The 237003-nt window shown below is 42.8% G+C and overlaps 1 protein-coding gene and 1 pseudogene across 1 annotated transcript; both read right to left on the bottom strand.

The window, feature by feature from the left end:
• Positions 1 to 66456: 66456 nt before the first annotated feature.
• On the bottom strand, positions 66457 to 66639 carry LOC126163308 (U2 spliceosomal RNA; annotated as a pseudogene).
• Positions 66640 to 110680: 44041 nt separating this feature from the next.
• LOC126158826 (galactoside 2-alpha-L-fucosyltransferase SEC1-like) lies at positions 110681 to 222552 on the bottom strand. The gene is made up of 6 exons (XM_049916470.1): positions 222529 to 222552; positions 207082 to 207348; positions 173114 to 173205; positions 154438 to 154591; positions 117296 to 117520; positions 110681 to 110938 (listed from the first exon to the last, which is right to left on the bottom strand). Exons 1-6 carry the CDS (start codon positions 222550 to 222552, stop codon positions 110681 to 110683), a joined length of 1020 nt encoding a protein of 339 aa, XP_049772427.1.
• Between the last annotated feature and the right edge of the window lie 14451 nt (positions 222553 to 237003).

Here is a 237003-nt window from a genome sequence, read left to right as displayed (position 1 = left end):
CATAAGGGAACAATTGACAGGAATGGGGGAAAGAAATACAATAGAAGAAGAATGGGTAGCTGTTGTGGTTTCAATAAATAAATGTCGTGTGACCAGGGCCTCCCGTCGGGTAGACCGTTCGCCAGGTGCAAGTCTTTCGATTTGACGCCACTTCGGCGATTTGCGCGTCGATGGGGATGAAATGATGATGATTAGGACAACACAACACCCAGTGCCTGAGCAGAGAAAATCTCCAACCCAGCCGGGAATCGAACACGGGCCCTTAGGATTGACACTCTGTCGCGCTGACCACTTTTTTTTGTTCTTTTTTTTGTGATCTCATTTTGTTCGTTTTCGTTCGTTGCATCTGCTCGGGGCGGACGTCGCACGACGCCCGCTTCAGTTCGTCGTTGATTCATTAACTCAGTTTTTTTATTACAGAGGGCAGCTACCCCTCTGACCGAACACGCTGAGCTACCGTGCCGGCACCACTCGGCTACAGGGGGCGGACGGTGGTTTCAATGATTCACACGTGTTTTACATAGTCATCCACCCCCCCCCCCCCCTCGAGTCTCCAACTGAATACAATGCAGAGAATGTCCAGACAACCATCTGAAAAAACACGCAGTTCACGTGTCCCATTGGCATGGATGTCAGTTATATCGTCAAAACGTTGACGTTCCGTGTGAATTTCTGCACTTCGTCGTCTTGTGGTAGTTTCATATTGAGAACAAGTCTCAACGCCTGTGATTTTTTTGCAGATAAGAATTGGTCGTGTTTTGCATTTCAATAAAGTCGGGGCAGGCGTCCGCGAATCGTTGTTTTAGGTCGGGGGTCAGGCTGTGCTGGATAAATATGGCACATGCTTTTATCTTTTTTTTTCAAAACGTTTTGCAGAATCTCTTGAACACTTTACAGATGTTATTCTTTGGTGATTTTTGACTCAACAGCGTCGATATATTGCAGCCGCTCGTCCACAACTAAACACTGCCTGCTCACAACTGACTGATCGAATGCTCATCTGTTGTTTGCAGTTGCTTGTTCAAGTCACCACCGTAGCTATTAGACGAGCATTGTATCGCCTTTTATTACAATGTCCAGTACTCTTTTGTTCTCTCTTAGACTTCTTCCCAACTTACCCCACTAACACTTCATACATCCTGTTGCATCTACCTCCCTAATGTGCTCAGGCTTCCTGACGATGAATTTCTCATGACACCCACTCATTAGTACACTGTACACACATTAAATGTTAGCTTCGTTTCCTTTCCATCTGATAACCATTTTTCACATCCATAGATTCAGTTGAGACAAATATAAGAGCATTTCTTCTCATCATTTTTTTCTTGAAAAAGGGAATTCGCCAGCATGTGGTTATCTCGAAGCCTACATTTTCGATGGATACATTCTAAATTTAACGCAATGAAAAGCCTTGCATGTTGTATTCGTTCTGAGTTGGTAACTGCTGACTCTTCCTCCGAAGTGGGTAACATGAAGCCACAAGGGCCTCTCAACATTCTTTTTCTTCTTCTTCATTCTCTGTCCTCCTCTCTTCCTTTCTCTCTTCCAGTTTACTCTTCTCCTCTTTCCCCCACTCCCTATCATCTTCAGCACCATAGTTAGTTAGCTAGTTAGTTAATTAGTTAATTACATGTACCATAGATCATTTGAACGATTTTTTTTCCAGTGGAATGGAAGGAGCTGTCCAGTTATTGGCCAAATGATAAAAAATTTTTGTTTCTGTATACTGAACTTCTTTCTGAGCTGCTGATAGCTTTAACAATGGGTAACAAAGGTTTCCTTGCCTGCAGTGTTATAGGTATGAACATAACTATTCTTCTCAAATTGCGATGGATTACTTATGACAAGGTTCATTACCGCATATATGTATTGTGACGGCATATTTAAAATGTCCAACTTCTTGAAGAGGAGTACACATGACATGGGTTCAAATGACTCTGAGCACTATGGGACTTAACTTCTGAGGTCATCAGTCCCCTAGAACTTAGAACTACTTTAACCTAACTAACCTAAGGACATCACACACAGCCATGCCCGAGGCAGGATTCGAACCTGCGTCCGTAGCGGCCTCGCGGTTTCAGACTGTAGCGCCTAGAACCGCACGGCCACTCCGGCTGGTGACACATGACATCCGTGGGTGAATACCCAAAAGGCCTATTATCCTAGCTGCTCGCTTTTGTACAATCAACACTTTCTAACACATGATTTACCCAAGTAAATGATTCCATAAGACGTTATTGAGTGGAAATATGCAAAATAAGACAGGAGATAAGTTCGTTTGTTTCCAAGACCAGCAATTGTACGAAGAACAAAAACAGCTGAACGTAATCATTTGAGAAGCTCAGTAATATGCTTCTTGCAATTTAATTTTTTATCAACATGTACATCCGAAAATTTAAAGCTCTGTTTACTGACTCCTGCCTATGTGCTACATCAATTGTTACTATGACTCAGTTTGTTGTACAGAACTGAATACAGTGTGTTTTTCAAAGTTTAGGGAGAGTCCATTTTCTGTGAACCACATTATAATTCTTTGGAAAATATCCTTTACTATCTCTTCAGTTGATTTATCTCTAATGGGATTTATTATAACACTACGTCGTCTGAAAAAAGTGCCAGTTCTGTTTGTTGATTGTTAAGAAGAAGGTCTTTCACACATATAAGGAACAGGAGTGGGCTCAAAATACAATCCGTGCGACTCCTTTAGTGGTTTCACTACACTAAAATTTCCTACTCTTCTGACATTGTTTGAATTATTCAACACATTCTGTAGGCAATGATTCAAACTAGCTATGTGTAAAACCATCAGTTCTACAAAACTCGACTTTTTCTAAGAGAGTAATATGATCTAAAAAATCAAACGCCTTGGAAAGAAAAAAACCAACAGGCGATATACTATTATTTAAGGATTGTACTATTTTAGGAGTGAATGTATAAATAGCATTCTCAATGGAGCAAACCTTCTGGAATCCAAACTGTGATACGCTCAGTAAACTGTTCACACTTACGTGTGAGACTACTCTAGAGTACATAACTTTTTAGAATATTTTGGAAAAAGTCGTCAGGAAGTAAACTGGACGATAATTTTCTGAGCCTGTCTTGTTACCTTCCTTATGAAGAGGATTAATATTCTGGAAATATTCCCTGTGCCAGTGATGCATAGCATAAATCGCTAAGGACATTACTTACTAAGTTGGAACAACTTTACAGGAACTTCCCCTTTACATTGGAATGTCACACCCCAACAGAGGACAATAAAAATCTAGAATTAGACTAAAGGAAACGAAGCACTTGAAACCAAAAATTCGCTGATGAAATTCAGTAATTAGCGTGTGGCAGGCTGAGAGATGATATACACTCCTGGAAATTGAAATAAGAACACCGTGAATTCATTGTCCCAGGAAGGGGAAACTTTATTGACACATTCCTGGGGTCAGATACATCACATGATCACACTGACAGAACCACAGGCTCATAGACACAGGCAACAGAGCATGCACAATGTCGGCACTAGTACAGTGTATATCCACCTTTCGCAGCAATGCAGGCTGCTAGCCATGCCATTTCCACCTGGCGCCTCAGTTGGACCAGCGTTCGTGCTGGACGTGCAGACCGCGTGAGACGACGCTTCATCCAGTCCCAAACATGCTCAATGGGGGACAGATCCGGAGATCTTGCTGGCCAGGGTAGTTGACTTACACCTTCTAGAGCACGTTGGGTGGCACGGGATACATGCGGACGTGCATTGTCCTGTTGGAACAGCAAGTTCCCTTGCCGGTCTAGGAATGGTAGAACGATGGGTTCGATGACGGTTTGGATGTACCGTGCACTATTCAGTGTCCCCTCGACGATCACCAGTGGTGTACGGCCAGTGTAGGAGATCGCTCCCCACACCATGATGCCGGGTGTTGGCCCTGTGTGCCTCGGTCGTATGCAGTCCTGATTGTGGCGCTCACCTGCACGGCGCCAAACACGCATACGACCATCATTGGCACCAAGGCAGAAGCGACTCTCATCGCTGAAGACGACACGTGTCCATTCGTCCCTCCATTCACGCCTGTCGTGACACCACTGGAGGCGGGCTGCACGACGTTGGGGCGTGAGCGGAAGACGGCCTAACGGTGTGCGGGACCGTAGCCCAGCTTCATGGAGACGGTTGCGAATGGTCCTCGCCGATACCCCAGGAGCAACAGTGTCCCTAATTTGCTGGGAAGTGGCGGTGCGGTCCCCTACGGCACTGTGTAGGATCCTACGGTCTTGGCGTGCATCCGTGCGTCGCTGCGGTCCGGTCCCAGGTCGACGGGCACGTGCACCTTCCGCCGACCACTGGCGACAACATCGATGTACTGTGGAGACCTCACGCCCCACGTGTTGAGCAATTCGGCGGTACGTCCACCCGGCCTCCCGCATGCCCACTATACGCCCTCGCTCAAAGTCCGTCAACTGCACATACGGTTCACGTCCACGCTGTCGCAGCATGCTACCAGTGTTAAAGACTGCGATGGAGCTCCGTATGCCACGGCAAACTGGCTGGCACTGACGGCGGCGGTGCACAAATGCTGCGCAGCTAGCGCCATTCGACGGCCAACACCGCGGTTCCTGGTGTGTCCGCTGTGCCGTGCGTGTGATCATTGCTTGTACAGGCCTCTCGCAGTGTCCAGAGCAAGTATGGTTGGTCTGAGACACCGGTGTCAATGTGCTCTTTTTTCCATTTCCAGGAGTGTATAATGGCTCTGAGCACTATGCGACTTAACTTCTGATGTCATCAGTCGCCTAGAACTTAGAACTAATGAAATCTAACTAACCTAAGGACATCACACACATCCATGCCCGAGGCAGGATTCGAACCTGCGACCGTAGCGGTCGCTCGGTTCCAGACTGTAACGCCTAGAACCGTACGGCCACTACGGCCGGCGATGATATATAGATAATGATGAAAACATAAGTATAAAGGTAATTTTCTCTCTTTTATGAGATGGTAACTGATTGCTTTATAAAGTTAGTATCGCCAAGAGGGCGCATTTTGTGAAGTCTTTGTAAGAATGTAAACGCCTTGGCGTGTAGGGATATACCTACAATTTGAAGACCGTTAGAACAGGCCAGTGAGTGGCAACTCATCGTTCCATAATGGTCCAGCCAGAACTGCCGCAAAAAGCACGTTTCGGTTGACAGTAAAGGTTAGTGCTACTTCGTCCTGCCTTCTCTCTCCATATTACTACACTCACCGCAAAAGAAGGCTGGTGGTTCTTACCCCAATGTCATTTCTTTCCAGATTCTAACTAATATGTGTACCATATTTGATTGAAATCGTTATAGGGGATTAGGATGAGCTTTTTACCCGTGGCTTTGCTCACATACATAGATGTCAAATATATTTCACTCATTTTTAACATATTTCAGGCCTATTTGTCTACAGATTTCAAATATACGTCTATTGAATTTTGTGCTATAGTTTCATTTTCACGCAGATTAACGTTTATGAGGTCGGATCTACTGAACCATGTGCTGTACAATGCAGGTACATCCAGTGGTATATGTGCCTACTGTTTGTGAAATATGTTGTGAATAGAGCTAGTAATTAAAAAGTAATAAATTAAAAACCTTGCATGATGCAGTGGTTTCAAACACATCTCAGTGTCTATGACATCATATCTCCTGAACTATGTCTCGTACGATGATATATTTTTCTAGGTAGATTGAGCAGTATTTGTGAATACCGTCTGCGAAATGTGTTGCGAATAGTGTTAGTGCTAAAGAAGTAATGAATTAAAAGTCATGCATGATGCAGCGGTTTACATCTTTGTGTTTATGGTGTCATATCTCCTGAAGTATGTCATAAAACGATATACACTGAAGAGCCAAGGAAAGTGGTACACCTGCCTAATATCGTGAGGGCCTCAGCGAGAAGGCAGAAGTGCCGCAACACGACATGGCATGGACTTGTCTAATGTCTGAAGTAGTGCTGGAGGGAACTGACACCGTGAATCCTGCAGGGCTGGCCATAAATCCGTAAGAATACGAGTGGATAGAGATCTCTTCTGAATAGTACGTTGTAAGGCAGCCCAGATATGGCCATCGGAAGTATTTAAACTCAAAAGAATGATCCTGGAGCCACTCTGTAGCATTTCTGGACGTGTGGGGTGTCGCATTGTCCTGCTGTAACTGCCCAAGTTCGTCTGCTTGCACAATGGACATGAATGGATGCAGGTGATCAAACAGGATGCTTGCGTACGTGTTACCCGTCAGAGTCGTATCTACATGCATCAGGGGTCCCATATCACTCCAACTGCACACGCCCCACACCATGCAGAGCCTCTAATAGCTTGAACAGTCCCCTGCTGACATGCGGGGTCCATTGATTCATGAGGTTGTCTCCATACCCGCACACGTCCATCCGCTCGATACAGTTTAAAACGAGACTCGTCCCACCATTCGTCCAACCAGGCAGCATGTTTCCAGTCAACAGTTCAATGTCGGTGTTGACGGGCCCAGGCAAGGCGTGAAGCTTTGTGTCGTGCAGGCATCGAACGTATATGAGCGGGCCTTCGGCTCTGAAAGCCCATATCGATGAATGGTTCGCATGCTGACATTTGTTGATGGCCGAGCATTGAAACCTGCAGCAATATGCAGAAGGGTTGCACTTCTTCCACGTTGAACGATTCTCTTCAGTCGTCGCTGGTCCCATTCTTGCAGGATCTTTTTCCGGGCGCAGCGATGTCGGAAATTTGCTGTTTAATCGATTTCCTGATATTCACGGTACACTCGTGGAATGGTCTTGTGGGAAAATCCCCACTTCATCTCTACCTCGAAGATGCTGTGTCCCATTGCTCGTGCACCGACTATAACCCCACGTCAGACTCTCTTAAATCTTGATAATCTGCCATTGTAGCAGCAGTAACCGATGCAACAACTGCGCCATTTTTTTCTTTATTGTATTTCAATGCCCCATCTGGGACGGGCTTGCAGCAGCTTAGGCGCTGCTCTTCAGCTGAAAGACATTAATTACACAAAGGAAGACATTTGACAGAACAGAAAGGAGAAAATGTGGTGAACATATACATAAAAAAGGGGGAAGAACGGAAAGGAGAAAATATGGTAAATATATACATAAAAAAGGGGGGAACAGTATGGAAGAGAACAGACAAAAAGGGGACGACTGTAAAATACAGATAAAAAACTTAAAAAATTTGGGCACACAAAACAAAACCACACACTGGATCATAAAAGTATCAACGGACAGCGTAGCACATAACAATCACTGGCAATGACACTATGTACAAGTCCAACACACAATTAAAACCACTGCTGTTGACACACAGGAGAACAGCACCAAACACAACACTGACATACTACACTGATGACGATGAGCAAACAGAGAGGATCTGCCAGGGGCATACAGACAAGGGAGGAGGGAAGAAGAGAGGGAGGGGAGGAGACGGGGCCGAAGAAAGAAGGGAGGGAGGGATGGAGAGGGGAGAGACAGGCTGGGGGCCCACCAAAGAGGACCGGGGAGGGAAGGACGTGGGAGAGAACCAGTCAAGGAGGGGTGTGTGGACTCAGGGAGGGAAGGAGAAAAATCTGCTCTGGGAGAATGAGGGGAGAGGACAATGGGAGATCTGGGGAGGGGGAGGGGCAGGGCCAGGTTACAGTTGGAAGGAAGAGTAGATGTCACAGCAAAGTTCAACATCTGGGAGGGGGAGGTGCTGGAAACTGCCCTGATGGAGGAGATGGAGGGTGTGGAAGTGGACAGTGGAAGGAATACATGGCAATGGGCGGGGGGTGAGGAGGAAGGAGGAAACCAGGGTGGGGGGGGGGGATCAAGCCTGCGAACAGTGTAAAGGATGCCGAGATGTTGGAGGAAAAGGAGGAGGTTGGGGAAGGGAATTAGGTCGTACAGGAGCCGTGTGGGGGAAGGAAGGTGGATACAGAAGGCAAGGCAGAGCGCATGGCATTCGAGGATTTGGAGGGCCTTCTAAAAGCGGGTGTGTGCAGAGTGCCAGGCAACACTGGCAAACAGAGGATAGGAGAGATGAGGGATTTGTATGTGTGGAGGATGGTGGAAGGATGCCAGACAGGTGTTGCAGGAGGCGGAGGCAGGAATGGCCTTTCTGCTGGATGGTCAGGAGGTGAGGGGTCTAGGTGAGGTGATCGTCGAGGGTGAGGCCAAGGTATCTCAGGGTGGGGTTGTGCTGGATGGGCCGACCATAAATGGTGAGGTATAAATCAAGGAGATGGAGCGAGTGGTGGGGCCTATGATGATTGCCTGGGTTTTGGAAGGGATGAGACGAAGGAACCACTGGTTACACCAAGTGGTGAACTGGTCAAGGTGGGTTTGGAGGGTGCGTTGGTAGTGTTGAAGGGTGGGACAGAGCCAGGAAGGCGGTGTCATCAGCATGTTGGAAAAGGTATACAGGTGGGAGTGGCTTGGGCATATCGGCGGTGTACAACTGCGCCAGACACATGTTGTATTATATAGGTGTTGCTGAATGCAGCGCTGTATTCTGACTGTATTTGAATACGCATGGCTGTACCAGTTTCTTTGGCGCTTCAGTGTATTTTTCTAGGTATATGCAGCACATAAGTGGATACTGTCTGTGAAACGTGTCACGAATAGGATAAAAGAGTTATAAATGGTGTAGCGATTTTTTACGCATCTCAGTGTTTGACGTCATATCTCCTGAACTATGTGTCACACAATAATATATTTTTGTAGGTACATTCAGCAGCATATGTGGATATCGTCTGAGAAAAGTGTTGCTAGCAGAGTTAGTAACAAAGAAGTAATAAATTTAATCGTCTTGCGTGATGCGGTAGTTCTTCGCGCATTCAATGTTTATGATGTCATATCTCCTGAACTACGTGTTGTATAATGATGTAATTTGTCTGGTACATTCAGTCTGAAAAAGTGTCTCTAATACAGTTGGTAGTAAATGATTAATAAATTGAAACGTCGTGCTTCATGTGTCAGTTTTGCTCCATGAACAGTGAAAATGTTGCAAGCGACGAATTTTTTTTCTTTCATTATTTTGTGAGGTCGTCAGTGAGAAAAAGTTTCGTAAACGTTTGAAATTGTATATAAAGTTTGTTGCAAGACTCTTAAGTGCTCTCCTTCAGAATACTTGACGACTAACGTATGGGTATTGTTGCATCGTGGGCTTTACTGCTTTTTCATTCCCACCCCCACCCCACGCAGTATCATATCTCCCATCTCATCTTTCTTTACGTTCTCTTCCACTTCCATAACATTGCCCTCAAGCACATCGCCTTTGTATAGGCCCTATATATACTCCTTTCACCTTTCTGCTTTCCCTTCTTACCGAGCGAGGTGGCGCAGTGGTTAGCACACTGGACTCGCATGCGGGAGGACGACGGTTCAATCCCGTCTCCGGCCATCCTGATTTAGGTTTTCCATGATTTCCCTAAATCACTTCAGGCAAATACCGGGATGGTTCCTTTGAAAGGGCACGGCCGATTTCCTTCCCCATCCTTCCCTCACCCGAGCTTGCGCTCCGTCTCTAATGACCTCGTTGTCGACGGGACGTTAAACACTAATCTCCTCCTCCTTTCCCTTCTTCTCCCCCTGAGCTCTTGATATTCATACAGATGGTTCTCTTTTCTCCAAAGGTCTCCTTAATTTTCCTGTAGGCGGCGCTATCTTACCCCTAGTGATATATGCTTCTACATCCTTTCATTTGTCCTCTGGCCATACCTGATTAGCCCTTTTGCACTTCCTGCCGATCTCATTTTTTAGACGTTTGTATGCTTTTTCGCCTGCTCCATTTACTGTATTTTTATATTTTCTTCTTTTATCAATTAATTTCAATATCTCTTGTGTTGTTCAAACAAATTTCGGGCTTGCAGCCGGTCGTCGTTCAATACTTCGCACGATATTTCAACTGGGCACCTGCCGTCTGCGACGGCTCACCTGAAGATGACTGGCAGGTGCCCAGTTGAAATATCGTGCGAAGTATTGAACGAGACCGGCTGCAAGCCCGAAATTTGTTTGAACAGTCAATTCGCCGGGAAAATTTTAAAATTCACATCTGTTGTGTATCCCACGGATTTGTACTAGCCCTCGTCTTTTCACCTATTTGAACCTCTGTTGCCTTCACGATTTCATCTCTCAGAGCTAACCATTCTTCTTCTATTGTATTCCTTTCCCCTGTTCTTGTCAATCGTTCGCTAAGCCTTCCTATGAAACTCTCTCCAACGCCTGGTTCTTTCAGTTTATCCAGGTCCTATCTCCTCGAATTACTACCTTTTTGCAGTTTCTTCAGTTTTAATCTACATATCCAATAAATTGTGGTCTGAGTCCACATCTGCTCCTGGAAATGTCTTACAACATAAAACCTGGTCCCTATATCTCTCTCTTACCATTATATAATCTATCTGAAACCTTCCAGTATCTCCAGGCTTCTTCCATGTATACAACCTTCTTTCATGATTCTTGAACCAAGTATTAGCTATGGTTAAGTTATGCTCTGTGCAAAATTCTACCAGGAGGCTTCCTCTTTCATTTCTTACCCCCAATCCATATTCACCTACTACACTTCCTTCTCTCCCTTTTCCTACTATCGAATTCCAGTCCCCCATGACTATTAAATTTTCGTCTCCTTTCACTATCTGAATAATGTCTTTTATCTCATCATACATTTCTTCAATCTCTTCATCATGTGCGGAGCTAGTTGGCAGATAAACTTGTACTACTGTGGTAGGCGTGGGCTTCGTGTCTATCTTGGCTACAACAGTGTGTTCACTATGCTGTTTGTAGTAGCTTATCTGCGTTCCTATTTTTTTATTCATTATAAAACCTATTCCTGCATTACCCCTATTTGATTTTGTATTTATAACGCTACATTCACCAGACCAGAAGTCCTGTACCTCCTGCCGCCGAACTTCACTAATTACCTCTATATCTAACTTTAACCTACCCATTTCCCCTTTTAATTTTTCTAACCTACCTGCACGATTAAGGGATCTCACATTCCACGCTCCGATCCGTGGAACGCCAGTGTTGTTTCTCCTTATAAGGACGGCCTCCTGAGTATTCCCTGCCCGAAGATCCGAATGAGGGGCTATTTTATCTCCGGAATATTTTACCCAAGAGGACGCCATCACCGTAAAGCTGCAAGCCCTGTGGAAAAATTACGGTTGTAGTTTCCCCTTGCTTTCAGCCGTTCGCAGTACCACTACGGCAATGCTGTTTTGGTTGATGTTACAAGGCCAGATCAGTTAATCATCCAGACTGTTGCCCCTGCAACTACTGAAAAGGCTGCTTCCCCTCTACAGGAACCAAAAATCTGTCTGGGCTCTCAACAGACACCCCTTCGTTGTGGGTTGCACCTACGGTACGGCTATCTGTACTGCTCAGGCATGCAAACCTCCCCACCAACGGTAAGGTCCATGGTTCAGGGGGGGACTATACTATGAACTAATAAAGTTAACACTGCCAGTACATGTACTACTGCAGCTGCTGCCACTAATAGTGGTAACTGTAATCATAATAGTAATAATAAGTACGATGTTAATAATGTCAATAATATCAACAACGATAGTGGCGGATATAAGAAGAATTTATACTTATACAAAATAGCTGTTTTAAAGGTATAATGAGTTCTGAGGAAATTTAAGTAGAGTGCATTGCTAAGACTACTGGAAAATGGAGAAGATGAAGTTGGAAAGAGGGATGTACAAAGATAACGAATGGGTACACGGACAATGGTAATCCTTATTGTTGCTTTAGCCGATATGTCATTGGCCGTCTTCTGAAGCTGGAGATGTTATTTACTCCTCCATTATAATGCGGGAGGTTGTTCCAGAGTCGAGTTCTTGCTGCTGAGAAGGACTTCCAGAAAGTGGCTGAACACTAGAGTGGCACAGAAAGGTTTTTGTTCTACTGGGAGCGGGTGTTTCTGCCATGTTGTTCAGGGAAGAGCATTAAAGTCGAGGAGAGATATGAGGGACAGTGTTCATCGATAAGACAAAAGAGAAGACGGAGGGTATGGAAATCTCTGCGCTTGTTTGGACGCATCCAGATGGCTGTACATATGTGATCAATTAGTATAACACCATATGCACAACAAACACAGGTATTCAAAACCGTTGGCCGGCCGTGGTGGCCGAGCGGTTCTAGGTGCTACAGTCTGGAACCGTACGACCGCAGGTTCGAATCCTACCTCGGGCATGGGTGTGTGTAATGTGCTTAGGTTTAAGTAGTTTTAAGTTCTAGGGAACTGATGACCACTAAGTCCCATAGTGCTCAGAGCCATTTGAACCACCATAACCATTGCAGGCGCCGTGGTCTTTCCTGAGAAAGGCCTTGCATGATAACATCGCTGTAATCGGTAATTCGAAGTATAAGTCAATGGAGACAAGTTTATACCCAGAGAGGGCACACCATATTTTATTTTGTTACAGTAGTTTAATTCCTTTCTGTATTAGTTACCGTGGTAAATTACTTGTAATATTATACTTTTCGTTGCTGTACGGAATTGTAAACGGATCTTCTACCATTAGTTTCTATTGAGAAAATACATTACATACTCTCCTTTTCTTGCTGTTACTGAGCGAGATAAAATTATGGCTCTACATATATGATTTCTTTTCTATGATTTAACCATTACTTGTAGTTTTATTGTTCAGTAAATTATAAAAAATTAAAAACTATATAACTTAACTGCTATTTAGTTATCACTGGTGACTCAACAGAGGGCACCACTTATCTGTGGCGTCACAATTTCTTCCTGTTCATCCATGTAAGCAGCGGCTTCAAGCGAGGTGGCGCAGTGGGTAGCAGAACGGACTCGCGTTCGGGATAACGACGGTGCAAACCCACGTCCGGCCATCCTGATTTAGGTTTCCCATGATTTCCCTAAATCGGGTCAGGCAAATGCCGGGATGATTTCTTTGAAAGGGCACGGCCGAATTCTTTTCCCATCCTTCCTTAAACCGATGGGACGGATGACCTCGCTGTCTGGTCCCCTCCTTCAAATCAATCAACCAACCAACGGCTTCAGCTCACTTTGCACTCCTGTATGTTCTACATCAACCAATATTGTTTACTATGTGACAATTCGGACTAATGTCCCTGTTGTTATATGGTATGTAACTGTGTTGTTCTTATGTTTTCACTTACGATTCGTTATTCACTCCTGGTTCTCCTGTTTTACAGTTTTTAGCACTGAAGATGACTGTGTAATAGTTGAAATCTAGATCTGCTGTAATAAAACGACGGATTTCGCGATCGATTGCTGTTCTTTCCTTCATTGTATGTATTCAACGATCGTTGCGCACAACGGGATCATAACGATTCCAATCTAATGGAAGTATAAGTGTTTGTACAAGTTTCGTTTTCAGGTCAAGATGCAATAGCTTTTTTTTTTTTATATTTTTGCAAGGCACAGAGATCTCTTTGCACATTGCAGTTACGTGCTAAATCCATGTTAGATTTTCATCTATTATAGTTCTAGATTCTTTGCTGAAAGAGAGAAGTTGACAATTGTCCCATTTAGAGTTAAAGATGGTAGGGATGAGCCTAGAATGACCAACCAGTACCGCTTGGGTTTTGCATCAGTTGAGTTTTAAACCTATATCCTGCGCCCGTTGTGATAGTGCACACAGGTTGGTACTGAGATTCTCGAAGGCTGTCTTTAGGTTTATTGGTGTTACACTTAGATACAACTGGAGGTGATCAGCGTACATGAAGTATTTACAGTAGAATTTTAGCTGATGGCACATCATTTACTTACAATGAAAAGAGTATAGAACTGATAACGAACCCTGGGGGTCGCCTGATACTACCTGCCTCCATTGTGACTTCATGGTGCCGGACTCGACGCACTGCTAGGGAGACGCCAGATATGGGCGAAACAATGGCACTGCACTTGTCGAGAAATTTAGAGTGCTAAGACGGGCAAGCAAAATACACTGGTGTCCAAAATTAAAGCAACAAACCACTATTTTTCCGTCCTGTGTCTACTCTACGATACAATCATACAAACTGTCAACAGATGACCGTACGATCGCGTTTTGCACGGAAGATGCCATTCCGTTTGACAGACAACGACATCACGACACCTATCAAAGGGGTTAGTGTTTGCCGCATAGTCCCAATCCAAAATCGCCGTGTACATAGTCGAAAACGGTGCAGTATGGTATAGGGAAGACGTCAACCACACTCTCTGCATTGGAGGGTCATAAGAAACATGGGAGCAAGATATTAGCAAACTGATGTGGCCCGGTGGCTTAATGTGAATCGTTCTGTTGTTTCTCGGATATGGCTACAGTTTGTAGAGATCCAAACCATATCCCAGAGACTTGGGCAGGGACGACCACGTGTCAGATCACAAATAGAGACCCGTTGGCTGTAAAGCACGACTATACTGCCTTGGTACTGTACAACAACGTGCATCTGACCTCGCAGCATCCACTGGACATGTTGTATCGAGGCAAACGGTATACAGAATGCTTCGGCAGAGTGACCTTTATTATTGGAGACCTGCTGTATGTCTATCTGTGAGGCCTCTTCACCGAATGGAACGTCTAAATTAAAGTCATCAACATGCCACCTGAACGATCGAACAGTGGGCCGACGTACTTTTCACTGGAGAGTAATTGTCGACGGAATCACCTCTGGAGGGAACTTGGGACACGATCTTGGGGCCCAAAATTTTTAGAAAGAGACTGATATCGAGGAGGGGAGGGGTAGCAGGCATTATGTTACCACTCTAACACTTCTTCATGAAATTGTATGGGTGCATCAGCAAGGTTTAACTGCTGTGAGGCATTGGTTGAGGTCTTGGGACATGAAGTGCGTTTGTTGCGAGGTGTTGTGGGCCCAGACTTCGCAGTGATGGACGATAATGCTCGACCTCATAGAGCACAGGTGGCTGATGTTTTCTTGGAAACGGAAGGTATTACACTCATGATGTGGCCTACCCGCTCTCCCTATTTGTATCCCATAGAGCATGTCTGGACCGGACGAAGGCGATGGGTTGTATCACATCAGCATGCACCAAACACTCTCCACGAGTTGTGAGCAGCTCTGCTGAAAGAATGGGCGTTATTGCCTCAACATGAGACTGATGACATCATTCGCCTTTGTTAGACCTGTATTGTTGCCAGAGGTGGTCACACCCCATACGGAGCACATTAATTAGTGATCAGAATGTGTGTGCAAATCCCATAAGTCATAAAAAACGGAAAACATTTTTGCCTACCGTTATGCATGTTGCAGTTCTTTACGTTCTGTACTCTTTGTATTGATTCTACTTTACTATCACCTGTTTATACTGTTTTGTGGCAAAATAAACGCGGCCTTGCAAAATATCCGTTTGTTGTTTTAATATTGGACACCAGTGCATCATAGTCGACAGTGTCAAAGACTTTGCTGAAGTATAAGAAGCACAATATAGTTGCCTCTTTAGCCATGGTACAAACTTCAGGCTGTCTCTTAGCTTTATGAAGGCAGATGTGTTGAAATGTTTACAGAAGTCTGACTGATATTTGTCTAGTACGCTGTTTGTTGTTAGGTAGCTTCTTAACTGGTAGCCCGCATCTCGTGGTCGTGCGGTAGCGTTCTCGCTTCCCACGCCCGGGTTCGATTCCCGGTGGGGTCAGGGATTTTCACTGCCTCGTGATGACTGGGTGTTGTGTGCTGTCCTTATGTTAGTTAGGTTTAAGTAGTTCTAAGTTCTAGGGGACTGATGACCGTAGCAGTTAAGTCCCATAGTTCTCAGAGCCATTTTTTTCTTAACTGGTCGTCGACTATATGTTCTAAGGCTTTGAACAGTGCAGGAAAAATGTAAATATGCCGCTAATCAGAGGATGATGTAGCAACATCCTTTTCAGATAATGGCTTAAGTAGTCCCTGTTTCCAGGCCTCAAGGAAAACACAGTTAAGAAGTGGTTGAAGGTACTTGTTATATTGGGTAGTAATGGGTCAGTAATAAGCTTCATCACTTGGACTCTAATGCTGGCGTGTCTAATAGATTCTGATCTGATACGCATAACAGCTTTTTGGCAGTGTTGCCAGTAACAAACTGCAGACTGCATTTTACGTTGCTACCTTTGCTTACCCCCATGAAGTCAACGCTAAGCGACGTTTGAGATGGTGTAAAAAGCGACACCTCTGGATGATTGAAATGAGTGATCTGTGTTGATGAATCATGCTATACCTCGTGGTAATCCGATGGAACGGTTTAGGTTTGGCGAATGCCTGAAGAATTTTTTCCCCTGCCTCGCATGGGCACAGAAAATGGAGATAATGGAAGGTCATTGGGGGACAGTTAAAAAAGCCGACATACAGTTAAATAACACAGTCGGCGATTTGTGGGGCACTTAAAAGACACTGAAGTCACACACATTAGTTAAAAGTCGGCCACAGTATAAAACCACACAGAGCGAGAGACACTTAAAAAACCAGTGCAAGTGATGGAGCACACACAAAGAAATAAAAACCGCTGGTAGGGACCTGCCGAAGGACGGGAGACCTGAGAAGAGGGAAAAAGAGGAGAAAGGAAGGTGCAATTGGGGGGGGGGGGCTAGAAGGGGTGCGAGAAAAAGAAATAATGGGTGGAGGGGGCGCACCAAAAGGCAGGAGACGGGCAGGGCAGGATATTAAGAGGGAAGGCGAGGCAGGAGAGAGTGCAGAGACACAGAAGGGGGGGGGGGCACAGGAAAGGGAGGGGGGCGTAGGAGGGTGAAAAACAGCGCAGGGTAAGAGAAAAGGAGGTATGCCTGAAGAACGTTACCAGCCATCATGTGTGGTGACAACGGTGAAGTACAGATGGGATGGTGTTACGTTATGGGGAAGTTTTTCATGATTATGTTGTGGTCATTTTATTGTGCTTAAGAAAACGTTAAAGTAGACTTGTTATACGCGTAAAGCAGCGTCTGTCTAGTAAGCAAGGAGACGCGGGGTCAGGTCCCAGCCATGGCACAAATTTTAATTCATTTCTTCAATTTCCATCATTATGTGAGACAATGGTTTGTGTAACACTTCTTAAATAAGGAGATAATTCAGAGACTTCCTTTACCAGGATACAGGTTGGCTGGCAGCTTTTCTAGGAGCTCTTTGCGGTGTGGGGGAGTAGCCATGTATGTGAAAAACGGTATCCCATTTGAGTCAATTGATGTTTCAAAGTACTGCACTGAAAAGGTGTTTGAATGTTGTGCAGGTGTGGTTAAATTTAGTGGAGCTAAACTTCTTACTGTTGTTATTTATAGATCACCAGACTCCGATTTCACAACGTTTTTGCTAAAGCTGGAGGAGGTTCTTGGTTCACTTTATAGGAAATACAAAAAGTTAGTTATATGTGGTGACTTCAATATTAATTGTATAAGTGATTGTGCAAGGAAAAGGATGCTGGTAGACCTCCTTAATTCATATAATCTTATGCAAACCGTATTCTTTCCAACGAGAGTGCAAGGGAACAGTAGAACAACCATAGACAATATTTTTGTTCATTCGTCATTACTAGAAGGGCATTCTGTTAGCAGAATGGTGAATGGCCTTTCAGATCATGATGCACAAATCTTAAGTCTAAAAGATTTTTGTGCTGCAACACAGGTTAAATATAGTTACCAACGTTATAGGAAAGCTGATCCAGTTGCTGTACAGACTTTCGTAAACCTTATCAAGAAACAAGAGTGGCAAGATGTTTATAGTGCTGATACAGTAGACGATAAATATAATGCTTTCCTCAAGACTTTTCTCGTGTTCTTTGAAAGTTGCTTTCCGTCAGAACGTTCAAAACAGGGTACTAGTACAAACAGGCAGCCTGGGTGGCTGACTAAAGGTATAAGAATATCTTGTAGAACAAAGTGGCAATTATATCAAAACGTTAGAAACAGTCACAATCTAAATGCAGTAGCCCATTACAAACAGTATTGTAAGGTGCTTAAAAAAGTTATTAGGAAGGCAAAAAGTATGTGGTACGCAGATAGAATAGCTAAGTCTCAGGATAAAATTAAAACCATATGGCCAGTCGTAAAGGAAGTGGCTGGTCTGCAGAGACAGGTCGAGGATATAGAATCAGTGCATAGTGGGAATGTCCGTGTTACTGATAAGTCGCATATATGTACAGTATTTAATAATCACTTTCTGAATATAGCAGGTGAACTAAATAGAAACCTAGTCCCAACAGGGAATTATATAGCGCTCGTAGAAAAAAGTGTTCCGAGACTGTTACCTGAAATGCTCCTCCATGATACTGACAAGAGGGAGATTGAGTTAATAATTAAATCACTAAAGACCAAGAACTCTCATGGATATGACGAGGTATCTAGCAGAATACTGAAGTATTGTTCCATGTATGTTAGCCCAGTACTTAGCCATTTCTGTAACTTTTCCTTTAGGAGTGGTCGGTTTCCTGACCGATTAAAGTACTCGGTAGTGAAGCCACTTTATAAAAAGGGAGACAGGGATAATGTTGATAATTATAGACCTATTTCTATGCCATCGGTGTTTGCTAAAGTTATCGAGAGGGTTGTATATACAAGGTTACTGCAGCATTTAAATTCACATAATTTGCTGTCAAATGTACAGTTTGGTTTTAGAAATGGCTTAACAACTGAAAATGCTATATTCTCTTTTCTCTGTGAGCTTTGGACGGATTAAATAAAAGGTTGCGAACGTTAGGTGTTTTCTTTGATTTAACGAAGGCTTTTGAGTGTGTTGACCACAAAATATTACTGCAGAAGTTGGAACATTATGGAGTAAGGGAAGTAGCTTACAATTGGTTCGCCTCTTACTTTAAGAACAGAAAGCAGAAGGTAATTCTCCGCAATATTGAGAGTGATAATAATGTTCAGTCCCAATGGGGCACTCTTAAATGGGGCGTTCCCCAAGGATCGGTGCTGGGGCCACTGCTGTTTCTTATTTATATAAATGATATGCCTTCTAGTATTACAGGTGATTCAAAAATATTTCTGTTTGCTGATGACACCAGCTTGGTAGTGAAGGATCTTGTGAGTAATATTGAAACATTATCAAATAATGTAGTTCATGAAATATGTTCGTGGCTTGGGAAAATAAATTGATGCTAAATCACAGTAAGACTCAGTTTTTACAGTTTCTAACTCACAATTCAACAAGAACTGATATTTTAATCAGACAGAATGGGCATGTTATAAGCGAGACGGAACAGATCAAGTTCCTAGGCGTACGGATAGATAGTAAGCTGTTGTGGAAAGCCCATGTTCAGGATCTTGTTCAGAAACTAAATGCCACTTTATTTACCATTAGAACAGTATCTGAAATAAGTGACATTTCAACACGAAAAGTAGTCTACTTTTCATATGCTTATGTCATATGGTATTATTTTTTGGGGTAATTCTTCTGATTCAAAAAGGGTATTTTTGGCTCAAAAACGGGCTGTTCAAGCTATGTGTGGTGTAAGTTCTAGAACCTCTTATCGACCCCTATTCAATAGTCTGGGAATTCTGACATAGCCCTCACAGTATATATTTTCTTTAATGTCGTTTGCTGTTAGCAATATTAGCTTATTCCCAAGAGTTAGCAGCTTTCACTCAGTTAATACTAGGCAGAAATCAAATCTGCATGTGGAATGCACTTCCTTGACTCTTGTGCAGAAAGGAGTGCAGTATTGTGCTGCATCCATTTTCAATAAGCTACCACAAGAACTCAAAAATCTTAGCAGTAGCCCAAACGCTTTTTAGTCTAAACTGAAGAGTTTCCTCATGGCTCACTCCTTCTATTCTGTCGAGGAGCTCCTGGAAGAGCTAAAAAATTAAGCAAATTCCAGTGTTACATTCTTGATTTTCTTTATTTAAACTAATGACGTGTCGCCTGAATATGTTTCTTATATTTCATTTTATCTGTTTCTACAATCGTGTTATAATTTCATGTATTGACTCGCTCCATGACCATGGAGACTTCTCCTTAATGTGGTACCACGGAACAATAAATAAATAAATAAATAACAATAACATTCCTGAAATAGGCTACCCTGTCCAGAATCCTGACTCAAATCCAATGGAACACCTTTAAGATAAGTTATAACTACGACTTCGCTCCACATCCCAGCGTCCAACGTCACTACCTGTCCTGGTTTGAGCTCTTGAAGAGGAATGTGCTGCCATTCCTCCACAGAATTCATAAGCAAAATTCAAAGAGTCCCCATCAGATGTCAAGTCGTCACAAAGGCAAAAGGCGAGCACACCCATTTTAAATATCTACTAGTAGGCGGCCACATAATTTTGCTTAGATGGTGTAGATATTATGGCGATAGCTCGGAAATATGTCTGCAAGGTAACCTTTGAGTGCTCTATGCTGCTGCCCAAGCAACGTTAAAGTTATACTACCACTGTAGCGTCTTTTGGCAGAATACCTTTCACACTTACCTCCATTTTCTCATATATTTCAGCATTTATTTTGTGTGGTTTTCTCCTGTTGACTGAGCAGTGACTGCCGCTCCAATAATGGATAGGAGTTGAACTGACTAAGCATGCAGTGTCACTCATTTCAATTCTTTGATATAATTTGATTAAGTGAGCTTCTTGTGTCTGTAACTGAAGGCTCAAATCAATATATCAGTTGCTTTGAATCTATCTGCGACTCTTGAAACTTCCTGGCAACCTAAAACTGTGTGCCGGAAAGAGACTCGAACTTGGGATCTTTTCCTTTCACTGACAAGTGCTCTACCATCTGAACTACTCAACGTATTCATTACCACCTCAAGCAGCACCACCACCTTCCCCATACCCAGTGTGGATTCCGGCCCTCCTTCTCCACTGATGACCAGCTCCTTAGCCTTACCAATCTTATTTCCCTCCAACGTAGCTCACATCGGTCCGCATCTTTGTTTCCCTCGACCTCCAGAACGCCTATGACCATGTATGGCACCCTGGGCTTCTCTTTAAACTCCAGACCTGCGCCCTTCCTATCAATTTCGTCCATCTCGTTGATTCCTTCCTCTTCCATCGTCCTTACTGTCTTTCCTATGTCACTAGCCGTAATACCAACTCCTGTACATTTTATCCCACTGTGGGCTTGCTCCAAGGCTTTGTCCCTTACCATTTATGGTCGTCCTATCCAGCTCACTCCTATCCTGAAATACCTTGGCCTCACCCTCGACTGTCACCTCACCAGGATCCCAATCTCTGTACAGTCCAACACAAAGCCCACAGCAGACTCTGTCTACTGAAACTCCTGTCCAGCTGGATATGGGGACTGCATCCTTCCACTATCCTTCACACCTACAAATCCTTTATACGTCCCATCCTTTGCTATGCCAGCATCGCCTGGATTTCCACCCACCCAAATTCCATAAGGCCTCCAAAAGGACCCACGTGCCGGCTAGGGAAGACCTATGACATCATCAGGAGGCAGGTGCCTGAATGCCTGAGCACGGAATACATAAGCTCTTTTGGTACTTTATTTACGATCGAAGCCTTCAGCCGACTGTCTGGACATTGCGCTCAATGAATGTCAATTGGATTGTGATAAATATTATTTTTCGTGACATTATTTTTGATCAGGCAGTTTGAGCTATTGACTTGGAGAAAGCGATATTTTATTTATTTATTTATTTATTGTTCTGTGAGACCACATTAAGGAGAAGCCTCCATGGCCATGGAACGAGTCAATACACGAAATTATAACACGATAGTGGAAACAGATAAAATGAAATATAAGAAACATATTCAGGCGACAATTCGTAAGTTTAAATAAAGAAAATCAACAATGTAACACTGGAATTTGCTTAATTTTTCAGCTCTTCCAGGAGCTCCTCGACAGAATAGAAGGAGTGAGCCATGAGGAAACTCTTCAGTTTAGACTTAAAAGTGTTTGGGCTACTGCTAAGATTTTTTAGTTCTTGTGGTACCTTATTGAAAATGGATGCAGCAGAATACTACACTCCTTTCTGAACAAGAGTCAAGGAAGTGCATTCCACATGCAGATTTGATTTCTGCCTAGTATTAACTGAGTGGGAATAAGCTAATATTGCTAACAACGAACGACATTAAAGAAAATGTGTACTGTGAGGGCAATGTCAGAATTCCCAGACTATTGAAGAGCGGTCGACAAGAGGTTCTCGAACTTACACCACACATAGCTCGAACGGCCCGTTTTTGAGCCAAAAATACCCTTTTTGAATCAGAAGAATTACCCCAAAAAATAATACCATATGACATAAGCATATGAAAAGTAGACTACTTTTCGTGTTGAACTGTCACTTATTCAGATACTGTTCTAATGGTAAATAAAGCAGCATTTAGTTTCTGAACAAGATCCTGAACATGGGCTTTCCACAACAGCTTACTATCTATCCGAACGCCTAGGAACGTGAACTAATCCGTTTCGCTTATAACATGCCCATTCTGTCTGATCAAAATATCGGTTCTTGTTGAACTGTGAGTTAGAAACTGTAAAAACTTAGTCTTACTGTGATTTAGCATCAATTTATTTTCCACAAGCCATGAACTTATTTCATGAACTACATTATTTGATACTGTTTCAATATTACACACAAGATCCTTCACTACCAAGCTGGTGTCATCAACAAACAGAAATATTTTTGGATCACCTGTAATACTAGAAGGCATATCATTTATATAAATAAGAAACAGCAGTGGCCCCAGCACCGACCTTTGGGGAACACGCCAGTTAACAGTGCCCCATTGGTACTGAACATCACTACCACTCTCAATATTGCGGAGAATTACCTTCTGCTTTCTGTTCTTAAAGTAAAAGGCGAACCAACTGTAAGATGTTGACTGTGAAATTATTGGTATACCTGAACACTTCTTAAATAAGGAGATAATTGAGAGGTTTCCTTTACCAGCTTTTCTAGGAGCTCTTTGCGGTGTGGGGGAGTAGCCCTGTATGTGAAAGACGGTATCCCATTTGAGTCAATTGATGTTTCAAAGTACTGCACTGAAAAGGTGTTTGAATGTTGTGCAGGTGTGGTTAAATTTAGTGGAGCTAAACTTCTTACTGTAGTTATTTATAGATCCCCAGACTCCGATTTCACAACATTTTTGCTGAAGCTAGAGGAGATTCTTGGTTCACTTTATTGTTGTTGTTGTGGTCTTCAGTCCTGAGACTGGTTTGATGCAGCTCTCCATGCTACTCTATCCTGGGCAAGCTTCTTCATCTCCCAGTACCTACTGCAACCTACATCTTTCTGAATCTGCTTAGTGTATTCATCTCTTGGTCTCCCCCTACGATTTTTACCCTCCACGCTGCCCTCCAATACTAAATTGGTGATCCCTTGATGCCTCAGAACATGTCCTACCAACCGATCCCTTCTTCTGGTCAAGTTGCGCCACAAACTTCTCTTCTCCCCAATCCTATTCAATACTTCCTCATTAGTTATGTGATCTACCCATCTAATCTTCAGCATTCTTCTGTAGCACCACATTTCGAAAGCTTCTATTCTCTTCTTGTCCAAACTATTTACCGTCCATGTTTCACTTCCATACAGGGCTACACTCCATACAAATACTTTCAGAAATGACTTCCTGACACTTAAATCTATACTCGATGTTAACAAATTCCTCTTCTTGAGAAACGCTTTCCTTGCCATTGCCAGTCTACATTTTATATCCTCTCTACTTCGACCATCATCAGTTATTTTGCTCCCCAAATAGCAAAACTCCTTTACTATTTTAAGTGTCTCATTTCCTAATCTAATACCCTCAACATAACCCGACTTAATTCGACTACATTCCATTATCCTCGTTTTGCTTTTGCTGATGTTCATCTTATATCCTCCCTTCAAGACACTATCCATTCCGTTCAACTGCTCTTCCCAGTCCTTTGCTGTCTCTGACAGAATTACAATGTCATCGGCGAACCTCAACGTTTTTATTTCTTCTCCATGGATTTTAATACCTACTCCGAATTTTTCTTTTGTTTCCTTTACTGCTTGCTCAATATACAGATTGAATAGCATCGGGGAGAGGCTACAACCCTGTCTTACTCCCTTCCCAACCACTGCTTCTCTTTCATGCCCCTCGACTCTTATAACTGCCATCTGGTTTCTATACAAATTATAAACAGCCTTTCGCTCCCTGTATTTTACCCCTGCCACCTTTAGAATTTGAAAGAGAGTATTCCAGTCAACATTGTCAAAAGCTTTCTCTAAGTCTACAAATGCAAGGAACGTAGGTTTACCTTTTCTTAATCTTTCTTCTAAGATAAGTCGTAACGTCAGTGTTGCCTCACGTGTTCCAGTATTTCTACGGAATCCAAACTGATCTTCCCCGAGGTCGGCTTCTACTAGTTTTTCCATTCGTCTGTAAAGAATTCGTGTTAGTATTTTGCAGCTGTGGCTTATTAAACTGATTGTTCGGTAATTTTCACATCTGTCCACACCTGCTTTCTTTGGGATTGGAATTATTATATTATTCTTGAAGTCTGAGGGTATTTCGCCTGTTTCATACATCTTGCTCACCAGATGGTAGAGTTTTGTCAGGACTGGCTCTCCCAAGGCCGTCAGTAGTTCCAATGGAATGTTGTCTACTCCGGGGGCCTTGTTTCGACTCAGGTCTTTCAGTGCTCTGTCAAACTCTTCCCGCAGTATCGTATCTCCCATTTCATCTTCATCTACATCCTCTTCCATTTCCATAATATTGTCCTCAAGTGCATCGCCCTTGTATAGACCCTCTATATACTCCTTCCACCTTTCTGCTTTCCCTTCTTTGCTTAGAACTGGGTTTCCATCTGAGCTCTTGATGTTCATACAAGTGGTTCTCTTATCTCCAAAGGTCTCTTTAATTTTCCTGTAGGCAGTATCTATCTTACCCCTAGTGAGATAAGCCTCCACATCCTTACATTTGCCCTCTAGCCATGCCTGCTTAGCCATTTTGCACTTCCTATCGATCTCATTTTTGAGACGTTTGTATTCCTTTTTGCCTGCTTCACTTACTGCATTTTTATATTTTCTCCTTTCATCAATTAAATTCAATATTTCTTCTGTTACCCAAGGATTTCTACTAGCCCTCTTCTTTTTACCTACTTGATCCTCTGCTGCCTTCACTACTTCATCCCTCAAAGCTACCCATTCTTCTTCTACTGTATTTCTTTCCCCCATTCCTGTCAATTGTTCCCTTATGCTCTCTCTGAAACTCTCTACAACCTCCGGTTCTTTCAGTTTACCCAGGTCCCATCTCCTTAAATTCCCACCTTTTTGCAGTTTCTTCAGTTTTAATCTACAGGTCATAACCAATAAATTGTGGTCAGAGTCCACATCTGCCCCTGGAAATGTCTTACAATTTAAAACCTGGTTCCTAAATCTCTGTCTTACCATTATATAATCTATCTGATACCTTTTAGTATCTCCAGGGCTCTTCCATGTATACAACCTTCTATCATGATTCTTAAACCAAGTGTTAGCTATGATTAAGTTGTGCTCTGTGCAAAATTCTACCAGGCGGCTTCCTCTTTCATTTCTTAGCCCCAATCCATATTCACCTACTACGTTTCCTTCTCTCCCTTTTCCTACACTCGAATTCCAGTCACCCATGACTATTAAATTTTCGTCTCCCTTCACTTTATAGGTTCACTTTATAGGAAATACAAAAAGTTAGTTATATGTGGTGTCTTCAATATTAATTGTATAAGTGATTGTGCAAGGAAAAGGATGCTGGTAGACCTCCTTAATTCATATAATCTTATGCAAACCGTATTCTTTCCAACAAGAGTGCGAGGGAACAGTAGAACAACCATAGACAATATTTTTGTTCATTCGTCATTACTAGAAGGGCATTCTGTTAGCAGAATGGTGAATGGCCTTTCAGATCATGATGCACAAATCTTAAGTCTAAAAGATTTTTGTGCTGCAACACAGGTTAAATATAGTTACCAACTTTATAGGAAAGCTGATCCAGTTGCTGTACAGACTTTCGTAAACCTTATCAAGGAACAAGAGTGGCAAGATGTTTATAGTGCTGATACAGTAGACGATAAATATAATGCTTTCCTCAAGACTTTTCTCGTGCTCTTTGAAAATTGCTTTCCGTTAGAACGTTCAAAACAGGGTACTAGCACAAACAGGCAGCCTGGGTGGCTGACTAAAGGGATAAGAATATCTTGTAGAACAAAGTGGCAATTACATCAAAACGTTAGAAACAGTCACAATCTAAATGCAGCAGCCCATTACAAACAGTATTGTAAGGTGCTTAAAAAAGTTATTAGGAAGGCAAAAAGTATGTGGTATGCAGATAAAATAGCTAAGTCTCAGGATAAAATTAAAACCATATGGTCAGTCGTAAAGGAAGTGGCTGGTCTGCAGAGACAGGTCGAGGATATAGGATCAGTGCGTAGTGGGAATGTCCGTGTTACTTATAAGTCGCATATATGTACAGTATTTAATAATCACTTTCTGAATATGACAGGTGAACTAAATAGAAACCTAGTCCCAACGGGGAATTATATAGCGCTCGTAGAAAAAAGCGTTCCGAGACTGTTACCTGAAATGCTCCTCCATGATACTGACAAGAGGGAGATTGAGTTAATAATTAAATCACTAAAGACCAAGAACTGTCATGGATATGACGGGGTATCTAGCAGAATACTGAAGTATTGTTCTAGGTATGTTAGCCCAGTACTTAGCCATTTCTGTAACTTTTCCTTTAGGAGTGGTCGGTTTCCTGACCGATTATAGTACTCGGTAGTGAAGCCACTTTATAAAAAGGGAGACAGGGATAATGTTGACAATTATAGACCTATTTATAAGCCATCGGTGTTTGCTAAAGTTATCGAGAGGCTTGTATATACAAGGTTACTGCAGCATTTATTCACATAATTTGCTGTCAAATGTACAGTTTGGTTTTAGAAATAGCTTAACAACTGAAAATGCTATATTCTCTTTTCTCTGTGAGGTTTTGGGACGGATTAAATAAAAGGTTGCGAACGTTAGGTGTTTTCTTTGATTTAACGAAGGCTTTTGAGTGTGTTGACCACAAAATATTACTGCAGAAGTTGGACCATTACATACCATATAGAAGGGTGCGCTCAAACTCCGCCCCCCCCCCCCCCACCCCCACCCTTCCGCCCATTGAACAAAGGAAATTATCTCTGAAAGCAAACTTGCACCCTGCCGTGCCACAGAGGCAGTCGTATTAACTCAGTATCAGCCTGAAGAAAACCAGAATGTATATAATTTTCACTCTAAGTGCACACTTGGCACGGTGCCTAACGGGACTACCAGTTTCGATAAAATTCAAACGGGCTTGGTCGCTAACCACAGCTTTCTTGGCACAGTCAACTTAATCATCGTTACCTAACCGACGACAGTGTGCACAGTGCATCTATGTGCCCCTGAACTAAACTATATGATTAGTTTCAAGTACTGGGAAGTGGATGTCCTTTGAATATGATCACCATCACAGGACAGCGTTAACTTGGAAACAATATCAGTTTACTAGCACACAGTATTGAAAAGTAACAGAGGGGCCAGAAACAGTAACGACTGGAAGTCTTGCACATTCTCCCGACTTCTATCGAAATAGCTACTCCTCTCTGCTAAGCAGCCTGTGTTAAAACTACACAGTCCAATCAAATTAATGTGACCCCTATTAAAAGCCCGAGTAAGGGATGGCAGGAAGAGAGTCAATGAAGTTAAGTAAGATACCGATAGAGATGTGGGCGATGCCGCAATACCGTGGCCAGCCGCGCACTGTTTCACCATTGACGATCCATGGAGCGAACTGTACGAGCGAGGTAGTCCAGGGAGTTTGGTGGCTAGGGGAGTACAGTACACTCATGCTGGTGCTCTTCGAACCACGCTGTTATACTGCCACACTTTGCATTGTCCTGCAGGAAGATGCCGTCATCCCGATGAGAAACAGACAGCGGGTAGGCGTGAACAACGTCCCCAGGGATAGGTGGATATCAGTGTGTGCCCTCCAGAAGGACTACAACATTCCCCAGACCATAATACTCCCCCTCCTCCGGCATGGACCCTCCCAACAACTGTTGCAGGGTGTTTGCTCTCAGAAGTTTCACACCGTACTCGCAAACAGCCATCATAATACGCGATTCATCTGAAAAGGGCACCTGTCGCCACTCAGTGGCTAGACAGACATAGATTGTGGCAAAGGTGACGGTCAGGGAGAGAAAAAAGATACTGAGGATGAGGTGTTCAGTCAGGTCGTCGCGCAGGGATCGTGGCTGGATAGGGATATGCTTGAGGTGGCCAATTGCAACCCCACCTCGTGCTAGGGGAAGGGAATTATCGGTCAAGCAACAGCCATCGCCGCTTGACTAACATTAGACAACATCAGCCAACCTGACCTTGCTACGTTCGCACTGCGAACGGCTGAAAGGAAGTGGATATTACAGTTGTTACATTTTGGAGCTAAGGCCGTTCTACTGTATAGCTTGGTGATGATGGTGTCTTCTTGGATAAAATATTTCTAACGTAAAATAGTCCCCCATTCGGATCCACGAGTGGGAGATTCTCTCTCTGTACTTTTAATCTCACTCATATCAGGGTTGTGAACATCTTATTTCTCCGTACGTCGCCCAATACTTTCCCAAAAATCTCTCTCCTAAATGGTATGCAAATTCTAACGTCGCACTTGTATTCTCAACACAACGCCGTCTGGCAACTGTCTGACACAGTTCTTTGGTGTAACGATTCAAAAGCTGTATTTATGACTACCTAATGGTTCTCTTTTTAAATCAAGAAGCACAAATGAATCAAACGGCATTACTGGAACTGTCAGAAGTTCTGTCAAAAAGAAAAGGTATACAATAACAAATAACAGAAATTGTTCATTTTGTATGGTTTCTATACGATTTAAGCAACAAGTTCTCAGTACCTTAACCATTTTCTCTGAGTGTTCAGTACAACTGCCTTCCGTAGTTGTGAACAGACTGAAGGATTCCGTTCTACGATTACATCCCGAATGATCATTATAGTTTTATTTGGAATCAATGTTAACATTAAGACGCTGTGAACAAACTGCTGTTTCCACGTGGGTTTTACTTTATATACCTATATTTAGCCATCAGCAAATACTGGCAGAAGTAAAGCTGTGAGTACCGGGCGTGAGTCGTGCTTCGGTAGCTCAGATGGCAGCGGAAAACAAAACAGATGGTAGAGCACTTGCCCGCGAAAGGCAAAGGTCCCGAGTTCGAGTCTGGATCGGGCACACAGTTTTAATCTGCCAGGAAGTTTCATATCAGCGCACACTCCGCTGCAGAGTGAAAAATCTCATTCTGGAATCAGCAAATGGTTTGTGAATTGTATGTCTTGTTACACCGAAGTCTATTTGCTTTGTTGATCATTAATACGAGTATAACAGGTCGACTTCAACTATTGTTTGCAGTTTTTCTTCTTCGGTGTCTCACTTCTTCTCAATTTTCTTATTATCATTAACGTACCTTTTACTGTACATCTCAGGGCATAAACTGCAATAGTAATCAGTGAAAGAACTGAGACTCTATTAAGCAAATAGCTAAATTATTGGGCTCATAGTATTGCGGTAGTAACTGAAAATTGGAGGAAGAATATGTCTATCAACACAGAGCTGGTGTACAGTGATAAATTAGAAATTTATTGTGATAAATATGGTCAGATTTAGTTTGAAGGTACTAAATTGGAAATTTGTGGTAAGGTCTTATGGGACGAAACTGCTGAGGTTCAAATGGCTCTGAGCACTATAGGACTTAACATCTATGGTCATCAGTCCCCTAGAACTTAGAACTACTTAAACCTAACTAACCTAAGGACATCACACAACACTCAATCATCACGAGGCAGAGAAAATCCCTAACCCCGCCGGGAATCGAACCCGGGAACCCGGGCGTGGGAAGCGAGAACGCTACCGCACGACCACGAGCTGCGGACAAACTGCTGAGGTCGTCGGTCCCTAAGCTTACTCACTACTTAACCTAACTTAAACGAATTTACGCTAAGGACAACACACACATACACACACACACACACACACACACACACACACACACACACGCATGCCTGACGGAGGACTCGAACCTCCGACGGGGCGAGAGCTACGCGGACCGTGACAAGGCGTCCGAGACCACCCGGCTACCACGCGTGGCTTTAGAGATACTAAATGATACGTATACCAGCAAAAAATAAACGAAATTGGAGAGTTTCTCTCTGCAGCACGAATACCTCTTTGTCCCTTGCGTCTACCTCATCAGAAGTATAATATCGGTCAGTAAAAAATCTGGGATTTCACCGATCGGCATTCACTTGAATATAACAGAAATCTGGAGACGAACAGAGCCCATCAGGAATGTTATTTCTCCAGAAAGAGATTGGAAACCTCTTTGACACCTAGAAGTCATATACTCTTATGACAGCTTTCGGTCGCTTGTACTGAAATGCAGGAGGATATGCAGCGAATAGACGCATGGTGCAGGGAATGGCAATTGAATCTCAATGTAGACAAGTGTAATGTGCTGCGAATACATAGAAAGATAGTTCTCTTATCATTTAGCTACAAAATAGCAGGTTAGCAACTGGAAGCAGTTAATTCCATAAATTATCTGGGAGTACGCATTAGGAGTGATTTAAAATGGAATGGTCATATAAAGTTGATCGTTGGTAAAGCAGATGCCAGACCGAGATTCATTGGAAGAATCCTAAGGAAATGCAATCCGAAAACAAAGGAAGTAGGTTACAGTACACTTGTTCGCCCACTGCTTGAATACTGCTCAACAGAGTGGGATCCGTACCAGATAGGGTTGATAGAAGAGATAGAGAAAATCCAACGGAGAGCAGCGCGCTTCGTTACAGGATCATTTAGTAATCGCGAAAGCGTTACGGAGATGATAGATAAACTCCAGTGGAAGACTCTGCAGGAGAGACGCTCAGTAGCTCGGTACGGGCTTTTGTCAAAGTATCGAGAACATACCTTCACCGAAGAGTCAAGCAGTATATTGCTCCCTCCTACGTATATCTCGCGAAGAGACCATGAGGATAAAAGCTGAGAGATTAGAGCCCACACAGAAGCATACCGACTATCCTTCTTTCCACGAACAATACGAGACTGGAAGAGAAGGGAGAACCGATAGAGGTACTGAAGGTACCCTCCGCCACACACCGTCAGGTGGCTTGCGGAGTATGGATGTAAATTTTGATGTAGAAAATAACACTGATTTTAGATGAGTAATTATGTGGTACTGCTCTGTGGGTGTAATGGTATCTTTGCTTTGCTATGATTGTTATATACTGACGTAAAAATTCGCGACACCCAAAAATGATTAATGTAGAGTAATGAAATTTCGCTAATACGTTTAACTAGATTACGTAATTAAATGACTGATATTGGAGGAACAGAGGTTAATGTAAGCGCGAGATAAGGCACTCCAGTTGCGAAATACTAGTATATTTACACCCGCTGTAACCGCCAGACTGTTGAATGCAAGCATGCAAACATGCAGTCATTGTATTGTACAGGTGCCAGATGTCAGTTTGTAGGATGGAGTTTCATGCCTGTTGCATTTGGTCGGCCAACACAGGGACAGTAAATGCTGGTTGTGAATGACGCTGTGGTTGTCGTCCGAGGATGTTCCCTATGTGCTCGACTGGAGACAGATCTGGGGATGGAGTAGGACATGGCAACCTGTCGACACTCTGTAGAGCATTTTGGGTTACAACAGATTACAGAGTACCTGACAGCTCAACACAAAAGTTTTGTCTCAAGTACAGATAGTGTTGAGGATCAGTGGACAAAGTTCAAAACCATCGTACAATATGCATTAGATGAGTATGTGCCAAGCAAGATCGTAAGAGATGGAAAAGAGCCACCGTGGTACAAAAACCGAGTAAGTAAACTGCTGCGGAAGCAAAGGGAACTTCACAGCAAACATAAACATAGCCAAAGCCTTGCAGACAAACAAAAATTACGCGAGGCGAAATGTGGTGTGAGGAGGGCTATGCGAGAGGCGTTCAATGAATTCGAAAGTAAAGTTCTATGTACTGACTTGACAGAAAATCCTAAGAAATTTTGGTCTTATGTCAAAGCGGTAGGTGGGTCAAAACAAAATGTCCAGACACTCTCTGACCAAAATGGTACTGACACAGAGGATGACAGACTAAAGGGCAAAATACTAAATGTTTTTTTCCAAAGCTGTTTCACAGAGGAAGACTGCACTGTAGTTCCTTCTCTAGATTGTCGCACAGATGACAAAATGGTAGATATCGAAATAGACGACAGAGGGATAGAGAAACAATTAAAATCGCTCAAAAGAGGAAAGGCCGCTGGACCTGATGGGATACCAGTTCGATTTTGCACAGAGTACGCGAAGGAACTTGCTCCCCTTCTTGCAGCGGTGTACCGTAGGTCTCTAGAAGAGCGTAGCGTTCCAAAGGATTGGAAAAGGGCACAGGTCATCCCCGTTTTCAAGAAGGGACGTCGAACATATGTGCAGAATTATAGACCTATATCTCTAACGACGAACAGTTGTTGAATTTTGGAACACGTATTATGTTCGAGTATAATGACTTTTCTGGAGACTAGAAATCTACTCTGTAGGAATCAGCATGGGTTTCGAAAAAGACGGTCGTGTGAAACCCAGTTCGCGCTCTTCGTCCACGAGACTCAGAGGGCCATAGACACGGGTTCCCAGGTAGATGCCGTGTTTCTTGACTTCCGCAAGGCGTTCGATACAGTTCCCCACAGTCGTTTAATGAACAAAGTAAGAGCATATGGACTATCGGACCAATTGTGTGATTGGATTGAAGAGTTCCTAGATTACAGAACGCAGCATGTCATTCTCAAGAGAGAGAAGTCTTCCGAAGTAAGAGTGATTTCAGGTGTGCCGCAGGGAAGTGTCATAGGACCGTTGCTAGTCACAATATACATAAATGACCTTGTGGATGACATCGGAAGTTCACTGAGGCTCTTTGCAGATGATGCTGTGGTGTATCGAGAGGTTGTAACAATGGAAAATTGTACTGAAATGCAGGAGGATCTGCAGCGAATTGACGCATGGTACAGGGAATGGCAATTGAACCTCAATGTAGACAAGTGTAATGTGCTGCGAATACATAGGAAGATAGTTCTCTTATCATTTAGCTATAAAATAGCAGGTCAGCAACTGGAAGCAGTTAATTCCATAAATTATCTGGGAGTACGCATTAGGAGTGATTTAAAATGGAATGATCATATAAAGTTGATCGTCGGTAAAGCAGATGCCAGACTGAGATTCATTGGAAGAATCCTAAGGAAATGCAATCCGAAAACAAAGGAAGTAGATTACAGTACGCTTGTTCGCCCACTGCTTGAATACTGCTCAGCAGTGTGGGATCCGTACCAGATAGGGTTGATAGAAGAGATAGAGAAGATCCAACGGAGAGCAGCGCTCTTCGTTACAGGATCATTTAGTAATCGCGAAAGCATTACGGAGATGATAGATAAACTCCAGTGGAAGACACTGAAAGAGAGACGCTCAGTATGTCGGTACGGGCTTTTGTTGAAGTTTCGAGAACATACCTTCACCGAAGAGTCAAGCAGTATATTGCTCCCTCTTACGTATATCTCGCGAGGAGACCATGAGGATAAAATCAGAGTGATTAGAGCCCACACGGAGGCATACCGACAATCCTTCTTTCCACGAACAATACGAGACTGGAATAGAAGGGAGAACCGATAGAGGTACTCAGGGTACCCTCCGCCACACACCGTCAGGTGGCTTGCGGAGTATGGATGTAGATGTAGGTATGTGGGCGAGCGTTATCCTGATGGAAAAGGATCATGGAATGCTTTAGATGAATGGCAGTACAACAGAGCGAATCACCAGATTGACGTACAAATTTGTAATCAGGGTACGTGGGATAATCACGTGCTTGCTCCTACCGTCTTACGAAATCGCACCCCATATCATATCTCCAGGTGTAGGTGCAGTGTGTCTAACACGCATACAGGTTGATTGCAGGGCCTCAACTGGCGTTCTTCTAACCAACAAACGGCCATCACCGTCACCGAGGCAGAAGCAGACCTCTACCCTGCCCTTCAGTGAGCTCTCAATTGACACCACTAAAATCGCAAATGGCGGTGGTTTGGGGTCAGTGGAAGACGCGATACAGGTTGTCTGCCTCGGAGCTGTCCTGGAAGTAACCAGGAAGATGCAGAACATTGCGCCACCGCCGTACACCGAACACGACGGCCTTCCCTCTCGGTGACCATCCGGAAGCCTGCCTTCTTGCGACTGTACGTTCTCGTGACCACTGCTGGCAGCAGTCATGTACAGTGGCTACATTCCTGTCAAGTCTTTCTGCAGTATCGCAGAAGGAACATCCAGCTTCTCGAAGCCCTATTACAAGACCTCGTTCAAACTCAGTGTGGTGTTGATAATGGCGTCTTTGTCGCCTTAAATGCCTTCTTGAGTAATATCAACTCACCACGTCCAGTTTCAAAGGTATCTAAGGCTCACGACCGTTACAACACGTATTGACCGTTACAGCGTGTGTTTAAAGGAAAGCTAGTTTGCATCTTCATAGTGGCTCTACTAGCGCCACTCTTATGCGACTGGCGCGAAATTCGAATGTACACCATCTTTCAGATGCAGAAACACGTTTATCAACTTTCGTTTATGTCGCACAACTCCTTGGTGCTGCGATTTTTTTCCGTCAGTGTATTAACTAAATTACAACCACTTATTATGATTTCTTCATAACGTTGAATGTAAAAGAAGGAAGATATCATGGTAGTTTCTTTTTTATGGTTGCGATAAGAAATACATTTTTCACGCGCCTTGAGTTCTAGAACGAAACGAACAATTGATACTGAAGTATCTGATGGTCAAAATCAGTACTTACTGCTTACTTATTAAATCACGCAACAATAGTGCAAACAAAAATAACATCCTAGTTTAATTACTGTTTACTTGCTCCACAGGAGGAGAGCAAAAATGTCTCTCTTTTACATTGCTTCAGTGTGGCAATAAACCACATTTAAGGTTGTAGCTCCAGGAATAAGCGAGACACATTGACGATTTACTAAGAGCCTGCAGCAGGCTGAACCTTCCATGCCATTCCCCTTTGCTTCACTTACAATGGAGAAGTTGAGTAGCCGCGTCTGTAATGACGACTGCAGGTATTATATTGCTCAGCTGTTACGGGCGAGGCAGCTGTATGTCTGCCGTGGCCAATGAGCAGAGTTTCAGGGCTACTTATAATTACTTTAAGAATGCGGTTAGTGAATTCAGTAAATTAATCTCCCATTTTAGTTTCAAAAAATTAGGCCTCTCGATTATAATTCTGGATTTTTTTCCAATCTTCTACATTCTGTTCCGGTATTGCGACGTGATGGAATTGAAACACAAAACAAGTTTAGTTTTTAATGTGCATCGACGAAGAAAGTATTAGAGACGAGTAACAACCCTTAATTTGACAAAGGTGAGAAAGGAAATCAGTTAATTTCAAAGGAAACATCCCGGCATTCGCCTTATTCGGCTTAAGGGAACCACAGAAGACCTAACTGTGGATGATTGGGAGGAGAAATGAAACCAAATTCCTCTTACATTCGAGACCATTGTTTTAGCTCTACACTCACTTCACTCGATTTGAGACATCTAGAGTTAAGTACTCTTCTCAAACTGCAGCTGCTTCATTGTGTTCTTCGGCCGTCGGTGATACTTCTCACTGGGATTTGGTCGACGACCTACCTTCAGCTGAACGCTTCCTAATCTGTATTCAACTAGCACACCGAGCAGTCTTCTAAAGCATAAAAGTTTGGTAAGGCAGACCAAAATGGTATACAGCAAACTGGTTGCGTCGTTATAGCGACCATCAGTTCTGGCTTACGAACGTGAACCACTAACTTTTGTTTTATTGATGCACAGCCGGTTTCGCGACCTAAAACCGCGTCATCTGGTGTAACAGTGTTGAAAGCTGATAGGTGTACCCATCGCTCGTAGTCAAGATACATTATTCGTAAAAATTGCTGATGGGTTCATCATGCAGTTATAGACCCTTCTTTTAAAATTTGCCTCCATCGGTGTGGTGACAGGGCGTCCCGATGTTGGGAAGACTCGCTCGTGGGGGCCGCTTCTACTCTTGTACTGTGACAACAGTCATTTGATATTATTAAATGTACGGTTCACATCTACATCTACATGGATACTCTGCAAATCTCATTCAAGTGCCTGGCAGAGGGTTCAGCGAATCACCCTCACAATGCTCTATTATTCCAATCTCGTATAGCGCGCGGAAAGAATGAACACCTGCATGACCGAGTAAGCGAGCACAAAATACGAGGTGGGGCGAGCACACCCTAACTGGATAGGCTGCCCGCACTAGTTCTAGTGACCGAGCATAGAAGCCGTGACCGAATACGTAGCACGCAACTTCAAACACATTACACGTGTCATTATCCGTGTGAGACTGCAGCCAGTACGGGCTTCTCATTTGTGGTGTCTCTCTCTCTCTCTCTCTCTCTCTCTCTCTCTCTCTCTCTCTGCAATCATGCAGTGCGAGGAAACAAGTGCAGTAAGACGTAAGATTGAAATCAATGTTTACACATTGAAGAGACGGGAAGGTCTAAAAAGCCAAGTACGGAGCATATTTTTGGTGGTTGTAGACGAAAACAGTGCGTCTACTGGATACGTATCGTGCATAAACTGCTCCACATTATTGTGTTTCCAATCGGGAACCACTCTTTTAAAGAAACACAGTTGCAAGAAACCTCACAAAGATACAGCTCCTTCAGGAATACCGGCAGTAATAAAAAATAGTATTACAGCAAAGTGTGTTGCAATGTGTGCTAAAGATATGAGACCTTTTAATGCTGTTTGCGGTGAAGGTTTCAGAGAACTAGGCCAAGAATTAATACATCTAGGTGCGCATTATGGAAAATTTAACGTGGCAGATGTCGTGCCACATCCCTCTACAATAAGCAGACATGTCAAAGAACAAGCTGATGCAATACGAAACAGTATAATGCCTTCTGTTATTGCGGAAGTTATTAATAAAACATGTGCTGCGATAGTTCATATGTGGACTGATTCGCATAATCAGGTGCACTATTTGACGCTTACATCTCATTACATTAACACAGATTGGTCTCTTCTGATCAATGTTTTATTTACAACAAAATACCCGGGAGTAAATATTATAAAAGAAAGTGCTCTGTGAATTTAGCTGTGTAACGTACCCGTTCTTGGAAACGTTACTTTTGTATTAAAAGAAAGAGAGAGAGAGAGAGACAGAAATAGAGAGAGAGAGAGAGAGAGAGAGAGAGAGAGGCGTTGGATTTGTACAGTACAGAGCAGCGAGCCGTGGCGAGGCGAGTTGAGACGTCAGCGGTGACCGGCCATGCTCGGTTATCCGCGTGTCCGGAATCCGGACAACAGACATGGGGCGAGTACGTGACCGAGCCGAGTGGTATGGGGCCGGACACGGGCGGCTCGGTCCCCCCGTCAACAGGCGAGCCGTGACCGGTCAAACATGGAGCGTTGCAGCACTCTAACACCTATATCTTTCCGTACGAGCTCTGATTTCCCTTATTTTATCGTGGTGATCGTTCCTCCCTATGTAGGTCGGTGTTAACAAAATATTTTCGCATTCGCAGGAGAAAGTTGGTGATTGGAATTTCGTGAGAAGATTCCCTCGCAACGAAAACGCCTTTCTTTTAACGATGTGCAGGCCAAATCCTGTATCATTTCTGTGACACTCTCTCCCATATTTCGCGATAATACAAAACGTGCTGCCTTTCTTTCAACTTTTTCGATGTACTCGTCAGTCCTATCTGGTAAGGATCCCACACCGCGCAGCACTATTCTAAAAGAGGACGGACAAGCGTAGAGTAGCAGTCTCCTTAGTAGTCTGTTACATTTTCTAAGTGTCCTGCCAATAAAACGCAGTCTTTGGTTAGCCTTCCCCACAACATTTTCTATGTGTTCCTTCCAATTTAAGTTGTTTGTAATTGTAATACGTAGGTATTTAGTTGAATTTACAGCTTTTAGATTAGACTGATTTATCGTTTAACCCAACTTTCACGAGTTCCTCTTAGCACTCATGTGGATGACCTCACACTTCGGCTATTTAGCGTTAATTGCCACTTTTCGCACCATTCAGATATCTTTTCTAATTCGTTTTGCAGTTTGTTTTGATCTTCTGATGACTTTATTAGTCGATAATAGACTGCGTCATCTGCAAACAGCCTAAGACGACTCCTCAGATTGTCTCCCAAATCGGTTTATATAGATAAGGAACAGCAAAGGGCCTATAACACTACCTTCGGGAACGCCAGAAATCACTTCTGTTTTACTCGATGACTTTCCGTCACTTACTACGAACTGTGACCTCTCTGACAGGAAATCACAAATCCAGTCACATAACTGAGACGATATTCCTTAAGCACACAATTTCACTACGAGCCGCTTGTGTGGTACAGTGTCAAATGCCTTCCGGAAATCCAGAAACACGGAATCGATCTGAAATCCCTTGTCAATAGAACTCAACACTTCATGTGAATAGAGAGCTAGTTATGTTTCGCAGGAACGATGTTTTCTAAACCCATGTTGACTGTGTGTCAATAGACCGTTTTCTTCGAGGTAATTCGTAATGTTCGAACACAATATATTTTCTAAAATCCTGCTGCATATCGACGTTAACGATATGGGCCTGTAATTTAGTGGATTACTCCTACTACCTTTCTTGAATATTGATGTGACCTGTGCAACTTTCCTGTCTTTAGGTACTGATCTTTCGTCGAGCGAACTGTTGTATATGATTGTTAAGTATGGAGCTAATGCATCAGCATACTCCGAAAGGAACCTAATTGATATACAGTCTGGCCCAGAACACTTGCTTTTATCAAGTGATTTGAGTTGCTTCACTACTCCGAGGATATTTACTCCTACGTTACTCATGTTGGCAGCTGTTCTCGATTCGAGATCTGGAATAGTTACTTCGTCTTCTTTTGTGAAGGCATTTCGGATGGCTGTGTTTAGTCATTCTGCTTTGGCAGCACTGTCTTCGATAGTATCTCCATTGCTATCGCTCAGAGAAGGCATTGATTGTTTCTTGCCGCTAACATACTTCACATACGACCGGAATCTCTTTGAATTTTCTGACAGGTTTCGAGACAAAGTTTCGCTGTGGAATCTGTTACAAGCATCTCGCATTGAAGTCCGCGCTAAATTTCGAGCTTCTGTAAAAGATCGCCAATCTCAGGGATTTTCCGTCTGTTTAAATTTGGCATGTTTGTTTCGTTGTTTCTGCAACAGTGATCTAACCCGTTTTGTGTACCAAGGAGGGTCAGCTCCGTCGCTTGTTAATTTATTTGGTATAAATCTCTCAATTGCTGCCGATACTATTTCCTTGAATTTAAGCCACATCTGGTCTACACTTATATTATTAATTTGTAATGAGTGGAGACTGTCTCTTAGGAAGGCGTCAAGTGAATTTTTATCCGCTTTTTTGGATAAGTATATTTTTCGCTTATTTTTCGAGGATTTGGGGATTACAATATTCAATCTCGCTACGACAACTCTGTGTCCACTAATCCCTGAATCGCTTCTGATGCTCATTATTAACTCAAGATTGTTATATCCTTTGCGATCAGTTCGTGAGACTCGGAGATGAATCAAAACCTGTGTTGAATCCGCGCGATGGATAAACGATCGTGGCATGGTATACCAGTTGCCTGAGTGTGATTATTAGGCGTTTTCTCATGCTGATTTTGCAAATGCTGGTCCGGTGCCGAAACTCCGCCTCAGAGAGAACAAAATACGATAACAAAGCTTACACGATTCACAGAGTGATGGGGCACTCGACTTCCCTCACTTCGGCTACGTTGACAAGTGTGATGTAGACTCCGGCCACAGCGTTCGGATAATACAATAAAATTTGTCAAATCCTGAAAAAGGTGAACACCGTATACAGGATAAATGCTAGCGTAGAGGGGCTGCGATGTGTTGAAGTTACTGGTTCAAGAGCTAAACGCTTCGTCAATGAGGCATGTCGTCCCGTGCGATGCAATAATGTTACTGCACCCACATGAGGATGCGTTTACAAGTGCACATGGAAAGATGTGGAGGTTTGAAAGCCTACATAAAAACATATCACCTTATACACAGAAGAGCTGGCTGGTGTAGTGAAAACATACGTGATTTGCTTTTTCTTCACTTTAAGAAGATTTTTGTGATTCTCTCATTAATTCAAGGAAACCATTGTATTTCACGCTCATCCACGAGTGAGCATATGTAGAATTTCACATCATATCTGTATCATGACGGCTGTGCTAGCGTTACGAGATCCGAACACGTGTTAATTGATATCAAGCTTCTATCTCAAAGAGTTGTGAAGTAGTGAGAGCTCCATTAGTTCTGGTTTCTTACGGCGCCCACAGCAAAGCATTCTTCTGCCTCCATTACTGGCTGATAAATCTGGTAGGCACGTGGCCGATACGGCAGGCCAAAGTACTCCACAAATCTGGCCCACGCTTTCCACGTTTAGCGTAATTGATCTTCCATCGCAAAGTGGTAACAAGTGCTCGGCAAAAAGAACGCGGCAATCTTCTCTCATGCTGTAGCACCGTATCTAAGTAACGTATTTCGAAATAAAGTAGTTATGGTGCATCGATCGGTTTACAAAAAAATCTGGTAGATCTTGCAATACGAACTTCACAGGTTATATCATAAATACTATTGCAAACATTGGGACTACATTCTTCGCTCCAAACAAGAAAATAAGTCTTCGTGATCTTATGTCTCTAAATCCATTTTTTGCTTATTTATTAAAGTTTACATCATTCGCCTTTCCAGGTAAAATTTAGGAACTGAAAGTTGTAACCAGAAATTAAAATTAAATTCGTTAGATAACAGAGCCCTGGGATCAATACAAATGAATCTGCAGATGCACTTGTAGTGTGGTGCTGGGTTCAAACCCATTCTACATTCCGCCTCATATCACCTTAATGAACATTACTGTATAATTGGTATGACTAGAAAGAAGCCTTTATGAAATGAAGAATCATGTAGGAAAAACTTTTTGTCGAATAATTTTGTGTAAGTAATTGATGTTATACGCTACCGTACGCTCCAATTAGTCACAAAAGTAGTATGTATGAGTTAAAGCTTTGAGAGTCAATATATCTACATCTACATATACATGACTATTCTGCAATTCACACTCAGGTTCCTGGCATAGGATTCATAGAACCATCTTCACAACAGGGCGCGGGAAAAACGAACACTTAAATCTTCCCGTACAAGCCAGATTTCTCTTATTTTATTGCCATGGTCGTTTCTTCCCCTGTAGACTGGAGCCAATAAAATGTTTTAGCATTCAGAAGAGAAAGCTACTGACTGTAATTTCATTAAGATATCTCGCCGCAACGAAAAACGCCTTTTTGTAGTAATTCCCACAGCAATTCGCGTATTATATCCGTGACCATCTTCCCCCTTTTCACGATAATACAAAATGAGCAGGATTCCTGTGGACTTTTTCGATGTACTCCGTCAGTCACATCGCATAAGGATCCCACACTGCACAGCAATACTCTAGCAGAGGTTGGACAGGCGTAGTATAGACAGTCTCTTTAGCAGACTTGTTGCATCTTCTATTTGTTCTGCCAACAAAACACAGTTTTCGGTTTACCTTCCCCACAACATTACCTATGTGACCGTTCCAATTTAATTTGTTCGTAGTTTTAATTTCCAGGTATTTAGCTGAATTGGCGGCCTTTAGATTTGTGTGAGTTATAGTGTAATCGAAATTTAGCGGATTCCTTTTAACTCTCGTGTGGACGACCTCACTTTTCGTTGTTTTGAGTCAATTGTCACTTTTTGCACCGTAGAGATATCGGATCTAAGTCATTTTGCAGTTTATTTTCATCTTTTGGTGACTTTACTAGACGGTAAATGGCGTAATCTGCAAATAATCTAAGAGAGCTGCTCAGACTTTCCCCTAAATCGTTTACCAAAGTAGCTGCAACAAAGAGCCTATAACACTTACTTGAGGCACTTTGGTTTAACTCGATGACTTTCTGTCGATTACTACGATCCGTAACCCTTTGACAGGAAATGATGAATCCAGTCACACGACTGAGACGATACTTCACAGATGCGCAATTTGATTAGAAGCCGCTTGAGGGAAACTGTATCAAAAGCCTTCTGGGAAGCTAAAAATATGGAACTAATCTGCTAATTTGAGCTCCCTTGTGGGTAGCGCTCATTACTTCGTGAGAACAAAGAGCTAGTTGTGTTGCAGAAGACCGGTATTTTCTGAATTTCTTCTCTGTGTCAACAGGCCGCTTTCTTCGAGGTAATTCATAATATTCGAACGTAAATATATATTCCAGAACCTACTGAAAATTAACGTCAGTGATATGGATCTGTAATTCATCGGATTACTCATGCCGGTATTTCCTTTATTCAGTATTGGTGTGACCTGCGCAAGTTTCTGGTCTTCAGTTACGAATCTTTCGTCCAGCGAGCGGTTGTACCTATTTGATTGTTAAGTATGGAGCTATTGTCTCTGAAAGGAACCTAACTAGCATACAATCTGATTTAAGATTTACTGTGTGACTGGTATACAATCTGATTTAAGCTACTTCGCTACACCGATGACATCTATTTGTAAGTTAATCATCTTGGCAGCCGTTCTTGATTCGAATTCTGGAATATTTACTTCGTCTTCTCTGGGGAAAAGATTTCGGTAAACTGTGTTCATCAACTCCTCTTAAGTGGCATTCTCATCGGTAATACTATCATTGGTATCACGTGGTGAAGATATTGATTTTCTTCTACAGCTGGTATACTTTACATATGACGAGCCTCCCTGTAGATATTCTGCCAGATTTCGAGACAGACTTTCGTTGTGGAAGCTATTAAAAGCACCATGCACTGAACTCCATGCTAAATTTCGAGCTTCAGTAAAACACAGCCAATCTTGCAGATTTTTCGTTCTCTTGAATTTGGCATGCTTTTTCCTTGCTTTTGCGACAGTATTCTCACCAGTCTTGCGTACAGTGGGGGACCAGTACGATCTTTTATTAATTTATTTGATATACATCTCTCAACTGCCGCAGATACAATTTCTTTCGTGCCTGGTTTCGATCCCCGGCCGGCTCAGAGATTTTCTCCGGTCGGGGTCTGACTGTTGTGTTGTCCTCATCATCGTCTCATCATTATCGGCCCCCCATTCGCCCAATATGGCGTCAACTCAGCGGCCGAACTTCCCCAGGTGGAGACTCTCAGCCATGAATGCCATACGATCATATCAGAATTTCTTTGAATTTAAGCCAAATCTGGTCTAAACTTACATTGTTAGTTTGTAAGGTCTCTTAGGAAGGCGCCAATGAAATTTTTGTCTGCTTTTTTAAATATGGCACATTTCATTGCAGAGGAGAGGATAAGAAGGATTTTATGCCTGTCGCAGCTTCTAGAACACCGTCACCACGCTAGTTCCGTTGAATGCTTAGTTTACAGCGCACACCCGTTTGTAACGTGTCGTTTCCGGGCCGTACCCGTCATCAAGTGCTGGTCTCCACTGTGAACGGCAGCGCTGGTTACCCGATTTGCCCTGGACTGGGGCTGTAGTTCTGCTTGGAGACAAAGGGCGAAGTTTCCCTAAGCCAGCTAAAATGAGATGGTATGGGCCGACACGGCTGCTTTAAATGCGCGAGGTTCCCACTTGATGTCAGGAGTTTGTTAATACTCTTTGGGAGTGAACAATTAAGTGTCATCAAGCAGTATCACGTTACAGCAGTACTTTGAGCGTTAACAGGAACTGGTCAAATGTTTCAAATGGCTCTGATCACTATGGGACTTAACATCTGTGGTCATCAGTCCCCTAGAACTTAGAACTACTTAAACCTAATTAACCTAAGGACATCACACACATCCATGCCCGTGGCAGGATTCGAACCTGCGACCGTAGCGGTCACGCGGTTCCAGACTGAAGCGCCTAAACCGCACGGCCACACCGGCCGGCCAGGAACTAGTCAATCGAAGTGACTACATTCTACTCTGGAGACAGGTTGGTCCAGACGCCTGCATGTTAAAATATATTGTCCAGTCACATTAATGTGACCACCTGTGAAAACCACCTTTTGCAGCGCGAGACGGGCAGGAGGAAAGGAAAGCCAATGAAGCTTTGCAAGGTACCGACAGCGAAGTGGAGTCTACATCTACATTTATACTCCGCAAGCCACCCAACGGTGTGTGGCGGAGGGCACTTTACGTGCCACTGTCATTACCTCCCTTTTCTGTTCCAGTCGCGTATGGTTCGCGGGAAGAACGACTGTTGGAAAGCCTCCGTGCGCACTCGAATCTCTCTAATTTTACATTCGTGATCTCCTCGGGAGGTATAAGTACGGGGAAGCAATATATTCGATACCTCATCCAGAAATGCACCCTCTCGAAACCTGGACTGCAAGCTACACCGCGATGCAGAGCGCCTCTCTTGCAGAGTCTACCACTTGAGCTTGCTAAACATCTCCGTAACGCTATCACGCTTACCAAATAACCCTGTGACGAAACGCGCCGCTCTTCTTTGGATCTTCTCTATCTCTTCCGTCAACCCGACCTGGTACGGATCCCACACTGATGAACAATACTCAAGTATAGGTCGAACGAGTGTTTTGTAAGCCACCTTCTTTGTTGATGGGCTACATTTTCTAAGGACTCTCCCAGTGAATCTCAACCTGGTACCCGCCTTACCAATAATTAATTTTATATGATCATTCCACTTCAAATCGTTCCGCACGCACAAAATGGTTCAAATGGCTCTGAGCACTATGGGACTTAACTACTGAGGTCATCAGTCCCCTAGAACTTAGAACTACTTAAACCTAACTAACCTAAGGACATCACACACATCGATGCCCGAGGCAGGATTCGAACCTGCGACCGTAGCTGTCACGCGGTTCCAAACTGACGCGCTTAGAACCGCACGGCCACACCGGCCGGCCTCCGCACGCACACTCCCAGATATTTTACAGAAGTAACTGCTACCAGTGTTTGCTCCTCTATCATATAATCATACAATAAAGGATCCTTCTTTCTATGTATTCGCAATACATTACATTTGCCTATGTTAAGGGTTAGTTGCCACTCCCTGCACCAAGTGCCTATCCGCCGCAGATCTTCCTGCATTTTGCTGCAATTTTCTAATGCTGCAACTTCTCTGTATACTACCTCATCATCCTCAAAAATCAGCGTGGTACGTCCGACACTATCTACTAGGTCATTTATATATATTGTGAAAAGCAATGGTCCCATAACACTCCCCTGTGGCACGCCCTGAGTCATGCCGACTCCAGTAGCATGGCCAGCCACACTAGCTTTCTCGGTTGAGAAGCATGATGCGAATAACCTGATCGAGGTGGAACAACAGATTCTCGAATGGGCTTCAGCCAGGGAAGCTTGGTGGCCAGGGGAGTACGGTAAACTAATATTGGCGCTCTTGGAATATCGTACATACACTGCTAGTATTGTTGCATTGTTCTGCTGATAGATGCCATCGTGTCGAAGAAAAGCAAACTGCATGTAGGGGTGGTTATGCTACCCCAGGATAGACGCATGCTTGTGTTCATCCATTGTGACTTCCGGAATGACGAGATCACCAAAGGAATGCCGCGAAAACATTCTGTAGACCAAAACGTTCCCTCGTCCGGCCTGGACCGTTCCGACGTTTGTTGCAGGGTGTTTGCTCTGCTCATACGCACCAACGCTCTCTGAACGGCCGTTGAGGAGATAATGTTGGTAGCCCCTTGGTTCATCTGGCCGGTCAGTTGCTCACCAGTTGTAAGTCTGTTCGCCCGTACACATCTTCGGCGGCGTTGTTCATCCCTGTAATCTACTGTCGGTGCGCGCCACAGTTGCCTCGACGCCGGTTTTGGACAGCGTTATTTTGTCATGCACGGTATCTTCTAACCACGGCGGTACGCGAACAGTTTACAAACTTAGCCGTTTCGGAAATGCTTCCATTCTTGGGCCGAAAGTCAGTGATCACGCCCTTTTGGACGTCAGATAAATCGCCCCGTTTACTCATTACGACAATGACTGCACTGTTACCCGCATTCCCCCGACGCTCTTTATGTACCGGGTGATCAAAAAGTCAGTATAAATTTGAAAACTTAATAAACCACGGACTAATGTAGATAGAGAGGTAAAAATTGACGCACATGCTTGGAAAGATATGGGGTTCTATTAGAGCAAAAAAAAAAGTATTGCTAGACGCGTGAAAGATCTCTTGCGCGCGTCGTTTGGTGATGATCGTGTGCTCAGCCGCCACTTTCGTCATGCTTGGCCTCCCAGGTTCCCAGACCTCAGTCCGTGCGATTATTGGCTTTGGCGTTACCTGAAGTCGCAAGTGTATCGTGATCGATCGACATCTCTAGGGATGCTGAAAGACAACATCCGACGCCAATGCCTCACCATAAGTCCGGACATGCTTTACAGTGCTGTTCACAACATTATTCCTCGACTACAGCTATTGTCGAGGAATGATGGTGGACATATTGAGCATTTCCTGTAAAGAACATCATCTTTGCTTTGTCTTACTTTGTTACGCTAAGTCTGCTATTCTGATCAGATGAAGCGCCATCTGTCGGACATTTTTTGAACTTTTGTATTTTCTTGGTTCTAATAAAACCCCATGTCATTCCAAGCATGTGTTTCAATTTGTACCTCTCTATCTACATTATTTCGTGATTTATTCAGCTTTCAAATTTATACTGACTTTTTGATCACCCGGTACCGTCCGGTACTAATGCTGCCACCTGGCGTCTGTGAATGGTTATCGCTCGTTGATGTCGAACATAGGTGGCGATCTCATTACGGTGACCAGACCGTGTATTGATAATATTCACAAGGCCCTATACTCTTCAAAAAATGTTCAAATGTGTGTGAAATCTTATGGGACTTAACTGCTAAATCATCAGTCCCTAAGCTTACACACTACTTAATCTAAATTATCCTAAGGACAAACGCACACACACCCATGCCCGAGGGAGGACTCGAACCTCCGCCGGGACCAGCCGCACAGTCCATGACTGCTGCACCTGAGACCGCTCGGCTAATCCCGCGCGGCACCCTATACTCTATTCAATATTTTGAAATTACTGTTTCTTCAATCGAGATACGTTATTATTAATGTTAGGTGGTGTCATGCCAACCTAAAATGCTAATGTGGTCAATGGAATGAATCCAGCGAGTGTCGATATTATCAGTTATGACTGACTAAACTGCTGGATTATTTATGCTTGGCGACGGGACTGAGATATATCAGATAAGAGATATGTCGATGATAGGTAAAGGTTTCACCTCCATAGAATCCAACGACGTCAAGGACATGCTGTTGTGGTGTTTAACGTATTTCCATCCTAACTGTATTTGAGTGTCCACAATGTCAACATCTTAGATCTGAAATTATTCCTGACAACGTTATTTATTTTGACTGTGCTAGACAGGAAGTTTTGTTAGATGAGAGATATCCTAACTGAAGCAATCTCTAAACACATTTATATTGTCTCTCTTGGCTCTGAACGATCTGCAACTTAGTCTGTGTGTGAACAATACGAATGAATGTGAAAAGAGCAGATTTGCGAGTCATGTATGTGACAACGATATTTGTTGACTATGCTGTGCTAAGGGACACTAGCGGCCTCTTCTCCACAATTCACGGTACTAAACCTCATTTGCTGCGGTATACGTCGACCCATCGTGACCACAGTGGCAGTCGACGAATGGAAGAAAGGAGACAAGCAGAGTCCATATTCTCAGATTTCAGGCCGGCCAGAGTGGCCGAGCGGTTCTAGGCGCTACAGTTTGGAACCGCGCGACCGCTACGGTCGCAGGTTCGAATCCTGCCTCGGGCATGGATGTATGTGGTGTTCTTAGGTTAGTTAGGTTTAATTATTTCTAAGTTCTAGGCGACTGATGACTTCAGAAGTTAAGTCGCATAGTGCTCGGAGCCATTTTAATCATCCTAGATTTCAGAAAAACATTTGACACAGTGTCGCACTGCAGACTATTAACGAAACTATGAACATACGGGATAGGTTCCCAGGTTAAAAGGCTTCTTAAGTAGCGGGTCCCAGTCATTGTCCTTGATGGCGAGTGTTCACCAGAGACAAGGGTATCGTCAGGAATATCCTAGTAAAAGGTGATAGCTGTTATTCTCCATATACAAACGGGATCTGACGCCCAGGGTGAGCATCAATATGTGCCTGTTTACTGATAATGCTGTGGTGTATAGGAAGGTGTTATGGTTGAGTGACTATAGGGAGAGACAAGATGTCTAAATTTCTAGTTGTTCTGGTGGATGGGATTTAGCTCTAAATGTAGAAGAATGTAAGTAAATGAAGATGAGGAGAAAAAAACAAACCCAGAATCTTCGAATACGGATTTAGTGGTGTACTGCTTGAAACAATCGCGTCGATTAGATATCTAGGCGTAACGTAGCAAAGCAGTATGAGATGGAGCAAGCATGTGGGGATTGTAGTAAGGAAGGCTAATGGTCGACTTCGGTTTATTGGAAGAATTTTAGAAAAGAATGGTTCATCTTCACAGGAAACAGCACATAGGAAGCTGGTGCGACACGTTGTACAGTGTTGCTCGAGTGTTTGGGATCCGTACTAGGTCAGAGTGAGGGAAGACATCGAAGCAATTCGGAAGCGGACTGCTAAATTTGTTACCGGTAGGTTCGAACAACATGGAAGTATTATGGAGATCTTTCAGGAAACGATATGGGAATCCCTGTAGGGGACGGGACGTTCTTTCCGAGGAACGCTATTGAGAAAATTTAGAGAAGCGGAATTTGAAACTGACTGCAAAACGATTCTAATGGCACCAGCGTACTTTTCGCACAAGGACTACGAAGATAACATAAGAGAAATTAGGATTAGTACAGAGCTGTACAGATAGTAATTTTTCCCTGGCTCTCTTTGTTAGTGGAACACGAAAGGAAATGACCAGTATGGTGCTTTGCGGATTATGTATGTAGATGTAAACGCTGGGTTCTGTGGTAGACCACAGGCCTTCAGTAGTAGAGCATCAAGGTTTCTGTCACAATATTGATATCAAAATAATTAAGTAATTAAATAGATGAATAAATTACGCCCACCCTCTGACGACAGCATGGGTTTTTCCAATCATCATGTGCCCCTTCCCTCATCAACGCCCTGCAAAATCCCCACCCATCCCCTCCCCTCCCCTTGCCCACCCCTGGAAAGAGCGAGAAATTGAAATTTTGGTGGAAAATCCAAACATAGCAGGAAGTTCAAATTTATTGGCAGGAATATCAAATTTTTTTCTGTTCCTTTTGAGGTTTGGAGATCATCTGATCTAGTTCACAACAGCAAGTCGGTAAAATTCTAGGAAAACCTGGTATAATCACGAAAAATTGATGTGAAATACGTAAAATTGAGGAAAATAGGATAAAGTATGTAAAATCGCGAAAACCTAGCAAAATTAAGGAAATTGACTGAGAATACATCAAATTAGAGAAAAAAATACCTTGAAATGAGTACGCTGATATGCATATGTCTGTTTCCTCATAAGATGTGTTTTCCATTGCTGGCGATCATTTTACAGGACTGATACGACCATGTTCTAATTTCTGAACGATAATCGGATGTGTGTACTGGGTGCTATGCTCCTCCAGAAAGTATATTGTGCATGTATCACAAGGATTCTATGTTTTTGTTTGGTGTAGAAGGAAGTACTGTAGTTTTATCATCTTAGAGTTTGTCACCATAATGAGTTGGATAGAAAATTTGCAGGGTGGGTGTATGTCAGATGCTAGACATGTATGTCCTTCATCAGAGTATTGAAAACTTTACACTCTGCATCACTAATATTTCGGAAACCACATGGCTTTAACATTATAGCATGTTTAAATGGAGAATTGTGTAGCCTGAGGAGTGCGTGTTTTTATGTTCTATGATCATTTCTCTCTTGCCAGTAAGTACTGACCCCAGGAACTATAAAAATACAACACAATTGATAGCACGCTTGATTTACGTAAAATACTTCAAACTCCGTCTGTCTGGAGCTCCATCATGCATAAACGACATGTTTCTTCTTAACCATCTTAACAACACTCTCATGTCCACTATACACCGATAAGGGGTGCTGCCCGCATCTCGTGGTCGTGCGGTAGCGTTGTCGCTTCCCACGCCCGGGTTCCCGGGTTCGATTCCCGGCGGGGTCAGGGATTTTCTCTGCCTCGTGATGGCTGGGTGTTGTGTGCTGTCCTTAGGTTAGTTAGGTTTAAGTAGTTCTAAGTTCTAGGGGACTTATGACCACAGCAGTTGAGTCCCATAGTGCTCAGAGCCATTTGAACCATTTTTTTTGATAAGGGGTGCTAACCTCCTCGACATGCATATAGCTGGAGAGATCTTATGCACTTGGATGGGTGGCATGAGGAAGATTGCTGTGGAACGATGTTCTCTGACAGCAGCTATGGACTAACCCAGCTCTGTTCCTTCACGTGACATGACTTCTGGTCAGTTTCAAATTAAATCGGCGATAGTGTTGCAGGGAGGGTTGTCAAAGACACTGTGGGGAGACGTTCAGTCTCCAACTTTACCCTATGAATGCGAGCATAATCTGTGACTCCCATCGACATAGGGAAAGATGTCCAATCCTAATCGTAAATTCTGCACTATGATCGAAGTGCTAGATATATGTAGATAACCTAACTCCATCGGTATAGGACGCTGTCTGGTATACTTTGGTGTATATAAAGGAGAATTAACCATGAATGGACGTACTGCACTGCCATCTATTTACATCCGCAAACTAGTATATGATACTCGTAAAATAATGGAGAGGTGGTTAACGATGAAACAGAAATTGGGAAGCATGCTGCCGGGTAATTAGTTGGCGTTGAAATTACGGAAAAACTTGTAAAAATGCTAAAATTGATCACGCTATCCACTGTACTCCTTATTACAGCATATTGTCCCATACCGACGGTGTCTTTTCTGTCCCATCCGTCCACTGGTATGCTGTTGATTACCACATAATGATTGGCTGACACCACTTGTTTGAGAATCTTGGTGGGAGCAACGCCTTCTGGGAATGGCCAGCACCGAGACAGTGATTGCGTACGTGGCTGCAATATGAGGAATCAGTGCTCTTGGTCTCTTCAAAACAGAACATCGGGACTTCTGCTAAACCGTCACTGTAGAAGACGATATTAAATGTAGAAGTCATCACTCTCAGACAGCTGTTTCTAAACGCGCCACAATACTGCACACTCTTCCACTTTCCATATGTTGCGATGTCTTCCACTTTTTTTTTTCAGTAAGAAATACCACCTGTCTTTTATTTGAACCATCTGTGTACAGTGGCAGCGGTATACTTTACAGCATGTGATGTCCAGCTTTTGTGAGAGCCAATGGATCAAAACGTGTTAATGGTGGTTTAGCACCTGACACACACCTCGAAGTCATAGTAGAAAAATTAAATGTTCGGCTGTGTACACAGCTGTAGTCATACGCTGCTTCAATATGTTACAGCAAAAACTGTGTATCAAATTGCTTATGAAACAACAACACAAGAACTCTCTCCTTGTGACTGATAGTCGATGTTGTCTCCTTTCAGTACAGGAGACAAAACTTTACACACGTCTGTGGAAGCGACTTCGATCACTGGTCGTCTGCTCCAGTGGACCAATAATGTATATTTAATGGGATCACCACATAGGTCGAAGTCAACATGCAGACGGTATTTGTTTTCCACTATATCAAAAAAGAGAGAGATGCAGAACACCTTATTGAGTTCTCTACCACATAACGTTTGCGAAGTCTTTATAGATCGTAATTTTACACCGTTTTACAAAAATAACGAGGGAGAGAGAGAGAGAGAGAGAGAGAGAGAGAGAGAGACTGTGCTACTAACAAAGACTCGGTCACCATTACACTGCCGTATTTCTAATGTGGTAATCATAGGAACATGATAGAGGAGACTAGGACATGTACAGAGTGATATTTATATCGATATCGATGAATGGTAGGCGTTATGCTTCTGAATTTCTTTTTGCAGTCCGCGTATACTCTGCATGGGCGTGAATTTCCTCCTGTACGTTAATGTGCTGTTTTTCTGTGACAGATCTCTGATTGTCAGCCTTGTAACTAATGGAACAGTGCCGTCGGAACGTGATGCGATTTCGAGAGAATTAGCAGGGATCTGTAATTTGGTGGGAGACATCATTTAGCATCGAAATCAGGTTGATTCAAATGCTATACATCTAAGACTGGAAGATTGTCGGCCCCTGGTAGCTGAGTGGTCAGTACGACGGAATGTCATACCTAACGGCCTGGGTTCGATTCCCGGCTGGGTCGGAGATTTTCTCTGCTCACAGACTGGCTGTTGTGTTGTCCTATCATCATCATTTCATCCCCATCGACGCGCAAGTCGCCGAAGTGGCGTCAACTCGAAACACTTGCACCAGGCAAACGGTCTACCCGATGGGAGGCCCTAGCCACACAGTATTTCCGTTTACTGGAAGATTCATAAGAATACCACAGAAAGCGATACTCTGCCGAAAGGGGAGTTGAGAGGTGACTGCAGTGAGAGAATTGGGGGCTAATATCAGGGTTTCCTATAGTGGGATATTCAGTATCAGAAGTTCCGTCTTTTGTTTTCTCGATAAGTAAGAGACAACATGCTTCCGTGAGTGTTCTGCGCCTATAAATGGATGGACTGACATCTTAATAGGTAGACTAAATTTACATTTATTTGTATGAGCTAACTTCTCAAGTCATCGTACTGTGTGTGGCGGAGGGTACCCTGTACCATTACTAGTCATCCCCTTTCCTATTTCACTCGCAAATAGAACGAGGGAAAAAGACTACTCCCCATGAGTGAAAATTTCTCGTGTCTTATCCTTGGGCTCCGCGAAATGTATGTTGGTGGCAGTAGAACCCTTCTGCGGTCATCTTCAAATGTTGTTTCTCAATAGCGTTCCTCGAAAAGAACATCTTCTTCCCTCCAGGGATTTCCAGTTGAGTTCTCGACTCATCTGCCCATTATTTTGGTGGGAGCCGATAGGAACGCTTCTATAGGGCTTTATTCTTAGGGAAACCTAGGTCTGCAGACTCGTACATGTTTGGGATGTGGCAGTCAGTACACAGGTATTTTGTTATTGCTTACTGCGTCAGCCTTTCTAGGATATTTCGAAAACACATCTCAGAACGTTTCGGTTTGTGCGAGGGATACATATTGTTCAATATCCTGGTATTTACCCCAGCGAAATTTAAGTCCCAGTCCTTCTGAGAAGGATAGGAGAAATTTTGCGAGTCTGGAATCATTAACAGCTGCCGTGTACAGCGAGAGTTGTGTTGTCGGCCGGGAGCGGTACAGCCCTGGTGTGTGGGCAGAGGTTCGCGAACAGATAGCAGCTTTGGCAGCAGTTCACTTGCAAACTCAGAGGGCCATAGACACGGGTTCACAGGTAGATGCCATGTTTCTTGACTTCCGCAAGGCGTTCGATATAGTTCCTCACAGTCGTTTAATGAACAAAGTAAGAGCATATGGACTATCAGACCAATTGTGTGATTGGATTGAGGAGTTCCGAGATAACAGGACGCAGCATGTTATTCTCAATGGAGAGAAATCTTCCGAAGTAAGAGTGATTTCAGGTGTGCCGCAGGGGAGTGTCATAGGACCGTTGCTATTCACAATATACATAAATGACCTGGTGGATGACATCGGAAGTTCACTGAGGCTTTTTGCAGATGATGCTGTGGTGTATCGAGAGGTTGTAACAATGGAAAATTGTACTGAAATGCAGGAGGATCTGCAGCGAATTGACGCATGGTGCAGGGAATGGCAATTGAATCTCAATGTAGACAAGTGTAATGTGCTGCGAATACACAGAAAGATAGATCCTTTATCATTTAGCTACAAAATAGCAGGTCAGCAACTGGAAACAGTTAATACCATAAATTATCTGGGAGTACGCATTAGGAGTGATTTAAAATGGAATGATCATATAATGTTGATTGTCGGTAAAGCAGATGCCAGACTGAGATTCATTGGAAGAATCCTAAGGAAATGCAATCCGAAAACAAAGGAAGTAGGTTACAGTACGCTTGTTCGCCCACTGCTTGAATACTGCTCAGCAGTGTGGGATCCGTACCAGATAGGGTTGATACTAAACATAGAGAAGATCCAACGGAGAGCAGCGCGCTTCGTTACAGGATCATTTAGTAATCGCGAAAGCGTTACGGAGATGATAGATAAACTCCAGTGGAAGACTCTGCAGGAGAGACGCTCAGTAGCTCGGTACGGGCTTTTGTTAAAGTTTCGAGAACACACCTTCACCGAAGAGTCCAGCAGTATATTGCTCCCTCCTACGTATATCTCGCGAAGAGACCATGAGGATAAAATCAGAGAGATTAGAGCCCACACAGAGGCATGCCGACAATCCTTCTTTCCACGAACAATACGAGACTGGAATAGAAGGGAGAACCGATAGAGGTACTCAGGGTACCCTCCGCCACACACCGTCAGGTGGCTTGCGGAGTATGGATGTAGATGTAGATGTAGAAACCGGTGGTTGAGGCGCAGCAGGGGTGGAGAAGAGAGTGAAACATCCTAGTGCCTCTATAGAACGACAGCTCTCAGCAAGATTAGTTCAAGAGCAGCATATCACAGTTCTAAGTGGCTTACTTCCAACAGAATGACAAGACAATCGAGAGACGGAAGGTAGTCAGCGATGACAGTTACCATCCATCTTGGTATCGGAGGAGGTGGCAACTAAGCCTGTCGGAAGCCCCCAGAGACGTCACGGAACCGTTTGTAACGGTTACCTGGCGAGTTAAATCCAGCTGCAGGAAAAAAGTTACTCCCAATTCAAAGGGACGCTCACGATAAATTTCATTAATTAGCCTATCAGTTTGATATCAATGACGTGCCGTCGGGCGGGTGAAAGCGAGGGCAGAGTACCACGGATACGATCCAAGAGTCGTAGCGGTATTCAGACGGTTTTTATTTGCAGCAAGATCTTTTAACGAAATTTCAGTCTCCCATTTACACAGGGAGAGATAATCATCGTAAAAAAATTAGCTATATTGGCGAATTTATACTGCGATACATAGCATCAACCTGATATTTACAACTTCTCTGTGTTGTTACTGAAACGTCCCCTTTGAACAATTTTACATGTGAAACGTCCACTTAGAACAATTGTACATGACTGTGCTTAACCTGGCACACAATAATTTTAGCGCAACGCAATCTGACTATCAAAAATCCCTGCAAAAGAATGGCCCTGAGTAACATTAAACTACACCTTTCAGAAATCACTTACCTCACAAAAATCTTCGTTACTGGAACTACGGCAATACGGCGAGCGCCACTACTGCCAGCTAAATAAAAGATTCAAACTACTGAAGGCACTAACTACTGATAGGGATAGTTAGCAAATGAAAGATATTAATAGAGAACAAACACTGTATTTACCTTAATAGTCATCAATAGTCATAATATATACAGCAGCTCATGACATCAATTTTTACAAATTTCAAACTCCGCCATCTCTGTCCTCACATCCACCACTGCTGGCGGCTCCCCTCCAACTGCCCAACGCTATCTGCTGTTCACATCCAGCTATAGCAGTTCATGACAACAATGGCAGGCAACAATGCAAACTAGCCACATACTGCACACAGCACAGCCAGTGATTTTCATACAGAGAGCGCTACGTAACGTTGCCAATAAGAAAACATAAACATCAAACTTACATAAAGAAAACATAAACAGCCTACTTACATAGCCCCCATGCTCCCCACAAAAAATTTTACAAAATATTTTTGGGCAGTGGCCAATAAAGATTTGATAAAATTTTTCATAATTACAATAACAAAGATATCAAATGCACACACTTATTGATACAATGTTGGTCAACAGCTAAAATTTTTTTCACAGTCAATAAAGACAGTCCTGATCATTCATCATAAGAGTAAACCTGCAGTTTGTTTTATCAAAGTCTGAGCAATAAAAGGCAATGCACACGGAAGTAGTGGATGTCCATGCAGTCTTGAAGAAGTAGTGTTGTCCTTCTAACAGAAAGACAGTGCTGACTCTTGACATGCTGACAGGTAATGCGCCACAATGGAGCAAACCCACAGCAGAGTCATTCGAAGTTCTGACGAATATTGGTAGGTAGGTCATCACAGAGCAGACCCACTGTAGTCCTGGTAGAGATTGTGGTATTGGTGGGCCACCAGAGGTGCAGACCCACTGCAGTCCTTGTAGAGATGGCCAGCAGCCATCTGTTGCGACTGTGCAGGTGCACAATCACCATTGAAGAGTCTTGCGGATAATAGAGCAAGTCCATAACCACCACTTGTGCACTCACAAAGTTTTTGGAATTGTCCTTAGAACCAGCAATGCTGTTATCCAGTCCCTTGCTGAATTAGTAACACATGTGCAAACACTATCAGTCCCTACTTCTCACATATTGTCCATATACTATGACCAACAGAAACGTGTGCAGTGAAATGTAACTTACAAGTTACTAATATGATGAACCGGTGTCAATTACGATTTTATAACATGAGAATACAATTACAAAGGTACAAAATACATCATTAAAACATAATAATACAGATAACATTTGTAGTAATAGGGGCTTTACAAAAGAATAGAAATAAACATATACATCAGTGTTACAGGAATGATGACATGAGTACATACATAAAAGATCAGAATCACTTTTAAAAATTCAACTTCACACATGAGCATTAAAACAACACAGAATAAATAATGTCTAAGCATCTTTACAAAGTAAATAACATATTATTAGAAAAGGTCTACAACAGAGCTCTCATCAGCTAAACACATAAAGACAGGAAAAACACAAATACACAAGGGCACACAAACATATAGCGGAATAACACAAAAGGAAAGGACAGGGTTCGTTTTCAATGTAACATTTGGTACTGCAGGCCACCCCACAACTTCATTCGATAGATCTTTCGTCTTATTTCAACACTTGTTTCCACCAAAAAAATCCTATCCAAGCATGCTTTCTGTATTCTGTTCACATCCTCTTTCAAAAATAGTTTTTCTCCACTGTGCACTACTTTTTTTGGCCAAACTATTTTCTTATAGCTTCTCAATACATTTCTTCCAAGTCATCATAGTTAGTTCCTTATATAGTCTACCCCCTCTTAAGCTAACTTAAATCTACTGAGCTCAGATATATATACCAAGGGACGAGGCAATGCAGCATCACAACAAATCAACACAAACAGAAATGACAAAAAATGCAAATTGGCAAAGCTAGCAGCATAAATTAGCAAAGCAAGTGCAATATTACAACTAATATAAGGCAATGCAGGAAACAAGAAAAACTAGCTTAGAAGAGTAACACAAAGTCAAATTCAGTAACACTATGCCTGACAAACAGCAGCAACTTATACCTAAACATGACATAGCGCAAGCAGAAAAAATATTACAGTAAAAACAACAATGCAGACAGGGGAAATGCATATTCACATCTTAATGTCTATGTAATTAAAGTGGTCATCTTAATGTCTATGTAATTAAAGTGGTGCACCATAACAACTTATTGTAAAAAAAATATTACCATGTACTTGAAAAGAAAATTTTGTTTTACTGTTGCTAGTTCCTTCTTATTGTTCTTTCCTTTCCAAGTGCTCCTTTTTTAAAGAATGTGGATCATAAAATAATTATTTAATAAATCTGTTGACAGAAAGAGTTCACATTAGCAAATGCATTTCATTTTATAAAAGCAATGCTGCAACACAGCTGGAAACCAGATATCAAATGAAATAAGCAATTACGCAAACCAAAGCATAAAAATGTAATTCAGTAGTCATGTGACATTTCATTTCATAAGTTAATTGCTCTCAACTCTCGTACAAAGACTCTTGTCATAATCAGGTGTGCAGATGTAAAAATATTTCTTGTCAATTCATAAGCATTTCAATAATTAGCACAAAGTGCGAGTAATCATATGTTTTTAAGTAACGAGGGTGTCGCATTAGCGATGAAAGGCACGCCCTAATGGCTTGTTCTCCAGGTGTTTGACACAGCTGTGTACCCACAACGCATTACAAAAATCATATGTTTTCAAGTAGCGAGCGTGTCGCATTAGCGATGCCCTCTACAAGGAAATGTCATTAACAGGGGTATAGGCCTCTCTTTGTCCTTCTCTTCCACCTGTGCCTCTGGCACACCCAAATGGCTTTCTTTTCTACCTGAGTGTCTGAAAAGGCTTGTTCTCCAGGTGTCTGACACACCTGGGTGCCCACGTCGCATTATGTGCAGGAGGTCACTTAACTTTCTTACGGAAACATTTACAACAGCAGTTTTCGCTACAGTGACAGTCTCATATACAAAATTTCACAGGTCAACAATTAGCGTTGCAAATCTGTAGAAACAAAAATGCTATTGATATGACAGTGTCCAAAATATTTTCGCTTGCATTGTGATACATTCACGCATGTACACACACATTTCATAACTCTTAAAGTACGATTCTTGGTTTCCAACATCCTATTTCACAAGTCAAGAGTCCCTAACTTCTATTCATTACACCTTACCTTATTCGTCGACACTTTTTTCATTTTTCATCATGGCAGATACATAGCATAATCAAATAACTCATATAGCATCAGCTTATGGATCATAAACTTACCTCAGCAGCATAATACACATCTTCGTCGTAAAAATTACATCATAACACCTCAGTCAAATCTCAAAATCGTCGTAGCTTCCTCCAATAATTTCAAAACCTAAAAAATTCTCTGCTCATGTCAATAGTGTCATCTACCTCAAACGTACTTTAAAAATCATGCTCCCTTACCAAATACATCATTCAAAGCTCTCATAGTATCACAATGGTTCCGAAAAAATATGAAGAGTTCACACAGTACAGACAAAATACAATTTCTTAAGTGTGAAATAATCCAACTCTGTAATTGCGTAAACATCTGTCACTGACGTAGTAAAAAGATGTTTGTTTCTCTGTTAAATTATCAGATAGCTGTGTAATTTATGTGTTAGAGAAATATGGTAACGATGTGTTAAATTGTATAAGCAAATACCATATTAGCTAGGGCTCCTTGTGCTTGCCAGACACATGGTACACAAAGCAGGCGTGTACCCCCCTGAGGTTTATTGTAATTGTATCCTCAGGTATAATAGCTTACAGCAATGGAATGAAATGTATCACAAAAAACTTCTTTGTAATTCAAAAATCTTTAAAAATAAATGTTTTAAGTACAAAATTAATCACTCAAATACGTGTCCTGTAGCGCTAAATATGCGTCTTTCTGTCAAATAATCTCTAGGAAGTGTCGTAGTTATTGTCCTCCGAAAGCTAAGTTCTGCAGAAGTCAATGTACTTACCTCATGATAAACAAAGTGAAATGCTTTGCGTATAGATAACTTAGTTATTACGCTTATTGCCGTGATGAGGAAAGTACTGTGCTGTAACGTATTGTTGTCCTACGGAAAAGGCTGTCTCCTTGTAGCAATAGCACAAAAGTCACCACTAAAACATGTTTTACTTTACAGAAGAATTCAGAAAAACTGTGCAGATATCAAACAGATACACCGCAAAAGCAACATTGTAAATTGTAACTCATTAGTAACGTCGTGATATAATCGTGTAGCTGTCACACAAACCAACCACTGTGTCATCTGGCATTTCACAGAAAGCACCTCAAATCCAGAATCCACTCGTAAGCAAACCAAAATGTTGCATGTTAACAGTTTCTTAACTCTGACAAATTGTACAAGTAGCGTGAAGTGAAAATTGCAAAGACTAAGTTAAAAAGCAAATTATCTGTCAATAAATGGTTTGACATGAGAAATGTGGTGTAAACCTTTACTCTTCCTAGTACGCAGAGTTTCAACTTCAACGCAATTATCATGTGGTATACGTCGGATTCTGTAAGGTCCATTGTAAACTAGAAAGAATTTGTGACTCAAGTGTTTCTTCTTATGTGACAATGAATGAGCTTTAATGAGAACTTTCTGACCAATATATAATTTCTTTGCATTTGCTTTACCGTGTAGTTTTCTCCTTTTCTCTGCTGCAGATTTTATATTTTTAAGAGCCAAATCAATTATGTCTTTGTGTCGCAGTTTACGTGTATTCGGGAAAGGTACAAGCTCTCTGATTCTGTTCGGTGGTTCTACATTCTTCAGTACAAGAGTAGGTGGTAAAGCAGTGGAATCATGAGGCATTTCATTCAGCACATTTTGAAATAAGTGTAAATATCTGTCCCAATGCTGATGCTTTCTGTGACAATAAAGTCTGCAAAGCTTATTGATTTCTTTCATAATCCGTTCAGACGGGTTACAATGTGGTGAATACAATGAAATAAAAACAGGTTTGATTTTATGATTCCGAAGCATGCGTGACCAAACAGCAGATCTGAATTGCGGTCCGTTATCTGAAATGACTTTACTAACGTGTCCAACTTCACGTAAGAAATTTTTAACAAAGGCGTTGGATACAGACCGTCCAGTGGCTTTACGTAACGGAGTGAAAGAAACAAATTTTGAAGTAAGTTCAACAGCGACTAGAACGTACGAAAATCCATTCGATGTTCTGACAAGGGGTCCCAAGAGATCAACAGCAGCAAATTCTTTTAATTTAGAAGGAATAATAGGAAATAACGGAGCACGATGTGAGATAGTAGATGGTTTCGCCTTTTGACAAAGTTTACAAATAGACAAGACTCTTCGAATTCACTTTTCCATATTGTTAAAATAACAAGTCGTTCGAAGAATATGATAACATTTTCGTGGGCCAAAATGTGCGTAGCTGAAATGAATGTACCAAATGAGCTTATTAACAAAATCGTCTGGAATGCAAAGTACCCATAGCTTGTCATCAACAGTGCAGCGTTTGAAGAGTATGTTGTTTCTAACCAGGTAATAATGCCGAATCTGAGTGTGTGTCTTTTCATGCCATTTACTTTTGATATCTTTCCAAATCGGATCTTTATCTTGTTCATGAGCAATGTCCTTTAAAGATGTGGTGATGAAGTTTTCAAAGGCGACTTTCTGAATGTAAAGAATACTGAAATTTTTCTCGAGGTTGCCTTCTGTGTTACTTTTCTCAAGCCCAGCCGGTGCGCGTGACAGCGCGTCCGCAACAATGTTCTCCTTGCCGGGAATGTAGACTATTGTGAAGCGGAATTCTTGCAGAAACAATGCCCAACGTTTTAACCTATCATGATTTAATTTTGAAGACATAAGAAATTGTAATGCACGATGATCACTGTATACTTTTACGTGCTTACCAGAAAGAAAGAAACGGAATTTGTTAAATGCCCAAACGATAGCTAAAGCTTCTAATTCAGTAACGGAATAATTTTTTTCAGATTTTGTTAGCACTCGGCTAGCAAAAGCAATGGTTTTCTGAACAGTAATGTCATCTTCTATGGCTTCTTGAAATAAATGGGCACCAAGACCAACTTTGGAAGAATCAGTGCTAAGGCAGAAATCTTGTGACAGATCTGGATGAGCTAGTATTGGCGCGTGAAGTAACGCTTCTTTCAAAGAATTGAATTCCAACTGTGCTTGTTCGTCCCAGTTCCAAATAGTATTTTTTTCCAGTGAGAGAACAAAGTTTTGGTGTAACTAGAATTTGCATATTCAGAAAACGACGGTAAAAATTTACGAGACCTACAAAACTGCGGACTTGTCTTTTTGTGGATGGAACAGGAATGGCTCTGATTGCTTCTAACTTTTCTGGATCCGGCTGAATGCCTTCAGAAGAAATAATATGTCCCAAAAACTTCACCTTTGACCTACCGAATTCAGACTTTTCCAAGTTAACTGTAATTCCAGATTCTGCAAAAATACGTAACAAACTGTTGAGGATGCGGTTATGTTGTTCCCATGAAGCTTCTGCTATTAGAATATCGTCCACATATAAAGTGATGTGACGTTTTAAGAACTCAGGTAATATGGAATTTAACCCACGAATGAATGCTGCTGAAGAAATGTTCAAACCAAAAGGAAGTTTCCGAAACTGATAACAAACGCCGAAACAAAGGAAAGCTGTGTATTTTCTGCATTCTGGATGAAGTTCGATCTGATAAAAGCTGGATCTGAGATCAATGGAAGACAACACTTTTACACCATTAAAATTTTGAAGAAGTTCTTCCATCGTCTGCGGCCTGTCTGTTTCAGGAATAATGATAGTATTGATTTGTCTCGAATCTAAAACAAGCCTGATCGATCCATTCTTCTTCTCAACAACATGTAATGGATTGTTGTATGAGCTTACTGCAGGCTCAATAATGCCCTCGTCAAGCATAGATTGTATTTCTGTTCTAACACGGTCCCTATAATGTGCCGGAATTACGTATGGTCTAACACAAAATTTAGTATGCTCACGAACACGAAATTGGTATTGAAATCCCTTGATTGTTCCTGTTTTGTGAGTAAAAACTGTGGAATGTGCTTGTAAAATCTCAAAAAGGTCCTGCCTATCAGTGTCATTACAATTCTCAATTGTTTGAATTTTATTCTGAATTAACTCATTAATTTCAAATATGCCGTCGATGTCATCCCTGTCAGTACTTGCAGAGTGATTGTTGGTGTCTAGTTCCGTAGAAAATTCCGAACTGTTGTCTAACAGAACGTAAAGCCGATTAATTTCCTCATCATGGTTTGAGAGCCAGTCTTCAAATTTCAAAGCTATTGACTTACCTTCTTTCTCTAAACTTATTTCAGCATCGTGAAAGCTTAAGATTGCTTTGTATTCATTCAAAAAGTCTACTCCCAGTATAATTTCCGTCGACAATAATGGAACAATAAGGAAGTTCATAGAGAAGCTGTGGCTTTGACAAAAGAATTCTAAGTTGGTTTGTTGGCGTACATCTACACTTTTTCCAAAGATTGCACCTTGTAATTTAATCTTACGTAACGGAAGTGTGGGGCAATCGTTCGCTTTGTTGCATTTGCTAAAAGCTGTTTCGCTAATTACTGAAATGGGACTGCCAGAGTCAAGTACTGCCGTAAATTTTACGTCATTTACAGTAATATGAATCACAGGATATGCAATGTTGTTATGTTTTACGTCGTGTTCCTGGAGTAAGATGTCCCTAATGTCTTCCATTTTTACGTAATTACTAGCTACGGCAGCTGCGTCGTCAGTTTCATAAGTACGTCTTGTGGCTGCCAGTGGTGTGAGTCATCGCCTATTGTCTCTTTGTTGGCGCGCGTCGTTATTGGGATTTGGAGACCTAACTTCTACAAATTCATCGTGACGAGAGTGCTCTGCTCTGTTTAAATCTCGCCAGTTCTGATGCAATTCAGGTCTGTCGTTACGATCATATCGTCTGTCGTCATGTCGGTAGATTCCATAGTTTCTTTCTTGTCGGTCACGTGGTGGAGAATTTCTCCTTGAATCGTAACTACGCGCTGGACCGTTGCGTCTAAAGTTATTCTGTCTCCCTTGATAATAGTTATTTTGGTTCCCATATTGTCTGTTTCTCTGATTGTCTCTGTGATAGTCATTACTGCGGAGAGGTGATCTTTCCCTGTAATTATTACTACTCTGCCAACGGTTGTCATACGGGTGGTGTCTGTTTTGGTCACGATTTGCGTTGTAAGAATAGACTTGTCGTGTCCAGTTATTATTTCTGTCGTCACGGAATTGTGACGGATGTGACCTGTAGTGATTGATTTCCTGTTTTCGCATCCCACGACTGTCTGTGTCAATTTCCAGTTCTTGTAACAGTCCCTGAAAAGCTTCAATGTCGTCTTTGCAACGTCCTGCCAAAATAATGTGTCGTAAATGTTCAGGCAGTTTGATTAAGCAAATGCGGATGAGTTCTGAGGGGCTGTATGGGTTTGATAGGTACTGATTCTTGTGCAACATGTCTTCAAAATATTTGACAAGACTGGAAAATTCAGATTGTTCAAAGTGTTTCATCATCATGATGCTATGTTTTACGCGGTCTTGTGTAGCTTGAGACCAATATGCTGAGAGGAAGGCATGGTAAAATTCTCCTTCACTGTGGCAATCGTGAATGACCGATCGCATTCTTACAGCTGGTTCATTCTCCAAGTAGCCACACATAAATTCTAATCTGTGTTCTAATGACCAGTTGGGAGGAAAACAATGAGAGAATTGATGGAGCCACGCTTGTGGATGAATGTCGTTGCCAGAATTCTTAAATGTTTTGAATTTACGTGTAGTAATGAACAGCTTATAGTCAAAATCATCATGTCGGCGAGTCACATATCGGTCATTGTTACGTCGTGTCGGCGGTTCCATCTCAAAATTCGGTGCACCTTGCCAATTTCTTTCATAATTACCGAAATGCTCTGTGTTATTATATTGTGGCTTTTCCGTATTTCTATGTCCCTCTTCCAGTATTGGGGCGCGAGTGTCCTCTGAAATACGTAATTCTTGTATCACCTGCGTCAACTGATCTTGTACTTCCCGGATTTCTCTTTTATACTGTGTATTAATTTGATTTTGATTTTGTTTGAATTTTCTTATTTGTTCATAGTCTTCTGTGTCAGTGAAGGCTACGGGTCTTGTGTCATTCAGATCATCATCTACCTTTGTAGATAAGTTAGTGACCTGATCCGAAAGTTCAGCTACTTTCTCCGATAGTGAACACATTTCCTCAGTGTGTTTTTCTGAACCAAGTTTCAGAGTGTCCATTTGTGTTGAAATCGAATCTACTGTGTTCTTTAAGTTTTCCTGAGTTTTTGCCAGTTGCGTAACCGAATCGGTAGATGCAACTGAGTCAATTTTAGCCCACAAGGTCTCATGATTTTCATGAACAATGGTTTGCAGCTCTTTTATGGCTGCTTCGTGATTCTGTAATGCATTTTCATGCCGCGAAAAAATAGGCTGAAAATGCTCACAAATTTGTGTTTTTACGTCATTACAGACTTTTTGACATTTCGATTCAATGTTATGTAATTCAGTAGTTAAATCTTCACGTGTTTGTTCAAGTGTGGTGTCTAACTTTTGAAGCTTTTGCTGTGTTTGTCTCTGATTTTGTTCCATTGTGTGTAACTGTTGCTGTGTTTGTTTCTGGTGTTGTTCCATTGTGTCTAACTTTTTAAGATTTTGTTCCATTGTGTCTAACTTATTAAGATTTTGTTCCATTGTGTCTAACTTTAGGAGATTTTGTCCCATTTGTTGCATTAATTGTAATAACAATGCATTAGTGTCTGGAATCTGTTCCTCTACGCTTTTCGGCAGTGCATTTGCACCAGCAACATTCACATTTTGACAAGCAGAAAATGTGTCTTGACTCATTTGAGAAGACGGTGAGGACGCAAAACCTGAATCTACAGTATTTACAAAATTGTGTCCTATCATTTCGGATTCCTGAGGCGAGCTGTTGCCGACCGATCGATCGATAATGCTTCCCTGTTCACTACCTGTTTGACTGTCTACGCCATTGTTTGACGCCCGCTCCATTTCCCTATGCACAGTTACCAAATTACTACTTTGAACATTAGTTAACTCATTACACAGTGGCGCTAACACATTGCTTTCGTCTTCACTGTCGTTTCTCATTTTACTTTGGAGCCGAGTGTTACGTTTTTCACACGCCATTATTGTGACAATATTTCACACGATAACACAGAAAAACACAATTTGAAGAGCAAAAATAAGAGAACACATTAACATAGCACTGAAAATAATATGTAGTTAATTACAAGCGCAGCTGCGAAATACTTGTTGCAAATCTACATGCATGCCACAACTGTTTTACATTACAACAATGAAAGACTGCAACTACAAAGGAGATTCTCTCTACAATTACGCGCTAGCAATAAACAAAAGCTACACTAAATACACAAACTACAAGAAAAAATCAGAAGATTCCAGTGAGGTATCCTAGGCTAAGGGTCGACATATGAAACGTCCCCTTTGAACAATTTTACATGTGAAACGTCCACTTAGAACAATTGTACATGACTGTGCTTAACCTGGCACACAATAATTTTAGCGCAACGCAATCTGACTATCAAAAATCCCTGCAAAAGAATGGCCCTGAGTAACATTAAACTACACCTTTCAGAAATCACTTACCTCACAAAAATCTTCGTTACTGGAACTACGGCAATACGGCGAGCGCCACTACTGCCAGCTAAATAAAAGATTCAAACTACTGAAGGCACTAACTACTGATAGGGATAGTTAGCAAATGAAAGATATTAATAGAGAACAAACACTGTATTTACCTTAATAGTCATCAATAGTCATAATATATACAGCAGCTCATGACATCAATTTTTACAAATTTCAAACTCCGCCATCTCTGTCCTCACATCCACCACTGCTGGCGGCTCCCCTCCAACTGCCCAACGCTATCTGCTGTTCACATCCAGCTATAGCAGTTCATGACAACAATGGCAGGCAACAATGCAAACTAGCCACATACTGCACACAGCACAGCCAGTGATTTTCATACAGAGAGCGCTACGTAACGTTGCCAATAAGAAAACATAAACATCAAACTTACATAAAGAAAACATAAACAGCCTACTTACATTACATTGCGAGACTTCATATGTGACGGACATTTGTTTACTTTAAGAGAGTTCGCCGTGGGGAGGCAGAGCATGTTCTTAGCACTCCGTCATGAACCAAAAATGATTTTAATATTTTAGTCCTGTGATGCAGGACGTGGCAGGTATTAAGCTGATAAGAACAGATTCTTCTACTTAGTGAGAGAATACTTTGAGAAAATGTAGCCTATCCCATAGTATTGTACAGGATTTCCATGGTAAGTAACGGCCGCAGGTTCGAATCCTGCCTCGGGCATGGATGTGTGTGATGTGTCCTCAGGTTAGTTAGGTTTAAGTAGTTCTAAGTTCTAGGGGACTTATGACTTCAGATGTCAAGTCTCATAGTGCTCGGAGCCATTTGAACCATAAAAGGGAGGAATCTACATTTTGCATGAAAAAATTCGACGTATGTTGACAAAACAATTTCCTTGTTCTGAATTTTGTAAACTAAGGAGCCTATATCGGGAGTGAAACTGCAGGCAGTCCAAGGCGTGCCGGACTGTGCTATGGTCAGTGGTTGGAGTGGACACGAGGGGGTCAGGCGATCGGAAGTTAAGGCTTAAGGCAGTTTCTCGGGTGGCGAGCTCTTCAGGTACACAATATCCTCGCTAGATGGCGCTGGACTAGACTGGAGGTGACTGGACATTTTTTTTTTCTTCTTGAAGCGCCATGGTCAGGCAAGATAATGAGCACCACACTCAGAAAAGTATCATACGCTATATTTCCCATATTTCTATGGGCTAGGATGTGAATTATGATTCGTAAATAGGTATAAGTGTGTTTTATTCCCAAATAATGTTGGAACAGGAGATCTGTTTCCTATACCTAAACATTCGCTCCCTCCCTGGCAACAAATACCTCTTCGTGTGTACCATGTCCCAGAACCAGGTCGACTCCTTCATCCTTAATGTCACTTCCCTCCATGTTGTCCATACCTTTCCCTACCTCCTTCATGGCACAGACAATCCCCTTCCCCTAGCGCAAGGTGGGGTCAGCATTGGCGACCTCAAACATATCCCTGTATGGCCACGACCACTGCTCAGTGACCCGACCTAACACCTCATCCTCAGCGTCCCTTTTCCCTCCCTCACCGTCACCTGTGCCAGTATCTATGTCTGTTCCACAGCTCCTCTCTCTTAAGAATTCATCTCCCATGTTGATCGCACCATCTCCACTTGTGTGATTGCCGCAGTCCTCAACATCCACAGCCGCGGCCTTGCCATCCTTCGGCAGTGGCATCAGTTCCTCGCTGCTGTCCATAGTGACCTTGCCCACCTCCCACAGCACACACATCCCAAAAGTCACTCCACCCCAGATGTTGTACTTGCTTCCCCCAACCTCCTTGGTCCTTGACCCGATTGGTAGCGATCACCTCTCAGTCCTTCTTGCCATCTCCTCTGCCCATCGTTCAGTTCCTGGCCCCCAGCGTACTGCCACTCTGCAGTCTGTCCACGACTACCACCGAGCCGACTGGGATGCCTACAGGGAATCCGTTGACTCACAAGTCAAAAGCCACCTACTTACTTTTACCATCTCGCTGGATAACTCATGCATCGATCTGCGCCCAGAAGACCATCACTGGCGTCATGGAGGCCCATGTTCCTACCAAACTTATCCTCCCTCGCTGCCCTACTCTTTCTCCATAGGCCATCCTTCTTCTGTGTGAATCCTGTAGGCTCCACCGCTCCTTCCTCCACACCTGTGACCAGCATACACTTCTGCACCACCGGAAATTACGACAGATCCACAACATCAAAGAAACGCCAGGGCTGGCGTCAGACATGTACACAACTCAACTCCACCATCCCTGTCAACTCCTCCAAGTACTGGTCTTGCTTCCACCACATTACTGTCAACCATCCCATCCTTCTCCCCAGTGATTGCCCCTTCGCTGACAACATCAGTAAGGCTGTCCATTTTGCTTCCCAAATCTCTGAGGGCTTCTCCATTCTTGACGATCCTAACTATGATTACTTCCTTTTCCCCACAATCCTTGAACGCTCTAATACCACCATCTAGCCACTCGCCCCATTTTCCAGTACTTAGACCGGTTACCCCCTTAGATTTAAACACTCCCATTACAGTACACGGCATCAGACTAATACTCCACTCCAAAAGAAAAACTGCCCCTGGTCATGATGGTGTCACCTACCGCCACCTCAAGGAATCCCCCTCCTTCCTGGCTGTCCTTGCTATCTTGTATAGTGTCATCCTCTCTGACAGCTTTTGCCCTGACCTGTGGAAGACTTCCCATATTCTGCTGTTCCCTACACACAACAAACCCCCCCTCTGACACATCTTCCTATCGTCCCACCTGCATCACCTCCATGTTCAGTAATGTCTTTGAGTCCATGCGAATGTATTCACCACCACCTTAATCGGCACCACCTCCTTCCCCTTACCCAGTGTGGCTTCCGGACATCCTTCTCAGCTGACGACCAGCTCCTTAATCTTACCAGTAATCTTTTCCTCCAACTTAATTCCCATCGCTCTGCTATCTTTGTTTCCCTTGACCTCCAGAACGCCTATGGCCATGTCTGGCACCCCAGGCTCCTGTTTAAACTCCAGACTTACGCCCTTCTCATCAGTTTCGTCTGTCTCGTTGCTTTCTTCCTTTCCTATCATCCTTCCTATGTCACTATTCACAATACCAACTCCTGTACGTTCTACCCCACTGTGAGCATGCCCAAAGGCTCCGTCCTTTCCCCTCTCCTCTATCTCCTGTATACTGCAAATATGCCCAAACCCCTCATGCCTGTGTTCACTTCCTCCAATTTCCTGATGGAACTGCCTTAATGGCCCTCTATCCTACCCTTCAACGGTCCCAGCATATCCTTCAAACTCATCTTCATCATTTCACTGCCTGGTGCAACCATTGGCTCCTTTGTACCAACCCTTCCAAGACCCAGGCAATCATAATAGGTTGTTCCACCCCCTCCTTTCAACTCCACAATTTTTACCTTACCATTTATGGTCGTCCTATCCACCTTGTAATGTCTCTTGCAGTGGTTTCTCCGCGATATTTTCAGAAATTTTATAAATTATATATCTCAGTATATATCTAGAAATATCTCTTCTTATCTTACAGATTCCTAAACTTTAATATACGATGATTATCAATGCAAAGTAGTTTCAAGCCTTATTATTCCTTGGAGCGTGCATTTACTCCATGGAATAGCTTCTCTGCTATCTATGTTTTGTGTAATGAACAGAATGACTGAGATCTTGTCGATTAGCCGTGAAAGAACGAAGATGTATATGTATGTATTGTTGAGCTAGTCGCCATCTTGGTGAGATTCTGTATGAGAAGGAATGTAATACATGAACTAAATAAACTAAAGTAAGTGTGTTCGCGTATTATTTAACTGATTATTATTGACAGTGTCTGCTTACTACGCTGTGTTGCACGGGATCAGTGGGGAACGTCTGATTTACACTGGACGAACCTGCCGTTTTGTACGCTCAAGATATCCAGTTTATTACTTTCAATAAATGGGCTAACACGGTCTTACCAGCAGATCTCCGATCTTCCCCATGTGATCACCGAAAGTTAATAATTATTACAAATGTTTTCAGGAGATCGACTAACAATTTTCGTCGCACCGAGACTTCGAAATTGCTTCACTGCCTTATGGAATTTAAGTTAAGCTCAATTTAATCAGGATAGAACAGTATTGAACTGTGTGAATGTGATAAGCCTGCTTTGTGAATGAAAATTCCCTTAATATACGCATGTTTTTTACTATCCTGATCAGTGAAGCTAAATCAGGCCGATGTGAGAGAGGTTTTTAAATTTCAGATCCCACAAAAATATTAAAACCTCATTCCTACCCTGAAATATCTTGGTCTCACCCTCGACCATCACTTCACCTGGATTCTCCATCTCCTTACGATTCAACACAAAGCCCACAATAGACTCCACCTCCAGAAACTCCTGTCTGGTCGGACATGGGGATTGCATCATCCCACCATCCTTCACACTTGCATAGCCTTGATCCATCCCATCCTTTGTTTTGCCAGCATTGCCTGTATTTCTGCTCCACCCAGACTCTATAGAGCCCTCCAAATCCCCAAACACCATGCACTACACCTCACTTCTCATATTCACTTCCTGTTCCCCAGACAGATCCTCTATAACCCCATCCCCTTCCCACAACTTCTCCTCAAACACATCTGACCCTGTACTTCATCCACAGACTGTAACCCTACCTTCCCCCTCCTCTCCTTGGGGCTTCCTCTCCGCTTCTTTTCTCTTCCCCTGAGCGGTTTTTTCTCCCTCCTACACCCCCTCCCTCTCCAGTGCACCACTTAGCATCTCTGCATTCCCTCCTGACTTGCCTTCCCTCTCCCTCCCCCATCCCATCTTGCCTTTGGCATGCCCCTTGACCCTCTTTATTTCCATCCTACCCCCTCTAGCCCCACCTCCCCCACTGCCCCCTCCTCTCCCCTCTTTTCTGTCCTCTCATTTCTCCCCTTCTTTGGCAGGTCCCCCCACCCCCAACAGTTTTAGCTCTTCATCAGGTGTGCTCTGTCTCGTGCAGTGGTTTTTAATGTGTCATCGTTCTGGTGTGTTTTAATAGTGTGGTCAACTTTTAACTTGTGCATCTGACTTCAGTGTATTTTATGTGCTTCACACATCACCCACTGTATTTTTAATCTTTATATGAACTTTTTAACGGTCCCACAAGTAACGTCTCCTTATCAGCGTCTATTTTAACCCCCATTGTCTCCCCCTGTTATGTTCTTGTGTCCCCCTTTTTATCACCTTTTATATGGATCGTTTCCTCTTTTTATTTGTAATGTCATTCTGCTGAAGAGCGGCAGATTGTGCTGCTGCCAGCCCTTCGCTGCCTATATGGGACAGAGGAATGTAATCACAATGGGCAGTGGGACAGTGGATCACTAACATTATTACTTATCCTTATGTTCCTCCCACCAGCTATTTACTTGTAGATCGACACTTCAGTGATAGCTTGCTGCCCTGTCATTGTCACCAATCGTTCCCATATACTCGTACAGCTATTGGCTAGACTGGCTGGAGCAACTCGTTAGTGTTAGACTAGCAGCGAAATTATCCTCCCCATAAGCAGCAGTTATTCGCTTGTAGATTGGCAGAAGGCTACTCTTCTGTACTTCAGAGATAGCTTGCTGTCCTATTATTATTATTACCGCCCATTCTTCGCTATTGGCTAGATTGGCTGGAGCACAACTCTCTAGTGCTAGACTAATAGCCAAAAGATCCACTCCACACCCAGCAATTATTGACGAAACTGAATAGAGTACTGTCTAGTTCTTCATCAATGGCAGCTACCCCTGCTCAAATTTCAATTCCCACCATTCCCAGGGGTGTGGAAGGAGAGAGTGGCGAGGGGAGAGGAAGGAAGGATAGGGGCAGGGTGGGGAGGGGACGTCCCAGAGGAGTGGTGGGCACATGATGGGGGGAGCAAAATCCATGACGTCATCAGGAGGCAATTAATTGATCAATTTAATTAATTCATTCATTAATTTCATACCGAAAGGGCTCCAGAAATCCTGCTACCCTGCTTCTGTCGTCAAGAAGGGCCTTAAGTAATCACTTACGTGTACACTTGTCAATACATCATTGCTAGTAGTAACCATCTGGTATGGTTCACTGGGGGCATCGTCATCATGCCATATCGTACTGTATCGTATCAGTGGGGTGGCTTGCATGCCTCAGCGATACAGGTAGCCGTATAATAGGTGCTGTAACAATGGAGGGGTATCTGTTGAGAGGCTAGAAAAACTTCTGGTTCCTAAAGAGGGGCAGCAGTCTTTCCAGCATTTGTATGGGCAACAGTCCAGACGATTGACTGATCTGGCCTTGTAACATCAATCATAATGGCCTTGTTGTGCTGATATTGCGAATGGCTGAAAGCAAGGGGAAACTATAGCCATAATTTTTCCCGAAGGCATACACCTCTACAGTATGGTTAAATAATGATGGTGTCCTAATGGATAAAATATTTTGGAGATAAAATAATACCCCATTCTGATCTTTGGGCAGGGACTATTCAGGAGGATGATGTTCTACAGATCGGAGTAGGTCATGTAAAATGCCTCAATCGGGCAGGTAGGTTAGAAAACTTAAAAGGGAAATGAATAGATTGAAGTAAGATATAGTGGGAATTAGTAAAGTTCGGTGGCAGGAGGAACAGGACTTCTGGTCAGGTGAATACAGGTTTATAAATACAAAATCCAGTAGGGGTAATGCCTTATCATAGCAAAGATAGACATGAAGCACACGCCTACCACAGAAGTACAAGTTTATATGTCAACTAGCTCTGTAGTTGAAGAAGAGATTGAAAAAAATTTATGATGAGATAAAAGAAATTATTCAGATAGTTAAGAGAGGCGAATATTTAATAGCAATGGAGGATTGGAATTTTATAGTAGGAAAAAGAAGAGAAGAAAAAATAGTAAATGGATATGGACTGAGGGAAAGGAATGAAAGAGGAAGCCACCTGGTAGAATTTTGCCCAGAGCATAATTTAACCATCAGGAATCAGATTTTAAACTGTAAGATATTTTCAGGGGCGGATATGGACTCTCACCATAATTAATTGCTTATGAATTGTAGACTGAAACAGAAAAAATTGGAAAAAGGTGGGAAATTAAGGAGATATGACACGGATGAGTCGAAAGAACCAGAGATAGCTGAGAGTTTCAAGGGATTATCAAACAATGGTTGACTGGAACAGGGGAAAGGAATACAGTAGAAAACGGATGGGTAGCTTTAAGAGGTGATATAGTGAAGGCAGCAGAGGATCAAATAGGTGAAAAGACAAAGCCTAGTAGAAATCCTTGGATAACACAAGAGATATAAAATTTAACCAATGAAAGGAGAAAATATAAAAATGCAGCAAACGAAGCAGATGAAAGGGAATATAAATGTTCAGAAATGAGATTGATAGGAAGTGCAAAATGGCTAAGCAGGAATGGTTAGAGAGCAAATGTAAGGATTTACATGCAGATTTCACTAGGGGAAAGATGGATACCGCCTACAAGAAAATTAAACAGGACTGTGGGGGAAATAGAAGCAGCAGCATGAATATCAAGAGTTGAGAAGAAAGACCTGATTTAACCAAAGAAGGGAAAGGTGAAAGGTGGAAGGAGTATATACAGGGTCTATACAAGAGAAATGAACTTGAAGGCAATATTATACATCGGGAAATGGACGTAGATGAAGATGAGATGAGAGATATTATACTGCGACAAGAATTTGACAATGCTCTGAAAGGTCTAAGTCAGGGCTGGGCAAATACCGTTTCGCAAGCGCGTACTTCACATGCCCACAAGACCTGCCCGTGGCTCTCCCCAACTCTGCCAGCCAGCAGTACCCCCACCAGCTACTCGCCTAGCCAAGCACGTCAATGCACCACGCAGAGCCACTTCCATTTACTACCCATCGTTTCTGTTGTCTGTGTAGATGCCGCGTTCGGTATTTGTGATAAAACAGAACTGTTGTTGTGGTCTTCAGTCCTGAGACTGGTTTGATGCAGCTCCACATGCTACTCTATCCTGTGCAAGTTTCTTAATCTCCCAGTACCTACTGCAGCCTACACCCTTCTGAATCTGCTTAGTGTATTCATCTCTTGGTCTCCCTCTACGATTTTTACCCTCCACGCTGCCCTCCAATACTAAATTGGTGATCCCTCGATGTCTCAGAACATGTCCTACCAACCGATCCCTTCTTCTAGTCAAGTTGTGCCATAAACTCCTCTTCCCCCCAATTCTATTCAATATCTCCTCATTAGTTATGTGATCTACCCATCTAATCTTCAGCATTCTTCTGTAGCACCACATTTCGAAAGCTTCTATTCTCTTCTTGTCTAAACTATTTATCGTCCACGTTTCACTTCCATACGTGGCTACACTCCCATACAAATACTTTCAGAAACGTCTTCCTGACACTTAAATCTATACTCGATGTTAACAAATTTTTCTTCTTCAAAAACGCTTTCCTTGCCATTGCCAGTCTACATTTTATATCCTCTCTATTTCGACCATCGTCAGTTATTTTGCTCCCCAAATAGCATAACTCCTTTACTACTTTAAGTGTCTCATTTTCTAATCTAATTCCCTCAGCATCACCTGATTTGATTCGATTACATTCCATTATCCTCGTTTTGCTTTTGTTGATGTTCATTTTATATCCTCCTTTCAAGACACTGTCCATTCCGTTCAGCTGCTCTTCCAAGTCCTTTGCTGTCTCTGACAGAATTACAATGTCATCGGCGAACCTCAGTTTTTATTTCTTCTCCATGGATTTTAATACCTACTCCGAAATTTTCTTTTGTTTCCTTTATTGCTTGCTCAATATACAGACAGAATAACATCGGAGATAGGGTACAACCCTGTCTCACTCCCTTCCCAACCACTGCTTCCCTTTCATACCCCTCGACTCTTATAACTGCCATCTGCTTTCTGTACAAACTGTAAATAGCCTTTCGCTCCCTGTAGTTTACCCCTGCCACCTTCAGAACTAGTGGCTGGAAAATGACCGCAGAGGAGTTAAAATCATTGAAACGAAAGTCGTTTGAACTCATGCTCGCTAATCCACAGTGGGAAGCAAAGTACTTTTTTGTTGGAACGCAAAGCAGACCTCATTGTTTGATTTCCAATGCAACATTGTCCTCATAGAAGATGTACACTGTAAAGCCACATTATCAACCGCTTCACGAGAAGGATATAGTCGGTTTGAATAATGAAGAAAGAAAAGCCAAACTTATCGAACTGAAGCAGAAAAAGGAGAAAGGCATACGTATACATGTAAATAATTATGACATTGATTTATATTATTACTGTTATTAATAATACGTGCATTTTCCGTCAGTTTTATCTTCTCCTGTACGTATTTACAGGCCGAAAACCTCATCATCTACAACGATGTAGCGATGACAGTAAACTATCATGTAGCTTTTAAAATAGCTAAAACAGCACGGTCCTGCAACAATGGAGCATTTGTGAAAAAATGTTTTGTTGCTGCCGTAACAATTTTGTGCCCAGCAAGTCTTGCTGTTTTTGAAACAGTTTCTCTTTCAAGGAGAACGATTTGAAGGGGCATTGAAGAAATGGCACACGATGTGGAAGATCAATTGAGAAACAGGATCAAAGATTTGGTTTTCTTTTCATTAGCATTGGACGAAAGTACTGATGTATGTGATGTTGCTCAACTTGCAGTCTTTTTGCGAGAAGTTGATGCTCAGTTTAATGTTATCGAGGAGCTCCTCCATTTAGTGTCAGTGCTTTACACAACAACGGCCGACGATATATTTTCGTGCGTAGAACATATAATAGAGAAATGCGAGCTATGTTGGGAAAAACTTTCGTCGATTGCAAGAGATGGGGTTCCTGCGATGATTGGTCATAGGTCTGGTGTCGTTGCTTTGACATGAAAAAAGCTGAAAGCCGTCGGTGTCCAGCAGGAACTACCACCAACACATTGCGTTCTTCACGTGTTAATTAGCTAGCAAATTGTGCCAAACTAGTTGGCGTCATGGACATTGTTATACAAACAGTTAACATTATCAGATCACACGGTTTGGGACACAGACAATTCAAATCGTTCCTGGCAGATCTAGAGTGCGAATACAGCGATGTTCCATATTTTTGTGAAGTACGCTGGTTGAGGTGAGGTGTTGTTTTAGAACGATTTTTTAATTTACGTAAAGATATAGTGTTATTCATGGATGCGAAAGGAAAACCGGTGAAAGAATTGGACGACACTCAGTAGATTTTAGACCTTGCGTTTTTAACTTACGTAACCAAGCATCCGAATAGCTTAATTGTAGCCTTGCAAGGAAGAAATAAGGTAATTAGCGAAGTGGTTGACATTATTTTGGCATCCAAGAGAAAACTATCTTTGTGGGCAAAGCAGTTATCAGAAATGTCGTGTGTACACTTCCCGAGCGATGCACTAGCTGTTAGTGACAACAATTTGGAACAGGAGAGGCTCAAAGAACATTCTGATGGATTTCAAGATGTCAAATGTTCTTCTAGGAATTTAAGAAATTCTAGATCTCTTATCAGATCGTTCAGCTCACTGTGTTGTTTTATGTTACTGTGTAAACGGGAATTACGATCTTTCGACCCTATCCCCTAAAAAACAAAAATCTTGGAAACCGAAGGATAACCAGAATTTTCGCAGACGTTTTCGTGATAGACTTAGAAGGATACGGTTAGATTACTAGTGGAAAATTTTGACTGGCACTTAGTGTAACCAGTCATTACAGAGCCAGCTGTCGATTGGATCGCAGTGCTGTGCCAGTAACTGACTAAATGCAGGATCCGCACGTCCAAGCTACCTGAAACTGATGAAAATGCAATTTCTTATGTAATACTCCCAGCTTATCTGCATGTTTTTCACGAGGACTGATAAATATGACACTGCATTAAATCTAAATGAAAGAGACCGCTAAAAGTTGTTTTATTCGTAACACTTGACAGCCTTTTAAGTGATCATTATCAGTAGCTGGAAAATATTCGACATTCCGCGAAGTGAGCCTAAATCAGTAGCGACAACTTATCAGCTGGTCCGTCCTCACAGCCATCTTTGTTAATAGTCAGCAGAGCTGCAAACAGTGATGACGCTCGCCTACTTAGTTTTTTGGAACTTATAACGTTTTTCCTAAAAAATTCCGCTAAATAGCTACCCAGGAAATCTTAATCGTCAAAGCGAGAGTAAAACTCAAACCTTTGCTTTTCACGAGCGACACTCTTACCAAATAAAATAGCACCTCTTTCATACTTGCCAAGCGTTTCACTTCAAGGATTGGGGCACATATACTGTCATCATCATCACCGTCGCGATCATCACCACTATAACAAACAAATCTCTTTCATCACCACCATCAGCCATATGACATCCTGTGATGGACAAATGTCTCCTCCAGAGTCCTCTGCAAATCACAGTCTTCAACCGCACGCAGCCATGCTGCCTCTGAATGTCTTCTAACGTCGTCTGCCAACATCCGACTGGATTGTCTTCTCATTCTTTTCTTATTTGTTGTAATCTTGCAGTCTTGGTCCATGTACCTCCCATCCGCATCGTTGCAGGTTTTGCGCCCATCCATTTTATTTTTGTTGTGGTCACAATTACGTAGCCCTGTCCACTAGGTTCCGTGATCCATTTACAGTATTTCTGTCCTTGTCTCTCATAGTAATACCCACCACATATCTCTAAATTCTATGCCATGGAAATTCAAAAGAACTTAAAGCACTCAAAATTACGAAGTCTTACAGAAGCTCGAAATTTAGTGCGAACTTCAATGTGAGATGCTTCTAATAGTTTCCACAACGAAACTCCCTCTCGGAGTCTAGCAGAAGATCAAAAGAGATTCTGGTCGTATGTAAAGTACATCAGCGGCAAGAAACAATCAATACTTTGACTGCACGACAGCGGTGGTAATGTTTCCGTTGAGAGAGCCAGTAAAGCGGAGCTACTAAATACGGTTTTCTGAAATTCCTTCATCAAAGAAGATGAATTAGGTAGCCCAGAATACGAATCAAGAGCAGCTGCCATCGTGAGCTACTTAGCAGCAAACATCCTCGGTGAAGCGAAGCAGCTTAAATCACTCAATAAAGGCAAGTCCTCCGTTCAGACTGTACACCAATTATATTCCTTTCAGCGTATGGTGACATAATAGCTGAGTACTTAACAGTCATATACAGCCGCTCGCTCAAAGAAAAGTCCGTACCTAAAGAATGGAAAGTTGCACAGGTCCTACCAATACTCAAAAAACGATGTAGAAGTAATCCGATGAATTACCGACCCATATCTCTTACATCGATTTGCAGTGGGATTTTGGAACATTACTGTCTTCGAACATTATGAACTACCTCGAGGAAAACGATCTGTTGCCACACGGTCAGCACAGATTCAGAAGATATCGATCTTGTAAGAAACAAACATCTCTTTATTCGCACAAAGTAATTAGTGATAACGACAGAGGATCTTAAACTGATTCCATATTTCTAGATTTCAGAAATGCTTTTCATACCGTTCCTCACATGCGGCTTGTAATCAAATTACGTCCAAGTGGAGTATCGTTTCAGTTGTATGACCTGACGCGTGATTCGCTATCAGAAAAGCCACAGTTCGTAGTAACTGACGGTAACTCATCAAGTAAAGCGGAAGTGATATATGACATTCCCCAAGGAAGTGTTTCAGCCCCTCTACTGTTGCTAATCTGTAAAAACAGTTTAGTAGACAATCTGAGTAGCCCTCTTAAATTGTTTTGCAAATGATGCTGTCATTTGCCGGCTAGTAAAATCATTAAAGATCAGAGACAACTGCGAAATGACTTAGACGCGTTACCCGTTTGGCGCGAAAAGTGTCAATTGAGTCAAAATAACGAGAAGGGTGAAGTCATCCACACGCGTACTAAAAGGAATCCGCCAAATATCGGTTACAAGATAAATCAGACAAATCTAAAAGGTGTCAATTCAGCAAAATACGTAGGGATTACAATTACGAACCTCCTGAATTAGAACGGTCACAAAGGTAATGTGGTGGGAAAGGCAAACAAAGTACTGAGATTTATTGGCAGACCACTTAGAAAATGCAGCAGGTCTATTACAGAGACTCCCTACACAATGCTTGTCCGTCGTCTTATGGAGCATCGCGGTGTGGGATCCTTAACCATATAGAATTGACGGCGGACATGGGAAAAGTTTTGTATTACCGCGAAATAGGGGAGAGAGTGTCACGGATATGATACGCGAGTTGCGGTGGCAATCGTTAAAACACAGGCGTTTTCCGTAACGGCGAGATTTTTTCACGATATTTCAGTCTCCGTCGTTTCCCTTCGAATGCTAAAATATTTTGCTGACACCCACCTGCATAGAGAGAAGTGGTCATTGTAATAAAATAAGAGAAATCAATACGTACCGAAAGATTTAAAAGTGTTCGTTTTCCCGCATGCTGTTAGTGAAAAAGTAGAGAAATTGTGTGAAAGTCTATATGCAGTGTCGTTATTTCGGACATGTCCGAAAGAATAGAAACCACATGTATAATTAAGGCGAGACTGGCTAATGATCCCTTCAGTGTAGATGTAACCACGCTCGTACGCTAGGGGAATCACCAAAACGCCGCGCGTTATGAGGATAATGCGCAGGGGAACTACACTACTGGCCGTTAAAATTGCTACACCAAGAAGAAATGCAGACGACAAACGGGTATTCATTGGACAAATATATTGTACTAGAACTGACATGTGATTACATTTTCACGCAATTTGGGTGAATAGATCCTGAGAAATCAGTACCCAGAACAACCACCTCTGCCCCTAATAACGGCCTTGATACGCCTGGGCATTGAGTCAAACAGAGCTTGGATGGCGCGTACAGATACAGCTGTCCATGCAGCTTCAACACAATACCACAGTTTATCAATAGTAGTGACTGGCGTATTGCGGCGAGCCAGTTGCTCGGCCACCATTGACCAGACGTTTTCAATTGGTAAGAGATCTGGAGAATGTGCTGGCCAGGGCAGCAGTCGAACGTTTTCTCTATCCAGAAAGACCCGTGCAGGACCTGCAACATGCGGTCGTGCATTATCCTGCTGAAACGTAGGGTTTCGCAGGGATCGAATGAAGAGTAGAGCCACGGGTCGTAACACATCTGAAATGTAACGTCCACTGTTCAAAGAGCCGCCAATGCGAACAAGAGGTGACCGAGACGTGTAACCAATGGCACCCCATACCATCACGCTGGGTGATACACCAGTATGGCGATGAGGAATACACGCTTGCAATGTGCGTTCACCGCGATGCCGCCAAACACGGATACGACCATCATGATGCTGTAAACAGAACCTGGATTCATCCGAAAAAAACACGTTTTGCCATTCTTACGCCCAGGTTCGTCGTTGAGTACACCATCGCAGGCGCTCCTGTCTATGATGCAGCGTCAAGGGTAACCGCAGCCATGGTCTCCGAGCTGATAGTCCATGCTGCTGCAAACGTCGTCGAACTATTCGTGCAGATGGTTGTTGTCTTGCAAACGTCCCCATCTGTTGACTCAGGGATCGAGACGTGGCTGCACGATCCGTTACAGTCATGCGGATAAGATGCTTGTCATCTCGACTACTAGTAATACGAGGCCGTTGGGATCCAGCACGGCGTTCCGTATTACCCTCCTGAACCCACCGATTCCATATTCTGCTAACAGACATTGGGTCTCGACCAAGGCGAGCAGCAATGTCGCGATACGATAAACCGCAATCGCGATAGGCTACAATCCGACCTTTATCAAAGTGGGAAACGTGATGGTACGCATTTCTCCTCCCTAAACGAGGCATCACAACAACGTTTCACCAGACGACGCCGGTCAACTGCTGTTTGTGTATGAGAAATCGGTTTAAAACTTTCCTCACGTCAGCACGTAGTAGGTGTCGCCACCGGCGCCAACCTTGTGTGAATGCTCTGAAAAGCTAATCATTTGCGTATGACAGCATCTTCTTCCTGGCGGTTAAATTTCGCGTCTGTAGGTTGTCATCTTCGTGGTGTAGCAATTTTAATTGCCAGTAATGCATATCAGTAGTGTGCGGTAAGTTGAGAATTTGCGTCTGCGGGGAGGCGTGCTAGTCCGTGCAGTTGCGATGACCACAGTCTCCAGATGGCTCAGCAGTCACAGCATCTGGTTAGTAAGCAGGAGACCCGGCTTCGAATCCCAGGCCGGCACAAATTTTCAGCTTTCTCCATTGATGTAACTCAATGCCCACTAGCAGCTACATGTAATTCCTTTGTGTCTTGAGTGTCAGAGTGGTTCAATAAATTCTCTGTAAGGCTCTTAAATTGCAATGTACTCATGTAAATGAAAAACACCTCTTTGACAGAAAGTTACATAGATGAAAATTAAAAATGCGATATTTACACTGTGTGGCCAAACAAAGTGAAGCACCCAGAAAGAGAGGTGAAACGAGATGAAACTTCAGTGGTTGGGATGGTATGTGTTCTTTCATTTTTTTTTTTTCAGTGATGACAATTTCGAGTAAAATTTACAACGAGCTTGGCAGTATGCGCCTACCTACCAACATGTCGTTGCAGGAGCTGTGATCTGAATACATGCACTGATGTTGTTGGGAAGGTGTACATAAAACTCTTTTACCCTCTCCTGCGGCACCACAAATGTTCTATCGGGGAAATTTTTGGGGTTCTTGCTGGCCATGGCAGTACCTCAATATCACGTACACACCTCAAAGAGACATATGCCATATGACGTACCGGTGTGCCGTCAAAGTTCCGTCAGTCTGTACCATATGTGACCTGAAGACAGGCCCTGTGGCTCCCCGCAACACGAATCAAGGAATAATATCGCTGTGCTTCTCCAAAAGATTGGATGAATGGCACATCTGCAACCACACCGCGCAGGTAGCCGTGCGGTCTGAGGCGCCTTGTCACGGTCCGAGCGGCTCCCCTCGTCGGAGGTTCGAGTCCTCCCTCGGGAACGGGTGTGTGTGTTGTCCTTAGCATAAGTTACTTTAAGTTAGATTAAGTAGTGCGTAAGCGCAGGGACCGGTGACATCAGCAGTTTGGTCCCATAAGACCCTACCACAAATTTCCGATTTTTTCCATCTGCATTCACATCAGTACTTGGCAAGCCACCTAACGTTTTGTGGTGACGGATAATCTGGTACCACTAACTGATCCCCCCCTTCCCTGGTCCACCACTCACGAATGCCTCATGGGAAGAATGATTGTCGGTAAACCTTAGAATCTTACCAGTGGTGAAAGAGATAACGATCTTATCACTTCGGGTGTCAGGTTACACATCGGCGTCAGGTTACGCACTTGGGCTCCTTGGTGACCCCCAACTCCGCCCCCCCCCCCTCCCCTCCCTTCCCACCTAGAAACCAAAGGAACAAACGGCAACTGATCAAAGTCACCAAGGGGAACCCTCTACAAGCCTTACGCAATTATATGAGTTATTGATTGGCTGGGAAACGCCTCCCTGTCCCCCTCCCCCTACACCAAGGAGGATCAAGCATCCCTTCCTCCCTCTCCCCAACTTCATGCCTTATAACTGATGAAAGGTGTATGTATGATGAGACATGGTGGTTTCCTTAAAATGTTTGCCACTATGAGCGTCTTTGGATGGCTGAACACATGACTGATGTGTCTCTGTATGTTCATCTGTTTGAAATGGTTGCGGGACTTGTCTGTCCGATACAGGATGCCGTCTAATTTCCAAACTTATTTTATTTGGGTACCATTTTCAGAGTTTTACTACGTCATCTTCAGGCTTCTGACTGACATGCAGGAAGATGCTACCTCGGTTATGATCAAAACAGGGGCCAGCAATACTGGTATTAATAAATTTTTGCTGTAGAGATCACTTCAACCATCATCTGCCGACTATTCGGTATCAGTAATGTAGATCCTCGAACGAAGCCGCGGGTAAAAGCCAATTGAATATATAAATAAGTGGACACTATTACTAATCGACGGAGAACGTTAGGAAAGGCTTACAGGTAGCACTCCGTTTATGTATCAGTGTACAGCTATGCTTTGAATAGAAAAACAGGCTCAATTTTCAGACACATTCTGTAGAAGAGCATTACTGTCTGTCAGTGTTCATATATTTTCTCGATGGTTTGTTAAATTAAATGTCATTAAGACTCCCTACAACTCAGCTACAAAGAAGGGAACATCTACAAAAATTGCTATCGTAAAACTTTACTGATAGAGGTATACACCATGTTGTGCAAAGTGCTGAATCATACAAAAATGATCACCCTTGTTTTGTAGCTTTGGAGAGAGAGCTACGAATTTGGCAACAAATGAACGAAAAAATGGAATAGTCTCCGGTAGGGACTTATTAAAGAGTAACGGCGCAGCCTAATACTAGGGTCTTGTTAGTTGTTTTACTCATTTCCGTAACCAGCACTGCAGAGAGATCTTTCTCAATCTTACGCTGTCTGAAGACGCATCTTCTCAGCAGGATGACAGAAGGTCGTTTAAATGGACTGGCACTGATAAACATCCATCAAGGTCCTGCATCAACGCTGAACTCTGAGGAAGTGCTGGATATCATCGGCAGGAAACACAAGAGGGAAGTTTCATTGCATCACATTAATAGTGACCGTAATAAAATTAGGACTGTAATAAAACTATATTTCTAATAAGTGTATCTTACACTGAAGCGCCAAAGGAACTGGCATGCGTATTAAAATACAGAGATACGTATTCAGGCAGAATACGGCGCTGCGGTCGGCAACGTCTATACAAGGGCTGTTCGGAAAGTAAGGTCCGAAAGGGGGCGAAATGAAAACCATAGTGAAAAGACGATGAAGCTTTGCACAGATGTGTTGGCAGTGTCTAGCACGCTCGACGACCGCGTCACGTCCCTCTTTTCAGTTCTAAGCGCACAGTGATCATGTAGAGACGCATAGAAAATAGTGTCTCCCGCCAAGTATGGAGGTCTGATGAGAGATTTCGCTTGATGTCATGCAGCCCACATAATATAATTGTTACGCGTTTCCTTCTTCATGATAATTCTCGGCCCCACTCTGCAGTGGTAACGAAGACGCTCATGCAGCATTTTCGATGGGAAGTGTTTGATCACCCACAATACAGACCGTAACTGACTCCCCCCGAGTTTCAACTCCGCTCACATGCATCGCTGGCTACGAAAAGAACATTTTGACACAGACAACGAGCTTCAGAACAGCGTAGGAAATTGGCGGAAAGCAGTCTGCTGCCTTCTATGACGAGGGTGCTGGAAAGTTGATACTGTGCTACGACAAATGTCTGAGCGGCGACTATGTAGACAAGCATCTGGAAGGTTTCGCTAACTTTTGAAAATGAAACATTTTTGATTTTCACAGTTCAAAAATGTTCAAATGTGTGTGAAATCTTACGGGACTTAACTGCTAAGGTCACCAGTCCCTAAGCTTACACATTACTTAACCTAAATTATCCTAACGACAAACACACACACCCATGCCCGAGGGAGGACTCGAACCTCCGCCGGGACCAGCCGGATTTTCACAGTGGTTTCCATTTCGCGACCGACCGGACTTTACTTTCCGATCCCGTCTCCGGCCATCCTGATTTAGGTTTTCCGTGATTTCCCTAAATCGCTTCAGGCAAATGCCGGAATGGTTCCTTTGAAAGGGCACGGCCGATTTCCTTCCCCATCCCCTCACCCGAGCTTGCGCTCCGTCTCTAATGACCTCGTTGTCGACGAGACGTTAAACACCAATCTCCTCCTCCTCCTTTACTTTCCGAATAGGACTCGTATAAGACAACAAGTGTCTGGTGCAGTTGTTAGATCGGTTACTGCTGCTACAATGTCAGGTTATCAAGAATTAAGTGAGTTTGAATGTGGTGTTACAGTCGGCGTATGAGCGATGGGACACAGAATCTCCGAGGTAGCGACGAAGTGGGGATTTTCCCGTACGACCATTTCATGAGAGTGCCGTGAATATCAGGAATCTGGTAAAACGTCAAATCTTCGACATCGCTGCGGCCGGAAAAAGGTCCTGCAATAACGGGACCAAGGACGACTAAAGAAAATCGTTCAACGTGACAGAAGTGCAACCCTTCCGCAAATTGCTGCAGATTTCAATGCTGCGCCGTCAACAAGCGTCAGCGTGCGAACCATTCAACGAAACATCATAACATCATCGATATGGGCTTTGGGAGCAGAAGGTCCACTCGAGTACCCTTGATGACTGCACGACACAAAGCTTTACCCCTCGTCTGGGCTTGTCAACACCGACATTGGACTGTTGATGACTGGAAACATGTTGCCTGGACGGACGAGTCTCGTTTCAAATTGTATCGAGCAGATGGACGTGTAGTGGTATGGAGACAACCTCATGAATCCATGGACCCTGCATGTCAGCAGGGGACTGTTCGAGCTGGTGGAGACTCTGTAATGGCGTGGGGTGTGTGCAGTCGGAGTGATATAGGACCCCTGATACTTCCAGATACGACTCTGATAGGTGACACGTACGTAACCATCCTGTCCGATCAACTGCTTCCATTCATGTCCATTGTGCATTCGGCGGACTTGGGAAATTCCAGCAGGACAATGCGAAAACCCACACGTCCAAAATTGCTACAGAGTGGCCCCAGGAACACTCTTCTGAGTTTGGCCACTAAACTCCCCAAACATTATTGAGCATATCTGGGATGCCTTGGATCGTGCTGTTCAGAAGAGATCTCCACACCCCTCTTACTCTTACGGATTTATGGACAGCCTTGCAGGATTCATGGTGTCAGTTCCCTCCACCACTACTTCTGACATTAGTGGTGTCCATGCCACGTCATGTTGCGGCACTTCTGCGTGCTCGCGAGGGCCCTACACGATATTAGGCAGGTTTACCAATGTGTTTGGCTCTTCAGTGTATGTGATAATGACTCCGCACAAAGCTTATAAAGACATGTTCATGCTTCTAATCCTTGTGCTCTCTCCCCCCCCCCCCCCCAGAAAAATTTTCTGTTCCCGTCCTTCCTCTTGAGCTGGACGGCATAGGGAGAGGTTGAAGGCTGTGTCTATTTGGTAACGAATTACGGTATGTCACATCATCAAGGTCTATTTGATAATAACAAATTAATATTATATAGATACCAGCAGAGACCACGCCCTGGCAGCGTACGTACACTCTTTCGTACACAGTTTTACATATTTATCCCTATTTCCACTTTTTTTCTGTTCCCCTCAATTTTACCTATTTTTCACCCACCTTCGTATTTTTCCCTATTTTCAACAATTTTATTTATTTTCTACAATTTTACGTATTTTATTCAATTATGTGAGTTCCGTCTCGACATGACGTCAACATCTCGTCGTGTTTCGTCACAGCGTCATTTGGTGAGATCATGTCGCAGAGTAGTGTTGCGCTGCGAATCCTATCAACATCGAATCGTGTCGCGTTGACATCATGATATTCTCAGCCAATCACAATGCAGCACGAACCCATTTTATTAATCGTTGCTAAGTCACCAATTCATTACTAGTGTGCGTGATGTCGTAGTGTATGTGTTACAAACAAATACGGTTCTTGAAACAATGAAGTCATTGCAAATTCCGGAAGTTTTACCGATTTTCAACCAAAGGTATTGTAAGTATAAGAAATACAACGCACCGCCATAGGTAAACCGCCTGCTAAGCCACCACCACATTGCTAGATTGTGTGATATCCTAGTAAAATTCTGACACTTCAACTAACGATACTGTGTGTGTGTGTGTGTGTGTTCAAATGGTTAAATGGCTCTGAGCACTATGGGACTTAACATCTGAGGTCAACGATCCCCTAGACTTAGAACTATTAAACCTAACTAACCTAAGGACATCACACACATCCATGCCATAGGCAGGATTCGAACCTGCGACCGTAGCAGCAGCGCGGTTTCGGAGTGAAGAGTCTAGAACCGCTCGACCACAACGGCCGGCTCTCTCTCTCTCTCTCTCTCTCTCTCTCTCTCTCTGTGTGTGTGTGTGTGTGTGTGTGTGTGTGGTACAGGAATATTAAAAGTTCCCACATAGAACGCTCACCAGTGAAAAGTATGTCATCTGCAGAGCAGCCAACCACCCAAACTCCCAAGGTATAATGTATAGCCAAGAACACAGAGCTAGCAACGGCTGGTAAACATGCATAATTATGGGTTTAATCATCTCCAGCTTGGTTGGTGGTCGAAAAGATGACTATATCGAGTGAGGGACCTGCTGCCCAGGGTAATAACGTCAAAACAGATCCCAAATCGTGTGTGAAAATATCAAAACCTGCTACAAACACACGTCTAGACCACGACGAACTTCCCCTTGCATTCACTGGATAATTCGAGTCGAACGAGCCAAATGAGATGCCAGTAGTATATGGAACTTCTCGAGCGGCACCGCTGAATAACTGGCCGCGAACGAGGGAGCTCCACATGACTGCCCAACACTTCTCCAGATCATCCCCGAGGTTTCTTTTTCTCTTTTTTTTCGTGTGGCTTGGGCCTCCCGTCGGGTAGACGGTCGCCTGGTGCAAGTCTCTTTAGCTGACGCCACTTCGGCGACTTGCGTGTCGAACCGACGTGGTGGTTGGCACAGACATTCACATATCCGGGAAGGGGACATCACGCCACAGGAAGCCAGCTGTAACTCATTGACGCCTCTACAAACGAACGTTGCTAACAGTTTAAGTGCCAAGCACTCCCCTCATCTCCCCTTTTCTCTCTGACCAATAAGAAAACAAGATCCCCTTCTCCCCCCCCCCTCCCCCAGCGAATGAAGACTCGTAATGATAATAAGATATTGAAACAAAATAAACCCTATAATATTATAAGTCTATGCAACATTTATATAAGTTGCGTATATTAACCACAGGAAAATCCGAGTATGGACATCGCTGTTAACCTAATTTCGACTGCTACCTAAAATTCCAAAAACACACGGTGCACAGCTAGCAACCTGCAGTATTTCAAACAAAATTATTGCTTCGAAAATTTATCTTGGCATTAAGCGATACCACATGTACAGGGTGTATCACCTAAAACTTGCACCGCAGGTGTAGCGAAAATGTTTAGTACTATTGATGTGCAGTCTTTACAGAATGGATTGGGAGTCAGGGGCTCGTATTGTTATCCAACACAATCCTGCAAAAGCACTCACTGTGGACGAGATCTACCAGGGTTCCAGGGCAGAGTCGAAAGACACGTAACTCTCGCAATATTAGTGTGCAACATCACTATAAGACTCATAAAAAGATACAGAGTATATACACAAGCCCCCCCCCCCCCCCCCACACACACACACACCCTATAAAATGCATTTGTAGAGACATCGCGATGTGCATTCACGTGGCATTTGTTGATAAACCTCAGAAAAAATTTCGGACGAGATGCTGCACGTGTGTCGGCACTGCAGAGCCAGGTCCCGCTGGCTGGCACCCACGTCAGCTCCGTGAGCCTGCAGCCAGTGCTACGAGTACAGAGCAGACAGTGGCCGTCCAACACCTCTACACTTTTGTGACCGCTAGCCCAGTAAATTACCACGATCTCATTGGCTCCAAGTAACTGCAGAAATCATTCTACGTAAACTATAACTGGGGGTATCCACGACCTGTGTGAGCTGCTAGCAACAACGGAGAAGAAAGTCTTTCCACTCGCCCGTGATAGGGGCCTCCAGAATACTCGGACTCACTTTTCAGTCGTTAAAGGAATGGGATGCGAACAACGTCCATGCACTAGCACGGCGTCTCTATTTGCAAGTAGTCGGTGCTTGGTAAGGCTTCCAGCGTGTCACCTGTCGAAAAAAGGGAAAGCAGCCAGTGGACTCTGAATAAAAACGCTCTACAATTTTTTCTTACACATCTCACTGAATAATGAGAACAATATTAGTAATGATACAGTACGAATAGTAGCATAGTTTACTTGTGCATTGAGAATTTCTTAAGTCGATTGTACTGAGAAGAAAACGTTCAGTGACCAATTTTCAGTAACTTGTGTAATTTTTACACTCGTGATGAGAACATTAAATATGAATATTTGTTTTGTAAATAAAACTGCCTTTTCCTGCTGCTAGTTACATTATTTATCCCATACGCGTTTCGTCTTCTCCTGTTCTAAGGCATCATCATTGGGATCTATAACGACACAGTTTTGTTAGTTATAGATTATCAAACAGTTCACTTCGCGATTTTTTGTAAAAAAAAAGTAATTACTTACGATTTCCTGACCTGTGTTTCCTCACATCTGGTCTGGAGGTCGCACTACCACTTCTATCACTGCCATATAATCATATTTTTGTGTTCTCGCCTTCCACACATTGTTCACCATGTTTCTCACTCTTTTTTGTGGTGGACTATTGTTCTTTTGTCACTCGATACAACTATTTCATCGTACTCTGCGTTTCACAGCGTAAATATTGCGACTCCATTACGTGTTTCATCTTCTTTCGTATGTTTACCTATTTGTTGCCAACCTAACGAAGTATATGTTCGATACTAACTTCTGTTTATGATGTTTATACCGTATGTGTGTGTGTGTGTGTGTGTGTGTCTGTATGAGTAAGAGAGGGAGAGGGGGGATAGAGCACTTTTTTGGGGGGGGGGTGTACTAGCTGGGGGGGGGGGGTTGTACTAGCTGTTAGCGAGTGGCTAAAAACTTTGGCGACAGTTGTTCTGACTCTTCGTTTCAATATTCTGTGGAGGGGTTCATGGATGAGTGAGTATAAAGATGTTGGGTTCTATTATTATTACATTGGACAGTATTATTATATTAATACTTCTTGCGAACGTTATTCTATTATTTTATCTATTACTGTAAATAATGAATTGCTTGGCATGTGTACTTGGTCATTCAACAGGATTTTCCCTTCTGCTTTGGTTTTATGTATGTGGTAATTTTCTGCATGGTCAGGAGGCATTTTTTATTGTTGATTCTAATTACTTCCATGTCATCTTCTCTATTGATTGGTTTGTGGTCATTTTCTCTTAGGTTTTCTGCAAATGCGGAGTGATTTGTCCCCTATTTCCAGGCTCTCGTGTGTTCCTTGTACCTGACATCAAATGTTCTCCCTGTTTGCCCTATGTATGTGCCTTCACAAGTGCTACAGTAGCTGATATATACCTACTTTCTGTTATATGTCTCCGTTTTTTGTCAGTTTTGGGTGTATTTTTCTATAGAATTGTCTGTTGTGTATGCTAGGTTTATTACCTGTCTTTTGAAAATGTTAGTGATTTTATGGGTGAGTTTGTGTTTGTATGTCATTGTGTACCATCTTGTGTTTTCTTTCATCTTTTTCTGATTATCCTGTGTAGTTGTTATGGGACTGCGTGTTTGTGTTTCGTTCTGCTGTGTTGTTGTAGGTGGTATGGAGCTTTCTGATTTTATTTTACTTTTAGTTTTGTTGTTTAGCTTTGTGACTGTGTTATTATTGTAACCATTATTTTGTGCTAGCTGCATTATTGTGTCCAGTTCTTTTTGGTAGTTTTCTTTGGTGAGTGGTACTGTGTTGAGTCTATGGAACATGTGTCGAAGTGCTGCTTGCTTTTGTGCGTGTGGGTGGTTCGAGGATTGGAGAGTCCGTTGCTGTGGGTTTACGGTAAATTTCAAACATATGTTTATTGTTTTGTTTTTTGATTGTTATATCCAGAAAGTTAATTTGGTCGTTCTGTTCTCGTTCAATTGTGAATTTTATATTTTTATGTATCTTGTTGATGTCAGTATGTAGTTTTTCAATTTTTGTTTGTGGTTCATCTATTAAGCAAAGGTTGTCATCCATATGTTTTATTCTTTTGCTACTATTTTTGTGAAAATGATCTGTTCAATGTGGTTTACAAAAATATTTGCTAAGGCTCCTGAAACTGGGGACCCCATTGGCAATCCATCTTCTTGTTAATAAGAAACAAACTTGTCATTAAATATGAGTTTTCGCTACGTAATGTGTTGGTAAATTACGACAGACGTATCTCAAGACAGGCGTACACTACATCCTATAAAGAAGAAAGAAAAGAGTTATGATCAACCCATGTGTTTTATGACGTTTCTGGCCACATTTATTTGCAGTACATCTCTTCTTGTTTGCGGATATGTTGTAACACATCCCTTACTAAGCAGAAGACTTCTCCCAAGACCAATAACTTATATACTGGACTTGCTAGCATTAGGGTGAATCAGCACACCTTTTTTATGAAAATTCTATTGAGAACCGTCGTTCAAAAGCCAACTTAAGATGAGAGAAAAAATAGAACTCGTACTGGTAGACGTTTCCTCTCTAGATCTGTTTCTTTGAGTAGCACAAACTACCATGTGGACTTTGTTTGCGTGTCCTATACAAAAATTTAGAAAGAGATATTGTGATTGCTTGATCCTCTTATAAGCGACCTAAACTTTGGGTGAAACATTACAAGAAACACGACCACAACACATCTGGGAAGGATGTGTTTCTTGTAGACATAGCAGCGAGTGTATAATAAAGTGTTTCCCAGTTGTGGTTGTATGGTGAGTAATGGGGCAGACGAAAATTCCACCGTTATATCGGCTATAATACAAATACCAGTAACGCCGTTTTGTGTGATCTATTTCCACGTTAAAACTACAGGCAATCAGTACATAGCTCTATAAACCATTATAGATACTAATTGTATTTTTTTAAGTAGAGTGTTGAGGTATGGTATTGCATCGTATCACTGCCGAATAATCCATCAAAAGTACAGTCTTCCACAACATGTACTCATCCAACTAAATACACAACATTTATGTATTTCTTGTCTTTGTGCACACAGTTAAATACATTGTATAAAGAAAAATAAGTAGGCACTCTCTGACATAGGGGCTATCAGATGCAACGCTAAATGCTGTTAGTTGTAGGGTTCTTATGAGATATAATGTACACAATACGCCCCTTCGACAAAAATTTACCACACATTAGTCTTCTGTGTGACGCATTCATACAAAGAAGTATTTTATTATTATAATTTTTACAGCACTGTTTGAAAGAACATTTTTGTGTATCTAATCATCCTTTTGTTGTAGTAATAGTGTCGTAAGTTGAAACTGATGGGCACACCTCCACGAATTATGTTTGTTACACACAGGTTTTTCAGTATATAAGAAAAGAAAATTTTGATTAGTTAAACCAATTAAGCATCAAGACTGAAGTGTGTACCCAGGTCAAAAGATAATTTTATGAATATCAGATTTATGTTGTATGGAATGGAAGTTCCCGGCATTATATTTTGATTTTGCTGAGTGTTGTATTCATGTACAAACTTGAGGTATCATATTTGATCTCATTTCGAGAACATACCTTCACCGAAGAGTCAAGCAGTATATTGCTCCCTCCTACGTATATCTCCCGAAGAGACCATGAGGATAAAATCAGAGAGATTAGAGCCCACACAGAGGCATACCGACAATCCTTCTTTCCACGAACAATACGAGACTGGAATAGAAGGGAGAACCGATAGAGGTACTCAAGGTACCCTCCGCCACACACCGTCAGGTGGCTTGCGGAGTATGGATGTAGATGTAGATGTAGATCTTAGGTGATAACGTGATTATAAATCGCCTGTTAGGCATAATTTTCTGATTCTGATAGTTGTTTCACTTAATTAATTCCAGGAATGGTTTAATTAGTTGCCACCATTTCGTTGACAGTTTAGAGTTACACATTTGCGAGGAGGAAAGCTTTATGTTTTTCTTGCTGGAAGGTGTTGTGCCCATGTGGTCTCAGGATCCACTTCGTCGGCAGGAGGTGGTCAGTGAACCTCATTATAAAAGGCGAATGTCCACTGGTAGCTGATCAGATGTAAGGCTGAGTGAATGTAAGACTGTGGCTCGTTTGTGTTTTTGTCAGTACAGCTAGCGCCCCTCCTAGCCATGAGCGGAAGGTTACATGCTACCACTGCCATCCCTAGAGAATAACTGAGTATGATGTTTTGGTCTGTACTGTTCAGGCATCAATGCACGAATACCGGGGTGCTGGAAGGTCTATTGCTTTTGCTCCAAAATTTGATGTACGTAATGGAATCGAATGGCCCCACCTCGCGCTTCAAGCGAAGAAGCCGACCAATCGATGGACCACCGTTATCAACATCTTATTTGTTTAGGTTCATTGCGTACACCGAGAGTGGGAAGTTTATGCAGCACTCTTTCATTTTTAAAGGAAATAAGCGATATTCTCGTCTGTCACATTGGCAACAGCATTGAGCCATCCCCTCTGCACAGAGGGTCTTTTTTTTACGTACAGTGTTCTGGTGGGAGATCTACACTTCGTTGTCATTCACTTGGTGCTGGTGCCTGCCCTGAGTCACTCATCTCCCGGCCGCCGTTTGGTGCCTGTGAGTGCACAGTTTGCCGATTTTAGGGAAATGTAGACGTTGAAACTGTGGGCGTACAATCCAGTTCTGTGCAATGCACTACTTGCTTACCTTACCATGCAAGTTACATTACTCAGTTTCGTTATAGTTGGTGTCATCTTGTTTTATCGTTGACATTGGTTTTCCGAGCTGTCTAGATGAGCAGATTTTGTTGCACTTTCTCCATACAGTCTTCCACACTTTTTGGTAGCTCCCCGCAGTGTTACCGTCATTTGGTTTGAGTGTTAGAGGTCGTTGGTCTCCATTAATTTGTATTGTGAATTTAGTCGGTCATTAGAGCAACTAAATATCCGTTAACCTCACTTTACATCTATACTCTATACTGGCAGAGTGTACGTCCCATTTTACCAACTATTAAGGTTTCTTCCTGTTCCATTCTCGCATGGAATACGGTAAGAATGATTGCTTGAACGCCTCTGTGCGTGCAATAATTATTCTAATCTCATCCTCACGATCCCTATGTGAGTATACGTAGGGGGTTATAGTATATTCCTAGCGTAATCATTTAAAGCGGGTTCTAGAAACTTTGTTAATAGACTTTCTCGGGATAGTTTACGTCTATCTTCAAGAGTCTTCCAGTTCAGTTCCTTCAGTATCTCTGTGACACTCTCCCATGGATTAAACAAACCTGTGACCATTCGTGCGGCCCTTCTCTGTATACGTTCAAATCCTCTATTACTCCTATTTGGTATGGGTCTCACAAACTTGAGCAATATTCTAGAATTGGTGATCTGTAAGCAATGTACTTTGTAGACTAACTGTACGAATAAACCGAAGTCTACCACCTGCTTCACACACGACTGAATCTATGTGATAATTCCATTTCATATGCCTAGAAAGTGTTACACCTAGGCATTTGTATGAGTTGGTCGATTCCAACAGTGAGTCATTGATATTATAGTAATAGGATACTACGTTTTTTCGTTTCATAAAATGCAAAATTTTACATTTCTGAACATCTAGAGCAAGTTGCCAATCTCTGCACCATGTTGAAATCTTATCAGGATGTGACTGAATATTTACGCAGCTTCTGTCAGATAGTACTTCATTATAGAGAACTGCATCATCTGCAAAAAGCCTGATTGTCTGCAGGATCATTACTGTACAACATGAACAGCAAGGGTCCCAACACACTTCCCTGGAGCACACCCAAAGTTACTTCTAAATCTGACGATGACTCTCCAAGCAAGATAACATGCTGTGTCCTCCCTTCCATAAAGTCCTCAATCCAGTCACAAATTTCGCTTGATGTCTCATATGATAGTACAGTACTTTTTACAGTAAGCACAGGTCCAGTACTGAGTCATAGCTTTTCAGAAACCAAGAAATGCAGCATCTCCCTGATCGCCTTGATCCAAAGCTTTCAGCGTGTCATGTGAGGAAAGTGCGAGTTGGGTTTCACATGATCGATGGTTTCGAAATCCATCCTGGTTAGCTTTGAAAAGGTCATTCAGTTCAAGATACCTCATTGTGTGTGATCTAAGATTTTCCAACAAATCTCCAACAAAACTGTAAACTATTATACCAACAATTAAAATGGTGTAAATACGATACCATGTTGATGAATACTGTGATTATGATAGAAAATACGCGGTAATATCAAGACTTAGAGTGGTTTGCAGAAACCATAAAGAGTGTAGGAGAAACTGCAAGAAAGGTATGATGCCTATGACATTATTTCTTTATTTGTGCCAGTAGCAGGTATTAGACCAGCACAGATCAAAGTTTCCTTATGAACGTTTGGAAATGTCCTTTTGAACGAGCGCCTGTCTGCAAGGTGTTGTAGAACTACTTAGAAAAGTTACAAAACCTTTCTCATGCGTGAAGGAATTGTATTTGCTGCAGTAGTTGTTGTTATAATCAAACAACATAGGGAAAAGAAAAAAATTGATGCCATCCAATAAGTAGTGTAGTGAAGGTCGCCCATCCGATGGGTTTTTTCTTTTTTTGGGAGCGAGGGGGTCTAGACCTGGGGTTATAGAGTATGTGTAATATTTAAGAAGACGAATGCCAACTTGTAAGCAGCCATAAAAAAGTTCCAGTTCCGACTCTTTTAAACACCTACATAACATTGACTTTAACTTAATTTTCTTGAAAGAAAAACGTCTGACTGTGTATCTTTTACTTCCCCTGAGAGCTCGCGGTCGAAGAGGAGGAGGGCATTGCCCCCTTGAATGGGCGCTCTTGGTTCTCGTTTAAGTTTAGAGACTTTCCGTTAGTTTCACGAGTCATTTCGAACACATCTTAATTTCTGTCATATGCCAGTGGCATCTTCCATGCAATATTGAAGCGATTCTTCCAGTTGCTGTAGGAATCATAACAGTGAAAGAAATGTTTCTGCAACTATAAAAGACTTCATTTAAAACTGTAACAAATCATTTGTTGAAAATATGTCAGCTAACAAATGTTCGCCGGCCGCGGTGGTCTAGCGGTTCTGGCGCTGCAGTCCGTAACCGCGGGACTGCTCCGGTCGCAGGTTCGAATCCTGCCTCGGGCATGGGTGTGTGTGATGTCCTTAGGTTAGTTAGGTTTAAGTAGTTCTAAGTTCTAGGGGACTTATGACCTAAAATGTTGAGTCCCATAGTACTCAGAGCCATTTGAACCATTTTTTGAACAAATGTTCTATGTCAAGTAATTTTTTCCGAATTTCATATGTACCGAGGAACAACGTAATTTATAATAAACAAAAATTAATTTAACTATGATACACAGTGGACTAATAATCAATTGTGTTTTCGCTTTCTGGAGCTGGCTGCGAGGAACTTGGTGCGTGTAAGTGTCATCCCCCATGTCTGAAATTTTCTTCTCCTGCTGTGACGATGTTTCAAAATTCCACACGCTTTATTCTAACATCGACCATATTAAATTTTTTTGAACGGTCAGATGTGGGATAATCGCACAACATGAAGAAAGGCACAGTTAACAATACCATAAATTGCTGTGTACGTGTGGTTTGAAGCGATGCATCGCAAAGTTTGTTGTCTCGTGTGTTGGTTATGTGCGCCATTTTAATTGTGCTTTAATTCTACACTTCTCGTAACTACTATCACGTTATGCACTTTATATTTTAAATTATACACCTTTAAAAGTGTGTTGTGCATAATAACGCATGGGTGAAAAGATAATTACTGTCCTTGAGGAAACACTATATCCAGTGCAGTTGTATAGATTTTTTATATTCTAACTTTCATTTCATTTGGTGCGTTACGTTTTTTTGTTTTCTTCGTTCTTTAGTTGGAGGTGTGTTCTGTCTAGGCAACTAAATCAAAGGCAGTTACATTTTTGCCATACGCGTTTCGCTTTGATTTTTGCCATACACGTTTCGTTTCCCTTATTTGTAACGCATCTTCAGTAGCCTGTAATACATGTTTCTTTTTACACACATAATAAATATATTGTATAATAGTTACAACATGTTACTATGTTATATTTTGTCATATTCTCCTCTTGTTTTTAAGATTAGACACAACTTTTGTAGCATAAATATCGTCTTGTTAAATTATCATTTGGTGTTACATACGATTTCCAGTGTTGTTAGTCCAAATTAGTCCATATATGTGGTCCTTATACTCCAGCTGGTCGATTTCTGGAATTTTATCACCTACATTTATTATAACACATCAGTTGCACTCATTCGTTTCGTGTATGTGTGTGTGTGTGTGTGTGTGTGTGTGTGTGTGTGTGTGTGTGTGTGTGTGTGGGTGTGGGTGTGGGTGTCTCAGAGAGAGAGAGAGAGAGAGAGAGAGAGAAGAGAGAGATTTTTCTAATATTCAGTTTCAGAACAATACTGTTTTTATACACTCAGTGCTATGTATATTATTTCCCTGAACAAACATTTGACCTCAATTTCAGTGTTGAAAACTGGAGACAGAGCCATTTTAACCCCATCAAATATTCTCCAGAAACAATTAAGTTCGCTACAAAGCAACTGTCATAATAGGACAGCTGGACAGGAGCAGAAATGATTAGCGAACAAACAAAAGATTTACTTAACTTTCCTTTTCAAGCGTAGAAGACCAATGACAAATAAATAGCAAGAAGTAAGTCCAGCTATTACAACAGCAACAATGATGAGGCTCTATGAACTAAGCACAAACGATGGTGGTGTAGCAAAGAAGCTCCAAGTATGAGTGGGCGAGCGACTGCCAACAGCTGTCCCATATTGCGGTGGCAGAAGCTGCTCATAGTCCAGAGTTGCTGGAGGCCTGGCTCAATGGTTGTGCACCATTGGGTTCGCCAGATCCAACATGGCAACTGTCGGCATCTAACGGAAACTTGCAATTCCGTTGCCAACTTCGTGATGCTCATGGGGTGGTATCAGTACGTGATACCACATGCTCTCTGTGAACACTGTTGATTTTAATGATACCTTCTTTGTGTGCTACTTTTTTGGAGCTTCACAGTACAGCTTGAGAGCTTGTGAGTGCAGGTTCAGTTATGTGACTTTTGTGTGATTGATTATTCTTAATACAATATGGTTAAAATAAAAAGACCTTGCGTTTTTAACAGCGCTTAGGAAGAGCAGTATTGTTTTACTGAATTCAGAGGAAAAGCCTTTTTTTTTAGTGTGTGTCTTCCCAAGAAGATCTAGAATGTCATTTTTTCATAAATCATACAAAATTTAACAGTGATTTTTCTGTAGTCTGATTATTTTTTGTCCTGTAGTCCTCAGCGACATCTAGGTATGTTGATAATTATTACTTTACAATCGTCTAATCGAAACTGAAAAACTATTTTTTTCTTCCAATACATGTTTCGCCTTTTGCAAGGGACCTTCAGTGGCATAATATTTAAACTCTTTTGCTTTACATTTCGGACATTGTTGCAATAACAAATTGTGCAGCACCTTCAACAACTAGAAAGAATAATGGGTTTCGTGCTCCTTGTGCTAAAGATGGTTCATTTCCAAAATTTCTATCTTATCACTGTTTTATTCACCAGGAAACTGCATGTGCAAAAGTTTTGAAGTTCGATCATGCTATTAAAGTTATTCGTGTAGTAAATTCCGATAATCTTCTACACATAATCGATAGTTCAGAAATCTTTTGAATGTATTGGAATCTGTGCATGGTGACATAATTCTTCATGCAGACGTAAGGTCGCCTAGAGGGGGGAAAACTGTGGGAAGATTCTATAGTGTTCTGGATGAGATGAGACATTTTCTGAAATCATCTTCTGGGAGTATTGTCAAGAACTTATCGAGATATGATGGCACCAAGATTTAGGTTTCTTGGCATTAAATGAGCTAAACTTTCAACAGTAAAGTCAAAATGGCACCATTTCACCCATGATGAGCACAGGAAGTGATTGGAAACTGAAATTAGGAATTGTACTTTTAAAAAGAAATTTCCTATCACACTTTCCAGTTCCGAATTCAATTATGGAACCCGTAAATGTATGTGATTGTGAGTATCTATCTTCCGTGTCTTGAAATCGTAGATACAGAATTTAGTAACAGGTTTAGCCATTTTCAACACTTGAACCAGTGACTATGTTTATCAATAACCCATTCGTTTCTGTGGACATTAATGAACTTAAGGATAGAATATGTGAGGTCTTCGGAAATTGTAATTTTGAAGAATAAGAAATGGGAATTTTAAGTCTTCAAGAACGTATGTATATCTTTGAAATCATGTTTTGCAACTCAAGCAATTTCTGGCCTCTGGTGCACAGAAATAAATATCCCATGATCGTTAGCGCTGCATTGAAAACTTATTCTCGTTTCAGCTCGAAAATTTTTTGTGACTCCACATTTTCATCTATGAGCATCATCAAGAAGAAATACCGATCCAACCTTACAGACTCATATGTTGATGACACCATGATACAAGTATTATAGTTAGAAATTCTGTGTCTATCTTCAGGCAGCGAAATGACTGCGCGCAAATAGCCCGGCTTTATTCAGCCAGTAATTGAGAATAGGAGCACTTGGCGATTTTCAACAAACTTAACACATAATTTGAAACCTTTACGAAACTTTTTGTCTCTGATTCACCTCACAAAATGACAAAAGGAAGAAAGTTTATCGCTTGCTACATCTTCGCTGTTCATGCAGTCAAACTTCAGCATCAGACACGACGTTTTAATTCGATACTTTGTTACTGAATTAGGGAAGTTCCGTGGCAGGAAGAACAAGACTTCTGGTCAGGTGAATACAGGGTTATAAATACAAAATCAAATAGGGGTAATGCAGGAGTAGGTTTAATAATGAATAGGAAAATAGGAATGCGGATAAGATACTACAAACAGCATAGTGAAAGCATTATTGTGGCCGAGATAGATACGAAGCCCACGCCTACCACTATAGTACAAGTTTATATGCCTACCACTGTAGTACAAGTTTATATGCCGACTAGCTCAGCAGATGACGAAGAGATTGATGAAATGTATGATGAGATAAAAGAAATTATTTAGATAGTGAAGGGAGACGAAAATTTAATAGTCGTGGGTGACTGGAACTCGATAGTAGGAAAAGGAAGAGAAATAAACGTAGTAGGTGAATATGGAATGGGAGTAAGAAATGAAAGAGGTAGCCGCCTGGTAGAATTTTGCACAGAGGATAACTTAATCGTAGTTAACACTTGGTTCAAGAATCATAAAAGAAGGAAGAAGCCTGGAGAAACTGGAAGGTATCAGATAGATTATATAATGGTAAGACAGAGATTCAGGAACCAGGTTTTAAACTGTAAGACATTTCCAGGGGCAGATGTGGACTCTGGCCTCAATCTATTGGTTATGAACTGTAGATTAAAACTGAAGAAACTGAAAAAAGGTGGGAATTTGAGGAGATGGGACCTGGATAAACTGAAATAACCAGAGGTTGTAGAGAGCTTCAGGGAGAGCATTAGGAAACGACTGACAAGAATGGGGGAAAGAAATACAGTAGAAGAAGAATGGGTAGCTTTGAGAGATGAAATAGTGAAGATAGCAGAGGATCAAGTAGGTAAAAAGACGAGGGCTAAAAGAAATCCTTGGGTAACAGAAGAGATATTGAATTTAATTGATGAAAGGAAAAAATATAAAAATGCAGTAAATGAAGCAAGCAAAAAGGGATACAAACGTCTCAAAAATGAAATCAACAGGAAGTGCAAAATAGCTAAGCAGGGATGGCTAGAGGACAAATGTAAGGATGTAGAGGCTTATCTCACTAGGGGTAAGACAGATACTGCCTACAGGAAAATTAAAGAGACCTTTGGAGAAAGAGAACCACTTGTATGAATATCAAGAGCTCAGATGGAAATCCAGTTCTAAGAAAAGAAGGGAAAGCAGAAAGGTGGAAAGAGTACATAGAGGGTCTATACAAGAGCGATGTTTTTGAGGACAATATTACAGAAATGGATGAGAATGTAGACGAAGATGAAATAGGAGATATGATACTGCGTGAAGAGTTTGACAGAGCACTGAACGACCTAAGTCGAAACAAGACCCCCGGAGTAGACAACATTCCATTAGAGCTACTGACAGCCTTGGGAGAGCCAGGCCTAACAAAACTATACCATCTAATGAGCAAGATGTATAAGACAGGCGAAATACCCTCAGACTTCAAGAAGAATATAATAATTCCAATCTCAAAGAAAGCAGGTGTTGACAGTTGTGAAAATTAACGAACTATCAGTTTAATACGCCACGACTGCAAAATACTAACACGAATTCTTTACAGACGAATGGAAAAACTGGTAGAAGCCGAACACGGGGAAGATCAGTTTGGATTCCGCAGAAATGTTGGAACACGTGGGGCAATACTGACCCTATGACTTATCTTAGAAAATAGCAAAAAAATGGTTCAAATGGCTCTGAGCACTATGGGACTTAACATCTATTGTCATCAGTCCCCTAGAATTTAGAACTACTTAAATCTAACTAATCTATGGACATCAGACAACACCCAGTCATCACAAGGCAGAGAAAATCCCTGACCCCGCCGGGAATCGAACACGGGAACCCGGGCGCGGGAAGTGAGAACGCTACCGCACGACCACGAGCTGCGGACTTAGAAAATAGATTAAGAAAAGACAAACCTATGTTTCTAGCATTTGTAGACTTAGAGAAAGCTTTTGACAATGTTGACTGGAATACTCTCTTTCAAATCCTGAAGGTGGCAGGGATAAAATACAGGGAGAGAAAGGCTATTTACAGTTTGTACAGAAACCAGATGGCAGTTATAACAGTCGAGGGGCATGAAAGGGAAGCAGTGGTTGGGAAGGGAGTAAGACAGGGTTGTAGCCTATGCCCGATGTTATTCAATCTGTATATTGAGAAAGCAGAAAAGGAAACAAAAGAAAAGTTCGAAGTAGGAATTAAAAGTCATGGAGACGAAATAAAAACTTTGAGGTTTGCCGATAACATTGTAATTTTGTCAGAGACAGCAAAGGAGGTGGATGAGCAGCTGAACTGAATTGACAGTGTCTTGAAAGGAGGATATGAGATGAAGTTCAACAAAAGCAAAACTAGGATAATGGAATGTAGTCGAATTAAATCGGGTGATGCTGCGGGAATTAGATTAGGAAATGAGACACTTAAAGTAGTAAATGAGTTTTGCTGTTTGGGGAGCAAAATAACTGATGATGGTCGAAATAGGGAGGATATAAAATGTAGACTGGGAATGGCAAGGAAAGCGTTCCTGAAGAAGAGAAATTTGTTAACGTCGAGTATAGATTTAAGTGTCAGGAAGTCGTTTCTGAAAGTATTTGCATGGAGTGTAGCCATGTATGGAAATGAAACATGGACGGTAAATAGTTTAGACAAGAAGAGAGTAGAAACTTTCGAAATGTGGTACTACAGAAGAATGCTGAAGATTAGATGGGTAGATCACATAACTAGTGAGGAGGTATTGAATAGAATTGGGGAGAAGAGAAATTTGAGGCACGACTGGAAGAAGGGATCGCTTGGTAGGGCATATTCTGAGGCATCAAGGGATCAGTATTAGTATTGGCGGGCAGCGTGGAGGGTAAAAATAGTAGATGGAGGCCAAGAGATGAATACACTAAACAGATTCAGAAGCATGTAGGTTGCAGTAAGTACTGGGAGATGAAGAAGCTTGCACAGGATAGAGTAGCATGGAAAGCAGCATCAAACCAGTCTCTGGACTGAAGTCCACAACGACTTCGTTACTTCCAACTCTGCTCGTGACGTAGTTTGGCAGTCATATCCACATATACCATGGAATGTACCTGCAAAAATATGCCACTGTACGACGCATATTTCAGAAGATTTGACGTCATTAACATAGAGATGCGTGGAAAACTATCTTTTGTTTAAAATGGAGCATTAATTACCCAGACCATATTCATCCAGTGTTTCATAACAAGAGCATTTACTGACTTCCACCGAACTTTAAGCGTAATTTGAAACCTCTCCTAAACTTTTTCTCGCTTCTACGCTTAAAGTCCAATATTTGACACGTTAATTCATTTTTAAAGTAGTCAGACGTTTGAAGCGTTCTTACGGGCGGGAGCTGAATCGGAAGTTTGCAGGTTTACCGGTTTTTACTACTGTACAGAGAGCATAAATTTACTTTACACATACAGTACATCGCTAAATTTGAAGCAAAACAGTGGCTAAAGAAAGAATACGGAGATTAATTTTCATACAGTTTTTTTTTAATCTCAGATCTCATTTTTTATAAGAAATACTGGAAATTACTGTCTCCAACATCGCTGCAAACCTGAAGTCGTCGAACAAATGATTAGTCCACCCTCTCTAAAATTCCTGTAATGTTACAAATGATTGTCAGCGCCCCAGAGCACGTTCACTCACCGCTGTGCTACTTGTGGTCTAGTGGTTAGTGTTGTTGCCACAGGATCAGGCATCCTGGATTCGATTCCTGAGCAAATTTGAGATTTTATCCGTTCAGAGATTGGGTGTTGTGTAGCCCTCATTGTAATTTCATCATTATCGACGGGCAAGTCACTGAAGTGGCGTCGAATAAAACGATTTGCACAAGGCAGCCAAGCAACCCCAGAAGGTGTCTCCATGGCCTTGCCAACAGTATTTATTACACACTCCTGGAAATTGAAATAAGAACACCGTGAATTCATTGTTCCAGGAAGGGGAAACTTTATTGACACATTCCTGGGGTCAGATACATCACATGATCACACTGACAGAACCACAGGCACATAGACACAGGCAACAGAGCATGCACAATGTCGGCACTAGTACAGTGTATATCCAACTTTCGCAGCAATGCAGGCTGCTATTCTCCCATGGAGACGATCGTAGAGATGCTGGATGTAGTCCTGTGGAACGGCTTGCCATGCCATTTCCACCTGGCGCCTCAGTTGGACCAGCGTTCGTGCTGGACGTGCAGACCGCGTGAGACGACGCTTCATCCAGTCCCAAACATGCTCAATGGGGGACAGATCCGGAGATCTTGCTGGCCAGGGTAGTTGACTTACACCTTCTAGAGCACGTTGGGTGGCACGGGATACATGCGGACGTGCATTGTCCTGTTGGAACAGCAAGTTCCCTTGCCGGTCTAGGAATGGTAGAACGATGGGTTCGATGACGGTTTGGATGTACCGTGCACTATTCAGTGTCCCCTCGACGATCACCAGTGGTGTACGGCCAGTGTAGGAGATCGCTCCCCACACCATGATGCTGGGTGTTGGCCCTGTGTGCCTCGGTCGTATGCAGTCCTGATTGTGGCGCTCACCTGCACGGCGCCAAACACGCATACGACCATCATTGGCACCAAGGCAGAAGCGACTCTCATCGCTGAAGACGACACGTGTCCATTCGTCCCTCCATTCACGCCTGTCGCGACACCACTGGAGGCGCGCTGCACGATGTTGGGGCGTGAGCGGAAGACGGCCTAACGGTGTGCAGGACCGTAGCCCAGCTTCATGGAGACGGTTGCGAATGGTCCTCGCCGATACCCCAGGAGCAACAGTGTCCCTAATTTGCTGGGAAGTGGCGGTGCGGTCCCCTACGGCACTGCGTAGGATCCTACGGTCTTGGCGTGCATCCGTGCGTCGCTGCGGTCCGGTCCCAGGTCGACGGGCACGTGCACCTTCCGCCGACCACTGGCGACAACATCGATGTACTGTGGAGACCTCACGCCCCACGTGTTGAGCAATTCGGCGGTACGTCCACCCGGCCTCCCGCATGCCCACTATACGCCCTCGCTCAAAGTCCGTCAACTGCACATACGGTTCACGTCCACGCTGTCGCGGCATGCTACCAGTGTTAAAGACTGCGATGGAGCTCCGTATGCCACGGCAAACTGGCTGACACTGACGGCGGCGGTGCACAAATGCTGCGCAGCTAGCGCCATTCGACGGCCAACACCGCGGTTCCTGGTGTGTCCGCTGTGCCGTGCGTGTGATCATTGCTTGTACAGCCCTCTCGCAGTGTCCGGAGCAAGTATGGTGGGTCTGACACACCGGTGTCAATGTGTTCTTTTTTCCATTTCCAGGAGTGTATATTAATCCGGTTGAACGGAATGGACAGCGTCTTGAAAGGAGGATATAAGATGAACATCAACAAAAGCAAAACGAGGATAATGGAATGTAGTCAAATTAAGTCGGGTGATGCTGAGGGAATTAGATTAGGAAATGAGACACTTAAAGTAGTAAAGGAGTTTTGCTATTTAGGGAGTAAAATAACTGATCATGGTCGAAGTAGAGAGGATATAAAATGTAGACTGGCAATGGCAAGGAAAGCGTTTCTCAAGAAGAGGAATTTGTTAACATCGAGTATAGATTTAAGTGTCAGGAAGTCGTTTCTGAAAGTATTTGTATGGAGTGTAGCCCTGTATGGAAGTGAAACATGGACGATAACTAGTTTGGACAAGAAGAGAATAGAAGCTTTCGAAATGTGGTGCTACAGAAGAATGCTGAAGATAAGGTGGGTAGATCACGTAACTAATGAGGAAGTATTGAATAGGATTGGGGAGAAGAGAAGTTTGTGGCACAACTTGACTAGAAGAAGGGATCGGCTGGTAGGACATGTTTTGAGGCATCAAGGGATCACAAATTTAGCATTGGAGGGCAGTGTGGAGGGTAAAAATCGTAGAGGGAGACCAAGAGATGAATACACTAAGCAGATTCAGAAGGATGTAGGTTGCAGTAGATACTGGGAGATGAAGAAGCTTGCACAGGATAGAGTAGCATGGAGAGCTGCATCAAACCAGTCTCAGGACTGAAGACCACAACAACAACAACATATTAATTGGATACATATAAGTGCAGTGTCACTGTATGTGGTTAAGTCCATTATACAGTTAACCACTGTGCCTCCTTGCTCCCCCCTCCCTAAAGTTAATACTAATGTACTGTCCCCATCATGCATGTATGTGTCCTAAAGGACCTGTTAAGACGTTTATTAATGTCTCAGTAATTTTCTAATAATTATAATACCTTTCTTATTTACCATTTGCAAAACCAATGCATTCATATGTAATTCTAAAAATTTAAAAAGGTTTATGGAACAAATTATGTATGCCTGAGATTTTCACATGATGGTGTTGTTAAGATCACATCAATATGAAATTGAACAGATGCGAATGGATATTTATATAATGCTGGAATTATGGTCCTGCACATGGTGTAGTATACCAATATCTCATATTATTTATGAAAAAAATTATGTATTGTTCATATCTCATCTTGATGTAATTATTAAGACCATCTCAATAAGAAACCCAGTTGATATTTGTGTAACACTGCAATTTATGGTCAAACACATAGTGTAGTAAACTAATGTACCATCTATTACACATTCCTCATCCCTGTCCACCCCTGCCTTCTCCACCAACTTGAATTCTCTCCTCCCCTTATTCTCCAAACCCCTAATGTTCTTTCTTAAGCCATTGGGTTATATACACAACTTAGTAGTAATTTCAGGTTTTTATTGCGTAATAGTGACGCTATTGGAATGTGGCTGTTTTTAGTAGAGCCCCATAGGTTAAGTTAGAATTAACGCACTACCTCTATAATATATGTGTTACAGGACCTTTTGTCAATAGATGGTAACTTCGGATTTCTTAATATCTCCTAACAGTCTTCAATGGACCACATACTTCATTGTCTATAAAACAAATACATAGGTATGCCACTTTGAAAATGTATGTAGAATCTATTATGTTTTTGTTCCGATCTCCACATGCTTTAAGTAGTAAGACTATATTGATATGTAATTAATTATATTCATGTTGATATTGCCGTATAGATTACTGATGTATCATCTTGGAGATATATATAGAACTTATTAGGTTTGGTTCAGTTCTTCATATGCTATAAGTAGCGGGACTACAATTACATAAATTTAATGGGCATTCTTGTAATACTGAAGAATATTGTCAGGTATGTAATATAGCTCACTGATGTAACATTCTCTGCCTCACTCCCTCTATGTCCCCCTATGCCCACTTCGAATTCCACTCCATCCCCCAGCCACCCCAACACCTCACACTCCACCTCAACTGCCCTCTCCATCCACCCCTATGCACAACTCCCACCCCCTACCTCCTGCCCAACCCTTACCACTCACGCAGACCACCCCCCCCCCTTAAGTTGAACAATCGTGTTCTATTGGAAACACTGTCGCTTTTTTGGAACAAGTAAATAATCTCACTGAGTAGGATCTGGCTCAGAATCTTTCAACTTATGAGTTGTGTCATAATTTCGCCATTTCACGTGGAGCACGCAATTTGTTCCACAGGTGTAACTTCTTTCATATACGTCTCCAGGAATCATTGAATTACCATGTTACAATATTGCAGCACAAGCGATCATTTTTGAGACCAGAATTTGTTTGTGCATCTAAAATGGTTATATTTACATCCAAGTATGAAATGTTGCGTTGTATCACTGTAAGAGGGTGCTATGAAGGTATATTTAAAGAACATGTTAAGCACTTAGACAAATATATATCCACCTTCCCTGGTAAAGCCTTTTGTAATCCAAAGATCATGTGGCTCACACAGTGGTGCAGCTTTGTTGCAAAATCTGCCATTGTTTTGAGAAACGTTAACATCGGTTTATGGACAGACATGATGAATTTTGGTCATAGGAACGTATTGGCTGTTAAATACGTTACACAATGTGGTAATGGTTACTCACTGTGGGCAATGTCAGCCATTTCATATGTCGTCGATATACCAGAAATATGTTTTTTTTTCCATTATGAATCCCATTAGAGGAGTGCCCCAAGGCTCTGTCCTCACTCCTCTCCTTTATGCCAGAACCATATCCAATACTAACTCTCAAGCAGCAACTAAGGTGGAAACCTCACCTCCTAGCCATCCAACGGAAAGCTGACAGTCTTCTGCTACACAAATGTTGCACAGATCTCCACCCCACCAAAGTTGTACATGTCCTTCCAAATTCTCAAACCCCATGCATTCTGTCTCGCTTTCTGCATCCATTTGGCTTTCCACACATGGAACCTCTACCATCTCATCATATTCCCACACCTCCTCATCCTCATTGTACACCTCCGTATCTCCTACCCACAAACTAGATTCCAATGACCCCATTGTCTTCCCTCTGGTGATCTCTAACCCTGCTATGCTGCCACACATTTACAAACACATCCCACCATCTCTGCAGCTACACACACTCTACATCCTATTCCAATGCATCTCCAACTGACTCCCTCTCCCAGGTAATTAAAATCGTTCCTTTATTTATCCGTCCTACCCGTTATAGCTTGCTCCACCTGTTTCCAATCCACATCATGGCTTCCCCTCTCTTCTCCCTCTCCCTTTCACTCCCTCCCTTCCTTTCCTTATACTCCAGCTACGCCTACCCACCAGACTCATCGTACCTTTCTGCCTTTCCCGACGCCCACTTTACCGCACAACTCCTTTCTACAGATATTATCCAGTGACTTACAAATTTAAAACCTCAATCATCGAGACATTTGATCTCCGCACAGTTTCTTGACCCAGCACAGGTCCTTCAGCCGTTTAGTGAAAGTGCAGTGTTTTTTATTTTTTGATGGACATCGTCATTTAATTTTCATTTAATGTTTTAAATGTGCCTTTTTGTCTTTATCTGTCAGACTTTTTATTTCATTTTTAAACTTTCAATGAAGAAAACCAATCTGCATACGTGTAATCATCTCTAAACCACATTTTAAAATATTTGTCTCCATAAATAAGTTTTTGTGATTTCTTCATTAATTTCTGTGAATACTCTAAACTGAAAAACTGAGTATTGTACCGCTGCCACCCCACCCTCACCCATATGGTGAGAGGGGAATGAAACAACAATAAAGAAAAAATCCATGATCATACGTGCCAGACAGTTCAGCTCTATTGTAACATGTAAGAAATGTTTTCAAATCTCTAATGACTTCTTGTTCCTATGGCTTGGAATGTATTACACATGTGTGTGCGATTTATTAATTTTTAGTTCAACATGCACTCGAGAATGGCTCTAAAGCTCAAATAATGGTTGTGTAGAGTAAATGAACAGTTTACAGTCAAACACAACAAAAATAAATAAATAAAAATGCCATTTCATTTCCGCTTATCGGACACACTTCCATGCGTTCGCCGCTGATTGGCTGTCGTTTTAAGTTCGGAACTCCACATTGCTGAATTACCAACCTAAGGTTGTCTGATTAATTTTCCTCGACTGCACGTCACCTCTCACGCTCTTACATAATTATCAGATTGATTTCTCCAACGTGAATACAACGAGTTAAATTTCGACGTTGGTAAGTGAGAGCTGAAGAATAGGTCGATCAGAAGGATTGTATGAGCAGTGTTCAGTAGGTAATGCAATATATTTTTTCCTTGGCCAACTTCGGTTGAAAAAATGTATATTTTGTTGTGGGTCTTCGTGGAATATTCCCTCTTCAGCGTCAATATTTTCTTGAAGTTCCGATGGATGGCTGCGCTATACATACCCTTCAAAATGGCGTCTGTACTGGAGATGCTTTCCAAGCAGAGAGCAGTCATTGCGTTTCTTTTGGAGGGAACCTATAACATCGCAAATATTCATTAGCATTTGCAGGATGTCTACAAAGACCTGGCAGCGAGCGAAAGCACGGAGAGTCGTTGAGCGAGGTGTCTTTCATCATCATAACAAATTCGTGCTAACTTGTCCGATGTCCCATGTACCAGCCGGCTGCACACAGCTGTGACTCCTGCTATCTTGGAAGGTGCGGACAGTCTCATTCAGGATGATAGACGGATCACAATGAAACATCTCATTACACAATGGAATGTCTCTGGTGGTTCTGCTGAAACACTCGTCCACCAGAATGAGATTTCCACTCTGCAGCGGAGGGTGCGCTGGTGTGAAACTTCCTGGCAGATTAAAACTGCTCTGAGGACGGAGCGTGGGTCGTAATTGGATAGCTCAGATGGTAGAGCACTTGCCCGCGGAAAGGCAAAAGTCCCGAGTTCGAGTCTCGGTCGGGCACACAGTTTTAATCTGCCAGGAAGTTTCACTCGTCCACCAGTTGGGGTACTCAAACGTGAGTGCCCACTGAGTTCCTCGCTGCCTAACAGAGGACCATAAAGAGCGACGAAGGACCATCTGTGTGGAATTGCTTGCATGGGAGGAAACTGATCGTGACAATATTTTGTCGAACATCGTCACAGACGATGAAACATGGGTTGATTACTTCAAACCCGAAGCAAAATCGCAATCCACCTCTCCTCCAAAGAAAAAGTACAAAGCCGTATTGGCAGTTAGTAAAGTCGTGGCGACTGCCTTCTGTTGCTCTGGAGAGGGTTATTCTGTTTGATGTCCTCTGAAGTGTACAGCGCTACACTCAGGAAATTAATTCAGTGTGTTCTTCGCCACAAAAATAACACGAACTTCTACTTCTCCTTGACAATGCAAGGCCTCATAGGAGTATGCGCATCCGAGAGGAACTCACAAAACCTCACTGGACTGTTCTTCCTCATCCACCATACATCACTTTTCGACTTTCATCTGTTTGGTCCAATGAAGCATGCACTCTGTGGTAAGCAGTAGGTGGATGATGAAGAGGTTATTGATGCAATAAGACGTTGGCTCCGACAAGTAGAGTGGTATTCTGGATGCAAACAGGCGCTCTCAGTAAGATAGCGTAAGGGGATTATGTTGAAAAACAGGGTTTTGTAGCCACAAGAGCGGGGAATAATATGGTGCATTGGAAACCTGAATAAGTCCAACTAACTTTCAGAAAAAAAAAGGTTGCATTGCTTACAGAACGCCCCTCACGACACTTAAGATTTCAAAGGATTTAGAAGTATAATGTAAAAACGAGTTACGGAGACGACTCTAAGAAATTTATTGGTGTGGATAGTAATGTAATTCCTAGTCGTATCACAAAGGAATATATGTCTTGACGCCAGACTTGTGTAAGAACAGTCGCTACATCAGAACGAGAGCCTGTATGCCTACTGTGCTGAGCTGGTGAAGTTTGCTAGGGTAGCCGATTCAGATGAGGAGCTCCCACGACGGCAGGTGGGGCGCGAAGCTCATGGCGCTGTTGCGGGTGCCCGGTGGTAAGTGCGGGTTGGCGGCAGCCAGGTCGAACACGATGGCGCGCCCGCCGGCCATTAGCGCTGCCCACGTTCCGAACGTCCCGTAGCTCAGCACTGAGTGGTCGGCAGTCGACAGCACGACCAGGTCGTGCACCGGCGAGCTGCTGCTGTTGTCAGACGTCAGGAAGGCGCTGCTGGGTGGGCTCCCCTCCTGCGAAAAATGGCCAGGCAACTAGAGCGCTACCGCGGGACTGCTACGGTCGCAGGTTCGAATCCTGCCTCGGGCATGGGTGTGTGTGATGTTCTTAGGTTAGTTAGGTGTAAGTAGTTCTAAGTTCTAGGGGCTTATGACCTAAGATGTTGAGTCCCATAGTGCTCAGAGCCATTTGAACTAGAGCGCTCGCTACGTCCACAGGCATAGCAGTGGGCACATACGTCATGTAACATAAACATTCCTCACACAGCCATACATCCATAAAAACTTGATAGTTAAAACTGAGTCTTCTGAGCGCCGTAGTATGTGCTGTGTAAGTTGCACGACGCTGAAAATAGTACGTATGTTCATTAATCGCTGCGTTCGCGAAGCATTCTAACAACCCTACCACAACAAAGGTAAAAAATTAATTATGATTGTAGTGTTGCTCACGCTGCTAAATATTGCATTTTTGGGCAACAACAAAGTTATATTATGTGGCAAGTGTCATTAGAGCGCAGTTAATAAAGTCATTTCTTGAAATAATGGATAAACTAGGCACTCATCTTTTCGTGTTTCCCACGCTGGTCTCGTTGTGAACTCATGGCTCAATCGTCGAAAATCTAGGTAGTGATGATGATTCCAAGCTCGGATCCGAAGAGGCCTAGGTGTTATTCTGCGATATTCAAAAGTTTTATACATGTGTTTCAGAAACCATTCTTGAAGATTAAACTTTTGATAGTTAGGACAACGGTGATGTAAAAAAGTAATCAGCCCTCCGAATTTAAGTTACACTTCTTTTTTTATTACTTTTGTTGCAATATCACGTAACTCGTTCCAAAACATCACTCCACAATATAAAACATACTTGAAAATATCTTCCTCACTGTTAAAGTTCACATTTCATAAACCGACTACAATTTGCGTCTTTTTAACATGACGACCAAAGCTTGACTCTCTTATAACCCCTTACGCGTCCAAAAATCAGAGTTACAAGTACGTCGAAGATCATAGTGACAAAGGAAAGAATACACATAAGAATAATATCATTGCAATGTATACATATCGATGTATCGAAGTACCTCTACATTAATGAAGTCAAATCTGAATGTTGCTCACAGAAATATGTTAACTATTTTACAGAAACACAGTAGAATATTGCTGGTATCGAGAGGTTGAGGTGAGGTGCCGTAATGGTTACGTAATTCAAGTACCATTACAGTATGATGAAATAAATAATAGTCCCCCTTTCTGCCACCAGGTAAAAATACGGCGCTGTAAGTAATCAGAATGTTTGACGTCAGTATGCTGTCTTTCACTTCGGCAAACGTGTTGATTTCTTTTGTGAAGTGACTGTTGGTGTAAAGGGTTAAGAAGACTGAAGTTTTCCAAACGAAACGCAATGTCTACTAGGAAGAAATAGCGTCGCTGTTGGTAAAGTTGTTTTATCAGAACGGCAGCAATAGCGGCGCTGCGTTGTAGTAATATCGTCGACAGAAAGAGCTGTGAAGAGACCCCATGTCAGAAAATGGGCTAAAGAATATGATCAAGAAATTTGAAGAAACAAATCAATTTGGTGACGCAGCAGAGAGAGGTGGCCCATTCCCATGGCGTTGCTGATGAAGCTGCTGTAGTTATACCCGATCGTGCAGTAAATGTTTGAAATTCTGTAGCCAGTGCTCGAGGTGTGTCACAGTTCAAAAGTTTTTCGGAGCATTATAAAATTGGCATCCTCACATGATTCAGAATTTTCACGAAATGAAGACACAACGTACCCTACAACGCCATGACTTTGTCCTTCTATTTTGAATACATGGAAATGGATAACAATGTGGCCAGGAGATGCTCTTTGGACAGACAAAGCACATTTTACTCTGCATGGTGTCGTGAATGGACAGAACTGTCGCATATGGATTTCTACTCCGCCACGTGCTATGCAGGAGCATCCACTGCACTCAGCCTGTGTGACTTTGTGGTGTAATTTCACAAGCTCCTTCATTCTTGGTCCGTTTTTCTTTACCTTGTAGGCATGTTAGGTGCACATCGCCATCTGCACGTTATATGGATCTCCTTGTGCAACTCATAGTTCCAGTTGTCTGATAAGATCTGTTTTTGTCAACAATTTTAAAATCTGACTACTGACTTGTAGAGAAGTTGCAATCACAATTTTAGTGGCCATTAAATAGGCCTATAAATTTTCTTGAATGACATCAGTTTGAAGCTATCATATTTGAATTAGTGTAACTGTTTGTATCTCAGAGAGTTGTGACTGTACGAACCTGTTTGTAAACATTTTTTGCAAGGAAAAATTTAATTATTACTTTTGCATTCAGAAATTAAAAAGCTTTTCCCATTTTGTTAACGCTATCTAAATAATTTGCACATTCATATGTTTCAAAAAATCAATTAGTTTTTGTAATTGTTGATAACTGAATAGTGTAGTTATTGAGAGCTAAGCAGTGTAATTGTTGAGGTTTAAATAGTGAATCGCCTCAGTGAATCAATCTCGTCTCTCTTCCCCAGGCTTGACAGCGTTCGTTCGAGTTTTGTGCTTCTGAGAATGTAGAACTGACACATAGTCATATGGAACGGCGGTCCATTCTGGTGTTGTGAGTCGTACTCATATCCCCTGATGGACCAGGATTAATCTGTCTCCTCATTTCAAAATTAGAAAATAGCGAGTAACGCACAACGCAAAGCAAAGCAGAGTAAACAAAGCATACGGTACCAGCGGGAGTGGAGTTGTTTGCTGAGGTTGGCAGTATCGTAAACGTGGTAGATCGGACCTGACATCTAGCGGTATCTTATGTAACCATACCTCAAAACACCCCTACCTAAAACAACCATATTAAATACAAATTACACAACAGCGTTAACCCTATAAGTGGGTATGACATATATACCCGTCCACGACCTGCACATTCTATGTGGCTTCAAAGAACAGATTCGTTCACAGCATTCTGTGATCTGTAGTTAATTGTAATGGCGAGTTTCAGGCTTGGTTCACAGACTAACGAGTGAAAACACTGAGTTTGTCGGTACAGAGCGGCAAAATAGGAAGTTCTGTGACTTCATCAGAAAGGAAAAACTGAAGGATCGTAAATACGCAATGATGTATAGAAATTAGCAGACGTTGATGAACGATATGAGGAATGTCGTAATGATCAGCATGTTCCGTGGCGCTTTCCACGGCGATGCACTTTATGAAGTAAATTCAAAGAACGGTATCGTGCAAAAGTCTATGTTAACTTAGGATGGCTCTTATTTTTCAAGCTTAACTTTCTTCTGTGTGACACCCACTAGTTTGGTTCCAATGTACAAATATAACTTGCGTGTAATTTAGCCACTGTAGGAAACAGGAAACCACTATTCCTAGTCCCCCACATTTGAAAAAAGAAATTAAAAAGTCACATGAAAATTTCACGTACTTTTGATCTCAAAAAATTTTGCACGGAAATAGATGATTAACCAGTAATGTTAAATTTAATAACTGAATTTTTAGTATAGACTTTAATAACTCAATTTATAATACTATTATGTACAATCTTTGTGCAGAAAATAAGATGAGAAAACGAAATTTCTTTTTTAAATATTTATTCTTTGATAAAGTCACTTTTTTATGATACGGAAACTAGCCAAACTAGCCGCGATACATCGATATGACTTGAAGCACCTACTGCTTCTGTTTCTCGTTTTTTGTAAATTATCTATTGTAGTCTTCCATGAACTCGGTGCCACTTACTGCCGGATAATTTTCAACTTTCAGTTTGTGCTCCAGTTCTCGAAATTTGACCAAAGTTTCGTTTTCAAGCAGCTGCGAAGGATCTGTCGTAAGGAACCTGCCACTCAGGTCTAATATGTTGAAAATAGTCATGTTTTATTCGAAACAAACTGTTCGATCCGATTACCAATAATGTCAGGGATTTAATCGGATGCTACTTAATATTTCAATATTTTTTGTGAGGATCTGGATTTATTTATAGAACTTAGGCGAGACGGACATCCTTGAAAATCTACGTAGGAGAGGATGTGTCGGATCAAGATTTTGTAGGTTTGGAGGGCAGTGGAGAGATGCCATTCACAAGTTCATCCAGTTACTGTTTTTAGTGTATTGTGAGTTTTCTGTTGGATGGTTAGAAGCTGAGGTTTCCATATAAGTTGCTGGCTGATGGTTAGTCCAAGATATTTTACTGCATTAGTTATCTTGATATGATGATCGTAAATGGTAAGGTAGAAATCGCGATGGCGGAAGGTGTGGGTGGGTTTGTCCTATAATTATTGCCTGGGTTTTGGAAGGGTTAATCTTGAAGAGTCCTTGTTTACACTAGGAGGTAAAATGATTGAGGTGGAGTTGGAGGGTTCGTTGGGATTTCTGCGGTGTAAGGCACAGGGCGAGGATAGTGGTGGTATTAGCGCACTAAAGTAGGTGGGTGGCAGACGCGGTATGGTCATATCGGCAGTGTAGAGGATGTAAAGGAAAGGAGAAACGACGGAGCCTTGGAGCATACCTACAGTGGGATGTAAGGTATGGGAATCGGTACTGTTAATAGTCACAAAAGATGGGCGATTATTTAGGAAGAATACTATAAGATGGACATATTTAACTGTAAGTGTCTAAGCCTGCTGTTTGAAAAGGAAATTGCAATGCCATGTACGGTCATAAGCTTTCTCTAGGTCTAGAGGGGCAAAAACAGCGGATTTGTGATTGTTGAGCTAGTGGAATAAGAAATCAGTGAGGTACAGGAGCTGATCATCAGAGGAAAAGTTAGAAGCCACACTGGTTAACGGGAAGGAGGTGTTGTTGGTTCAGGTATTGTTGGGTATGTTAGGAAAGGATGGATTCAAAGACCACTGAGGCGATAGATGGGGCGGTACATGGCGGTACCAGTATGGGGTTTGTGTGGTTTGAAGAAAAGTAGGATTTGGGGGATTTTCAACAGCTCGTCATAGTAACCTTTAGAGAATATAGTAGTATAAAGGGTTGCAAGTGTGAGTAGAAAGGAGAGGGGCCATCCTTTGTGGTGCCGAGAGGTTATGCAGTCATGACCAGGGGAACTGCTGCATTTTTATGAAGTACTCCTTTTATGTCGTATACTGTGATTGGTGTATTTAATTTTGTTTCTGGTATGTTATCGAAGTAGTGGAACATGGAAGTCAAGGGAGGGACAGTGGTATCTGGGCGCTCATGAATTATAGGTAACAGGGATTAATCAAAATGAGGATGATCACGAACTGAGAAGATGTCAGATAGATAGGTTGCAAAGTGGTCAATTTTTGCTCAGGATGTCAGATAGGGGATGATTATTGTGGAGGAGCATATAGTGAGGGGTAGTGTAACAGCCTGTGGCCGAGCGGTTAAAGGCGCTACAGTCTGGAACCGCACTACCGCTACGGTCGCAGGTTCGAATCCTGCCTCGGGCATGGATGTGTGTGATGTCCTTAGGTTAGTCAGGTTTAAGTAGTTCTAAGTTCTAGGGGACTTATGACCACAGAAGTTGAGTCCCATAGTGCTCAGAGCCATTTGATCCATTTTAGTGTAACTGCCAGTGAGTCGATAGAATGCCTTCCAGTACTTGGAAAAATTAATAGGTAGTGCATCTCTGGCGCCAGTCCCGCCATTTCTTAGCATTTGATTAATCGTGGTGTCTCTCTGTATTTGCCAGTGTTGTATGAGTGTATCCTGGTCAAGGATTCTTAGAAAAGAGAGGTATAACCGACGGTAATCACAGCTGAGGAATAGAGTTCTTGGGGGAGAATGGGACAATGAGAATGTATTAGGTATACGATCCTTGGTAGACATGTGGGAGGATATAGCGCCTGGGAAGGTCTATTGTGGGAAGGACGTAGCATTGGGTATGTCATCAGGCTGCTGGAAGGATAGAGGGTGTTTTCCAATTTGGATCAATGTATTTCCGGTAGTCTTGGACAACTTTTGGACGGAAGTAGTGATGGAGTGCTTGGGGAAGAGATAGTATGTAGAAATGGTGAGAAGAACAGGTAGCTAGTCACTTCCAACTGGATCAAGGACTTCTGTAGTGTGGCATCCAATGAGATTGGGAGATGCTAGGACGACATCTGTAGCGCTGTTGCTTTCAGAACAGGTGTGCCGTGGGATGAGGACAGTGTCACCCTGGAGGGAGTCTGTAAACTGACGACGCAGCTGAAGTTCTGCAGGGGACCTACTGTGGGTGTTGAGGACAGTGGAAAAAACATAGATGGAAGTCCATCTTTTCCCACACTTTACTAGGAACGCTTCGCTGCTCCAACGACCTACTGGTAATGGTGTTCTTGTTGCCACTCTGTGGACCAACATTTATTTGTCTTAGCGGTTATGTTAATTACATTATTCTCGTAGTGCGTAAGCATATCACATACCTGAAAATCCCTGTTGAGTGCAGGAAGCAGAGTATTTTGACACCATTCACTGTCGTCGCTGGCCACAATGAAGGCGAGGGCAGCGAGCTCTGGCTCGAGCAGTTCGCGCATGCGCTTTGCCGCCCTGCGGTAGTAGCCCACCTCTGCCATATTTTTGGCATTGAATCTATGGATCAAGTATGAAGCGTAGTCCGAGCGACGAACATGTATGCTGACCGTTAACACCTGCACACAACAATAGATAGCTTCTGTGACACATACTCTATCAATGTAAGATGAATAACTTAATATTACTATTACACTCATATCATGCATTCGAAATAAAATAAGGACTAACTAGAAATCTAAATTACGTGCTTATACTTCAGAAAAACCAATGTGTCTTTCATCATTTTACATCCTGACACAACCAGGGGACCCTGAAGATAAATCATTTCAAACGCCAGACAAGTGTTATGAGATGAAACACCTGCAGCTTCTGCCCCATTACTTCTACCTAATCATTTATGGCAGTCCTAATCGTTTACCTAACATGTTAAAACACCTCGGACTACCCCTTGCCTGCAATCTAACATGGGAACCCCTCGTATTAAGCAGACAATACACTAAAATCTCTAAAACTACACACATCAAAAAAAGTTTTGCATCACCTCGGTTCCGTGAGTTCCGGAACCTGTACAGAAAACTGGAATAGAAATCAACATAAACATCATTTCCGGCCTTTTTATTGCTCATGAAAACCACACATTGCATGTTGCACCAACATACAGCGAGACCTTCAGAGGTGGTGGTCCAGACTGCTGTACACACCGGTACCTCTAATACACAGTAGCACGTCCTCTTGCACTGATGCATGCCTGTATTCGTCGTGGCGTACTATCGACAAGTTCATCAAGACACTATTGGTACAGATTGTCTCACTCCTCAACGGCAAATCAGCGTAGATCCCTCAGAGTGGTTGGTGGGTCGCGTGGTCCATAAACACCCCTTTTCAGTCTATCCCAACCATGTTCGATAGGGTACACGTCTGGAGAATATGCCGGCCACTCTAGTCGAGCGATATCGTTATCCTGAAGGAAGTAATTCAGAAGATGTGCACGTGGGGGCGCGAATTGTCGTCCATGAAGACGAATGCCTCGCCAATATGCTGCCGATATGGTTGCACTATCGGTCGGAGAATGGCATTCACTTATCGCACAGCCATTACGGCGCCTTCCATGACCACTAGCGGCGTACGTCGGCCTCACATAATGCCACCCCAAAACAGCACGGAACTTCCACCTTGCTGCACTCGCTGGACAGTGTGTCTAAGCTGTTCAGCCTGGCCGGGTTGACTCTAAACACTTCTCCGACGATTGTCTGGTAGAAGGGATATGCGACACTCATCGGTGAGGAGAACGTGATGCTAATCCTGAGCGGTCCATTCGGTATGTTGTTGGGTCCATCAGTATCGCGCTGCATGTTGTCGTGGTTGCAAATATGGACCTCGCCATGGACATCGGCAGTGAAGTTGCGCATCATGCAGCCTATTGCGCACAGTTTAAGTCGTAACACGACGTCCTGTGGCTGCACGAAAAGCATTATTCAACATGGTGGCGTTGCTGTCAGGGTTCCTCCGTGCCATAATCCGTAGGTAGCGGTTATCCATAGCAGTAGTATCCTTTGGGCGACCTGAGCGAGGCATTTCATCGACAGTTCCTGTCTCTCTGTATCTCCTCCATGTCCGAAAAACATCGCTTTGGTTCACTCCGAGACGCCTGGACACTTCCCTTGTTGAGAGCCCTTCCTGGCACAAAGTAACAATGCGCATGAGATCGAGCCGCGGTATTGACCGTCTAGGCATGGTTGAACTACAGACAACACGAGCTGTGTACCTCCTTCCCGGTGGAATGACTGGAACTGATCGGCTGTCGGACCACCTCGGTCTAATAGGTGCTGCTCATGCATGGTTGTTTACATCTTTGGGCGGTCTCTGAACAGTAAAAGGGACTATGTCTGTGATACAATATCCACAGTCAACGTCTATCTTCAGGAGTTCTGGGAACCGCGGTGATAAAACTACTCATGGGCCTAAAACGGGGACAGTATCTCTCCAATTTATTTTACATCTACTATGTCTTTATCTAAACTATTTTTCCTGTTACTGAAATATTTAGCATTATTTATGGGATTCTGTTAAGTTTTCTTCAGATATTTGTAATATCGTTAATTCCTCAATTAGAAGATTTTAACTGAATGTTGTGATTTAAAAAATTAACTGTTATGGAAAATCTCAAAAGCATCAAATGGTGTTATTTTGGTATTTAAAATTTATAATATTTTCTGAATAAATTTAGGAATGATATTCTCAGACGAGGAACCGTTTTGAAATCAAAACAGTGAAGCACTGAATACATTTTTCTGTTCAAATATTTTTCTCCAATATATATTTATATAATTAACTGATATATACAATGTATACATTATTCAGTTCATAGCATAATAATACTAAGATTCTAGAAGACGTTGAACACATCAGAAAAATATAACACAGAATATAGATTGTACCTTGCTACTAATAGTCTTAGATTTGGTTAGTTGAATGAATATAGCTTTATAATCTGGGCTCAAGTATATCATACTGATGTTATAGAAATTCTTTATAAGACTGGTGTCTTTTATCTGGGACATTCTCTGCTGGATCTTAAGAGACACTGTTATTAGCATTCGATTTAAAATGCTTGTTACAAAAGATTTACTCCATTAAATAGTACAGTAGTTTCTCAAACATTCGAAAATAAATGCTAGTAAGAAAATTGGATGGTACTCTTCTTTCCTGTCATATTTCTAGTGAAGAGGATCAGTAATGGTATTCTTAATTAGTTTATAAAACTTTCCCGTATTTGTGATTCAGTACACACATCACTAAAGACACAATCTCTTACATTGCAAAGACCTGAGGTTTGTTCAAAAATTCTTAAACATCAACATCAACTTTTGACTCTGAAAACTGATATTATTCCATCTACTTAAGAAAAGGACACTAGTGCTACTTCTGGTTATTTAAAATTTTGTGGAATGATATTTTCAGTGCGTCATCCAGCTGTTTCAGTTGTACTGTTTGATTACTTTACTCTTCTACAGTAGTAAGAGGCAACCTGTAATAATTACTTAAGAGAAGGTGAACTTCTTAACCAAAATCTCTTGCAAACAACCTTTATTGTGTATTATCGGTTTCGGTAACCATGGTTACCATCTTCAGATTTCGATAAAATGTTATTCTATGTCTCCTATATTCCAGCTATACAAGTGCTCTTTCTAAACCATTGGCTGGTATTTGAGGGACGAGAGGAACGATTCATTGGCAAGTCAAGGTTAAAATCGCAATATACAGAGTAATTCGCCAGATGTTCTCATCCCTTATCATACACTACTGTGTACTTCATTGCAGTCAGGGCACCGTTAGCTATTGTTATTCAAAGAGAAACGCCACCACAAGGCGGACTATCATGAGTGAGCTTAAGTGCGTATCTTTAACCAACGTGGCAACGTTGACGTTGGGAACTGTGGCCGCCCTTGGCCCAACAGTGTTTTCATTTGGCTGTTGATATACTTTCCGGGATGTGAGGTCGTGGTCCAAGAACTTTTCTGCTCCTTAAATTTCGTCCAGGACTGCGCTGGACTTCCTCAGAGGCGCTGCTCCGCTGAGTCTTGCCAGGAAAGAAGAGTACCATCCAATTTTCTTACTAGCATTTATTTTCGAATGTTTGAGAAACTACTGTACTATGTAAGGGAGTAAATCTTTTGTAACAAGAAATTTAAATCAAATCCTCAGTCGGCAAGACTCAGCGGAGCAGCGCCTCTGAGGAAGTCCAGCGCAGTCCTGGACGAAACGTAAGGAGCAGAAAAGTTCTTGGACCACGACCTCACATCCCGGAAAGTATATCAACAGCCATGTCAACCGGTCGTGAAAGCCTTCATTCTACAGTGTTTTCATTTGTCGACTGCCGTGTATCTGTGGCCACAGGTGGGACCAGAACTAACCACAGTGGCCCCGACCATCATTCAGTTGCACGAGCAAAGTCTTGTGCAGTCCCTTAGCAGACAAAGCGTTGGAAATGAGGAGTAGCAACGAATTGTGTCTCATGAAGGCCTAGATAAGTGCGTTCCACCCTACGATGACCCCTTCCCTAGCTTTCTGCGAAGTTTTCTGTAGTTCTGTCCACATATCTGATTGCCCAGCTAAGGTTCGATTCTCACTAATCGAATTATTTAACAGTAACGTTTGCAGCTAGTGTGTAGCAAGCTCCCTCTTTTCCCACATTAAAAGACACATATAATCCTCAAGGAAGCTCCGGTCTGCAGCGTTTCTTCCTTATCCCGAATTAGGTATCCTTGAATTCGTATGGCCTCGATGTTGAATGGACAGGTTGATTTGTCATCTTTACCTTCTAAAAGCGCCTTTATTCTGCAAGTCATCTGCGTCTCTATCTCGAGCCTATTTTTGTGTGTCTGTCTGCCAGTGAAAATTTCTCATACTTTCTACGAAAATATTCCTCGAGCTAAACAAGCCACTGACCATTCACACAATTCTTCTCTAACACTTTAAGCGCGCCGTCAGATCCGTGGGACTGACAGTAAACCTATCTTTTGGCCGCAGTCAGTCCCCTGCGCTTGACGGAGCACTTTTCGTATGGGAGAAGTCAGTCCGTGGGGACTAGCTGCGCACTTTTGATGTGATCGGTATAAGTGCATGGGAACGGCAATGCCAGTATTAAAAAAAAACAAGTGTTCTAATTTTAATGAAATTTATGAAAACATTCAATATGAAAATGACGTTTAGATTCGCTCGTTTAGTTAATTGCACATTTAGTTAATTTTGTAGCTACATTGCTCTGGAAAGTTTTTGTGTTTCTCCTGCAACATTCCGAAAAATATCTACGCACTTCATGCGCCTTTCCTTCTGTTGTTTCCAACTGGTGTCTGCTTCTTCTTGTATCGTCACTGACTGGAGTTCCTTCATGTGAATGATGTTTGAACACGTTTGCCAACTGTTTCCGAAATCTTGTGATTGCCATTTTCTGTCCCGTCATAGCTTGTATTTCAGGTAACTCATTCAAAATAGCGTTGTCAAAAACATCGAATGATAACATTCGATACCATTTACTGTCTTTCTCAGTGGACTGCTATATGCACTCTTCCGATCAAAGAGGTCAACAGCAGTTTTTTCCTTATTACATTCAGTAACAATATATGGTTTTCGGAAGTCCTCTTTTGGTTGTCATATTTTCCATTTCACTCGAATGTTTGCTGGGAAGAACCAAAACATCTCTTTCGTCTTTCCATTTCAGAACCGCAATTCCTTGACTATTCTCTTTTACAATAAGTGTCCAGCTTTTCACTTTTGGAAGTTACAGGTTCTTTGGGAATTCCTTTGCAATTTAGTCGTAGGGTACTAACAAAATGTGTATTCTTTGTCACATTATTTTCTTGCCAAATCTATACCGTAAACCAATTATTTAACGGTAGATATGTAAGTAGGCTGTTTAGGTTTTTATATTGGTAACGCCACATAGCGCTCTGTATGAAAATCACTGGCTGTGCTGCGGGCAGTCTGTGGCTGGTTTGCATTGTTGTTTGCTATCGTAGTGCTGGGCAGCTGGATGTGAACAGCGCGTAGCGTTGCGCAGTTGGAGGTGAGCCGCCAGCAGTGGTGGATATGGGGAGAGAGATGCGGAGTTTTGAGAGCGGATGATCTGCACGTGTGTCCATCAGAGACAGTAAATTTGTAAGACTGGATGTCATGAACGCTATTAAGGTAAATACATTGTTTGTTCTCTATCAAAATCTTTCATTTGCTAACTATGCCTACCAGTAGTTAGAGCCTTCAGTAGTTAGAATCTTTTATTTAGCTGGCAGTATTGGCGCGCGCTGTATTGCAGTAGTTCTAATAACGAAGATTTTTGTGAGGTAAGTGATTCATGAAAGGTATAGGTTATTGTTAGTCAGGGCCATTCTTTTGTAGGGATTATTGAAAGTCAGATTGCGTTGCGCTAAAAAATATTGTGTGTCAGTTTAGTGATGATCAGAATAAGTAAAGTGAGAAATGTCTGAGTACGTTCAGTTCTGCTCAGCTGTTTGAAAATCAATTAACGTAAGAGGTTTATCAGCACAGTCATTCATTAATTTTTCTAAGGGGACGTTACAGATAATATCTGGCCTTTATTGAACATATGTGGACATAAATTCTTCACAAAATTTGTTCATGTTGTATTTTCTGTATCATGTACTTTGCCAGTGCGAATTCGAAAACTGAAGCAGTATCCGTTTTAATGTAGCACAGTTTAAACGTTTTGATGCCTCTCTTGTTCCAGATATTAGCTCAATATAATTTGTCCTCGGAATGGTATTAGAGACTCTTTAATATATAGTATTTCGGCAGGATCATTATATTTTTTACAATTTTTGTTCAGTTCATCGATGCTGAATTATAATTTTGAGAGACAATCTAAAGCACCAACTTTTGTACTGTATGTGAAACACAGAATTCTCAACAGAATTTCGAAAAGATCTCATTACCTTTCGGGAGAATTTTTGAATGAACAGTAGATACTGGGACCACTAAAATGTATAGATGGAAGTTTTACCAATCCCATCCACATAATCCAAACAACCACTTTATTTCATACTTCTTTGTTTCCAGTCATTGATTCAAATGTTTGGAAATCATTTCCGTTTGTGTAAAATAAATATTTGTTTGTTCACTGATGTGTTCAAATATTTCATGTGTTATAAGCAGTCGATAAAAATCTCCGGCTTTGTTACATTTTTACAGATTGTCACCACTCACTTTTCTATCATGGGCACACGTAAAATGCACGATATTCGGCTGGTTGCCTCGAGGACCGAACCATCAGACGAATTCTCACTTTCTCATTTCAAGGCGACTGTTACGTGATACAAATAACGCACCCGAATATTATTGTCTTCTCCTCGAGACTCTTTTACTTTTATAGGCTCCAAAACTTTTTGAATATCATCTCTCTGAAGCTAGTCCCTCCTTAAACAACTGTGGCCCCTCTAATTGGTCATCCGTTGGATGTTGTCTTCTTACCATACCACGATCTTTTATATTCCAATTCCACAACCGTCTAGGGTGTGCTGAAAAGTAATGACTCTGAGTTTTTTGTGTGGATACTCTAAAAGATTTTTTTTTAAAACGTAACTTTATTAACATTCTTAATCTTTATTCGCCAACTCTACATGTATTTTCCTGAATATAGTAACTCTGGCGAAGAACATATTTCTTCCAACGAGAGAGCAGTTAGTTGATACTGTCACTGTAGAACGTTTGGTTTTGTTGACAGAGTCACAACCTCGCCTCTGCTTGCAACGCTTCATAACTATCAAAGCGAAGCCCTCGAAGGTGTTCTTTAAGTTTTGGACCTAGTTGAAAATCGGATGGGACCAAGTCCTGTGTGGTCCGATACTTTCATGCCGAAGAAAAGGATGCCCCATGCGTGGACGAGCTCGTCGAATTAGTGCTTCATGTTCTCACAGTAACTTGCAGAGTTCGTAGTGGCGGCTTTAGTCATAAATTCCAAATGCGCCACAGTTAAACATCCCACAACACTATGAGCTTGACTTTGCCTACTGATGGCGTGGTCTTAAACTTTTCTGACGTCGGTGATCCTTTGTGGTTGAAATCCATTGATGCTTTCTTGTTTTCAGGGTGAAGATAGTGAACGCAGCTTTTTTCTCCTGTCGCATTACTGATATCGATACAGTCATCTTCATACACAACTTTCATTCCACCTGGATTTCAATCGGAGACACGTTTTCTGTAGTTAGAGACTTGATTAGAGCACGCTGTTTCTCATGCACCGACATATACTAACGTAAAAACAATCGCAACAGCCAAAAAATAATTAGAGCAATGAAATGGCTCTAAGTACTATGGGACTTCACATCTGAGGTCATCAGTCCCCTGACTCAGAACTGCTTAAACCTAACTAACCTAACGACATCACACCCAGCCGTGCCCGATGGCAGGATTCGAACCTGCGACCGTAGCACGAGCGCGGTTCCGGACTGAAGCGCCTAGAACCGCTCGGCGACAGCAGCTGGCTAACATTGCAAGATCACAAGTTAATACGAGGTGCATTCAAGTTCTAAGGCCTCCGATTTTTTTTCTCCAGACTGGAAAGAGAAACATGCGCATTGTTTTAAAATGAGGCCGTGTTCATTGTCAATACGTCCCAGAGATGGCAGCACCGTACGGCGGATGGAATTTTACCGCTGGCGGCGAGAATGAGAACTGTTTTAAATACTTAAAATGGCGACGTTTTCCTTACTTGAACAGCGTGCAATCATTCGTTTTCTGAATTTGCGTGGTGTGAAACCAATTGAAATTCATCGACAGTTGAAGGAGACATGTGGTGATGGAGTTAGGGATGTGTCGAAAGTGCGTTCGTGGGTGCGACAGTTTAATGAAGGCAGAACATCGTGTGACAACAAACCGAAACAACCTCGGGCTCGCACAAGCCGGTCTGACGACATGATTGAGAAAGTGGAGAGAATTGTTTTGGGGGATCGCTGAATGACTGTTGAACAGATCGCCTCCAGAGTTGGCATTTATGTGGGTTCTGTGCACACAATCCTGCATGACGACCTGAAAATGCAAAAAGTGTCATCCAGGTGGGTGCCACGAATGCTGACAAACGACCACATGTCTGCCCGTGTGGCATGTTGCCAAGCAACGTTGACGCGCAACGACAGCACGAATGGGACTTTCTTTTCGTCGGTTGTGACAATGGATGAGACGTGGATGCCATTTTTCAATCGAGAAATAAAGCGCCAGTCAGATCAATGGAAGCACGCAGATTCACCGCCACCAAAAAAATTTCGGGTAACCGCCAGTGCTGAAAAAATGATGGTGACCATGTTCTGGGACAGCGAGGGCGTAATCCTTACCCATTGCGTTCCAAAGGGCACTACGGTAACAGGTGCATCCTACGAAAATGTTTTGAAGAACAAATTCCTTCCTGCACTGCAATGAAAACGTACGGGAAGGGCTGCGCGTGTGCTGCTTCACCAAGACAACGCACCCGCACATCGAGCTAACGTTACGCAACAGTTTTTTCATGATAACAACTTTGAAGTGATTCCTCATGGTCCCTACTCACCTGACCTGGCTCCTAGTGACTTTTGGCTTTTTCCAACAATGAAAGACACTCTCCGTGGCCGCACATTCACCAGTCGTGCTGCTATTGCCTCAGCTATTTTCCAGTGGTCAAAACAGACTCCTAAAGAAGCCTTCGCCGCTGCCATGGAATCATGATGTCAGCGTTGTGAAAAATGTGTACGTATGCAGAGCGATTACGTCGAGAAGTAACGCCAGTTTCATCGATTTCGGGTGAGTAGTTAATTAGAAAAAAAATCAGAGGCCTTAGAACTGAATCCACCTTGTATAAGAGCGAGATGAACCATTGAAAATGAGAATGCTGCTACATTAATAACTGGTGTAACCGCCAGGATGTTGAATACAAGTATATAAACGTGCATGCATTGTGTATTATAGTGCCGGGCGTCGGCTCGTTGGACGGAGTACTACGTGTATTGCACTTGGTCAGTCAGTACAGGGACGGTTAATGCTGTTTGTAGATGACGCTGGAGTTGTCGTCCGATGATATCCCGTATGTACTCGATGAGAGACAGACCTGGTGATCGAGCATGCCAGGGCAACATGTTGACATTCTGTAGAGTGTGTTGGGATATAACAGTGGTATGTGTTCGAGCGCTGTCTTCATGGAAAACAACACCTGGTATGCTTTTCGTGAGTGGCACCACAACAGGTCGCATCACCAGTCTGACATACAAATTTCCGGTCAGGATGCGTGGGATGACCACAAGAGTGCTCCTGCTGTCATACGACAGCGCACCCCAGACCGTAACTCCAGAAGTAGGTGCAGCAAGTCTAGCACGCAGACAGCTGTTCGGAAGCCCTTAATTGACCTCCTTCTAACCAATGCACAGCCATCACCGGCACCGAGGCAGAACCAGCTTTCACCACCAAACCCAAACAGGCCTCAACCCCGCCCTCCAGTGAGCTCTCGCTTGACCCTACTGTAGTTGCAAGTGGCGCTGGTTTGTGGTCAGCGGAATGCGCGCTACAGGCCGTCTGGATCGAAGCTATACTTGAAGCAACCGATTTGTGTCAGTTATGTCGCTGTGGTGCGAACTGTTGCTCAGATTACTGTTGCAAGTGCAGCACAATGCAACAGAGCCAAATGCCGAACACAATGGTCTTCCCTCACGGTAGTGCCAGGTGGCCATCCGGAGCCCATTCTTCTTGCGACTATACGTTCTCGTGAGCACCGCTGCCAGTAATCATGTACAGTGGCTATATTCCTGTCAAGCCTTGCTGGAATATCGCAGAAGGAACACCAGCTTCTACACTCCTGGAAATTGAAATAAGGACACCGTGAATTCATTGTCCCAGGAAGGGGAAACTTTATTGACACATTCCTGGGGTCAGATACATCACATGATCACACTGACAGAACCACAGGCACATAGACACAGGCAACAGAGCATGCACAACGTTGGCACTAGTACAGTGTATATCCACCTTTCGCAGCAATGCAGGCTGCTATTCTCCCATGGAGACGATCGTAGAGATGCTGGATGTAGTCCTGGGGAACGGCTTGCCATGCCATTTCCACCTGGCGCCTCAGTTGGACCAGCGTTCGTGCTGAACGTGCAGACCGCGTGAGACGACGCTTCATCCAGTCCCAAACATGCTCAATGGGGGACAGATCCGGAGATCTTGCTGGCCAGGGTAGTTGACTTACACCTTCTAGAGCACGTTGGGTGGCACGGGATACATGCGGACGTGCATTGTCCTGTTGGAACAGCTAGTTCCCTTGCTGGTCTAGGAATGGTAGAACGATGGGTTCGATGACGGTTTGGATGTACCGTGCACTATTCAGTGTCCCCTCGACGATCACCAGTGGTGTACGGCCAGTGTAGGAGATCGCTCCCCACACCATGATGCCGAGTGTTGGCCCTGTGTGCCTCGGTCGTATGCAGTCCTGATTGTGGCGCTCACCTGCACGGCGCCAAACACGCATACGACCATCATTGGCACCAAGGCAGAAGCGACTCTCATCGCTGAAGACGACACGTCTCCATTCGTCCCTCCATTCACGCCTGTCGCGACACCACTGGAGGCGGGCTGCACGATGTTGGGGCGTGAGCGGAAGACGGCCTAACGGTGTGCGGGACCGTAGCCCAGCTTCATGGAGACGGTTGCGAATGGTCCTCGCCGATATCCCAGGAGCAACAGTGTCCCTAATTTGCTGGGAAGTGGCGGTGCGGTCCCCTACGGAACTGCGTAGGATCCTACGGTCTTGGCGTGCATCCGTGCGTCGCTGCGGTCCGGTCCCAGGTCGACGGGCACGTGCACCTTCCGCCGACCACTGGCGACAACATCGATGTACTGTGGAGACCTCACGCCCCACGTGTTGAGCAATTCGGCGGTACGTCCACCCGGCCTCCCGCATGCCCACTATACGCCCTCGCTCAAAGTCCGTCAACTGCACATACGGTTCACGTCCACGCTGTCGCGGCATGCTACCAGTGTTAAAGACTGCGATGGAGCTCCGTATGCCACGGCAAACTGGCTGACACTGACGGCGGCGGTGCACAAATGCTGCGCAGCTAGCGCCATTCGACGGCCAACACCGCGGTTCCTGGTGTGTCCGCTGTGCCGTGCGTGTGATCATTGCTTGTACAGCCCTCTCGCAGTGTCCGGAGCAAGTATGGTGGGTCTGACACACCGGTGTCAATGTGTTCTTTTTTCCATTTCCAGGAGTGTAGTAGCCCTAGTACATGACCTCGTTCAGATTCAGTGAGTTGTTGATAATGGCTACTTTGTCGCAATAAACGCATTCCTGACCAACGTCAGCTAACGCTCACGACCGTTAAAGTGTGTATTTAAAACAAACCTGATTTTTATCCTCACGGTTGCGCTACTAACGCCACTCGTGTACGACTGGAGCGAAATTATAATAATCTTTCAGATAAAGAAACACGCCTACCAACTTATATTTATGTCGGACAACTCCTTCTTCGTGTTGCGAATTTTTTGTTTCGTCAGTGTAGTTCCGTTCTACACCGCCATGCTACAAACTACAATTCGGTGCCCTCTAGTGGGTGGGAGAGGGTTGCAACTTGCGTCACCGAATTAGGAGTAACATACGTGACATATAATGCCCCAACTTATATTGAGGACAGAATGAAAAGTTCAGAGGCATTACTTTTCTGCACGTCTTTGTAAATTTTTTTCGGCGGCAATTGCAGAGTGAATTTTTTCCACGGTAACGCCTGTGTGGTATGTCGCAAGTAATTCACGGCCGTCGGATGGATTGCCGGCCGGCAGGCACACCATTACGTGTCCGCGTAGACTCTACAGGAACTCAGTGGTTATGTGGAATACGTTATACTGCTGCTGTCACTTTTTATTAATATTTTATTACCACAATGCATTTCGGCAGCTTGCTGCTATCATCAGGTGCATTATACAGTTACTTACACATCAAATGATAGGTTATGTACATTAGCTGTGTGTGCCAGTGGGGTTAAGAATCGAAAACTAAACCTGTGTGGAAGGATAAATCTATTACAGTGTGTACATTATGTGAATAGCATGATTAGGTAATATATTAATACATTTACTTACATTTCTACTGGCGATTTCGTTTTCTGGCACACAGAGCACAGTAACAGGTAAATCACAACTTAGCATTTTCGCAAACATCTGTTTACATGATACTTCCTGGCATATTAAAACTGTGTGCCGGACCGAGACTCGAACTCGGGACCTTTGCCTTTCGCGGGCAAGTGCTCTACCAACTGAGCTACCCAAGCACGACTCACGCCCCGTCCTCACAGCTTTACTTCTGCCAGTACCTCCTCTCCTACCTTCCCAACTTTACAGAAGCTTTCCTGCGAACCAAGTTGGGAAGGTAGGAGACGAGGTACTGGCAGAAGTAAAGCTGTGAGGACGGGGTGTGAGTCGTGCTTGGGTAGCTCAGTTGGTAGAGCACTTGTCCGCGAAAGGCAAAGGTCCCGAGCTCAAGTCTCGGTCCGGCACACAGTTTTAATCTGCCAGGAAGTTTCATATCAGCGGACACTCCGCTGCAGAGTGAAAATCTCATTCGGGAAACATCCCCCAGGCTGTGGTTAAGCCATGTCTCCGCAATATCCTTTCTTTCAGGAGTGCTAGTTCTGCAAGGTTCGCAGAAGAACTTCTATAAAGTTGGGAAGGTAGGAGAGGAGGTACTGGCAGAAGTAAAGCTGTGAGAACGGGGCGTGAGTCGTGCTTGGGTAGCTCAGTTGGTAGAGCACTTGCCCGCGAAAGGCAAAGGTCCCAAATTCGAGTCTCGGTCGGGCACACAGTTTTAATCTGCCAGGATGTTTCATATCAGCGCACACTCCGCTGCAGAGTGAAAATCTCATGCTGATCTGTTTACATGTTTCCAAAGAGTTTTAAAATCTAAGATAAGCTACTTACAATATTTCAAAGACTGTTAACATCTTTCCAGAGAGTTATAAAGTCTAAGCTAAACTACTTACAACGCAGTAATATATATCTGTAGTTAAGATGAAGACTTTTATCTAGATGTATTGGCAATGTGGAGAATGTTACATGGATACTTAATGAAAGGTATTCTGTCAATGAAATAAACATTTAATCTTGGAGAAGTTTTTGAAGAAGTTAACATTATTACTTTCAAGCTCATCATTTAATAACACATCTCCATGTGCTGTGCCATGAATGAAGATTTCCGGTTTTTCATATAAATCCATTTGGTGCCCTTTATTCTTTTTATGTAATATATGAAGATCATTCGCAATATCATGGAATGGATAGCCTGTTTCTTTTATGTGGGTGGCAATGCTGATCTATTGTAGTTGTTAGTGTGGTAAGCATTTATATGTTCATTATATCTTGTTTGGAAGTCTCTACCAGTTTGGCCTATATAGAGGGATCTGCAGGTATTACATACTATTTTGTAGATGCCAGATTGTGAGTGTATAGCCATCTGTGTGTATAAATTGTGTCTCAGTGTGTGTTGCAGTTTGCTGCAGGCCAAACTGGTAGCGACTTCCATACAAGATATAATTAACACATAAATGCTTACAACACTAACAATTACAATAGATCAGCATAGCCACCCACATAAAAGACACAGGCCACCTTCCATAATATTGAGAATGATCTTCATATATTACATAAAAAGAATAATGGACACCAAATGGACTTGTATGAAGAACTGGAAATCTTCATTCATGGCACAGCACATGGAGATGTGTTATTAAATGATTAGCTTGAAAGTAATAATGTTAAATTTTTCAGAAACTTCTCCAACACTAAATGTTTATTTCATTGACAGAATACCTTTCGTTAAGAATCCATGTAACATTCTCTGTATTGCCAATACATCTAGATAAAAGTCATCATTTTCACTACAGATATACATTACTGTGTTGTAACTAGTTTAGCTTAGATTTTATAACTCTTTGGAAAGATGTTAACAATCTTTGAAATTGTAAGTAGTTTATCTCAGATTTTAAAACCCTTTGGAAATATGTAAACAGATGTTTGTGAAAATGCTAAGTTGTGATTTACCTGTTACTGTGCTCTGTGTGCCAGAAAATGAAATCGCCAACAGAAATGTCAGTAAACGTACTAATATATTGCCTAATCATGCTATTCACATAATGTAGACACTTGAACACCTTTATCCTTCCACACACCTTCATTTTTCGATTCTTAACCCCACTGGCACACACAGCTAATGTACATAACTTATCAGCTGATGTATAAGTACTATATAATGCACCTAATGATGGCATCAATCTGCCGAAATGTAGTGTGCTAATAAAATATTAGTAACAAGTGACTGCAGCAATATAAATTATTCCTCATAATGTTATAATGCAGTCGCAGACCTCAAACAACATCCATATAACATGGGTAAATGTAAACTCAGTGGTTGTCAAATGCTTTTGCTCAAGAACCAGTACTGACATTGTGTGACGGCACGTCATGCCACTTGCGTAACAGTCTTGTTATTAATTAGTAACCTACATAAATGAGCCCCCAATTGAGTACCTATAGTAAGGGGGCGCTGGGCCTCCAGTAATGACTGTTAGAAGTCGGCAGCATTCGGAATATTTCGTGTCAACGGTTCTCTGTTTCAGACTGCTTGCACCCGAAGCTATCCCAAAGCTGAGAGACTGTAATTGCCTGACGAAATGTTGTTGTGTTGTTTCTGTGAGCGGATGATTAATTGATTAATGACAATAATTATTCTTAAATTTAAATCGTGTGTGCAGTATGAGACAAGATCGTAAATGTTTACTAAATAATGTGAACATCATTTTCCTTCTACTCTTTGCGTTGTATTACAACAGCCTTAATTTCTTATTTCTGTGTTACAAATATATACGGCATGTGACTATAACCGTCCCTGTAATGAACATTCACGAGTCCATGTCACCTCAGTGCCAGACTTTATACCGTAACAGCTGATCGTTACGAGGCAGGCGCGCCCGGGAGTTGTCATTACTGGAAGAAATAAACCACCTTCCTCTCACACCCTCAAACCCCGCAGTGTACGCGCTACCGACCCCTCTGCCCCTATGGAAAAAATTTAACAGCAGCTCGTGGCCGAATTAGCGAACGTCAATTAAAATTCACCACATCTTAAAATATTACAGTCTCTGTAAGTATTTCTGTTTACTACTGAGCAATAATATTACAGTGAGGTGACAAAGTCATGAGATAGTGATTGCACGCATACAGATGGCGACAGTATGGCGTACACAAGGTATAATATGGCAGTGCACTGAAGAGCTGTCATTTGTTCTCACGTGACTAATGTGAAAAGGTTTCCGACGTGATTATGGCCGCACGACGGGATTTAACAGATTTTGAATGCGGAATGGTAGTTGGAACTAGAAGCATAGGGACATTCCATTTCGGAAATCATTCGGGAATTCAATATTACGCGATCCACAATGTCAAGAGTGTGCCGAGAATACCACATTTCAGGCATTACCTCTCACCAGGGACAACGCTGTGACCGACGGCCTTCACTTAACGACCGAGAGCAGCGGCGTTTGCGCAGAGTTGTCAGAGTTAATAGGCAAGCAACACTGTGTGAAATAACTGCAGAAATCAGTGTGGGACGTACGACGAACGTATCCGCTAGGACAATGCGCCGAGATCTGGCGTGCAACGGGCTGCGGCAGCAGACGACCGACGCGAATGCCTTTGCTAACAGCACGAAATCGCCTGCAGCGCCTCTCCTGGACTCTTGACCATATCTGTTGGAACTGGAAAACCGCGGCCTACTCAGATGAGTTCGATTTCAGTTGGCAAGTGCTGATGGTGGGATTCGCGTGTAGCGCAAACCGCACGAAACCATGGACCCAAGCCGGCCTTGTGGCCGTGCGGTTCTAGGCGCTGCAGTCTGGAACCGCGAGACCACTACGGTCGCAGGTTCGAATCCTGCCTCGGGCATGGATGTGGGTGATGTCCTTAGGTTAGTTAGGTTTAACTAGTTCTAAGTTCTAGGGGACTAATGACCTCAGAAGTTGAGTCCCATAGTGCTCAGAGCCATTTGAACCATGTACCCAAATTGTCAACAAGGCACTTAGCAAGCTGGTGTTGGCTCCGTAATGGTTCAAATGTCTCTGAGCACTACGGGACTTAACGTCTATGGTCATCAGTCCCCTAGAACTTACAACTACTTAAACCTAACTAACCTAAGCACATCACACACATCCATGCCCGAGGCAGGATTCGAACCTGCGACCGTAGCAGTCACGCGGTTCCGGACTGAAGTGCCTAGAACCGCACGGCCACCGCGGCCGGCTGGCTCTGTAATGGTGTGAGCTGTGTTTACATGGAATGGACTTGGTTCTCTTGATATGTTCGACTACAATCATGGACTTCACAAAGAACGATGGAATCTTTAAGGATGGCAATGTGCCGTGTCACAGGCCGCAATTATTCAGGAATGGTTTGAAGAACATTCTGGAGATTTCGAACGAATGGCTTAGCCACCCATATCTCCCGACATGTATCCTATCGCACATTGACGGGATATAATCGAGAGGTCAGTGCGTGCACAAAATCCAGCACCGCCAACACTTTTGCAGTTACGGATTGCTATAGAGGCAGCATGGATCAACATTCCTGAAGGGGACTTCCAACTATGAGGGTCCGACACGGTGTTAGAAGGTATCCGATTACTTTTGTCACCACAGTGTTTACTCTTAAGAATCTCTTAACGATAGCTGAAATTTTTGGATTCAGCTGTTAGTTGTTACGTGCGTATTGTTAATAAAACGCGGCTGTCAACCGCGGGCAGCACGAATACTGAATTCGAGCGGCATGCGTTCCGCGGGCCACAGTTTGACGACCACTGCTTTAACTCGACTTATGTAAGGTGGTCGCCGGCTCGTGTGTCTGCCGCCTCAACGGAGAGCCCAGTAAAATCAGCTCCGTGCTAGACGTGTTAATGACAAACACACGTGATATTCATCCAATGCGTATTGTCAATATCCCACTACTGATTGTACAATACAAGTAATTTGATTTGTAGATAGTAGCTTATTAATAATGAAACGTCATGTTCGACTGGACCTTCTTGATGACTCCATGTCATGTCACAAGCGCTGATATACCCAGTTTTTTCCATGCCACATGACAAATACCTGTTATCTATTAATTGTATAGTTACCTGGACTATAGATTTGCATTTAGTAAAGAAAAAAAACTATACACATCTCTGCAGTTACACTTAGCAACTAATCTTTGCACCTCTGCGATATTTCGACTACATAATTTTTCAGTGTTTCCTAAACTGACGCTCCATAGATAACTGAATGTTTCAGAAAATTACTTCTCACTGATTGGATAATCCTCCAACCAGGAAGAAATTTTACTTGCCGTCTGTCAGGAAGTCCTCGGTCTAGCCTCAAATATGGCGAATCGGTACGCATGCAACAGTGTGCACTTCCAATTTGTTCCAAAAGTTCGCGCATGAAAACTGGATTCTTCCGAGGCTCATACATCGGGTTGTATTGGTGAAAGAAAGGTAGGGTCAAGCGTTTGAGATAGCCGTTTGGCAAGGGGCCATTTTTATACTCAACGGAAGGATCCTCTTACCGTCACTATCATAAAGTACAGGATCAAAGCATTAATATTACAAACATCCTCCTACTTAGGTGAATGGAGAAAATTGGTTGGTTCTTTTTGTATTTCATGAGTTAAACGGTTGGCCTTAAGCACCTATGAAGGCACCGTGAGTTCATGAGCGGTTCCTTAGAAAACTCAAACCATTGTTTTTTTTACTATTTTTTCACTACAAAACCGAGCCGCGGACCGTAAAACAACTACACACAGCACATGGCTGAAATTTTTACGATTTATTACTGAGATCACTATCTCAAATAGTCTTGAAAATTTTCTTGATATCTTTACCTATTTCCGAAATACGGAGGTTCAAATTTATCTTACATCTACACGTAAAATACGTACGTAAAATCCGGTGTGAGATGAAATCAAAATACTAAATAACAGCAACAAAATGCTCAAATTTTAACGTTGTATTACCGAGGCATTTACCTAGAAATGCCATCTCCCCATTTTCAAAAATCTTTGTCATTATTGTAAAAAATCCCAAAAATGTAGTTTTCGGATACCAAAACCGATCCCCAGCTTCCAAGACGGCTATGCACAGAAAATGGATGTAATTTTTACGATATATAAGCTTAAGATACAATCCTCGAACAATCTCGAAAATTTTCGTGATATCTTTATTCGTTTCCGAGATACAGAGGTTCAAAATTACTCTCCTTGTACACGTGAAATATGCACGTAGAATCTGGTGTGAGGCGAAAACGTAATTCATAAAGTGAAGTAGGACGGGGAAACATGCTGTAAAGCGTTTTCATTATCACCATAAAGGTTCTGGGGACACCATAGTAGTACTGAAGCACACGCAAAATTTTTGTGCTTGTAAAATCCGGTCTGAGGTGTATTAAAACAATTTCACATAAGTAAACTGTCAAAATTTTACTGACCCTTAAAGTTCTTTTCATATGAGTAACATACCGTGCTGTGGCAGGAAAAGGAAGGGAACCAGAGGAAAAATGTTCTTATCGGAGTACAGAAAAGGCGAATATGCTCCTGGTTAAAAGATGCTGACTTGAAAGTTCTGGGAGACAACTGCCTGGGACCAACTGCCTCATTATACGTTCCTCAGCATCTTTAAAAATTTTCCAAACAATTTTGACACACAAACATATGCAAGCTTTTTTATGCTGAGAGAGAAGGAGATAGTGGCAGTGGGATAGAGACGAAGAAGTAATAAATACTGGTATATAGTAGACGGTGGTTACATTACGGAAATAGCGGAGGAGACAGCGCCAGTGAGAGACAAGGAGAGGGACAAAGAGGCAGTGGAACATAGTTGACAGTGACAGAACAGTGCTAGGAAAACAGTGAAGAAGGCAGTATTGATGACAGTAGAATAAAGGGAAGGAAAAAGTGGAAGTTGGTGAGAGGTAGTGATAGTGAAATACAGAGTCTATGACAGTGACAACGAGGAAAAGAGAGAGAGAGAGAGAGAGAGAGGAGATACGGCAGCAGCGGGAAGGAATGAATGAGGTAGTAGCAGTAAGAGAGAGCAAGAGGGAGACAGTAACAATGTGAGGAGACATCGCAGTAGGACAGAACGAAGGAGACTGTGGCTGTGAGACCGGAGACTCTGAACAGATAGACACAATGAAATAATGACAATGAGTTGGGCTGAATGAATGAGTGAGAATGAGCAAGCGGGAGTGGAAGCGATGCACTAGTGGGCGTAAGTGAATTACAGTTAGGGGACTTCGTGGGAGTCTGAGATGAGTTACATGTTAAAAAGAGCGCGAATATGTTCGCACGTCAAAATTTTTGGGAAGCTTTTAAAGGTGCTGAGGAAAGTAGAAGAAGGCAGCTGCCACCCCACTTTTCGGTCAGAGTCGTTTAAACAGGAGCATATTCTCTTCATTTGCGCTCGATGCTATCATTTTTCCTCCGATATCCCATATGAACCAATATTGTAAACAACTCGTTAATGCCATACTGACTTGAAAACTATCCTCATGGCGAGAAACACGTAATCAGTTTTCTTATATTCAGCTCTTAGCTTACTGTAGATCGATTGTAACTGTAAATGTAATTTGGTTTCTTGAGATCATGTTTCTTTTTATTTTTTCACAGATAAAAGTGAGTGATGTTGAACAGTAGTCCTCTAGAGAAATACTGTTATCATACTGTAGATGGGTGTGACCAACAATCACAATGATTTACATTTCCCAAGGGGCCTGCGAGAAAACGTCATTATCAGTGGTACTCATTCATTTGCATATTCCATATAGAATCTGACAGGAAATCTGCCGGGACCCAGGATCTACTTCCAACTAGATAATCATAACGTTCCTTTTTTTGTGAAGGGACGAGTGAAGATTAAGTTGGTATTAACAACTGATTTTTTGGATTGAGATCCTCAACACGTTACCGAAGTTTCCTAGGGTGTGAGACAGGTCATGCAATACGATGTTGCAACGATACCAGGCTTTTGATTTTTCTCTTCTGGTAGCCAAATTTTTCAAGTGGTATTGGCCTATGTACTCTTTCACTCTCTTTATATGTTGTGCTACAGGTGATGTTTCTTGAAACTTTTTGTTAACACTGTTTGTATTTCGAAGAAAGCGTGGGGATGCATGGCACAATTAACTGTTCTGTTGGATGCATACCTCATTAATACGTCAAATAATTTCTTATGTTCAGCCATAGCTCCTTTGCACGTGCCATGGTGGACTTAAATGTTTCTAGTTTCATGTTTCCGACATAAAGAGACCCCTGCTGGTGTGGTATGTGTCACGAATAAAGTTCGGTGTTTATTGTTGTAGTTTTTAGTGTGCTGGTCATCATTGTTGGTACGAATGTGCCAATATTACTGATCGAACTTCAGTCTGAACGACCTCAATAACGTTAAAAACTGACGTTTTTCAATGACAGCTTGTTTGTGAAATAAAATAGCTGCTGTAGACAGTTTCAGAGGTTTATCTTGTCTACCGCTTATGATCTCCAATTACAACTTATCTGGCGAACCTAATTATTATTTAATTGAAGTTTATCAGAAATTTACCGTTAGTGCAGTAGGTGAACAAAAACTTCAGTCAACCGTTGGTAGTAAATGTAGCCGAAACTATTTCTGTGCATGTTCCTTGTATACCTCAATTGTTGCACGATTCTTAGGAACTTCCATGAATACACCACTCCTATTTTCAGTAACTATTTATGTTTAACACAAAGATATAACATGTATCAATTTGAGCTTTAGTCATATTTCGGTGTCAGATATTCTCTACAGTACACCTATTTAAAGTATTGTTTACATTCTCACTTGAATTTGACGTGTAATATCCAAATATTCCTAAATATATTCTGTACTGCTGTATACATTCTGATTGCAACGAGAGTCAGCCAGTCAAATCCCCTTATTTCCGTTCCACGCTTAGTGAGTCTGTTTGTGTCCCGGTTGCAAAACATCTAGCTGTTTATCAATGCAGTAACACCAAGGACAGAAAATATTTCTCGAATCGTATGACGTAGTCAGGAGGCACAGAATGAAACGTCCTTGGTAACGCATTCTTGGAGAAATGGAAGCACCCATGTCATTCACTTCTCTCCTAGTAAGCTGACCGTGGCAACAACATATTCGAAGCTGAGCAAATGACAGGATACATTCAGGATCAGCATGGATGCGCATAGCTGAAGAACGTAATGAGTAAAAAGCTTAGAAAAGGTCATTATACAGCAGTGAATGACAAATGTAGATGTAGAGATGGCTGAAGTTGATTTAATGCAGATACTCTGCTTTGGCTGCCCGTGGCTCTCCTCTGTATGCTTCAAATAAATATCCTGTCTGAATATTTTATCTTCGCTGTGTCTGAATTATCGGAAAGTACTCTCATGTGTAGACGTCATCATCAGATCTTTGTGTACTTCTCAACACTTCCGGAATCCGTTATGCACGACGAGGGGAGTCCAATAAGTAATGCAACACTTTTTTCTCGTCCAATTTCAGTTGAAAAAAAAATGCGAAATTTGCTGTGGGAGACCTTGGAATATTCCCGACTTCAGCCCCTATAGCACATTTCGTGAAGTTTCGACAGCTGGCGGTGCTATACGTAGCCTTCACAATGGTCTCTATAAGGGAGGAGTGTTCCAAGCAGAGTGCTGTCATTTACTTTTCTCGCAAAACCAGAGCATCGAAGATGTTCCCAGACGCTTACGGAGTGGCTACGGAGAACTGACAGTGAACAAAAGCACGGTGAGTCACTGGGCGAGGCGTCTTATCACAGCAACAAGGTCGCGCAAACCTGTCCATGTCCCGCGGGACAGTCAGCCGGCCGCTTCCTTGCCGCCCAACAAAAGACCATCAAGGGCAACGAAGGACCATCTGCACGGATTTCTTGCGCGTTACGAGACTGATCGTGACAACTTTTTTCGAACATCGTCACAGACGACGAAATATGGGTTCATCACTTCAAAGCTGAAGTCTCAGCCTGGAGACTGAGTAAGATATGACACTCCTAACTCATTTATGAATTAATCAGAAGTTTGAAGCTCTACATGAAAGTCATATTCTTAAAAGAATTGGGGTTTATTGGTTATAGTAGATTTGGGGATAACACGAAGGGCTATGCAGAGTGCAAATGATAACTGTTTGCAACGAACCACAATGGTGAAGAGGACGTCGAAACAAACAATATGATATGGAATACCAGTGATCTACCAAGTAGAGAAACTACCTCGAACTGGCCTACAAACACCGCCAAGCTATAGTGCATGCGCGTCGCGCGAGATTTTCAGTATACAGGGTGTTACAAAAAGGTACGGCTAAACTTTCAGGAAACATTCCTCACACACAAAGAAAGAAAATATGTTATGTGGACATGTGTCCGGAAACGCTTACTTTCCATGTTAGAGCTCATTTTATTACTTCTCTTCAAATCACATTAATCATGGAATGGAAACACACAGCAACAGAACGTACCAGCGTGACTTCAAACACTTTGTTACAAGAAATGTTCAAAACGTCCTCCGTTAGCGCGGATACATGCAGCCACCCTCCGTCGCATGGAATCCCTGATGCGCTGATGCAGCCCTGGAGAATGGCGTATTGTATCACAGCCGTCCACAATACGAGCACGAAGAGTCTCTACATTTGGTACCTCGGTTGCGTAGACAAGAGCTTTCAAATGCACCCATAAATGAAAGTCAAGAGGGTTGAGGTCAGGAGAGCGTGGAGGCCATGGAATTGGTCCGCCTCTACCAATCCATCGGTCACCGAATCTGTTGTTGAGAAGCGTACGAACACTTCGACTGAAATGTGCAGGAGCTCCATCGTGCATGAACCACATGTTGTGTCGTACTTGTAAAGGCACATGTCCTAGCAGCACAGGTAGAGTATTCCGTATGGAATCATGATAACGTGCTCCATTGAGCGTAGGTGGAAGAACATGGGGCCCAATCAAGACATCACCAACAATCCCTGCCCAAACGTTCACAGAAAATATACGTTGATGACGTGATTGCACAATTGCGTGCGGATTCTCGTCAGTCCACACATGTCGATTGTGAAAATTTACAATTTGATCACGTTGGAATGAAGCCTCATCTGTAAAGAGAACATTTGCACTGAAATGAGGATTGACACATTGTTGGATGAACCATTGGCAGAAGTGTACCCGTGGAGGCCAATCAGCTGCTGATAGTGCCTGCACACACTGTACATGGTACGGAAACAACTGGTTCTCCCGTAGCACTCTCCATACAGTGACGTGGTCAACGTTACCTTGTACGCTGACATTAGGGTTATCGTCAACTGCACGAAGAATTGCCTCGTCCATTGCAGGTGTCCTCGTCGTTCTAGGTCTTCCCCAGTCGCGAGTCATAGGCTGGAATGTTCCGTGCTCCCTAAGACGCCGATCAGTTGCATCGAACGTCTTCCTGTCGGGACACCTTCGTTCTGGAAATCTGTCTCGATACAAACGTACCGCACCACGGCTATTGTCCCGTGCTAATCCATACATCAAATGGGCATCTGCCAACTCCGCATTTTTAACATTGCACTGACTGCAAAACCACGTTCGTGATGAACACTAACCTGTTGATGCTACGTACTGATGTGCTTGACGCTAGTACTGTAGAGCAATGAGTCGCATGTCAACACAAGCACCGAAGTCAACATTACCTTTCTTCAATTGGGCCAACTGGAGGTGAATCGAGGAAGTACAGTACATACTGACGAAACTAAAATGAGCTCTAACATGGAAATTAAGCGTTTCCGGACACATGTCCACATAACATCTTTTCTTTATTTGTGTGTGAGGAATGTTTCCTGTAAGTTTGGCCGTACCTTTTTGTAACAACTTGTATTCTAGCTCTCTTTGCGCAAACTATTAGTCATAGAGAAAAATAATGAATAGGATGTTTTTGTAGGGAATTTATGTTATGGACTGACAGTGGCGACACGCGGGTCCGACATGTACTAATGGACCGCGGCCGATTTAAAGCTACCACCTAGCAAGTGTGGTGTCTGGCGGTGACACCACATTCCTCCCCCGCAAATCGGCGAACGGTCGTGTTATAAGGCTTCCGCTCGTCGTGGGGAGGGCCCCATGTTGACGTATGGGATGAGGTGGGGAGCCTAACAACAGGCGAGGCTGTGCCACCCGCACCCGGCCATTCGGTCCGAGGGGAGCTAGGAAACGCCTGAAAACCTAGTCCAGGGTGCACGTCAACATGCGGTGTATGCGCCCGTAAAGAGACAGGAGGGGCCGAAGGGTCGACCTCCATTGCGTCGGGGTATCCGACGCGCGATGACGCCATGTGGTCCGGAGCGGGCAAGAGTTCCATGGCGGAGGACAGCTGGTCACGGGAAGCGATCGGCGGCGCGTGACCCAGGGAGGCGCTTGGCGGCTGCAGCGAAGCGTCCACTGCGGGCGGCGCCGGCGGGAGAACAGGCGGCGGCAGCGGCGGCGGTGCGTCGCCATGGGGCAAAATGGAAGGCATCGTCGGTAACACCTGGGGATGAGGCGAGCCAGTAGATGGGTCCCCAGGGCGCTGACCGGACGGTACCGTCGCTGAAAGCAGACGGGGAGCGGCAGAACCCGTGCGACGACAGAGGCGCAGCTGATTGAGATGCCGACGCACCTCACCAGAGGCCCCCAAAACCAAATACATCGCGCGGCCGAGGCAGCGAAGAATGCGCCCTGCGAGCCAACGCCGTGAACCGCGATAGTTGCGATAGAATACAACGTCGCCTGGAGCAAAAGCAGGAGTCTGCCGCTGCACAGAAACCTGATGCGGTGGATGCAGCAAAGACATCAAGGTTCGATGAGGACGACCATGGAGCAACTCAGCCGGCGAGCGACCATCGCGGGGCTGAGAGCGATACGAGGACAAAAAGATCAATAACGCGTCCTCCCGAGAATGCGACTCTTTCAACTTCAACATCTGTGACTTGAAAGTCCGGACCAAACGTTCAGCGGCACCGTTTGACTGAGGCGAAAACGGCGCGGATGTCAGATGTTGAATACCATTGGCCTTGCAGAATGACTGAAATTCTGCGGACTTGAATTGTGGGCCATTGTCGGAAACAATAGTCTGTGGTAGACCTTCAATGCAAAAGATAGCGGACAACGCTTGGATGGTGGCAGAAGACGTAGTGGAAGACATCTTGACAACAAAAGGAAAATTACTGAAGGAATCGACCACAACCAACCATCGAGCATTCCAGAATGGACCAGCAAAATCCAATGTGCTTTGCACGCGTGGGTTCGGATCCCATCCTCGTCGCCAAACTGTTGTGGACTGACAGTGGCGACACGCGGGACCGACATGTATTAATGGACCGCGGCCGATTTAAAGCTACCACCTAGCAAGTGTGGTGTCTGGCGGTGACACCACAATTTAGGTTAATTTTGTGCAGGGGTTTTTCAGTTATTCAAGAAACACGTACAGAAGTGACCATCGAACGCACCCCGACCCCACCACACTCGCCCCCCTCCCCCGCCCCCCTCTTTACACCCGGTCAGCAATTTTAGTATATTGTTCATTGCTCTCCTTCTTACCACTTACCACTGTACAAAATTTGCGACTGCACGAATTATTTCGCATATCCGTTCTTTTTTGTCTTCATTGACTGGGGCTTTTGCGCGATCAGCTTAGTCTTGCACAAACTGCAAAACTGACGTTTGTGTATATTTAATCTCACAGTTTTGTGAATTTTAAAAGCATGAAAATAACAGTTTAATCGTCTTTTATCTGGCTTACGAGACTATTGTGCTTGTGATAGTTGAGTTTAGATCAAATTATAAACTTAATTACTTTTTGCGTAACGTTTAAACAAGTTTATTCTTTAATTGCCCTTCCGGTACAGATTAAATTAAATACGTTAATGAAGTATCCGACTAAGATGGTGCCATAATAACCTAGTCAGTGAACGCCAAAAAGGTTCGAATATGGAAAATAATTCATGCAGATGCAAATTTTTGTCGGTGGCTTCAACAACGTGTTTAAAATCCTGACCAGTGGTGTGTGAATGTGGGGATGAGTTTCAAAGCAGCTTTAGTACGTTTTTCTCTAAGTCGAAAAAAGCGTCCTCTCTCGAAAACCTATCCCAGTACAAAACTAATCTACTTTAAATTTCCTACAAAAAGGTCCCACTCATTTTTTATCGAGGACAAGTAGTTTTCGCAAAGAAAGCTAGAGAATATTAGAAATCTCGCACTACACGCTTGCATGTAGCTTAGATGGTATTTTTATAGGCCAGTTTGAGGTAGCGTAATATTTATGATAGTTTGGGGACTTTACAATTCATAATAGGTGCAGCGCTTGTAATGGTAGTCACATGTTTGGGTAGGAGTTATCACAAAAAACATACGAAATATCTAACCATCTTACATAATGCCAACAAATACGAATTCATTATTACTCTATTCAGACTTGACATACACCTAAGAGTTGCATGGGCGTACAAAAAGTAAACACGGTAGGCATGAGGATTATAAGTCAACAAGGAAGTGAGTAACATGTGTAAAACAATACTTGCCATAACCCTGTCGCGCACATGCCCAGTGATGATGATGTTTGGTTTGTGGGGCGCTCAACTGCGTGGTTATCAGCGCCCGTACAATTTCCTAACCTTTGCTCAGTCCAATTTCGCCACTTTCCTGGATGATGATGAAATGGTGAGGACAACACAAACACCCAGTCATCTCGAGGCAGGTGAAAATCCCTGACCCCGCCGGGAATCGAACCCGGGACCCCGTGCTCGGGAAGCGAGAACGCTACCGCGAGACCACGAGCGGCGGACGCACATGCCCAGTGTGGTGACAGCTGTCAATATCACTTCTTTGGCGTTTTCAATCAGTTCTGAGTCTGCAAATGCGCGCCATCTACTCCAGTGGACACTCCTTGTTGGTGATGTGCCCTGCGTGCGTCTGCATCCTCAGGACTGTTTGAAAACACCAAGATAGTGGCATTAACAGCTGTCACTACACTGGGCATGTGCGCCAAAGGGCTGATAAGTCGAAAAAGATAGTTTCTGACAGAAAACTTGCTGTAGCAGACAGCTCAAATCATTAAAGGACCGAAAAAAGTGAGAGAAAAGGAAATATTGTAGGTAGCATATAATGCCCCACAGATTATTAAGGTAGAGGAGGTTAAATAATGAAGGCAACCAGTACTGGTCACACTGATTTAAAACGAATTCATTGTGTAGGTTACCAGATAAGGTGTTCCCTTTAGTAAGAAATTTTAGCAGATGAAGCAGTTCCGCCGTAAGAAGTGAGTAAAAAACGAAGTGGTTAGTACTGAGGTAGAAACGTAATATTAAACACGAAGTGCTGAGTGCTATCGACAAGGGAGTTCAAATTGATTCCACGTTTCTAGTTTTCCAGAAGCCTTTTGACACCGTACCTCACAAGCACCTTGTAATCAAATTGCGTGCTTATGGAGTATAGTCTCAGTTATGCCACTGGATTCGTGATTTCCTGTCAGATAGGACACAGTTCGTAGTAACTGACGGAAAGTCATCAAATAAAACAGAAATGATTTCTGGCGTTCCCCAAGGTAGTGTTATAACCCCTTTGCTGTTCCTTCTCTGTAGAAGCGATTTAGAAGACGATCTGAGCTGCCGTCCTTGGTTGTTAACATGACGCTGTCGTTTATCGTCCAGTATAGTCGTCAGAAGATCAAATCAAATTGCAAAACGATTTAGAAAAGATATCTGTTAAGTGCGAAAATTGGCAATTGACCCCAAATAATGAAAAGTGTGAGGTCATCCATATGAGTGCTAAAAGGAATACGTTAAACTTCGGTTACGTGAGAATTCAATCAAATCAAAAGGCCGTAAATTCAACTAAACAGCCAGGAATTACAATTACGAACAACTTAAACTGAAAAGAAGACACAGTAAATGTTGGGCGGAAGGTGAACCAAAGACTGCGTTTTATTGACAGAATACTTAGAAGATGCAATAACACTACTAAAGACATTGCCTACACTACGCTTGTCCTTCCTCTTTTGGAGTAATGCTGCGCGGTGTAGGATCCTTACCAGATAAATCAACAGAATAAATCGATAAAGCCTAAAGAAGGGCAGCATGTTTTGTATCATCGAGAAATAAAGGAGATGTCCCGGACATGATACAGGATTTGGGATCCGAATCATTAAACCAAAGGCTTTTTCGTTACGGCGGGATCTTCTCGCGAAATTTCAATCACCAACTTTCTTATCCGACTACCAAATTATTTTGTTGACGCTGGCCTACATAGGGAGACACGATCATCATAATAAAATAAGAGAAATCACAGCTCGCGCGGAAAGATAGAGGTGTTCTTTTTTTTCCGCGCGCTGTTCGAGAGTGGTATGATAGAGAATTAATGTGAAGGTGGTTCGATGAACCCACTGCCAGGAACTTAAGTGTAGTTTGCAGAGTAGCCATGTAGATGTAGAAGTAGATGTAGAAACTTCTTAAGGTAGATATGCTGGAAGATATCAGGAGCAATGCAAATAATCATGAGGCAGCGTAATAACAACACGAATAAAAACGTGAGAATGCGGTAGCATGGAACAAAACTACCAAAATTATGAGGGCTCATAGCTCATAACATAATAACTGTTGCCTTTGTGGTGGGAAACGAGACACACTCACTCAGTAAGTACCGAATTATGTACTAAAAGCAGGGGGACAAGAGTATCTGAACGACATAATAACGAAAGAATAGGCACTGAATACTGTTGGAAGTGTAAGAAACGAATTCTTTCAGACTGAGATAGGACACTTGCATTCCGCAGGGCCGGCCGTGGTGGCCGTGCGGTTCTGGCGCTGCAGTCAGGAACCGCGGGACTGCTACGGTCGCAGGTTCGAATCCTGCCTCGGGCATGGGTGTGTGTGATGTCCTTAGGTTAGTTAGGTTTAAGTAGTTCTACGTTCTAGGGGACTTATGACCTAAGATGTTGAGTCCCATAGTGCTCAGGACCATTTGAACCATTTGAACCATTCCACAGGAATAACCACCCAAATAAGATAAAGAGTAACGCATTGTAAGCATGGCGTTGCTGCGAATGCAATAAAAAAGAGGCTAATGTTGTACTTAAAAACATAAGTGTAAATTGACAAAGAGAAACACATTCGAGTGTTGACCAAAAAGTGAACTAATGGCCCAATTACCCTCCGATACGTGGGGTCAAGCGATGATCGATGCCCTGTCTCCATATAGCGCACTCTGCACTGTTGAGGTGCACACCGTTAGCCTCATAGCCGGAGAGACAAGAGATGGAAGGTTAATGACACTCAAATGTAATAACGTATAAGGACACTGTTAATAGCAGTAACGGTGCATCCTTTTGAATAATATTAATGATTACGTATTTCTCTTACGGGATTAGAAAGCAATTACTTGCTACTAATTAATAAAAAGTCTGTGTTTCATGTAACACCTTATTGATGTATGATAGGAGGGAGAGTAGAAGACGGAGGAAACCTGGCTTAAAAATGAAGCAAAGGTCGAGGGAAGAATCTCCTAAGTGAGGTTTCTCGGCGGCAAATAACCAACCGCAGCTTTCCGTCAACAATGTGTAGTGAAGTGTAAAGACAGCAAGGCTCTGAAACATGTTGAATTACCATAAATGAGTGAGTATTACGGCAAAAACGACTAGTATTGATAAATGTGAACAAAGACAGAATGTGCTAAATTACAAACACGCAATTCTGTGGGTTGAATTTCACGATTAAGATTCAAATATTCCAGTACGAGTCATTAAAATTCCATGATACTGTTAGAGGAGAAATACTGCCGGAAATTAAAGTAATCAAATTATCAAATTAAATATAATATAAATAGTACAGAAACACTATTAGTAATAAATTAGGTTTAGGTTTGAGGCCTGTCCAGAATTGAAAGGAATACAGACTAGCATGAAAGTTTCCACCTCCAGTCCCGGGTTTTTCAAATTTGTCATTGACTCCGAGAATTTCCTGTTTTGAAAAACAATTAAGGAGGAGAATATAACATTTATGTTAGGTAACAAGTATCTAAAACTCCATAAAATTCTGCACTACGACGCAAAGCCTGTTGTCTGCATAGAAGGACTACATGATGTCAGAATAACGTGGAGATTCCAGCGTGGACTTGGGACACGTAGCCTGACGTCATGAGCCAGCTCGGTGTGACCGAGCGGTTCTAGGCGCTACAGTCTGGAACCGCGCGACCGCTACGGTCGCAGGTTCGAATCCTGCCTCGAGCATGGATGTGTGTGATGTCCTTAGGTTAGTTAGGTTTAAGTAGTTCTAAGTTCTAGGGGACTGATAACCTCAGAAGTTGGGTCCTATAGTGCTCAGAGCCATTTGAACCATTTGAACCTGACGTCATGGCGCCACCCTTGTCAGAAACTTGTGACTGGCTGAGCCAGACCCAAATATATATGTATATATTGTAAGACGTATGCGTTGCCGGCGATGGGCGAGGCATGGCAGAGTCTCTGACCAGAGAGTAGTATGTAGTTAGTTGTTGCTTGTCGCTAGTCGGCAGTAGTCTTGAGTAGTCTGCAGTGGACGACAGTAGTCGGCGCGTACGTGCGCGTGTCGGCAGTCTGCTCTGGTGGGACTCTGGAGGATGAGTATTATTGTAGAAGGTAAAGAAGCTGCCTTGCGCATATCTAGTAATGTATATTAACTGTCATTAATTTCTTTTAAAAAATGCCCCAATAATAATTTTTATAATATAAAGTTTTTTAAGAAAAGCATTCATTTCAATTTAAAGAATATTTCCAATGCATGATCATTCCTTCCAAGAATCAAAAAAATATATAGGCCAGCATTGCACGAAACTGTGCCGGAAAATTTTTACATAAGAGCAGATATATTCGCAGTTTTTATTGAGGTAAAAATTTTTCCTTTTTTTATTCAGAATACAGGGCCGAGGCGCAGCGCTGCTGTCGTCATAAAATTTACCAGGTTACTGAATTTTTTTATTATTTCCGGGTTTAGGAATTGAATTTTGTGGTTACATTAAATGTGAATGCATTTCTGCACAGAGATTATAAATGGGAGCCAATTTTGTTCAGAGGTTACAATATATAAAATTCATATAATTATTATTTTTGTGGGAGTTTACACATGGTTCATATTTAAATAATAATACTTCCGTGTGGGGAGGTTACAATATACACTGAAGAGCCAAGGAAACTGGTACACCTGCGCAATATCGTGTAGGGGCCCGCGAGCACGCAGAAGTGCCACAACACGACGTGGCATGGACGCGACTAATGTCTGAAGTAGTGCTGCAGGGAACTGACACCATGAATTCTGCAGGGCTGTCCATAAATCCGTAAGAGTACGAGGGGTTGGAATTCTCTTCTGAACAGCACGTTGCAAGACATCCCAGTTATGCTCAATAATGTTCATGTCTGGGGAGTTTGGTGGTCAGTGTAAGTGTTTAAACTCAGAAGAATGTTCCTGGAGACACTCTGTAGCAATTTTGGACGTGTGTGTTGTCGCATAGACCTGCTGGAGTTGCCCAAGTCCGTCGGAATGTACGATGGGCATGAATGGGTGCAGGTGATCAGACAGGATGCTCACGTACGTGTCACTTGTCAGAGTCGTATCTAGACGTATCAGGGGTCCCATATCACTCCAACTGCACACGCCCCACACCATTACAAAGCCTCCACCAGCTTGAACAGTCCCCTGCTGACATGCAGGGTCCATGGATTCATGAGGATGTCTCCATACCCGTACATGTCCATCCGCTCGATACAATTTGAAACGAGACTCGTGCAACCAGACAACATGTTTCCTGTCATCAACAGTCAAATGTCGGTGTTGACGGGCCCAGGCGAAGTGTAAAGCTTTGTGTCGTGTAGTCATCAAGGGTACACGAATGGGCCTTTGGCTCCAAAAGCCCCTATCGATGATGTTTCGTTGAATGGTTCGTACTCTGACACTTGTAAATGGCCCAGCGCTGAAATCTGCAGCAATTTGCGGAAGGGTTGCGCATATGCACGTTGAACGATTCTTTTCAGTTGTCATTGGTCCTTTTCTTGCAGTATCCTTTTCCGGTCGCAGCGACGTCGGAGGTTTGATGTTTTACTGGATTCCTGATATTCACCGTAGACTCGTTAAATGATCGCACAGGAAAATCCCCATTTCATCGCTACCTCGGAGATGCTGTAGCCTGCCGGTGTGGCCGAGCGGTTCTAGGCGCTTCAGTCCGGAACCGCGCTGTTGCTACAGTCGCAGGTTCGAATCCTGCCTCGGGCATGGATGTGTGTGGTGTCCTTAAGTTAGTTAGGTTTAAGTAGTTCTAAGTATAGGAGACTGATGACCTCAGATGTTAAGTCCCATAGTGCTTAGAGCCATTTGAACCATTTTCGAAGATGCTGTGTCCCACCGCTCGTGCGCCGACTATAGCGTCAAGTTCAAACTCGCTTAAATATTGATATCCTGCCACTGTAGCAGTAATAACCGATCTAACAACTGCGCCAGCCACTCGTTGTCTTATACAGGCGTTGCAAACCACAGCGCCGTATTCTGCCTGTTCACATATCTCTATTTGAATACGCATGCCTATACCAGTTTCTTTGGCGCATCAGCGTATATGCATAAAACTAAACCTCCGTGGCTTGGGATTGGCTGAAACAAGTGACACGGAGGCTCCTTTGTTGCAGCAATCCCGAAGGTCATAGCCCAGTAGAGATAGCTTTTGAAAAAGGGTTTGTGTTGCAAAAGGCGGAGTCATTTTGATTTTCAGGTATTTTGTATATGCTGTATTACCTGTATTACCCATCTCGCGAAAGATCCAACTTTTAGACCAATCCCACTTTGTGCATTATCCGCCACCTTAAAAAAATAGTACTTTTTTCCAGTTTTCCTCAGTAACTCGCTTCAGTGCATTTTAGGCGGAAATATGCCAGTATTTACTTTATCAAGCGTCAAATTTCCTGCAAGTGTCGTACACAACATGTTGGAAAATTCGTGACAGCTACTGAGATACGAGGCCGTGAAGATCTGCAAAAATATAAAGAAAACGCAGAAAGCTAAATACATCAGTGGCCTCGCCTTAATAACTTTTTTAATGCAATTTTGTGCACACTGCGTAATAATCAGTGTTGTAGAGGATGTATTTTCCGTCAAGATTCATACAAAATATTTGTAATTACTCCCTATACACGCCAGGAAATGTTGCATTAAAAATTTTAGTGACAGTGGACCCGAAACTGGAAACACCATCTTCAGTCAAAAATACTATTCCTGAATGAAATATCATCTTTCAGCCATTATGTAAGCAATGCACATATGTACTTTACGAGATTCATACAATTTCTGGGAAGTAAGTACCCTTTTTTTAAACACAGAAAAACACACGTTTCCAACATTCCCCCTTCTACTGGACAGCCCGAGGCGTGTTGCAAAGCTTCAGTCAGTTACTTTTTAACAGCTGCGAGTGCGCATTCGTACTGTATTGTAGTACCTACTCATTCGTTCTGAATGTCGGTCTCACGTCCGGTTGTGTGTTCCACCTGTGTTGAAAACCTGAGTGAAACTGATACGTCGTTAGTGAAAGAGAGAGGCGTAAATAGACTACGAGAATCAAGTACAAAGCGTAAACTTACAACTCATTCTGATTTTCTAAATAGTGGGGAATAAAGTGCAGCTTCGTTCTTCGTACCAAATGGAACTTAATAATGACATGCTGATGGCAGCTTACTCCGAAGAGATGCTTCCCAGTCTGCACCTAAAACGTTCCTTGGATCGTTTAATCAACATGTTTTCAATTTCAATGATCACTGCTTTCTCTGCGGCAACTAAGTACCTCAGGATTTTGAGGAGAACAGAAAAAAACTGCTTTTGGTTAGATGTGATCGAGTGTTTTGATAGCACCATGTTTCCGCAGATACGAAAAGGTTAATTGTTATGAAATGAAAATAACAAATCCCACAAATTACACTTCATCTCATTGCTCCAGAAGAAAATTCAACGAGCATATATGGTCATCAAGCTGGCAGTAGAAGAAGCAGATGTGTTAATTTGTGAAAATTGCCATTTTGTTTCTTCCGAACACGAGTTTGTTGGTGTTATTGGAGAAGGCAACGATCTTTTGGTTTTAGTGACAGCTTTAGCGCCAAACAACGTGTTCTTTTGCAAATCTGGAGGGGGGGGGGGCGTAGGAGATGAGCTGATGAGCTGTATTCCAAAACATCCTTCAGATATGAAGATATTGTGGGAAACATTGTGTTTCTCCATGTGATAAGTGGTTGTCTAACCACCTCCACTCTCTTTGGGCAGGGGAAAACTAAGTTTTGCACCACACTTGAATGTGAAGCTTTCAGAGATACAGCTGCAGTAAAAGAATAGATCGTGGACGCAACTGAAAACCTTGCGACACCTTAGGGAGGTGTCTTGGACACTTCTGCAGATGAGTTGCGATGAACCTGCAACCAACACCAAATTGGATTTGGCACGACTACTTCCAATAAGAGATGCAGATCAATATCATGCATATAGAACTTATCCATCTTTCTCAAACGTGGGTGGGGTATGAAAAAGACGCCCTCAAGTGGGGCTGAAAGAAGGATGTTAGTGGTCTAACTCCAATGCCAGTGAATAAAGAACCAGCTCCACAGGCATTGCTGGCCATGATTTCATGCCAATGCGAAAAGACTTGTGACAAAAAATACAGCTGCAAAAAGCGGGACTTCAATGCTCCATTGCATGTGTTGATTGTAGACTGGAATCACATGGGAATGCACTAGAGGCGGAATTTAGTATCAAAGAAGGCGAGTTAGATGTTAAACTGCCTATTGATCGAAGTGGTGAATTTTATACATCAACCATATTTGAGCCAAAACAACAGAAATTGATAGATTTTTTAACTTAAAACTTTGAATATAGCATTAAAACAAATTTCAAGATCTATTTTTAAACTATATTTTATTGAAATATACGTAAAAGTGTTGGAAATTTGTGTTTTTTTCTTCAAAAATATTTATTTCCCAGAAATTACATGAATCTCATACGTACATCACATGTACATATTGCATACAATAATGGCTTAAAGACGGTATTACATTCAAGAATACTGTTTTTGACTGAGGATAGTATTTTCAGTTACGAGTCCACGTTCACTAAAATTGTTAATGCAACATTTCTCAGCGTGTATAGGGCGTAATTACAAATATTTTGTATGAATCTCGACGGGAATTAAATCCTCTACAAAACTGATTATTACGCATTGTGCACAAAACTGCATTTAAGAAAGTTATTAACTCGAAACCGCTGACATATCAAACTTTTTGCTTTTTCGTGACATTCTTGCAGATTTTCACAGCCTCTTATCTCAGTAGCTGTTCTGAATTTTTCAACTCGTAGAAAATCTGACGCTCTTTGACACTGATACTGGCGTATTTCTGTCTAAAATACACTGGAAGCGAGTTACTGAGGAAAGCTGAAAACAGGGCCATTTCGTAGCAGTTTTTTCAAGATGGCGAATAAGGCACAAAGGGCAGAAGGTCTAAAACTTGGATTTTCACGAGATATGTAATACATACAACATACCTGAAAATCCGAATTATTCTACCTTTTGCAATCCAAAGTGCTATCTCTACTCGGATATCATGCTGGTAGAGGCAGTCGGAGATTGGGGACCACAGAAAACGGACGTATCCGTGATGGCTCTCGACAGTAATGTTAACTGTTGCATGAAAAGAAGCAGTCGGAGAGCCGCGACCGCAGTAAACTGATGTGTCCGTGGTAACTCTCGTCAGTTGTTAAAAATACCATTAAAAGCCGCGGGCCGATCAATCGTGCTGTCGCGTTAAGTGTGTTGGAAGTAATTAAAATGTGGAAGGTCCTTAAAGTGTAATTCGCTTACATTGGCAGACTAGAAGTGATACCTAATGTTGTACTACATATTAAGTATATGGAGAACTGAGATGTGAACAACCACAGGAATCATTAAATGGCATTGCTTAAAGAAAGTCAAACTGTGTGCTCTTTTCCGCAGTTCAGGTAGTTAAGGATTTCCTTCAAATGTCACCATTACAGCACTATGTCAGCCACTTCCATATGGGACCACGACCAGCGCTTCTACTGCAGCAAAGGGACATCTCTGAAGACGCAAAGTTAGTGGAATGTAGAAAAACCGCGAGGTGTGACGGATTTGCACATCTGCAATGACAACCTCCCATGAACGATCGATTTATCACCAACAGGCTATGGCACGTCTTACCAACCCGAGGACAGTGATGTTGTTGACTCTCGGCAAGGTAAACTACAAGTGTCCTAAATATAACCGTGCATCTCGACTTGCTCTACACCATTGTGGTACGTTGTGAATAGTTATCGTTTACACCCTGTATGCTCGATACTCCAGTTGAAACAAATGAGCTTCCACAACGTTGTGTTGATAGCTGTTGCTTATGCGCCGCTTATTTACACAGTGGTTATGGCATGGTTTACCTTAGAATAATGGGAGCCCGCTTTCTGGGCGGCAGCTTGCCTCACACGCGTCAGTGTGCGTTCCGCCATGTCAGCATACTCTCTTCGATACCGGAACTCCTTGTGAAGCTTCCCAGACATATATGCGATGGACTCGGTTACCACGATCCACTTCCTGCAACAAAGTGCGTAGTTTCTTAATTTTACTTGGCCCTTGGTTTTGAACTCTTTTTAAACATTTGAAACATATGGTTATATTGTACACTTAATTGAACAAAAATGGTTCAAATGGCTCTAAGCACTATGGGACTTAACATCTGCGGTCATCATTCCCCTAGACTCAGAACTAATTAAACCTAACTAACCTAAGGACATCACACACATCCATGCCCGAGGCGGGATTCCAACCTGCGACCGTAGCAGCAGCGCCGTTCCGGACTGAAGCGCCTAGAACCGCTCGGCCACAACGGCCGTAAATTGAACAAAGAGGACACGTTAACGCATATTTAAAGATGCCAAAGGACACTAAAAGCTTCTGTGTTATAGCCTGAGAGATCACAGACAGGTAATAGTCATGAGCCTCCCCCTCCCCTGAGCCTTACCACCCCCCACCCCTCCCGGCAGTACAGTTTCAGGAAAAGGAAATCCATTGACGATACGGTAATCACGCAACATATAATGTGAACGCTTCAGAAGACAAGTACGCTATCTCCATAATGGCTGATATCACTGGGGCGTTTATAAATTTATGGTGGCTTATCCTGTTCAAAAGACTGAACCAGACAGACAACTCTAGATGTCTCTACATCATCCTATGAGATTACTGCGCAGAGAGGCAGGTGCAATTGGAACGTCCTGCGAAGTAGATAGTGAAAAATGTCATCAACAACTGCCCGCAGGACTCTGTTTGTGGTCTAGGTTTATGGGAGTTTGACCTAGAGGGAATACTTAGTCAGCTTCAGTGCGTGACAAACACTGGAGGCTACATCACCTACGTTTCTGTCAACACAAGGGCTAAATTAGAGTGAAATAGTAGGAAAGCTCTTGGTGTGTAGAGAACAAAATAATGACAGCAACACGCGAAACAGTTAATATATATTAAAATGAACATCATCAAGATCGAGAAAGCCCACAATCAGAATAAATGACCACCGTGTGAAAAGAAAAGAAGTATACAGGTATCTTGATATAAACATCGGCGAAATTGAAAACTTCCGTGCACATGTAGAAATCTTTTATCAGACTGGCATTTAAACCGTGGACAAAATAGCAGCAATGACCAAGATACTTTCGGCTGCCTGTAACTGCAATAAGAAAGTACCACAACGCAATCTTAATCTCTGCTATGGGCTACAGGTCGATTATTTGGTCCCATAGAGTCAAAGAGATAAGGACAGCGCAGGCTCTACGGCGAACACGGAGAAGTGTGCTCCTGGTCTGACAGGCTCGTGTGGAACAACACCGGCTGTGACGATGCTGGTGATACTACGCTTGCTACATCTACACCGAGGCGCAAAAAGGGATACTGGCCACAAGAGTCACATCGAATAAGGAAATAAAGCCACGCATTTATAGAGAATAGCAAGGAATCTGGGACAGGGCAGAAAAAGGGAGGAGAACTTATCAGTTCCTTCCTGACTTACAAGAAAGATCCAGAAGTACTCTCCCCCAATCAAGGAAGCTACATACTACGTAGTGGGGCATGGACCATATCCCAGCTACTTTCTGAAAATACATCAACACACTACAGACAATTGTGAATATGGAGAAATCCGCAACCCACATTACATCGTCCGGGAGTGTGCCACAAGACGTGACATTACAGACCAGGATAAGAATGTGTTTGGTAATACAGCACTCTGAAACATACACTATGTGATCAAAAGTATCCGGACGCCTGTTTGAAAATGACTTGCAAGTTCGTGGCGCCCTCCATCGGTAATGCTGGATTGCAGTATAGTGTTGGCATACCCTTAGCCTAGGTGACAGCTTCCGCTCTCGCAGCCATAGTTGAATCAGGTGCTGGAAGGCTTCTTGGGGAATGGCAGCCCATTCTTCACGGAGTGCCGCACTGAGGAGAGGTATCGATGTCGGTCGGTGAGGACTGGCACGAATTCGATGTTCCAAAACATCCCAAAGGTGTTTTATAGGATCCAGGTCAGGACTCTTTGCAGGCCAGTCCATTACAGGGATTTTATTGTCGTTTAACCGCTCGGCCACAGGCCGTGCATTATGAACAGGTGCTCGATCGTGTTGAAAGATGCAATCGCCATCCACAAATTGTTCTTCAACAGTGGGAAGCAAGAAGCTGCTTAAAACATCAATGTACGCCTGTGCTGTGATAGTGCCACGCAAAACAACAAGGGGTGCAAGCCCCCTCCATGAAAAACACGACCACATCATAACGCCACCGCCTCCGAATTTTACTGTTGGCACTACACACGCTGGCAGATGACGTTCATCGGGCATTCGTCATATCCACACCTGCCATCGGATCACCACATTGTGTACCGCGATTCGTCACTCCACACAGCGCTTATCCACTGTTCAATCGTCCAATATTTACGCTCCTTACACCAAGCGAGGTGTCGTTTGGCATTTACCGACGTGATGTGTGGCTTATGAGCAGCCGCTTGACCAAGAAGTCCAAGTTTTCTAACCTCCCGCCTAACTGTCACAGTACTTGCAGTGGATACTGATGCAGTTTGAAATTCCTGTGTGATGGTCTGCATAGATGTCTGCCCTCTTCAATTGTAGGCGGTCTCTGTCAGTCAACAGACGAGGTCAGTCTGTATGCTTTTGTGCTGTTCGTGTCCCTTCGCGTTTCCACTTCATTATCACGTCGGAAACAGTGGACCTAGGGATGTTTAGGAGTGTGGAAATCTCACGTACAGGCGTATGACACAAGTGACACCCGATCACCTGACCACGTTGGAAGTCGGCGAGTTCCGTGGAGCGCCCCATTCTGCTCTCTCACGATGTGTAATGACTACTGAGGTCGCTGATATGGAGTACTTGGCAGTAGGTGGCAGCACAATGCACTTAATATGAAAAACGTATGTTTTTGGGGGGTGTCAGGTTACTTTTGATCACATGGAGTATGACGGATCGTGAAGCTTTGGCACTGAACTCGCTGACAGCAAAGATATTAATTTATGGTCTGCAAGCCTATAAGGCCGAGAGACAATGAAGAGGAGGCCATACATAATGACAACCAGACGCACCACGGCAGAACATCCACCTTCCAGAAGCAGCGACTTGGTGAGCCTCGCGGAGGACGAAGAAAGATATCCTGGGACCCTGACAGCAATCTCCATGAATGGCACAGCCACACATCCCATGAAAATCCTGAGCTGTGCCTCAGCGTGCCCGAGAAAATCTAGTTTTCCCCATAGATGTAAATCAATACCCAGTAGTCGCTACATGCCGTAATTCATTTGTGTCTTGATTGATAACGGCTGCAGGATCAAAGTGTTTTATGTTCTTTCGGACATGTCCGCAAGAACAGACACCACATATGTGATTAAGGTGAGACTGGCCAATGATTCCTTCAGTGCCGATGCGCATCACGCTCGAACTCTTAAGGGAATGGGCGAATTGCTGCGGGTAATGAGGACAATGGGAAGGAGCGCTACATTAGTAGTGTGCGGATGAGTGAAGAATTCATGTGCAACATTTCATCTGTTTTTGTGCCTAGTTAACAGTCTAAGAGAAAATAGCGAATAAATAAATAAATACAGACATAAAAAAAAAGTTTTTCATCGCCCCAGTTCCCAGGACTCCTGAAGATAGACTTTGACTGTGGATATTGTATCACGGACACAGTTCCTTTGACTGTTCAGAGATGTCACTAAACCCGCCCAAGGCCGGCCGGAGTGGCCGAGTGGTTCTATGCACTTCAGTCTGGAACCGCGCGACCGCTACGGTCACAGGTTCGAATCCTGCCTCGGGCATGGATGTGTGTGATGTCCTTAGGTTAGTTAGGTTTAAGTAGTTCTACGTTCTAGGGGACTGATGACCTCCGATGTTAAGTCCCATAGTGCTCAGAACCATTTGAACCATTTTTGAAACCCGTCCAAAGATGTAAACAACCATGCATGAGCAGTGCCTATTACACGGAGGGGGTCCGACAACCGATCAGTTCCTGTCATTCCACCAGGAAAGAGGGTCCGCCTTCGTAACGCAGCGGTACCGTTACCGCCTACCACGCGAAGGGGCCCGGGTTCGATTCCCAGCAGCGGACTGGGTGTTGTGTGTCCTTCATCATCATTGACTCGCAAGTCGCCAACGTGGCGTCAACTAAAAAGAACTTCCAATACGGCGGCCAAGCTCCCCCGAATGGGGCCTTCCGGCCAATAATGCCATACGATCATTTCCATTTACCAGGAAGGAAGTACACGGCTCGTGTTGTCTGTAGTTCAACCATGCCTAGACGGTCAATATCGTGGTTCGACCGAGCGAGGTGGCGCAGTGGTTAGCACACTGGACTCGCATTCGGGAGGACGACGGTTCAATCCCGTCTCCGGCCATCCTGATTTAGGTTTTCCGTGATTTCCCTAAATCGCTTCAGGCAAATGCCGGGATGGTTCCTTTGAAAGGACACGGCCGATTTCCTTCCCCATCCTTCCCTCACCCGAGCTTGCGCTCCGTCTCTAATGACCTCGTTGTCGACGGGACGTTAAACACTAATCCCCTCCTCCTCCTCCTCCTCCTCGTGGTTCTATTGTGTCCACATTGATACCTTGTGCCAGGGAGGTCTGTCAGCAAGGGGAGCGTCCAGGCGTCTCGGAGTGAACCAAAGCGATGTTGTTCGTACATGGAGGAGATACAGAGAGACTGGAACTGTCGATGGCATGCCTCGCTCAGGCTGCCCAAGGGCTACTACTGCAGTAGACGACCGCTACATAAGGATTATGACTCGGAGGAACCATCACAGCAACGCCACCATGTTGAATAATGGTTCAAATGGCTCTGAGCACTATGCGACTTAACTTCTGAGGTCATCAGTGTTGAATAATGCTTTTCGTGCAGCCACAGGACATCGTGTTGTGACTCAAACTGTGCCCAGTAGGCTGCATGATGCGCAACTTCACTCCCGACATCCATGGCGAGGTCCAACTTCGCAACAACGACAGCTTGCAGCGCGGTACAGATGGGCCCAATAACATATTGAATGGACCGCTCAGGATTGGCATCACGTTCTCTTCACCGATGAGTGTCGCATATGACTTCAACCAGTCAGTTGTCATAGACGTGTTTGGAGGCAACCCGGTCAGGCTGAACGCCTTAGACACTGTCCAGCGAGTGCAGAAAGGTGGTGGTTCCCTGCCGTTTTGACGTGGCATTAAATGGGGCCGACTTACGCTGCTGGTTGTCATGGAAAGCACCATAATGCCTGTACGATATGTGAATGCTATCCTCCGACCGATAGTGCAACCATATCGGCAGCATACTGGCACGGCAATCGTCTTCATGGACTTTAATCCGCACCCCCATCGTGCACATTTTGTGAATTGCTTCCTTCAGAATAGATTGAAAATGGCTGTTTATGGACGGCGTTACCCACCAACCAGTCTGAGGGATTTACGCCGAATCGCCGCTGAGGAGTGGGACAATCTGGACCAACAGTGCCTCGATGAACTTGTGGATAGTACGCCACGACGAATACAGGCATGCATCAGTGTATGCAGTAATCTGGACCACCACCTATCAAGGTCCCGCTGTATGGTGGTGCAACATGCAATGAGTGGTTTTCATGAGCAATAAAAAGGGCGGAAATGATATTATGTTGATTTCTATTCCAGTTTTCTGTGCAGGTTCCGGAACTCTGGAACCGAGGTGATGTAAAACTTTTCTTGATGTATGTATTTAGACATATAAAAGCTCAAGCTTTCGCAATTTTGTACACAATTACGTTTTAGCGAATAGAATGCGAACTAAAGTAGACAATTTTGATTTATCAATTCACACCATGTCTAAAACTTAATCGTAAGCAAAACACAAAAATGAAAATATACAAACAATAAAATCAACAGATTTTTTCCTAGACTCCAAACGACAATAAGTCACTTTATAAAGGCTAATGTTTTCAGGAAACAAAGGAGAAGAAGCTGGATGAGGGAGGAGGCAACCCATACCCAAAATAATCTTCAAAACTTCCGATTATTCACGGTCAAATTTGCGACACGAAAACAACACGCGGTTTACATTAGCACACTACTCAGAACCACACTCTTATGCACGAGAATGGTCAAAGTTGATTCTGTGTAAATGTTGAGGAAAAGAGGCTTGGTACAGGCGGAGTAGAATGGTGGTGGAAACAGGTGATTGGTCCAAATGTGTCTCGTAAATCACAGTTTGTAGGAATTTATGATTGTAAGATCTTACAATAAACACCTGCCGGTTGGTGGGACAGGTTCCGTATCTGTTACCAGTGACGTTGACCGTAGCTCTTGACCTCTCGTATGTAGCATGTATATGGTAATTTCAAATAAAGCGCAGTGGCAGTAGATGCAGCTTAATACGTCGACTGCCTCATTGCGGTGAATGCCAGTGTGGCAATGTCTGTCCAGTCCGTTTACAGCGAAAATATTTCTGTGCCACATGCTATATATCGGTTCGTAGTTATATTCCACCGCCGGTGCCGAATATTTCTTAGGACACTCTGGAAGTCAGGCATGAGTAATATCTTTAAGAAGGAAGATGAAAATAGAAATATGAGTGCTTCCAGAAACATCGCTGCGTTCGCCGAAAAAATAGAAGCGCTTTCAGGCAGTGTTAAGGCTTTTCTGAGATGGATCTGAGAGCTTAGAAACCATATCCAGTACCCTCTTGTTGTGGAATTTTACACCCTTTGATAAATATACAGAGAAAAAACGCCAGTGAGCTTGAACGAGAAGATTACATATGTAGTTGACATTAACACTTTTCCACCCTACCGTATTATAATAATAGACTGGAATCTAGCAGCTGAATGTGCCAAGTTCATATTCAAATAAAGCAAATGCGAAGAACATTGTACAGAAATCATAGGGGACCAAGTGACGAAGCTGGTGCAGATAGCCGAAACCTTATTTTTTCTGTTTGAGGCAGCTCTTAATCGATAAATGCAGTCACTATTTTTAAAGACCATGCCTTGAATGTAAAATTTATCTGACTTCTAATCCTCCAGGGCATTTCCCTTCCCAACTAAAATGACGTTTGTGGGCGGTGAACTCTTGGCTCCAAGACAGGTACGATGGCTCTCTATTAAAGAGAATCGAATTTGGTGAGATAGAACTTAGGGGTACTGTGATACAGTAGACAGTCATAGACCAGTCGAAGTAGAATACTCCCTCGGCACGTGGTGAGTAAAGTACTCTGACGTGTTCGCCACTACAAACAGGTGAGTGAGTGAATTACATTTAAACCTTCTTCACACTCAGTAATGTTGTTGTTGTTGTGGTCTTCAGTCCTGAGACTGGTTTGATGCAGCTCTCCATTCTACTCTATCCTGTGCAAGCTTCTTCATCTCCCAGTATCTACTGCAACCTACATCCTTCTGAATCTGCTTAGTGTATTCATCTCTTGGTCTCCCTCTACGATTTTTACCCTCCACGCTGCCCTCCAATGCTAAATTTGTGATCCCTTGATGCCTCAAAACATGTCCTACCAACCGATCCCTTCTTCTAGTTAAGTTGTGCCACAAACTTCTCTTCTCCCCAATCCTATTCAATACCTCCTCATTAGTTACGTGATCTACCCACCTTATCTTCAGCATTCTTCTGTAGCACCACATTTCGAAAGCTTCTATTCTCTTCTTGTCCAAACTAGTTATCGTCCATGTTTCACTTCCATACATGGCTACACTCCATACAAATACTTTCAGAAACGACTTCCTGACACTTAAATCTATACTCGATGTTAACAAATTCCTCTTCTTGAGAAACGCTTTCCTTGCCATTGCCAGTCTACATTTTATATCCTCTCTACTTCGACCATCATCGGTTATTTTACTCCCTAAATAGCAAAACTCCTTTACTACTTTAAGTGTCTCATTTCCTAATCTAATTCCCTCAGCATCACCCGACTTAATTTGACTACATTCCATTATCCTCAGTAATAGTAGTTCGAATGTGAGGCTTCCACCTTATCTGTGAATTAAATATCGTTCCTATGAATCGAGTGTGAGGTTTTATCTCGAAAGTATACTTTCCACATGTGTCGTGACCGTCAATGGGAGCAGCAATCGATTTGTTAAAACTGGAATTGACCGATTTCTCTGCCGAAATCTTAGCGTGTTAGTAGACAGCCACTCATCAACGTGTTCCGTGTTAATGAGTAATTGGTCTGAGCATACGAATCTGCAGTTGAATAAACGCATACCTGCCTCCATTCTGTACTATTTCAGTGGGGAGAGTAATTGCTCATTCCAAATCATGAATATACAAAGTATACAAGACAGAGCTTAAAATCGCACCGTGTGGCAAGCCCTAGGAGACAAGAACAGGTCCAAGCACATTGCCTTTTAATCTGACATAGATTGTTCTTTGAGCGACCTGGGTACTAATACCATAAATCATGATTGAGTGAATTCCGAGTTGCGCTTGCGTGTGCAAGAGCACCGGAATCCTAACATTGCCATAGTCTTTTTTTTTTTTTTTTTGATAAGTTCAAAAAGATTTCCCAATGTCCCTTTGCTTTTTCTGAAACCTTATTGTCTGTGAGGTTTCAAATTATTGTTTTCACATCACATCTCATTCTCCATTTTACAATTCTCTCCAATGTTTTTTGCTACACATAATAATGCGATTGACTGATAGTTAGCTGGCAAATTTGGATCTTTCTCTCTTTCCAGAATCAGAATTATAGCATGCGTGTTTCACATTTCAGTGGGATCCTATTGCATCCAATACTGATTAAGAGTGAACAATAGCAAATTTTTCACCTCCATGGGCATATTAGCAAACATAATAGAATAATGATTAAAATGAATACCATCACAGCTATCACTCGATGATTTTTTTCATTTAGTTTCTCTTTAGATAAAGGATGTAGCAGGACATGATGGCTGTGACCTTCAACCGGAAACAGATGGTTTAGGAATGGGACCGAGGAAGGAGCGAAGGTATTGATACATTCCTCTAAATGCGCAGTGGTAGTAGGAAGGGGAGATGTCACTCGGTTTGTGGCATTTATGCCGAATTTCAGCACACATTTTGCTATATCACAGAGTGCATAAAGGCTTGCGCTGCTGCGAGTTAGCAAGTAGGCAAGGTCAGCAGAGTATCCCACCACAAAAATGACAGGTGGCCGGAGAGCATGAGAATGAGGTCGAGTTCTGCTGAAGCGTATCAGAAGAAGCTGTGATTCACCCGTCAGCAACGGCACTTAGCGCGTAACAGTAGTTATTTATATTTACTGTTTAAATGTTTTAGGAGAGTACCAGCCAGGATGATGATCTTAGTCACAATGCTAAATTTCTCACTATGACTCCAGTAAATAATTTAAAATTCCAAAATTAGTTAAAGGTTTTGTTTACTGTCATTTATCATTGGTGGACTGAACCGACGAATCATGAGTGCGTCCTGAGTGGTCAGGCGCGAAACTAAAGGCTAACTTACTTATGCAATCTACAGCACGCTTTCAAAGAAGCATTATGTGTGTGCAGAGAATGTAGGTCAATAAGCTGCTAAAATTCAGATTCCCCAAGTGTAACAAAAACGAGTGCAGGATCGTAATCTACAGACTTTTCACTACGTGAAGCGATATTGTGACGTCATTATCGTTATCATGTGACCACAGGAAATACTTCCAAAATGGCGGGCATCGATTTTTCGTTTCTACAGCGTACATCATTGAATTCCTTATCAAAACGAGAAAATCTACTGCTGAAATTGACCTCAGACTTAAACATGCCTATGGAGATGTGGGTGCTAGTAATGTGAGTGAAGCATTTCAGGGATGGGAAAACGAGTGTCCAAAATGAGCCTCGTAGTGGTCAACAGTGAGATAGTTCCATGGAACGAAAGAAGGAAAGAGCTGGTGAGTTCATTAGGGACGACAGGCGTGTCATAGTGCATACTGAATAAAATCGCTAGAAAGCTTGCAATAAGACACAGTGCAGTGCAAAAATGTTTCAAAGCTTAGATTGTCGAAAATTTTGTGCCCTTTTGGTCTCACTTTTAATGACCGAAGACCACAGTCTCCAGAGAATAAACATCAACCAAAACCTTCTTCAGAGATTTCAAAATGGAAGTGATGAGTTTCTGACAAGCATTGTGTGACATGTGATGAAAGCAGTAAAGAAACAGATGCGAGGCCAGCACTACGAGACAGTGGACGACACTCAGAAAGTAGTGTGTCAGCATCTTCGTGCAGCTGCAACAGGTTCTATCGTAAGGGTATTTTGAAACTTGCAAAACGATGGGGAAAATGTGTGCAAAGAAATGGAGGCTATGTTGAAAAATGAGAGAAAAGTCTATAGATTACGATAATGTACTTGATTTCTCCAAAAAATTAATATTAAGAAATTTAAAAATTGTCGCTCACTACTTTCTCTATGACTCTCTAAGTATGAGCGCATTGAAAGTTCTAGTATTATGTGCTTAAAAGTGAATAATTCGCACGTCCAAAAAGTTTTCCAAGTTAGAATTCTAACGACAAGTTTTCAATGATAGCTTGCGTCTTGCAATTTCTATAGAGCACTGAAGGATCCACCAAGGAGTGGAATGTTGCTTCTTAATAGTAACTTGTTTTTTCTTCCGAATGACCCGCTGCAGCTTTCAATGTTGATATGGTGTGATAGCGACTTTTTCATGTAATTCACACCTCGCGTTTTCCGGTTACCATCGAACTGTGCCTTTATTTTTGCCCCAACTGACTTCCGCAATTTCCCACTTACTATTATCATAATATATTTGTGTAGTGTCAGCGTGTGTATTAATGTAGAGTTCCGTCTGGAGGTGATAGGGTCCCATTGACTCTGTTTTAACGTGCCAATTACAAAGTTAAGTAAAGCAAGGGTGTGAAGCATAACATCTATTGCTGAACATATACTGAAGGGGTAAGAGACCATATTAGGGCTCCTTCTATGACTATCGGGAGGTTATTGTCTTCTAAAACATTGATGAAGGACGGACCATTCCTTTCTATTATGTCTCCTTCTCATGTTGGGTGGTGGGAATTCAGATAATCACATATTATACTGAAGTGCCAAAGAAACTGGCTCACCTGCGTAATATCGTGTAGGACCCTCGCGAACTCGCAGAACTGCCACCACACGACGTAGCATGGACTCGACTAATGTCTGAAGTACTGCTGGAGGGAACTGACACCATGAATTCTGCAGGGCTGTTCATAAATCCGTAAGAGTACGAGGGGATGGAGATCTCTTCTGAACAGCACGTTGCAAGGCATCCCAGATATGCTCAATAATGTTGTCTCGGGAGTTTGGTGGCGATCGGAAGTGTTTAAACTCAGAAGAGTGTTCCTGGAGTACTCTGTAGCCATTCTGGATGTATGGGGCGTCGCATTGTCCTGCTGGAATTGCCCTGGTCCGTCGGAATGCGCAATGGACATGAGTAGATGCAGGTGATCAAAAAGGATGCTTACGTACGTGTCACCTGTCAGATTCGTATCTAAACGTATCAGGTGTCCCATATCACTCCAACTGCACACGCCCCACACCACTACAGTGCCTTCACCAGCTTGAACAGTCTCCTGCTGACATGCGGGATCCATAGATTCATGAGGTTGTCTCCATACCCGTACACGTCCATCCGCTCGATATACTTTGAAACGACCAGGCCACTTGTTTCTAGTCAATCATGTCGGTTTTGTCAGGCCCAAAGTAGGCGCAAAGCTTTGTGTCGTGCCATCATGAAGGGTACACGAGCTGGCCTTCGGCTCCGAAAACCCATATCGATGATGTTTCGTTTAATGGTTCGCACTCTGACAATTGTTGATGGCCCAGCATTGAAATCTGCAGCAATTTGCGGAAAGGTTGCACTTCTATCACGTTGAACGATTCTCTTCAGCCGTCGTTGGCCCCGTTCTTGCAGGATCTTTTTCCGGCCGCAGTGATGTTGGAGATTTGATGTTTTATCGGATTCTTAATATTCACGTTTCACTTCTGAAATGGTCGTACGGGAAAATCCCCACTCCATCGCTACTTCGGAGATGCTGTGTCCCGTCGCTCGTGCGTCGACTATAACATCACGTTCAAACTCAATTAAATCTTGATAACGTGCCATTGTAGCAACAGTAACCGGTCTAACAATTGCGCCAGATGCTTGTTGTCTTATATATCAGGGGTCTCCAAACTTTTTAGTCCGTGGGCCACTTTAACTTCTCCACGAAGTCATAAGGGCCAAGATCTACCTAGTGGGATTAAAGCACCCTAGCACTCCATGATCACCGTAATGTAAGGCTAAAGGAAAGATGAAATCGCAAATATCGTAAGTTGTGGGAATAGGTAGCACTGAAACGAACTACGATTTTTATTTAATTACATAATTTTGATTGGTGGACGTACCTGACCGAAATTCTGCGTATTTTATTCTGGCGAATTTCACCGACAAAAAGTGTGTCACTGCACATTCTTCACGAAATCGTCCTGCAAAGTTAACGAAATCCCAAAATCATTGTTAGCAACACTATTACTGCAAGACGTAACAGAGGTAGAGTATGTCAACGCATTGTCAATTCAAGCGGCGCAACAAAAAGTTTAGTTATGTAGTCTTGTAGCGAGTATCAGAGCCAGAGCATATATTTGATAGTTGTGTTGCGTGATTGTGTCTATGTTGCGAGTGTCTTACGAGTTTTTTTATTGTTTTATGCGCTGTATTAATAGGTGAGACGACGAAGTGTGGGACAATTCAAAGTTTGAATTCGAAGTGACAAGGAAAATCTGAAAATCGAAATACGTATAGCACGACTTTAGTATTTTTTCACTGTATTTTTAGTGGAACTACAGTGTAATTGTGAGTATTTAATTTAGTAATTAAAGTACCTTAAAAATAAAATCATTGCATTTTGTTTAGGGAGACTACTCCCTGGTTTTATTAGTATTAAATAGCACAATTTTATTTTCAGGTTACAATCTTTTGTGAAGTTCTGTACAAATATGGAAAAGAAACGAAAGGTTGACAGTGAATGTAGAATTTTTGAAGAGCAGTGGGGATGTCAATATGTCGTGGTGGAGTCAAGCAACAAACCAATGTGTATTATTTGCAATGAAGCAATATCAGTCTTCAAAGAATACAATATCAAACGTCATTATGAGACTAAGCACTCTCAGAATTACTCCAAGCTTACAGGATGGGAACGATTAGAAATTTAAGAGTCTCTGAAACGCCAGGTAAAAACCCAGCAGTCGCTGTTTAAGAAAGTAAATGCTGAAGAACATGCAGCAACTTGTGCTAGTTTTCGTGTGGCTCATTTAGTAACGAAACAGTGTAAGCCATTTACCGACGGTGAATTAATTCAGAAGTGCATTATTGCAACAGCAGAAGAAATGTGTCCAGAAAACGTTAATTTATTTAAAAACATAAGTTTGTCGGCAAACACTGTGGCTCGAAGAATAGATGACATTGCACAAAATATATCAGCACAACTGCGTGACAAAAGTCAAGACTTAGACTAGTTCTCTTTGGCCGTGGATGAGTCAACAGATGTATCAGATACTGCTCAAGTACTACTTTTTATTCGAGGATTGACAAAAATTAGGAAGTGTATGAAGAGCTCCTTGATGTTCACAGAATTAACGGGACGACCACTGGCGAAGATATTTTAAAGGAGTTGAAAGGACAGTTCAGAAAAACAATCTTCAGTGGAAGAAATTAACATTTATTACAACTGATGGTGGCGAAAACATGTGTGGGAAAAATAAAGGTATTGTTGCTCTCCTTTTTAAGGCCGTAGAAAATGACGGTGGCTCAAAACCATTAGTAGTGCATTGTATTATTCAGCAACAGTCTTTGTGTGGAAAACATATAGATATGTCAGAAGTTTTAAAGCCACTTATTTCAGTTGTTAATTACATCAGATCCCATGCACTCAGTCATCGCCAGTTCCGCGAGTTTCTTGAAGATATTGAGGAAAGCTTCTTGCCATATTATACTGCAGTGCGCTGGCTTAACTGCGCTAAAGTTCTGACCCGTTTATTTGAACGCCGAACAGTGATTGAAATTTTTTCGAACGCAAGGAATCGCCCTCTGGCTGAGTTACGGAACGGTGAGTGGTTATGGAAGCTAACATTTTATACAGACTTGACTAAACATATGAATGACCTTAATTTAAAATTGCAAGATGAAAACCAGCTTCTGCCTGATTTATACACGCATGTTAAGTCCTTTCGACAAAAGATTGCTTTGTTTCAATCTTAGTTGAACAAAGTATGCTTCACGCATTTTGATACATGCCAAATATTCAGTCAGCAAACTGAGATTCCGTTTCCTGTAACTTTCGCAAGTGAAGCTTTGGGTGCTTTAAAAATTAATTTTGAATCACGTTTTTCAGATATCGATGCAAATTCAAACGATATCAAGATATTTCAAAATCCCTTTGATGTCGATATAGAAGAGTTACCCGCAGAACTTCAGTTTCAAATTATTGATTTGCAATGTAGTGACTTTTTTAGAGAAAAACATTCAAAGTCAACATCACTGGAATTTTATAAGTGTCTTCCATCCACACAGTTTCCAAATATACATAAATTTGCCCGTGGCTTTTTTTCCGCTTTTGGCACTGCTTATTTGTGTGAAAAAACTTTCTCCAAAATGAAACATGCAAAAAGTATTTACAGATCAAAATTATGTGATGAGCATTTGAAGTCGCTGATGATTGTCTCTACCAGTAAACTTGATCTACAACTGGAGGTAATTATGAAAGGAAAGTTAAGCTACATAAAAGTCACTAATTATTACTAAGATGTTAAATTTCTTTATGTGAATACTCTAACACTGTGAGTTTCCAAGATATTAATTAATTACAGTTATTTTTATACATCAGTTACAACTAAAATATTCAATATCATTATGTACACCAGGTATTGTATTATCTTTAAATTGCCTTTAAATAAAAATATTTTATACGATGTACTTGCTATGTATATTTTACAACGTAATCAAAAGAAGTGAAACCTCGCTTAAGAAGCATCTTCCATAATGATTGATTACTAAGGCTAGTCGCCGAAGTGGCGTCCATTTAAAAGACTTGCACCAGAATCGTGAGTATAATAAAATGCAAAGAATGTTTTTACTTAAAATGTTTTCACAAAACTACTCTGTTAACCGTTCTTCTTTTTTTCACTATCGCACGGAGAATGGTCTGTCTGTTTATTGTGGATAGACACAAGTTTAACCATGACCTTCTGCTTTGTAAAGATAGAGCTCCGACAATGTCGCAGTGTATTGGTCGCGATAGGCCTCGAAACTCAATTGTTGGCAGTATAGGTACCACCTCAAATATTTGGCGGGCCGGATACCGGGGATGTCCGGCCAGCTAACGCGGGCCGGTTTCTGAGGGCAGTTTGTATTTCCACAGCAAGCAACTCGATGTCGCTATTTCTTAGGAGGAGTAGGTACGGTTGACGCGGCAGCCACTTTTCTAGCACTATAGCAACCCTGCCTTTCCCATCAAGGCGGTACTCTCTTATGACAAAATAATTTTTAAAGTGAATAGTCTGCTGATACTTGAATCTCTTTTTGCATAACAGGACGCAGGCTGATTACGAATAATTCTTTTTGCAAGCTTTCGCTGTTGGAGTTAGCCTTTTCTTGCATTCCACTGCAATACTTTTATACGCTTCCTAACTTACGGAGAAAGAGAATAAAAGACGCCTACGACGATCTGTCAGATATTGGTATTGTACATAACATTGTTTTATCATATATTCGGTGTGACAATGTCAGTTACGTTTATTATTTTATCGATCGGTTCAGCGAAAACTGAAGTTTGTTGTTGACTTGGTACTTGTGGAGTTACTAATCCGTGAGCACCAGGCTGACACGAATTCTGGTTTACAGGGGTGGCTTCAGTACTGATTGAGAGACAACTCATGAATATTACGGTGTTTGCGTTTTTTCTTAATAAGAAATTAGCCTTGTCTGAAGTTTTCAATTCGACCTTCACTTTGGTTTCTCCCACAGAAGAGGATTTTAATTATAGTATTGCTGAGTTCTGGGAAGGAACGACGCAGTAGTTTTCCTGGGGCCATAGGATGCAGACAGCCAATGTTATCATCCAAAATGCAGGGAAACAATGTATGTTTCACTGTCTGTGCGTTTTCAGAAGTTATTAGGCTCCTGAGTACTTGTAGTTGCTACTCGAGTAGTGTTGAAAACATTTTGTTGGTTGTATTGCCCACTCTAGGCATGGCGGCACAGGTTGGCAGGCGGTGGAGGGTTGATATGTGATAGCAGGCCGGCAAAGCCCAAAAGACTCCGCTGTCAAAATTAACACTTTATTTGACTTGTACATTTGTGTTACGTCGGTGAGTAGTAGTGAGCACAACCACACTCCACAGAGGTGAGGGGGGTGACAGCTGAGATGACAACCAGTATCCAACCAGCTAGACGCACACTCGCACCCAGTTTTGCTGACAAGTGTGCTCAGTATGTGGCCCTCGACCCTGTGTAAGTCGTGCCACAAACACCTCACATCAGTGGCGTACGTCCAGGTATCTTGCTACGGCATCCAGCACTGCTTGCCAGTGGGCGATGTCATGTGTCGCGGCGGCGCGCACGCCGGAATGGCAGGAGATGGCTGCTGTGCCCGGCATACGCCCCACTGCCCCTGGGCAGGAGTCCAGCTTGCTGATACAGCAAGCCATGGATGGCCCGCTGCATTGTCTGGCAGATGGACTTAGTGCAGGAAGCTGGTACCACGACGGAGACCCGAACTCGTGGCTGCTGCTGGCAGCTACATGTGGTCTCCTCATCTCGCATAGCCCTCACGTCCCAGTAGAAGCGCTAGGATGCGAATGAAACTGCTACTGAAAGACAGCAATTTATACAAGATTAGCAGCGCACCTGTTATGCCAATGTACCACTTTTAGTCACGTTCTCAGCAGCACCACTGGAAGCTTCTGGTGGAGAGATACTCTTGCATGTGCTATGCATTCAGTAGCTGATTATAAGAGGAAGAGTTTAAGGTAAATTGCTTTTTGCATTTAACAACTAGGAAAGACTGAAAATTCGTGGGAAGCATAGAGTATATAATTGTCTTAGTTTTGTATGCCTGTGGGACCTGACTGTGCATGTGTGTGTGTGTGTGTGTGTGTGTGTGTGTGTGTGTGTGTGTGTGTGCTATTTTGTTTAGTTACTTTAAATCACAGTGTTTGTGTGCATGTGTGTAATATTTGGATTGGTTGTCTCAAAGCATAGAATTTCAAAAATTATAGTTTTGTATCATTCACTCTTGTTTACCTATTTTGGCTATTGACATTTCGTTGTGAGAATGTAGTGATATATTCCTGTCTACATTGTTGAGTTTACTGACACATTGAATCAATGTTCATTAAAATGATTTGATTCATTTTGAAGCCGCAGATTAATTTCAATTAAGGACAGAGTTGGTAGTAAAAATATTAACGTAACTGATCCAGCTGTGAACTCGAGAATATTATATTAGTTCAACTGAGCAACGAGATGTTTCCGATTGACAAGTAAAACAAAAATTGGAGACTTTTTCAGAGATGGAAACGATCTTACCACAAAAAAGGTAGGTGTCTACAACATATTCTGATTGTTCTATGTACTTCAGTTATGTGTCCCAGGGGGCATTGGAGAGTGGAAATTACCCAATGCTACAGGTACGAAAACCCCCTCCGAGGTCGCTAACGCACGCCTGTGCTCTGGCGCTCGAGTCTTGATGTGTGTGAAATCTTATGGGACTTAACTGCTAAGGTCATCAGTCCCTAAGCTTACACACCACTTAACCTAATTATCCTAAGGACAAACACACACCCATGCTCGAGGGAGGACTCCAGCCTCCGCCGGGACCAGCCGCACAGTCCATGACTGGAGCGCCCGAGACCACTCGGTTAATCCCGCGCGGCTCGAGTCTTGAGATAATCTTCTTCAAATCCTGGAGATGGACGAATTTCTCACTCACATTATTTGGCTGACAAGGGGGAGGAGAGTTAGTGTCGTAAAGTTTCTGACTTCAATGGGCTGGATTGAATCCAAAACGTCTCCGCAGTGTCTTGTAAAGTGAGAGCATGTGACACTGTTGATAGTGATCCATCCATCAGATTAGGACGTTAAGCTCAGTGGCCCACCTTGTGCTTTCCGAGAGGAGCAGGCTATATGCCGGCACTGGGTTACTGTCTCCCTTCCTTTCAGCCACAACAACACTAAACCAACACAACACTGTGCAAGCCACAGTCATCCACATAGCACAGAAACACACTCGACTCTTTATAACAGGTCGGAGGAAGGCAATGCGAGACCATCTCCACTACGACATAGCCATGAGCGGCTGTGCAGGATTCGTGCATCCGTTCCTCCTAGGAAGACTATTTATTATTAAAGATACAAAAATGTAAAAAGACTGGTATACATACCAATGAAATGGAAAGTGGAATTGAACTATATAAAAATTTATTACTGTTAAAAACTCTCAGCTTAGAAGCAGTAAGCGAAATCTCTTTTTGCTATGGCGATTTCAGACTGCTTTGGTATTCAGGCCAACTCACTTTCCTGTATCATCTCACCTTAGAATAATTGGTTGGCTGTGCCTGAGCGCCCACTGGACATACCGCGACACGGGATACAGCAAGGAGTCTTTTGTAGCGTAGCGCAACACCTGAAACAGTATTGCAGTTACAATTGTAATTGTATCCGTGCGATTTCTCGAGATAGAAATTTTTTTCCAGTGGATCCAGATTCACCTGGCCACGCTGTGGATGCTGCCCGTGGTAAGTATGCTAACACTCAGTATATAATACTTAAAAGACAATTTTTTAGAATATCATCATAACTCTATATATCGTATAGAATGCACAAGTAATGAATGGAACATGCTTTCCCAGATGGGAAACCATGAAAGAAAATTCAGTGAGACAAGCGCCTTAGCAGAGACGATGCATCATGCATGCATGTATCTATAGAGATGCCATAGAGATTTACAAACACTGACCTTCGTCCCAAAAAGGGTTGAAAATTCAGGAACACACATTTTCAATAAATTGCCAGCAACTGTTAAAAAAAATCACAGTTTAAACAGAGTTCGAAAGACATTTTAGTAGACAATTCCTTCTATATAGATGAATATCTTAAAGGGGACTATTAGACCAACTTAATTAAAAATGTCTTATAGATTTCAATTTTGATATCACTTGGTCACAACAGTAAGATTAGATATTTTGTGTATGATAAATTTATTAAAAGCGCACATCTATGTTTCATTCTGACAGCGCATTCATTCTGTAAATAGTAACAACTGCTGTTTACATGACAATCGCCTCACAAATTGTCAGGGAAATGAGTTTTATATTCAGATGTTCTTTGTTTGTTATGATACACTTTCTAACATGTTCCAAACCCACGAGAATCATCTGATTTTTGGTTTTATGGAATGACAACTGAATGTAATCCAATCTAACCTAGAATAATTTTAACAAAAGAAAGAGGGGGTAGTGCTGAATAAAATATTGATATTGATCTTACACCAACAAAATGGCGATCGATTACTTTTAATCCAGAACGATGATGCCAGCCAGAGATAACCACACATTTAGCATCTCGTTATGAATGGTGGAACCGCTATAGACCTTGATGCACTTGCCACTGTACTTCCAAAGACGTCGCCCACTGTCGGGGATGAAACATCAGGGAATAACTTTATGTATCAACCATGGACTTTCACCCCGGAAGTTTTAACTGAAGTAATCACTAGTTGTGAATGCCTACATAGCTTAATGAATGTTTGGCAAAATGGCACAACAGGTATAAACATAGACAACTCCATGGGGTGGGCGGATCAAAGAGAAGACTGGAGGAAGAAGTTTGAAGTTCACATCTGGTCGAAATGCCTAATCATGAAGATAATGATTATTGTAATTGTTATGGTACTTTAAGCTGCCTACGTAATAGACATACAGATGGTCAAAATACGTTCACCTCATATCACAAGATAAAAAACCGGTGGATGGCAGACATAATAGCAATAAATAACATCTTGTTAGTGGCATGTTTTTATGGAACTGCCTCACAAAAAAGGTGAATCATCCTGAAGGTATGGTCGGATGTCAATGAAACTTCGCCTATATAATGAGAATGTACAGCATCAGCTATAACTGGTCATGTGAAGCGTTATCAGTAGCTGACAGAGTTTGAAAGGGCCGTCAGCGTGGGTCTCCATTTAGTTGCCTGGTCGAGTTGTGCAACATTCAGATTTATGGTGCTTTCAGATGTGACGGTGGCCCGATCCTGGAGTTTTGGCATATGAGGCCAGGCATATTTGTCGTCCGTCAAGGAATCGGTGGACCTTGTCTGACTACCATGTATTGTGCTTCAGACGCCTCAGAACCTCTTCACATCTGCACCTGCCATCTGAGAACATATCATGGGATCCCTGCAACAATCTGTGTTACCACATCGTTGATCAGCGACTAGTTGCAGCTACATTAAGGAATTACTGACACGTGCATAGGATGCCATTAACATCACGACACTAGCGATTGCGTTTAAAGTGGTGTCATGACCTGGGAGCATAGACATCTGAGGAATGGCGTTGTATTGTCTTTAGCAATGACCCTTGTCAGTAATCATCATGTCCAGTGAGTATGGTGTCCACCTGGGAAAAGATCATATTCTTCCAATGTTTTAGTTGGCACAGTAGTGTTATTCCTGGCGTCATGGTGTGTGTGTGAGGGGGAGGGGGGGGGGGGGGATGGCGACCACTTTGCACATCAGTTCCAATCCAGTGTCACTATCGAAGATATAAACGACCAGTTACAGCTGTTGTGATTCTGTTGGCCTCAGGAGAGGATATAACAACTTTGTGAATACCTACTAACCGAATCAATGAATATATATGGCCAGAAGGGTTGCGACCTTATACAGGTAAGTGTGCTCACACTTCAAACTTCTTCATAAATTTGATTCAGTATTGTAATAGTAGGATAACATTGCAGGTTCTGGACTTAAAGGGACAGTTATCTCAAGATAAAAGGATTTAAAGGAACACGATTGAAAGGGATGCAGTTTAAACGGACATGATTGAAAAGAACATGATTTAAGGGGACGTGATTTATTGTTACAGCAGGATACCAGAGAGAGTGGCCCCAAATAACTATCTTACTACATCTGATGTCTTGTTACCAACTTGGGCAATTTATAGTCAAGGTCACCCCCACTCCATCTTCGTCAGGGAATCACTGGGAAATCAAGGACAATCAGTGTAACCCTCCACAAGCATTAGGCAATTGTGTGGTGCTGATCATGTTACATAAAATTGGCGCTAACTCTCTCTCAGCCGGTGGGAGAACAATAAAATGACACAATAAAATGATGGGTGACCCAATGGACCAATAGGACTGCTAATCTACGTACATCATGGTCTCTCTCTCTCTCTCTCTCTCTCTCTCTCAACCTTCAGCACAGATTTCCCTGTCAATTTTGGAGTCAGATGGTGATGTGATTCAAACAGATCTTGTAGCTTTTAGCTCTCTAGAAAAATATCGGACATGTCCGACAGAACAGACACTGCTGGTATACATATACGACGGTCATTCAATAATTAAAAAGACAAACTGGTCTGGGTTCAAATGGTTCAAATGGCTCTGAACACTATGAGACTTAACATTTGTGGTCATCAGTCACCTACAACTTAGAACTACTTAAATCTAACTAACCTAAGGACATCACACATATCCATGCCCGAGGAAGGATTCGAACCTGCGACCGTAGCGGTCACGCGGTTCCAGACTGAAGCGCCTAGAACCGCACGGCCACACCGGCCGGCAAACTGATCTGGGAAAAAAACTGTTAGGAGGGCGTGTTTGATACTTTTGTGGCTTTAAGCTGGCATCACTGGGACAAGCCATGATCAGCTGATGTATCAACATTGTTTTGCTTATAACCTCAAAAATACATTTCAGATGGCAGTCCGCTTGAAACTTCCACATTAGTTGAACAACGTTCTGTTATTCGTTTTTTACTTGCTGAAGGCGAGAAACCAATGAATACATACTGTAGAATATCTAAAGTTTACGGTTATGATTCTATGAATCGTGCAAGTTTTTACAAGTGGGTAGAGAAGTTCAAAAATGGTCGCAGTGACTGACGAACACCGTTCTGGCCGACCAGTTGCATTTCAACTCCCTCTCTTGAAAGACGAATTGATGACAATATTCGTGCCGACCGCCTTGTGAAATGTGGAAATGATAGTTGATACGGTTCAAGTAAGTACTGGTACAATTCAAAATATTATCTGTATCAAGCTGAAGTACCGAAAAACAAGTGCAAGGTGGATCCCAAAGGAGTTGACGCGGCTAAACAAGGAAACAAGATTGAGAGTGTGCACAGAGCTAAAGGAACGTTATGAAGTAGGAGGTGAGCACTTCCTCAACAAAATTTTAACTTGTGATGAAACTTGGGTTCACTATTAAGGCCCAGAATCATAAAGACAAAGCATGGAGTGGAAACACACCAACTCACCTGTCAAGAAAAAATTCAAAACCCAAGCATCAGCAGGGACAATCATGTTGATGGTGTTTTGGGATGCTGAAGAGCAGCGTACAAGGAACATCCAATAATACACGTATTTGCTTCAAAACAAGGTGAAGCCAGCCATGAGAGAGAGAGACTTGGCGGATCTCAGAGGAGAGGTGTGATTCTCCAGCAAGGCAAGGCACGTCCTCATATTGCTCAACTAACCCGTGAAACCATCGACAAAATGGGCTGGGAAGTACTGCCTCATCCCCTTTACAGTCTTGATTTACCGAGCGAGGTGGCGCAGTGGTTAGACACTGGACTCGCATTCGGGAGGACGACGGTTCAATCCCACGTCCGGCCATCCTGATTTAGGTTTTCCGTGATTTCCCTAAATCACTCCAGGCAAATGCCGGGATGGTTCGTCTGAAAGGGCACGGCCGGCTTCCTTCCCCATCCTTCCCTAATCCGATGAGACCGATGACCACGCTGTCTGGTCTCCTTCCCCAAACAACCAACCAACAGTCTTGATTTAGCACCATGTGATTTCCATTTGTTTGATGCATTGAAGGAGGCATTATGTGGGAAGACGTTCAAGGACAACGAGGACGTGAAAAAGTTTGTGGGGAAATTGGTTCAAACATCAAGATAAAGAGTTCTTTGCAGCCAGAATAAAATATTTTGTAGCCTGTTGGAATAAGTGCATAAATGTTCAAGGAGATTATCTTGAAAAGTAGAAAAAAGTGTTGTTTTGTAGAAATTAACGCTTTTTTCTCCAGACCAATTTGTCTCTTTAATTACTGAATGACCCTTGTACATTTCAAAGACAGCATGACAGCTTCAAAAAAAATGGCTCTGAACACTATGGGACGTAACATCTGAGGTAATGAGTCCCCTACAACTTAGAACTACTTAAACCTAACTGACCTAAGGACATCACACACATCCATGCCCGAGGCAGGATTCGAACCTGCGACCGTAGCAGCAGCGCGGTTCCGCACTGGAGGCATGACAGCTCCGTGACATTTATTTCAGTGGAGATGCACTAATATCACCCGAACTTCTACGGGAATCAATAATTTGCGAGTAGGGGTTAACGGACGAGGAACGCAGCATTGCAGTGTGTATAAGTTGGAACTTTGGGTCGGACAGGGACTGTGACTGAAAGGCTGACATGTTCATGAGAAGTAGTAAATCCGGGTTCGAATCCCAGCCCAGCACAAATTTTCGGCTTTCGCCATTGCATTTCCCATCAACCCTTTTCCTTTCCTTCCCAATCCCCTTTTTAACCACAATGTATACAACAGCTGCATCAGATTGAATCGTGTCTGTGCTGTCAGACAAATGTGACAGAAAAGATAATAGTCGTATGGATGTTACGGGGAAAGCAGGAATTGGTCGGCCAAGTCGCGATGTCGCCAATCTCGCTTTAAGTTCACCGGCCAATGTCCTATCTTTTCTTGAGCTCGGGATCTGGCCGGCTAGTCTGCGAAGTGGCGTAGACAGATCGACCAGAATCGGAAGATAAATAAAAAGTAGATGAATATGTACAGTTTCAAGGTGTATCCAGCCTATTTATTTTATCTGTCCCACTTATGAGAAATATATATAATCTATCACTTTATACATCTTTTTTAATACAAGCGGTATTCACTTATTACAACAAGTTAAGCTTTCATGACACTTGAAATTATACAATATTTTCTTATTTCTGCATTTGCAGCGATTTGTGGCGCATTTAGTAGAGCAATTGTATCGATTGTATCCTTGCTATTGGTCAGTGACTATAAAGACGATATGGTTTCTTAATGATTTTTCTTCTTTGGCCACGGATTCCAGCGTGACAGTTTCTCGTACAGAATAGAGAACTCGTTTCTGAAATATACGAGTAGTTGCGTGAGAACACCATGTTCCGTTCCCAGCTTGTAGAAAGTGCCTTTGACGTTCATGACAACTGCTAGAACGCTTCTGGGATCTCCACGAGCATTGTCAACATCCGGCATACAGATGCGAACATTGTCTCCAATTTGCACATGTGAGAGTTTTGCATCTGAGTTTTTAAGAGTCTTTGCACCTTGTGCTTGCAAAACGTCGTGAGTTCCTGCCCTCTTCTTCTTGATTTTTCGTTTGTTATAATATAGTTTGCAAATAATTTTCCCTCCTTATCCTTCCTCTGCTTCATTACTTTTTCCATAAATTGTATGCTCATCTTTACCGCACGATATACAACAATGAGCTGCACTACACTCTTCCTCACAAACCACACAGAATATTTTCACCTTGTTGCTGTCAGGTAACTGGTCTCAACTTTCCGATGGTTCGACCTACACAGCAGCGGTTTCATTGTTGGGCATAATCCTTACGTTTATAGCATCCTGCATTTCTTGCTCGACTTCCTCAAGATCTTCCGGTGTCACCATGTTATCAATAACTGCTTTGGGCAGGTGTGAAGTACTCAGCCCAACTGTAGCTGTACGGCGAATTATTGCCTCGTATGGCAACAGCTGAATTCCTTGATGAAAAGAACGGTCATTCATGAATTGGATGAATCGAAGGCACTCAACCAAATGCGCTGAGTTATTTGTCTGCATCCATGTCATTATCATATTCTGTACTTCATGGCTGGTCTGTTCGATGGAATCTTGGCTTTGGTTATATCTGGGTTTTCCATGTACCAATATCAGTTCAGTCCACATGGTATTTAGCTTATTTATAAGTTGACTAGAAAACTCTCTACCACTGTCTGTCTGCAGCACACTTGGACCACCTATAGTAGTAAAGAATTCAAGCAAATGGTAAGCAATTTCTTCTGCTTTTCAGGGTCCGAAATATTATAAACTTGGTTAAGTGATCTTGGTAATTGAGTATGAACTTGTACTACCCGTCAGGGCTACTTCGCATATTTGTCAGATCTGTGGGTATTATGTGGCGTAAAACCGTAATAACACACTTTTGCAGTCGAATGAACATTTATTATAACACTGAACAAGGCGAATACAAGAGAAGCTGTCGAACATGGCGCACAGCGAGACATAGACAAAGTGAACTTAAGTAAAGTCAAAGAACATTGGGTCCAAAGACATGGCGCTTCACGCCAGAGGCGCCACAGAAACCACCCCCCCCCCCCCCCCGGCAGTGCGGAGCATGGGGCGAAACTAGCTCACTTCAACACAACATACTCGTGCCAGCACGGCTGATGAAGGCGGCGTCTGGCGCACGAAGTGGGCGACTCAGAAGCCGCGTCGTACAGCTGTGCAGGCGGTGGAGAGTCGTTGGAGGCCGCGTCGGCGGCGTGAGCGGGCGAGGTGCTAGCGAAAGCAGGCCGGCTGGGGGCGTCGGAACGTGGCTCAGAGATGGACCACGCAGGTTTTAATTGCTGCAGTGAAACCGTATTCGGTCGTCCATTGAGTAGTATCACAAAAGTATTAACTCCGCCGCGTAAAACGCGGTGCGGGCCGGAGTATGGTGCTTGCAGGGCTGCCCATACAGAGTCGTCTTGTAGCATGACGAATACGCATGACGCCAGGTCTTGGCGTACAAACAACGGCGGCTTGGAATGGGCGCGAGGCAGGGGTGGGCGACGGTGGTCGACGTGCGCACGCACTCGTTCTACAAGAGCTGGAAGGTCGATTGCGTCGGTTGGGGGTGTGTCCTCGACGAATTCGGCTGGCAGGACGAGAGGTTCTCCATATGAAACCTCCACCAGCGAAGCATTCAGGTCTTCCTTGAGGGCAGAGCGGGTGCTGAGTAAGACCCAAGGAAGTGCCTCAGGCCAAAGCCCACCATGGAACATGAGTGCAGCCTTAAGAGTTCTGTACCATCCCTCAACCAAATCGTTCGCCTACAGATGATAGGCTGTCTTGTGGAATTTCGCTACTCTGCACAGCTTGCACACTCGAGCGAAAAGCGAGGACTCGAATTGTCATCCCTGGTCCACAGTAAGTGAATCGGGCAGCCAAATCTCGCCACCCAAGCCGATAAGAAAGCTTGAGCTATAGTTTCTGCCGTAATGTCGACCAGAGGAACCACGTCAACCCAACGGGTTATGCTATCGATCATAGACAAAATGTATTTGTACCCCTCGGAAGGGGGAAGAGGACCAACCACGTCAATGTGCACATGCCACAGGCGACCCTTGGGGACGTCGAATTATCCTAAAGGAGGCTGCACGTATCTGCCCATTTAAGTATGTTGGCAAACAGAGGTAGTAAAATTGAATCAATGAAACAGTATTCAGATAGACGAAAGGGTGTGATGATGGCCATCTTTGGAATATCCAGTGGGTGGATGGGAATTTAGTGGTATGCCTTTGAGCAGTCTAAGACAGAGAAGAGCTTCGAGCGAGTGCAATCCTCAATATGAGGAATGGGATAGCTATCGATTATCGTCCTAGCATTAAGGGACCTGTAGTCACCGCACATGTGTAGCAAGCCGTCCTTATTAGGCATAAGGTGAATAGGTGAAGACCAGTTGCTGTCTGATGGTTGGAGAACGCCTGAAGCCAATAAATCCTGAACAATTTCTTTCACTTATAGCAATTTCCAAGCGTTAAGATGTGGAGCTTTATGACATATGGGTGTGCCATCCGTGATGCAGATTCTGTGACGAGTGCCGAAACCCGCAAAGGGATGTAGGCGGGGAGGGGATGGGAGGTGGGGCACAAGCGACAGCAGCTCACTGCCCTTGCCAGGCCAGAATGGCGGGGACAGTGCATAAAAGGCATATGACGACTGAGGACGTGGCGCAGCAGCCACACAATGCGAGGGCTCCCTTGAAGCGAGAACACGTGCATCCGTACTGGGCCGGAGTGGCATGGGCGGGACGACAGCGGCAGACAATGACAGAGGGTGTGCTGCGCGGGATTAGCTGAGCGGTCTTAGGCGCTGCAGTCATGGACTGTGCGGCTGGTCCCAGTGGAGGTTCGAGTCCTCCCTCAGGCATGGGTGTGTGTGTTTGTTCTTAGGATAATTTAGGTTAAGTAGTGTGTAAGCTTACGGACTGATAACATTAGCAGTTAAGTCCCGTAAGATTTCACACACATTAGAACATTAGACAGAGGTTGTGGTGCAGCAGCCACATGATGCAAGGGGTCCTGCGGAGAGGGAACATGCACATCCTGTCGATTCAAATGCGACGGCACGGAGCTGCCAGCAGGGAAAGGTAAGCTCGACCCAGAAGTGATGCAGAATGAAGATGCAGTAGAAGTGGCTGACAGTTCCAAAAGAAATGGCTCTGCAGTCAGACTGCAAATAGTACTACATGCGTGAACCAGTTCAGCGCATTATGTGTGCGGAGCCTGTCGATCTGCGTGCGGACGTGCGCCAAGTCGGAGAGACGTGCAGTAATACTTTTGAGCAGAGATGCACATGTAGAAAGCGTAGCCAAGGAGGCAGAGAGCGGAGTCATGCCAAACTTGTTTGAGCACGGAACAATAGAACCAGACGCATGGCAGAGCATTGCAGCCTGCAGGTCTGGTGAAAGTTCGTAATGGTGTAGAAAGTTTAACCCGATCACAGGTTCATCCACGTTGGCGACATGGAAGGTCCAAGAAATGGTTATGACCAGTGATAGTCGAAGCGACATCTTGATGGAGCCAAGGACTGTGACAGGAGAGTGATTTGTGGCTATCAAAGCGAGGTTATTTGGAGAAAAAGTGTTGCCTGCTAGCACGGCCAGGATAATGCTGACATTGGGACTGGTGTCCACGAGAAAGTGTGTACCTGATGACAGATCCATGATATAGAGGCGTCACACTGCCAGAGCAGCTGTGCAGCGTCAGAAGGTAGGCGCCGTCAATGATCATGGTGGGACGAGGCACCTAAACATGCCCACTGGAATCGTTTGGGTATGCACAAGGTGCACAGCAGTTGCGAGCAGCGTCCCCATAGGCGAGGTGGTGCAGAGGAGGCAGGGGACTCAGCTGACTGCATCATTGACTGAGACCGCTCGGACTGCTGCTCAGTCGAGGTTGGCTGCAGTCGGGAGGTTGCAGGTAGTACCTCCTGTACGCCAGCAGGAGGCAGCTTCTGGTGCTGAGCCACTGAGGTGTGAGCGCTGACCCCTACTGGCAGGGCATGCAACCAAAGATGCAGGCTTGCCAACCAAAGGCAAAGGCTATGTCTTCTGTGACTGGCGGTGAGGGTGATGAATGATTGTGTAGGCTTGATCGGACATGCATAGGCAAACATCGAGAGGGTCAGCTGTGTGAAATAGTAGGTGAAGTTGTAGGTCTGATGGAAGCTTGACCATCCACAAAGTCGACAGTGCAGTGTCTGGTAGAGCTTGGTCATCATTAATGCACGAAGGCGCCGCCAAAGCTGTGAAGGTGTGTGGTCGTCGAGGTGCTCATCATCGATGATGTGGTGGATAGCCTCTGCTGGGGGGGGGGGGGGGGGGCGAGAAAGGCGTTCAATGAGTAACGTTTTCGCTGTTAAATACTTGGGCGAGGCGGGTGGTGAGAGGAGATCACTGATGAGGTTTGGATGAGCATGAAGGTGGCTTACCAGGTAGACAAAACGGTGCATCGTCATCCAAAATCTCGTGGATATCCAGTAGATGATCCACCAATGTGAAGCAAGTATTAGGGTGGTCGTTTTGCAATGCAGGCAGCTTAGTAAATCTGCCAAGTAACACATGTTGATGCAGTACAGGGAGGCAAAGATCTGTGTGAGCTGGTGCCATTGCAACAGCAGGCATAATGCGTTCGCGATGCACCAAAGAGGGGGGGGGGGGGGGCTGAACCAGAAAACAGTGTGGCTGAAATGGCCGGTGCCACTACGAGAGTGGGTGGAAGGCGAGCGTGGTGTGTCAAGCCATCCCAAAGGCGACTGTTTAACTGAGGCTTGAAACACATGCCCTTCACTCGATTATCGTTCACAATGTCGCTATGCAGCGTGCACTGTCCGAGCGGCAGTTTCTGCTGCATAGTAGCATTTGATGGTGGCCATACTGGGCCTGTAACAGTTAAGTGGCCGCCGGCATGGCTGTGGCCGGGTAATTGATCTATTTTAACCAAATGTACATCAGGAACACTAGTAAAAACACAAGCACAGTTCAAAGGATGCAAGGCACTGGCACAAAACGACACTGGTAGGTCCATTGTTCCGAGGACAACATGGACTGGTATACGATGTCCGTTAATGATGAACGAAGCACAAAATAATTCCCGAATGCACGGCGACGATGGCGGGGTCATCACTGTGGGTAATTCATAATGTAGAACCGTAATAACACACTTTTGCGGTCGAGGGAACATTTACTTTAACTCTGAACAAGGCCAATGCAAGAGAAACTGTCGAACATGGCACGCAGAGAGACACAGACAAAATGAACTAAATTAAAGTCAAAGAACATTGGTTCCAAAGACATGGCGCTTGACGCCAGAGGCGCCACTGATCTATCTGGCATCTTGAATTAAATTCTTTAAATATCAAAGGTTTTGAAACTAAGCCTTTTTTGAATTTGACAGTTTATTCTGACAAGGTACGTGTAAGTGAAGATACAAAGAAATGACCTCTTTGGTAACATTTTTGTACTTAAACTGCAGCTCCTTTTCCATGCGTGTGCAACCTCCATGTCCTATTTTCAAGTGAGTATCGTGTAGCATTTCGAACAGTTCCTCTGTATGGACATAGTACAAAATAGCGCTGTTGTCTCCTGTTACTGGTGCAGTAAGTTTTTCTTTTCCATCAACTTCAATAATGTCACATTTTCTTAGTCGACGGTAGTCAACACTCTTTTTCTGCAGCATCGCGGTGAACGCACATTGGAAGCATGTATACGTCATTGCCATACTGGCATACCACCCGGCGTGATGGTATGGGGTGCCATTGGTTACACGTCTCGGTCACCGCTTTTTCGCATTGACGGCACTTTGAACAGTGGACGTTACATTTCAGATGTGTTACGACCCGGGGCTCTACTCTTCATTCGATCCCTGCGAAACCCTACATTTCAGCAGGATAATGCACAACCGCATATTGCAGGTCCTGTACGGGCTTTTCTGGATACAGAAAATGTTCGACTGCTGCCCTGGCCAGCACATTCTCCAGATATCTCACCAACTGAAAACGTCTGGTCAATGGTGGCCGAGCAACTGGCGCGTCACAATACGCCAGTCACTACTCTTGATGAACTGTGGTATCGTGTTGAAGCTGCATGGGCAGCTGTACCTGTACACGCCATCCAAGCTCTGTTTGACTCAATGCCCAGGGGTAAGAAGGCCGTTATTACGGCCAGAGGTGGTTGTTCTGGGTACTGATTTCTAGGATCTATGCGCCCAAATAGTGTGACAATGTAATCACATGTCAGTTCTAGTATAATATATTTGTTCAATGAATACTCATTTGCATTTCTTCTTGGTGTAAGAACTTTAATGGCCAGTAGTGATTATTCCACCATTATTTGCAGGAACCTGCTTTTCATACCAAATGTCGTTTCCGCATTTTGCATTTATCCCACCTTCATCGTGAATAACGTTCCCGTGTGAAATAGCCATGGGTCAGCCTCCGGAAGAATGATAAAAATAATTGAAATCGAATGCCATTACATGTGATCAGTCTAGCTCCTCCTACCAAATAATTAGTACGGTATGTTCGATTCATGAATCAGGGCATGTCCATTGCTTATGTGAGCCCAAAATAGAGGAAATTAGTCCGGAAAAACCTCACCAATTTTTATTTAAAGGGGGAGATCAATTAAAATCTCATGTTAACTTTTTAATTCAGAAAACCCCCATGATTGTAAAAGATAACATTTTGTTTTATAAAATTAATTCCAAGCCTGACAATATTAAAGTACACACCGATTTTTATGTAGACTGCATTTTGAAATGAATGCATTATATGTACATATTCCCGAGATTCCCCGATTTGAAAGGCGTGTCGCACGAGTGCCAGATATCATTTGGGAAGTGCCCTCCCAGAGCAGCCGAATTCATGTACATCAGTTGAGAAAGAGTCGTGATAATTTGCAACTTACAAATGTATGTTACTGTGTTTAAAATCAATATGTACCGAAACTTTTATAATGTGTGCGTTAATTGGCCTGCTGAACTGTCGAAACAAAGGTCCCAGTGCGAGATTAATGTCTTGTAAGTGGAGCTAAGCTCAGGTTCATTCACAAGAATTGTCTTAGTGATCATATAAATTTGGAAATTAAGAATGTACGTAACGATAAGTCTTTGAACACTATGTAAACAATGTTACCTTTCATATGAATTGAGCTGCTTGGGGGAACAAAATGGTAAGTGCCAAAATCACAGTTTCGAGATACAGTGTATCTAAAGTTTCAATTGATCTGCAAATCTGAATAATTTTTTTTGAACAGTCCTTTTATTCTGTAGTGATTCTAACATCTATCTTCTACTATACAGACATAAATGAAACTCAGAACTGACTAAAACAAATGAAATGTACAAAAATTATTACATTACCGTACACCATTAACAACACATAGTGATAGAACATTACATATTAAATTTTACAGTAAGTCTTGAACACTTTACTGAAACTGCAAAATCATTCATCACTCTCATTACTAATGTCTTTTTCATCCAAAACTGTTGGATTTAGTGACAGGATAAATCCATGGTGGACAGGAGGTATGTAATTTAGGAGCGACAGGACGTCAGCAACTTTCTTCTTTTCAATAAGCCTTGGCCCATTGTATTTAAGTCGAAGCATAGGAACTGGTCCTTGCCTTCCACGTTTCCTGAAGCTTATTTCATGCCAAATGTCATGACAAAATGTCTCGCTGATGAATAAAGATGATGGATATTCGGAGATCACCTTCCACCTACGTACTTTCCTTGGGTTGACATCTCGACCATCAACTGTCTTCTTTCTGAAGACAAACGCTTCTTTAGAGTATCGTATTTGATAGAAATCCTCTCTGAAAAGAGCAATGGATTCTTCTTAGCCGACTTCTTGATGATCTCGCTCCACTGATCTTGACTGTACAATCTTGTACTTGTCGGCAAACGTAATTTTCAATTGTCGCGAAATCTCTATCGGACGGCAACATCGTGTGCCCGCTCACGGGGAAGTGGTGTTCAATCACACGAAATCTACCAGCTGAAATTAGATATTTCCAAAACAGTACCATGTTCCAGTTCTTATTTTGGCCACAGCAGCACCTTTTCCGAGACGACCTCTTTGTCTGTTCCTGAATGGTTTCTGCAGGAGCGATACACTGTTCGTTGTTTTGGGCAATATGATCTGATTCGCTATTAACATGTATAACAACGAAAACTACTATTACCGTTACCATTATTATTATTACATGTAACAATATAACTGAGAAATGCGCATTCACACACCACTTAGCAAAAAAATGTAGCCATTTTAAAATAACCTCAAAAACAACGTACTTCAGGAACATAATGGTATGTACATGTACTTACCATTATGTTCATGAAACGTACTAAAGACAGTATATTTACAAAATAACGTACCTCTGAGTCATCTGAATCGTTAGGAATGTATTCTGGATCCCTCTCGAAGATATTAGTATCATTGGAAGTATATTTATCGTCTTCTGCCATGTTCACTGTTGCCATAATCTCGGAGATGTTTTTACTTGCCGCCATTCTCTCTGTCACTTACCATTACGTTTCCGCAACAGAACGGACAGTGGCGCTTACCCTTAAGATCGGCCCTGACATCTGTTGAGTGAATTTGTAACTACTAGTAAGTTTACTGCATTGTGCATCCCACAGGTGGTGTCATTAGCCATCTACCGCAAAATACACGGCGATGGCGCTTACCATTATGTTCCCCCGAGCAGCTCAATTGTAAGTTTCAGTTACATTAGTCTATATAAGTAAAAGATCAATTTTTACCAATCTGTTAAAACAGTTAGGCCTACTATTTTCAGAAACCTTTTTGTCGGTCTGTCCGACGGTTATAAACTACTAGGGCCTGCTCACGATTTGTGTGTTTAAAGCAGGGCTTCACAACATACGTGCTCGCGGAGCAAGCTGTGAGCAGCAAGGCGCGAGCATGGAGCAGCGCGAGCACGCTACCCCCACTACCGGACCAGAGCGGAGAGTGGGGAAAGTCACGTGGGGCACACAACAGCTGCCGCCAGTCAATGTAAATCCGCGGCCACCTGCAGGGATATCACTCACGAATTATTACTGCGACAAATGAAACAAATAAAGGAGAATGTACACATGCCACATAATTTTATTAGCTTAGTGTATGCCTCTACATTCACATTAATTTGTGAACTGTTACACAATAAAAGGTGTCACTGAAGTGTGGGATTCTCAGTTATCTTGTACTTTTTGCCCTTTACCATTGCGTCTATGTTCGGAGTAATTGTTCTTGTGCATTTTAGTCGCAGCGTGCAGTTTAAATTTCGATCAGACAATGCGTTTCTCAAGCGCGTCTTGTTACATTTCATTGCAGACAACAGTTGTTCACAAACATACGTGGAACCGAACATTGATATTATTGTAGCTGTCAGTTTGTGCAAACGAGGAAATCTATCCAGAGGGAAGTGTCTGTAGAACTCCAAAATGTTTTTCTTGTTCTGAAATTTGTCTCTGTATTCTCTGTCACACTGCAGGTCAATAATTTCTTGCTGCAGCTCAGGACGAATCTCTTAAATATTCGCTGAATATGGAGAGAACAGATCAAAATCACTGTCTAGTGCTGTCAGATCTTGAAAGCGCTGATCAACTAAACTATGTGAATAACGTTCACAGTCTTTGTGAACATCTTGCATGGATGATAATTTAGGAAAATGAGCTAGGTTTCCTGTTTCCAGCTGACTCACCCAAAGCGTCAATTTCATTTTAAAAGCTCGTATTCGATCTATGAAATGAGTAATTAGCAGATCTTTACCTTGTAGTAAAATGTTCAAAGTATTTAGATGGCTAGTTAAATCTGCTAAGAACGAGAGATCACATTCAAATGTGCGCACGCATTTCCCCTCCCTCCCTACTCCGCGACCTTGCACCTGCTCGCGAGCACGTTCCTGAGCAGACGCGAGTACTCGCGCTCAAAACCGGCGAGTTGTTAAGCCCTAGTTTAAAGCAAGTTGTTTTCACGTCTTAAAAAAGTGTTTGATATAGTTTGTCTATAAAAATATGTTTTTATTAAACTGTTTTTAATCAATGTTTGAAACAAACACAAAGCTTTTCAATTTACGTGTATGTTCTAACGTTTGTTAGAGTGTTTTATACAGATTATAGTAGAGGAAGCACACGATTGCTGATAGATTGAGTGAGGGAAGGTGGTATCGCCGCCTAATTTGTATTTATGTATTTGAAGAACTTATTTTCAAAAAGCTTTCGATAGAGCCATTTGACAGCTGCTAAAACAATCAGCTTAATTAAATTCGTTATTAGAATAACGTAGTTATCATTTTCTCATTTGCTTTCTCTGAAAAAATGTTATAGTGAAAGACAAGCTTTAAGTATGTTTAGTGAATATATTTTCTGTTTAAAATGGCTTGGGTAGACCTCTAGTGAGGGACGGGATGGGCGGCACTTCACGATTCACGGAACTTCAAAAATGGGCGAAGTGGGAGCAAATAAAAAAAGAACAGACAGACAAAAAAGTATCTCACGTAATTAACCGACGTTCCGTTACCACGTCTGAAAGATACACAAATACCACAAACAAAACTACCAGAAAACGTAACAGTATTCAATACAGTTTGTCAGGAAGAAAAACAAGGCGCGGAAGCAGGACCTCTGCAAAGTGGCAGCTACCACGTGAACGGTGCAGTTAACACTGAAAGTGAGAAAGTGCTGCCTACCGCACATTGTTGCCTCATCAGTTGTTGTGGTCTTCAGTCCTGAGACTGGTTTGATGCAGCTCTCCATGCTACCCTGCAAGCTTCTTCATCTACCAGTGCTTACTGCAACCTACATCCTTCTGAATCTGCTTAGTGTATTCATCTCTTGGTCTCCCTCTACGATTTTTACCCTTCACGCTGCCCTCCAATGCTAAATTTGTGATCCCTTGATGCCTCAGAACATCTCCTACTAACCGGTACCTTCTTTTTGTCAAGTTGTGCCACAAACTCCTCTTCTCCCCAGTTCTATTCAATACCTCCTCATTAGTTATGTGATCTACCCATCTAATCTTCAGCATTCTTCTGTAGCACCACATTTCGAAAGCTTCTATTCTCTTCTTGTCCAAACTATTTATCGCCCTTTTTCACTTCCATACATGGCTACACTTCATACAAATACTTTCAGAAACGACTTCCTGACATTTAAATCTATACTCGATGTTAACAAATTTCTCTTCTTCAGAAACGCTTTCCTTGCCATTGCCAGTCTACATTTTATATCCTCTCTACTTCGACCATCATCAGTTATTTTGCTCCCCAAATAGCAAAACTCTTTTACTACTTTAAGTGTCTCATTTCCTAATCTAATTCCCTCAGCATCACCCGACTTAATTCGACTACATTCCATTATCCTCGTTTTCCTTTTGTTGATGTTCATCTTATATCCTCCTTTCAAGACACTGTCCATTCCGTTCAACTGAGATTTAGCCAGGGATTTTCCGACATTATGCAATCACATCGCGTTTTGGCCAGGTATCTCTGGCCATTTCACAAAATGGCTGGCCAAAATCGGATACATGCCGATTCTTTCAAGTAATCGGATTTAGGGCAATCCTCTTGGCCAAAGTGCGAAATGGCCGCCCAATTCGCGATCGGGCCAGTCTTCGGACTTTGGCCGTGACATATATATAGTGCAGCTGAATTTTTTTGTTTTATAAGCACTAGATCTCTTGGATACTTTCATAGAAAGCTACAAGTTACGAGAGAGGTCTATTAGAAGCACCGCACCATTTGACACCAAAATTGACAAAGAGACCTGCGCTGAAGGTTGAGAGGCACACCAAGATGTAGTTTAACATCTAATACTGCTTCTCGTAGTTTGGCTAATTTTTGAAACCATTTATCGCACATTTAACCATTTTTTTATATTGTTCTCTCCGGCAGTGTCAGTTTCGGGAGAGAGGGGACTCCAGGAATGCTGTCGATCCGATTGCTGTTTCATGTCTCCTCCTCGCTGCAGTGCTATATGGTGTGTCAAACCTGTCCTGCAGCGAATCGTCTTGCTATAAAGTGGCCTAGGTTTTTTTTCAGGGGATTTTCTGCATCAGCATGCGTTTTCGTTAACGTCATACATACAGAAAATAAAAGCAGATCCACCCTATCCCTGGCCTTGTATTCGTAAATAATTAGATGCTATGAGAGAAAGTGGTGTCCTGTGGACTCTTTACGAATATTGTTTTGTTATCAATATGGATAATTGGCTAACTACGTTTGGCATGTGCAGAATATTCTTCACCTCTCTATAATTTTAATTATTTAACGTGGAAATCGATTGTGTAAACTCATGATTGTATAAAATTCCACAAAGCGATTTATAAATCCTCCTCAAAAGGTGTTACATGCGTCAGACGCTGATAGCATTTCGATACAGCCTTGCTCTTTTATCTCCTAATTTCGGCAGCAGGCTCGTAGGCGATAGGGACTGCCCAAAGCTACTGGGCGTTATGCAAGGCCCTCGCTGGCAGATTAAAAATTATTCTCCGTATCTTCCATTAGTATTATCAATGTTATTGCGGTAGTGGTGTTTAGGGGGCTGTGAATGATGCCTTATACTTATATCGACGGGTTCCGCACTAAAAGAAGTTTGCAAAAGGCGCGTTACCAGAAAATACGTGTGTGACATTCTTTGACAGTGCAGTCTGATGTGTTGGGTAGTGGGCTGCAGATGCCGGTGGCAGTGCGCAGCGGTCTCAAAACGTCGGTAAATTCTTCTTACTCTGTGAAGAGTGGAAACGGATGCCACGCGATGGACCAGTGCACGCACTTTTCACTGAAATATAGCCATATACGTAAAACACCGACGGAAGGGCAGGGCAACATCACCGCCTACGCATAGCCGCAAGCATACGTCATCGCACCTAAAATCACATGACTAGATATATGAATCCTCGTTTGTCATTGGCTGAAATAGCCAAAGGAGCGCCGTATAACGATCTTGCCTTGGAGGCGGTTAAGTGGGAAAGGGGTCTCAGAGCTGGATAGTGACAGATGGTGACGCGAGACTGGATGCGCACGTAGTTTATGTATCAGACGATAGAGGACAGTATTGGATAGGGGACTGATTTAGTTTCGATTGTGCCCAGTAGAGTGCACTAAACTAATAGAATGTTTTCATAAACTGTTCTATTATTTTCATAAAGTGTTATTAAGTCTTTTTGTGTATGTAAAATGTTATAAATGTGTTTTAGCAGTATGAATGATGCGTGAGTGTGATTTAAGGTTAATATGAAGATGATTGTTTAACGAGTTATGTAGTAGGATTTAGTGTGGGAACATTTCGAAGAGTATGGATATGAACAAAGGGGATTTTTGTAGAATAGATTTGTAAAGTGAGTTTATGGTAAAGGGAAAGTTAATTCAGGTATAAATAACAATAGTAAATAACTTTATGCATAAGCAAAACTTCAACATATTAGATAATTACGTCGGTAAAAAGTGCAGTCGTGAGGTTTACTATTTTGCGATTGGTTATTGATGAAAAGCGCGGATTGACGCGGGAGAATGTTGTTTTGCTATTGGCTGTTGAGTAAACTGACCAATGGTAAAGCAATATCTTCGCGCGCCTCTCTCTGCTGGTACAGAAGACAGAGTAGTGATGGGCTAAACTGCGATTTTCCGATATCAGTGATTTCTGTGAATGCTACTTTTCAGTATCTGTTATTCTTAACTGTGATTTGTCGCAGTTAAGAGTCGCAGGAACATAGGTCGTGTATCCCTCCGCCACTGCTATTTCTGCGATTTCTGCTACTTCCGCGATTTCTGCGATTTCTGTGACTTCTGCTACTTCTGCGATTTCTGCTACTTCTGCGATTTCTGTGACTTCTGCTACTTCTGCGATTTCTGTGATTTCTGCGATTTCTGCGACTTACCACCGTATGAAAAAGTTACATCTGTCAACACAGAAAATTTCATCTCAACAAACCTGTCATTGGCAAGTACGTTTTACGTTTTTTCTTCCGTTGGCTTTAATTTTGTATTAAAGATACAACTGTGAAAATATTAAGAGTGTAATTAATATGTAAGTAGCCGTAAAGTACCGTAATAGTTCGTATTTAGAAAATGAATTCTAACATATTGTTATGTTCACAGGTACCTGAACTACATTTCAGTCACTCAGTACAGTGATAACTCAAAATATCATTGTCAACTAGTGGTGGGCAGGAAATCGCGTATCTGTTAGAAATCGCAGTGACTGAGAAGTCACAGATATCACAGTAGCAACTTCACAGAATCTAACTGCGATTTCAGTCACAGTTAGCAGTCGCAAGTAGTATTTCACATTCAAAGACGTGAGCCATCTATTGGTCAAATTTAGCACTGCTTTCTGCAATTTCAGTGACAAGTCGCAACTAAGAGTCGCAAGTAGCAACTAAAAAGCGCGGTTAACAGTGGCATCTGTTGGCCGAAGTTCGTACTACGTCCATCTCTGTGGTACGCTATGGAGTCTAACTGCGATTTCCGTGACAAGTCGCAACTAAGAGTCGCAAGTAGCAACTAAAAAGCGCGGTTAACAGTGCCATCTGTTGGCCAAAGTTCGTACTACGTCCATCTCTGCGATACGGTATCGAGTCTAACTGCGATTTCCGTGACAAGTCGCAACTAAGAGTCGCAAGTAGCAACTAGAAAGCGCGGTTAACAGTGCCATCTGTGGGTCAATGTTCGTACTACGCCCATCTCTGCGGTACGCTATGGAGTCTAACTGCGATTTCCGTGACAAGTCGCAACTAAGAGTCGCAAGTAGCAACTAAAAAGCGCAGTTAGCACTGCCATCTGTTGAGCAAAGTTCATACTACGCTATTCGCTACCGAGTCAAACTGCGATTTCTGTGACAAATCGCAACTAAGAGTCGCAAGTAGCAACTAAAAAGCGCAGTTAACATACTTTTCCTAGTGTCATCTGTTGCCCGACGTAAGTACTTCGTTATGAGAGCCTTGTGCCTCACGAGATCGATGCGCTGTGTGTGCATATGAAGGGCTTATTTCAATAGTGGTACAAGTCAATTTTTGTTAATTTTGAGATATAGAGTTGTTAAGTTAAATGAGTGCTGAAAAATCTGCATTTGAGATACCAGAAATATTCAAGCATATGGCTTCTTGCTAGAGATGAACCTTTATTTATGTTTGTTTGGATCACTAATTTCAGAAGCATTATAGACAGAAAAGTGGAGGTAATGGACTAGTACCCCTATTGAAATAAGCCCTTCATATTATATGACGACATGCACATTCAGCATCAGTTATGGTTGGTCAAATACTGCTGTGACTCTGAATGTATTATATTAATAAGAAGCAACATTGCCTTTTTCTCCTGAAAATATCAAGTAACTTAACAAATGTGTTTGATTCTGCTTCCAATATGACAGTTTTGGTTAATACTCCACATGCCTACAGGACTTTGCAATGTTAACACAGCAGAACTCAGACATCTGTATAAGTGTAGAGAAATGAAAACAGTCATATGAATGCCTCACTTTTGTTCCGACACAGTTAAAAACTCGGGAGAAAAGTTTTACACCTGGTGTTCTACATGGCAACTTCACACACAAGAACTTTTTGCCGACACTACTACCACCTACATAAGTAAGCTTTTCCTGTGTCACTTTCAAGTAATGCACTTAAGCTATTCCTGATTTAACTGGAAGATCTGTACTTCCCACTTTCATATCAACAGCCTCAAAATGCATATTGTAGACTTCGGGATATGTTACAGGTCAGTGTCGCACCAAGATTGTGGAGAAAGGGGGGGGGCGGCACGTCGGTATCCAGTAAGTGTTTACCAATAAATAAGTGGCGGAAAATTACGGGTATAGGACGGCTTAACATGTGGAAAATGAGATTTTTATTATTCACTCAATGTATTTAACATTGAGTGAATTATATAAGACATATATTCCGCGTGGCGTATTGAGCAGGTGGGTGGCTAAAAACTGTGACTGCATTTGGTACCGACAGACTTAATATTTGGCGAGCATTATCAATCAAATACAATCAGTATTTTTGTAGCTATTACGTTTTCGGGAAATGCAACACCATAAACTTGCTAACGTGAGTGAAAGGGATTGTGAGTGACTGTGTTAAGACTAGCAAGGGCTTGGCAGTGATACTTGTTCACCTAAGTTTTAGAATATATTAATTGAGGACAAAATTTTCAAACTTTCATTTCGTGTTTCTCCCGAAACGTAGATTAGTGACTTAGATTGCAGCCTGGTTCACGTCGAAGTACAGTAGGTTTCACTTGGCTTTCCTACTGATGACCTGCTGAGACAATGTTCACAGGTAGGTGCAGGTCCGTCGTAAAGGGACGGAAAGAACCCCTCCGCCGCAACACGAGTCATTTCAGTGTGAGACTTGCTAGTCTGACACTTGCTAGCAGCAACATGAACAGTGCTGTAATGGAAACGATGGCTCATCAGGGCCTGATAAGCGACCAAACTTTAACCCTGTTGATCCTACACGTATGACAATTCTTGTTTTTTCCCCACATGTTTGTGTGTGGTCAATATAGCTGCATTCTAGCGATTAATTTCTTCCTTTTCTTCTGTTGCAGATGTAATGGACATGTCTGGTTTCGGAGATGTCTGCAGCTACTACTCTAGGGCCAGACAAGATGATGCATCCGTCAGCCCTGCCCGATTCGTCTATAGTCTGTTCGCCGCGCCCACGAACACAACCTCGCTATGGGCTGATGGCACCAGCTCGTTTGGCACCGCAGCTGTGCCCTGGATCTTCGTTTCTAGACACATTCGGTGCTAATATTGCGATAGATCAGTGTGATATGAAATTACAAGACATCGCTGCAAATAACGAGGTGGCGAGGTGGTCATCGACTTATTCGGATGCCGCTAATTCAGAAGGTGAGTTAACTACTACAAATGACGAAATTTCCTTCCTTGTTATGCATGATACTTAATGTTTTCCCTCCTTCTGTCTGTGCAGCTGACATTGAGGAGATTAAGGTTGGCAGATTCACCTACAAAAGAAGCTGACTCGACTATGATGCATTCGTCACTCCAGCCAATTTTGTCGACTATGTATCCGCCATGCCCGCAGACACCACCGTCCCCTGGTGATTCATCATCATCACCATGGCACAGGTTGATGACACAGCCGCACCCTCGACCATCTGGCTATAGCCACGGCAGTAGCTGCTGTACTCGTGCATGCTTTTGTGTGGATCACCAAGTAAATCCCACAGCAGCAGTGGACAACTCTTTGGTTGCTGCTTTTTTTGGGGACAGAATCTCATTAGCCCACATCGATAATTCGAGTGCAGGCTACCGAAATCCTACCGCTTTTCTCGTTACCTGCCAAGGCGCTTTGGAAAGGTTAGCCCCTAAAACTGTCAAAGACACGCGATATCCCGCCATTAAGTGTAACACAGTTCTGTTCGGTGAGCTGAAGCATCCCCCGGGTTGGTGAGAAGAGCATCGTCCAAATCTGCGTGAGAACTGGCGTGATACAGTGGCGCTATTCAACCGCAGAGTGGTTCAGAACTTTCGTTAAGAGTGTCGTACTTGGCCATTTTTCCAACAAGTGGAAATATGGGTGGGTAAGGCACGCAGCCGTATACTCCATCTCGGGATATACACTCTAAGACAAAAGAAAAAGAAATTATGCGCCACTTAGGAGTTACCAAAATGGGACGGAAATCGGCAGATGTGATTTACATTTAAAGACAAACAAATGATTATAATTTCGGAGCCGGCCATGGTGGCCGAGCGGTTCTAGGCGCTACAGTCTGGAACTGCGCGACCGCTAAGGTTAAGTAGTTCTAAGTTCTAGGGGACTGATGACCTCAGAAGTTAAGTCCCTTAGTGTTCAGAGCCATTTGTACCATAATTTCGGAACTAGTGGATGATTTACTCAAGAGAAAGAATTTCACTGATTGAGCAAGTCAATAACGTAGTGTTTTTGGACAACATGATTGTTTCCTGCCGTTATGTAGACAGGAATGACACCACCAGCAGTCGACCAATGGTGTAAACGCCCAGAAGATAACCCCTACGTCGGGTTGAAACCGGTTGGCGGTATAATAATAATAAATGTGATTAAGGCTGTTTTTGAATAATTGAATAACGTAGTGGTTCACATCTGGCCCTTACACAAGCATTTATTCGGCTTGACATTGATTGATAGAGTTGTTGGATGTACATCCGAGGAATATCGTGGCAAATTCTGTCCATTTGGGGCGTTAGTTCATCAAAATCCCAATATGATTGGAGGGTCGTGCTCATAATGCTCAAACCATTCTCAAATGGGGAGAGATCTGGTGACCTTGCTCGCCAAAGTAGGGTTTGGCAAGAACCAAGACAAGCAGTAGAAACTCTTGCTTTGCGCGGGCAAACTTTATCTTGCCGAAATGAAGCCCAGGATGGCTTACCATGAAGGGCAACAAAACGGGGCATAAAATATCGTCGGTTTACCACTGTGCAGCAAGGTTGCCGCGGATCACAACCGAAGTGATGCTGCTATGAAAAGAAGTGGCACCCTAGACCAATACTACTGGCTGTTGGGCTGTATGGCAGGCGACAGTCAGGTCGGTATTCCACCTCTGTCCGGTGCGTCTCTAGACACGTCTTTGGCTTGGAATCTCATTGACCAAAGTAGAATAGTTTTCAGTGACGAGTCCCAGTTCGAATTGACCCCCCGATGCCCACTGAAGGCGTGGCTGGAGGCGCCCCAGACACCGAAGGGATACCAGCCTTACTGTCGCCCAACAATCAGGAGTGACGATCTTTGCTGCCATTTCTTTTCATAGCAGTACTTGTATGTCAAATGTTTTTTATTCCAGTCTTTGATCACAACATCAGTTCTATAGACGATGACCGGTTTCAGTCCGTAATGACCATTCTCAGATCTGAGGATGGTCACTACGGACTGAAACCGGTCATCGTCTAAAGAATTGATATTGTGATCTACATCTACATCCATACTCCGCAAGCCACCTGACGGTGTGTGGCGGAGGGTACCTTGAGTACCTCTATCGGTTCTCCCTTCTATTCCAGTCTCGTATTGTTCGTGGAAAGAAGGATTGTCGGTATGCTTCTGTGTGGGCTCTAATCTCGCTGATTTTATCCTCATGGTCTCTTCGCGAGATATACGTAGGAGGGAGCAATATACTGCTTGACTCTTCGGTGAAGGTATGTTCTCGAAACTTTAACAAAAGCCCGTACCGAGGTACTGAGCGTCTCTCCTGCTGAGTCTTCCACTGGAGTTTATCTATCATCTCCGTAACGCTTTCGCGATTACTAAATGATCCTGTAACGAAGCGCGCTGCTCTCCGTTGGATCTTCTCTATCTGTTCTATCAACCCTATCTGGTATGGATCCCACACTGCTGAGCAGTATTCAAGCAGTGGGCGAACAAGCGTACTGTAACCTATTTCCTTTGTTTTCGGATTGCATTTCCTTAGGATTCTTCCAATGAATCTCAGTCTGGTATCTGCTTTACCAACGATCAACTTTATATGATCATTCCATTTTAAATCGCTCCTAATGCGTGCTCCCAGATAATTTATGGAATTAACTGCTTCCAGTTGCTGACCTACTATTTTGTAGCTAAATGGTAAGGGATCTATCTTTCTATGCAGTCGCAGCACATTACACTTGTCTATATTGAGATTCAATTGTCATTCCCTGCACCATGCGTCAATTCGCTGCAGGTCCTCCTGCATTTCAGTACAATTTTCCATTGTTACAACCTCTCGAGACACCACAGCATCATCTGCAAAAAGCCTCAGTGAACTTCCGATGTCATCCACAAGGTCATTTATGTATATTGTGAATAGCAATGGTCCTATGACACTCCCTTGCGGCACACTTGAAATCACTCTTACTTCGGAAGACTTCTCTCCATTAAGAAAGACATGCTGCGTTCTGTTATCTAGGAACTCTTCAATCCAGTCACACAATTGGTCTGGTAGTCCATATGCTCTTACTTTGTTCATCAAAGACTGGAATAAAAAACAGTTGACAGTATTGGATCACTGTTTGTATACGCGACCATGTCGCAGTTGGTGAGAACTTGTATGATTGTGTTGTGATCACTTCCTTACAGCACAGTGGTTCGTCAACGATATTCTACCCCTGTTTCATGCCCTTCACGGCGAGCCATACTGGGCTTACATTTCTGCAAGATAATGCCCGCCCACACACAGCGAAAGTTTCTACTGCTTGTCTTCGTGCTTGCCAAACCGTAACTTGGTCAGCAAGGTTGCCGGATCTCTCCCCAATTCAGAATGTTTGGAGCATTATTGGCAGGGCCCGACAATCATCTCGGGATTTTGAGGATCTATTGCGCCAGTTGGACAGTATTTGGCTCCATATCCCACATGAGGACACCCAACACTAACTATCGATGCTAAGTGGAATAACTACTTGCATAAAGCCCATACTTGGACAAACGCGTTATTGACTTGCTCAATTTGTGAAGCTATTTCTCTTGAATAAATCATACAATTTTTATGAAATTTTGTTTATATGCATATGTACTTCACATCTACCGATTTCCGTCCCATTCGGATGATTTCTTTTATCTTAGAGTGTACTCTCATCTGTACGATTCACCTAAAAGGGGGGGGAGGGGGGGGGGAAGGCGTCCAGCTTCATTCCTCTTGCGTAAGACGTTGCCATTACGAAAGCATGCATTAAGATCCTGAATCTAGATGCTATGGATGAATAATGTTTAGCACGTTCACTTCTGGCTAACAATGTAAATTATTCTGCAAATACAGTGCTTTTGAGTACTTACAATACGTTTAATATCCATTTGCATTACTATTTCCAAGGTATCTCATTCCCTGTAGAACTCCAGGACATACCAAAATTCGGCCGGCCGTTATGGCCGAGTGGTTCTAGGCGCTGCAGTCTGGAACCGTGCGACCGCTACGGTCGCAGGTTCGAATCCTGCCTCGGGCGTGGATGTGTGTGATGTCCTTAGGTTAGTTAGGTTTAAGCAGTTCCAAGTTCTAGGGGACTGATGACCTCAGATGTTAAGTCCCATAGTGCTCAGAGCCATTTGAACCATAACTACTCCTTAAAAACATTAGTTTTCTCATTCCTATATAACAAATTATATCTGAAAAATACTAAATACAGGCTAATTATTTTTAGAGGACCCCATAAGGGAAATATTAAGGCATAACTCATTAAAAAAGTAGAGATTTTACTTATCTCTACAGCATTAGGGACATTAAAATGATTATATGGAGATATTACTTTCAGTTAGCCCAAATAATACCTACCGTCTTCTGTCCCATTCGGATAATTCCTTCTTGGTACGTCTTTGTTTTATCTTAAGAATGTATTTTTATGTGTGAAGAAGGTCGTTTTTACTTATTGTCTTGATACAGTGAGTTCTTCTCTTTAAATATGCTGGTGATCAAAATTTCATCAGCAAGTACGCGCGCGGGTTCGCACGTGATGTGTGTGTGTGTGTGTGTGTGTGTGTGTGTGTGTGTGTGTGTGTGTGTGTGTGTGTGTCTCCAGTGGTTCCAAAATTTCCTTAAATATTGACATATTCCGCGTGGCGTATTGAGCAGGTCGATGGCTAAAAACTGTGACTGCATTTGGTACCGACAGACTTGATATTTGGCGAGCATTATCAATCAAAAACAATCAGTATTTTTGTAGCTATTACGTTTTCGGGAAATGCAACACCATAAACTTGCTAACGTGAGTGAAAGGGATTGTGAGTGACTGTGTTCAGACTAGCACGGGCTTGGCAGTAATACTTGTTCACCTAAGTTTCAGAACATATTAATTGATAAAATTTCCAACCTTTCATTTGTGTGAAAACTTTCTCCCGAAACGTAGATTAGTGACTTAGATTGCAGCCTGGTTCACGTCGAAGTACAGTAGGTTTCACTTGGCTTTCCTACTGATGACCTGCTGAGACAATGTTCACAGGTAGGTGCAGGTCCGTCGTAAAGGGACGGAAAGAACCGCGCCGCCGCACTTGATGCGGAATTTTTAGTGCACGAACAACGGAAATGTAGTAAGCGATGAACTTTTTTCATTTCATCATTTTGTATGGATCGTCAGCGAGAAAATATATATATATATACATTTAAGTAGTCACCTTTCGATTCGTAGTAACATAGGTCTAGAACCGTCAAATCCGAGTCTACCGCTAGACTAATGAAATGGTCTAATAAACTTCAAACCAAAGATATTTTTGGAAGCAAGGTAAAGTGCAAGCAATAAGACTAACATCAAATCCTAAACTTCGTAGTTCGAACGACAACGTCATGGCAGAAAGTGCGTTTATTGGTGTTGATACCATTAATTTATAGACTAGTTGAGAATCTGGAGTTGTTTGGGTATGAACCAGGTGGTTATAATTAAAGTGGAGCTACTGTCTGAGGTCCAGTGTGGGCTGTAATTATCACATGCCATCGAAACTTGGTAGATATTCAAATGCGTTAATGTGGAACAGATTTACGCTGGAGAGAACTAGTTCCAATGTTGCCCACTAGGTGCGAATCTGGCACTGCGAATCCAAGAAAGACGTATAGAAATGTTTCCATATGTAATGGCTTACGAACAGGACGTGGGAAGAAAAGGTGAAACAACTGTGAAAGGCAGCTTACACATTTTGTTCAATATGAGCACCAAAGACGTTGACGGTATGCTGTACAGTGCTAGATTTTTACCTGGTGGCCAGAACTGGGGCAATTTTTTTCCAGAGTAAATCGGTATCGCATTGCCGCATTAGCATATCTACCAAGTTTCGCTGTCTTACGATAATCACGGCCCATGCTGGGACTTCCGTGAATAGTTGCACTTTCGTGGTAACCAGCAGGATTTTATTTCAGTTCTATTAGTCACTCTCCTCCCTTTCCCCTCCCTCTGTCTGTCTGTCTCCTCCACCCAGCCTCCCTGTCTGTCTGCTTCCCTCTTCTCTCTGTCCATCTTCTCCATTCTCTGTCCATCTCCTCCTCTTTCCTTTCCATGTCCATCTCCTCTCCCCCTCTCCCAGTCTATCTCCTCTTCTTCCCTATCTCTATCCATATCCTCCTCTTCCTCGCTCTCTGCCGTACAATGACATCATTTTGTAGATACAGTCAGCAGCATTTGTGGATACTGTCTGCGAAATGTTGCAAACAGAGCTAGTAACAAAGAAAGAATAACTTCAGACGCATGCACAATACGGCAGATTTTCACGCATCTTAGTGCTTATGCCATCATACACACTGAACGATATGTTGTACAGTGATAAGATTTTGCAAGTACATTCAGTGCTATATGTGAACACTGACTGCAAGAAAAGTGTCGCAAATACAATCAGTAGTAAAGAAGTAATAAATTAAAACTTCATGCTTCACACGGAATTTTTACTACATGAACAGCGAAAATGTAGTAAGCGATGAACTTTTTACCTTTCCTCATTTTGTTTGGGTTGTCAGCGAGAAAAAGTTTCGTAACAGTTTGATATTAATTGTAAAGTTTCTTGCAAGTCACTACGTGCTCTCGTTCTGAAATATAGGATGAATAAAATCTGGGCATCCGCACGTCTTAGCCTAAACTTCGTTTCCACCTCCACCCTTACCCCTTTGATAGGTAGGTGGTTCTTACCTTCACAGCGATTCTTTCCAGGCTCCGGACAGTAAGTGATATGAGTGCCAAGTTTGGTTATAATAAGCCCAGTAGTTTTTGAGGAGATGTGACACATACATACATATATTTTTATAATATGTATGAATATCTTTTTCTTCTCTATACGATTTTAATGAAATATAGCCTATGCAGTGCCCCTAACTACGCGGAGGCCGCCAGTAAAAACCTCATAAAAATGCGTGTAGTAGTTTAGGAGATTAGCGTATTTAAAGACAGACAGGCACGACTGTTTTACAAATTTACTATTGGTACAGATAGAGGATACTCTCTCAGACTGCAGACCTCAACCCTACAGAATAATTATAAATGTTTTCCGAAGACACGAGCCCCACATAGCTGGGATTTATATCACTACCTGACGCCTTTGCTGCTGTAGTTCTTTATTTATTTATTATTTGGCCATAAGGGCACAGCGACTGTAGTATTGTGAGTCAAATCGCAGCAGTCTGGGAATGGAGGAGAGGCGATCCCAATTTGGAATATTTCAGAGAATATTTCCAATTCAAACATAGTCTTTACAACTAATGGAATAGCTCCCGGAAACCTTCGTTGGAACCAGGGAATTGTTACAAGCTTTAATTTGTTTCTAGGACTACATTTTTTCGAAAGTTTTGGGAAAGGTCTCTGACAAAAATTAAAACTTTCTGTGTGTGAGGGGGGGGGGGGGAGGGAGGGGGTGGCTACATTGTTATCCATTGGTTCAGACAAAAATTAAAAATGTATGATATCTGTCTCTTCATAGAGTCAGGAGTTCTTCTCAGCCAATCGCTGGGCGATTTGGTAATGGAGCAGAGGGAGGAGTTTTTGGTTTCTTGCATTTGCCTTAAAACCAAAGGAAACATCCTTTAAACGTTAGTTGTAACATGGAGATGGGAACTAAATTGCGCTTCACAATTAAATGATAATGTTTTCGAAACCCCGTAATTGTTTCCCAATAAAACGTAGAGATTTGAAATTTGGCTCAAAGCTGCCTACAACCTTCCTTTGGCGTGGTGCAAAAGCATTCGCCCTGTGACGACAACCGTGCGATCAGTGTCGCTTCAGACAAGGTGTCATCACATGTGAAAAAAAAAAAAAACAACAACTCAAAAGTTCATGTGAGTAGTGGGGCTGCCTTCGTGTGAGTCCATTTTGTTAGTGTGGGTTGCCTAGATCAGAGGCAGGTATGCACTCAGGGGTAAACCTATTGTTCTTTGATTGACAAGTACATAACCTATTGTCCTCCTTTGATGGACAGGTCCTTAACCTATTGTTCTGTTAAGTGGTTTGCCATGTCAGAACTATAGGTTAAGGACCTGTCAATCAAAGGAGAACAATAGGTTAAGTACCTGTCAATCAAAGAAGTACAATAGGTTTGCCCGTAAGTGCATACCTGCCCCTGATGTAGGCAATCCGCACTAACAAAATGGAATCGTACGAAAGTAGCCCCACTACTCATGTGAGCTGTAAGGTGGGTTAATGATGCCACATTGGCACCAAATTTCGCAACAATTCAGCCCAACGCCACTGTGGACTTATATCACGATGGAAGGCTGTCACCCTTCCTGTTTATCCACATTTCACCCCTTCTTTGACACCTCTGGGGTGGGATCAGAAATGCGACACCCAGCGTTGAAATCACGCGGTTTTTTTATGTGTGGCCAAAGAAAATATTTCGGACACACTGCCGCTCAGAATCGAGAAGATAAGGCCTCAGTGGATGGCTTAAAGGCGTCAATGAAACCACCTCTTCCAACGCATTTCGCGGTCGAAAACGACAATTCGTAGTGGGATGAGCAACAGTACTACACTCTAGACAATGTTTGATGCTGCTGCCACCTCTGGGCTTTTCAGCCCCTCTGTGAGGGCACTGTGAGGCTGCAACCCAACTGAACGTCACCAGAGCCCTTTGGAGTGTAGTGCCATCGCAATATTTGCTCTTGTATGTGGGTTGGAACCACTAGCGACGATTCAAAACCATTGGAAGAAATTTGAGTGTGATCCAAAGCAACAAAGGCATAAGATGTTCATATTTATCAAGCCCTACTGAGCCCTGATCAGGAGGGATGGGGCAGGGAGGGGGGGGGGGGAGGGGAGCATGCAACATTAACACGTGCTTAAATAAAATGGCAAAAGGTCCATCTAAGAGGTCCAGTTCGGGAGCACCCTCGGTGCCAATCACGCACCTTTGCTGAACATTTTAAATATGTACCTGTCAGAAACGTCTACACCAATTCAGCCTTGCGGCCGTTCCAGCATCTGAGGTTAGGCAGCCCTTCAACATGAGGTTTGTTTACCTTCAGAATTTAGGAAAGCTGTGAGGTTGAACTGGTGTCGAAGTTTCTGAAAGGTATATTTTTAATATGCTCAACAAAGGTATGTGTGTGTGGCACTGAGCATATTGCCGAACTGGAGGCCTTTGAGGGATCCGTTGCCGTTTTATTCACACACATGTTAATGATGCACCATCTGTGACACGTCACAGGGTGGCTCGAAACAGGAGGGATGAAAAAGCATAAACACCGTTTGCTGTTTCGGATCAGGTTCAAATTTCGTCGAATGGTTCTGAACGGTTCCTAGTGGTTAATCATGTACACCAGAGCAAAAATGTGGTAGCACTGCATTCCAAAGGGGTCAGGTCATGTGTATGGGGTTTCAACTCCACACTGCCCTTACGGTAGGGCTAAAACGCCCAGGGGGTGGAAGCAGCAGTGTCTAACATGATCCAGAACGTAGTACTGTTGCTCATCGCACTGTGAACTGTCGTTTTCGACCCCGAGATGTATGGCGATCAACAATTCAAGGGAAAGAGTGGTTTCACTGACGCCCTTTATGCCGATCCGTGAGGCCTTTTCGTGCGGACTCTGAGTGGCGGTGCGTCGGAAATGTTTTCCTTGGCCACCCATAAGGAAACCGCGTGACTTCAGTGGTGGGTGTCGCGGTTCTGTCCTCCATTGCAGAGGTGTCAAAAGAAGTCAAATGCAAGTTATAGGAGATGTGACGATCTTAACATCCTGTTACACGTCCACGGTGGCGCCGGGCAGAATTGTAATGAAATTTGGTACCAATGTGACATCATTAACCCTCCTTACAGTTCACATGATCTTCTGACCTGTGGCCTTTTTTCCGCACGTGCCGAGGCCTTACACTGCCGACCCGACGGTGGCGTCGTAAGACGCCACGCTGTTGCACCATTGTAGAGGAATGTTGTAGCCACATTTGAACCAATTTTCGAACTCAAGCGTCGCAAAGGGTGACAATTGTGGGGTTTTGCAAAAGCGATCCCTTAATTTTGTTGCACAGTTTATTTTTAAAAGAGCATGTCAAATAGTTTCCAGAATGAGATTTTCACTCTGCAGCGGAGTGTGCGCTGATATGAAACTTCCTGGCAGATTAAAACTGTGTGCCTGACCGAGACTCGAACTCGGGACCTTTGCCTTTCGCGGGCAAGTGCTCTACCATCTGAGCTACCGAAGCACGACTCACGCCCGGTCTTCACAGCTTTACTTCTGCCAGTATCTCGTCTCCTACCTTCCAAACTTTACAGAAGCTCTCCTGCGAACCTTGCAGGCTGTGGCTCAAAATGGCTCTGAGCACTATGGGACTTAACATCTATGGTCATCAGTCCCCTAGAACTTAGAACTACTTAAACCTAACTAACCTAAGGACATCACACAACACCCAGTCATCACGAGGCAGAGAAACTCCCTGACCCCGCCGGAAATCGATCCCGGGAACCCGTGCGCGGGAAGCGAGAACGCTACCGCACGACCACGAGCTGCCATGTCTCCGCAGTGTCCTTTCTTTCAGGAGTGCTAGTTCTGCAAGGTTCGCAGGAGAGCTTCTGTAAAATTTGGAAGGTAGGAGACGAGGTACTGGCAGATGTAAAGCTGTGAGGACCGGGCGTGAGTCGTGCTTCGGTAGCTCAGATGGTAGAGCACTTGCCCGCGAAAGGCAAAGCCCGAGTTCGAGTCTCGGTCGGGCACACAGTTTTAATCTGCCAGGAAGTTTTATGTCAAATAGTATCTGTGAGTATACAGATATACGTCAATAACGTACTCGATATGTGCAGCATATCTGTGTTGTGCTCCATGACATGGCCCTATCAGTGATCAGGAAATATTATCCCATATGATTTCAAGTACAGCAGCGAGAGGACCAAAGTTGGACCTACACCATATTAGGTCAGGAGAATATTTGTGCTTGCACACGCTTGAAGCGAAATTTAATTAAGGTGAGACTATGCATAATGTAAAGTTTTAATGTACACAAGCAGTGAAAATTCCAGAATGACAATGAAGGCCAACACCAATGAGTGCCACAACCAGAATCGCTCGTACGCACCTCAGTTTCGCGCAGATGGTGGGCTTTACAAGAGGGGCGCTGCAGAATGTCCTCCAGTGGCGTTGCGCTGAGATTCTGGAAGACGCTGTGAAGTGTCCTCAACATCTCTGTGGGCGCAGCCAGCCGCAGACCGTACTGCTGGGCCAGCGACCACGCAGACGCATACTCCATAATCTGGTTGCCTGTCCTCCCTCCCGTAGCCACTGTTATCACCCCGGACAGGCAACGCAGCTTCTCCACTGCCACCGGCTTCCAGTCATCCTCCGCCTGCACACACAAGAGTCACTATATGTAAACCACAGCTGACAATCCTTAATGAAATCTATATCGAATCTGTGGATGTCGAAAACAAAATTCGAGGAAGTGCTGGAAAGTAGTACCTCCGAATTTTTTATTCTGCTCCCAGTATCGGTTAAGGTCTTGAATATTACACGGTCGACTTTCCCGCTTCGCTGACGCACGTTGCAACTTTCTACCGCTAGAGGGCTCCAAATTGTAATGTTTAACCTTCGACCATAAATATATAATAGACTGGCCCTGACGTCATTTTCGTGGCTCCATTATCTCTGGGCTAAAGTCACGTGAATGTTGACAAAACATGGTTGTTTCGTGTTGCGCTTATGGCTGTACTCAGCGTTTTGTCGGGGGAAATGGCATTACATTTCACGTGTGTTTCTATGATAGTGCAGATGCGTTTATTGAAGTTTGCTGAAGTGACTTTTATATGTTTTTTACACTTGAAATAGAGTATCACGTAAATTAAAGTGTTGAAAGTGATGCCTGTAAAGTCAGACTCATATTACATTTTGGAAAGTATCTGTGATAATTCGGTTACAGAAGTAAGTATAACTATTTCTCGTTCCTACTCATAGGTTCCCTAAGGATGAAAACCGAAGACAGCTTTGGATACAGGCCCTGAAACAGAAAAACTTTAAGCCATCTGCACATACGCGCCTTTTTGTATATACAAGTGAGATTATAATAAGGTAAGAGCACCTATAGTCTACGCATGAAGAGAATTTTTTATACCTTCTAATACTATTAAATAAATGTAGGCTCCAAAATTATTTTCTGAAACTTCAAAGTCTCACCTTTCATCTAAAATATCATTTTTTTAACTGATAGTTTAAACATTTGTAAAAATAGTAGGAACTGAACCTTTGAAGTGCACCTAAAATTGATACTCTAAAATGGACCTGCTCCTAAAGTCGAAAATTTTGGCACCTATAGTTGACACAATTCCCATATCCCATTTTCTTTTATAAGTGACTAGAGCTCAAAACGCGGCGAATCCAATATTTAAAGTTTTGACACGAGCCCACTCTTACCGTTTAAAAGAATTTTAGCGACAATTTATTTTAATTGACAGTTTATAGTAATTTCGTCCCGCTGCCCACCAGAGGGGCGTTCGATGGTTCAAATGGTTCAAATGGCTCTGAGCACTATGGGACTCAACATCTTAGGTCATAAGTCCCCTAGAACTTAGAACTACTTAAACCTAACTAACCTAAGGACATCACACACACCCGTGCCCGAGGCAGGATTCGAACCTGCGACCGTAGCAGTCCCGCGGTTCCGGACAGCAGCGCCAGAACCGCTAGACCACCGTGGCCGGCGGCGTTCGATGTATTTGTTAGATTTTATAAATGGTACTGTGAACAAATCCAGGTCAAATGTAGTTCTGACATAATTTTTCGCAAATAAAAAAGTAATTTTTGTTGAAGGCGTTTGGCAGTCAATTAAGAAATGTGGGTAAAATACGATACAAACATAGGATGGCAGACCGCTGATTTTAAATCCCGCCACGTTTTGCCAACAGTCGCGTGGTTTACGTTGGAACTACACCAGCCCTATAGCTTCTGCACATCAAGGCCAGTCTATTAGTATCTATGGCGGAAGTGTTTAACATGGCGATGTGTAACGTAACTACATGACGGACAAAAATCGCAGCATCAAAAAATTATTAATGTAGAGTAATGAAATTTTTGGATTACATTTGTCTAGGTAACATATTTAAGCGATTAAGATTGCAAGATCGCAGGTTAATATAATTCCAAGATAAGCCATTGCAAATATGAAATGCTGGTACACTAATAACAGGCTTAGCCGCCAGAATATTGAATACAAACATGCAAACGTGCATGCATTATGTTGTCCAGGTGCCAGATGTCTAGTTTCTGGGATAGAGTTCGATGCCTGTTGCACTTGGTTGGTCAATGCAGGGACGGTTAATGCTGTTTGTGAATGACGCTGGAGTTGTCGTCCGCTGACGTCCCATATACGCTCGATTAGAAACAGATCTGTTGATCGAGCAGACCAAGGCAATATGTCGACACTCTGTACAGCATTCTGGGCTACAACAACGGTGTGTGGGTGAGCGTTATCTTGTTGGAAATCAACCCCTGGAATGTTGTTCATGAGTGGTCGAACCATCAGACTGACGTACAATTTCGCAGTTGAGTGCGTATGATAACAACGAGAGTGCTCCTACTGTCTTACAAAATCGCACCCCAGACCATAACTCCATGTGTCGCTCCAGTGTGTGTAGCATACAGACAGGGTGGTTGCAGGGCCTCAACTGGCCTCATTTAAACAACAGACGTCCAGAAGTGCCACGGAGGCAGAACCAAATTTCATCATGAAACGCAATGGGCCACCACCCTGTTCTCGCTGGACACCACTGAAGATGCGAATGGTGGTGGTTTGGGGTCAGTGGAATGCACGGCACAAGGCGTCTGGCTCGGGGCTGTCCTTGAAGTAACCGATTTGTAACAGTCCGCTGTGTCACTGTGGTGCCAACTGCTGCTGCAGGTGATGTACGGTGCGCCATAGCCCCACGCCGAACACGGTAGTCTTTCCTCTCGGTAGTGCCATGTGGCCACCTAGAGCCCGGTCTTCCTGGAACCATACATTATCGTGACCACTGCTGCTAGTAATGATGTACAGTGGCTATATTCCTGCCACGTCTTCCTGCAAAATCGCAGAATGAACATCCAGCTTCTCGTAGCCCTATTACAAGACCTCGTTCAGACATAATGATGTGCTGATAATGGCGTCTTTGCCGCTTTAAGGGGATCCGGAAAGGCTCAAAGTCATGAAAAGTTCAATTTTTACTTTTTTGCATTTTCTGAATCTGCAGACTATTACCTTTTAATAGATGTATAATTTATTCAATTCCGAAGACTACAACTATTTTTAAATTTTTTTTGAAATGTGTTCTACATGGGCGTGACCCACTGCGGCGCTGTTAAACTGCTGTCGAATGGTGTTATTATTAACGTCCGTGTTCATCAGGTACATTTTAGTGATGTGAGATAAAGTATGTGTTGTGACTAACCTGTGATGGTTCAATATATATCGCTGGTGTGATTGTCGATTGTTTCATGTTTATTTACTCTGTCGTTATCTCGAAAATATTCGTAATTAATTCTGTTTCTTGAGTCTCTGTTTTGTTGAAGTATAATAACGAGTATAAGTAAAGTTATTAGAAATCCTCTGAAGGCTTTTAAGAAAAGTAGAAATGTTGGAAAGCCAAAGGTATGTGTTATTACTGTAAATAATAACATTCTAACATGGTACGAGCGATGCTTGCTTTAGACAAGGAACGCCTTCGGGCTGCAGACAGGGCTGTAAAGAGTCTAGAAATACAAGCAAGAGTAAACAGGAGGAGGAACAAGAGGAAGCTGGAGGAGGAGTTTGCAGAGGATGAAGATAATCCATCCTATGGATCTGGAATGCACTAAAAAGTTAATCCAATCTTTGTCGCTCGATTCCCAAAACTTTTATTTTCTCATACTAATTACATGTTTTCTAAGGATCTTCCAAACATATTTGTTTCAAACTTTCAGTAAATGTTACACAGTACCTTCTGCATAATTTAACACAGCCTTTTTCCAAAAAACTGTATATTTTTGAATATATAAATAAAAAATTGCAAAAAAATGTTGTGAATTTTCATTACAATTGAAAAAAAAATCATCTTTAATAACTGAACTAAAATTTTGTAAAATCCCTGTGTTAAGTTGTAGCCCATATTCCAATAAATAATCTGTAAAAAGTTCAACTTCCTACCTCAAATACTTTGTGAGGAAAGATGTAATTTATAAGCGTTATTTTAACATTGCAAGTATAGGGCGTTCCGGAGCCCCTTAAAGACATCCATGACTAACATCAACTCACCACGTCCAATCTCAAAGCTCACTAACGCTCTCGACCGCCAAAGCGTGTATTTAAAGCAAACCTGATTTGCTTCCTCATAGTGGAGCTACTAGCGCCACTCTTATGCGACTGGCTCGAAGTCGGAATAGACATCTTTCCGACGAAGAAGCAAGCTTACCAACTTTCGTTTACGTTGCACATCTGCTTCTTAGTACTGCGGTTTTTTTGCCGTCAGTGTACATCGGTGCGCAGCACTCAGCGAGCTGTGTTCGAGTTTCGAATTCGAAGAGTTCATCCACAGATGGAGCACCTCTCCTTCAGCATGGCATTGCCAGACCACACACGAGCGCTGCGACATCGGCGACAATTTATCGCCTTGGGTTCACTGTCGTCGTTCATCCTCCATAGTCTCGACTTGGTCCTAATCAATTTTGATCTGTTTCCAAAACTTAAAAAACACCTGCGAGGATTTCACTTCGGTAGTGATGAAGCGGTGCAAGCAGAGGGAAATTGTGGCTTGCAAATGTCTGTCATACTACAATGACTGCTCTTCCTTAACAGAAATACACTACTGGTCATTAAAATTGCTACACCACGAAGATGACGTGATACAGACGCGAAATTTAACCGACAGGAAGAAGTTGCTGTGATGTGCAAATGATTAGCTTTTCAGAGCATTCACACAAGGTTGGCGCCGGTGTCGACACCTACAACATGTTGACATGAGGAAAGTTTCCAACCGATTTCTCATACACAAACAGCAGTTGACCTGCGTTGCCTGGTGAAACGTTGTTGTGATGCCTCGTGTAAGGAGGAGAAATGCGTACCGTCACGTTACCGACTTAGATAAAGGTCGAATTGTAGCCTATCACGATTGCGGTTTATCGTATCTCGACATTGCTGCTCGCGTTGGTCGAGATCCAATGACTGTTAGCAGAATATGGAATCGGTGGGTTCAGGAGGGTAATACGGAACGCCGTGCTGGATCCCAACGGCCTCTTGTCACTAGCAGTCGAGATGACAGCCATCTTATCCGCATGGCTGTAACGTATCGTGCAGCCACGTCTCGATCCCTGAGTCAACAGATGGGGGCGTTTGCAAGGCAACAACCATCTGCACGAACAGTTCGACGACGTTTGCAGCATCATGGATCATCAGCTCGGAGACCGTGGCTGCGGTTACCATTGACGCTGCATCACAGACAGGAGCGCCTGCGATGGCGTACTCAACGACGAACCTGGGTCTACGAATGGCAAAACGTCATTTTTTCGGATGAATCCAGGTTCTGTTTACAGCATCATGATGGTCGCATCCGTGTTTGGCGACGTCGCGGTGAACGCACGTTGGAAGCGTGTATTCGTCATCGCCATACTGGCGTATCACCCGGCGTGATGCTATGGGGTGCCATTGGTTACACGTCTCGGTCACCTCTTGTTCGCATTGACGGCACTTTGAACAGTGGACGTTACATTTCAGATGTGTTACGACCGGTGGCTCTACCCTTCATTCGATCCCTGCGAAACCCTAAATTTCAGCAGAATAATGCACGACCGTATGTTGCAGGTCCTGTACGGGCCTTTCTGGATACAGAAAATGTTCGACTGCTACCGTGGCCAGCACATTCTCCAGATCTCTCACCAACTGAAAACGTCTGGTTAATGGTGGCCGAGCAACTGGCTCGTCACAACACGCCAGTCACTACTCTTGACGAACTGTGGTATCGTGTTGAAGCTGCATGAGCAACTGTACCTGTACACGCCATCCAAGCTCTGTTTGACTCAATGCCCAGGCATATCAAGGCCGTTATTACGGACAGAGGTGGTTGTTCTGGGTTCTGATTTCTCTCGATCTATGTGCCCAGATTGCGTGAAAATGTAATCACATGTCATTTCTTGTATAATATTTTTGTCCAATGAATACCCATTTATCATCTGCATTTCTTCTTGGTGTAACAATTTTAATAGCCAGTAGTGTATATCGAAGGTGCAATGCGATGACTTCCACACGACTCTGGTGGCGCTTATTATGATAAACGTCAGCTCGTTGCCAGGGGAACATAGCTTATCGTCACATACATAAGACACTTTCTGTCTTATGTAGGCGTTGTCGACCGCAGCGCCATATTCTGCCTGTTTACATATATTTGTATTTAAACACGCATGCCTGTACCGGTTTCTTTGGCGCTTCGGTGTAAGAAAATATCACAAAAGGCAACGTCATCAGGGCGATATGCACTTAGAGTTAGTATGTATCAGCCACAGGCTTGTAGTTACACACTATTTTTACAAGTACTTTAATGAATGAAAGCAGTAGGTGAACTGAGAAAGGTACCTCAGCTGTTAAAAACCTGCATTCGCTTTCTGGAGTATCAGAGTAAAAAATTCCCACCCAGGCACCCAGTTTTAGGTTTTCCGTGTCTCCCGTAAATCGCTTCACACAAATAGTTCAATCGAAAGGAAATGCCCAATTTTCTTCCTTATCCTTCCTCTATCGGAGATTATGATCTTATCGTCGGCGGGGTCTTAGACACTAGTCTGCCTATCCACTAACTACAGCTATACACGGGCCCTAATTATAAAGAAGTGAAAAGTAACAAGAGCTAGAAAGTAAATGTCCATACATGCCTCATAAGCGGGATAGAAAACTCCGAATGATCCCCACGATGCCGGCACCGTCGGCGGATATGCGGCACCATGGTGTGTCGCCAGCAAGGAGAGCAACACAACAGCCAACACTGCACACACCGCACACTTTCGCTTCGTTCCTCTCTTCATGTTGGCAGTCGCGGCACTCAACGCAGATCACTCGTGGGAGGCTTCGATATCGTAATAAGATTACCGTTATCGAGATCAGAGAGATGAATGAGGTTGAATTTCTTCTGCAGTGAACCAATCTTCCGTAATCTAAGATTTCTTACAGTGTTTGTTCTCATGTATCATTATCGTGTCTTATTCTTTGAATGGTTGTGTAATTCACACTCGATGCAGCTGGCTAGGCAAAATTACAATTATTTGTAAATATTAAATTTTGATACTTCTTCACAATGATTGTGGTATATGCTATTAAAAAAATCTGTGCTGAAAAATAATCTCTGACCGAAACCGGTCCTATAATTAAAAATTAAGTATGTAGCAGTTTAGCGTGTTACATAATTTCACTACTGACCCCAAAAAAGTCATCGTAAGAACTTTTTGCACGTGAACTTCTCCCTCAGTGCTGACATTTCGATTTGCAGAATCGTTATAATAAAACTTTCGCTACTTGAGGGGTCCTCATCAAAAACGTGTTATCTTAGGAAAACGGAACTTGGTGGAAACATGTGTAATGATGCGTGGAAGAGAAATAACGAATCAGCCATTGGAAAGAAAAATATTTTAATTTTCAAATGAGAAGGTCCGTTATCAGCGCGTTAAGTAACCAATGTCACGCGTTGCCTATATAAGCGGGCAGTGCATGCCAGCGGAACCATTCCGCTGTGAGCTCTATCTGTAACAGCATTGAAGCTCTATGCCTCGTCGACGTGTGTATCGTCATCGTCGCCACCGCATGCCAGTTTATAAACACATAATCAGCCTCGAAAATAAACTTGGAGCAAACGGCACTGCACAAAGTGTAATACTCAATGGACCTATGTTTTTTCGTGGATGTCAGTTTTTCGCTCGATGTCGCCACTGGAGCAGCTGGCAGTGGGTGGTTTACACTCGCAATTGTCCGCTGTGAGAACGCATCGCTACCTGGACTTGAATCTTGCCGACCGAGATGTCATCGTTTACAAGACTTGGCATTGTGGAATCGACGCGAAGACTCAAAGTAGACCTAGTTTTGTTTATAGTAATATGCCTTTTACTTTGTATACCTGTTCATGTAGAAAAGTTAATTGAGTACCACGTTTACGTTCCAGGTAGCAAACATTGTACAACATAACGACCATATGCACCCGCGACAGCCTAGAATCGCACTAGAGATTCTAGGAGTCCGAATTCCTCAAAGAAAAATGGATCAATTACGAACTGTGTCGCGAAGCCACACCACACGGCGACGCGTTCGCTATGCGAATTTCATGGTCGTTCGTTGGCCGTGAGCAGGACCGTCTTCAGCCTATGGAGGCCCTGGGCAAATTACGATAACGGGCACCCTATGACCTTGACAGAGCACTATTTCCTTAGAATAGAGAAAGAAAGTAGATAAGCGAGGTTCTAGATATATTTTTATTTCTTTACAGTCACATTAAATGAATAGATAATATAATATTATCCACAAAAGTAACTCTTTTAGCATTCACTGGTTAGTGCTTAAATGCCTGTATTAATTGAAGAGGTACCCATGTAGATTTAAGATGGGCAAAATCGTTAATCACTTCTTCAAAATCTATATTTTTGAGCGTATCACATCCTATGAACATCAGCGATAAACTGGTTAATCTCTTTTGTAGCGTTTTACTTCTTAATTCATTCTTTATTCTTTTCAATTTCGACAAGGAGCGCTCCGCACTGCAGTTGGCTACCATCATGCTTAAAAAGGTTCTCAACGGGATCTCTACATTTGGAAATGTGTCTTCAATGTTATTTTCTTTCAAAAGGTGATATACTTGCAATATACCATTAGTTCCATCATTTTTACTATGAACAATTTTCAGGTATTCTGTTAAATACAGACATTCCGTTTCCAACACTTGCTCGTTAACGTCTTCGTAATAAATTTCAGCAAATTCTTTGTAGCTTTGTCTCAGCTCTTCGGAATTCAGAGTTTTCAAGCGAAAAAATAAACCAAAACGTTGACTAATGTTCTCATGCGAACTTAATTGCTGTTTTAATGAACGCTCATGGTATGAGTTATGGGAGAAACGTTTCTACTTTGAATTTCTCTTTTCTATTCGGTGCAGAGTCATCAAAAAAACTCTGGCTTGCTCTGACGTGAGCTTCTATGTTTTGTTCTTCGAGATAGGTACTTGTAATCAGATTCCGGGTTTTTTTCTTTGGCGGACGATTTGAAGTCATCAAATTTATCCCTGAGGTTAATGATAAAATCATCAAGTGAAGCGAACAAATTAGGTTGCACTGTATCATACAGTAATTGATACTATGAAATGGCGCATTGCTAATGGCTAGTCACTCGCCGAAATCTTGATCTGCTGAATAAAGCCTGCAAGAAAAGAACGACTGATTGTGCTCTATCATTTGAAAGTCATATCACAGTCGCTGAGTGCACCCACGTTCCTAATGGAAGATAACCTGATGGAGTCTATATCTATTCTAGCAACCGCTTTATTTCGCGCTAGATAAGTCGCCATAGATTCCCTATGTGTTGGGCTATTTTCATGTGTTAAAATTATGTGATTAATGTGTTCCCAATCATTACATCCACTCTGAGAGCGTAGGTTTACTTCAGAAGGGTTAAATGAGCAGCATGAAAAACAAAATACAGAGTTTTTGGAAGGCGAATACAACAACCATTTTCTTTCGACACTTTCATTGTTCTTTGCTTCGCGAATAAATAATGCTTTGTTGAAATTCCTAGTTACTGATTTATTACCATCTTTGTAGGCTCTGGATGCCTCAAAAGTCAGAATCTTTATTTTGAAAATATACAGGTCCCTTAAGAATCAGAATTTCGTGATTTATTTCTGTAAAATTTTCTTGAAAATAATCAGTGGGATCGTGTGATATACCTTTTGGGTTGGAAAACAGTTGTTCAACTGGCACAGTTGTCGGTGTTGTTGAAGTCACCGAAGTTGCACTTTCGTCATACGGTCGGTCGCTTTCTGATTCAATCTCTTTTCCTAAATTGGTAGAAATCTGAAATTGGTGTAAAACATGAACATTCAGAAATTCCCGCAATTTGTGATCGACACCACTCATCATGAAGATTTAGTAATTGATTGCTACTTACAGAAGTTGCTCCAGTAGCAGTAGTAAAATATGGTGTTAATTTTGGTAACTTTTCAAATACTCCATTTTCATGTATAGTTTTTTTTCCTTTTTGCAAATCCACTAGGATATGACCATTTCGACATTTTATGTTATAATTCAGTATTTGTTTTACACGGAAAATAGTCGCTAACACAAAACAGGCAAACGACGATTTATCAAAGAATACCTCAGAGCACAGTCAGTGACAACTACAAACAAAACAAACGACTAAACACCGCAGACAGATACAGGGGAATTCCAGATCGTCGAGTCGGCTCATTTAAGTCGGTCGGACGGTTTAATTTTACGTCGCTGTTCGCTCCGTGCAGAACTGCGAACTGTGCAAAGCTAATAGTAGGTATTTTAGTCAGTCATTTTTCGTTCGATTTTTCGAAATACATTTGTTTTTCGGTAATCGTTTGGTGATCCGGCAGGAACTAGGAGGCCCCTATCTATAGCGGGGTCCTGGGCACGTGCCCACAGTGTCCAGTGGGAAAGACAGGCCTGGCCGTGACGATCCCCAAATGCACAGTTGCGGGTGTTCGCAGCCCCAGCGAACGTAAAGTGTGCTTCATCACTCCATAAAATGTTCCAAGGGAACATGTAGTCAACTACAGCCCTTACAAGAAACGTAAGAACGAGGTCAGTTCAAATGCATGCGTCAAGCGGCATAAGTTAGTGAGTAATGTGATATTTGTGTGCATACCATTTCACAAATGCTCGCAGCATTTATCGAACGGTGGACCATGGAATGTTCAGCTGTCGTGACACATCTCGTGCACTACTTGATGATCGCAAAGTGTGTCCAGCATTTTCAGCCATGCCAACAGTACCTTTTTCAACAATTTGTGAGGCAATTGACTGTCCGCTTCTTCCAGGAGCAATCCCCAAATCGCCAGTTAATTCGAACATCGGAATCGTGTTCTTCAACCCCGTTGCGGAAGGAGGACCTTTCTGTATTCCTTTAATGCGTCGATACTGGCGAAGAGCAGCAGTACTATTGCTGTTGTTTTGCTAAAACAGCGCAATGAGTCAAGCCCTGCTCACTTCGTCCAGACCTATGATGACTGTCTGCACCTGTAATGCCCACTGATGTTTGTCTTCAAACCCTACGTCGCCATACCAGTGCCGCCAGCATACACACTATCAATAACGTAATTCCAGCAGTGCACAGTCTGCACATCATTCCTACAAAATTAGGTATCCATACGGTAAATAGTTTTCCATACTAAAATGTAGACTTTCATTGTCGGAAATGTCATGTCCATTATAATTATCCGGGCTGTTATGCCGTGGTCGGATGATGAATTCTGTGTCAATTCCCAACGTTTCGTCCCCGTCTGCGGAGGACATCTTCAAGGGGGTCTGTAGCACGTTGTAAGGTCCGACACGCTCACTGGCTCGCTACTGACTGCCGCTAAATTCCGTGTCCGCGCGCTCCAGCGCCGAGGAGTGACGTCACGTGTTTTGAAAACGTCAGTGCAATTGGCCGCTGTCCGCTGCCGTCGATCGCCGTTGCCATCACCCAGTAGTGGACGGGTGGTACAGAACTTCTTCAACACCGGCATCCATATACCGTTTAATTTCACGCCCTCCTCCTTTCGATTGAAATTATTAAGGCGTTTGGCGATTTCTATTGCCTCCCTGTAGAGCCTTTCGTAATATCCGCTTGTGGCCGCTAGTACTTGCGTCTCCTCGAAACGAATATGGTGGTTACTTGGCTGGAAAGCATGCTCCGCAACAGCTGATCGTTGCGTTTCTCCTCTTCTACAATTGCCCTTGTGCTCACAAGGGAACCTCCCCATCGCACCCCACTCAGATTTAGTTATAAGCTGGCACACTGGATAGGCCTTGAAAAACTGAACACAGATCAATCGAGAAAACAGGAAGAAGTTGTGTGGAACTATGAAAAAAAATAAGCAAAATATACAAACTGAGTAGTCCATGTGGAAGATATGCAACACGAAGGTTAGTGTGAGCTCAGGAGCGCCGTGGTCCCGTGGTTAGCGTGAACAACTACGGAACGAGGGGTCCTAGGTTCAAGTCTGTCCTTGAGTGAGAAGTATACTTTTTTATTTTCGATAAGTTCTGTCCGTTCGTTCATTGACGTCTCTGTTCACTGTAATAAGTTTAGTGTCTGTGTTTTGCGACCGCACCGCTAAACCGTGCGATTAGTAGACGAAAGGACGTGCCTCTCCAATGGGAACCGAAAACATTTGATCGCAAGGTCATAGGTCAACCGATTCCTCCACAGGAAAACACGTCCGATATATTCTATACGACACTGGTGACGGCATGTGCGTCACATGACAGGAATATGTTCTCGACCAACCTAACTTGTACACTTGACGAATGGGTAAAAACATTCTTCTACCTTGCCCGATTTAGGTTTTCTTGTGGATGTGATAATCACTCCCAAAAAAGTGATGAAAACATAAGAGTTTGTCACATAAACTGAAAATAAAAAAATTAAACTTTTCACTCGAGGGAAGACGTGAACCAAGGACCTCTCGTTCCGCAGGTGCTCACGCTAACCACGGGACCACGGCGCTCATGAGCACGCATTATCCTTGATGTTGCATATATCGCACATGGACTACTCAGTTTGTATATTTTGCTTATTTTTTTGATAGTTCCACACAACTTCTTCCTGTTTTCTCGATTGATCTTTGTTCAGTTTTTCAAGGCCTATCCACTGTGCCAACTTATAACTAAATCTGAGGGGGGTGCGATGGGGGGTTCCCTTGTCAGTAGCGAGCCAGTGGGTGTGTTGGACCTTCCATCGAGCTACAGATCCCCTTGAAGATGTCCTCTGCAGACGGGGACGAAACGTTAGGAATTGACACAGAATTCATCAACCGACCACGGCATAACAGCCCGGATAATTATAAAGAACATGACAAATAGTTTTCCGTCTACACTCGATCAAGTAGCGAAAGTTTAATTGCACCTATCCTGCACAATGGGTTGCATAATATTTGCGAAATATACAGCCGTCATTTTCAGATTATTAATTTGCAGATAGACTCCTAAAAGTTTCTGTAATGAACGCCATATGAAAGTAGTTCACGATATTAAATAAATTTACTTAAGATTTCATCGTCAACATCATCCATCCTTTGCCATTCATTGCTCAAAGAAGATCTCTTACAGACCTTACAGTCTTGAACTTTATGTGTCTTGTCAGTTCACTATGATATCGTTTATCCATTTCCATTCCATCGCTGTCTGTTCTATTTTCCCGTCACTCAGAACTAAGGTAACATTTTCCTTAGTGGTCCATCTTACGCCGTCTGTCTGTATGCTCAGCCCACATCCAATTCCGTTTCATGGTTCACTACTCCTCGTTTTAAATATCTTTAAATATGCTGAAATATGTAGTTCCGGATCCTTGTTTCTCAATTATCTATGCACGCACATGTTGAAATGTAGGTAAATTCTTTTTAAATCGATAAATCGTTGACAACGTGGTAAAGCATACATTTTGTTTCTTTCTGTAGCTCTAATAATAATCAGAAGGTGGTGCATTTTATTAAATAGAAGTTCGAAGGTAGTTTTCTTCCTGACCGCGTCAAAAATTAACACTTTTTTCTTGACTATAAATAAAAATTTTGTTTGATAACTTGAAAACTTCTGGTAAAAGACTGATGGAGCCATAGTTCTAACAGCTACAGTTCCGTGTGAACTCAAGCTATTATCACCTTAAGTTGATTTCCCAACCTTTTGCGAAGCTATGTTGTTTACAAATAAAATTCTAATTCCCTGGGCTGGACATATATGACTGGATTACCCTTTAGTATTCCCGCTGAGGTGACAAAAGTCATTGTATATCTCCTAATATTATGTCGGACCTCCTTTTGGCCGCCATAATGCAGAAACTCGACGTTTCATGGAGTTAACAAGTCATTGAAAGCTCCATTCAGAAATATTGAGCCATGCTGCCTCTTCAGCCATTCATAACTACGGAAGTGTTGCCGGTGGAGGATTCTGTGCATAAACTGACCTCTCGATTATGTCCCATAAATGTTCGCCGGGATTCATCTCAGGCGATCTGTGTTGTTAAAATTCGCTCGAATTGTTATACCGCGCCGCCCTGCGGACACGGCCACTGTCGTAGTGATAACAAAGCGATTGGACACTACAGAGTCACAGTGACACGTAAGGTGAAAGCAACGTCGCACAGCAGAAATCAATACCTTAGTTCTGTTTAGTTATACTCAAGAAGCATAACACAGGAATCTGCTGTGTTAGCTCTATCGTGCAAGCAAGTTACTCGACTCCACAGTAAAGACTACGCCTAAGATAACGAACGGTCGTAAATTGTGTATTGGAAATATCGTCTGTCCAGATCACAACGTAGACGCTTTTACTTGGATGTTGAAATTCTCTCGTTACAGCCCACACCAGGTCCTATTTGTGGTTTGACGGACTAGTGGTAGCCGACGGAATATGATAATAATGATACTAATAACACATCTGACTATCAAAAGATCTACAAGGTTCGTACGAGTAACTATCACCAAAGACGATCTCAGCTTCAATGAAAAGTTCTATGCTATATAAGATGGACAGAAAATCAGATACTCAACCTCACCATTCACAGCAAAGGAATAAAAACTTCCGGTGTGTAACTCTCATGGAGGTAAAAGGGAAGGAAGGTGTCATTACGTCACAAACTTGAAGCCGATGTCCAACATCGTAACTAGTCCAAAACATTAGGTTCACTACATTCACACCTCAGTGGTTCACTGCTTTGATACATCCCGATGACGTCACTCTAAAGTGCCCGTGCCCAGTTTCAACCGTGTTGGGTGCTTTGATTGTGTGGCGACGTAGTTGTTTCATCAAAATTGCCAGCTCGCGTTGTTTAAGGGTAGACTCATCGATCCGATCGTAATCTTAAGTTTCAGAAAATCACATTTCATTCGTAAGTGCAGCAATTCAAGCAATATTTTCTTTTGTATACATGAATCATTTTTGCGCTATTTACCTTTATTGTAATGATATTATTTCTGTCATTTGACATTAGATTTGCCTTACTTTACTCAATGTCCGTTCTTTCTCTACTTTCCTGCCTGTTTCATTGCCTTCCTAAGTAACCGCGCTGATTGTTGGGGCAGCATCTCATGCCCCTGAATTCCTCGTGCTGATAATTACCATTCATTGTTCACATTTCTTACCCATTTAAAAAATATTTGTGCTAGAACAGCCGGAGACAGCGGTCATGTGTGCGTGAATTTTGTGTGTATGATTGCATGCATGTGTATATGTGCTGTGGTTCCAGTTTCTCGCTGCGATGTCGTCATCAGTCGACTAAATTTTGCAGCCTGTCTGGACGTGGCCACTTCACGAATCCAGTCTGATTTGGCCCAAGTTGTACCATCAGCCCAATTCCAAGAATCATAGGGTATCACCACAGACATCTCGCCGACAATTAGACCTGGTTTCTGAAGAACTTTATCGCCTGCACCTGAAGATGTCTGTGGTGATACCCTATGATTCTTGGAATTTGATTGATGGTACAGCTCGGGCCAAATCAGACTGGATTCGTGAGCTGGCCACTTCCAGACAAGCTGCAAAATTTAGTCGACTGAAGACGACATCGCAGCGAGTTACTGTTATTCGACGCCCTGTCATAAATATGGACGATGCTACGATTATGGTTTTGAGTAAGGGACTGAATTTTGCACCCATGCCACAGGTTCTACCATTACCTTCGTTTATCAGCGCCATTGAAGAAGCGGTTCGACCACTTCCCTCGGATTCAGCAGAGGAAATAAGACGTGAAAAACGCCTTGCAGTTATGAAGGAGCAATTTATCTGTGCCAGAGAGCGCTGCACTACGCAAGCTTCGCCATGATACTCAGACGGTGGTACTCCCAACTATTAAAGGTAATGCTACTGTTTTATTGTCTCGGGACGAATACCATGATAAAATGTACAATTTATTGAGTGACAGCATGTACCGGAAGATCAGCGGGGATCCCACTAATCGAGTGGCGAAGAAAACTGCTTCGCTTCTGAATGATTCTGCCTTCCCACCAGAAGTTGTTCGGAGATTGAAACCAAATGGTGCGGTGCCTCCTAGATTCTATGGACTACCAAAGGTCAACAAGAAAGATATTCCTCTCCGCCCCATAGTGAGTACGTCGGCTCTCCAATCTATGTCGTTGCTAAACACCTGGCATCGTAGTTGACGCCTCTTGTGGGAAAATGTGCTCACCACATAAGAAACTCTGCTGATTTCATTAGTAAACTGAAATCATTGAAAATGTACCCTTCTGACGTATTAGTTAGTTTCGATGTGGTGTCTTTATTCGCAAAGGTTCCCCTTCCAGAATCTCTACAACTTATCGAAAGAAGTTTTGACAAAGAGATTTCAACCTTATTCAAACATGTTCTGACCTCTACATACGTCTTATTTAACAACGAATTTTTTGAACAGATGGACGGAGTCACCATGGGTAGTCCCTTATCCCCTCTGGTGACCAACCTATTTATGGAAGAGTTCGAGGAGAAGGCGCTTGAATCTACTGACCTAAAACCCAAGGTTTTCTGGAGGTATGTGGATGATACCTTTGTAGTTTGTCCCAATGTTGAAGATAACTTGCAAGACTTCTTAAGACATCTGAACTCCCTCCACGATCAAATAAAGTTCACAAAGAAATTGAAAAGGAGGGATGCCTTCCATTCTTGGATGTTCTGTTTCGGTGCAGAGAGGATGGCACTTTGGGACATGAAGTTTATCGGAAGCCACCCCACACGGATTTGTATTTACCTGCAAATAGCTGCCACCATCCTGCCCAGATGATGAGTGTTCTCCGAACTATAACCCATAGAGCGCATATTATTTCTGACGAAAGCAGTCTGCAGGATGAACTTTCCCACTTACAAAGAGTGTTTGAAGACAATGGGTACTCCCCACAACAAATACAGGAGGCACTGAAAATGAAACCGAAAGAGGCCACAAATAAAGCAGAAGAAGACGAAGAAACCTTTAAATCAATGGCCTTCCTGCCATACCTGAGTAGGTTCTCATCAAAAATAGGACGGATTCTCGGCAGACACAAAGTAAAAGTGATTTTTCGTCCTCCACCCAAGACAGCTGCACTCGTGGGTTCCATCAAAGATGATTTGCTGCTCCGAAAATCTGGAGTTTACAAAATTCCATGTGAATGTGGTCTTTCTTACATTGGACAAACAACTCGTATTGCCCAAGAAAGATGTACAGAACACCGGAGGTACACGACTTTCACAACCTAACAAGTCAGCAGTGGCAGAGCACTGTATTGACACTGGTCACAGTATGCTGTATGTCAACGTCGAAATTTTGGCAATTACATCATCGTTTTGGGACTCGATAGTGAAGGAGGCAATTGAGATTCGCTTGGCGACGAATTTAATTAATAGAGATAGTGGTTTCAGCCTTGATAAATCATGGAATTCGGCACTTGGTGTAATAAACTCACAAATACCTCGTCACAGTTCAGCTCACTATGATATATCGACATGCCAACACAGAACGACTGCGGAGTCATAGATGTAACTCGAGCATTGTGCACGTCTCTGCCGCCGACCAACGTCTCTGGCGCATTTGCATCTATGGCCGAATGTGAAGTTGCGCGGTACACGAGTATAAAGCGACGAAGTGAGCACTGGAGTGGCAGTCTTGCAGCTCACTCTGAAGATGGCTGAGCGTTATACAGCCGAAATATTAGACGAAGAAGGAGAATTCTTGCAGCTGCACACCCGAAATTTAATGGAACAAATAGATTACTGTTGGAAAGGTAGGCCTACATCTTACACAGGTTACCAGATGCTGACTGTTACATCTGTAGGTGTTGAGAGGAAGTCACGGGGTCCAGCGCACCTAAACTGGACTGCATGTAGAGTTTGGGTACGCACAAGGCGGACGACAATTACATACAGCATCACCAAACATGGAGTGAAAGCAGCACAGCAATTACACTGCGGAAAGCAGGGGGGGGGGGGGGGGGGGGGTTGCCTGCTGTGTGTCTGCCATCTGTCTGTGGAGTGCGGGGATAGGTGTGCTGCAAGTTGGTAATTTGTGCATTGGGTGCTGGCAGTGCGCGGAAGTTACTGCCAGGAGCCCTAGGTTTCACAGGTGTGCTGCGAGCACACTCTTCCGCATCCCCTTCCATCGGATGGGTGGAGGAGGGGGAGGGACATAGACACTCTTCTCTCGTTTCTTGATGTTGTTGATGATATGGACCAGCTGCCGGTGCTGAAGTAAGGTGTAACCCTGGTCGGAGAGGTGCAGTCTGGAGTATAGAGGTTCCGACACACACGACAGCAGATGAAGCTGCAATTCAGATGGAAGCGGAAGTTTAACAAACCAGAGACGCGAAAGGTCTTTTTATTATTTACTATTCTAAAGGTCTTAATTTTGAATGAAAGGTGGAAACACTGGCAAAACTTCAGAATATTCTGAAGTTTAGAATTACATGTTCACTGCCAAGCCCATGCTAATCCTAACACAGTCATGCACAAACCCTTTCATTCACGTTAGCAAAATATGGTAAAGTATTTCCCGAAACATGAACAGCTACTAAATATGGATTGTTCTTAAATGAAAATGCTCGCCACTCTATGTCTAATGCACTCAGGCTTTTGGTCACCGTTCTGCTCAGTATGCCACACGGAATTACTGTCTTTTCTCATACACAAAATACTTAAAAAAATCCGTACTTTCTAAAAAATACAACGGAATAAATATGCCTTCACTTTAAAGCACTTTTGAGGCATGTAGCGCAACTAAAACCAGCAAACTATTACTTCTTTCAGAGCTCACACTACACACGACCATACCATTGAAAGGCTGGGCTCCGACTACTTAGACTGCTACCTCCAAGAGAAAAGACGAGCAAAGAATACTCCGTTCTGGTTGGTCAGTTTCCTTCAAGGCCAATAGAAAAATATTGTTCTCCCGCATTAGTCCGCGCTTTTCGTGAATAACCAACCTTACAAATAACACACTTTCGAATTGTACTTTTTCTGAAATAAATATTTAGCATTCTGATATTTTATTTATACTTTGCATTATTAACTATTTTCATTTTCTCTCGAATTAGCTTTCCTTTTACCATAAACTTACTTAACATATTACGATACAAAATTCTCCATCGTCTGTATTCACACTGTCTTAAAAATTTCTCACACTAGTTTGTACAGTGTTTGTCAATATAACAACGATCTACATATTTACTTTAGACCACATTCACGCATCATTCACACTACTAAAAACATGTACAAAACTGTACAAATATAAGTAAACAAAAAACTTTCAAGAAATAAACAGAGCAATTCACAGAAACATTCTTTTGACCTGTTTCTTGAATATCTCTGTCCCCTACTGTACTCTGGTTGATAAAAATTAGAACTATGTACTCCACTGAACCCACTTCAAGCCATCTGTCACTGTGCACACATGAGTCATTCTCCCAATACACAGGCCTCGCACCCCCTATGATTATAAAGGTTTTTCCAAAAATTTTAGAATTATACAGAATTATCTATCTGGCTTAAAATTTTAAATCTTTAAAAAAATTCTCATTTTTATTAACTAAAATTACAAATTTCTTACTTTGGACTTGGCGCTCTACAACTAACCTAGCCTAATCTTTCAATTTCTCTATGAAAAATCATTTCTTACTTGACAAAATTGATACAAATTTTCAATATTTACTAACTTTTTCATGAAAGTCTTTTAAAGTTACCTTTCTTCGCTTTTTTATTTAAAAGTGCTGCGATTTATGTTCCTCTATTCAATAACGGCATTTTATTCTACCTTAGCACACGTAAATCACTATAGTCATCACATACATTTCCCAGGTTTTTGGTTATGGCACCTTTGTATTGTAGTGTCCATAACATTCCTCCATTCTCAATATATCTGTCCTTCCAGGGTTTACATGCAACGTTGTCCCTGGAATCATACTTCCATCTAAGACTACTTTCCTTACATACATCCTAATACACAATCACTTATTATTACGACAAATTATTTACAAAAAATGGTTCAAATGGCTCTGAGCACTATGGGACTTAACATCTATGGTCATCAGTCCCCTAGAACTTAGAACTACTTAAACCTGACTGACCAAAGGACTACACACACATCCATACCCAAGGCAGGATTTGAAGCTGCGACCGTAGTGGTCATGCGGTTCCAGAATGAAGCGCCTAGAACCACACGGCCACACCGGCCGACAATTATTTACAGATTTTATATTTTCTTTAACTTGATTTCAAATGAAACTAAATTAACAGAGTATTGCAGTTTTTCTTTAATCAGTAAGATCAAATCTACCAGAAATTTTTTTAAGACTTTATTTCCTTTAGAAGACTTAATGAGTTTTTAAACAAATTAGTTGCTATTGAAAGTAGAACTTAAACTTTTCCTTTACTGTAACTCAACTGGGGAAAATTTAATTGTGAGAAACACATTTCATACAAAACAATTATTCACAAACATTTCATAATACATATTTACCACTTTTATGCAGTGTCTCTTTACATCACTTCTTCATATTTTTACACTATTGAACAGAAATAAAAAATTTTTATTTGCAATATATATAATCTTCACATTTGTTCATATTCCTTTGATAATACACTCCTGGAAATTGAAATAAGAACACCATGAATTCATTGTCCCAGGAAGGGGAAACTTTATTGACACATTCCTGGGGTCAGATACATCACATGATCACACTGACAGAACCACAGGCACATAGACACAGGCAACAGAGCATGCACAATGTCGGCACTAGTACAGTGTATATCCACCTTTCGCAGCAATGCAGGCTGCTATTCTCCTTGGAGACGATCGTAGAGATGCTGGATGTAGTCCTGTGGAACGGCTTGCCATGCCATTTCCACCTGGCGCCTCAGTTGGACCAGCGTTTGTGCTGGACGTGTAGACCGCGTGAGACGACGCTTCATCCAGTCCCAAACATGCTCAATGGGGGACAGATCCGGAGATCTTGCTGGCCAGGGTAGTTGACTTACACCTTCTAGAGCACGTTGGGTGGCACGGGATACATGCGGACGTGCATTGTCCTGTTGGAACAGCAAGTTCCCTTGCCGGTGTAGGAATGGTAGAACGATGGGTTCGATGACGGTTTGGATGTACCGCGCACTATTCAGTGTCCCCTCGACGATCACCAGTGGTGTACGGCCAGTGTAGGAGATCTCTCCCCACACCATGATGCTGGGTGTTGGCCCTGTGTGCCTCGGTCGTATGCAGTCCTGATTGTGGCGCTCACCTGCACGGCGCCAAACACGCATACGACCATCATTGGCACCAAGGCAGAAGCGACTCTCATCGCTGAAGACGACACGTCTCCATTCGTCCCTCCATTCACGCCTGTCGCGACACCACTGGAGGCGGGCTGCACGATGTTGGGACGTGAGCGGAAGACGGCCTAACGGTGTGCGGGACCTTAGCCCAGCTTCATGGAGACGGTTGCGAATGGTCCTCGCCGATACCCCAGGAGCAACAGTGTCCCTAATTTGCTGGGAAGTGGCGGTGCGGTCCCCTACGGCACTGCGTAGGATCCTATGGTCTTGGCGTGCATCCGTGCGTCGCTGCGGTCCGGTCCCAGGTCGACGGGCACGTGCACCTTCCGCCGACCACTGGCGACAACATCGATGTACTGTGGAGACCTCACGCCCCACGTGTTGAGCAATTCGGCGGTACGTCCACCCGGCCTCCCGCATGCCCACTATACGCCCTCGCTCAAAGTCCGTCAACTGCACATACGGTTCACGTCCACGCTGTCGCGGCATGCTACCAGTGTTAAAGACTGCGATGGAGCTCCGTATGCCACGGCAAACTGGCTGACACGGACGGCGGCGGTGCACAAATGCTGCGCAGCTAGCGCCATTCGACGGCCAACACCGCGGTTCCTGGTGTGTCCGCTGTGCCGTGCGTGTGATCATTGCTTGTACAGCCCTCTCGCAGTGTCCGGAGCAAGTATGGTGGGTCTGACACACCGGTGTCAATGTGTTCTTTTTTCCATTTCCAGGAGTGTAATTTTTTCAGGTTTATCCAGGTATATTTTTCGTCATATTTGCTAAACTTCCTTTATTATGTAGCCACTGTATATCCCTTTTCATCATTACAACATGCCTTTTCCTGACCTGAATACAAACGTCTCAAAAATGAGATCGACAGTTCATCATCAAAATTTCCTTTATTAACTGCACTTGTCACATCCTGTTACTTTCATTTCCCTACATTAACATACTTATGTCATCACTTCACTCCGTTACAATTTGACCCCCATTTCTCTCACCATAAAACGTATTTCGTCATAAGAAGCCACAATGCCCTCTGAGGCTCTCAAAAACTTTACCTTCACTGATAGAGAACAACATTAAAGATGATAGATTCATCTTAGAATGACATCAGAGGAAGATTGACAATACAAAAAAAACTGAAATAACATTGTCAATAACTCGAGCATCTGGTGTTTGTCAAACACCTAGCATTGCATAGGTTGCAACACCCTCTGAGGACCCCAACAGCTTTACCTTTACTGATAGAGAAGAAAACTAAAGATGATAGATTCAGCTCAGAATGACAGAAGAGGAAGATTGATAATACGAAAAGAAACTGAAGTAGCACTGTCAGTAACTCAAGCACCTAGCATTCGTCAAACAGCTAGCACTGCATAGGTTACAACGCACTGTGAGGCCTCCGAGCTTATCTCACATCTAACTTTCGACTAGTGCATCTTTGCAAGTCGATGACATTTCTTAAAATCATTGGTTTCCCCATTTTCCAGTATACCAACCCATACGCATTTGGGTGTTGTTTTTCAGTAATCCTAAATGGACCCATATATTCGTCTGCAGAAATCTTTTTTGACTTTTGCCTTGTTTTGATTAGTACCAGATCTCCAATTTGGAAATTCGTTGGTGGAGACTTAGCATCATGGTGTCTTTTTCGTTCCAATTCTTTGTTCCTAATGTTTTCTCTTGCAATTTTTTCCTTTACACTTAGTGCCATGTCTACAATAACAGGAAACTTTATCAGTTTAAACAGCAAATTATTTGGTCTTACGCCACACATCAATTCACATGGAGTGAAACCTGTAGCCCCACGCTTTGTGCTATTAATTACATCTTCAAAATATTCTATATGTTGTGCCCAAGGAATATGTTTTCTATGGCAGTAAGTACAACATAACCTTTTCAATTCCTTCATGATCCTTTCACACATACATCCTTGTGGAAAACACCCTGAAATCTTCATGTGCTCAATGTTTCGGCTTTCTAAACATTCTTTAAATGTATTGGAAACAAATTGCGAACCATTATCAGACAAGATAGCTTTTGGGACTCCTACAAACAAGAAGTAGTTTTTCTGCAATTTATTTACTAACACTTTTGCATTAGCCTTCTCAGTTAGGTATACTTTCACAAATTTTGTGAACCCATCCACTAACACAACCATCTCAAGACACAGCTAATGGTCCGAAAAAATCACAGGCTTTCTAAACATTCTTTAAATGTATTGGAAACAAATTGCGAACCATTATCAGACAAGATAGCTTTTGGGACTCCTACAAACAAGAAGTAGTTTTTCTGCAATTTATTTACTAACACTTTTGCATTAGCCTTCTCAGTTAGGTATACTTTCACAAATTTTGTGAACCCATCCACTAACACAACCATCTCAAGACACAGCTAATGGTCCGAAAAAATCACAGACAACAAGGTCCAGTTATTTGTGGCTGAACACTATACATTTGCCCTTGAATTATTTTATTATTTGCCCTGACTTTTTGGCATGTGTCACATATTTCGAGTCTTGCTTTTACACGTCTCCACATATTATTAAAGATTTCTGTTTACTAATTCTCACTACACATTTTCTGACCCCATATTGCCCATACCTTTTATGTATACAGGGTGGGCCATTGATCGTGACCAGGCCAAATATCTCACGAAATAAGCGTCACACGAAAAAACTAAAAAGAATGAAAAGTGTCTAGCTTCAAGGGGGAAACCAGATGACGCTATGGTTGGACTGCTAGATGGCGCTGCCATAGGCCAAAGGGATATCAACTGTGTTTTTTAAATTAGGAATCCCCATTTTTGTTACATATTCGTGTAGTACATGAAGAATTATCAATGCTTGTTGGACCACTTTTTTTGCTTTGTGATAGTTGGCGCTGTAATAGTCACAAACATATGGCTCACAATTTTAGATGAACAGTTGCTAACAGGTAGGTTTTTTAAATTAAAATACAGAAGTAGGTATGTTTGAACATTCTATTTCGGTTGTTTTAATGTGATACAAAAACCTTTGTGAACTTAATCATTTCTGAGAATGCATGCTGTTACAGTGTGATTACCTGTAAGTACCACATTAATGCAATACATGCTCAAAATGATGTCCATCAGCCTCAATGCATTTTGCAATACATGTAACGACATTTCTCACAACAGCGAGTAGTTCGCCTTCCATAACATTCGACCATGCATTGACAATGCACTGACGCATGTTGTCAGGTGTTGTCGGTGGATCACGATAGCAAATATCCTTCAACTTTCCCCACAGAAAGAAATCTGGGGACGTCAGATCCGGTGAACGTACGTGCTTCGACGACCAATCCGATGTTGTTGTTGTGGTCTTCAGTCCTGAGACTGGTTTGATGCAGCTCTCCATGCTAATCTATCCTGTGCAGGCTTCTTCATCTCCCAGTACCTACTGCAGCCTACATCCTTCTGAATCTGTTTAGTGTATTGGTCTCCCTCTACGATTTTTACCCTCCACGCTGCCCTCCAATGCTAAATTTGTGATCCTTTGATGCCTCAGGACATGTCCTACCAACCAGTCCCTTCTTCTAGTCAAGTTGTGCCACAAACTTCTCTTCTCCCCAATCCTATTCAATACCTCCTCATTACTTACATGATCTACCCACCTAATCTTCAACATTCTTCTGTAGCACCACATTTGGAAAGTTTCTATTCTCTTCTTGTCCAAACTATTTATTGTCCATGTTTTACTTCCATACATGGCTCCATACAAATACTTTCAGAAAGGACTTCCTGACACTTAAATCTATACTCGATGTTAACAAATTTTTCTTCTTCAGAAATGCTTTCCTTGCCATTGCCAGTCTACATTTTATATCCTCTCTACTTCGACCATCATCAGTTATTTTGCTTCCCAAATAGCAAAACTCCTTTACTACTTTAAGTGTCTCATTTCCTAATCTAATTCCCTCAGCATCACCCGACTTAATTCGACTACATTCCATTATCCTCGTTTTGCTTTTGTTGATGTTCATCTTATATCCTCCTTTCAAGACACTGTCCAATCCGTTCAACTGCTCTTCCAAGTCCTTTGCTGTCTCTGACAGAATTACAATGTCATCGGCAAACCTCAAAGTTTTTATTTCATCTCCCTGGATTTTAATACCTGCTCCAAATTTGCTTTTGTTTCCTTTACTGCTTGCTCAATATACAGATTGAATAACATCGAGGACAGGCTACAACCCTGTCTCACTCCCTTCCCAACCACTGCTTCCCTTTCATGTCCCTCGACTCTTATAACTGCCATCTGGTTTCTGTACAAATTGTAAATAGCCTTTCGCTCCCTGTATTTTACCCCTGCCACCTTTAGAATTTGAAAGAGAGTATTCCAGTCAACATTGTCAAAAGCTTTCTCAAAGTCTACAAATGCTAGAAACGTAGGTTTGCCTTTCCTTAATCTTTCTTCTAAGGTAAGTCGTAAGGTCAGTATTGCCTCACGTGTTCCAACATTTCTACGGAATCCAAACTGATCTTTCCCGAGGTCGGCTTCTACCAGTCTTTCCATTCGTCTGTAAAGAATTCGCGTTAGTATTTTGCAGCTGTGACTTATTAAACTGATAGTTCGGTAATTTTCACATCTGTCAACACCTGCTTTCTTTGGGATTGGAATTATTATATTCTTCGTTTTGTCAGGACTGGCTCTCCCAAGGCCGTCAGTAGTTCTAATGGAATGTTGTCTACTCCCGGGGCCTTGTTTCGACTCAGGTCTTTCAGTGCTCGGTCAAACTCTTCACACAATATCGTATCTCCCATTTCATCTTCATCTACATCCTCTCCCATTTCCATAATATTGTCCTAAAGTACATCGCCCTTGTATAGACCCTCTACATACTCCTTCCACCTTTCTGCTTTCCCCTCTTTGCTTAGAACTGGGTTTCCATCTGAGCTCTTGATATTCATACAAGTGGCTCTCTTTTCTCCAAAGGTCTCTTTAATTTTCCTGTAGGCTGTATCTATCTTACCCCCAGTGAGATAAGCCTCTACTTCGTTACATTTGTCCTCTAGCCATGCCTGCTTAGCCATTTTGCACTTCCTGTCGATCTCATTTTTGAGACGTTTGTATTCCTTTTTGCCTGTTCATTTACTGCATTTTTGTATTTTCTTTCATCAATTAAATTCATTATCTCTTCTGTTACCCAAGGATTTCTACTAGCCCTCGTCTTTTTACCTACTTGATCCTCTGCTGCCTTCACTACTTCATCCCTCAGAGCTACCCATTCTTCCTCTACTGTATTTCTTTCCCCCATTCCTGTCAATTGTTCCCTTATGCTGTCCCTGAAACTCTGTACAACCTCTGGTTTAGTCAGTTTATCCAGGTCCCATCTCCTTAAATTCCCACCTTTTTGCAATTTCTTCAGTTTTAATCTACAGTTCATAACCAATAGATTGTGGTCAGAGTCCACATCTGCCCCTGGAAATGTCTTACAGTTTTAAACCTGGTTCCTAAATCTCTGTCTTCTTCATCTCTCTCTCCATTAGTATCTCCATGATTCTTCCTTGTATACAACCTTCTTTTATGGTTCTTGAACCAGGTGTTAGCTATGATTAAGTTATGCTCTGTGCAAAATTCTAACAGACGGCTTCCTCTTTCATTTCTTAGCCCCAATCCATATTCACCTACTATGTTTCCTTCTCTCCCTTTTCCTACAGTCCAATTCCAGTCACCCATGACTACTAAATTTTCGTCTCCCTTCACTACCTGAATAATTTCTTTTATCTCATCATACATTTCTTCAATTTCTTCGTTATCTGCATAGCTAGTTGGCATATAAACTTGTACTACTGTGGTAGGCATGGGCTTCGTGTCTATCTTGACCACTATAATACGTTCACTATGCTCTCAGCACATACCCCTCCGTTGTGGTTGCCCCTATGGTACGGCTATCTGTATCGTTGAGGCACGCAAGCCTCCTCACCAACGGCAAGGTCCATGGTTCATGGGGGGGGGGCAATCCACCTGTCATGAAATATGCTATTCAATACCACTTCAACCGCACACGAGCTATGTGCCGGACATCCATCATGTTGGAAGTACATCACCATTCTGTCATGAGTGAAACGTCTTGTAGTAACATCGGTAGAACATTACGTAGAAAATCAGCATACATTGCACCATTTCGATTGTCATCTATTAAATTATCCCTCCTCCCATAATGCCGCACCATACATTAACCCGCCAAGGTCGCTGATATTCGACTTGTCGCAGCCATCGTGGATTTTCTGTTGCCCAATAGTGCATATTATGCCGGTTTACGTTACTGCTGTTGGTGAATGACGCTTCCGTGCTAAATAGAACGCGTATAAAAATCTGTCATCGTCTCTTAATTTATGTTGTGCCCAGTGGCAGAACTGTACACGATGTTCAAAGTCGTCACCACGCAATTCCTGGTTCATAGAAACATTGTACGGGTGCAATCGATGTTGATGTAGCACTCTCGACACCGACGTTTTTGAGATTCCCGATTCTCGCGCAATTTCTCTACTACTGATGTGCGGATTAGCTACTTGGGCATCATCATTTGTTGCAGGTCGTGGTTGACGTTTCACGTGTGGCTGAACACTTCCTGTTTCCTTAAATAACGTAAGTATCCGGTGAACGGTCCAGACACTTGGAAGACGTTATCCAGGATACAGAGCAGCATACATAGCACACGCCCGTTGGGCATTTTGAACACAATAGCCATACATCAACACGATATCGACCTTTTCCGCCATTGGTAAACGGTATATTATAACACGGGTAATGTATCACGAAGCAAATACCGTCCGCACTGGCGGAATGTTACGTGATACCACGTACTTATACGTTTGTCAAACTAAAACATTCGTATTTCTTTATGTAGTACACGAATATGTAATAAATATGATGCAACAACTTCTCAACTCTCTCCAAATAACTAATGACTTTACAAACGTCATCCCTCGGAGCTGCAATAATTTTGTTTCGCCAGTTCATGGGCAGTTTAACTTCCAGGCCCATAACAATTTGTTCTGGCTCAACTTTATTGTTTAAATATGACAAATTTGTCATCCACTTTAATGCAAACTTTCTTACGCTTTCCTTTCTGGGATTAAACTTTTCCTCAGCCCAGAAGCTATTTAGCAACCCCATTTGTTTTTGCTCGCTCCAATGTTCTTTAAAAAACACCTATTTAAATTTAGCTAGAGTATCATACTGTTCAGTAGCGATAATCCCCCGTATTCTAGCCTCTCCCAAGAATTTAGACGTAATGAACCCAATTTTTTGTCTGTCTGACCACAAACTAGGTAGAACACCTTCAAAGTCATTCCAGAATTCTTTTGGATGCACATATCCTGTTGGATCAAAACGTAAATACTGCCTGTTAGCGACATATGATATTTCAGACGATTCTGCTACAAACCTACATCCTCTACTGTTAGTTCCATGTCTGAGGTTAGTTTCAACTTGGCATAATATACTACTATGCTCATGCAACTTATTTTCAACCCCTTCTACCTGGTTACTTAGCAGAAGAAAATATTCTTCAAACACGCACACTCAGTCAGACACACTTTTTACTTCATTCATACATTTGGCATATACAGAACTGATTTTACTGTCTAACAATTTGTGAAAAATATACACATATAGAGTCTACTGCCGCTATTTTGACCTCTAATTTCAGCACAAGTTCATTTATTACATCTACCCTTTGTTTCCAAAAGCAGGCATTTGTTAATTCACTTTTTACAGTTTTAATGGATTGTTGGTGGATATTCTCAACTTGAAACATTTTGCCATCCACTTTACTTTCTGATGACTTCAAATCACTTTTCCACATTTCTTTTAAAACTGCAGTCTGCTCTTTAATTTTTTCATTAAAATCACTAGTTTGCATTTCGATTTTTTCATCAGGTTTACTGATTTTCTGACCAATTGTGTCAGCCAAATTAGTATGTCCATCTTTCACAGAATCCATGAATGCTGCAAACACTTCTTGCATACTTTCAGTTATATTTTCTGCATTACTGTTTCCTGTTTACCATGTTCCGCCGGTACCATACCAAATTTGGTATCCACTTTTGACACATTTGATTCAATAACATTACTAACATTATCATCACACAATTGGTTTGTGGCGTCTCTGGCGCAGAATGTCCTATCTTTGGTACCTTCCTTCTTTGGACTAGTATGTTCTTGTGTTAACTTTCGGCACGCAGATCTGTAACAGCCATTCATTGTTATATGTATGAGTGACCAATAAATGTGTCTTCAACTAATCTTCCGTGATAGCCACAGTGGTGACCCCGACACTGTCATCGTCTCATCCAGCCTTATTTGTGCTTGTTTTCGTCATTCACCCACATCGCGTGTGAGACTGCATTGTTTCCGCCACAATGAATCTACCAGTGACTTTTGGTGCAACTGTAAGGCGCCCAGTCAACTCTGCTGTTTGCGACCAAGTGTACCTCCTTCAAACTTGGTTAAAAGTGAACAGTTATTCATACCCGGTAAGCCGGCGGCCGCCTAATCTTACATGGC

This window comes from Schistocerca cancellata, chromosome 2 (genome assembly GCF_023864275.1).
Source record: "Schistocerca cancellata isolate TAMUIC-IGC-003103 chromosome 2, iqSchCanc2.1, whole genome shotgun sequence".
Classification (NCBI taxonomy): domain Eukaryota; kingdom Metazoa; phylum Arthropoda; class Insecta; order Orthoptera; family Acrididae; genus Schistocerca; species Schistocerca cancellata.
The sequence above is the reverse complement of the archived record's forward strand: the minus strand, read 5'-3'. Positions and strand labels throughout refer to the sequence as shown.

Coding starts and splice junctions, on each gene's coding strand:
- LOC126158826 (XM_049916470.1), bottom strand. CDS start 222,552: ATGATTCTTGGAATTGGGCTGATG. Junction 173,206..207,081: donor ACCATCTGCGCGAAACTGAG/GTGCGTACGAGC, acceptor ATACTGTTTCAG/GTGTTGCGCTACGCTACAAA. Junction 110,939..117,295: donor CACTCAACAGGGATTTTCAG/GTATGTGATATG, acceptor CATTTTTCGCAG/GAGGGGAGCCCACCCAGCAG.